At 39.3% G+C, this 288,358-nt stretch overlaps 3 protein-coding genes and 1 pseudogene across 4 annotated transcripts; all 4 read left to right on the plus strand.

Moving 5' to 3' along the window:
• The first annotated feature begins 8,020 nt into the window (after positions 1–8,020).
• Positions 8,021–22,069, plus strand: OTUD6B (OTU deubiquitinase 6B). Its single transcript, XM_055432641.2, has 7 exons — positions 8,021–8,211; positions 8,831–8,982; positions 11,193–11,273; positions 16,799–17,111; positions 18,686–18,747; positions 20,469–20,575; positions 21,258–22,069. Exons 1-7 carry the CDS (start codon positions 8,130–8,132, stop codon positions 21,340–21,342), a joined length of 882 nt encoding a protein of 293 aa, XP_055288616.2. The 5' UTR covers positions 8,021–8,129; the 3' UTR covers positions 21,343–22,069.
• A 7,372-nt stretch (positions 22,070–29,441) lies between these two features.
• LRRC69 (leucine rich repeat containing 69) lies at positions 29,442–97,809 on the plus strand. The gene is made up of 8 exons (XM_088844658.1): positions 29,442–31,992; positions 57,203–57,329; positions 62,451–62,523; positions 65,338–65,533; positions 68,409–68,480; positions 81,036–81,137; positions 86,322–86,501; positions 97,117–97,809. The coding sequence occupies exons 1-8, from the start codon at positions 31,810–31,812 to the stop codon at positions 97,237–97,239; spliced, it is 1,056 nt and encodes a 351-aa protein (XP_088700784.1). The 5' UTR covers positions 29,442–31,809; the 3' UTR covers positions 97,240–97,809.
• A 2,083-nt stretch (positions 97,810–99,892) lies between these two features.
• Positions 99,893–237,303, plus strand: SLC26A7 (solute carrier family 26 member 7). 2 transcript variants are annotated; one of them, XM_055432638.2, is made up of 20 exons: positions 99,893–112,213; positions 113,486–113,670; positions 121,485–121,787; positions 141,284–141,394; positions 148,811–148,983; positions 157,387–157,551; positions 171,892–172,044; positions 176,326–176,408; positions 185,416–185,563; positions 187,848–187,961; positions 196,096–196,173; positions 197,129–197,224; positions 206,458–206,564; positions 209,979–210,045; positions 215,949–216,086; positions 219,722–219,767; positions 229,428–229,528; positions 232,188–232,242; positions 232,325–232,428; positions 234,110–237,303. In XM_055432638.2, the coding sequence occupies exons 3-20, from the start codon at positions 121,595–121,597 to the stop codon at positions 234,143–234,145; spliced, it is 1,968 nt and encodes a 655-aa protein (XP_055288613.2). In that variant the 5' UTR covers positions 99,893–112,213; positions 113,486–113,670; positions 121,485–121,594; the 3' UTR covers positions 234,146–237,303. The 2 variants fall into 2 exon arrangements, with proteins under 2 accessions (XP_055288613.2, XP_055288615.2); XM_055432640.2 differs by lacking the exons at positions 99,893–112,213; positions 113,486–113,670 and adding an exon at positions 117,448–121,327.
• On the plus strand, positions 212,613–213,672 carry LOC129560487 (serine/threonine-protein phosphatase PP1-gamma catalytic subunit pseudogene; annotated as a pseudogene).
• Positions 237,304–288,358: the final 51,055 nt, after the last annotated feature.

Raw genomic sequence — 288,358 nt, forward strand, 5'->3', positions numbered from 1 at the left:
ACCAAACAGAAAATGGAAACCCCCAATTTTCCTGTAAATTTTTTGGGCATATAGATTCATACCATCATTTAATCCTCCTGAGAGTTCTTTGAAATTAACAGTTGGGAACAGGTATTTTAGATTTCAACTGCCTCCTGTTTCACATTGGGAATATTCTCCTGCCATCCCAGAGAAGACAATGAAATAATGTTTCCAGTGAGCTAGATTTTCTGGCTCAGTGCCAACAGAGAATGCAGCAAAGTCTGCTGAGCAGTTCATGGTAACCATGTACAAGTCCTTCAGAACCTTTGTATTGATCCTTGAATCTGTGGCAGTCATCAGTGTTGTACTCTCTACCAAAAAAAAAAAAGCCAGAATTTTTAGGCTTCATTAGTAGAGATATGGCTTCCCAAACTCAAGTTGAAAAAATACTGAACAAAGCATGTTGTTAGTGTATACTTATTTTTCATAGATTGTGAATTCATTTACTAAAATTAGTAACCCTGAAATCAAAACTAATGGCATACTGATGTGCAGAGCAGCAGAAAAATAAAAAAGTTACCTGAAATGTATAATCCCTGATGAAATGGAACAAGGTGACACTCTATCTTGTCTCAGTTCTCATACTGTAAACAAGTGTCCTTTTCAGAATATAATTACTGTGATTTTTGGAATTTTGGGCTTTTTATGAGTGATTTTGCTGTTTTAAATGGTCCCTAAGGGTAGTGTCTGACACCAGACCATTTAAAACAGGAAAATCACTCATAAAAAGCACAAAATTCCAAAAAGCAGATGCTGATTGCAGCCATGAAATTAAAAGATGCTTATTCCTTGGAAGGAAAGTTATGACCAACCTAGACAGCATATTAAAAAGCAGATATTACTTTGCCAACAAAGGTCCGTCTAGTGAAGGCTATGGTTTTTCCAGTGGTCATGTATGGATGTGAGAGTTGGACTGTGAAGAAAGCTGAGTGCCAAAGAATTGATGCTTTTGAACTGTGGTGTTGGAGAAGACTCTTGAGAATCCCTTGGACTGCAAAGGAGATCAGTCCTGGGTGTTCATTGGAAGGACTGATGCTAAAGCTGAAACTCCAATACTTTGGCAACCTCATGGGAAGAGTTGACTCATTGGAAAAGACTCTGATGCTGGGAGGGATTGGGGGCGGGAGGAGAAGGGGACGACAGAGAATGAGATGGCTGGATGGTGTCACCGACTCAATGGACATGAGTTTGAGTGAACTCTGGGAGTTGTGATGGACGGGGAGGCCTGGTGTGCTGTGGTTCATGGGGTTGCAGAGTCAGACACGACCGAGCGACTGAACTGAAGATTAATTGAAGCCACGAGTTACAGTTCAGTTGGCCATGGGTTTAGTGTTAGTGAATTAACAACAGATACTAAATAAGGTATCTTAAAACAAGGTTATGCATCCATCATTTGGTGACAGTTATGTGACCAGAGGCTTGCAGAAACCTAATTCTGTATTTCTTCTAGGGATAATGATATAGTATTCACTAATTCAGTGTTTCTTAAGAAACTTTAGAGAACATAACTACCACCAGTAACAAAAAATCAACCAGATACAGACATGTAGTAGTGAGTCACAAAATTAGAATCTATAATGGAATAATGTGTGCTATTACACATTTTTAAAATAGTTTATAAAGTTAAAAAATCTAAAGTGTTAGTTGCACAGTCGTGTCCGACTCTTTGCTATCCCATGGACTGTAGCCCACCAGGCTCCTCTATCCATGGGGACTCTCTAGGCAAGAACACTGGAGTGGGTTGCCATTCCTTTCTCCAGGGGACCTTCCCGACCCAGGGATCGAACCCAGGTCTCCCGCGTCGCGTGACGCTTTAAAGATAAAAGGGTCTCCTACTCATTGTTCACCTCAGTGATTGCAATGCATTATTTTTGATGTTTAATTCAGTTGAAACTATAAAATTGAATATATTTCATTCTTCTTTAACAACTACCCATCAAATATAGGTGTGGCCCTTAATGTTTAACCTCCTTTTCTTTTTCCTCTATTTCCTATCATTGTTTCCAGGGTGATTTCTGATGGATACAAATGCCAGCTTTAAGTCAGAAAGCTGAAACCTAAATTTCCAATGATGACATCTCTTCTGGCTGTGGACCTGAATTTCTAAATACCTGTCTGACTTATCCACAAATGTCCCTGTCACAAATCATGTTCAACATGTTACAAACAAAACTCATTTTTCCTTCCATGAGCCATTATTTTCTGAACTATGTACCTTACCTGAAGTAATGAGCTTCATTCATTATTTTGTGAAATTTTTCCTCCCAACAATCTTCTATGTAGGTGCTGTAGTATGGATGAAGACAGGATTGTATAGATGATATAAATTGACGTTGAAATCAGATTTGGTTTTGATACTATGTGGTCTTAAGCCAATTACCTCTTTTGAGCCTCATTTTCATGGTCAGTAGATACAACATAGGTTTTATTATTGTTCTTCTTGAAAGTGTGGTAGGTACTCAAAGTGGCAGCAGCAACACCCCACGGGGACATGCAAGAAATCTCAACTTTACCCTAAACTTAGTGAATCAATATTTGCATCTTAATATGATCTTCTCTCGTAGCTCAGTTGATAAAGAATCTGCCTGCAATGCAGGAGAACAGGGTTCGATTCCTGGATCGGGAAGATCCCCTGGAGAAGGAAATGGCAATCCACTCCAGTATTCTTGCCTGGAAAATTCCTTGGACAGAGGCGCCTGGCGGGCTACAGTCCATGGGGTTGTAAGAGTCAGATATGACTTAGCGACTAAACCACCACCATGATCTTCCCAGGCAACTGGTTTGCATGTTTAAATTTGAGCAACACTGGGCTGGTTTTCCCTTGCTAACGGAAAGGTGTTATATTGCCTTCAGAGGAGTAGATCATTCACGAGTCACAAAAGTCCTGTAACTTACTAAAGCTACTACTATTACAATTATTGCCAATGCTCTTATCTACCTGTTATCAATTATATATAGCTGCTCTAAATGGATACTTTATTCAGAAACCTTGAAATATCTAATTCAAATCTACTTCATGGTTACTTTATTCACTAGAGAAAGGTTCATTCTTTCATTATCCTTTATTTTTTATGCATTTTTTGGCTGTTCTGGGTCTTTGTTGTGGTGTGGAGGCTTCTCCTGTTGCAATGCAGTGCAAAGACTTCTCTTAGGGCTTCTCTTGTGCATGGACTGAGTCAGCATGCACACTCTGGAGTTGTGGCATGTGGGATCTTAGTTCCATGACCAGTGACCAAACCCACGTCCCCTGCATTGGAAAGTGGATTAACCACTGGATCACTGGGGAAATTGTCTTTCTACTATTTTAAATTGTACTCCTTCAACATTTTAAAATTTGGATTGTTCAATCTCAAGTTTTCCTTGTGTTCCATCTTTACAAAGAAAAACAGAAGCACTAGTTCTCATCTGTAATATTTAGAAAATGAGCCCAAATCATTATTTAAAGAGGGATACTGCAATAGCCTACAATTTAATCACAAAATCTCTCATACAATAACACTGCTTGAACGAACCTGTTTCTAGATTCTAATACTATTTAACTATTAAACGTTCATAATGTACAATACACTGTGTGAACTGAAAAGGTTTATAGATGTTTAATATACAGTTCATAATCTGTGCCCCTGTTACCTTGACATACCACGTTCCTAACAAGCTCCCCGGCAATGCTCATGCTGCTTTTCTGAGGATGATACTTTTCAGTAGGCTGTAGAGCAAGAAGAATTATACAGATGTCTGAGAAAGGAATAATAAAACAGTGATGGGGAGAGGGGCAGTAGTTGGTGGTGAGAGTTGAGAATTTAGCTTCTCTCTCTTCAAAGAGACAACTGTTAAGTCCTTAGAATTCATTATGGTAAAATTCAGTTGTGAAAAATCTGCCACTATGGCTTTTCCGGTAGTCACTACAGAATGTGAGCACTGGACCATAAAAAAAGACTTGAGCATGGAAAAAATGGATGCTTTAGAATTGTGGAACTGGAGAAGGCTCTTGAGAGTACCTTGGACTGCAAGGAGATCAAACCAGTCCATCCTAAAGGAAATCAGTCCTGAATATTCATTGGAAGGACTGATGCTGAAGCTGAAACTCCAATACTTTGCCCAGCTGATACGAAGAACCTGGAAAAGACCTTGATGCTGGGAAAGATTGAAGGCAGGAGGAGAAGGGGGCTACAGAGGATGAGATGGCCGGATGGCCTCAATGACTTGAAGGACATGAGTTTGAACAAACTCCGGGAGATAGTGAAGGACAGGGAAACCTAGCGTGCTGCAGTCCATGGTGTTGCAACTGAACGACTTAGCAACTGAACAAGAAGTTAACTGTGGCACTTAGAACAGTTTATATTGAAATAAATTCACTACTTAGAATTGGAAGGTAGCAAAATTTAGAAAGTTCAGTAACTAGATCTTTCCTAGGTGCATATGCCATTCTTCATCTAGTATTCTCCTTCCTAGCTCCCTGACTTTTGTATATCCATCCCATAATATACAACTCATAATGTCCTTATTGTTGCAGTTCCTAAATTATCAGCATTTATTATAATCTATTTCATAACAGTAAAAATTTTCAAATATGTTATTTTTCAGTATTTAACTTAGCTCCTAGGCTTTTTACAATGTGATCATTTGTGATTTCTAGAAATATATTGAAGTTTTCTCTGCACCCTAGTTAAGATCACTTAGAAATGTTTCAGGACAATTTGAAAATAACGTAAATGCACACACACCTCTAAACTATTTAATTCTTAATTATCTCAACTTTTCATTTATTTGGCTTACCAAATGGTTTAAGTATTGAAGTCACAGTCCAACAGTTTTTGCGGTGTATTTTCTTTAAAGGATTACTTTATTAATTCTAAATACATAAAGTATACTAATTTTAAATGTACAATTTTTAAAAACATGTATACATCAGTAAAATCATCATAGGAAGGTATTGAACATTTATTTTACAATGAATGCCATCTTATCTACCACATAAAGCATCCTAAATATTACAACCTGTACTGTATATTTTATAAATGTTATAGCTTGAGTTGTCTAATAAAAATATTGCTCCCTACTTGCATTTCTATGACTCATTGTTTTCATTATCTTTAAACTCTTTTACGGTTTGTTTTCTACAAATGTGGGTATCCAGGGTTATAGATCTATTTTTGACCCAATTTCAATTTTTTAAAATAGGAATATTTAACCAGTTTGACTGCTGATTGCAGCCATGAAATTAAAAGACGCTTATTCCTTGGAAGGAAAGTTATGACCAACCAAGACAGCATATTAAAAAGCAGATATTACTTTGCCAACAAAGGTCCGTCTAGTCAAGGCTATGGTTTTTCCAGTGGTCATGTATGGATGTGAGAGTTGGACTGTGAAGAAAGTTGATCGCCGAAGAATCGATGCTTTTGAACTGTGGTGTTGGAGAAGACTCTTGAGAGTCCCTTGGACTGCAAGGAGATCCAACCAGTCCATTCTACGGGAGATCGATCCTGGGTGTTCATTGGAAGGACTGATGCTAAAGCTGAAACTGCAATACTTTGGCCACCTCATGCGACGAATTGACTCACTGGAAAAGAGTCTGATTCTGGGAAAGGTTGGGGGCGGGAGGAGAAGGGGACGACCGAGAATGAGATGGCTGGATGGCATCACCGACTCTGTGGACATGAATTTGAGTGAACTCCGGGAGCTGGTGATGGACAGGGAGGCCTGGCGTGCTGTGATTCATGGGGTTGCGGAGAGTCGGACACGACTGAGCGACTGAACTGAACTGAACCAGTTTGAGTGTGGTAACTCAGTAGTACCTGTATCAATCTATTTTATGCCAATTTTAATGCTTCCTTGCTGTTTTTTCACCACTTCCCCTACAATTTGAATATGTACTCTCTATTTGTAACATTTATTGTCAAATTTACCTATAATGATCTACTCCATAAAGCAGTAGGTACTGATTTTCCACAGGCAAGATGTACTTTAAACAAGGTTTCAATCCACTACCACCCCAATCAATAATTAACAAATTTTTTTACACTACTAGTATTAGCACTACAGAGAAATTTGCTACTTTCCCCCTCCTATAATCAAAACTAGAGTAAACAAAAATGTACTACTGGTTTTCCCATTTTGTCAGGTTAACATTTGATATGCCTTTATTCTACAGGTTCTGTCCACAGTGACAAAGTCCTTTTATTTTACATGTTTAACTTAAGAACATGCATATCTTTACATGCTAAAAATAAAGCAGTATTTTTTTTTTTACATATTGAACATTTAGCATGCCTTTTAAGCTTATCAAGACATAAGCTGAAGTTTTAGACCCAGTTTACATATTTATGTTTGCATTTAACCTTAAGGCTGTTTAACTAAACCTTACCACCAATTTTTTTATACCGTTGCCTCCTTACTCTTATTATTTTAATCCATGTTTTTTGTTGGCTGCAGTACATCATTTAACAAAGTTTTACTTTCTCAGCCTCTGCATATCTGTGAATGCTTCCAATTGCCTTGGTACAGAAATAACTTGTCAGGACATCTAACTGGTTCAAGACTATTCTCCCTTAAAACCACTGATGGGCTTCCCATGTGGTAAAGAATCCGCCTGCTAATGAATGAAGCAAAAGAGGCACCTGTTCCATCCTGGGGCGGGGAAGATCCCCTGGAGGAGAAAATGGCACTTCACTCCACTATTCCTGCTGGGAGAATCCCACGGTCAGAGGAGCCTGACAGTCCATGGAGTCCTAAAGAGCAGGAGAAGACTGAGCCTCTGAGTAAAAACTGTAGCTATTGTTTTCTGGCATTTACAGTTGCAAGGGAAAAATCTGAGGTCAGGCTAACTTTCATCCCTTTATAAATGGCTTGTCTTCTCTTGGATACTTGTGGACTTTTTTTCTTTACCCTTCCAGTTTAAAAATACCAGCAGGATATATCTAGGTACTGCTTTCTTTTCACTACAACTTAATGGTACCCTGCGAGCCTTTTCTTCTTATAGATCTAGTTTCTTCTTTAACTGTGAACATTTTTCTTCAGTTAGTTCCTTAATTACAGTTTCAGCTTCATTTGCTTTGTCCTGTTTCAGGTATTCCTATTATGCGTAGATTTGATCACCTGGGCAGGTCATCGAGGTCTCGCTTCTTCTCTTGGTTCCTTTTTCTTTTTTTCCTGCATGCTGTGGATATGTCTCGTTTTGCGTTCACTTCAGTAATCCGATTTTGTGCCCCATCAGACTTGAACATTTCTGTTCTCTCAGCTCCCTCACACTTCAAGTGCTCCAACAACTGCATTTTTTATCATTAAGCATAGGTCTTTAAGCTCTGGTGCGATATAACACTTAATCCTCGCTATCTTTTCTGTTTCCACCGCTATATTCAAGAGGCGGCATTTTCTCAATTAGCTGCTTTCCTTCGGACCTGCGGTATCAGGACCTTGAAAATAAGAAAAAGAACTTAATTCCCTACTGTTTGATTGAATCAACACAAAGATTTCCAGTGAGAATTACTCAGGGTTTTGTTGAAATGTTTTTTCTTTCTTACCTTTTGAACAACCCTTCTGAGCAATGGGAACAAAAGGGAAAGATGTTTCGATCAACGAACAAAACAAACTTCCAAAACGGTCCCCGCTACGTCATCTCTGCACGCCGCAACTACGTCATCTCTGCACGCCTCTAGTCAGGGCCAATAGACTAGCTGCTGCTGCGGCTAAGTCACTTCAGTCGTGTCCGACTCTGTGTGACCCCGTAGACGGAAGCCCACCAGGCTCCCCCGTCCCTGGGATTCTCCAGGCAAGAACACAGGAGCGGGCTGCCATTTCCTTCTCCAATGTGAAAAGTGAGAGTGAGGTCGCTCAGTCGTGCCCGACCCTTAGCGCTCATCTGCAAACATCAGCCGACGGAGCCACACCCACAGCCGCCGACGCGCTCCACGCCGCCGCCCCGCCCCGTCAGCGCGGGCCCAGGGAGTGCGCACGCGCAGTCCTTTGACTCGCGATCCGGTTCCGCCTTAAGGCGGGGCTGGCTGCCAGTCACGGCCAATGGCGCGCGGGGTGAAGGTTGAGAGGTGGAAGGTAGCGCTAGGCCGTGGCGCTGGGTCTCCTCAGCGCGTGTGCTGGGCTGGCAGGCCGTCATGGAGGCAGTCTTGACTGAGGAGCTTGATGAAGAGGAACAGCTGGTGAGACGGCATCGCAAAGAGAAGAAGGAGCTGCAAGGTGACGGGGGAGTGGGAACCCAGGAGTCGCCAGGACCCAGGGAAGGGAGCGTGGCGGGTCGGTTCTGGGGAACGCTGAGCGACTTCGGACCCTTTCTAGGCTTCTTGAGGGTAGCCGGGGACCTACATCTCCAGGCCCCCTTAATCCCCTCGACCTTCAAAAGCTTCCTCTTTTCGGACGCGCGGCGTTCCCCCGTCCTGCGAGGCCGCCGGGTTTCTGAAAACCCTTGGAAGCCACCGTCTTGGACTCAGGCCCCACTTTCCTGTTCCTGCTCTAGTTAACCGACACTTGGCCCTAATGGGTGCGTTTGGAAATGTCTCACCTCAGTTTTAGGGACTCGAAAAGGATAGTTGAAAGATTTAAACATTTAAGTCTCTCCCCACCTCCGCCTTTTCCTCATCCCACACCAAACCCACGGTTATGTTCTTGTTATTATTTTGAGAGAGGGTCTCAGCTTCATCTGGACTCTTCTCTGTAGCTGTTTCGTAATTTCTCTTTTTGCTTTCATAATTACTTTTTTTCCTATACCCTTTTATTCTTACCATCTCCTTATTGCTATTATTTCTTATTGTCTCTTAATCCCTGGGTTTTTGACGTGATGATTTTGGTGGCTTTTCAGCCAAAATACAGAGTATGAAGAATGCTGTTCCCAGGAATGACAAAAAGAGGAGGAAGCAACTTACAGAAGATGTTGCTAAGTTAGAAGCAGAAATGGAACAGAAACATAGAGAGGAGCTGGATCAGCTGAAGCTGACTTCTAAAGAGAGTGAAGTATGTGAAAGTAATGTTTCTCCTTGTCTACAGCATTGGAAAGCAGTTGTCCATTTCTGTTACACAATTAACTTTATTAAATCGTAAAACCGGAGGGAAAGAAGGCACTTAGTCATGCTCACACATCACTTTTCATTGATACTTTTCTGATCAGATTTACATGGTAGTGTGTTTTTTAAGGAAGGTCAGCAAAGAAAGTCTACTGCCCCAAAGGTGAACAGATTCATAAAATGGACTAGAGGAAGCTTTACCAAAAGAAAGTGCAAGACTAGTCTCCTAGTGTCAGAATTGCTGTTAAATAGGATTTGACCCTGGGCAAATTAACTTAATCTTCTCAAGCATCAGTTTTTTCACATATATGATACAAATACTACTGCTGTTTAAGCACAAGATTTTTCTAAGAAATAGAATAAGTCTGAAATCATTTTTTAAGTTATGAAAGTGCTTTATGAGCAAGTTGTAATAAATAGAAACTTACTGATGTTTCTTGCGTAAATTGGAGCATGTTAACTGTCATCAGTTTAGCTAATATGTATTTCATCATTATAGCTGCACACAGTGTATTGTATGCCACATACTTTGTTTAACATATTGCGTTCATTTTCTCAAATAATTCTCACAATAACGCACTAGTCAGTGTTACCTCTGAAATAAGTGTAGATAATCCCATTTTTAAAGTGGGAGACAGATTCAGAGAGATTAAAAACTTCGTTCTAAATTTATAACAACTGTTAAGTACCAAAGCCCAAATTCAAAATTAGAGCTGTCTTACTCCAGAAGGTGAATACTGAATTCTGTTATAATTTTTATTTAGAGTGATAGTTTATTTCATGGGTTTTAGGTGTCAAATATCATAGACTCCCTAACCTCACTCTCATTTTTGATAATTCAAAAGTTCTTATGTCTATGCAACATTTTATCTACCATAAATAAATTTTATTTGGTTTATTTTTGGTCTGCTGTTGACAGGGAAAATGGCTTGTTTATACTAATTTACAGGTATTAAACTTAGTTTTATTATCTTGAAGTTTTTTTGCCATTCATCAAGATCCTGGCCTTCCTTGCCTTTAACACACTTTATTAAAATCCAAGTAACAAGGCATGCTTCCAGGTGTTTGTGTTGTTAGAGTCATGGCATTCCTAATTATCTCCCTATCTTTTCTGTTAGTGAGATAGTTTAGTCTCTCAGGCCCTTCAACTGTGAGATTTCTTTCTTAGGTTTCCAAGGTGAGAAATGTTTGATTGTTAAGCTACATATTGTCCAACTGTTAAAATGCAAAGTCCCCTCGCGCTTTGAACTATTATCTTTTTAAAATTTTAACTGAAACTTGTTTTCTTCCCGAATGTCACCTGAATTCTGTCATTTCTCTTTTTTCTCCAGTTGTTTCTTTGTATCTTGCCTGTTGTCAGTGTGGCAGTTTGTAAATTTTGGCACATTCCTCTGAAAAACTATAAGGATCCTATTTCACTCTTTGAAGTCTTAATCTTATTTTGACATTTTGATCATTTGGGCCAAAGAGACTTAGAGAGTGCTGACTCTTGTTATTAGAGGCTTTGATATGTTTCATGTATGTGTCACCTGAAAACTAGCTTAATATATAGTTGTGGTAATAAAATACTAGCTGTTAATCCTGATAGTAAATAAGTCTAACATCTGTTTTCTTTAGCAAACATATAACAGTCATTTGATGATTAAGACTGGTTGTAATACCTTAATGATAACTATAAATTAACAAATTTCTACTAGAGTCAAGAAGTATTGCTCATCAGGTTCTGGCTAATTATAATGGAGGAAGGCCTTTGCCCCCACTTTTGAGGTTATGAAAGTAGTATAAACTGAGCCAACATAGTTATCTTATATATTCTGTAAAGTAAAACATTTAGGGATGGGAAGGGTGGTGCGCTGAATGAATTGGCACTTGTAGGAAATATTTAGATGAATGGAGTAGGCATTCTGAGAAGGAAGGAAACCATGCAGAAATAAGCATTGTCTTTGTAGAACTATAAGGAAAGTTCTTGGGAACCTTACAAATTCTAAAATATAGATACAGCCATGTCATTTAGTATTATATCTAATGCTGTTATTCAGATTTGAATTGTAGAATGACACATAATATGTGACTTACAATAATAATTTAATAATCTAATACTTTGAATAATAACTTAAAGGTATTTTTCCCTAATTTGGTAATGTTTTTTGTTTCCTTTAGATAGATTCTGTTGCTGTTAATATTTCAAACTTGGTTCTTGAGAATCAGCCACTTCGGATATCAAAAGCACAAAAGAGACGGGTATGAAAGTCACCTAGTATTTGTTAGTGCTATATGTGTAATACTATCTTAGGTGTTGTATTGGACAGGAATAGAAAAAAATTGGGAGTTCCCTTGCCAAAGGACCTAAACTGACATTTATTAGGCTTTAGATTATATGAAATCTCATTTAGTCTTGACAGTAATCCTGTGAAGTAGGATTTCTTATCTTCATTTTATAGATAAGAAAATAGGCATATATCCAGTCTGCAGTTCTCATAGGAGGGTGTATCTTGGAAAGGGAGTGTGAAAAGGACATTTTTTACAAATATATTATTCCAGACTTAATTTAGAATCTGAAGAGTGTGAGCCCAGGTAATTCTGATGTACAGCTTTGGTTAAAAACTATGGTATTAAGTGGTAAAAGAAGAATTTGAACTTAGAAGTTAAGATATATAGGTACACAAAGTTAACAGGATTATGTAGTTATATATGTATTGGTTAGTTGTGATGAAAATTTAGAGAAGGAAAAATTCACTGTGCTAAGTGTTAAATAGTCGGTATTTTAAGGAAATACAGTTATTTAGTTAGGCTATTTGGAGTAAGTGAGACATCTTGCACAAAAACAAATGTGAGAATGAAATTTTGCATCATCAAAGAGCTATAAGGAAACTGATTTATTGGATGTAATAAGTTTATGATATCAAAATTGTGGGAATGCGATTAGATAGGAAAGGACTTTTCACTTTGAAAAAGAATGAGAAGTTTAGATCCAGTCTTTTTATTCTTAAATATTGTTTTAATAACACAGTGTTTTCTAGGATTTAAATGTTTATTTTTAAACTAGTTTGTATCTTATAATTTAGTAGTAAATGTAATTTAGTATGTACATATAGTAAAGCATGGAATTGGTGTCAGTCAGGTGGAGATTTTAATCCCACTGTGGTGGCTTTGGTTAAGATTCTTAACCTTTCTAAGCCTTAGTTTCACATGTGTGAAGTGACAGTGGAAGTGTTAGTTGCTCAGCCGTGTCTGATCCTCTGGACTCTTTGCGATCCCTTGGACTGTAGCCCTCCAGACTTCTCTGTCCATGGAATTCTAAAGGCAAGAATACCAAAGTGGGTTGATATTCCCTTCTTCAGGGAATCGTCCTGACCCAGGGATCGAACCCAGGTCTCCAGCATTGCAGGCAGATTCTTTACCATCTGAGCCACCAAGGAAGCCCATGTATAGAATAGGGGAAAATAATACCTACTTCATAGAGTTATTGTGAATGTTAAATAATTTACTGTTTCCAAAGCCTTAACACAAGGCCTGAAGAACTGCTGGGCCAACAAATGATACTATTTTTTACTCTATTTAAGTACTGCATAGTACACCGCTTAAGAAATTCAACCTAAGACAATTTGTTTGAAAGTTGCTTAAGTTGCAGATTGTCAAGCATTTCTTATACTAATGTAAAATTTTATTCTTGAGTAATTATTATAATTGTGAACTTCATAGACTCATGAAATTTAGGTTTTATGGTATCTTAGAGGTTATCTCGGAGAAGGAAATGGCAGCCCGCTCCTGTGTTCTTGCCTGGAGAATCCCAGGGTCGGGGGAGCCTGATGGGCTTCCATCTATGGGGTCGCACAGAGTCGGACATGACTGAAGCGACTGAGCATCTGCAGCAGCAGCAGAGGTCATCTAATTCACCAGCTCTCTCCTTAACGATGTATGTTCTGTCTGTTATAGTCTTATAATCGTCGTCTGTTTTCTGTAGGTCAGAAGTGAAGGGAAGACATTTTGCACAACAAAATATTGGTTGGAATTGACTCTGCTTGGTGTATAGTAGGAATATTATATACCTTAGAGTGTGTGTGCTCAGTCATTGTCATGTCCAGCTCTTTGCAACACCATGGATTGCAGTCCGCCAGGCTCCTCTGGGATTTCCCAGGCAGGAATACTGGAATGGGTTGTCATTTCCTTCTCCAGGGGATCTTCCTGATCCAGGTATTGAATCGGTGTTTCTTGAGTCTGCCGCACTGGCAGGTGGATTCCTTACCTCTGCTGTCACCTGGGAAGCCCATGCATCTCAAAGTGAAGTTTCTCAGTCGTGTCCGACTCTTTGCAGTCCCATGGACTGTAGTCTGCAAGGCTCCTCTGTCCGTGGGGTTTTCCAGGCAAAAACATGAGTGGGTTGCCATTTCCTTCTCCAGGGGATCTTCCCCACCAAGGGATCGAACCCAGGTCTCCTGCATTGCAGACAGATGGTTTATTGTCTGAGCCACCAGTGAAGCCCCTGTATCTTAGAGTAGCAACTATTTAATTCTAGGAAACAATACAACTCCTTTATGTCTATCAAAACTTGTTTACTCTACCTTGTCCCTTAGGCAACAAAACAAGCTCTTACCTTTCTCAAACATTTTCTTACTTTTCTCCTAATATATTGTATAGCTGAAATGCATACTTTTTCCAGCTATAGTGTCAAAAAATGTATATTTTTATAGTCAGCAGATTGGCAACACTTCTCTGCCAAGTCAGCACTTGCAGAGAAAACACCCTGGTAAGTAATGCCCAAAGTTTCTTACTGCTTTGTTATGCTAATAGGATTTTGGAACAGAAAACACTGAGTTTATAGTATCTAAGAAAATGGGACCTCAAAACAAGAGTAGCTAATTGGGTCTTAAACTTACATTGAACCACTTCCCACCCCCACCACCCCGACCCCCGCTGGCCCAGAGGCACCAAGGAATGAAAAGTCAGTTAACTAGTGATGTTTATCTTTGGGAGAGATACAACTCTCTGACCCCGTATTTTTAATCTAGAAAAGCATAGGGAGTATTTTATTTATTTCAGAGAGCTTCAGGGAAAACTCACTGGTATGGTAGAAACAGCCTGAAGTAGAACTTAGAAGAACTGGGTCCCAAAAATGTGAAATTTGAGAGCTGGAATGAGATCTCCTTCAGTTTCTTCATATTATAAATGAGAAATCTGAGGCTCAAGTTGTCTCGATGGTATGCTGAAAGTTTACAACTGCTGCACTAGTTCCCAGCTCTTAGGATTTATCTTCAGCCTTGTTTTTGCTGTTGCTATACCACAATGACTCTAGTTTTGCCGACGTGTATTTTTGAGTTATTGTGCTGTTTTCATCTTACATGCATTTTCATTAGAGTTTATTGATGCCATTCTGTCTCCAGGACTAGGGTTGTAAAATGGAAATTGCTCATGCCATTGGAAAACTGCGTGGTTGGGAGAACAATCCAGTGTGTTTTCTACCTAGTGTCCTGGAAAGGAAATGCAGTTGCTTTGTAATATTGAAGCAGAGCATGAGGGGAAAAAATGAGATTCTTGGATGAGTATTTTAGAGGCTAAATTAAGGTTTTATAGATAGTGTAAAGTTCCAGTTTTCCAGTAGTACTTGACATCATTAGCTCCAGCTCCTGTCTGCTCCAACGTTCATTCTGATTCGGGTGCCTGATAGAAGGAGCTCTCTGTGTTGTCCTTGGCCCTGCTCTGCTTCTGACCAGCTGTCTGGCCTTTGGAAATCTTTCTTCATGCTGTTTCCTCAGAAGAGGAAAATGAGGGGTTTTGGATTAGATGATATTCAAGGTGCTTATTCTTCCTCTCCCCTCTGAAAAATGTTTTCTGTAGCCTTTTAAAAAATAATAGTGCCATCTTGTGTTTTAAGGTTTTATGCCACTGTGATCCACAGTTGTAGACATGCAGTGAAATAAATTGTATCATGTTACTTTTGGCATGGTTTGAGTTGGAAAGAAAAACATTTAAATTGGTTTATGTTTTATTAAGATAATACTGCTTTTGATTCAGGTAACTTAGGAAGCACTAGCTTTATCTGGCATGGCATACAACAAGCATATAGTAGAAGCAGGTGGCATTAAGTGAAATTGAAATTTGCCTTTCCATTCATATTTTCTGTCCTTAAGGAAAGGTTAGAGCTGGGGATATAAAAATGTTTACCTGTATCTTCTTTTTCTTGGTTTATCCAAATCCTTCACTGTAGTTTGCTACCAGTACATCAAGATGTATAGAATGTAGTTTAACTTTTTATTCTCTTAAGTTGAAAATACTTGCTGTCAGCGTACAAAGAAAACACCATGGACAGCGAGAGAGCTATTTACACACACAGGCAGGCACGCGTGCTACATGCTCAGTCGTGTCTGATGCTTTGTGACCCCATGGACTGTAGCCCGCCAGGCTTCTCTGTCTATGGAATTTTCCAGGCAAGGATACTGGAGTGGGTTGCCATTTCCTCTTCCAGGGGATTTTCCCAACCCAGGGATCGAACCCTATCTCCTGCATTGACCTTTTACCATTGAGCCACTTGGGAAGATACCATGGTACCCAAAAGATACCATGGAGATTCAGAAACATGTTCACACACACACACACACACATGCAGTCTCACACACAAAACAAAACTTACTTTGTAATCCTACCATCTAGAGAAAAGCAGTATTTAATGTATATCCTTCTAGTGCTTTTTGAACTATGCTTGCGTAGACTTTCACATTATTAACTATGTACCGTCTTTTTCGCTTCCCACCTCATCTCTTGACACTTTTCTCTGGTATTCTAGCTATATGAACTGTGTTCAGCCATGAATGAAACATACAGTGCTTTCTGTCTTTTGATCCTTGTTATTCCAAGTGTCAGGAATTTTCTCTCTTTTCCCTAGCCTTCCCGCTCTACTTCCCATCCGTCCCTCACGTCATAAATCTCTCGCTGCCTTCTCCCCGTCCCGTCTTTGCATGCGTTGGCATGGGAAGATTTCTTAGGAAGTTTGCACAGAAGGAAAGCAAGTTGAAGACTGTAATGTATGATAGCGCTTGTGTCAAAATACTGTTTTCTGTAGATGTTCTCTGAGTACATCTGTAGTTATTAGAATGCATAGGAAAACTAGAGGGGTGCATATCAGATCTCTAGAGCCGCCATTGAGAGATTGGCAGTGGTCTTTAAGGGGGACTTTAGATTATCTGTAATAGTTTTTGTAATAGAGAAGAATATTTTTATCTGTTACTTAAGCTAAATGTGTGTGTGTTTGTATGTGCACTTTTTTTTTTTTTTAAATGCCAGATAAGTAGAGCTCCTATAGCCTTCTAAAGACCTAAGCAAATTAATGCCTTGCTCATGATCTGGTGATCTAGCACATTAAGACCTCACTGGTGGAGTAATAAGTTGAAAAACTTGGACTTAAGTATGATAATGATGTTACTTTAAGGCCTAGGACAACTCAATCTACCTTAGTACTTTGAAATCAGTAAGTCAAGGTTTTAGAAACTTGGCATGTAGTTTCAGACAGACTTCACAGAAAAATTTGAGAGCCTTCTTTTGTTCCAAGGCAGAGCTCGGTGCTGGGTACACACAGATGAGAGATATTGGTTGCCTTTAGAAGAGTTCACAGTATAGAAAATTCTACAGGTGATAAGATCATCTATCTGATAGCGCTTGTGGGAGAAGGGAGAAAAATGTTTTTGAGAATCTTATATTTCTGTCCTCATGATAAATGTAAATGAGTCCTAATTATTAGGAATTAACTTTCCTACATTTTACCCTCTGCATAGGACAAAAAGGCTGCATTGGAAAAGGAGCGGGAAGAAAGGATAGCCGAAGCTGAAATTGAAAACTTAACCGGAGCTAGACATGTAGAAAGTGAAAAACTTGCTCAAATATTGGCAGCTAGACAGTTGGAAATGAAGCAGATTCCGTCTGATGGGCACTGTATGTATAGAGCCATTGAGGATCAGCTGAAAGAGCAGAACGGCGTTCTGACTGTGGCAGCCTTAAGATGTCAGACTGCTAACTATATGCAGAGTCATGTGGAAGACTTTCTGCCATTTTTAATAAATCCTAATACAGGAGAAATGTACACTCCAGGTAATTTATTTTTCTCTGCTATGTCTTGTTGCTGTTGTAGCTGTGATGGTTATTAAGTAAAGTGGTTTCTGGAACTGAGAATGAAAAAAAAAAAAGCCTGAATAGTCCTATGGGGGGAAAAATCTCAACATTTAGGCAAAATTATTTTCTATGACTTTAGAAGATGATAGCATATTTTGGTTTATCAAGATCTTTTTAAGTACTTAACTATTTTGTAGTTGAAAATATCGATCTTAAGATAAAAATAGGAATAGGGTTCATTATTACTAGTTTAAAAAGTGTGTTAATAAGTTCATATTTCACAAAGTTAAGCTTTGCCTAATCTCTGCACGTATCGGGCCTGAAGACGATCGGTAGAGAATAGTTAGGAAAACTAATTCCTCCTTTTATCCTGTACTTCGGAAGATTTACTTTTATTCCCAATAAGCCATAATATTCAGGCAAAATTTGACTTTGCAAAACCTGCCTTATTATTCTCTATAATATCTTTGATAGTTGGGAAGGTAAAAAACAAAAGCACAACTAACAGATAATGGAGGAAACAAGTAAAAATCTGAAGAAGTTTCTGAAAGCAAAAGGGGGGGACTAAGGGAGAAAGTTAGTCCTTGAGATCAGACAGCAGACGTGGCAGCATCCGCTGAGAGTCAGTCACAGTCCGGGTGGTTGAAGAGGGGAAGGTGAGGGTTGACTTCTGTTTGATGCCGTCCCCAGCTGTGCTGCTTGTAGGGCAGGGGAGAGGAGGCGACACCTCAGCTTGGTGAACCGGAGAAAAAGAAGATGAAGTTATTCCCAGTCCTTCAGTCAGTGTGTACTGGGGCCGCAGCGTGCCGATGCACTGTTCTCATCACTGGGGATATGGGGCAGTGAATAAGACGGGCGTGCGGGACGTGTTTTCTCCTAGATGCCCATAGATTTTTCCTCTTCCTCTAAACAGCAAGGGTGTTAGTGTTTTTTCTGACTTTAACTTTCTGTATGACAGCAGTATGTATGCTCAGGATATGCCATTATAAACTCTGCAGTTAGATCTTTTACCTCCTCTCAAGACTGATACAGAAGACCTTTCTTTGGCTAGAACAATAAAGTAAACATTTCCAAAATATGTAGGCACTATTTGATGTCACTATCGTCAGATAGTCACTGGGAAAGGAGTTTCAGCTCATTTGTACTTTAATTCTCTTCTCACATTTCTTATAGGGTCTTATAGTGAAGCCTGTTTTACAGAGGATGCATCTTTTAATCTTTTAGCGTATTCTTTCAGATGCAGATTTGGATTTTACAGTGTGAATGTGGTGGCAATTTTGGGGTCAGTGCTTGGATCAAGAGAGAGGTAGGCTTATAATTTAGTTGAAATCGCTAGACCTCAGGTTGATGGAGAGAAGCAGAGATGAATTGCTTTGCTCTTGGATGGAAAGTTGGAGTGAGTTAAGTTTGGATTTGGGAAATAAATTCTGAAGGATGTAGGTGGAGAAGGAGGAAATTCATCACTTGGACAGTTTCATCAGGCATTGTGGGAGTTACAAAAGGGATCTAATATGAGTTCTAAAAAGTGCTATGTTCTGATCTGTTTCCTACAGAAGAGTTTGGAAAGTACTGTGATGATATTGTAAACACAGCTGCATGGGGGGGTCAACTTGAGGTAAGTTTGTTATTCATCATGGAATTGTTAAATTATTTTTACATCCCTTCTGTAGTTTTCAGACATATTTTTCAGATGATCCAATTTTTCTTTGACAGTCCCTTTTCTTTATGTATTTGCAGTTTCTCTACTGATAAAACATTGATATAGGGAGCTAATATTCTTAGGCCTTTAATTTAAATTATGTACCTTTGGGAACTGAAGCACTATTTAATTGTAAATATCCCAGTGTTTGATCTGTGAGTTGGTGAAGCTAGTGTTGTGTCTGCGTATTTCCATTTGTGATCTTGCTACAGGCAATATATTTGAGTTTATGGACTTAGGAAAGCAAAGATTTTCTCAAATACAGTAGAGTTTTACCCAAGTGGCTCAACTGATGAAAATCACATCAGAAAATGTCAGAAACAGAAAACAATATTTTAATGTGAGATTACAGGTCAAATCCTGCCATTGCTAAGTACTGTTACTGCTACTGCTAAGTCACTTCAGTCGTGTCCGACTCTGTGTGACCCCATAGACGGCAGCCCACCAGGCTCCCCCGTCCCTGGGATTCTCCAGGCAGGAACACTGGAGTGGGTTGCCATTTCCTTCTCCAATAAATCCTGCCATAACACATCTATTATAATTGTGTCTTGAGTTCTAGTTGATATTGACTGATTTGAAAGTAGTATTTAATGTATTAAAATTTACTTGCAAGAAAATATGTTTAGTCATTTGTAGGGAGTTAATCATTTTTTTTTAAAGCTCTAATTATTCATCTTACTGTTATCTTTGTTTCATTAAAGGAAAATAAAACACCTGAGTGTGCAGGTGGTGATGAGATAGCCTGGGGTGTTAGAAGTCAGGGAGTAACGGGGAAGGCTGGGGGCTGGTTCTTTCTACTTCTTAGTTTTCTGACTTTGGGGGAGTCAGCCAGCCTCCTGAGTTCCGTTTCCTGATTATTGAATGAGGATAAAACCCCATGTGTAGGTAATAGTCCATTTGTACATATTAAACAAGGCAAAGGCTATATGCATTGAAGTTTGAAGCTGAAGTGCTGCATGGATGAATCTAGCGGTATTATTAATATTACTGTGTAATGATGATTGGCCTTCTCAAATAGTTTGTGGCTCTGAGTATTTCACTTCAAGAATTAAGTTTGAGGATATGACATGATTGCTTCATCAGAGTGTTTTTCTTAGCGGTGCTATATTTGTACCTCTTCTCAGCCCCCAGAGGGGACTTGTTTTATAGCCTTAATGTTCTATATGCCTCTCCTGGGTCTTTGAAACTTGGGAAGGTTAGCTTGTGACTACATTAGGAGTAATTAAAGATGCTTGAACTTTTAATAAGAATCTCAAATCAAGTGTCTTTTTAAATTGAGAAAAACCTTTAAACATCTTTTGAAGGACATTTTCTCTTAAATCATTTGTGAATTCATTTGAAATAAGAGTTGCTGTTTCCACAGTGGAGTAAATTTAAATTATTAAAGAGAAATTCTGTGTATGATTTCTGAAGACTTAGATGGGATGCTAAGATTTCCAGAGCTTGTTTTGCACCCTGCCTTCCATGCCCTTTTTCTTGGTGTGTATTAAGGAATAGAAGTAGATCCCTGCTCTGACTGGTTGCCCTGTTCATGCATCAACTCAGTAGTTTATGATTTGAATAAGATTTACCTCTCTTTCTCTTACAAATATATATATGTATATATATATATACAGTTTCCATTTTGTCTTTTATAGCTAAGAGCCCTGTCTCACATTTTACGAACACCAATAGAGATAATACAGGCAGATTCTCCTCCTATAGTAGTTGGTGAAGAATATCCAGAAGATCCATTAATACTTGTGTAAGTACCTAGAAATTCCTACTGTTAATATTTTTCATAATTAAGACAAAAGGGATTATGAAAAATTTTAGGTTATGTATGTTGATTAATCAAAACAAGTCTATTTTCAGCAACATTAATTATGCTTATTTCATGTTAAGGGCAGTTACAGAATTAGAAAGCATTGTCAAAATATGTGGTTTAGATAATTGTTTAAACCTTTCGTGGTTTATTCTTATGTATGAGTTAAGAATAAAGTCATTCCTAAAGGTTAAAAAATTTTAGGATTATATTTTATGTTTTTCTGGTTTGACAATAGTGCTAAAAGTTTCAGCAAGTGTAAAAGCTGAAAAACATTCATGCTGCCTTATTGTTTATTCTTTAAGATTTTTTTCTTCATGTTGTAAAAGTATTTTCCATACTTGAGAATTCTCTGAAACACAGCGTGGAGAATTTGCCATCTTAGTCTTTTTTTCCACTCTAATGATTGTGTTTTACCGGACAAACTCAGCAGAGTTATTGAACCATATTTTACTCACTAGTGATGCTTTTTAAATAGTGTTAAAGTTTTAAGTAATGAAGTCTATTGAATGATACCCCTGTGGAGTGATTAATTCAGAGTACTTGGTTTTAGATACGTAAAACATTTATATACAATGAAATACTTTTGTCTAAATTACTTTTTCTCCTCTTTTCATTTCAGTTATATGAGACATGCATATGGCTTAGGAGAACACTACAATTCTGTTACACGGTTGGTGAACACAGCTACTGAAAATTGCAGCTAGTCTATAAAAGGTTGCTATTATGTCAGTGTGCTGATCTGAGTATTAATACCAAGTATTGGATTATTCAGTGTTTCTGAAAAAACACAACTACCTTAAATCAGTTTTATGGCAAAGCTACTAATAGGTTTTAAAAAAATGTGTCTGAGAGAAACTTTAACCAGTGTCCCCTTAATGGTGTTTTAAAAACACTTATAAGTTCTTTGTGGAGAATATCATTTATAGACCAAGATGGTACCCTGATTGTTGATATTTTTATTAAATATAAGATTCTGAACATTCTATTCTGTGTTGAAGTTGTTAAAAACTTTTCTCCTTATTACTGAAAGCTTTCAGTAACCATATCAATGTAATTTTTCGTGAAGAAGTGAAATGACTCAGTCTCTTTGGCATTGCAATAATGTGGTGATGGTGATAGCAAATTTAATTAATGTTTATAAATAATTTGATTGCAGTAACATTGCTGTTGATGGGACTAATGCTGTGACTTTTTAAAAAAATTTATTTTTAATTGGAGGATAATCACTTTAGAATGTTGAGTTGGTTTCTGCTGTATAACAACATGAATCAGCCCTCAGTATACATATATCCCTTCCTTCTGGAACCTCCCTGCCATCCCTCCCCATCCCACCCCTTTAGGTTGATGCTGTGACATTTTTGTAACCCCATCAAAGTGCAGCCAAGAAGGTTGCTTTAATGGAAATAAAAATAAGTCTTTTATTGTATATAACTTTAAAAGATGCAGCACATTATTGCTTTTCTAATTCATTGATTATTCCTTGTTATTTCTCAACTTCAGAATGGTTGTGACATCATTTCTTGATTATCTTAACTATAAATTTTTATATTCTTTGTTGTATTTTTTCCATCACTACTCAGCTGCTTTGCTTTCCTTGCACCCTTTTCCACTGAGAAAAGGTTATTAGCTTCTGTTATTCTTTGACTTGTGCAAATTGAAGGAGTAGCAATGTAAAAGGCCCAAAGCCAAATTTACTTTAAATTCTTCTTTTCCAATTTTTGTTATAAGGTCTCTATTTTTGCTTCATTTTCTAGGATTAGAGATTAAGCTTTTGTTACTTATTATTTCATTAGCCTTATTAATTTAATCTTTCCTCAAATATTTGAAAATATTTGTTTCAAATATCTGGGAATTTTTATGTTATATATATGGATAAAGCTGAAAGCCACCGTTGAGTCAAGACTGTATAATAAAATCAGTGCAGTACTTTTCAGTTGAATGATTTGTCAAATCAGATTTTAGGTTATTTATAAAAATATTTTAAGAAGACAGTACACCCGTATGTACAAATGTGTGTGATTATGTTATGTAAGGGGTTTTATGATAATGAGACCTTTTTGATTTGACTGAACTGAACTGATTTTTCTCAGATAAGTAGTAACATTTAACATCAAGTGTTTATAAAGTTTAAATTTTTTTTCATAAATGCAACTAATTTTTCTAAGTAAATACTGGGTTTTATGAGCTTCCCCAGTGGCTCAGTGGTAAAGAATCCACCTGCAATGCAGGAGATAGGGAGACCTGTGTTTGATCCCTGGGTCGGGAAGATCCCCTGTAATGGGAAATGGCAACCCACTCCAGTAATCTTGCTTGGAAAATTCCATGGACAGAGGAGCCTGGTGGGCTGTATAGTCTATGGTGTCACAGAGTTGGACATGACTGAATAACTAAATAACCACAACTGGGTTTTATAACATAAAAAACAGAGTATCAGTATTATGTATTCAGCAGGCGACAGTGTGGGGAACTATTGTGGTCATCTTGAGCAGATATGTACTGCATGAAGGTATTAACACTTGCAAAGATTAAGAACCATTCTGCCTGCTAAACAAAATAAATATATTCTGAAGGCTGCTTTTTTTTTAATGCTGGATCTGGATTTTTTTGCAGGGGTAGGGGGGTGGTAATCTGTTACTTTAAAATTAAAAAAGAAGCATTAAGCAATAAAATAAGATACAGTGAAATCTAGTTATTGTAAATTCCCACTATATTTAAAGTATTATAAAGTAACTTATTGGCTATTTTTTTCTAGCAGGGTGAATAGAATTTTCTTGATTATAGGTATATTTTTTATTTTTAAATGGCCAATATGGTTCTGGACAGGATTTGTATGTTTCAGATTCTGTTCTTTAATAAAACTTGAGATAAAAATTATTTTAGCTGCCACCTAAAATTAAAGTCTGAAAAATGGCACATGTTACGTTAAAAGCAGAATATACGAGTTTAATTTGCTGTATGATGCTTATCTCTTAGGGAAATCTGATAAGCTTTCTTTTGTCCTGACTTAGAAAAGTATATGTCAGAGTTCTGGAATATGTCTAATTTACTTCAGTGAATTTTATCTGCTTAAGTATGTTTATAACATATAAAGTAAATAAGGATGTGTAACTATAGTGAACAGTACAGTTTTGTTCATATTATCTAATGTTTGCTAAAAGAAAAAATAAAAGATGAATAAAATCAGCATTGTTCAAATTGTTATTCTTTAATACTTTTAGAATATAGAAGTAGGGAAAACTTTTAGAATTTTATTTTGTGCTCATGTATAATTGAAAATAATAGAGATTCTAATATTTATATATTATTTTGTTATTTTAAAATAATGAAGGGCAAATTAGAAGACTATCCAAAACTTGGATGTTAAAGAAAAATGAATACACATGAGTAAGGAAATGAAGAAGTAAGAAGGAAATCTGTGCAAGTTACTGCTGGCAGATACTTGTTAATACATTGTCTTGGTAGAAGTTGTTAGGAACTAGCTGAAGCAATAGGTCAGGGTGTTTTGTTTTCTTTTTAATTTAATTTGTAATTTCATACTGTTTTTACTTTTACTGAGCAGATGAGCTTTTTCTTCCTGTCTTGTGTATTTACAGACATTGATTTTTCTAAGTCTTATCTGAAATATATCTTTCTCCATCTTGTGGAAAAGTAGAACTCACAGGGTTTCTGATTCTTTTTATAAAGTTTCAGAAGCAGCAGTTCTTTATATTATCCCACCTTATTCCCTCCTACAAGGCCTTTGAACTAACACTTGAAGCTAGGTCCAGCCTGCTTCACCTAGTTTATTGTCCTCCTGGTCTCAGCTCTGACCTAGGTAAGCGCCTCAGACTTCTCCCACCTGGGCTAGATTAGGTAACATGCATGTTCCTTTCTAGCAATTATACACTTAATAATAGTTATTTACATTTAGTTGTTTATTATTGTTATTATTTCCCCTTAGTCTTTAAGTGCTTAGAAACAATTACCTCACTAGTAAAATGTCTATCACATTGCTAGGCCTATATATTATAAAGTGCTTAAGGTTTGTTAATAGTTATAAGATCAATTAAATGGATAGGATATGACTCTTAGGAGTTTCATTAGGCTAATAGACTCTTAAGAATAAATGAGCTAGTGACTTAGAATTCTTCCTGCTCACAGAAGGGCTGTCTTTTAATTTATATTACCCTTGGTGAATTCTTAAGTCTTCTGGTTAGTTGAAGAATGAAACCCAAGAGAGTTTTCTTTTATTTATTTATTAGGCAGAAAAGTCAGACATGTTTATTTATTTATTTTTTCTTTTTTTAATTTTACAATATTATATTGGTTGGTTTTGCCATGTATTGACATGAATTCGCCCCGGGTTTACAAAAGTTCCCCCTCCTGAACCCCCCTCCCATAGAGTTTTCTTTTTTTAAAACTTCTGATAGTGTGTTAACAGTTATTTACCTTCATGTGTCGATTAGGACAATCTGATTTTAACAGACCTAAAAAATAATGACTTCTGAAATAAGTGTGGGTATGTGTGTGTGCTCAGTTGTATCCGACTTTTTATGACCCCATGGACTGTAGCCCTCCAGGCTCCTCTGTTTATGGAATTTTCTAGGCAAGAATACTGGAGTGGGTTGCCATTTCCTCCTGCAAGGGTTCTTCCTGACCCAGGGGTTGCTGAAAATAAATATACAGACCCAAAACAAACAAAAAAAACTTTGTTAATGACCAGGAAGAAGTTTATGATTGTCTTCTTAATTGGGTGACTAATATAGCTTACTGAAACAAATTACTGCTTTTGCACAAGGCTGCTGAATTTATTAATTTTTTTAAACAGAAATGACTTATAATCTTGCTCCTGACTTTTTAAAAAAATACCAAGCCCTGCCTTCTGTAAGGACTAAGTCCGCTTACATAAAGAATTTAGCACACTGCCTGATATGTAATAAATGCTAGTGAAAGTAGTTATTTTTTCTTTTGTGCAGTTTCATATAGACGTTTACATAGAAATCTGCAGCTTTTGTTAACTCTCAAGTGTGCAAGCACTACTCTTGGGACTTAGGTGCTAACACCATGTAGCACTGAGGCACTCAGGACATGGTAATGAACAGGACAGGTCACTTTCTCCATGAAGCCTGTAGCTTCTCCCACTTCAGCTGGATCTGTTGCTTGAGCATCTCTGAATTCTGGGGTAGGCACAGCACCAGACACAAAAGCAACAGACCTACACAAATGGCTTCCCCAGCTTCTGGAATTACCTAAAGTCAAACTGTATGGTTCCTAGTTGGTCTTTTTTTCTGTTTGAGCCCTGAAAAGAATTTGGTACTGTAACAAAATACTTAAACCATGTAATGAGCTTTGGGACTGGGCCTCAGGTCTAAGTTAAAAAGGCCTTGAAGAGATTGTTAGCAGGAGCCTGATGTTGGTAAGGAATATGAGGAAAATGTTACTAGAATTTGGAAGAAAAGTAACTCCTGTTACATAGTAGAAGAAAGTTTAACAATGATCCCCGTAAGCATTAACATGGAAAATAAGTATATCTCATCAGCTGGGTGATCTTCCTGAGGAGATTTCTAGAGAGTATTGAAGGTGCTATCTGGGTTCTTCTAGCTGTCTATAGTAAATGACGGAGGAGCAAGGCAAGCAAGAGGGAAAGTTATTAAGTATAAATAAGCTGCAAACTTTGGGGTTTGAAAAGCAAAGCAAAACTTTCTCATTTTTAGCCACTCCAGACAGTTCAGTCGCTCAGTCACGTCCGACTCTTTGCAACCCCATGGGCTGCATGCAGCACACCAGGCTTCCCTGTCCATCACCAACTCCCGGAGCTTGCTCAAACTCATATCCATTGAGCCGGTGATGCCATCCAACCATCTCATCCTTGGTCGTCCCCTTCTCCCGCCTTCAATCTTTCCAGGCATCAGAGTCTTTTCAAATGAGTCAATTCTTCACATCAGGTGTCCAAAGGATTGGAGTTTTCAGCTTGAGCATCTGTCCCTTCCAGTGAATATTCAGGACCAATTTCCATTAGAATTGACTGCTTTGATCTCCTTGCAGTCCAAGGGACTGTCAAGAGTCTTTTCCAATACCATAGTTCAGAAGCATCAATTCTTCGGCGCTCAGTTTTCAGTCCAACTCTCACATCCATACATGACTACTGGAAAAATGGGTTTGACTAGACGGACCTTTGTTGGCAAAATAATGCCTCTGCTTTTTAATATGCTGTTTAGGTTGGTCATAGCTTTTCTTCCAAGGAGCAAGCGTCTTTTAATTTCATGGCTGTAGTCACCATCTGCAGTGATTTTGGAGCCTAAAAAAATAAAGTTTGTCACTGTTTCCATTGTTTCCCCATCTATTTGCCATGAAGTGATAGGATTGGATGCCGTGATTTTAGTGTTTTGAATGTTGAGTTTTAAGCCAACTTTTTCACTCTCCTCTTTGACTTTCATCAAAAGGCTCTTTAGTTCTTCTTCACTTTCTGCCATAGGGTGGTGTCATCTGCATATCTGAGGTCATTGATATTTGTCCCGGCAATCTTGTTCCCGCTTGTGCTTCAGCCAGCCAGAGAGTAAATGATGGTAAAATTAAGGAGTGAGTTTCAGATAGAGTCGCCTGCAATGCAAGAGACCTGGGTTCGATTCCTGGGTTGGGAAGATCTCCTGGAGAAGGGAATGGCTACCCGCTCCAGTATTCTTGCCTAGAGAATTCCATGGATAGAGGAGCCTGGTGGGCTACAGTTCTTGGGGTCGCCAAGAGTCAGATACGACTGAGCAGCCAAGACGTTCATTTTCAGATAGAGAGCAAATCAGGGAACTCAGAAAAATGAACTCCCAAAGATGAAGCCAAGGGCATGACTGTAAAACCCTTCGTTAGGACCACAGGAAGATTAAAGGCATTTCCTAATCAGCAGACTAGAGAGCTTCTAAAATTCTTAAGGCTACTGTCCCACTGTAGTTTCACTTGGGAACCTATAATAGAGAAAGGCTATTGTAAAGAGATTTGGTGTGTGGATTTTGTCTGATGGAGTGAATTATGAACTGTTTCAAGGCAAACTTAGAAAACTTTTTAAAGGGATTGATTGTATCAATTTGGGCCAAAAACGACAGTACAAAATGAAAAGAGCTTTTATACATTGCTGGTAGGACTGTAAACTGATGAAGCCACTTTGGGAAACAATCTGGCAGTTCCTGAAAGGGTACCATATGACCTCTCCTAGGTATATGCCCAAGAAAATTGTACATAGCACTGTATGTAGTAGCCAAAAAGCAGAAACAGTCTAAATGTCCATCAACTGATAAGTGGATAAATAAATATAGCTATAGGATGGAGTATTTTTTATTCAGTACAAAGGACTGAGGTACTGGTACATGCTATAACTCTGGATGAACCTTGAAAGCATTATGTTGAGTGAAAGATATGTTGTCATCTGTATAAAATGTTTGGACGAGGCAAACATATAGATAGAAAGGAGGTTAGTGGTTACCTCAGGCCTGGGGTGGGTTGTCCTGGTGGCTCAGCGGTAAAGAATCTGCCCGCAATGCAGGAGACCTAGGTTCAATCCCTGGGTCCGGAAGATCTCCTGGAGAAGGGAATGGCACCCACTCCTGCATTCTTGCCTGGAGAATCCCATGGACAGAGGAGCCTGGACAGAGAAGGAGAAATTAAAAATGTTTACCAGATTTCCTAGGTTAGGAAGATTAATTAAAAAAAAAAAAAGCAGTACTAGATTGTATTGGCCTGTTTATCCATTTAAAGAAGGAAAAAAATGACCCATTTAGACAGTGTCAGCTGGGGTCCTAGCCATACAGCATTACTTTAGAGGAGATGAGTATTCAATTCAGTTCAGTTCAGTCGCTCAGTCTTGTCTGACTCTCCGCGACCCCATGAATCACAGCATGCCAGGCCTCCCTGTCCATCACCAATTCCCGGAGTTCACTCAAACTCACGTCCACAGAGTCGGTGATGCCATCCAGCCATCTCATTCTCGGTCGTCCCCTTCTCCTCCCGCCCCCAACCTTTCCTAGCATCAGACTCTTTTCCAGTGAGTCAACTCGTCGCATGAGGTGGCCAAAGTATTGCAGTTTCAGCTTTAGCATCAGTCCTTCCAATGAACACTCAAGATCGATCTCCCTTAGAATGGACTGGTTGGATCTCCTTGCAATCCAAGGGACTCTCAAGAGTCTTCTCCAACACCACAGTTCAAAAGCATCAATTCTTTGGCGATCAGCTTTCTTCACAGTACAACTCTCACATCCATACGTGACCATGGGAAAAACCATAGCCTTGACTAGACAGACCTTTGTTGGCAAAGTAATGTCTCTGCTTTTTAATATATTATCAAGGTTGATCATAACTTTCCTTCCAAGGAGTAAGCGTCTTTTAATTTCATGGCTGCAATCAGCATCTGCAGTGATTTTGGAGCTCCCAAAAATAAAGTCTGACAGTTTCCACTGTTTTCCCATCTATTTCCCGTGAAGTGATGGGACCAGATGCCATGATCTTTGTTTTCTGAATGTTGAGCTTCAAGCCAACCTTTTCACTCTCCTCTTTCACTTTCATCAAGAGGCTTTTGAGTTCCTCTTCACTTTCTGCCATAAGGGTAGTGTCATCAGCATATCTGAGATTATTGATATTTCTCCCAGCAACCTTGATTCCAGCTTGTGCTTCTTGCAGCCCAGCGTTCCTCATGATGTACTCTGCATATAAGTTAAATAAGCAAGGTGACAATATACAGCCTTGACGCACTCCTTTTCCTATTTGGAACCAGTCTGTTGTTCCATGTACAGTTCTGACTGTTGCTTCCTGACCTGCATACAGGTTTCTCAAGAGGCAGGTCAGGTGGTCTGGGATTCCCATCTCTTTCAGAATGTTCCACAGTTTATTGTGATCCACACAGTCAAAGGCTTTGGTATAGTCAATGAAGCAGAAATAGATGCTCTTCTGGAACTCTCTCGCTTTCTCCATGATCCAGTGGATGTTGGCAATTTGATCTCTGGTGCCTCTGCCTTTTCTAAAACCTACTTGAACATCTGGGAGTTCACGGTTCACATATTGCTGAAGCCTGGCTTGGAGAATTTATGAGACTTCTTTTTTTTTAAACAAAGCTTTGCAATTAGTTTGTTCAGATAGTAACATCATGATTGTTCTTAGGAAACTAAAACAGTATCAAAGACACTGGAAAATAGGTTTGGAAGGTTTAGAAGAGATATTTCAATAAAAAGCAGTGATTAAGTACCTAAAAAATGATCATTCTAGCAATTGGAACTCTATTATTTTATTTAACTGTTATGATGATACCGATATTCATTATAATAACCTGTATAAATTTAATGATTCTTCTTTGGGCCTTTGGCACTTGCTTCGTCATCTTAACTTGGAAAAGCTCCTGTCTCTGATAGCACCCTTGCAGTGAAGCCGTCTCAGGTTACGCTGAAATTGCAAACTCTTAATATTTTTTTCCTTAGCATCTAATGCCATCTGACACACTCGGTTTACTTATTTGCTTGTTTTCTCTCCTCCTTCCAGAATGTAATCTCATTGAGAGATTTTTGTCGTTTTAATTCACTCTTCTGTCCCCAGTGGAGCCATGTTGCACATAGTAGGTACTCCTAAGTGTTTGCTGAATGAATGAAGGGATTACAGAGGAAGATAGAGTTGTGTTCGGAGTACTTTGAATGCAGACTGCATTTTATAGTGTTCAAGTTTTTGGAAATGAGCCCTCCAGATGTGGTACATATGTAGCCCAAATGCCTGCTAGCCTCGTAACTGGCCCAAGTGGGGTTCTAATCAAATATCTTTGCCCTTATCTCTTTTCCCTTACTCTTTTGCCTTTGTCTTAATCATTCATGTGGAAATTTTCAAAGATTATACAAAAATAGTAAGAAGAATACAATGAACCCCTATTACCCATTACTGAGCATCAATAATTACCAGTGTTTGGTCAATCTTATTTGATCTATTTTTTCCGCTCACTTTTCTGCCCCACTTATTATAAAAAATTCACCTGAAAATTCAGATGCGTTTCTAAATGTTAGGTACATTTTAAGAAAATAGTACCACCGTGTCATTATTATACATAACAAAATTATTAATTCCTGTCATCTGATACAGTGTTCATGATCAAATTTCCTCAGTTGACTCTGAAATATTTTTATTCAAGTCAGTATCTAAACAAGATTCACAGATTGCATTTGACTGTTGTTTTTCTTAAGTCTTGTTTTTTCATAACAGTTTCCCCATCTTTTTATTAATGACATAATTTGTTGGTTAAATATTGTATACCATTTGCCTTATAGAATTTCCCAGTTTCGAGATTTGGCTGACTGCTTCCCTGAGATTAATTTAGCTTTTTTCTATTCCTCATATTTTCTGTAAAAGGTATTTAGATATAGAAGAATGATTAAACTCAGATTCAAGAATATTTATTATTGTTGCTGTTTAATTTTTATTGTATGACACCATGATAGACCTAAAAACAATATATGGTTGTCTCAATTTTAGTGATGGTAAAATTGATTAGTAGGTAATTAACCTGATTTCATACTTGGAAAGTTCCCCATCAACCTCTCACCTAATGCATTTAGCATCCAATTATAATCTTTATATATATATCCATTATTTCATTAGGTTTGCTAAAATGGTGATTTTTCTAAATTTGTTTTTTTCTTCCTCATTTATTGACTTCAATTTTTCAGTGAGTAAGAACTTTATTAGGTTATACAAAAATATGATTTGTACTGGAAAAGCAGGATAAATGCTTCATTTCTTTCCATTTATTATTTTTCAGGCTTGAGTGTTGGTTCTCCAGCAAGTTCCAATATAATCAGAGGCTTTATTTTATTTTTATGATACCATGAGGTCTTGATTTTAACTTATTTTGATCCATTCATCATTCCTTCTGATTCTCAAATTTTCCCGTTTTAGATGGAAGCCCTAAGTGGCTTGTGTGTTCTTCTGATGTGACCTCATTCGTCCTTGGTAACGTCATGTTTCTGGTATTAGATATTCTAGGCTTAGCTTGTACATTTCCTGCCCCAAACCTGGAATCAGTTATTTTCCTTCCCTGCCTTTTACACGGGAAATTATCCAATGCTCCTGCCTTCAGCATGATAGATCTCAGAATGTTTTTGTTTCCATGACACACCAATTCTGCATTTAGAGATTCCAAAGATGGGTGATAAGGAAACTGTTTCTCTTCCATACCCATGGCTGAAAGGTTGTTAATAAGAGCACTGAAGGGTGGTATAAACACTAAAATCGTTATCTTAAATGGAAAGAACATAACAAAGATGCCTTCAGTGTTAGAAAAACTGCCTGGCCTGAAGACACTGCACCTTCAGAATAACCAGATTTCCAAAGTGTGCCCAGAGATAAGCAACTTGACCCAGGTGAGAAACAGCATTATCTTTTTCAACTAAGGATGGAAAGAGAGGGTAGGAAGAGAAAAAAGAGTTAAGAGAAGAAGGCTTCAATCACTGGAGACTTAGCTCTCTGGAGAATTAATGTGGATGGTTGCTGGAATGGTATCAGATATTTTTCTCCTTTAGTGAATTACATATAGGGAGGGGGAGATGTTTCAATTTATTCACATGCTCTGTGGCCCACACTTGGAATCAGAGGGTTAGGTCTCTGCAACACTTATATTTCTGGAGGGTGTCATTTGGAGAGGGCTTGGGAGCCTGGATCTACTTGTCTACCTTGGGGCTCCATCTCAAAGTGGGTTTGAAGATCCCCTAGAGGCCGTACACCCTGGGGACTATCCTGAAGCTGTTGCGTGTGGAATGAAGAGATATTTCTGATGTAAGAAGGGAGTTCTTTTCAATTTCCTAGAGCAGGCTACACCTCAAAATGGAGTGTTGGCAGGAAATGGGAAGGACAGAACATGGATTTCTTATGAAAAAGAAACTTAGCATTTTAAATAAAGAATATCCTTTGTAAAGAGCAACAGAATGAATCCCAGATGCTTGTGTTAAGTATTTCTGATGAACGACATTTCTGTGAAACTCCAGCTGCTAAAAATCTTAAAGTTGGGAGAAGGCAAGGGATATTAACTTTGTAGTTTTCTTTTTGTTCATTTCTAAACTGTCATCAGCACTGAAAGAATCTCTAACCAGCTAAGTAATAGTAATTCATTATAGTTCATTACTTTTGAGTTGAGAGTTACTAAAAACAACTCTTATTTTCTTACCTTTACCTACTTAATTTCTTAGGTTTACAAAATTATTTGAGTTTGTAATCTGTGCCCATGTCTTTCCAAGAAATAGGGAAATACTCCAAAACTCCCCCTTTAATAACTTCCAAAAGTGCCTTTGAGTTACAGAACGACAGTAAAGATTTGGACTTTTCTAATGTGACAAAAGCCTCTTGATGAAAGTGAAAGAGGAGAGTGAAAAGGTTGGCTTGAAGCTCAACATTCAGAAAACAAAGATCATGGCATCTGGTCCCATCACTTCATGGGAAATAGATGGAAAAACAGTGGAAACAGTGTCAGACTTTATTTTTTTGGGCTCCAAAATCACTGCAGATGCTGATTGCAGCCATGAAATTAAAAGACGCTTGCTCCTTGGAAGGAAAGTTATGACCAATCTAGATAGTATATTAAGAAGCAGAGACATTACTTTGCCAACCAAGGTCCGTCCAGTCAAGGCTGTTGTTTTTCCCGTGGTCGTGTATGGATGTGAGAGTTGTACTGTGAAGAAGGCTGATCGCCGAAGAATTGATGCTTTTGAACTGTGGTGTTGGAGAAGAGTTTTGAGAGTCCCTTGGACTGCAAGGAGATCCAACCAGTCCATTCTGGAGAAGATCAATCCAGGGTGTTCATTGGAGGGACTGATGCTAAAGCTGAAACTGCAATACTTTGGCCACCTCATGCGATGAGTTGATTCACTGGAAGAGAGTCTGATGCTGGGAAAGGTTGGGGGCGGGAGGAGAAGGGGTCGACCGAGAATGAGATGGCTGGATGGCATCACCGACTCTATGGACATGTGTTTGGGTGAACTCCGGGAGTTGGTGGTGGACAGGGAGGCCTGGCGTGCTGTGATTCATGGGGTCGCAGAGAGTCGACATGACTGAGCGACCGAACTGAACTGAATGTGACAAAGGAGTTTTATGCAAAAGAATTTGGAATTTGAGTGAGCCAATTCTCCACCTCTGTGTGATTTTTTTTTTTATTAGAGTAACAATCCATTTGTTCTTAAGAAATCACAATTTTGACCTCCGTATATAACCGCTTTTAGTTCTTTTCTTGATATGTCCATTTTAAATATCAATTTCGTCATCTTCCAAATATAAATTATTAATATGTTTAGTTTCTCCATAGTTATCTTTGAAATTTAGTATTGTTGTACCTTTGTTTCTTTTTAAATTAATTTTTACTAAAGTATAGTTGATTTATAATACTGTGTTATTTTCTGATGGACCACAAAGTGAATCAGTAATACGTATATGTATATCCACTCTTTTTTAGATTCTTTCCCATATGGGTCATTATGGAGTATTGAGTAGAGTTCCTTGGGCTATACAGTAGATACTTAATAGTTATCTGTTTTATGTATAGTAGTATGTATGTGTCAGTCCTAATCTCCCAAACTTTGTTTATTTTTCATCAACTACAATCTTTTTACTCTCCTTTTGGTAAGATGGCAGTGTTAGTATCTGTAATCTACTTTAAGTTCACGTTTTGTCTTCCTCTTCACAAATTATAAACTTCTTAATTTTATGAGGTGTATAGTATTTACAATCTACCCAGTTACAACCATGATTAAATCTTTGTCTTGGAGAATTCTAAAATTCTAAAATGTGTATTGTTAATAAGTAAATATCATTTTGTTCAGTGGCTCAGTTTTGTCCGATTCCCTGCGACCCCATGGACCGCTGCATGCCAGGCTTCCCTGTCCTTCACTCTCTCCTGGAGTTTGCTCAAACTCATGTCCATTGAGTCAGTGATGCCTCCAACCATCTCCGTTGTCCCCTTCTCCTCCCACCTTCAATCTTTCCCAGCATCAGGGTCTTTTCTAATGAGTCAGCTCTTCGCATCAGGTGGCCAGAGTATTGGAGCCTCAGCTTCAGCATCAGTCCTTCAATGAATATTCAGGGTTGATTTCCTTTAGGAAATTTACATGAAGTCAGTCAAAGTACTATGATTATATTTTCTTATGTTCCGTTTTTGTTACCTTGGAGTTCCTGATTGTCTTTCACTTATTCTTGTGCCTTTTTCCTTTGTCATGGCCTTGTTTTATTTTAAACTTGGTCATATTACATATCCTATCAAATGTGCTTTTTCCTTGAGTGACTTCCTTCCAGGAGCCTCCATCCTCCTGCCCCAGTTTAAGCTCATCTAGGTTAGATGGATACTGTCAGCTCGAATATCCTTGTGCAGTTCTCCTGAATTGGAACTAGTGTTTCCTGTAACCATATTTTCTTCTTTTTTTTGGTTTACTCACTTACTTTCTAGAAATAACTCTCCAGGCATCATCCTGGTCTGTGTGTATGTTAAGTCTCATGTCCGACTCTTTGTGACCCCTTGGACTGTAGCTCGCCAGGCTCCTCTGTCCATGGGATTCTCCAGGCAAGAATATTGGATTGGGTGGCCATGCTCTCCTCCAGGACATCTTCCCAACCCAGGGATGGAACCTGAATCTCTTGTCTCCTAAACTGACAGGCAGGATCTTTACCACTAGCACTACCTGGGAAGCCCCACCCTAGACTAGGTATGTGGTAATTAGATTTTTTGAACTCTTGCGTATTTGAAAACATATGTATTCTTCTCTCCTGTTTGATTAATAGTTGTTTAGTAAAAAAATATAGATTGCAAAATATACTTGTGGAGGTAAAAAAAGGTGATGAGTCTGATCATTAGTTTGTCTTCCTGGGGCTCCCTCGTTACTTACTTCCTCATCCTTTGACTATTAGGAGAGACTCTAAATTTTGACTTCCCAGCTTAGTTTCCTTTAACAGGTAGTTGGCTCAGTTCAGCTGTTAAGTTTTAAAGAAGAAATCTTACTTTTAAAGAAGAATTCAGCTGATTAGAAATTAGGCTTTTTGTGGTCCATCTTTAAAGTGTTTTACAAACAGATGCAGGCTCATGGCATTATTGTTTGACTGTTATGAACTTGCCAATATTTTTCATATAGAATCTTCAATGTTGTAGAAATTTGGAATAAAAATCTATTTTGCTTTTATACTGGGAGTTGTAGAAGCATCTCAGATAAAATGTGCTGCTGCTGCTGCTGCTAAGTCACTTCAGTCGTGTCCGACTCTGTGTGACCGCATAGACGGAAGCCCACCAGGCTCCCCCGTCCCTGGGATTCTCCAGGCAAGAACACTGGAGTGGGTTGCCATTTCCTTCTCCAATAAAATGTGCTAGAAACCCTCAAATGAGGGATAGGGATTATTTACATAGTTCTTCTCCAGGGGATCTTCCCAACCCGGGGATCGAACCCAGGTCTTCCATGTTGCAGGTGAATGAACCTTCTGAGCCACCAGGGAAGCCCATTTTAGAAGCACCTCAAATAAAATGTGCTAAAAACCCTCAAATGATGGATAGAGATTATTTACACATTTAAAAAATACTGCTCATTCTGCCAGCTACTAACAGAGAAAACAAAACTTTCAGAAAAGAGAGTGCTTGGAGAGCTGAAAAGAGCCCTAGATGAGTATCTGGAAGTCCTGGATATTTCACCCTGTTCAGCTATTCACCAGCTAAACATAGGTATTTAATCTCACTGTGCCTCATCTTCTGCTTTCATTTATTCAAAGCCACGCTCAAGTGTTGAGTACCGTCTGTGTCTCAGGTAACTTAGCAGTTAAAAGCAGATGAACATACCTGCCTTCATGGAGCTTGTGCTGTAGTCAGAAGAGATGCGAGAAACAAACAGCAGAACAAGTAGGAGTACAAGAGAGTGATTAGCGCTCAGGAAAAAAGTAACAGGAAAAGCAGGCAGGGCACGTTGTGGCTTTCAGGTGAAGTGCTGCAAGAGTCCCTGTGGTCTTCATAACTTGGTCATGCTCATGTCATAGTTCAAAGATGGTAATTTTTACTCTTAACAGTTTTCTGTAAAATCCAGGAATGTGTTTTTCTGAAGTTAATTTGAATTCTTTCTTGTGTCGCTACAGGTTGTAGTTTAATTAATAATGATTGAAACTCACTCTGATATATATACATATATACACTTACATGGGATTAAAATAGTCTTGATGTTTAAGTTCCCAATTCACAAGTAATACTTCAAAATTTTTGTACCATTTTGATATAAAATGGTATCAGATAGAATAACCAGCATCCCCCATATACTGAGAGCTGGCACAGAGCTAGGAACTCTGTCCATTTTCAAGGAAGTTATTACTATCACTGATATGATAATTTATGATTCAGAAAGAGATTAAGTCACTTGTCAAGGTCAACCAGTGAATACATGTATAAAATGAAGTCTTTTTTGAGGTGCTCTCAGCTCTGTTGTTTTATTATTATTTTATACACTTACAAAACCTGAGTTGTCTGAAGATAGCAGTTTTAAATACTATTAATACATATATTGTTCCAGCTCTCCGTTTTACATGTCCATTCTTTTGACAAATGCTTATCGTTCATCATCTTATGTCTATGCTGGTCCTAAGGACACAGATGTGAAAAAAAGATCTTTGTTTTCACATTTGAGAATTAAATGTTAATATATAAAAAATTCAGTACTTGACATTGGAACTATTAAATAGATTAGTGTTGCTATTAAAATTATTATTACCTTTATGGTCTGACTAGCAGCACAAGGATAAAATGGAAGCAGAGTCTTTAGAGAATACAGATTTTATCTCTTTTTTTCTTTGCTAATTGACTAGTGAAACTGGAAATTTTCAAATTGCTTCTAATGACTTGAAAAAAATAGTTGATGTCCTAGAATTTATTTTGTATTTTTATTGGAGTATAATTGGTTTACGGTGTTCTGTTAGTTTCTGTTTTACAACAAAGTGAATCAGCTATATGTGTTCATACATCCCCTGCCCTTGGACCTCCGTCCCTCCCCCATCCCACCCATCGGCATCATCATGGACCTTAGCTGAGCTAGCTCCAGGTTCCCACTAGCTATTTTTACATAATGGCACCCCACTCCAGTACTCTTGCCTGGAAAATTCCATGGACAGAGGAGCCTGGTAGGCTGCAGTCCATGGGGTCGCGAAGAGTCGGACATGACTGAGCGACTTCACTTTCACTTTTCACTTTCATGCATTGGAGAAGGAAATGACAACCCTCTCCAGTGTTCTTGCCTGGAGAAGCCCAGGGATGGGTGAGCCTGGTAGGCTGCTGTCTGCGGGGTCGCACAGAGTCGGACACGACTGAAGCGACTTAGCAGCAGCAGCAGCAGTGTATATATGTCAACCCTAACCTGCCAATTCATCCAGTCCTCCCCACCCTGCCTTTGTATCCACATGTCCGTTCCCTATGTCTGTCTCTGTTCCTGCCCTGCAAATCGTTTTATCTATATCGTTTTTCCAGATTCCACATTAATATAAGATGTTTGTTTTTCTCTTTCTGACTTATTTTACTTTGTATGACAGGCTCCGGTCCATCAATATCTCTACAAAGGGTCTGATTTCATCCCATTTTATGGTTGAGTAATATTCCATTGTATATATGGACCACAACTTCTTTATCCTTTCATCTGTCAGTGGACATTTATATTGCTTGCATGTTCTGGCTATTGTAAATAGTGCTGCAGTGAATACCGGGGTACTTGTTTCTTTTTGCGTTGTGGTTTTCTCAGGGTATACGCCCAGTACTGGGATTGCTAGGTAATATGCTAGTTCTAGTTTAGTTTTTTAAGGATCCTCCTTTCTGTTCTTCATAGTGGCTGTATCAGTTTACATTCCCACCAACAGTACAAGAGGATTCCATTTTTTCCACACCCTCTCCAGCATTTCCTGTGTGTAGATTTTTTTTCTTGTATGTAGATATTTTTGATGATGGCCATTCTAACCAGTGTGAGGTGGTATCTCATTGTAGTTTTGATTTGAATTTCTGTAGTAATTAGCCATGTTGAGCATCTTTTCATGGGCCTCTTAGCCATCTGTATGTCTTCTTCAGTGAAATTTCTATGTAGATCTTCCGCCGATTTTTTTACTTGGGTTTTTTGTTTTGATATTGAGTTACATGCTGCTGCTGCTAAGTCACTTCAGTCGTGTCCGACTCTGTGTGACCCCATAGACGGAAGCCCACCAGGCTCCCCCTTCCCTGGGATTCTCCAGGCAAGAACACTGGAGTGGGTTGCCATTTCCTTCTCCAATGTGTGAAAGTGAAAAGTGAAAGTAAAGTTGCTCAGTTGTGTCTAACCCTTAGCGACCCCACGGACTGCAGCCTACCAGGCTCCTCCATCCATGGGATTTCCCAGGCAATAGTACTGGAGTGGCTTGCCATACATGAGTTGTTTGTATATTTTGGAGATTAAGCCCTTGTCAATTTCTTCATTTACAAGTATTTTCTTCCATTATGTGAGTTGTCTTTTTATCTTGCTTATACTTTGCTATGCAGAAGCTTTCAATTAGATCCCATCAGTTTATTTTTATTTTAATTACTCTAAGAGGTGAGTAAAAAAAAAATCTTGATGTAATTTATATCAAATTTATATCAAAATACATTTATATCAAATGTATTTTACCTGTGTTTTCATCTAAGAGTTTTTATAGTTTCTAATCCTTTTTGAGTTTATTTTTTGTGTATTAGGGAGTGTTCTAGTTTTGTTCTTTTACATGTACTTCTCCAGTTTTCCCAGCACCACTTTCGTTAAAAGTTAATTTTTTGCTTTTTAATTTATTTCTTTTTAACTGAAGGATAATTGCTTTGCAGTACTGTGTTGGTTTCTGCCGAGCATCAGCGTGAATCAGCCTAGGTATACCTACGTCCCCTTCCTCTTGAAGCTCCTTCTCTCCTCTCACCCATCCCGCCCCTCTCAGTTGTCCCAGAGCCCTGGATCTGAGCTCCCTGACTCATCCAGCAAATTCCCACTGGCTCTGGTTCTCCATACAGCCATGTTTGTCTTCATGCTGCCTCTGAATTAGTGCCCTCCGCTGCCTCCCCCGAGTCCACAAGTCTGTTCTCTGTCTGTGTCTCTGTTGCTGCCCTGTAGGTAGGTTCACCAGTACCATCTGTTTAGATGTCATATATATGCATTAATATACAATATTTATAATTATAGTTTCAGTTTAATTACATATGATTGGTCTGTTTAAATTTATGTTTCTTCCTGGTTCAGTCTTGGAATGTTGTACCTTAGTATGAATTTGTCCATTTCTTCTGGCTTATTTATCTTGTTTGCATATAGTTGCTTGTAATATTTTCCTATGATCCTTTGTATTTCTGCAGTGTCAGTTGTAATTTTTCCTTTTTCAATTCAAATTTTATTGATTTGATTCCTCTCCCCTCCCCTTTTTTTTTCTTGAGGCATCTGGCTAATAGTTTATCAATTTTATCTTCTTAAAAAACCAACTTTTATTGATCCTTGCTTTCATTTTCTTCATTTTTGTTTCATTGATTTCTCCTCTAATCTTTATGATTTCTTTTCTTCCACTAAGTTTAGGTTTTATTGTTCTTTCTGTGGTTGCTTTAGTTGTAAGGTTAGATTATTTACTTGAGATTTTTCTTGTTTCTTGAGGTGAGGTTGAATTGCAATGAACTTCCCTTTCAGAAGTGCTTTTGCTGCATCCCATAGGTTTTGGGTCATCATGTTTTCATTGTCATTTGTTTCCATTATTTTAAAAATTTCCTCTTTGATTTCTTAAGTGATCTCTTGGTTATTTAGTAATGTATTGTGTAGCTAGCATGTTTTTATTTTAATATTTAATCTTGTTTTCTAATCTCATAGTATTGTGGTCAGAAAAGATGCTTGATAAAATTTTGATTTTGTTAAATTTACTGAGGCTTGCTTTGTGACCCAAGATGTGATCTATCTTAGAGAATGTTCCATGTGCACTTGAGAAGATAATATATTCTGTCACTTTTAGCTGGGATGTCCTATAGATATCCATTAAATCTACCTGGTGTATTGTGTCACTTAAAGCTTGTATTTCCTAATTTATTTTCTGCCTTGAAGATCTATTTGTATATTTGAGGTATTTTTTGAGGTGTTAAAATTCCTTACTGTTTTGATTTCACCTTTTACTGTTGTTAGCATTTGCCTTATTTATTGAGCTGCTCCTATGGTGCTCCTGTGGTGGGTGCATAAATATAATTGTTAAATACTTTTCTTGGTTTGATCACTTTATCATTATGTAGTGACCTTCTTTGTTTCTTGAAACAGTCTTTATTTTAAAGTCTATTTTGGCGAGGACTTCCAAGATGGAAGAATAATAAGATGGGGCCATCACCTCCCTCCCCACAAATGCATCAAAAATTCATCTGCATATGGAACAGCTCCTTCTGAACACCTTCTGCACGCTGGAAGGAGAACCCAGACTTCCAAAAAGGCAAGCCAGTCTCCTTAGAAAGAGGTAGGGCAAAAGATAAAGATTAAAATAAAAAGAAAATTTCAGGGTGGGGACCTGCATTCTGGGAAGAGAGTCATGAAAGAGGAAAAGTTTCTGCACACTTTGGAACCCCCTCATGGACAGGTGCTTAGAAGGCAAAATGGAGAGAATTCATCACAGAGATCATTGCTGAACAGCACATAATAGCCAAAGAGCGGCTTGCATGCCTGTGCCTGCAGCAGAGGGAGTGGGTCGGGTGCTGAGGCTTAGGCTCAGGTTTTGGCCCCAAGAGAGAGGACTGGTACTGGCTGCCATAAGGATACTCTGAGGGGTCTGCTGCTGCTAAGTTGCTTCAGTCGTGTCCGACTCTGTGCGACCCCATAGACGGCAGCCCACCAGGCTCCCCTGTCCCTGGGATTCTCCAGGCAAGAACACTGGAGTGGGTTGCCATTTCCTTCTCCAATGCATGAAAGTGAAAAGTGAAAGTGAAGTAGCTCAGTCACGTCCGACTCTTAGCGATCCCATGGACTGCAGCCCACCAGGCTCCTCTGTCCATTGAATTTTCCAGGCAAGAGTATTGGAGTGGGTTGCCATTGCCTTCTCCAGGGGTCTAGTATGACACAACTGGGGGAGTTGAGGGAAAAGACTGGGCAGCCCAGAGAGGAAAGAGATCTTTGTTCCGAGGCCATTCTTAATTCTGTGCAGTCACAGACAGTGGCTGTGTGCCCAGCGGTGGCCACCGTTTTGGCCAAACCAGTAAGAGTGCTGCTGGCATTAGACGTAACTGCTGTTTATGATCCCAAAGCAGGAACCATAAGCCACTAGCTACTGCCAAAGCTAGGGGAAGTGCCTGACAGCAGACAAAACACTGCCGCTGGGGTCCCAACCCCAGGTAACATCTGCCACCAGGCGATGAGCAGGCACAGGTTACTGCCCATACCTTGCTCAGAGCTTGAGCAGCTTGGCTCTTCCTAGGGACTCATGACCCAAGGCCAACTCCTCTGGGAGAGCACACGTGACGTCTCAGACTGTAACAACATGCCGCAGGTCCTACTGCTGCAGACACTCACTGGTACATCACAGTGAATGATGCCGTATGCTACCTTCTCCCCAGCCCAGTTGAAAACGTGGCCCTAATAAGCCTTGGTCTTTGCCCCTTCTTGCCTGGGTGGGGAACAGACACTGGAGGGTGGCCTACAAGCAAACGTTAGCCCGAAACCAAAGCTGACCACCAGGGGCTGTGACTGAAGCATAGAAAGGGAGTAGCTCCTGCAGCGTCAGGTGCAGCACACGGAGCCCTCGCGATGAGCCGGAGACTGGGGTTTAGGGGCAGCTGTCACCTTTGGGAGCGAGTTCAGGCCGGAGTAAGGCCAGGCTGAGACTGCGCCGACCCGACTCTGTCCACGCAGGTCCATGGACCTCCTAGAAGTACGAGAACTTTCTGAGTAAGAGTGCCTGCAGCACACTGTGTGGGGTGGAAAACACAGGAATTGTGAGGAGTCATGAGGAATCCTCTTACTGCCACTCAGTCTAATTTTCTTTGTTTCTTTTCCATATTATTCTATGTTGTTCTTTCTATATTATTCCATTTTTATTTTGTATTACTTTTTAAAAACTATCTTATTTTTAAATTAATTTTATTTCCCTATTTTTACAGTTGTTGTTATTGTTCAGTTGTAAGTCATGTTCAACTCTTTGTGACCCCATGGACTGCAGCACACCAGACTTTCCTTCCCTTCACTAGTTAGCACAAAGTTATGTCCGTTGAGTCCGTGATGCCATCCAACCACCTCATTCTCTGATGCCCGCTTCTGTTCCTACCCTCAATCTTTCCCAGCATCAGGGTCTTTTCCAATGAGTTGGCTCTTCGCATCAGGTGGCCAAGGTATTGGAGCTTTAGCTTCAGCATCAGTCTTTCCAATGAATATTCAGAGTTGATTTACTTTAGGGTTGACTCATTTGATCTTGCTGTCCAAGGGACTTTCAGGAGTCTTCAGCACCACAGTTCGAGAGCATCAATTCTTTGGCACTCAGCCTTCTTTATGGTCCAAATCTCACATCCATACATGACTACTGGAAAAACCATAGCTTTAAATAAATGGACCTTTCTTGGCAAAGTCGACAAAGTACCCTTTAGTTATGTTGCATTTTTTGCTATGCTTTTGATTTTGTATTCTTGCTAGTCTAGGTGTTGTTATTCATTTTCGTTTATGGGTTTATTGCCTTGATCGCTCTCTTCTTTTTTGACTCCTGTTTTTATCCCCCTTCCCTTTTTTTTCTTTTTCCTCTTTTTCTCTCTTCGTTTTTCTTTGTAAGGGTGTGAGTTTCTTTGAGTTTTCTGGGTTATTCAGTGTGGTTTCACCATTAATCTTGAGGTCTTATCTTCTATGCTATTTGGCCTGTGAAGCCTTGGTACTACAGTAAGGGGTCAGACCTAAACCCCCAAGGTGGGAGACCTGCGTCCAGGATTTTGGACTGCCAGAGAACTCCTGACCCCATGGAATGTTAACTGGCATGAGCTCTCCTAGAGGCCTTCATCTCAACACTATGACCAAGCCCACCCAAAGGCCAGCAAGCTCCAGTGCAGACACCCCACACCAGTCTTTCAGGAAAACAGGAACACAAATCTGCACATAGCCATACCAAATACATAGACACTCCAAAACACACTACTGGACATGGCACTGCCCTTCAGAGATACAGGATCTATCTCTATCCACAGAACACAGGTAAAAGTCCTTCCAACCAGGAAATCTTCACAAGGCACTAGTCCAACCCCACCCACGGGGGACAGACTCCACAATTATTAAGAACTATGATCTTCCAGCTGACATAAAGAAGACACAAAACACAGTAAATTAAGCAAAATGAAGAAGCAGAGACACCTGTAGCAGATGAAGGAACATGGAAACACCCACAGGACAAAGAAATGAAGAGTAAATAAGCATTCTACCTGAAAAAGAATTCAGAGTAATGATAGTAAAGTTGATCCAAAATCTTGAAAATAAAATGGAGGCATAGATAGACTGGATGCACATATCAAGAAGATATGATACATGATTAACAATACCTAGAAGTAGAAGAGACAATCTGCAATGTGCAGCAGAGTTACTGAGATTAAAAATACACTAGGTGAAACCAATAGCAGAAAAATTGAGGGAGAAGAATGGGTAAGTAATGTGGAGGATAGAATGGTGGATAAAGGAAGCAGAGCAGAATAAAGAAAGACTAAGGATGAACAAGGATGGTTTCAGAGACCTCTGGGACTCTGGGACAATAGTAAGCACACCCATATACAAATTGAAGAAGAAGACAAAAAGAAACAGTATTGAGACAATATTTGAGGAGATTCTATTAGAAATGTCCCTAACATTTGAAAGGAAATAGCCATTCTATTCCAGGAAGCCCCGAGAGTCCCATACAGGATAAACCCAAGGATAAATGTGCCAAGACACATTAATCGAGCTAATGAAATTTAAACACAAAGAACAAATATTAAATGAACCAAGGGAAAAGCAACAATAACATACAAGGGGATCCCTTTAAGGCTAATGGCTCATCTTTCAATAGAAACTGAAAGATTTCTATTGACTCTCCAGGAGGGAGTAGCTTGATATACTCAAGTGATGAAAGGAGAAACTCTACAACCAACATTACGCTATTGAGCAAGGATCTCATTCCTATTTGAAGGAGAAATCAAAAGCTTACAGACAAACAAAAGTTAAGAAAATTCAGCAACACCAAACCAGCTTTACAAAAATACTAAATGTGTCTAGAGAAGAAATACAAGAGAAAGAAAAGGCCTGCAAAAAACCCTAAAACAATAAAGTAAGTGGTAATAGGATCATACATAGTAATAATTGCTTTAAATGTAAGTTGAATAAATGCTACCACCAAATCACATGGAATTACTGGATGGATCATGGCATCTGGTCCCATCACTTCATGGGAAATAGATGGAAAAACAGTGGAAACAGTGTCAGACTTTGTTTTTTTGGGCTCCAAAATCACTGCAGATGCTGATTGCAGCCATGAAATTAAAAGACGCTTGCTCCTTGGAAGGAAAGTTATGACCAACCTTGATAGTATATTAAAAAGCAGAGACATTACTTTGCCGACCAAGGTCCGTCTAGTCAAGGCAATGGTTTTTCCCGTGGTCATGTATGGATGTGAGAGTTGGACTGTGAAGAAAGCTGATCGCCGAAGAATCGATGCTTTTGAACTGTGGTGTTGGAGAAGACTCTTGAGAGTCCCTTATACTGCAAGGAGATCCAACCAGTCCATTCTAAAGGAGATCAATCCTGGATGTTCATTGGAGGGACTGATGCTAAAGCTGAAACTGCAATACTTTGGCCACCTCATGAGACGAGTTGACTCACTGGAAAAGAGTCTGATGCTGGGAAAGGTTGGGGGCGGGAGGAGAAGGGGACGACGGAGAATGAGATGGCTGGATGGCATCACCGACTCTGTGGACATGAGTTTGAGTGAACTCCGGGAGTTGGTGATGGACAGGGAGGCCTGGCGTGCTGTGATTCATGGGGTCGCGGAGAGTCGGACACGACTGAGCGACTGAACTGACTGACTGACTGACAAAAACAAGACCCCTATATATGCTGTCTACCAGAGATGCAATTCAGAGGTTATGACACCTATAGAATGAAAGTGAAAAAGATACTCATGCAAATGGAAATCAAAAGAAAGAGTAGCAATACTCAGATAAAATGGACTTTAAAATAGTTACAAGAAATAAGGAAGGACACTACATAATGATTACAGGATCAATCAATACGTGACAATTAAAAATATATATGCACTCAACATTAGAGGACCTCAATACATAAGGCAAATGCTAATAACAATTAATGGGGAAAATGACAGTAACACAATAATATTGGGAGACTTTAACACTTCACTCACAACAATGGATGGATCACCCAGACAGAAAATTAATAAGGAAACACAAGCTCTAATGGATACATTGGACCAGTTGGACCTAATTGGTATCCACAGGGCATTTCATACACAAACAGCAGATTTCACTTTTTCTCAAGTGCACGTGGAGCTTTCTCCAGGATAGGTCACCTCTTGTGTCATGAATGAAGCCAAGGTAAATTATAAAAAAATTGAAATTGTTTCAAGCATGTTTTCTGACCACAGTCCTCTTAAGATTAGATACCAAATACAGGAAAAAGAAAACAACAACAAAATAAAACTATAAAACCACAAACACACGAAGGCTAAACATCATACTTCTGAATGAACACGAGGTCAGTGAAGAGATAAAAGAGGAAATGAAAAGCACTCATCTCAAGACTTAACCGAATGCAATTAAAGCAGTGTTAAGAGGGAAATTTATCGCAATACAAACCTACCTCAAGAAACAAGAAAAACATAGAATAAGCAACCTAACCTTATACTTACAGTAAGAGAAAAAGAAGAACAAAGCTCCAAAGTTAGTAGAAGGAGTGAAGTCACAAAGATCAGAGCAGAAATAAAAAGAAAAGGCGGCAATAGCAAAGATCAATAAAACTAACAGCTGGTTCTTAGAGAAGATAAAATTGACAAACCATTAGCCAGACTCATCAAGAAAGAAAGGGAGAAGACTCAAATCAATAAACTTAGAAATGAAAAAGAAGTTACAACAGACAATGCAGAAATACAAAGGATCATAAGAGGCTACTACAAGTAAGTATATGCTAATAAATTTCACAACCTAGAAGAAATAGACAAATTCTTAGAAAAGTATAACCTTTTATAATTGAACCAGGAAGAAATAGAAATTAAGAACAGACCAATCACAAGCATGGAAATAAAGTAGTAAAATATCTTCCAATGAACAAAAGCCCAGAGCCAGAGGGCTTCACAGGCAATTTCTACCAAAAATCTTTGAGTCGAGCAGATGGAAAAACAGTGGAAACAGTGTCAGACTTTGTTTTTTTGGGCTCCAAAATCACTGCAGATGCTGATTGCAGCCATGAAATTAAAAGACGCTTGCTCCTTGGAAGGAAAGTTATGACCAACCTTGATAGTATATTAAAAAGCAGAGACATTATTTTGCCGACCAAGGTCCGTCTAGTCAAGGCAATGGTTTTTCCCGTGGTCATGTATGGATGTGAGAGTTGGACTGTGAAGAAAGCTGATCGCCGAAGAATCGATGCTTTTGAACTGTGGTGTTGGAGAAGACTCTTGAGAGTCCCTTATACTGCAAGGAGATCCAACCAGTCCATTCTAAAGGAGATCAATCCTGGATGTTCATTGGAGGGACTGATGCTAAAGCTGAAACTCCAATACTTTGGCCACCTCATGAGACGAGCTGACTCACTGGAAAAGAGTCTGATGCTGGGAAAGGTTGGGGGCGGGAGGAGAAGGGGACGACGGAGAATGAGATGGCTGGATGGCATCACCGACTCTGTGGACATGAGTTTGAGTGTACTCCGGGAGTTGGTGATGGACAGGGAGGCCTGGCGTGCTGTGATTCATGGGGTCGCGGAGAGTCGGACACGACTGAGCGACTGAACTGAACTGAACACCTATACTGCTCAAACTTCTCCAGAAAATTGTAGAGGAAGGAAAACTAAACTGAACATACGAGGCCACCATCACCCTGACTCCATAACCAGTCAAAGATGCTAGGGAAAAAAAAAACTACAGGCCAACATCACTTATGAACATAGATGCAAAAATCCTCAACAAAATTCCAGCAAACAGAGTCCAACAGCACATCAAAAGGATCATACATCCTGATCAAGTGGACTTTATCCCAGGGATGCAAGGATTCTTCAATACATGCATATAAAACAATGTGATGCACCATATAAACAAATTGAAAGCTAGAAGCTGTATGATCAAAAGATGCAGAGGAAGCTTTTGACCAAATTCAACACCCATTTATGGTTTTTAAAAAAAGAAACCCTCTCCAGAAAGTATGTATAAAAGGATCATACCTCAACATAATAAAGGCCATATATGATAAACTCACAGCAAATATTCTCAGCAGCGAAAAACTGAAAGCATTTCCTCAGGAACAAGACAAGGGTACCTACTCTTCATCACTATTATTCAGCATAGTTTTGGAATTCCTAGCCACAGCAATCAGAGAAGAAAAAGAAATGAATCTTGATTGAAAAAAGAAGTATTAATAAAATTCTCATTGTTTGCCGACAAAGGTCCATATAGTCAAAGCTATGGCTTTTCCACCAGTCATGTACGGATGTGAGAGTTGGACCATAAAGAAAGCTGAGGGCCGAAGAATTGATGCTTTTGAAATGTGGTGCTGGAGAAGACTTGAGAGTCCCTTGGACAGCAAGGAGATTAAAACAGTCAATCCTAAAGGAAATAAATCTGAGGCTGAAGCTGAAGCTCTAGTACTTTGGCTGCCTGATGTGCAGAGCTGACTCATTAGAAAATATCCTGATGCTGGGAAAGACTGAGGGCAGGAGGAGAAAGAGACAACAGAGGATGAGATAGTTGGATGCCATCACTGACTCAAGGACGTGAGTTTGAGCAAGCTCCAGGAGATAGTGAAGGACAGGGAAGCTTGGAGTTCTGCAGTCCATGGGTCACAAAGAGTCGGAAATGACTGAGTGACTAAACAACGATCAGAGGTGTGAGCAGTTGAAAATAAAACCCTTAGAATGGAAGAGAATCATAGCGAATGAAACAACTGACAAAGGAGTACTCTCCAAAATATACAAGCAGCTCATTCAACTCAGTATCAGAAAAACAAACAACCCAATCAAAAAATTGGGCAGAAGATCTAAACAGACATTTCTCCAAAGAAGACAGATGGCTAATAAATACATGAAAAGATGCTCAACATCACTAGTTACTAGAGAAATACAAATCAAAACTACAAAGAATATCACCTCATACTGTTCAGAATGGTCAACATGAAAAAATTTACAGAGAAGAAATGCTGAAGAGGGTATGGAGAAAAGGTAACCCTCTTGCATTATTGCTAGGAATGTAAATTGATACAGTCACTATGGAGAATGGTATGGGGATTCCTTAAAAAAAACCAGGAATAAAGTTACCATATGACCCAGCAATCCCACTACTGGGCATATACTCTGGGGGAACCATAATTAAAACGACATGTACCTCAATGTTCATTGCAACATTGTTTACAGTTGCTAGGACATGGAAGCAATGTGGATGCCCATAAGCAGATGAATAGATAAAGAAGTTGTGGTACCTATATACAATGGAATATTATTCAACCATAAAAAGGAATACATTTGAGTCAGTTCTAATGAGGTGGATGAACCTACAGCCTATTATGCAGAGTGAAGTAAGTCAGAAAGAGAAAAGTAAATATGACATATCAATGCATATATATGAGATCTAGAAAGATGGTACTGATGAACCTATCTTTAGGACAGCAGTGGACACACAGACGTAGAGAGCAGACCTGTGGACACAGGGAGGGACAAATTGAAGGACTAATGTTGAAATATATACATTATGGAATGTAGAATGTTTAGCCAGTGGAAATTTGCTGTATGATTCAGGGATCTCAAACTTGGTGCCCTGTGTCCATCTAGATGGGTGAGATCGGGTGGGAGGTGAGAGATTCAAGAGGGAGGGAACGTATGTATACCTGTGGCCGATTCATGTTGATGCATGGCAGAAACTGACACAATACTATAAAGCAATTATCCTCCAAGTGAGAAATTCATTAAAATATTGTCTGTTTTGTCTGATGTGATTATTGCTACCCCAGCTTTCTTTTGATTTCCACTTGCGTGTAATATTTTTTCCCATCCCCTTACTTTGAGTCTGTGTGTGTCCCTCGGTCTGAAGTTGGTTTCTTGTAGATAGCGTATATACAGGTCTCATTTCAGTACTGGAGCAGCCAGCCTCTGTCTTTTGGTTGGAGGCTTTAATCCATTTACATGTAAAGTAATTATCAGTATGTATGTCCCTGTTGCCATTTCCCTAATAGTTTTGGATTTGTTTTGTGGATGTTTTCTTTATCTTTTTTCTGTCTAGATAAATTCCTTAGCATTTGTCAGAAGGCTGGTTTCATGGTGCTTAGTTTTCTTGGCCTTGGCTTGTCTATAAACCTTTTGAATCTGAATGTGATCCTTGCTGGGTAGAGTAATGTTGGTTGTAGGTTTTCCCCTTTCATTGCTTTAAATATATCCTGCCATTATCTTCTAGCCTGCAGTTTCTGCTGAAAAATCAGCTGATAAACTTATGAGGATTTCCTTGTATTATTTTCCTTTGCTCCTTTCAGTATTTTTAAATTTTAATTTAGTTTTGTTGGTTTGATTAATATGTGATTCTGTATGTTTCTCCTTGAGTTTATGGGACTCTGCACTTCCTGGACTTGGTTGACTATTTTCTTTCTCACGTTAAGGATGTTTTCACTATAATCTCTTCAGATATTTTCTCAGACCCTTTCTCTTCTTCTAGGACTCCTATAATTCAGATCTGCCTGTGTTTAATGTTGTCCAGAGCTGTCTGATACTGTCAGACCGATTTTTTTTTCTTTATTCTGCTCCTTGACAATTGTTTCCACCATTCTATTAATATCTTCCAGCTCACTTATTTTTCTGCTTCAGTTAATCTGCTATAGATTCTTTCTAGAGTATTTTCATTTCAGTTATTGTGTTGTTCATTGCTATTTGTTCTTTAGTTTTTGCTTTTTAGTTCAGTCACTAAGGTGTGTCCAGCTCTTTGTGATTCCATGGACTGCAGCACAGCAGGCTTCCCTGACCTTCACTATCTTCCTAAGTTGGCTCAAACTGATGTCCACTGAGTCAGTAATGCCATCCAACCATCTCATCCTGTCACCCCCTTCTCCTGCCCCTCAGTCTTTCCCAGTGACCTTTTCAGGGTCATTGCCAGTGAATTGGTTCTTCATATCAGGTGGCCAAAGTATTGGAGCTTCAGCATCAGCATCAGTCCTTCCAATGAATATTCAGTATTGATTTCCTTTAGGATTGACTAGTTTGATCTCCTTAGTGTCCAAAGGACTCTGAAGAGTCTTCTCCAACATCACAGTTCAAAAGCATTAATTCTTTGGCAGTCAGACTTCTTTATGGTCCAACTGTCACATCCATGCATGACTACTGGAAAAACCGTAGCTTTGACTGTATGCACCTTTGTTGGGAAAGTGATGTCTCTGCTTTTTAATATGCTGTCTAGGTTGGTCATAGCTTTTCTTCCAAAGAGCAAGTGTCTTTTAATTTCATGGCTGAAGTTAATTTCAAGTCTGCAGTGATTTTGGAACCCAAGAAAATAAAGTATGTCACTGTTTCCATTTTTCCCCCATTTATTTGCCATGAAGTGATGGGATCAGATGCCATGATCTTACTTTTTTGAATGTTGAATTTCAAGCCAGCTTTTTCACTCTCCTCTTTCATTTTCATCAAGAGGCTCTTTAACTCCTCTTCACTTTCTGCCATTAGGGTGGTTTCATTCATTTATTTGAGGTTATCGATATTTCTCCCACCAAGCTTGATTCCAGCTTATGATTCATTCAGCCTGGCATTTCACATGATGTACTCTGGATATAAGTTAAATAAGCAGGGTGACAATATGCATCCCTGACATACTTCTTTCCCAATTTTGAGCTAGTCTGTTGTTCCAGGTCTAGTTCTAACTGTTACTTCTTGTCTTGCATACAGGTTTCTCAGGAGGCAGGTAAGTTGGTCTGGTATTCCCATCTCTTTAGGAATATTCCAGTTTGTTGTGATCCACACAGTCAAAGGCTTTAGTCAAACATTTTAGTCAAATGTTAAACATTTCTTGTATTTTCTTGATATGTGCCTCCATTTTATTTCTGAGATTTAGGATCATCTTTACTACCATTACTCTGAATTCTTTTTCAGTAGGTTTTCTATTTCCTCTTCATTTATTTGGTCTTGTAGATTTTCCCCTTGTTCCTTTGTCTGCACCACATTTTTTGTAATATAATTTTTTTGATGTGGGACTGTATTCCTGTCTGGTTGGTTGTTTTGCTTGAGGCATCTGGCATTGAAGTCTGCAGGCATTTGGGTGAAGTTGAGTCTTGGTAAGGAGATGAAAACCTCCAAAATAGCTCACACCGATTAATATTCCCTTGGGTCTGAGGTTATCTGTTAGTCCAGTGGTTTGAACTCAGCACTTTTGCCACAGGAACTCAGGCCCCACAGCTGGCCTGGGAACCAAGACCCCACAAGCTGCATGATGGGAAAAAAAAATGAAAGGCAGCAAAGAAAAAGGGAGCAGAACAATAACAAAGAATAAAAAATAAAATTAGAAGAATTAAAAAATTTATTAGAAAAAGTAGAAACACAAATGAAAACAACAAAGCGAAAGAGAATCAGAACAGCAAAGGGAAGGAAGGGTCCTGGTCGCAGGCGTGGGCACAGCCTCAGGACCCTTGCAGTCAAAGGGGCCCAAAGGTTCAGGCTGGAACCCAGCAGGCTTGTGACGCTGGCCCATGCTGTGTGCCGGTCACGGCCCACCTCCACTTCCCGCCCTCCTCTGCCACGTTCTACTTGGTCACGTGGAGATTCCTTCCGTGCCTTAGAGGTCTGAGGTCCCCTCCCCATGCCTGGCAGTTAGCCTAGATGTGAGGAGGTGTGAACTCAGCATCCTCGTACTCTTCCATCTTGACTCTGCCTCTGTCCTGTAACAGAGGATGAACGCATTTGGCCTGGGACTGTTGAAGTGCTGGGATATCAACAGTATTAAAAGAAGCACTTTATTTTAACTCGTGAGGGTGGGGGCCTTGTCTTGGCCCTATTGACTGGCGCTAAGTAAACCACTGAGTGTCGACTTGAATGGGATGGGATGTAAGCCATTCTCAAAGTGCAACCTAATCAGGCACAGGGCTGTCATGATTATGGCACCATCGAGAAACTAAGGTCCTTTAAGGTAAGTCACTCCGGGTTTTAAAATCCCGAAAGAAACAAATTGCCTTTATTTCTAATTCCGTACAGCATATTTTGACATGCATCATAAAGTCCAATGGTGGTAGAGCAGTGATCTCCTTGAGTGGCTCACATGTGTGGCTGCCCAGGACAAAGATATGGTCTGTGATAGCTTTTTATTTGACCACAAATAATTGACAGTAAATAAGGGCAATTCTCAGCAGAGTTGGGTAGTTTGCAAATTGTCATATAGCCATGGTTTCTATTTTTCATACTTTTATGGTCCTTTTGGATGACCCCTAGCCCAGTCACCTCCCTCCCTGAAAGCCTCCCTCCCTTCCTGTGTTTAACAAATGCCTGCTAGGAGACTAGCCCTCTGCTAGATACTGACAGTACGAAAAGGAATGGAAACATCCATGGGTCCCTACTCTTAGGTTCACTGGGGAAAGGTAATCAAATATGCAAATAGATGTAATTAATTGTGAAAAGTGTCATGAAGAAGAATTATATTGTGTTATGAGGAGCTGTCGTCAGAGAAATCAGGGACGGTAGACCTGCGAAGTGCAACTGAGGTGAGATCTGAAGATGGGAGTTATGCAGAGGGACCCGGGGAAAGCCTTTGCAACAGCTTTCCTTATCTCCCCTTCTTCGGGCATGCTGGGTCTCACTGAGCCTGGCAGAACGGTGAGGGCCTGATGTTTGTGCTGTTTGTCCACATCGAGCCTGTCCTTTGTCCTGTCTCACTCTCTGGAAGTGCGCTCTTCCTCCGTCAAGCATAGGCAGTGCCTTCTGTTTGCCACGCCCGGCTCTGCTATCCGAACAGGGCCTCCTTATTCTGTGTACCCTGTGCTGGCACCTAGTGAATTCCTTCTCTCTGCCCTACTTTGATTCCTCCTCTTGCTTCTGCTTGTGTGCCCAAGGCTGCATTAAGCCTCCTGAGCCCCCACTGGGACTCCTGCTGCTCCCTCTCACTGTCAGACCTCCAGGGGAGCGCCAGCCCTCCTTTCTCACCTTGCTCTGTGACTCGTCTCGTGCAGAGTGCCCTACTAATGTTGGCTGTTCACACAAGCTTAGCCCCATCCCACTCACACATCCAAGTGCTTAGCTCTTCCAAAGATTTAAAGGTTTGCATTTTAATGGAATGAGTTTTGTGTTGTAATTCCTCTTTTTTGGGATTTGGAACTCTTTCCTTGCTTCTTTAGAAGCTTCTTTCCAACGTTGTTGAATAAGAAATGCCAGTTCCCATAGGATTAACTTTGGACTCTAAGGGAATAGTTCTTAAAAGTCAGAGGGATGCTCTAGAGATTAGGTGTCATGCTCGACCTTGAAACGATTTCCAGTGAAACTATAATTGTTTTGAGAAATCTGACTTGATATATTAAGTTACTAAACATGGTTCCTGGGGGAAAAGGGAGGGAGAGAGAAATTGGGAGATTGGGATTGACATGTACACATTACTATATATAAAATAGATAACTAACAAGAAACTATTGTATAGCACAGGGAGCTCTACTCAACACTTTGTAATGGCCTATATGGGAAAGTGTTGAAAGTGAAAGTATTAGTCCCTCAGTTGTGTCTGGCTCTTTGCAACCCCATGGACTGTAGCCCGTCAGAGTCCTCTCTCCGTGAAATTTTCTAGTCAAGAATACTGGAGTGGGTTGCCATTCCTTTCTTTAGGGGATCTTCCTGATGCCAGGACCAAACCCAGGTCTCCTGCATTGCCAGCAGATTCTTTACCATCTGAGCCATCAGGGTTGTATGGGAAAAGAATTTTAAAATCAAGTGGATATATGTATATGTATAACTGATTCAGTTTGCTGTATACCTGAAATTAACATAACATTGTAACTCAACTATACTCCAATAAAATTTTTTAAAAAATAAATTGTCCATTAAAAAAAAAATTATCAAACTGAGTCCTAATGCTGCCCTCTTCCACATACCTTGGCCATAGACATATTAATTAAAAAATTTAAAAATCTTATTTTTCTTTAATTAGTTTGATTCAATTATTTTTATTAAATTGTTTACAGAACCTGACGTGTACTATTTAGGTATAGTGAATGGAAATATTCACTGTCCTTTAAGAAATTTAAGGACTAGTGTTTCAAATACCAGCTCAAACATATTTGTACATGTTTCAGGTGAATGATTTAAGTTTATTCCAAAATGGTATCAAGTCATGATTTAGTTTAGGAAGACTTCCAGATAAAAGTGGACATTTGAGTTGGTTTGTTTTTCCCAGTTCGTCTTGGATATCGTTTTAAAAATAAAAAAAGTAACCGAAAGATAAAATAAATAGCATAGAATTTCCTAGTGGTAATTAGTAGCTACAAGCACAGAGTCGGACATGACTTAGCAACTAAACAACAACACACGCATAGCATAATTAAATATTAGGAGAAGCTGCCTGGCCCAAGTTCTAGGATACATATTTAAGGCACTACCCTGAACTGAAGATAGGGTTTTGTGAGAATGAGCAGATGGCTAGAATAAAACAAGCATGCCGCCCATTAGAAAGGAGTAAATCCAGCTGGGTAGATTGGTGTTGACTGAGCTCAATAGAGTCTTGATTTAGAAAAAAACAAATGATGTGGAGCCATAATCACAGTTTTAACTACTGGCTTTTTAAACGATCTAAGGAGGTAGCATTCAACTAATATTTGTTGAACAGCTATTATATGCCAGACACTGTTTTCGAATGCTAGATGAATGACAGCATTGCAAAGAGGCCCTATTTTTGCAATATTTCCAACTTTATGGTAAAGGTAAGATATATACATGAGTCATTATAATACAAAGCAGAAGATAATAATTGGTCATAGGAATTACACAGTGCTGCTGCTGCTGCTAAGTTGCTTCAGTCGTGTCTGACTCTGTGCGACCCCATAGACGGAAGCCCACCAGGCTCCCCTGTCCCTGGGATTCTCCAGGCAAGAACACTGGAGTGGGTTGCCATTTCCTTCTCCAATGCATGAAAGAGAAAAGTGAAAGTGAAGTCGCTCAGTCGTGTCCGACTCTTCGTGACCCCGTGAACTGTAGCCTACCAGGCTCCTCCGTCCATGGGATTTTCCAGGCAAGAGTACTGGAGTGGGGTGCCATTGCCTTCTCCGTTACACAGTGCTATGCAACCTCAAAAGGAAGATAGCTTCCTGGTGAAGGTGATACATGGAGGAGAAGCAAGAAGAAGTATTAAACACAGATATCCATTATAATAATTAGGGAACCAAGGTATAGTCATAGTTTAATGGAAATTCTGCACACATTATCACTGTAGAAACAAACAGTTTCCAGCAAAATTAACTGTTTTAATAGAAAGTCATTATTCTGTGGCCAACAGAATAACAGATATTTTTCTCTTTCCTGAAAATGTCATTCAAAAGTGTCTGTGAATTTAGAAATCTTTGGGATAATAAGTTAGAAATCATTAAGAAAACAAACAGGCTCAAAATTTGAAAACTGAGTCGAAGTGTCAACATAGAAGCATCCCTAGCACCATGTATGTCTACCATCTTGTTCCATGGTCTTCTCCTTAGTCTAAAAGATTATAGTTAGCATTTTATAATATCCATTATTTGCTACAATTTGATTTCAAATCAGTGAAGAATACCATCTTTAGGGAATAATCCTGTGTCATGGATTTATTGGATTAGAGGGTCTTTCTAACTCCTCCGATGTGTGGTCTTTCCTGTGTCTGACCAATCTGATGTTAGTAGGTACATGTAGAGCAGATCTTCCCTACCCTCCTATAGTTTCTGGTATGAACTTTGTGATCAGTGATGTTAATGGCTACCTTCCTACTTCACCTCCACCCATGTCTTACTGGCCTAAGTGAAAAAATTCATTTGGGGTTAGTATGACAGAAGGACCTCAGATCTTTGGCTAATTTCTGATTTCAGGAAATTAGCCCCTTTGCTGAGTTTTAAGTGATTCCCAGTCTATGAGTCACAGTGTTAGGATACTCTTGAGTTGCTCAAGTGAGTTATGAATGGGTCATTAATTGTGTTTTTAAATACCCTTGAAATGGTTTGTAATAAAGTTTTAATGAAATTATGTACTTTAATTGAGAACTTGTACTTAAATAAGTGAACATGAAACTCAGATAACTTTATTTATAAAAGATAATTTTAGGTATATGTGAAATAATTAAGGTTATGATGATTTTTTTTAGGTTATATGGATCTCAGAAAAGTGGCTTAGTTATTTATTTTTTTCTCATTTGAAGGTGGATAATGAGTTTATTATGAGTATGAGTTTATTAATCTCTATATGTTTGCAGTTGACAGTACTAAATCTGGGAAATAACCTTTTAGAAGAAGTTCCAGAAGAGATGAAATACCTTACATCCCTGAAAACGCTCCATTTATTTAGAAATAAGATCCATAGATTTGCGTCTGGAGTATGTGGTAAGTTAGTTAAATAAGAGCATATTTATCATAGTGTCAAAGTTAATTTCCTTATATTGAAAAATTTGGAACTAACGTGAAAAAAGAATTTTAGTCTTTTTTGTTTTGAGATATTTATACTTGAAATTAGGGAATTTGGGGAACAACTTTTTTAAACTGCTGTATTATATATTTCTTTACATGTAAATCTAAGAAAATAAGTAAGTTTTAAATTAATGTTAGCAAATTTTGCCCTTTTCAGAATCAGGGTATACATAGACTGTCAAATCTGAGCACCCTTTTTCTGGACCAGAGAGAAAACTAGTTGAAACTCAAACCAAGAAACATCTCCACAGTTCTCCTTGTTCTTTATACTTTTTACACCATCTTAACTACTAAGTGACTATCTTTGTTTAAGATGTGAAGCTGCATTTGAATCAGTTCTAATGAGGTGGATGAAACTGGAGCTTATTATACAGAGAGAAGTAAGTCAAAAAGAAAAGCACCAATACAGTATATTAACGCATATATATGGAATTTAGAAGATGGTAATGATGACCCTATATGCAAGACAGCAAAAGAGACACAGATGTAAAGAACAGACTTTTGTACTGTGTGGGAGAAGGCGAGGGTGGGATGATTTGACAGAATAGCACTGAAACATGTATATTATCATATGTGAAATAGATCGCCAGTCCAGGTTCGATGCATGAGACAGGGTGCTCAGGGCTGGTGCGCTGGAATGACCCTGAGGGATGGGATGGGGAGGGAGATGGGAGGGTGCTTCAGGATGGGGACACATATACAACCATGGCTGATTCATGTCAATGTATGGCAAAAACAACTACAGTACTGTAAAGTAATTAGCCTCCAATTAAAAAAAAAAAAAAAGGATGTGAACCTTAACTCAACTTGGGGAGAACTTTAAAGAAAAGATATGAGGTTAAATAAATAGCATTTCTTCTTTGTGTTTCCCTTAAACTAATAATTTCTCCATTTAATATGACATTTTTCCTATTTAATATAGGTAGACTATACTCAAGGATAGAACACATGACAGAGATCCAGATAATCTTTATAGCTTCATTAACTCATGTAAGGCACTTCACTACTTTCTGTGTCCCCAAGAGTAAAATCAGAACTATAGAATTTATGACGTCCTGTGAACTTCTGAGGCATGGGTACTGTATATTGTCTTCATTATCAATGAGCAGCATTTATTAACGGTATAATTTCATGGGGTCTCAGTTGTGGATATATAACAAAAACACAAGTAGATTCTAGTACTACCTCTTTAAAGTATTTTTAAATATTAGATCATGTGTCTTGGAGAAATATTTTTCCACAAAATAATAACTGTAATAAACTTATTAATGGTATGTACATTATATATACAAACTTATAGATACAGGGTTCAGTTATAATTTACTTACAAAGAAAACAGTTTATAAATAAGAAAAAATTAAGGGCATGCAAAAAAGTACATAATAATATTTATGAACTACACTGAGGGGCAAACAGGTAAAATCTGATGTATATAAATGCTATTAAGCAACCTGGTTCATGCTACTTTAGGTTTCTTTAAAGAAATTTTTTCTCATGTTGCTCTTAAATTTAAGGTTCAAAAAATATATGTAATCTCTGTACAGGACCCTACCCCTGAAGGTCTGTAGTTTCTCTATTTCTTGATCTAGGGCTATTGAACTTTGAAAATCTCATGTGAGTGTCTTAAGTTATGTTCTATGCCAGGTCTTGATTATCCAAAGGCAGAAGCAGTTTGGTGTCCAACATGTATTGTGTGGTGCTGTTCTTGCCCCTCTCCCTACCCCATCAGAGTAGACTGGACCAGGGTAAGACGTGTCCCACGCTGAGTCAGTCACATTCTCTTTCTTGGGGTTTATGACAGAATCTAAAACAGTTTTTCTGGTCTGAGCTAACCACATGAACTAAGAGAAAAGTTGCAGACTGGTTACCTGTGGGATGAATCTGGTTTACAAATAGGTTGGTTCTGTGTTGTCTGCCTCTCTAAAATTTTGAATTAGGGTCAAAGCCAGCTTAAAACTCAATATTAAAATAGCGAAGATCATGGCATTTGGTCCCATCATTTCATGACAAATAGATGGGAAAAAGGTGGAAGGGGTGACAGATTTCCTCTTCTTGGGCTTCAAAATCACTGTGGATGGTGACTGCAGCCTGGAAATTAGAAGACTGTTGCTTCTTGCTAAGAAAGCTATGACAAACCTAGACAGTGTGTTAAAAAGCAAAGACATCATTTTGCCAAGAAAGGTCCATATAGTTAAGACTATGGTCTTTCCTGTAGTCATGTACGGATGTGAGAGCTGGACCATAAGGAAGGCAGAGCACTGAATTTGAACTATGGTGCTGGAGAAGACTCTTGTTTAGCAAGGAGATCAAATCCGTCAGTCTTCAAGGAAATCAACACTGAATACTCATTGGAAGGACTGATGCTGAAGTTGAAGCTTCAGTACTTTAGCTACCTGATGCGAAGAGCCAACTGATTGGAAAAGACCCTGATGCTAGGAAAGACTGAAAGCAGAAGGAGAAGACGGCAACAGAGGATGAGATGGTTGGAGAGCGTCACCGATTCAGTGCCTGTGAACTTGGGCGAACTCAGAGAGGTGGTGAGGGACAGGGGAGCCTGGTGTGCTGCACTCCACGGGATCATGAAGGGTCGGACACAGCTTGGCAACTGAACAACAACCCAAATTTGCAAATTAAGAGAGTTCATATAAAAGTCTGGATCTCTGGCTCTTTTTTGTTTCTCTGAAAAAGAAGATCAGGCAACAATGGACTCACATTCCCACTTGACACCAATTGCTGGGAGCTGGCCAAAATGCAGGTCCCCTGTGGCAAAAAGCATGTGCTCGCCAGTTCAGTGCACCCCTGCCAGGCAAACCCCTGCTAGGCCCACGCTTGTGCTTTGAGTTACCTTCTAGGTTCCTGTAGGCATTTCAGTCTGAGAACTCTGTCTACTCCATAACCATTCAAACGCAGGAGTTGTGGGATGGCTATATGGATACATGGAAAAGTAGAGATAGTATGTTTAAAAGTGAAAGAAGAAGGAGTGAAGGAACGCGGGAGAGAGAGAATATGAATATGAAGCTTAGAGACGCTATAAAGAAAAATTAAACTCTATGTTCTGTAGAGATTCCCAGAGAGTATAATCTCCCAGACTTGGAGAATCTCCTGGAGAGAGACAGATTGTTAGCCTGGAGCTGGAGTGGGTGTCTCCTTGACCATCACAACCCAGTTCAGCGATTCTGAGGGAGCATCAGAAGCCCAGAAGATCCTCTGTGACTACCTAGAGAAGTCAAAGGACTGTGGATATACGTGTCCCCAATACGTACAGTTGGCCCTTGAGCAACACAGGTTTGAATTGTGGGTCCACTTATACCAGGGTGTTTTTTCAATGGCAAGTACTGCTCTACTGCAGGTTCCCGGGTTGGTTAAATCCTGGGGTGCAGAGGAAGAACAGATGGGAGCGTCACTGGAAGTTATACATGGACTTTTCCACTGGTGGAGGATGGGTGCCTCTAATGCCTGCAAGTTGTTCACGGGACTGCGATATATATGTATATATACACACACACGTGTAAAATTACATATTATGTATGTTTATAAGGCTATGGATTTTCCCGTGGTCATGTATGGATGTGAGAATTGGACTGTGAAGAAAGCTGATCGCAGAAGAATTGATGCTTTTGAACTGTGGTGCTGGAGAAGTCTCTTGAGAGTCCCTTGGACTGCAAGGAGATCCAGCCAGTGCATTCTAAAGATCAATCCTGGGTGTTCATTGGAAGGACTGATGCTAAAGCTGAAACTCTAATACTTTGGCCACCTCATGTGATGAGTTGACTCACTGGAAAAGACTCTGATGCTGGGAAAGCTTGGGGGTGGGAGGAGAAGGGGACGACAGAGAATGAGATGGCTGGATGGCATCACCGACTCGATGGACATGAGTTTGAGTGAACTCCGGGAGTTGGTGATGGACAGGGAGGCCTGGCATGCTGTGATTCATGGGGTCGCGGAGAGTCAGACACGACTGAGCGACTGAACTGAACTGAACTGATACACTATGTTTCTGTTAACGGGACTCTCGCCGCACCGCAGGGCCCAGCATGTTGGAAACAGGATAGGGCGGGGCAGGCCTAGGCAGCAACAGAGGAGGTCTGAGACCAAGTCCAACCAGGGAGACTGTGACGAAGAGGTACCTAGGAACGGGGTACACCCAGTCTGGAATCACTGACTTCAAGACACTGGTAGTGGTGCCAGGGAGATCGACCTCCTCCAGGGGCTGGGAAGCATCGGCGCGACGGTGCCCACGAGTAGCGTGGGCAGGCCCGGCGCCCTGCACGCAGGAGGGGTGCTCGAGGGGAGCCACCACAGTACCCGACACGGGGAGCGGGGAGAGCCCCCTAGTCCTGGACTTGGTCTTGCGCCCCGCGCAGACGCTGGTGGCCGAAGAGGACCTGTTCTCCACGAAAGACCGCACAGAACTTCCCGGATCCTTCCCGTCTCCGGGGAAAGTCAGAAACTGTTTCATGGGCCAGTGCACATCTGCTCCTTCCGCTCCGGGGAGGCCCTGGCTCTGAACTCGCACGCAGTGGAGCACACTCTGCGTCTAACTTCGCTTTCTTGAGTTCTGCCTGCCTGGTCCGCGAGAGACAGCAGACCCCGGGCGGGAGGTCTGCAGACCCCCTACCGGCGGGAGGTGCCTGTGGGCTGCGGGGCCTTTGGCAGGTTTTCTGTTGGGTGGATGAGTTCCGCGGGTCAAGAAGACCCTTTGGACTTGATTCATGGTGCTTTGCAAACATTTATGGGGCTCCTCTTGCAAGTCTCAAAAACAACTAAAACAGCCCTGGGTACCGGTGCCTTTGAGTTTCTGCTTCAAGTTTGTGGTGAGTTTGGCGGGTACTCCTGTGTCCTCAGGGGCCACGATTTAGCTTTGTAACTTTGTGGTAAGTTGTACCTTTTTGCTTAAACTAATTTAAGAGGGTATCAATTACCAGCACCCGATGAACCTTGGCCAACGCAAGAAAACAAGAACAAAGGTGTATTGAAAAGTGACTAAAAATTATTTTCTAACAGATAGCTAAAGTGACTGAAATTATTTTCTAACAGATGGTTTACAAAGTTTGATCCTGCTTAATCTGAACAACAATCAGCTTACATGGATTCCTCAAGAAATTAGCAGGTAATTTTGTTATAATGAGAGATGGTTACTTTTCCCCTCTTCCCCCTCAGCTGCCCTGTCCTCCCACCCTGGTCCTTAGAACCCCCTATGCCTAGATTCAAGTCCTTGTGAGATTTATACATAGCAAAGAGCAATTGAAGGCTGAGGCTAGCGACTAAGTTTAAGCAGATGATTCTTTAAACACTTCAGAGAAATGAGAAACAGCATGATTTGGTAGTCTAAGTATAAAAGTGAGGGTTTGAAACAGTTCTAAAGTTGATTGTTACTGATTTCCTAACTGTGGGGTTCTTGGAGCTTGCTCTGCTGAACTGGGGACTTTAAACTTTACAGTAAAACATTTTTGGCTTGATGGAATAGGTAATGTGAAAATCAAGACTTTAAAATCAGTATGTCATTTTCATGAAAAAAATCATGAAATCACTCACATTTGCACGGATGAGCTGCTGTTACAGGGGCTTTCTGGAGCCAACTGAGGGCCTTGTCCTTCTGTTGGCAGAATACCCTTTTGGTTTTCTTCTGATTGTTGGAGAGAGAAACCTAATCAGGGTTACTTTGGAGACTCCTTATTGCCTGTTGAACAGAAACAGATGTATTACAACATAAAAACATCCAGATTTTTGAAGGAAGGATCCAAAACTATGAATGGTTCTCAACAAAAGGCTTTCTGCCTTACCTAAAGTTTATTCCAATTTACTTGTTTATACCTCTACCCAATGTATTTTTCCAAGATAGATTTTTACAGAAAAAGTAATGTTTTAAATAAAAGCACCTAGAAAAATATTTGAAGCTATCTCATTTCCGAAGAAAAGGAATATTTATAGTAATAAAATGCCAATAGTTGTCTTCTTGCTTTTTCACTTACTGAGTTTATCAGTTGATTTTTATGTTGGTGATGTAGTGAAAAAGATGACACTTTGGAAGATCTGGTGAATTAGGTTCAGGTTGTAACTTTGTGCAACTAGCCTTATGACGTTGGCCAAGTATTTTAGCTGTCTTGGATCTTGGTTTTCTCATCTCTAAAGGAAGAATTTTGAGAAGATGAACTTCAAAATTCTTGCAACTATAACATATTATGAGTTCACAATTCAGTAAGCTTAGCTCTGTTTGGAGAACAGCGTATAGTATTGTCTTTCATTAAATGTATTCTTAACTATTTTATGTGTTTTTTTATGTTATTGTAAATGGAATTTTGAAAATTTTATTTTTCAGTTGTTCGTGGCTACAATATACACATAAAATAAATTTAAAATAGAGACTTTGTAGTCTGTGACCCATTTTTAGTTCTTGTAGGTTTGGATTTTTTTGCACTACTCTTTAATATTTTAATTTTTAGAGTTTTGCCCATCTTTTTAATTTTGAAATAACTCTTCTCCCATACCTTTAGAAATTACTTCTTAACCTGGTTTATCTACATTTCTGCTCTTGCCTTCTCTGGGTGCCTTTGGGAGGGGAGCAGATGCTCATGTTTCTCAACAGTCTCTCCATTAGCGTCCTCTCTCTTTCTGCCCTTTTGTTGTTGTCCTTTCTGTCGGTCTCGTCTAATCATATGACTTCCACAACCGAGACCGTAGAGTCTTTCCATAAGTCTGTTTCCCTCGCACTGTTACCCTGAGCTCCAGGCCCCTTTTATAACTGCCTAGAAATGGCACTTCATTCTGTTATAGTGTTATAAATCCTCATTCTTCGCTTTGCAAGAAGACCTTTGAACCTTGACACTGTTTTCTGATGGTTAAGTTAGACAAGTTATTCACTGCCTCTGGTCCTTTATTTTCCTTATTTCTGGATTAAATGTAATAATTCCAACCTTAAGGTTGTGCTGTCGATTAAATTTAATGCACAAGTACATAATTGGTGCTCAATAATGCTTATTTTAGCTTCCCTGGTGGCTCAGAGAATAAAGCGTCTCTCTGCAATTCGGGAGACCCAGGTTCTATCGCTGGGTCGGGAAGATCCCCTGGAAGAGGAAATGGCAACCCACTCCAATACCCTTGCCTGGAAAATCCCATGGACAGAGAAGCCTGGTGTAGGCTACAATCCATGGGGTTGCAAAGAGTCAGAGATGACTGAGTGACTTCACTTTTCACTTTCAGTGCTTATTTCTTCTGGCTTCTTTATTCAAAATACACTTAATATTTTCTCAAGGAAAATATTACTCAAGGCATATTTACTATGCCTCCCTGACACCCTGATTTTTTCAGGCCAAGTTCAAAATGTTGGTTCTTCCAGAGTGCTTGTGAACCTCAGGGACTGTATCTGCAATTACAGGCTCAAACGGTAATCCTTTTCTCACTGTTTGTTGGTATCTGCTCTCCTTATTTTGTGTCTCTAAGATCTCCTTCTAGACAATGATATATTTAAGGGTAGAATTTGTGGTAAACCTGTCTTTGCATGTTTCACAGCATCTAAGTGGTACAGAATTTATGGTCTATATCTAAATCTATCCCTATCTATATCCATATGTGTGTATATGGCATTTGGCCTCTGGCTTCTTCAGTATAACTATTAATAAAGTATATGTACAAAGACTGAAGACAGAATTTTCTTTCTCTTAAATCTAGGTTGTGATTACATAAAATACTTTAAATGTGAACCATCTGATCATAAAATATCTTTAAAAGTTAAATTATAGCAAAGGTTTTTTTTAATCCTGAAATGATTCATTGTAGTTGTGAACACTTGACTAGAGAAAAGCTCAGATGAGCTACAAAAAATATGAATTGATACATGGCTCTGATAAATGATATGTGCACATACATGTACAATGGACTTCCTTATTCTTGTGAATTTCATTCATATATTTTGTTTATTTTTTAGATTAAAAAATCTTAGATGTTTGAGTATAAATCATAACCAGCTAGCCAGCATTCCTGGAGAACTTTGTTTCCTTGAGAATCTTTCTGAACTTCAACTTAACTACAATCAGCTTGTGTGCATACCCAAAGAAATTAAGTTCTTGAAAAAGCTCCAGAAGCTTCTTCTGGCCAGGAACAACATTAAATCTTTGCCAGAGGTAAGCAAAAGATGGGACCAAATTTTCTTTTGTTGGTGAAGAACTCATTACACCGTGATAGAGAGCAGTTATAGACTAGATTAGGGTGTCTGAGTACAAGCCATCATTTACTTTCCCTCTGATTTCCCTCTTATCATATATAAGTTCCCAAATCACTATGACAAAAGAAGGTTATAACTTGGATTTTTTTTTACAAAGCTAGGAATGCTAGACTTTGTAAATAAAAATACAAAATGCTTTAATTTGAATTTCAGACTACCAAAGAAGAATTCTTTTACTATAAGTATGCTCCAAATATTGCATGGGACATACTTATATATTTAAAAAATCTTATCTTTTTTGTCTGAAATTTAAATTTAAATGAGCCTCCTGTATTTTTATCTGGCAACTTTGTATACAGCACAAAGTATAAGTACTTTTTGATTTTGGAATATATGCTAGATATCTTCTATTTTTCCTTTATATCCACTGTCCATCCTTTCCAACCTGCTTTTCTCGCCTGTGCCTGGGAGACTGACTTGTATGAGCATCAGTGAACTCCTTTGTCCTCTGATTTCCTCTAGGATATGTCCAATGAGAGGCAGTATCAGGAGGTGAAAGGGCAGGAGAAGATTGAGTGCGTGCATGCACACTTGCTCAGTCGTGTCTGACTCCTGGCTCCTCCGTCCACGGGATTTTCCAGGCAAGGGTACTGGAGTGGGTTGCCATTTCCTCCACAAGGGGATCTTCCTAACCCAGGGACCAAACCCTCATCTCCTGTGTAGGCAGGTGGCTTCTTTGCCACTGAGCCCCCTGGGAAGCCCTGGAGACTGAGTGCCAGATGGTTTTCCCTTGGTGCTGTCTCTAGAAGGTTGCTGTGAATTGCCCGCATGCCTCTCTGGAGGGTCATGGCTAATGTCCTGTGATCATCAGAACATCGTCGTGTGAACATTCTTACATTCCCTAGGCTCTTTAGACCTGTGGTGTTAAAGAACTCCCTGCTGTTGCTAGCTTTGGGGAACTTTGTAGGTTTAGGGAACTACCTTTCTTGGCTTAGGGAACCTTGTTGGTTTCCCTAAACCCTGTCAAACTTTTATAAACAGTGACTTTATTAACGCCCCCGCCTCAGTTTTTCCAGTTTGAGGGTACTGTTTCTTGTTAGGGACCTGTCAACAGATTTACCTTCCTTATTTATGCAAATTAAAATTAATTTGACAGGAGGAAAGGCATGGCATGCAGTAAACTGAGGAATAAAAATAGATTAATTCCTACTATTTCACTTTTCTCTAAAGAAGATGTTTCCTTTAAATATTCTGTGCACACTGTAATATGATATGTAAAAATATACCAAGGTATAGGCTGTAAATAAGTATATTTTGAAAATGTATTCATATATTCCTTAAAATCCTACTTAGTATAAACAAGTATAGAATAAACCTGTTAAAAGCATGTCTCTCTTATTTGAAGGGAAGCAACAGCAGCAGCAACAGGATCATCATGAAGCATTGTGTTATTTTGTGTTTATAACAACTTTATCATATATCTCTTATTAAACTCACTTTAGAATAAAGATCAGGGTGGGTATGTGACTCAAGCATACCTTGCAAAGGTCAAGGAAGGATCTTAGATCCTTGCCTGTCTAACGTAAAAGTCCATATTTCAAATCAGTAGTCTTACTACAAATTTATAAACCCTGAGGCTTTTAAACTTTAAAAAAACCTGAATGCTAGTAAATCCTGTCCTGAATTATCATGCAAAGAATGCCTGTAGCCATTTATATCCTTGTACATTTAATATGATTCAGTCTGTCATTGTTCTTTTTGGTCTGTATTATAAATGATAAGGCATTGCAGAAAACAGTCGTTTGTTTCGATAATGAGCGTATTGTGAATCTTTTCCTGGTCTCTTGTAAATCACGTGTATGTCTGCACACATGTGTCTGAATGTATATGCCCATCCAGTCCCATTGGGCGTGTGGCTAGACTAACGGATTTCCTTTTAAAGGAAAGGGTTGTGTCAGCTCAGTGCTACACAAGAGGTAGTTGAGAAGTAAGTGCCAGTGGAATTATGTCTGTTTCCTGTCTCCCAAAGGCTCTTTCTATTTTAATAGTAGAAATGTCTCCTAACTGCTCAGTATCTGTTAACCCTTTAGTGAGCACTTTCTGATTAGTAATCTGTTTAGTGCATTCAGCGTCCATATTGCAGGTCAGCTCAGTCAGTCCAGTCGCTCAGTCGTGTCCGACTCTGCAACCCCATGGGCTACAGCGCGCCAGGCCTCCCTGTCCATCACCAACTCCCGGAGTTCACTCAAACCCATGTCCGTTGAGTCGGTGATGCCATCCAGCCATCTCATTCTCTGTTGTCCCCTTCCCCTCCCGCCTTCAGTCTTTCCCAGCATCAGGGTCTTTTCAAATGTGTCAGTTCTTCGCATCAGGTGGCCAAAGGATTGGAGTTTCAGCTTCCGCATTAGTCCTTCCAATGAATACTCAGGACTGATTTCCTTTAGGATTGACTGGTTGGATCTCCTTGCTGGTATATTGAAGGTAGGGGTTTCCAATAAAGTTTCCATTTTACAAACGGAGAAGCTAAAGTACAAAGATTAAGAAATTTGCCCATAGATAATATAGTAAGTCTCAGAGGTGAATTTGAACCTACAGATATTTACTACAAATAGTCTAGTTCTTGGCCACCATGTTATGTTGCCCTGGAGTGGTCAGAGGAAATGGAGAATTCAGAAAATCTGAATTCGTTCGTTGTGATTTCCTTGGGGAGAGTACTGATCAGGTAATTAGGAAAGGAGATCAGCCTCATCCAGTTTAAACTTACAAGAGATGTTTACGATGCTACATACTAGATTTGTAAAAGCTCTCTTTCTCTCTTTTGTTTCCTGACACAGGGACTTTGTGATCTTTTCAACCTGAGAATTCTAGACGTAGCTGGAAATGTTATTCAGATATTTCCATCAGGAGTAAGTAGAGTCAACTTGTATTATAATTGAAAAATAATTTTGTTTATTGGGAATAGAAAAACAGCGTCAGTTGCTCAGTCGTGTCTGACCCTTTGCAGCCATGGAGTAGCCTGCCAGGCTCCTTTGTCTCCCTTCTCCAGGGCATCTTCCCAGCCCAGGAACTGAACCTGGGTCTCCCACATCGCAGGCAGATTCTTTACCATCTGAGCCAGAGGAAATCCCCTGTGAAAAAATAGGCAGCCAGTAAAACCTCCGGTAATTGGAACCTTGAATTAATACAAATAACTGAAAGATTTGCTTTGTTCTAGAACTTCAGAACTTGTTCTCTCTTATTCCTTCCTTTGTGTTCTGTGCTTGCTGAACTTGTTTGAACGGAGTGAACTCTGATTGTTACCATAAATATTTTAATATATTGTTTATGATTAAGTGTTTTTTCAAAAATCACGTATTGTTTTTGGTCACTTCAGACTTTTTCAAAGTATTACTTTCCAGAGCATAGATTTTTATCCCTTGCAGTTGAGAGTCCCTTAGAATGCAAGGAGATCAAACCAGTCAATCCTAAAGGAAATCAGTCCTGAATACTCATTGGAAGGACTGATGCTGAAGCTCCAATACTTTGGCCACCTGATGTGAAGAACTGATTCATTAGAAAAGACCCTGATGCTGAGAGCTGGTGATGGGGAAGCATGGTGTGCTGCAGTCCATGGGGTTGCAAAGAGTCAGACATGACTGAGTGACTGAACTGAGTTCATCCAAAGATATTTATTAGTTGCTTTTAAGCCATGGAAAATGAGGAATGCACTTTTTTCAACTTGGAGATGAATTTTGACTTTGCTTTAAGTAACTGGTCTTAGTAGCTTGTAACTTTTTGGAAAGAAGCTATAGTTTTTCATGTTGGAGTGAATGTGTTTCCACTTCAAGGTAATAATTAGAAGCCCAACAATCCAGGAGGTATTCAATAAATAGTTGTTGATCCATTACTTTTTCTGATTAATCAATACAAAATTGAGATTATAGTCCCTTTTACCCTCTGAGTGATATTTAACAAAGCTTATCATTTTAACCGTTTTTACGTGTATAGTTCTAAGTCACTATATATACATTCATGTTGTTGCAGCACCATTATCACCACCTATCTCCAGAAGTTTTCTGTCCATTCCTCGCTCCCTCTAACCCTTGGCAACCAGCATTCTACTTCTTGTCTCTAAGAATTCAAATACTCTGGGAATCTCGTATAAATAGGATCATACCATATTTGTCCTTTTATGACTGGCATATTTAACTTAGTATAATGTCTCCACAGTCCATCTGTGTTATAGCTTGTGTCAGGTTTTCTTTTTTATGGCTGAATAATACTCATTCAGCCATTCAAATAATACATTACATTATATGTAATGTATATGCATTAAATGTATATACATTTTTTATTTTCATTCATCTGCCCATGGACAGTTGGATTGCATGCTCTTTTTGTATATTGAGAATAATGCTGCTGTGAATATGGATGTACAAATGTCTGTTCAAGTTCCTGCTTTCACTTCTTTTGGGCATATACCCCACAGTGGAATTGCAGAGTCATATTCCATGTTTTAATATTTTTTAAGGAATTGCCAAACTGTTTTCCAAAAACATGCAGTTTTGAATGTTAATAAGCATTGGATGTTATACTGACCCTGCAAATCCTACAGGATTTTATTCATCCTGCTACACGATATTATTCATGTCTCGGTATGACTCTTCTGCCCTATGATACCAGCCTTGATTAAAGCTGCCCTTGTCTTCTCTGGCACCTCTGTGGTTTGCATGTACCACAAAATAGAATAATACTTTTCAAGTCGGTCTTCTCAATAGACTATAATCTTCCAAAGGAAAAGAGTACTCTTTCTTATCTTTATACCAGCAGAGTCTTGAATTTCAATCAAATGCATGTGTGCTAAGTCACTTATATCATGTATGAGTCTTTGTGACCCCATGGACTGTAGCCTGCTAGGCTCTGTGGCGAGTCTCCAGGCAAGATTACTGGAGTGGGTTGCCATGCCCTCCTCCGTGGGATCTTTCTGACCAAGGGATTGAATCCGTGTCTCTTATTATCTCCTGCATTGACAGGTGGACCACTAGACTACCTGGGAAGACCTTCAATTGAATAAATATTTGTTAAACATATAAATAAAAATAATATTCTTTAACTATATTCAGTATTTGACTTAGTAGTACCATAAATTCAAAGTTCCTTCTATAGTGATACTGTAGTTACAATTGTGCTGTTTTAATAAAACACCAGTCCATTAATTTAGGGTAATTTTGAAAGAATATGACTTAGTGTTGCATTTGGAGCACCTATTTCAGAATTTTCTGGGAACACTGAAGTAAGATATTCTGTGAATTCATCTAAGGTTTGGTCCAACTAGTTCAAATGAATAGAACTTTCCACATTTGATAGATAAGGCCACTATTGTGGTAAATGATGAACACAGAGGATGAACCAACCCTAGGCCATTCAGGTATGACCTAAATCAAGTCCCTTATGGTTATTCAGAGAAAGTGACATAGATTCAGCCTGATTGAGTGTTTGAAGAACTATGGATGGTGGTTTATAACATTGTACAGGATGTGATGATTGAAACCATCCCCAAGAAGAAGAAATGCATGAAGGCAAAATGTTTGTCTGAGGAGGCATTACAAAGAGCTAAGAAAATAAGTGAAAGGCAATGGAGAAAGGGAAAGATATACTCAACTGAATGAAGAGTTCCAAAGAATAGCATGGCGAGATGAGAAAACCTTAAGTGACTAATGCAAAGAAATAGAGGAAGACAATAGAATGGGAAAGACTAGAAGTCTCTGCAGAAGATTAGAGATATCAAGGGAAGATTTCATACAAAAATGGGCACAATAAAAGACAGAAATGGCATGGGCCTAACAGAAGCAGAAGAGATTAAAAAGAGGTGGCAAGAATACACAGAACAACTGTAAAAAAGGTCTTAATGACCCAGATAACCACGATGCTGTAGTCATTCACCTAGAGCCAGACATCCTGGAGTGTGAAGTCCAGTGGACCTTAGGAAGCATTACTATGAACAAAACTAGTGGAGGTGGTGAAATTCCAGTGGAGCTATTTCAAATCTTAAAAGATGCTATTAAAGTGCTACACTCAATATGCCAGCTAGTTTAAAGACTCAACAGTGGCCATAGGACTGGAAAAAGTTTGGTTTTCTTTCCTATCCCAAAGAAGGATAATGCCAAAGAATGTTTAAACTACCGTACAATTGAGCTCATTTCACATGCTAGCAAAGTAATGCTTAAAATCCTTCAAGCTAGGCTTCAACAGTACGTGAACCAAAATCTTCCAGATGTACTAGCTGGATTTAGAAAAGGCAGAGGAACCTGAGATCAAGTTGCCAATATCTGTTGGATCATAGAAAAAGCAAGGGAGTTCCAGAAAAATATCTGCCTCTGCTTTATTGATTATAATAAAACCTTTGTGTGGATCACAATAAACAGTGGAAAATTTTTAAAGGGGTGGGAATACCAGACCACTTTACAGGCCTCCTGTGAAACCTGTGTGCAGGTCAAGAAGCAACAGTTAGAACAGGACATGGAACAAAGGACTAGTTCAAAATTGAGAAAGGAGTATATCCAGGCTGTGTATTGTCACCTTGTTTATTTTAACTATATGCAGAGTACATCGTGCGAAATTCTGAGCTGGATGAAGCTCAGGCTGGAATCACGATTGCCAGGAGAAATATCATTAACCTCAGATATGTGGATGACACGACCCTTATGGCAGAAAGTGAAGAGGAACTAAAGAGCCTCTTGATGAGGGTGAAAGAGGAGAGTGAAAAAGCTGGCTAAAGACTCAACGTTCAAAAAACGAAGATCATGGTGTCCATTCCCATCACTTCATGGCAAATAGATGGGAAAATAGAAACAGAGACAGGCTGTTTTCTTGGGCTCCAGTGTCACTGTGGACGATGACTGCAGCCATGAAATTAAAAGACACTTGTTCCTTGGAAGAAAAACTATGATAAACCTAGACAGCACATTCAAAAGCAGAGACATCACTTTGCCAACAAAGGTCCGTCTAGTCAAAGCTATGGTTTTTCCAGTAGTCATGTATGGATTTGAGAGTTGGATCATAAAGAAGGCTGAGTTCCGAAGAATTGATTCTTTTGAACGGTGGTGCTGGAGAAGACTCTTGAGAGTCACTTGGACTGCAGGGAGATCAAACCAGTCAATCCTAAAGGAAATCAGCCCTGAATATTCATTGGAGGGACTGATGCTGAAGCTGAAGCGCCAATACTTTGGCCACCTGATGTGAAGAGCCGACATGTTGGAAACGACCCTGATGCTGGGAGAGACTGAGAAGAGGGTGACAGGATAATACAGTAGGATGGTGTCACTGACTCAGTGAACATGACTTTGAACAGACTCTGGGAGATGGTGAGGGATAGGGAAGTTTGGCGTCCTGCAGTCTGTGGGGTCACAAAGCGTCAGACATGACCTAGGGACTGACAACAGTATGGTTCTATTACCATTTTCTTAATTGTTTGGGGTTTATTTTGTGTAGGTTTTTCCTTCTTTTGTGTTTTGTGCCTCGACAAGTTCCTTTAGTATTTGTTGCAATGCTGTTTTTGGTGGTGATGAATTCTGTTAACTTTTGCTTGTTTGGAAAGCTTTTGATTTCTCCATCAAATCTGAATGAGAGTCTTGCTGGGTAGAGTAGTCTTGGTAGTAAATTCTTCCTTTTCATCACTTTAAATATATCATGCCATTCCCTTTTGGCTTCTAGACTTTCTGTTGAAAAATCAACTGATAATCTTATGGGAGTTCCTTTGTATGTTATTTGTCCTTTTGTCCTTGTTGTTTTTTTTTATTTTATCTTTGTCTTTAATTTTCATCATTTTGATTACTATGTATCTTGGTGCGTTTCTCCTTGGGTTTATCCTGCCTGGGACTTTCTGTGCTTCCTGGACTTGGTTGACTATTTTCCCATGTTAGGAAAGTTTTCAGCTATTATTTCTTCAAATATTTTCTCAAGTCCTTTCTCTCTCTCTTTTGGGACCCCTATAATGTGAATGTTGGTACTTATAATGTTGTCCCAGAGTTCTCTGAGGCAGTCTTCATTTTTTTCATTCTTCTTTCTATATCCTGTTCCTTGGCAGTGATTTCCACCATTCTGTCCTCCAGGTACGTATCTGTTCTTCTGGATCAGTTATTCTGCTATTGATTCCTTCTCGTGTATTGTTCATCTGTGTCTGTTTGTTCTTTAGTTCTAGGTCTTTGGTGAACATTTCTTGTATGTTCTCAATCTTTGCCTCTATTCTTTTTCTGAGATTCTGGATCATCTTCACTGTCATTTTTCTGAATTATTTTTCTGGAACGTTGCCTATCTCCATTTCATTCATTTGTTTTCTGGGGTTTTATCTTGTCCTTTCATCTGAGACAAAACCCTCTACTTTTTCATCCTGGCTAACTTTCTGTGATGTGTTTTTGGTTCTCGCTGCTGAGGGATTGTGGTTCTTCTTGCTTCTTCTGGCTGCCCTCTGGTGGATGAAGCTGAGAGACTGGTATAAGCTTCCTGATGGAAGGGACTGGTAGTGGGAAAAACTGATTCTTGCTCTGGTGGGCAGAGCCTGCTGAGTAAAACTTTAATCCAATTCTCCACTGACGGGTGTGGTTGCACTCACTCTCTGTTAGTTGTCTGCCTCTGTTAGAGACAAGCAGCCCTGGGGTCTGCTGGCTCTCGGGTGGGGTTAATGCCGACCTCCCAGAGGACTTATGCCCGCTGCTGCCAGTGCCCTCGTCCCCGTAGCGAGCCCATGCCGACCCACACCTCCACAGGAGCCCCTCCAACACTAGAAGGTAGGTCTGGTTCAGTCTCCTGTAGGGTCACTGCTCCTTTCCCCTGGGTCTTAGTACACACAAGATTTTGTTTGCCCTCTCCAAGAGTGGAGTCTGTTTCCCCTTGTCCTGTGGAAGTCCTGTAATCAAATTCCATGGGCCTTGAAGGTCAGATTCCCTGGGGATTCCCTGTCTCTTGGCTGGATCCCCAGGCTGGGAAGTCTGACATGAGGCTCAGAACCTTCGCAACAGTGGGAGAGCTTGTTTGGTATTTATTGTTCTCCAGATAGAGGGTTGCCTACCCAGCAGGTATGGGGTTTGATTTTATAGTGTTTGCACCCCTCTTACCATCTCATTGCTGCTGCTTCTTTGTCTTTGGACATGGGGTACCTTTTTTTGGTGGATTTCAGCATCCTCCTGTTGATGGTTGTTCAATAGCTAGTTGCAATTTTGGTGCTCTTTCAGGAGGAGATGAGTGCCTGTCCTTCTACCCTGCCCATCTTCAACCAGAAGTGATGTAATCTCTTAAACATGTATTCATCAGCCAATCTAAGCAATGGAGAGGTTTTTAGTGTGTGATTTTAAACAAGGATATTAATAAACACTTGTATCATAACTTTGTTGGGTAAGTATTTGACACAATAGCTGGTGCATAGAAGGCAATGGCACGCCTCTCCAGTGCTCTTGCCTGGAAAATCCCATGGGCGGAGGGGCCTGGTAGGCTGCAGTCCGTGGGGTCGCTAAGGGTCGGACATGACTGAGCGACTTCACTTTCACATTTCACTTTCACACATTGGAGAAGGAGATGGCAACCCACTCCAGTGTTCTTGCCTGGAGAATCCCAGGGATGGGGGAGCCTGGTGGGCTTCCGTCTATGGGGTCACACACAGTCAGACATGACTGAAGTGACTTAGCAGCAGCAGCAAATATAGAATGAATGAATAATTAAATTAGATAATGTGTATAAATCCTTTACTAATGCTTGGCACATGGCGGATAGTAAATGTTATTTTCTTTTCATTTTAAAGTTTGGTCTGAGCTACCTGCTGCTGAAACTATACCAGATGTAGGGATGTCTTTCAAAGCTACGAGAACACCTGAATGATTGTAATGTGCAATTTGTAGGGTAACCACTGTTCTGTGTGCAAGGGTAAATGCTGTGTTAGCAGCACAATGTTATGGGTTATTTTTCCTCTACAGATCCATTGACATTCTCTGGCCTGCCTTGGTTAATTAACAAAGCAGTACTGATCAGCTGTCTCCCTGAAAGAGTTCCTTCCTCTCCTGGATCTTCACCATTGGTTCTCTGTTTACTTCTGTCTCACCCTTTCCCCCTTTCTCCAGACTCACTTGGTTTCTGATTGTCACGTGAGATCCCTCTGAATGTAGGGCCCATTGTTAGCTGAATTCCCCTTTTCTTAGTTGCTTTACACACCTGGTCACCTACTACTTCTCTTGATGTCCTTTATTTCCTTGAATCCTTTTACTTTAAAATTATTTCTCTGTTTATAGCTGATGCTGATTTATTTTTTTTATTGAAGTGTAGTTGGTTTACAGTGTTGTGCCAATCTCTGCTGTACAGCAGAGTGACTTAGTTATAGACATACAGACATTCTTCTTTTATATTCTTTTCCACTGTGGTTTATCACAGGATGTCAAATATAGTTCCTTGTGCTATGTAGTAATTCGTTGTTGTTTGTCCATCCTATATGTAATAATATATAATAATAGTAATGTAATGATCGTTTATAGCTGCTAATTCCACATTCCTAGTCCTTCCCTTGCCCAGCCCTCTCCCCGCTTGCAGCCACAGGTATGTTCTCTATGTCTTTGAGTTCGTTTCTGTTTTGTAGATAGGTTTGTTTGTGCCATATTTTAGATTCCACTTATAAGTGATGTCACATGATTTTTTTTTCCCTTTCTGACTTACTTTTCTCATTGTGATAATCTCTAGCATCCATGTTGCTGCAAATGGGAGCATTTCATTATTTTTAATGACTGCATAGTATTCCGCTGTGTATATGTACTATATGCATTCACCTGTCAGTGGACGTTTAGGTTGTTTCCATGGTTTGGCTATTGTGAGTTGTGCTGCTGTGAACACAGGGGTGCGTGTATTTTTTTTTGTTTTGAATTACAGTTTTGTCTGGGTGTATGCCAAAAATGGGATTGCTGGATCATATGGTAATTCTATTTTTAGTTTTCTGAGGAACTTCCACACTGTTGCACCCGTTGACATTCCCACCAATAGTATAGGAGGATTCCCTTTTCTCCACACCCTCTCCAGTATTTGTTCTTTGTAGACATTCTAATGATGACCATTCTGACCAGTGTGAGGTGGTACATTATTGTAGTTTTGTTTTGCATTGCTCTAAAAATGCAGTGCTGATTGATTTTAATCTATTCCGGTGAAGGCATATCTTATATTCCCCTGATTCCAGACCCTTGCCTGATATCTAGCAGGTAGATCCTGGCTTAGTGTCACTCTTGGCTTATTTGTCTAATTTATAAAGCCTAAATATTTCACAGATGTTCCCAGTGACTTTTGTTGTTTTACTTTTTTTGTGCTTCATCCAAAGTCAAGTGATGATAGCCATTTTATATTTGATTGATTCTTATAATTTCCAAATGAACTCCCTTGCCTTCAGTAAAATTATCCCCATGTATGAGCAGTTCTTCACAGATATGTTCACATACACACACGGAGGTCATTCAGCTTTGGATTAAGACAAGTATTTTTGTGAAATTGATTGTACACTTAGAAAATTGTTCTATATAGTTTCAACATGCCCCATGACCAAAAATGTCCTTGAGTGGTAACTTTTGTACAGTTTTGTGAAAGGAACTTGGAAAAATGAAATTATGATGTCAGACTAATACCAAAAGTTCTATCAAAACTTTTGAAACTCTTTTGCAAGATGATTAAAAATAACCTAAAAGTGAAAAATGATACTCAGGGAAATGTTCATAAAGCTGTGGACAAGGACATCTCCAAATATCTCCACATTCTAATGATTTGTTTTGAAGTATTTTGAGTATTCCACTTTGCTCAAATAACCGTGAGATATTCCAGTTGTCTACCTCCATCTTCCTTGCTTTTCTGCCTCTATTGAATAGCAACATTAGAGATCCACTTTTTTCCTGTTCAGTATCTATAGTTTGTCTTTATATAGGTTGAATATTAGGAAACACTGTACCCTATTTTTACAGCTTATTATAGCCTCTCTAAAATTTGACCTTAATTTGAAAATAGTGTATTTTTCTTTGGTTGTCAGTGGTTCAATTTATTAGGAGTGTGTGTGTGTGTGTGTGTGTGTGTGTTTAGTTGCTTAGTTGTGTCCGACTCTTTGCGACCTCATGGGGTGTGGAGCCCACCAGGCTCCTCTGTCCATGTGATTTTCCAGGCAAGAATTCTGGAGCAGGTTGCCATTTCCTTCTCCAGTATTTATTAGGAGATATACATTTAACACAAGATTCAGTGGCTTTTAAAAAATGGGACACAAGCCACCACTTACCTAATGAAAACCACTTGTGGGCTCTATGGTTTTATGTAAATGATGTAACAGCTCCTGTTCTTATTTTCTCCGACTGTATAGAGCTTCTCCATCTTCGACTTCAAAGAATATAATCAATCTGACCATCTGGTGATGTCCATGTGTAGAGTCGCCTCTTGTATTGTTGGAAGAGGGTGTTTGCTGGTTTGCTTAAAGGACCTCAGATTCAAACAAGGCAGTTTGATTTCTGGTTCTTTCTTCTCTTTCTGTAACGTTTTATGTTACATACTACGCCCTGTACTGAGAACTGGGCGTATAACGGTGAGGAAACAAGACAGGGTCTCTGCTCTCTCCAGTGCTGTACTTTAGGAGGAGAACATATTAATCAGTAATTGTCGTCATGAATGTATAATTGCAAACTGATATCAGTACACTAAAAGAAAGGACCACTGACCTGAGAAGGAGAAAAAGAACTTGATTAAACAGTAGGTAGGGGAAAACTTCTTAGAAGAAGTGACAAAACTTGTCTGAAGAATGGTAGGAATCAATTCGATGAAGGGGAGAGATGCTTTCCAGGCAAAGTGAACAGCATGTGGAAAGGCCCTGGCGTGGGAGGGACCTTGGATATTCAGGGACCTGGAAGGAATAGAAGGGGGCCATGACCAAGGAAAGTAGACTATGCTGAGGATTTTGATTATTTGAAGAGCAATGCAAGTCTAAAGGGTTTTAGGAAGGGGGTGACATAATCAGACCTATATTTTGAAAAGATCATATTTATGAAGGAGAAGGCAATGGCAAGCTACTCCAGTACTCTTGCCTAGAAAATCCCATGGATGGAGGAGCCTGGTAGGCTGCAGTCCATGGGGTCACTAAGGGTCGGACACGACTGAGTGACTTCACTTTCACTTTTCACTTTCACACATTGGAGAAGGAAATGGCAACCCACTCCAGTGTTCTTGCCTGGAGAATCCCAGGGAAGGGGGAGCCCAGTGGGCTTCCGTCTATGGGGTCACACAGAGTCGGACACGACTGAAGTGACTTAGCAGCAGCAGCATATTTATGAAGTGTGGAGTACACAACGGAAGGGTTGACAAAGGGAACTGGGTGGACATCTGGTAGACTTTTGCTGAAGCTAGTGGTAAAAAACCCGCCTTCCAATGCGGGTAGACATAAGAGACTCAGGTTTGATCCCTGAGTCAGGAAGATACCCTGGAGGAGGGCAAGGCAACTTATTCTTGTCTGGAGAATCCCATGGACAGAGCAGCTGGCAGACTGCAGTCCATAGGGTCGAATAGTGACCCTGTGAACTGTGAAGTGACTTAGCACGCATGCACTGACAGGAAACCCAGTAGTGCATGCCGAAATAGGGTATTAAAAAATGCTGCTCTGGGGAATATTCAGAGTGGACACTGAGACATTGTGTGACTTCAGGTTGCTGAAATTTACCTGCTGCAAAACACATGCTAATGACTTTCATTATCATTTTCCTTTAATTAATTTCTTTCTGCTATATTGTGTGTAATAAGTTAGCAAGCTGGATAACTCATTGCAATGTTTAATGGAAGAATAATGACAGAATTTGAAGAAAGAAAGAAATGACCCCTGAAGAAAAATATATGCTCTTTGGACCATGGTCAGCTTTGAAATGAGGTTCACATCTGTTAATGCTTTTGCATATACCAGGATACTCAAGTTTGTATCAGTTTTTTATAAAAATACTGAGTTTAAGTATAAATAATAGAATGTTATTCTCCAGGACCAGAAGGAAGAAAGGGTGATTCCATTAAGCACAGGAAGTGCTCTTTTCATTTCGGCACACCCAGCACACACTTGGGGCTACCATTGGATTCAACTCTCTGGTTTGCTCCTTGTTGATAGATACCAGAGGAAACTGAATTCAGAAAGACAGAATGTCTAAAGGTGATTCCAATGAGGTCTTAAACCCTGTATTTTATTTTAAAATCTTGTCTATGTTGTAGAAATTTCATGAGACTTTTGAGACCTGATGACATGCTGCCCTGGAGAGATGTATTAAAATCAATTATTTTTTTTAAGCCCTGGGCTGAAATCAAGGAACTATCTGCAACCCTCTCATGAGTGTGGCGTGCAGTGGCGTAATGGCGCTGCTCATCCCGGCTCCCAGAGCCCGTTTTCCCCGTCTCTTCCCAACTCTGTGTTCAGTGACTGGCATCAGCCATTGTAGGAGTATTGACACCTTTGAATCAAAGCATGCCACAAATCAGGGCTTTTTTTTCCTTTCCAAAGAGCCATTTCATCTGCACACCACTGAAGACAGGTCTTATTTTCCCTATTTCACAGTTGAATCTAAGGCTCAGAAAAGTAAATCCCTAAATTAGTTTAATTTTGAAAACCACATGAGTTCTTGGGAGTCAAAGCATAATATTAATATAAGAGAATTCAACTATTTTTCTATGCAAAGGGTAGAATCCAGCTGAATTTAGGTTTTCTTATGAGAAAATTTAATACCCTGTGACTTGTACATTTTCTTTTTTTTTAAATTTTCATTGTGCACAACAGGTAAATCAACTGTACTTCAAAAAAATGAGAATTTTTTTATATTTCTCTATTTCCCTTACCTTCCCCCTGATCATAAATGAATGAATCATAAGACAGTATGTGATACCTAGATGCTGGTGTGTATTAAGTGTTACTTTTCATCATGCATGAGTGCGTGCTAAGTCACGTCAGTTTTGTCAGACTCTGTGCAACCCTATGGACTGTAGCTCTCCAGACTCCCCTGTCCATGAGGATTCTCCAGGCAAGAATACTGGAGTGGGTTGCTATGCCCTCCTCCAGGGATTTTTCATCTTACTTGGTTCCTAACAAACATATTAGTTGCAAACTGTTCCCAGCATTTGATTAATTAACCCTTATTCTATTAGTAACCAGCTCTATGATCCTGAGCAAGTTTTCTTATCTGTCTAGTTTGGGGGATGCCACTGATGATCTCTAAAGTCATTGCCATCCTTGGTAACATGAAGATTCTTATGCTTCTAATAACTTGAGTATGCCTTGCTGTTAAAATACTAATGTGGAGTGCAGATCTTAAATAAAGTAATATTTTTTAAAATGTTGATAAATATTTAGTTATTTTAAATTTTAAAGTAGACTTTTTAAAAAAGTCTAGTTTTTATTGATGGTGAAGGCTCTGAAGTGAAGTTTACTTTGTTGTGTAATGAAGTTTTTATTTTGTTTTTGAAAGTTTCAAGATTTGAAGCTGAGGGAGTTCTACTGTGAGGGAAACCCACTGTTCCTGAAGCACCCAGTTAGTGCTATAAAACAGGAGGATGTCTGGAGTTTACAGGTGAATCCTTATGTCATTCATACAAGTATTCGAGCTAAACCCATGATTTAAGTTTTAAAGAGTTTTCTTCTAAAGCATTTTTACCAAGTCAGCAAATGATTAATACAACTATAATCCATTGGCATTGTAGACCGTAGTCATAATCTTTTTGACTTGCTTGCAGAATCCAATGTAATCCTACCTGATTTCCAGAGTGACCACATTCAGAGACATTTTAAACATTTTGTTGGATCAAAATAGAGGAATTTGTGTTCGCTTTAGTGTCCATGTATTTTTTCAGTCTTATCTAAAGATGTATTTGATTTGTTCTTACTGGGGTCTTTTGCCTCTTCCATCCCCTTGTCATTTATCCCCATTCCTAGGGGATGAAAGAATATGATCCAGAAATTGTGTTCCCTTTAGTCAAAGAAGTTGATGATATTAAAAGAAGGAATAGGGAAGTATATTAGAGGACTGGCTGTGTATGTCTTTTGGTGATAGACACATCGAAGATTGCAGATTTTACCACATTTGAGAGTATGAGTCTGTATTGTGAATGTGGATTTCTCAGGTCCTTTTAGCTGAACTTGCAGAATTGTCTTAAAACTTTCAAGTATTGGGAAGGGTTCAAGTTTCCTGACTACAGGAAACAACATTGTTTAATGGTTTAGTTTTTTTTTTTAAATAACATTTTTCCCTTATTGAACAAGTAATATATGTTTAATACAGAAAACTAGAAAATACAGATAAGCGAGGAAGAAAATATTAGTTATAATGCCATGTGTGTTAGTCACTCAGTTGTGTTCAACTCTTTGCAATACTGTGGACTATAACCTGCCAAGCTCCTCTGTCCATGAAATTCTCCAGGCAAGAGTACTGGAGTGTATTGACATTTCCTTCTCCAGGGGATCTTTCCAACCCAGGGATTGAACCAGGGTCTCCTGCATTGCAGGCAGATTCTTTACCATCTGAGCCACCAGTTGAAAAATTATTTTAAAAGTTCAGTTCAGTTCAGTTCAGTCGCTCAGTCGTGTCCGACTCTCCGCGACCCCATGAATCACAGCACGCCAGGCCTCCCTGTCCATCACCAACTCCCGGAGTTCACTCAAACTCGTGTTCACAGAGTCGGTGATGCCATCCAGCCATCTCATTCTCGGTCGTCCCCTTCTCCTCCCGCCCCCAACCTTTCCCAGCATCAGAGTCTTTTCCAGTGAGTCAACTCGTCGCATACAAGCTTATTTAGAGAAATCAGAGAAAAGGCAATAAAAATACTCAAAAATCCAGTGTGCAGAGATACAATCACTTTTCTGACATTTATTTTGCTAGAACTTTTAATAAATCCAGAAGTTTTTGATATCAAAGCTTTGTTCAAGCTGTGTACTATTTAGATACTTCATTTTTTACTCAAAATACTGTGAATATTTTTCCAGTCAGTAAAAAGTCCATGACATCTTTTTTGATGATTACATGATAATATACTAGTATACGATTATACCAGAATATTTTAAACTACTTTCCTACTGTTGGCTGTTTAAATATTAATAATCTTATAACTTTTTGGCCTTTATAAACAAGGCTGTCCTCTTCTCATGTCCATATTATCCTTGTCAATGAAATCACTAATCCAAAGGACTAATCTTTTCAAGGCTGATTAACTCTTTTCCAATTCTCTTCCAGAGACTCAATCTATATTTCCATAAACAGTATTATTTCCCTCTCTTATATGAATAAAAACTTATTTGAAGTTTAATTATAAATGATTTTAAAATTGAAGTATTAAATTTAATTCCTCATAACCTAATTGTTCTCCTTGAATCAAACATTTCAGAACAATGGTAATAAAATAATATTGATAATAATAATAAAAATATTAATAGGCAACTAATACTTATTATGCTTACCATGGGCAAGGCATTGTTCTAAGCACTTAATAGAAATGAACTAATTTATTCCTTCTTTAACCCTCAAAAAGAAGACACCATTATTATTCCTCTTTTATAGATAAATTGAGCCTTGGAGAAGTTAAATAACTTGTCCAAGTTCACAGGTCTAGTAAGTTTTAAAATGTGGATGCCATTCTAAGCAGTTGGCCTCCAGACTCCATGCTTCAATATTGCCTCAGAAAGGGGCTGCCAGAAGTGAGGGAAAAGGAAAACAAAGGTAGTCTCTTGTTGGAAGAAATTCTGATTTGTGGAGGGGACTGGATAAGCAGTTAACCCAAGGTGGCAGGGGTCTTACTTGGAGCCCATGAGAGCAAAAATGTTAGCTTGAGTCTGGGGCCCAGGTGCAGGGTGAGAGAACAGTTCTTCCCTCTCATTTTCAAAACTTTAAGGACCCAGGAGCACAACAATTTGGGGGTTTTGTTTTGTTTATTTAGTAGAAGCAATGATTTTTACTTATACAAATGATTTGGGTGTTTTCGAAAGTATCTCTAAGAATTTTTCTTAGAAAGGTGACAAATTTACTATAATTTTGTATTTAAACTTAATGTAAAAGTAATTTCTACTGAATATTTGGCTACCATTATAACATTACTGATTAAATCACTTGGACTTTCAAAAACTATAGGGACTTGTTTTAGGATATTCCTTGGTTAAGATTTTTAAAGACTTTCCCTTATCTCAGAGATTTGTGAATTAAAATTTAATATTGATAACTATAACAAAATATTAATCAGCAGATGCTAAACAGAGTTTTACCTGTATTATATAATTTAATTCTCTGAACTCTGTGTGGTAGGGTTGAAAATAAAATCTCTATTTTATAGGTGAGGTATTCCAGATCAGAGAATTTAAGGACTTGTCAAATTGGGTCACACTAGTAAGTCATAGAGCCACATGATTTGCACTTATTTATGTATCTGACTCTGACTCAGTATCTTGCTCTTGATGCTGTGTTTTAATGTCTATCATACAGTAACAGTTGATCACACAACAGTTCCAAAGTTCTTCATTCCTTCTGACTCACATTTGTTTTTATGTTTTATAATGTTTAATATTTATATATAAATATATGTAAGGATAGTTTTATGATTCAAATCTAATCAACATGTATTAGGAAAACTGAAAGAAACACCTTAAACTAATTTTAATCTATGATTGTTTAAACATAGAAATAATCTCTGACCTACATATAGTTAGCTAACAAATATTCCAACAGAATAGCATATAAGCTATTCAAAAGGAATAATTTATTTTTCCATAAACGATTTTTTGACTTTTAAATAACACTGAGATCAAGCCATCATTTAGTAGTATATTCTCAAAAACTGCATTGCGTGTATTTTCATGGTACAAATTTCCTAAAATTTACTATTGGTCATGCCAGAAGTATCTCATTATATGTGTGTGTGTGTGTGTGTGTGTGTATGTTTCTTTAAGTAATAACTTTATATTTCAATGATATATGTTAGTCTTCCAAAGCAACACATTGGCAGCAAGTAGGAGAAAGATATAAATAATGGGTAATAGAAGAGTTCTGCAACAATTCCAAGTGCAACAAACATGATTGGTTCCAGAAATCATAAATGGAAAATGTCTGCTGTGTGAATTGTTCAGTTGCAAAGTCATGTCCGACTTTTTGTGATCCCATGAACTGTAACACGTCAGGCTCCTCTGTCTTCTGCAATCTCCCAGAATTTGCTCAAATTCACATCCATTGTGCCGGTGATGGTATCTAACCGTCTCATCCTTTGCTGCCCCCTTCTCCTTTTGCCTTCAGTCTTTCCCCATCATCAGTGTCTTTTTCATGGGACCTATTCATTGGTCCCGTGTATTTCAGCAAATTCTACTGTCTGCTCTTTTGGGTCTGAATTCTCTGTTTTTTGTGGGTTTATAGTGAAACTAACCATTGAACTCTGCCTCTAAAATCACCATTTCATTCAGAATCACAAGCTATGTTCTGTGTAATTAATTAGAGGGAAGCGATAATAGACATTGAATTTAGGAGTCCTGTAATATTAGTGTGAAAGGGCCGTTCTTTCACAAAGGATGACTTAATCATGTAACCATCCCAGAGAATAAGCTGAAGTGTGTAGGAGGTTATGCTGCTGAAGGATCAGGCAGTTAAGGAACCCATGCTCAGGGCTGTTTCTGTGCAGAGGCAGCATTACCAGATGTTTGCTGAGTGCAAGGGATAGAGTAATAAGGAACAGGGAGACAGATTTATAGGATTTGTTATTATTTTTAAAGATTTTAATTGGGATAGATGAGTGAAAGGTTATGCTTGTATGTGTATATTTATGTATGTATGTTTGTATTTCCACACGGACTATCTTAATACCATTGAGAAATTTTTCACTTTGGCCACAAAAAGGTCTTATACACTATTAAAAATTCATGCAGTGTTTTTGTAAAATTTACACAGAACTTCATGCTCTTGGCACAAGAGGGGCATTTAGTGGAGTGAATCAAATGTTTATTTTGTTTGCTTGGGTAGTGAAGATATAATTATGTATTTTATAATTTTTTATTTTAAGATGGTGATATTGTCATAGTGACCAGCCTCACCACCTATTTTATTGTTTAATAATGTTATTATCAAAAGTGTAGTTTCTGTATGTATTTATGTGGATAGTTTTAATACATACTGAATTCAAAGATTTGATTAATAGAAATCAGTACTCTTTACTAATTTGGCTCAATTCAGATACTCAGTTTAGTAGATAACTTAGTCTGGTACCTCTCAAACTTTAACATACATACAGAATACCTGGGGAACCTTGTTAAATTGCGGATTCTGGCTCAATAGATCTGAAGTGCAACTAAGTCTGAATTTCTAATAAGCTTCTAGATGATACAGATTCTATTGATTCTGCAGCTTAAGCGGTAAGGATTTAGACCTTAGTAAATGTGACAGACTCAATTTTTGAGTCTAGTCTGAATATTTGCACAGTCCTTGCCTATTGTGATAAGAGGTACAAAATTTGAACCTACACTTTAATAATGTAAATTTATTATAATCTGAATTCCTATATGTCAGAGACAGAAATTTACAATGGACGTAACTTGCTTTTTGTATATGCTGAAAACTAAGCTTACAATGCCAGTTATTGACAATATAATTCATTATATATACATGGAAAACTAATTTAACAGAAACTGTGAGGAATAAGCCAAAAATATAAATTAATGAAATAGGAATCAATGTAATATAAAACAGTTATTTTGAGAATAATCTGAAGAACCATATTCTTTTTTAATCTAGGAAATAACATCAAGATTTATAATGAATCAGCTAGCAGAAAAGAATCCTTTCCTAATGAAAGCCATAAAATGGTACCCACAGGTCAGGAGCATTATCTCTCAGGGAAGAAAGTGTGCAATATGTGGGAAGTTCTTTTTAACCATATGGCTGGAATGTGTTGAGTTTTTTCCTCCATCAAAGGTAAATGGTGTTTTTTGTATGAATATGAACATAAGACTGCCTCTTATTCTTTGTCCTTGTCTAAGTTGACCAATATAAACTACATTTGTATCTAAGAATTGACATCTATGATGATATAATGGGTTTTTCACCAGCTTTATTGATTTATAATTGATAGATCAGTCAGTTCAGTTCAGTTGCTCAGTCGTGTCCGACTCTCCGCGACCCCATGAATCACAGCACGCCAGGCCTCCCTGTCCATCACCAACTCCCGGAGTTCACTCAAACTCATGTCCACAGAGTTGGTGATGCCATCCAGCCCTCTCATTCTCTGTCGTCCCCTTCTCCTCCTGCCCCCAACCTTTCCCAGCATCAGAGTCTTTTCCAGTGAGTCAACTCGTCGCATGAGGTGGCCAAAGTATTGCAGTTTCAGCTTTAGCATCAGTCCTTCCAATGAACACCCAGGATTGATCTCCCTTAGAATGGACTGGTTGGATCTCCTTGCGGTACAATGGACTCTCAAGAGTCTTCTCCAACACCACAGTTCAAAAGCATCAATTCTTCGGCGATCAGCTTTCTTCACAGTCCAACTCTCACATCCATACATGACCACGGGAAAAACCATAGCCTTGACTAGACGGACCTTTGTTGGCAAAGTAATGTCTCTGCTTTTTAATATATTATCAAGGTTGGTCATAACTTTCCTTCCAAGGAGTAAGCGTCTTTTAATTTCATGGCTTCAATCAGCATCCGCAGTGATTTTGAAGCCCCAAAAAATAAAGTCTGACACTGTTTCCACTGTTTTCCCATCTATTTCCCATGAAGTGATGGGACGAGATGCCATGATCTTTGTTTTCTGAATGTTGAGCTTCAAGCCAACCTTTTTACTTTCCTCTTTCACTTTCATCAAGAGGCTTTTGAGTTCCTCTTCACTTTCTGCCATAAGGGTAGTGTCATCTGCATATCTGAGATTATTGATATTTCTCCCAGCAATCTTGATTCCAGCTTGTGCTTCTTCCAGCCCAGCGTTCCTCATGATGTACTCTGCATACAAGTTAAATAAGCAAGGTGACAATATACAGCCTTGATGCACTCCTTTTCCTATTTGGAACCAGTCTGTTGTTCCATGTACAGTTCTGACTGTTGCTTCCTGACATAACATAGTATAAATTTAAGGTGTACAACATGTTAGTCTGATACATTTATAAATGCAAAATGACTACCAGCACAGTTATCACCTACATCTCATCCTGTCACATATCATCATTTTTTATTTTTGTGGTGAGAACACTTAAGATCTACTTTATATATGATACATATATAATATGTATTCTAATATAATATATGTGTATATGACTAATATATATCATATATATGTATGATGCATATTTATACAAATATATAATAAGCATGATACATATATACTGTATTAGTTATAATCACCATGCTGTACATTAGACCCTCTAACTTAATCTTATAACTGAAAATTTGTATACTTGACGACTGTCTCCCTATTTCTCCCAACCCATAACCTCAGGTAACTATCACTTTACTGTTTATCTAAGTTTGTGTTTTTTATGTTTCTCATATAAATTATTGTGCAGTATTTATTTTTTCCATCTCTGATTTATTTCACTTAGTGTAATTCCCTCAGTGTCCATCTAAGTTATCATGAATGGCAGGATTTCCTTATTTTCCTTGGCTGAGTAACATTCAGTGGTGTATAGATATACACCACAACTTCTTTATCCATTCATCTGTTAACCGACATGCATAGGTTGTTTCTATATCCTGGCTATTGTGAGTAATGCTGCAGTGAGCACGAGAGTGCAGATATCTCTACGAGATCCCAATTTCAATTTCTCTGGATATGTAATAAAGTGGAATTGCTGGATCTTTGGTGGTTCTATTTTTAATTTTTTGAGTGACCACATTTCCATAGTGGCTGTACAAATTTGCATTTCCACCAACAGTGCATTCACTTCAGTCACTCAGTCGTGTCCGACTCTTTGCAGCCCCATGGACTGCAGCAAGCCAGGCCTTCCTATCCATCACCAACTCCCAGAGTTTGCTCAAACTCATGTCCATTGAGTTGGTGATGCCATCCAACCATCTCATCCTCTGTCGTCCCCTTCTCTTCCTGTCCTCAATCTTTCCCAGCATCAGGGTCTTTCAAATGAGTCAGCTCTTCACATCAGGTGGCCAAAGTTTTGGAGTTTCAGCTTCAACCTCAGTACTTCCAATGCACACCCAGCACTGATCTCCTTTAGGATGGACTGGTTGGATCTCCTTGCAGTCCAAGGGACTCTCAAGCGTCTTCTTTAGCACCACAGTTCAGAAGCATCAATTCTTCAGTGATCAGTTTTCTTTATAGTCCAACCCTCACATCCATACATGACTACTGGAAAAACCATAGCCTTGACTACATGGACTGTTAGCAAAGTAACGTCTCTGCTAAAAAGCCGTCTAGGTTGATCATAACTTTCCTTCCAAGGAGTAAGCGTCTTTTAATTTCCTGGCTGCAATCAGCATCAGCAGTGATTTTGGAGCCCCCCAAAATAAAGTCTGACACTGTTTCTACTGGTTCCCCATCTATTTCCCATGAAGTGATGGATCCAGATGCCATGATCTTAGTTTTCTAAATGTTGAGCTTCAAGCCAACTTTTGCACTCTCCTCTTTCACTTTCATCAAGAGGCTTCTTAGCGCCTCTTCACTTTCTGCCATAAGGGTAGTGTCATCTGCATATCTGAGGTTATTGATATTTCTCCCAGCAATCTTGATTCCAGCTTGTGCTTCTTCCAGCCCAGCGTTCCTCATGATGTACTCTGCATATAAGTTAAATAAGCAGGGTGACAATATACAGCCTTGACGTACTCCTTTTCCTATTTGGAGCCAGTCAAGTGTTCCATGTCCAGTTCTAACTGTTGCTTCCTGACCTGCATACAGGTTTCTCAAGAGGCAGGTCAGGTGTTCTGGGATTCCCATCTCTTTCAGAATGTTCCACAGTTTATTGTGATCCACACAGTCAAAGGCTTTGGCATAGTCAATAAAGTAGAAATAGATATTTTTCTGGAACTCCCTTGCTTTTTCGATGATCCAGCGGATGTTGGCAATTTGATCTCTGGTTCCTCTGCCTTTTCTAAAACCAGCCTGAACATCTGGAAGTTCACGGTTCACGTATTGCTTAAGCCTGGCTTGGAGAATTTTGAGCATGACTTTACTGGCGTGTGAGATGAGTGCAATTGTGCGGTAGTTTGAGCATTCTTTGGCATTGCCTTTCTTTGGGATTGGAATGAAAACTGACCTTTTCCAGTCCTGTGGCCACTGCTGAGTTTTCCAAATTTGCTGGCATATTGAGTGCAGCACTTTCACAGCATCATCTTTCAGGATTTGATATAGCTCAACTGGAATTCCATCATCTCCACCAGCTTTGTTCTTAGTGATGCTTTTAAGGCCATTTGACTTCACGTTCCAGGATGTCTGGCTCTAGGTGAGTGATCACACCATTGTGATTATCTTGGTCATGAAGATTTTTTTTTTAACTGCAAGTAAAAGAAAACCACCTCACACACTAACTCAAGTAATGAAGAAGGTCTAGGGATGATTCTGGCTGAATATTTAGTCATGCTGGGTTGGATATCCCAATTTATTCATCCAGAATTTGTCCTCCTGGTTTCCTTTGCTTTGGCTCTTCTCTCAGATTGCCTGCATGCATGCTAGGTTGCTTTAGTCGTGTCTTGACTCTTTGTGATCCTGTGGACTGTAGCCTGCCAGGCTCTTCTGTCCATGGGGTTCGCCAGGCAAAAATACTGGAGTGGGTTGCCATGCCCTTCTCCTGGGGATCTTCCCGACCCAGGGACCGAACCTGCATCTCCTGTGGCTCCTGCTCTGTAGGTAGATCTTTACCACTGAGCCACTGGGGACGCCCTTGCTCTCTTAGATTTCTCTCAATTGTGCCTTCTGGCTGTGGAGGGAGCTCTTCCCTCTCTCAGCACATTCAGGGAAAGCTTTGGGGCTGATGATTATCGGTTTTCTTGGAAGCTCTTGGGTCATGTGCTTACATGGTCGTGGTAGTGGGATCAGTTGCCCTCTCTCTTTCGTAACATTTGCACTGAAATTGGAGAATGGGTAGTTCCTTAAAGGAAGAGGTGGGCTTTTGTGCCAGCAGGTGGGAAATGGATGCTGACAGACAAAAAAGATTCCCGTTAGGGAATTTCAGTCATGTTTCCTGGTTGATCACATAAACTTCTAGGAAATAAGTCAGATTTGTAATGATTCCAATTTTCACCCTCATCCAAAATATTTTATCATTAGAATAGTGCCATGTATTCTTTGAGCCTTTGGCTTTTCATTGATTTATCACCAAGGTTGAAAGGTTATTACTCTCTTGAGGGTGTATTAATAGCTGTATTTAGGTGCTTTAACCTTTAAATAGGCCCAGGATGTTCTTTTATGGAAGAGTGAACAGAACAGTAATGAAATCTCTTACTGTGGATTGTGATAGTGATAGCCCAGTGGGTTGGTTAATGATAAAACTAAGCAGCGTTATCAACCAATTAAACATTGACTCTGTTTTGGACTCTCTCCCTGAGAGCTGTGTTGACCTCAGAAGTTGTTTATAAAGCATATAAATGGTAAGCTTTGAGGCTGCCATTATTTCAAATATAGTGGTTAGAACATGTACACTAAGTGGTCAATACTGATGGGAAGAACTGACTCATTTGAAAAGACCCTGGTGCTGTGAAAGATTGAAGGTGGGAGGAGAAGGGGACAACAGAGGATGAGATGGCTGGATGGCATCACTGACTCGATGGACATGAGTTTGAGTAAACTCCGGGAGTTGGTGATGGACAGAGAGGCCTGTCTGCTGCAGTCCATGGGGCTGCAAAGAGTCGGATACGACTGAATGACTGAACTGAACTGAATTGAAGTGGTCAGAACATGTACACCAACTTAGTGTATATGTTCAAAAACTCCTTATTTGTACATTTAGAAGTAACATGAGAGATATTGTAAGTACAAAAACTTAAGTCATATATTGGTCAACTTGCCTGAAACCCAGCCCGTGAAAATCTTAATGAACATTGCAGACAACAAACAGAGTATTAGGAGATTAATTTCCATGAGAAATGGATGCTAGGTAAAACTGAGATGAGTACTGAAGTGTTCAGTTAGTCTCTGTTTATTGATCAGTTTAACATCCCTATAGATCAGAATCAGGTTTGCGTGGATTCTGTATCATTTTTTTGCCTTCATCCCAGATACTTTACAACTCGGCAATATAATAATATCTTTGGATAAAAGCCTAGATAATCTTTTATCATTTGAATTTTATTTAGTGTTGAGTATGCCATTCTTAGGGCTTCACTGGTGGTTCAGGCAGTAAAGAATCCACCAGCAGTGAAGAAGACCTGGGTTTGATCCCTGGGTTGGGAAGATCCCCTGGAGAAGGGAATGGCAACCCTCTCCAGGATTCTTGCCTGGAGAATCCCATGGAGAGAGGAGCCTGGTGGGCTACAGTCCTTGAGGTCATAAAGAGTCAGACACGACTGAGGGACTAAGCACAGCACACAGCAGCATGCCCTTGTTAACTAGTTAAGTTTGTTTATTTGTGTGTGGGAAAAGAGCAAATCAAGCATAAATAGTTTAGTATGTACTTTAGAAGTCAATGTTCTGAAATCTCTGAGAAAGCTAATATTTAATTTACTTAAAATATTTAAAATATTGTAAATGTTTAAAATATTTTTTGAGTAGTGCTTTAATTTTATTTTTAATCTTTACTTTTTAGAACTGGAAAATAAGCAGAAATCTACAGCTGGTACCTCTTCAAATATTAATTTGTTCTTATAAATGTTTTTACCAACGTAACCCTAACATCTTTGGAATTGCTCAGGTGTAGAGCAGGTAAGAAGCTCATTTAGAGCCTCACATGATTTACCCATCAGCTCTGCACACATAGTCAGATTATGCCCAGCTTATGATACCCTGCTCCTTGTCAATACCTTAAGTAAAGGAAGGAAAGAAAAGTAAAGGACCAATTTAAACACCACAGTCTACCTTTAGATTGTTTAGACTCTTAAGTGTGCTGAAAAATAAAATAGAAAAATCAGTGTGTGTGGCAATTGAGTGTCATTTTTTTTCTGTCATTTTATTTTGATGGGCTCAAATATTTATTTTATGGGTATTTTGCAAGTGAAAGAGAATCACTTTTTAGTGCTAGATAGTTCAATTTTGATTTCAGTTGAGTTCTTATTTTGTAAGAGGCACTAACATCTTTCTTTTTCTTTCTTTATTAAGGTGACATTGGTTTATAACATTATGTAAGTTTCATATATTCAACATTATATTTCAGCTTCTGTATACACTACCAGAAGTTTAGTTTCCATTCACTGCCATATGGTTGATCCCCTTTATCCATTTTGCCTTCCCCCAACCCACTTCCCTTCTGGTAATCACTAATATGTTCTTGGTATCTGTGTGTTTATTTCGCTTGTTTATTTTGTTTTATATTCCACATATGAGTGAAATCATATAATATTTGTCTTTCTCTTATTTCATTTAGCATAATCCCCGCAAGGTCCATCCCTGTTGTAGCAAATGGCATCTTATTTTCTTATGACTGAGTAGTAGTATATAATATCCCATATCTTCATCCATTCATCATTCATGCACACTTACGTTGTTCCCATATCTTTGCTATTTGTAAATAATGCTGCAATGAACATAGGGGGCATATGTCTTTTCAAATCAGTGTTTTTGTTGTCTTCAGATAAATATACAGAAGTAGAATAGCTGGATCATGTAATAGTTCTATTTTTAATTAAAAATTTTTTTATTGAGGTATACTTGATTTATAATATTGTTAATTTCAGTTCAGTTCAGTCGCTGAGTCATGTCTGACTCTTTGTGACCCAATGGATTGCGGCACGCCAGGCCTCTCTGTCCATCACCAACTCCTGGAGTTCACTCAAACTCATGTCCATTGGGTTGGTGAGGCCATCCACCATCTCATCCTCTGTCGTCCCCTTCTCCTCCCGCCTTCAGTCTTTCCCAGCATCAGGGTCTTTATCAATGAATCAGCTCTTCACATCAGGTGGCTGAAGTATTGTAGTTTCAGCTTCAGCATCAGTCCTTCCAATGAATATTCAGGACAGATTTCCTTTAGGATGGACTGATTGGATCTCCTTGCAGTCCAAGGGACTCAAGGGTGTTTGAGCGTCTCCTGTGGAGGTATGGGTCGGCACTGGACTGCTGCAGGGACAGGGGCTCTGGGTGCAGCAGACTTGGGTGTGGCATAAGCCCTTTTGGAGGAGGTCGCCATTAACCCCACCATAGAGCTACCAGAACTTACAGAGGACTGGGAAATAGACTCTTGGAGGGCACAAACAGAACCTTGTGTGCAGAGGACCCAGGAGAAAGGCGCAGTGACCCCACAAGAGACTGCCCCAGACCTGCCCGGGAGTGTCCAGGAGTCTCCGGCGGAGGTGTGGGCTGGCAGTGGCCTGCTGCAGGGTTGGGAGCACTGGGTGCAGCACTGCACGCATGGGACCCTTTGAAGGAGGTCGCCATTCTCTTCATCACCTCCATCATAGTTTGGCCCCAGGTAAAGAACAGGGAGGGAACACGGCTCCACCCATGAACAGAAAATTAAAGATTTACCTAGCATGACCCCGCTCATCAGAACAAGGCCCAGTTTCCACCAGTCTCTCCCATCAGGAAGCTTCCATGAGCCTCTTGTCCTTCTCCATCAGAGGGCAGACAGACTGAGAAACACAATCATGGAAAACTAACCAATCTGATCCCATGGACCACAGCCTTGTCTGACTCAGTGAAACTATGAGGCATGCCGTGTGGGGCCACCCAAGACGGACGGGTCATGGTGGAGAGTTCTGACAAAATGCGGTCCACTGGAGAAGCCAATGGCAAACCACTTCAGTATTCCTGCCTTGAGAACCCCATGAACAGTATGAAAAGCTAAAAAGATCGGACACTGAAAGGTGAACTCCCCAGGCAGGTAGGTGCCCAAAATGCTACAGGAGATCAGTGGAGAAATAACTCCAGAATGAAGGAAGAGACGGAGCCAAAGCAAAAACAACACCCAGTTGGGGATGTGACTGGTGATGGAAGTAAAGTCCGACGCTGTAAAGACTGCATAGGAACTGGAGTGTCAGGTCCATGAATCATGGTAAATTGGAAGTGGTCAAACAGGAGATGGCAAGAGTGAACATCAACATTTTAGGAATCAGCGAACTAAAATGGACTGGAATGGGTGAATTTAACTCAGATGACCATTATATCTACTACTGTGGGCAAGAATCCCTTAGAAGAAATGGAGTAGCCGTCATAGTCAACAGAGTCTGAAATGCAGTACTTGGATGCAATCTCAAAAATGACAGAATGATCTCTGTTTGTTTCCAAGTCTAGCCATTCAGTATCAAAGCCTATGCCTCGACCAGTAATGCTGAAGAAGCTGAATGGTTCTATGAAGACCTACAAGACCTTCTAGAACTAACACCCCCAAAAAGGTGTCCTTTTCATTGTTCATTTCAGGTGAACAGTAAACTGAATCTATTATACAAATACATATATCCACTCTTTTTTAGATTCTTCCCCACTATAAGCCACTACAGAGTACCAAGTAGAGTTTCTTGTGCTATACAGTAGGCCCTTATTAGTTATCTATTTTATATATATGCCATTCGCAGCAACATGAGTGGGCCTAGAGAGTCTCATACTGAGTGAAGTCAGTCAGGCAGAGAAAGACAAATATCACATGATGTCACTTACACGTTGAAACTGGAAAAAGACTGCTTTTAAACACACATATATTCTTAAAGACTAGTTACAAATGTAGAAAATAAACACGGTTATGGGGTGTAAAGGGTGGGGGGAGCAGATAAGTTGGAAGATTGGATCGACACATACATATTTTCAATTTTTTGAGGAACCGCCATACTGTTTTTCAGAGAAGGAAATGGTACCCCACTCTAGTATTCTTGCCTGGAAAATCCCATGGACAGAGGAGCCTGGTGGGCTACAGTCCATGGGGTTGCAAAGAGTCGGACAGACTGACTGACTTCACTTCACTTCATACTGTTTTCCGCAGAGGCTGCACCGATTTACTTTCCCACCAACAGTGTGTGAGGGGTCCCTTTTCTCCAGTGGTTGTTGTTTTTTGCCTTTTGGGTAGTGTCCATTCTAATGGGTAGGAGGTGATAGCTCATGGTTTTTATTTCCCTAAAAGTTAGTGATGTCGCACATCTTTTCATATGCCTTTTGGTCTTCTGGATGCCTTCCTTGGAAAAATGTCTATTCAGATTCTCTGCCCATTTTTGAATCAGGCTTTTTGTTGTTGACTTTTATGAGTTCTTTACCTATTTTGGATGTAAATGCCTTATTTGATACTTGATTTGCAAATATCTTCTGTTGGAGGTTGTCTTTTCTTGATGCTGATGGTTTCCTTTGCCATGCAAAAACATTTTAGTTTGATGTGGCGGTGGTGATTTAGTTGCTAAGTCATGTCCAACTCTTGCGACTTCATGGACTATAGCCTGCCAGATTCCTCTGTCCATGGGATTCTGAAGGCAAGAATACTGGAAATTTATTTTTGTTTCCTTTCCCTGAAGAGATGTATCTAGAAAGATATTGCTAAGACCAGTGTCAAAGAGTGTAATGTCTGTGTTTTTCTGAGGAGTTTCATGATTTCAGGTTTTACATTCAGTTCTTTAAAGCTGAGTTTTGTGTATGATGTAAGATAATGGTCTATTTTCATTCTTTTGTATGTGGCTGTTCAGTTTTCCCAGTACCATTTATTGAAAGAGACTATCCTTTCTCCATTGTATGTTCTTTGCTCCTTTGTTGTAAATTAACTGTCCATATATGTGTGGATTTATTTCTGAGCTCTTAATTCTGCTTCATTGATCTGTGTATATTTTTCTGTCAATACCATGATATTTTGATTAATTTAGCTTTGAAGTACAATATGAAATCAGGACTGTGATACCACCATCTTCTTTTTCTTAAGGATACTAATGTCCTCTTGACTAAGATAAAACCTTCATTCATTCTACTTAAAAATGAGTAGAAGCTGAAACCCCATGCTTGGTTACTCCTAACATCACTTTGTTCTTGCTTTTAAAGCTTTTCAATTTTTTTTCTACAAGAAAACCATGGGAAGTAGTGCTGGGATGAGAACTTGACTCCTTTTCTCTGTGGGACAACAGAAAAGTAGGGGGGAAGTTATGAAAATGTGTAGTACAGTTTGCATAGATGAGTAGCTTTTGCAAGTGTGGTTCTGTCCAGCAGCATCCACATCACTTGAAAACTTGTTGGAAGTGCAGATTATCTGTCCCCACCCTGAACCACTGCGTCAGAAACTGGGAGAGTATAGTACGACACTCGGTGATTGAAGACTCCTCCAGGCGATTCTGATGCACTCGCCTAAATGAGACCCCAGGGACAGACCAAGATAAATTTGCTGTGGGTTCAGAAAAGCAAGAAATTTAATAATAGCTTATTTTTAAACCCCACTATTCATGTGACTGATTGGTGGTGGTTCTTATGGAAAGCTGGGTGATTTTTCATCTTATGTTTGTTTTATTACCACGTTACCTTCCTAACTAGGCCTTTTTTTAGTTCACTTCAGGACATGGTCCTTCATGCGGCAGGGTTGCCTCTGGCACACCTGAGAAGCTAAATAAATGGAGCTTAACTGAGAGGCTCTCAGTTTTGAAGAATGCAAGAGTCAAGCCCCACTGAGACAGAGTTGTGTCGGGGAAAATTTCTAAAGGCTCCATTAACCAAGAATGCATTTTAAACAAAACAAAACAAAAAAAAGGTACAAATGAAAGTCATAGGAGCTCACTTAAAAATGAGTTGCAGGAATAAACTGTGTATGTTTGCCGAGGGAAAACTACTGAGAAAATTGATTTTGATTGGGGCAATACTTTATGCAACCTATGTTGTTGAAAAGTGTGTTTGTTTACCATTTTAATCTCATGACCTCAGCTACAATTTATGTGCCAACCTTGGTTTTGGGGGGAAAATTGTATTCACTCGTTTATCTATGTGTTTGCTTATTCAACAAGCATTTCAGGTATTCTTGAAGCTCAGGGGACATGGAGACTGTTGACTGTCTACCTCCACATTTTTTACCACACCCCTCCCCCCCCATATCTCAAGTTACCGAGACTTGGTTTCTGCCACATTATTCCGGAAATGGCCTTTCAGAGGTCATCAGTGACTTGCTACCAATCCAGCTGCTCCTCATCTGGCTGTTCTGTAGGTTTGGTCTTGATTGACCATCTTCTGCCTCTTGGAACTTTATGCCTTCAGGTTCAGTTCAGTTCAGTTGCTCAGTCGATGTCCGACTCTCCGCGACCCCATGAATCACAGCCCGCCAGGCCTCCCTGTCCATCACCATACTCCCGGAGTACACTGCAAGACTCATGTCCATCGAGTCGGTGATGCCATCCAACCATCTCATTCTCCGTCGTCCCCTTCTCCTCCCGCCCCCAACCTTTCCCAGCATCAGAGTCTTTTACCAGTGAGTCAACTCGTCGCATGAGGTGGCCAAAGTTTTGCAGTTTCAGCTTTAGCACTGAGTCCCTCCAATGAACACCCAGGATTGAGTAGCTCCTTTAGAATGGACTGGTTGGATCTCCTTGCAGTATAAGGGACTCTCAAGAGTCTTCTCCAACACCACTAGTTCTAAAATAGCATCGATTCTCTTCGGCGATCAGCTTATCTTCAGAGTACAACTCTCACATCCATTTACATGACCACGGGGAAAAACCATTGCCTTGACTAGACGGCACCTTCTGTTCTAGGCAATAGTAGCATGTCTCTGAACTTTTTAATATACTATCAAGGTTGGTCATAACTTTCCTTCCAAGGAGCAAGCGTCTTTTAATTTCTGATGGCTGCAATCAGCAATCTGCAGTTAGGATCATTATTTTCCTGATGGCCTCTTGCTCATAGCTTTAACTGAATTGTCTTCAGATATCTTCATGCAAGACCATACGGATTCTATGAGATAGAGAAATGATTCTCCTAGAATCCCATTTTAAAAACATTGTGGCTTTTAGCACTGGGTTTTCTTTACCGTGAGGGAACTCACCTATTCCCACCAGTTTGCATTTAGCTTGGCACTTATCTCTAGGGGAGTAGCTGCTACATGGGCTCTAGCTGCCCTGCCACATGCTTGGATCTAAAATAGATTCTCTTCTTCAACCAGGGGTCATGTACTTAAGCCTCCCCTGCATTGTGAGGGCTGGACTGTCTTAACCACTGGACCACTGTTTTCTGTTCTAGGAATATAGCAGTGAACAAAACTCTGGCAAGGTCTCTGCATTTTATAGAAAGCTTATATCTGGGCCTGATGGGGTAATGGGGAGCAAACAATAAAATCCAGACAAATAAGTATGGTGATATGTACTTCTGAAGAGAAATAAAATAGGATTCAAGAGATAGAGAAATGATGAGAATACTTTTTGAAAGGCAACATTGTGGCTGTGCTGGGTGTTCACCGTGGGGTGTGAACTCTTCCTTGCATCCCTTTGCCTTTCTCTGGGGGCTGCACGTGGGCTTAGCTGCCCTGCCACATGTTGGATCTTCAGTCCCCAACCACGTGTCCAAACTCTGTGTGACCTCTGCATTGGAGGGTGGCATTCTTAACCACTGGACTCACCCGGAAAGTCCCCAAGGATACATTTTATAGAGAGTAATTCTGGGCCTGATAAGGTAATATTTGATAAAAAATCTGAAACAAGTAAGGGAATGAATTCTGTGCTTGCCAGTTGAGTCCTTCTCCAAAAAGTGCAGAAAGAATGCTGCTGCTGCTGCTAAGTCACTTTCAGTCGTGTCCGACTCTGTGTGACCCCATAGACGGAAGCCCACCAGGCTCCCCCGTCCCTGGGATTCTCCAGGCAAGAACACTGGAGTGGGTTGCCATTTCCTTCTCCAATGAAAGAACGCTAGAAACCACCAAAGTGAAGTCGCTAAATGTGTCCGACCCTTAAAGAGAAAGCATGACTCTGCAGCCTACCAGGAGACTCCATCCATGGGATTTTGCTAGGACCGACTCTGTGGACATGGAGTGGCTTGTCAGTGAACTCCGAGAAAGAACGCTAGATAGGGAGGCACTGGCAAATAACTAAATGGGGTCGCGGAGAAAGTCATGACACGAGCTGAGCGACTGAACTTAGTTTTGAACTGGAACTGTATGATCATGCATGATCACAGGAAGGATGCATCTGGGGAAGGATGCATCTGCTTCTGCCCTGTGTTCAGAACCATTATTTAATTAAACGAGAAATTTAATGTTACTCCACATATATATGGGTGTCCATTGGCATATGCATGCAATGCGGGATACCTGGGTTCGATCCCTGGGTTGGGAAGATCCCCTGGAGAAGGGAAAGGCTACCCACTCCAGTATTCTGGCCTGGAGAATTCCATGAACTATTTAGTCCCTCGGGGTCACAGAGAGTCGGACACGGCTGAGCGACTTTCACTTTCATTGGCATATGAGATTGTGGTCTCTTCTTGCCAATCTATAATCCTTCTGAAATTCTAACATGTTAGAATCTGAAACACTGCAAAATATTTTCATTTTCTAACAGTTACAACAAACTTGTATTTACTCAAATGAAGTTGAAGCAACTGAAGCATTAACTTTTTGTGAGTTATTTGCATTTAGTATTTCTCTGTCTCTTTTGTGGGTCCTCTCTGGAATTTTTTGGTTCGCTCACACTTGCCTCAGCAAGACATAGCCAAGTAAAAAAGAGAAACTCATGTCTCTTTTACTGTTATAAATTTGTTACTGTCTGTGTTGTGGGAAGGTGGATTCAAATAGAAAGATATATATTTTAGGATTATTAATAAATTCTGTTTGTCGCCAATTACTCATTCCATGATACAATGAGCAGAGAGGAATTCCTTTAAAATAAACTGGATCAGTCTCCCCACCTCAGTCTCCCCTTTCTCTCGTCCCCCATCTGATGGCTCTTCTCTCAGATGTGCCTGCTCAGTCCCCCCAGCCTGTGGGAAGTGCCTCCCTGCCCACCATAGTTCAGATTGTGAGTTTCACCCCCAGCACCTACTTCACTCCTTCCCTTCTGAGTGCTTCTCCCATTCCTTCTATTTCATTCTGTAATTTACCTACTAATTTTATTTATTGCCCGTCTCCCTCTACTATAATGTAAGCTCCATGAGAGGAAACAAGGCTTTTTTTCCCCATAACATTTTATTATAAAAGTTCTTAAGCATATAGATAATTTGGAAGAATTTTACAGTGAATACCCATAAGCCCATCATCTAGATTCACAGTTAACATTTTACTCTATCTGCTTTATTACATCCCTCTAGTCAGCCATTGATACAACTTATTTATTTTAGAAGTTGCAGACATCAGTGGTTTCCCTTCTAATATTTCGGTGTTCAGTTCAGTTCAGTTGCTCAGTCGTGTCCGACTCTCCGCGACCCCATGAATCACAGCACACCAGGCCTCCCTGTCCATCACCAACTCCCGGAGTTCACTTGAACTCATGTCCACAGAGTCGGTGATGCCATCCAGCTATCTCATTCTCTGTCGTCCCCTTCTGCTCCCGCCCCCAACCTTTCCTAGCATAAGAGTCTTTTCCAGTGAGTCAACTCGTCGCATGAGGTGGCCAAAGTATTGGAGTTTCAGCTTTAGCATCAGTCCTTCCAATGAACACCCAGGATTGATCTCCTTTAGAAAGGACTGGTTGTATCTCCTTGCGGTACAAGGGACTCTCAAGAGTGTTCTCCAGCACCACAGTTCAAAAGCATCAATTCTTTGGGGATCAGCTTTCTTCACAGTCCAACTCTCACATCCATACATGACCACGGGAAAAACCATAGCCTTGACTAGACGGACCTTTGTTGGCAAAGTAATGTCTCTGCTTTTTAATATACTATCAAGGTTGATCATAACTTTCCTTTCAAGGAGTAAGCGTCTTTTAATTTCATGGGTACAGTCAGCATCTGCAGTGATTTTGGAGCCCCAAAAAATGAAGTCTGACACTGTTTCCACTGTTTTTCCATCTATTTCCCATGAAGTGATGGGACTAGACGCCATGATCTGTCACTAATTAGAGTTCAATATTTGTTTCTCTCTTTCTTCTGAGGTAACTTTGATATTTACATTTTTTAAAACAAATTAATTTATTAATTTTAATTGGAGGATAATTACTTTACAATGGGCTTCCCTGGTGAGTAGACTGGTAAAGAATCCTCCTGCAATGTGGGAGACCTGGATTCGATCCCTTGTTGGGAAGATCCCCTGGAGAAGGGATCGGCTACCCACTCCAGTATTCTGGCCTAGAGAATTCCATGGACTGGATAGTCCACGGTGTCGCAATGAGTCAGACACAACTGAGGAACTTTCACTTTACTTTATAATACTGTGATGGTTTTTGTCATAAATCAGCACGAATCAGCTGCAGGTGTACATGTGTCCCCTCCATCCTGAACCCCCCTCCCAGGCCCTCCCCACCCCATCCCTCTGGGTTGTCCACCACCCTTTGGGTGCCCTGCTTCCTGCATTGAACTTGCACTGGCCATCTGTTTTACGTATGGTAATATATATGTTTCAATGCTATTCTCTCAAATTATCCCACCATCACCTTCTCCCACTGAGTCCAAAAGTCTGTTCTTTACATCTGTGTCTCCTTTGCTGCTGTGCTTGTAGGATCATTGGTATGTCTTTCTTAATTCCATATATATGCATTAATACACAGTATTTGTCTTTCTCTTTCTGACTTCCTTCACTCTGTACAATAGGATCCAGGTTCATCCATCTCATTAGAACTGACTCAGATGTGTTCCTTCTTATAGCTTAGTAATATTCCATTGTGTATATGTACCGAAACTTCCTCATTCATTCGTGTGCTGCTGGACATCTCAGTTGCCTCCATGTCCTAGCTATTGTAAATGTGCTGCAGTGAACATTGGAGTACATGTGTCTCTTTCAATTCTGGTTTCTTCGGAGTTTGCTGGGTTTACATGCACAAATTTATATGACTTCAGCAAAAATGCATTTATAAGTCCTCATCAAGATATGGAGCATTACCATCATTCCAGAAAATCTTTTCATGTCCCTTCCCTGTAGTTTTGCTAGATTTTACAGAACACCCAGTTAGATTTGAATTTCAGTGAAGCAATGGATAAATATTTAATATAATAATGTCTCAAATGTTCCATAGGATATACTTATGAAAAAAAATTCTTTGCAGTTTATTTGAAATTCAAATTTAACTAGAAATCCTGTATTCTATCTGGCAGCTCTACTTTCTAGTAAATTCTTGCCTCATCTCCCAGAGGAAGTTACTATTCTGATGTTTTTCCACCATAGATTTTGCCCATTTCAGAACTTCATATAAAAGGAATTGCACTATATATATTCTTTTCTGTAAGGCATTTTTTCATTCAGCATAACGGTTTTTGAGATTCATCCATAGTGTTTATGTGTATCATGAATTTGTTCCTTTTTATTATTGACTATTGTTCCATAATATAAATATACTACTATTTATTCATTTGTTCTTCACCTTGGATTTTTTTCCAGTTTCCTTCTATCACGAATAAGCTGCTGAGCCAACAATGGCTGCCAGTTAAGTCCTTGACAAAGTCCCAACTCTTTAACATGGCTCATTCTGTGATTTCCTTTCGTCTCCCCTGACCTCACCATGCACCACTCTTTTCTTAAGCTCACCACTCTCCGATCACACTCCCTTCAGTGTCCTGAAGCTTTCATGCTGCTTCTCCCTTTGGCCTTTACACGCAATTCCTTCCATCTGCATCATGGACTCAATGGCCTTGAGTTTGAGCAAACTCTGGGAGACAGTGAAGGACAGGGAAACCTGCCTGCGAATTTTGCATGGTAGAATTGTACCTAAGCTTGCTCTTTCTGGTATCAGGTGGAGAAGGAGCAACTGGAGGAGAAAGAAAGAAATCTTACAGGATATATTTTTGCTCTTGTTTGGGACTGAGTATAGGGGCTCTGGCATGTGCTTTCTAATAAATTATCCATGTGGCTATTTTCACTCATTCTTATCAGGGGAAAAAAAGAGCATCATAATTCTTACCAGTCTAGGAACATTGTGAAATAATGTCAGTCACGAGATATTTATGAAAACTTTAGAATGGATGAGAGTCTGGGGAAGAAAGAGCTGTGAAAGGTCTGGGAGCCACAGAAATATTTTGATAATGGAGAATCATTGGGGATTTAAAATACGTATATAAAAATGTTTGGTTCTTTAAAAGGAATAATTCCTAATGGATGTTTGAAATGTGTGTGTATGTATTTCTCAGAAACTCGGGACGTATTTCTAGCAGTCATTGATTAATAACTCTTGAGTCATATCTGAGTCAATATATTACCAGTTTTAATGCCATTTTTACTTAATTTAACTGTTGGCCACTAGGCCATGGAATTCTAGCTTGGGACGTCTATAATAGTCTCATGTAAGAAACAGATTAAGTAAAATCAGAGTAAAATCTCCCCCAAAGGCTATTTGGGATTCTTAATTTCTCTTGACAGCTTTGGAAGTGAGCAAAAGCTGCATTATTCACTACTTCTTAAAAATTTTACTCACGTAAATAACCTTAAGAGCTATAAATCTCTTATCTCAAGAGGCTTTCAGGACAGAAGCTGTAAAATATAACTGGAGTAGACACTGGTCCAGCTTCAGAAACAAAACTTGTAATTGACTATTTATATCTCAATTTGAATTTCAGGAAAATAAGATCTTTTCTTTTCCAAAAGAAAATCATAGATCCTCTTGACCGCTTGAGAATGAAAACAGAAACGTCTAACCTGAATAGAAGGAAAATAATTTGAAGCTGGTAATTGAGTAAACCTCAAGATTCATATTTCCAGTTCTCCTCACTCCCTCCTCCCCTTCTGCTGGGATTTTCAGGGAATAGTAGAGTTAGGAGAAGCTGTGAGAAGGTTGAAAACTATGAGTAATTTTATAATTAAAACAGTTGGAATTTGTTTCTTTGACAGCATATGTTAGACCTTCAGGTGAAGGTAGGTAAAAGCAGCAGATAGCTGAGACCCTTTTGGGAATAGTGTGTGCATCATTTTAATGCAAAGTGAGACTGATTCGATATGCTATATTGTGGAAAATATTAAATACCATCCACAGTCATCACTGACATAATAGAGTCTGTACATACAAGCCTTGGCAGCCTTTGTCCAGGTGTTCTTAATTGTTTGTTACTGACTTGACAGAGGACAGAGGATGAGCTGGTTGGATGGCATCACTGACTCGATGGACATGAGTTCGAGTCAACTCAGAGAGATCGTGAAGGACAGGAAAGCCTGGCGTGCTGCAAGTCATGGGGCTGCAAAGATTCGGACGATTTAGCGACTGAACAAGTGACTTGACAACCACTAGGTGACACTGTTGCTTCACCAAGTTAGTGCAGGAGGCTCCGTTAACTACTCAGAAGGAAGTGCTATAGAACTCATGATCATCAGCATAATTATGAGTAGTTCTGACAGTACTGTCTATTATGTGTAATGTACGCATGCTTATAATAGACTACTAAGTGCTACTGCTGCTACTGCTAGTCGCCACCAGACCAGTCTGCTGCTGCTGCTGCTGAAGTTGCTTCAGTCGTGTCCAACTCTGCCACTGCATAAACAGCAACCCACCAGGCTCCCCCATCCCTGGGATTCTCCAGGAAAGAATACAGGAGTGGGTTGCCATTTCCTTCTCCAATGCATGAAAATGAAAAGTGAAAGTGAAGCTGCTCAGTTGTGTCCGACTCTTCGCGACCCCATGGACAGCCTATGGGGTCAGGCTCCTCTGTCCATGGGATTTTCCAGGCAAGAATACTGGAGTGGATTGCCATTGCCTTCTCCGAGACCAGTGTCTAGTGTGTGTCAATCCTGTAATGACCTTTGTGCTTTGCACTGTAACTTAATCCTTCTGTTAATCATACTTGTGGGAGATTACAAATCTAAGTAGTGGCAGAACCGGGTACCCTGGCCCCTTTATTGACAGATATGGCCGCTGGTCACACGGTGAGCTGGTGGTAGGATGTGACATCTCTGATGGTGTGTGTTTCCAATCAAGTTGCCTGTATCAAAATAAGAGGGCCTGTGGAACAACAGTGAAGGGGGCTAACATAAGCATGGTTTCCTTCCCATTACTTTTTAAAAGATGTTCTTGGAAACTGATATTTGTGGAAAAATTCTATTTGATATACCTACTAATGTTTTCATTCACAGCAGATAACTTTAACATAGGATTGCTAGATAAAACGTGATTCCTATATAAATTTATTTCAGATAAATATTAATAACTTCTTAGCATAAGTATGACCCATGCAAAAATCTGTATCTCTGGTAAACAATAAATATATTTATTTTTTGTATAAGTATGTTCCAAATATTGAATGGGGAATATCTATATTAAATAAAAATTATTTCTTATTTATATGAAATGCTAATTTACCTAGGTCTCCTGTATTTTAATTTGGTAAATCTGTCAACATTACCTTACTTTTCTTGTTAATTTGGGACAGTTTAACTGAGTCAATTTTCTCCCCCCTCTATTTTGGACTCTCTGTCTTCTCTATCTACCCCTCTGTTCCTGAGGAATATATTTGTCCTTTTAAAGGAATATCCTGTGATCTGACTCTTAAATGCTTCTGCCTCTCGCCAGACGTGCTCCAAGAGAATGGAGGTTACATGTGAAAGTGCCTATACATAAATTGCTTAATCAGATTCAGAAACTGCTTTGTTGCTTTCACTGTACTATTTTTCGCATTATCTGCTTTAGTTCCTGATTAGAGTGTGGAAAAGATCATACATACAATTTGCCTTATTCCTAATCTCAGAAATCAATTCCAGAAGGAAGTTTAGACCTTGAATTTTTAAATCTATTGTTCTTAGTTTTACAATCCTAATTATGTTAAGTCTGCTAAAGTGTCATGCTCCCTCATTCATGGGACCTCCCTGTGAAAGAGTAATCCATGGGGATGTATCAGAAAACATTCTGATCATCCATTGTAGTTTTTTAAAGCAGCCAATTAAAAATAATAAAGACTGTTCACTGGACTGGAGACTTTGGGAGTATAAATTTAATTTAATTCCATGGAGTTTTTCTTTTAAGTACAGGTTAATAGGCTGCTCCTGAAAGTAATCCTTTCTGTACAGACAGGTAAAAGAGTTGAGAGGTATAAACACTATGTACTACTAATAAGCATATTCATCACTTCGTACTTCACACTAGTTTTAAGATTCTATGTATTTTTTATAGATTAGAATGAGACCCCAGTCAATTTATTCAAAGAAATTTATAGATGAAAATGTTTCTCCTGGCTGACATAAAGAATTGCCTTAGATTAAAGACAACCAGAGCAATAATGGCAAATTTCCATTCCCACTAAACCATAGTGATATTACTAAGAGATCTATGCAAACTTTCTTTCGGAGCATGGATGCACTGCTTCAGAATTCTTCTTAACTCCTCATTTCAACAGTTCAATTGAGTTAATTCATCTTTATTGACCCAGAGTATGGATGACCTTTTGGTTAATCATCTTCAGAATGTACAGGATATAAATACCAGAAGATTAAAAAAAAAAGGCAAGAGTTTAAGCATTTAGAACCAACTTGAGGACATGGCAATGTTTAGAGTCTGAAAAGGAAAAATGAAGTTGGCATTTTTGTTGCTGTTGTTCAGTCGCTAAGTTGTCTCCAACTCTTAGTCATGTGACCCCATGGACATGTAGCACACCAGGCTCCTCTGTCCTCCACTATCTCCTGGAGTTTGCTTAAATTCATGTCCATTGTGTCAGCGACGCCATCTAACCATCTCATCCTCTGCTGCTCTCTTCTCCTTTTGCCTTCAGCCTTTCACAGCATCAGGGTCTTTTCCCATGAGTCAGCTCTTTGTATCAGGTGGCCGAAGCTTCAGCTTCAGCATCAGTCCTTCTAATGAGTATTCAGGGTTGATTTCTTTTAGGATTGACTGATTTGATCTCCTTGAAGTCAAAGGACTCTCAAGAATCTTCTCCAGCACCACAGTTCGAAAGCATCAGTTATTCAGTGTTCCGCTTTCTTTTCTTTCTTTCTCACATCTGTACATGACTACTGGAAAAACCATAACTTTGACTATATGGACCCTTGTTGACAAAGTGATGTCTCTGTTCTTTAATACTTTGTTTAGGTTTGTCATAGCTTTCTTCCAAAGAGCAAGAATCTCTAAATTTCATGGTTGCAGTCACCATCTACAGTGATTTTGGAGCCCAAGGAAGTGAAATCTGTCACTGCTTCCACTTTTCCCTCTTCTATTTGCCAGAGAGTTGGCATGCAGATCTTCAAACTAAGCAGAGATATGTGACCATTTTTTTTTGAGGATAAATAATGTTGTAGTCCAATTTAGAATTTTGAGTTCAATCAAGGCAGAAGTATTGGGTTGGCCAAAAGAGTCTTTCATTTTTTTCCTGTAAGATGGCTCTAGTAGCATTTAGTTGTCTGTAACTTCATTTGAAACGATTTTGTTGGATTGTATTGTGACAGCTGTCATATCAGCATGTATATTTTAAAAAACTTACCAAAATTAGTGAATTTTTCTGTAGCCATTTTAATATTGAAGATGGAAGAAAAAAGCAACATTTTTGGCATATTGTGCTTATTATTTCACGAAAGGTAAAAGTGCAACTGAAACACACACGCAAAAACTCTGGGCAGTGTATGGAGAAGGTGTGACTGAGCAAGCATGTCAAAAGAGGTTTGTGAAATTTCGTGCGGAAGGTACCTTGCTGGACAATGCGCCACGGTCAGGTAGACCAGTTAGGTAGGTCAGGTTGACAGTGATCAAATGGAGACATTAATTGGAACAATCAACGTTATACCTTGCAAGATATGGTCAGCAAACTCAAAATATTCAAATCAAGTGTTGAAAATCATTTGCACCAGCTTGGTTTTGTTCATCACTGTGATGTTTGGGTTCAGCATAAATTAAGCAAACAAAAAAAAAAACCTTCTTGACCATATTTCTACATGAGACTCTCTACTTAAACATCATGAAAACATTCTGTTTTTTAAAACAAATTGTGACAGGTGATAAAAAGTGGATACTGTACAATAATGTGAGATCGTGGTGCAAGTGAAATAAGTCAACACCAGCCTCACCAAAGGCCAGTCTTCATCCAAAGACGGTATTGTGTATATGGTGGGGTTGGAAAGGAGTCCCCTATTATAAACTCCTGGAAAGCTGAATGATTAACTCCAACAAGTGCTGGTCGCAATAGACCAACTGAAAGCAGTGCTTGATGGAAAGTGTCTGGAATCAGTCAACAGAAAATGCATAATCTTCCATCAGGATAATGCAAGACCGCATGTTTCTTTGATGACCAGGCAAAAACTGTTACAGCTTGGCTGGAAGGTTCTGATTCACCTGCTGTATTCACCAACCATTGCACCTTCAAAGATCCATTTATTTTTGTCTTTACAAAATTCTCAGTGGAAAAAAATTTCAGTTCCCTGAAAGACTGGAGAAAGAACCTGATACAGTTCTTTGCTCAAAAAGAAGTAGTTTTGGAATGATGGAATTATGAAGTTGCCTGAAGAAATGGCAGAAGCTAGTGGAACAAATCAGTGAATACGGTGTCAATAAAGTTTTTGGTGAAAAAAAGAAATGTGTCATTTATTTTTACTTAAAAAAAAATGAAGGACTTTTTGGCCAACCCAATAGATTTGGCTTGTTATTCAATTTGGGATCTAAGTAGACTGATTTGCAAAAAATATAAACTGGGTAAGATTGTCCATCCCAGGAGAAGAAAGCATTCCGTTCTAATTGAGTAGTGATTGGAAGGAAGTAAGGCACTATTGAAATATTCAAGTCATCCTAGCAACTAATGAAAGAAATGTGTAGGAACTAAAAACTAACATTTATCAGTGCCTCTCCTATATGCCAGACATTGCCCTTGGTACTCTATTTATCAAAATCCTCCTTTGAAAGACCTTGAAAAGTTGGCATGAAATTTCAGCTTTGCTTGCCAACATGCTGGTTGATTATCTGGCTTCACAATACAGTGCTGCAAATGTTTCTTTTTTTCATGTTCTCCTTTTGACGTGAATAAAAAGCAGTGTTCCCTGGGGCTTAATTTGTCTGCTCTAGTATGTGTGTGTGTATATATATATATATATATTAAACTGCCAAATATGTAGTGATTATGTTACAGAATATCTTTGTAATCTATGTGCAATATAGATCTTGCAACTTCTCACATAAATTTTAGTTACACCACTAGTTAATTGGGAGAATGAGAATTCCGGTACTATTCCCTATGTGCTACTTCTTGAAGTGAAAGAAATGCATTGTGGAAGGCCTAAAATGTACCTCAAAGTTTTGAGTTTTCAATAATAATATTTGAATATTTGTCTACAGTTCAGCTCAGTCACTCAGTCATGCCCAACTCTTTGTGACCCCATGGACTGTAGCACACCAGGCCTCCCCTGTCCATAACCAACTCCTGGAGTTCACCCAAACTCATGTCCATTGAGTCAGTGATGCCATCCAACCATCTCATCCTCTGTCATCCCCTTCTCCTGCCTTCAATCTTTCCCAGCATCAGGGTCTTTTCTAATGACAGCTCTTCACATCAGGTGGCCAACGTATTGGAGTTTCAGCTTCAACATTTGTCTACATCTTCCATTAAATGATAAATTTTATTTTATTTGTTTGACTCTGATATCTGAGTTATAGTTAACTACCCGATTTGAATTCTTAAGGACAAATAAACTTGAGCATTGAGAATTTCTGAATATTACTATGTGCATTATGGTAATAAGACATTAGTTGAAGCAGCCCATGTTTGAATTATGTTGTCAAATATTGAATGTAAACAAGAAAAAAAAAGCTGACTCAAAAATATGTTTCATGGCTTCAGTGTCCCAGGATATTCTAAGTGTAAGTGCTCTTAATTTCCATTGGTAAGTCAATTGGTCCAGACAATGGGCATCATTTAAGTACTGTGGAAGTCAACATGTAACGTGTTGAAGAATGTCCCAGTAAAACCACTAAAAAGATCAGTTTCTTGTACATCTGGGCTAGAATGAGATGTTAGCCCAAAAAAGCCTCATTGAAGCATTATTAGTAAGATGTGTATCCCAGTGTTATCATAAAAAAAGTCCACAAAACTGGAAGAACCAAAGTATCTACTCCTAGGAAAATGACTATGTAAACCTTGGTACACCTTTGTGAGGGAATATTGTACAGTCATTAAAAACTGTGTTCTCTAAGAGTTTTTCACGATGTAGCAAAGGGTTATAATGCTCAGTGAAATTTAAAAAAGTGTATGTGTACAGCATTGTCTTAGCTGTGTAAAAAAAAATGTTTCATAGGAAAAAAGGGAACAAACTACAAGCAGAACTTTAATCAACAGTGTGATCGTAAGACATCTTTTTTTTAACACCACCATTCTATACTTTACAAAACTTTCTATTTTATAATAGGAATTTGGTTATGTACTAATCAGAAAAATGAAATCTATTGAAGAAAATTAATGGCTTCTGAATTCTTATCAAAGTACAAGTGTTCTGCTTTTACCCTATTGATCCTTGACACAGAAATATACAAAACAATGGAATTTGACCATGGGAAATAAAAGCAAGGGACTAAGTAGAGACCTGAGTTTTAGTTTTTGGTATTTTAATATACATGTGTATATGAGAGCATTAAAAAAAAATTTCAGTTGTGTAAGTTTACTCATATTTCATGTACACAGTAATTATCTTGCATAAAAAACACTTCTTGTTGCAAGTAAGTGAGAGCCTAAAGGTAATTTAATTATCAGTCCTAAATCTTAGACTAGCCCCCTATTTCATGCATAAAAACCTGTGACCGTTTCTCAGGAATGTTATAAATATGATTTCCACACAGTTTGAATCCTCTTCATTAGGAGTCACTCCTAGGTACTATTTCAACTTTAAGACTTAAGACTTAATGAGGTAACACTAAAATATCCTCACTAGCATTGAATTTCCACTAAAAATGATTGCATAAATCAAACACTGTTTGACAGTGTTGGGGAAACTTGCTTTTTTGGATGATCCCTTTGCTGCAATATAGACTATGTGGAGTATTTGAGACATTTTTCTTATGAGTAACACAACAATTCCAGAGTCTGTTTTTTTCTCTGTTATTATGAATGATACCTTCTAGATGAGTACTCTGTACCCAGAGTAATGAAGTTAGTAGATAAGCTCTATTATCTCTTTTAATAGAGGTACCAGATTGAGAACTTACATGCCTACTGAAGACAGTATATTTGGTTTCAGTAATAAGTTTGATATAAATCCTTAAGAGACTTGTGTGGACAAAATAAAAAAATAAAGTCCTGTTTGACTGTTCTCAATTTCTACTAAAGAATAAACTTCAATCTGAAGGACAGAGTCTAGCCGATGTATCTGGGTTTTCTTATTTGCTGATTTAAATAAAGACTTATATGACATGCGTAATCAGATTTTGGGTAATACTATGGACCATGTTATGCCCCCCCGCCCCGTTGAATTCATATGTTAAAGTACTATCCCCCAGTATGATGGCATTTGGGATGGAGCCTTCAGGAGATAATTAGGTTTAGGTCGTATCGTGAAGTACTGATTCTTTCTTTCTTTTACATGAAGAAGAAATGAGATGGCGGCTCTTTGCAAGCCAGGAAGAGAGCCCTTATCAGGAACCAGGTTGGTTGGCTCCTTGATCTTAGACTTTCCAGTCCTCCAGAACTGTGAGAAATAAATTCCTGTGGTTTAACCTAACCAGTCTATGGTATTTTATTATAGTAGCATAAACTGACTAATAATACAGGTGACAATTTGTGGTGTGTTTCAGGAAAGAACTGACTCATGTTGGATCTGTTTCTTTAACCATTGCTCTTATTCACTGAAAGGAGACCGTTTATACATAATGGCCTGCCTCTAGGAACCTTGCCCCTCTGCCTGAATGTTAAATCCAAGTGCCTTTGTTCAGCACCCTGTCACCTGTGGATGGCTATAGGAAGAAAAAAATTAACACAACTTTAATACAAAGGAAAATGAAAGTATGCAGTTGTAAGGGCCTTATACTAAATGTGAAGTGGTATGCTATCATTTGAAGATAGACTTTAATAGTTAAAGATGTATACTATATACTCTAAGGGCTTCCCTGATGGCTCAGCAGTAAAGAATCTGCCTGCAATGCAGGAGACCTGGGATTGATCCCTGGGTTGGGAAGATACCCTGGAGAAGGGAATGATAACCCACTCCTGTCCTTGCCTGGAGAATCCCATGGACAGAAGAGCCTGGCAGGCTACAGTTCATAGGGTCGCAAAGAGTTGGACATGAATGAGTGACTAACACACTTATACACTCTAAAGCAATCATCAATATAAGAGTATAGTTAATAAACCAACAAAGGAGTAAAATAAAATAATAAAAATGATCCAAAAGGTGGTAATAAAAGGAAAAAAATAAACTGATGAGATGATTATAAAATAAATTACAATGATAGTTTTAAACCCAATCATATCAATAACCGTGTTACATATAAATGGTCTATATACTCCAAATAAGGCAGAGATTGTCACACTGGATTACAAAAGCAAGACTGAACTCTATGCTGCCTACAAGAAATCCACATTAAATTAAAGGACATAAAATATTTACACTTATTTCCCTTAGTACAAAAAAATATTATTCCTAGAAATAGGACATCTGAAGCAGCAGTTATAGATTCACAATCATGCACTTCTTAGGAAGTGAATTTCTATTGGATAATCCCCTCTTTTGGTATCATCAGATCTTCTCAAGTCCTGCTGTTTCCCCAGCTATAGTTTAATTTACTTACCATTTATCAATTGTTGGTCAGAAATGAGAAGGGGTTTCTTACTAATACTCAGTGAACTGTTATTGTTTTTTTTTTTTTCCTTTCCTTTTTACTCTGTTCTTTCTTCCCTTTCTCCCTTCCTTTTTTTTCAGTTCAGTGTCCTGTAAGCAAAAACATCACAGACTGGGTGGTTTAAACAATAAACATTTATTTCTCACATTTCTGGAGATGCAGAAGCCCAAGATCAAGGCACCAAGAGATTTTGTGTATAGTGAGGGCCTTCTTCCTGGACTTGGAGATTTCCATTTTCTTGCTGTATCCTCACATGGCTGAGATAGTAAGCTCTAAACTCTTTCTCTTCTTATAAAGATATTAATCCAACTGTGGTCTCCACCCTCATGACCTTGTATAAAACTGATTATTTCACAAAAGCCCCACCTTGTAATACCATCTCATTGGCTGTTAGGGTTTCCTCATAGAATATTAGGGGGATGCAAACATGCAGTCCAAACATCTTCTGTCCTGCCTCCCTCTTTGCGCCCTGCCCATGCCCTCCTTTTTCTTTGAAAATGCCTTGGATCCTTGTAAATATACACTTGAAAGTACAAGTGATTTTTTCACTTCACTAGAACTATCTTCTTTTGGCCCCTCAGTTCAGTTCAGTTGCTCAGTTGTGTCCGACTCTTTGCGACCCCATGAACTGCAGCACGCCAGGCTTCCCTGTCCATCACTGACTCCCGGAGTCCACCCAAACCCATGTTCATCAAGTCGGTGATGCCATCCAACCATCTCATCCTCTGTCGTCCCCTTCTCATCCTGCCCTCAATCTTTCCCAGCATCAGGGTCTTTTCAAATGAGTCAGCTCTTCGCATCAGGTGGCCAAAGTATTGGAGTTTCAGCTTCAACATCAGTCCTTCCAATGAACACCCAGGACTGATCTCCTTTAGGATGGACTGGCTGGATCTCCTTGCAGTCCAAGGGACTCTCAAGAGTCTTCTCTAACACCATAGTTCAAAAGCATCAATTCTTCGGTGCTCAGCTTTTTTTATAGTCCAACTCTCACATCCATACATGACCACTGGAAAAACCATAGCCTTGACTAGACGGACCTTTGTTGGCAAAGTAATGTCTCTGCCTTTTAATATGCTCTATAGGTTGGTCATAACTTTCCTTCCAAGGAAAAAGCGTATTTTAATTTCATGGCTGCAGTCACCATCTGCAGTGATTTTGGAGCCCAGAAAAATAAAGTCAGCCACTGTTTCCACTGTTTCCCCATCTATTTGCCATGAAGTGATGGGACTGGATGCCATGATCTTAGTTTTCTGAATGTTGAGATTTAAGCCAACTTTTCACTCTCCTCTTTCACTTTCACCAACAGGCTCTTTAGTTCTTCTTCACTTTCTGCCATAAGGGTGGTGTCACCCCATTATGAGTCAAAATAAGTCATGGAATAATGGCAGAAGGAAAAACATGTTAAAGAAACAGACTGGAAGGTATTATTTAATTCAAAGAAAGCTAAGTTACATAAGCAATCAGCACTGAAAGAATAGAATTTTGCTCACTCTGCTATACTGGTTGGCCTGTCATGAGTAAAACGTGAAATCCACTGTTTAGGACTGTAATTGACATATATGTGCAGCCCATTTAAATGTCTCAGTATTTCTAAAATAGCACCACAAAAAATCAGAGCTTTTTAGGGATAGCATTAAATGAATTAGTCCTGAACAGTTGTGCATGTCACAGGAATTAGGATAAAGACTGAAGAGTGGACATTTTAAATGGCAGATATTGGCTCAGTAATTAGGAATAATGTTCTAACAATTAGGTTGTCTGAAAATCGGAATGAGTTATTTTTCTAAACTTGTCGATTACAGTCATTGGAAGAATTAAAACATAGGTTGGATTCAGCGCTGTGTCAACCTATAAGACATTTTAGGTAAATTGGGAGAAAGGTACCCTATCTAGTGCATGACTTAATAAAGTTTGCTCCCTCTGAATTGATGTATCCCCATGCCAGTTACTGGAGAAGGCAATGACAACCCACTCCAGTACTCCTGCCTGGAGAATCCCATGGGCGGAGGAGCCTGGTAGGCTGCAGTTCATGGGGTCGTGAAGAGTCGGACATGACTGAGCGACTTCACTTTCACTTTTCACTTTCATGCTTTGAGAAGGAAATGGCAACCCACTCCAGTGTTCTTGCCTGGAGAATCCCAGGGACCGGGGAGCCTGGCAGGCTGCCGTCTATGGGGTTGCACAGAGTCGGACACGACTGAAGTGACTTAGCAGCAGCAGCAACAGCATGCCAGTTACATGATAGCAGAACATGGATTAGTTTCAGCTGCTACTTACTGACTCAGGTGGGAACCTTTTGCAATGTCCTCTTATTAGAAATGCTGTAGATCAACTTTCTAAAGTAGACTCGACTTTGGAGTTAATGCCTTCTGAGATTTATGAGTCTACATTTCTGAGTGTAACCCGAATATAAATCACTGCTTTAGGTGTCCTGTTCTCCACACAGACCACATTCAAAGAAGCGTAATGTTACAGTCAAAAGTAATATGAGAAGAATTTCAGTTTAATAAGTGTCTCTCAAAAACTATTAAATATGATCCAGCTTATAGTGTACAATGTTTATTGAAATGTTTTTCTTCAACATTTTTCTTCCTTTGTACCTGGTTCAATTCTCTTTTCATAATTACTCTAGAAAGATAGAATTTCCTTATAATTGTGAAAGAACAGGGAAAATTTGAGCAAGTAAGGACAAAAATCTCTCCTTATTTTTCCCACTACTATCTCTCTCTTTCTGTCTCTACCTATTTTCTTGATTCTTTAACAGCACAGCCTGGAAACTAGACTAAGATAGAGTCAATGATTCTTCGGTAATTTCGGGAGTAGGGATATGCATGTGTTAATAATTGCTGAGTGGATTCTATATCTGCAGAACCTTCCATTAGATCCTGAGGAAACAGGCAAAGCAAGTTATGTGAATAATATCTACACTCAAGTAATTTACAGTCTCATGAACCAAACTGGATAAAATCACACACAGTAAATTTCAAGCAAGAAAATCAACAGACAGTGAAAATGACTACAGCTGTATACCTATGAATAACCTAAAAGTTACCTAGATCTTTGGTATATAAGAAGAATGGAACTGTAGGGAAGCCAGGGAAATTTTTATTAAACAGTTACATACTGAGCAAGTGTTCAGACAGGGAAAAAACTAGGAATATGGAACTAGGGAAATCTGTATAAAACCAAAGAGTCGGTGTGCAGCAGATAGTATACTAACCTGCTAGAATACAGGCAGGATGGGAAGTTTTTTTTCTCAGTGGGAATGCAACTCTCCATCCTGAGCTCCTGTAACACTTACCGTCTGACTTGATTGTTAATTTATTCTATTCTGCCTTTTTTCTATAACCTCCATTAAATAATCCTTAGAAAATAGACAACGTCTTCCCTTCCCCATCCTTCTATTGCATTTCACACAGTCTAGCAAAGTGTGACTGATCAGTAAATACTTGCTAATTTAAATAGAGTCGATAAGTAGCTGGTAGAGGAGGGGTGGAGAGTGGAGAAAGGATGGCATGTTTATGCTAATGAGTTTGAGCATAATATTAGAAATCACTGGAAGTTCAAACATGTCAGAGATACGATCAAAATATTCTAGGAAGGAAGAGTCTTTTGTTGTGTTACGTGGACATAATAAGTTCATCTTTTTATTTGTACAGCTGTTGCCTGAACATTTGGGAAAGAGATGTCTCATATAGATGATATGTAGTACTGAATTTTAAGCTAATTTTAGGCATTGAAAATTTTGAATAAATATGTTTAGCTTTGAATTTTATGGGCTAGGTAAAGTGCTCTGAGTATCTCATGGGTGTGCATAAATTTCTTCACAAAAGTGTTTTTGAGTTGCTGATTATAATCAATCCTACACTTGATAGCATGTTTTAGAGTGAGATTTTGGCATGTTTTAAATAATGTCTAAGCATATGGAGTGGGAAGAAAACCTGGAGTTTAAAAAATATTTTTAGGAAAGATCTACTCTAACTTTTAGGAGGTTTTTGTGTTTTTTTTTTAATTGAGAGACTTCAGAGCTATTTTATCAAACTAATTATTTTCCCTCCTGGTCTTAGAATGAAAGTGAAAGTGTTAGTCATTTAGTCATGTCCGACTTTATGCAGTCCCATGGATTGTCTCCTCTGTCGATGGAGTTCTTCAGGCAAGAATACTGGAGTGGGTTGCCATTTCCTTCTCCAGAGGATCTTCCCGACCTAGGGGTCGAACCCAGGTCTCCTGCATTGGAAGCAGGTTCTTGACTGTCTGAGCCGCCAGGGAAGACTTCCTGGTCTTTGGATGTTTTAGAGCAATTGTTGGCACTAATACGCTTAAGTTCAGTTTAGTTCAGTTCAGTCGCTCAGTCGTGTCCGACTCTTTGCGACCCATGAATCACAGCCCGCCAGTCCTCCCTGTCCATCACCAACTCCCGGAGTTCGCTCAAACTCATGTCCGTCGAATCGGTGATGCGATCCAGCCATCTCATTCTGTGTCGTCCCCTTCTCCTCCTGCCCCCAATCCCTCCCAGCATCAGAGTCTTTTCCAGTGAGTCAACTCGTCGCATGAGGTGGCCAAAGTATTGGAGTCTCAGCTTTAGCATCAGTCCTTCCAATGAATACCCAGAATCGATCTCCTTTAGAATGGACTGGTTGGATCTCCTTGCAGTCCAAGGGACTCTCAAGAGTTTTCTCCAGCACCACAGTTCAAAAGCATCAATTCTTAGGCGATCAGCTTTCTTCACAGTCCAACTCTCACATCCATACATGACCACTGGAAAAACCATAGCCTTGACTAGACGGACCTTTGTTGGCAAAGTAATGTCTCTGCTTTTTAATATGCTATCTAGGTTGGTCATAACTTTCCTTTCAAGGAGTAAGTGTCTTTTAATTTCATGGCTGCAGTCAGCATCTGCAGTGATTTTGGAGCCCCCAAAAATAAAGTCTGACACTGTTTCCACTGTTTTTCCATCTATTTCCCATGAAGTGATGGGACCAGATGCCATGTTTCTATACAGATTCATCTTCAATTCCAAAAATTCTGTTCATGTGAATTCTTTGTTACTAGCATTTAGCACAAAGTTTTTTTTCTTTAGCATAATTGAAATTACACAAATCATAGGAGTTGACTGATTATTTCAGTATTTAAGCTTTCAATTACTTTTTTCATTTTCTTAACTTGGATTTGAATTTTTGACCTAAATATATTTTGAGAAAAGAATCATTAGTATTAATTTTGATTATAAAAGTAGTAATACTCAGTTTATATATAGTTTCTGAATTTCTTCCTTTATGTAATGGATGAAGTATATAAAACAAAGTTAGATTACTGTTTGTGAAGAAAAAGCAACATAACATCTCTATTAAAGGTGAATTTACTTATCTGATGAATCTACCTCTCATGCTAAAAGAATAGGGCTAAAATATTATGAGTCTCTGGTGAGACTCTAAAGCTAATGAAATGTTCATAAACGTAACATATGTAAACAATTGGAAAAATACAAAATAAATTCTATGTACATATGAATAAACTGTACATATATTGCTATATATTTAGGATTCATTGCATTTAAAAAGAAAAGTATTTTTTGCTCAGATAGAAAGCCAGTGATGTCATTTATGGAAGACTGAGAGAGTAAAGTAATGCTCAAAATTCTCCAAGCCAAGCTTCAGCAGTACGTGAACCGTGAACTTCCAGATGTTCAAGCTGGTTTTAAAAAGGACAGAGGAACCAGAGATCAAATTGCCAACATCTGCTGGATCATCAGAAAAGCAAGAGAGTTCCAGAAAAACATCTGTTTCTGCTTTATTGACCATGCCAAAGCCTTTGACTGTGTGGATCACAATAAACTATGGAAAATTCTGAAAGAGATGGGAATACTAGACCACCTGACCTGCCTCTTGAGAAACCTGTATGCAGGTCAGGAAGCAACAGTTAGAACTGGACATGGAACACCAGACTGGTTCCAAATAGGAAAAGGAGTACGTCAAGGCTGTATATTGTCACCCTGCTTATTTAACTTATATGCAGAGTACATCATGAGAAATGATGGGCTAGCTGAAGCACAAGCTGGAATCAAGATTGCTGGGAGAAATATTAATAACTTCAGATATGCAGATATGCAGATGACACCACCCTTATGGCAGAAAGTGAAGAAGAACTAAAGAGCCTCTTGATGAAAGTGAGCTTAAAGCTCAACATTCAGAAAATTAAGATCATGGCATCTGGTCCCATCACTTCATGGGAAATAGATGGGGAAACAGTAAGAGACTTTTCTTTTTTTTGGGCTCCAAATTCACTGCAGTTGCTGATTGCAGTCATGAAATTAAAAGACGCTTACTCCTTGGAAGGAAAGATATGACCAACCTAGACAGCATATTGAAAAGCAGAGACATTACTTTGACATCAAAGGTCCATTTAGTCAAGGCTATGGTTTTTCCAGTGGTCATGTATGGATGTGAGAGTTGGATATGAAGAAAGCTGAGTGCCGAAGAATTGATGCTTTTGAACTGTGGTGCTGGAGAAGACTCTTGAGAGTCCCTTGGACTGCAAGGAGATCCAATCAGTCCATCCTAAAGGAATCAATCCTGGGTGTTCATTGGTAGGACTGATGTTGAAGGTGAAACTCCAGTACTTTGGCCACCTCATGCAAAGAGCTGACTCATTTGAAAAGACCCTGATGCTGTGGAAGATTGAGGGTACGAGGAGAAGGGGACGACAGAGGAAGATATGGTTAGATGGCGTCACCGACTCAGTGCACATGAGTTTGGGTAAACTCCGGGAGTTGGTGTTGGACAGGGAGGCCTGGCGTGCTGTGATTCACGGGATCGCAAAGAGTCAGACACGACTGAGCGACTGAACTGAACTGAACTGAAAGAGTAGTTCTTCACCTTAACTTAAAAACAATGGGAAAAATTACAGCCAGAGACACTAGAAGTATCCAAGATATCCACGTAGCAATATTTTGTCATTTTAAAGACTTCCAGAAGACAGATCTCTACTCTGGACAAATAGGCATTAAGAGGGCTGGGGCAAACTATGTACATGCTGTTCTTCTTGGGTTCACATTTTTTGTTAATGTATTAGCTTTTTATGAATTAGCATAATTCAAATGGCAAAGTCTTCATAAATGCAGGCCCTTTCTTCTCGGGGCTCGGCCTTACACTTATAAAATAAAGGTCTTTGACAGCCTGACTATATTCCATTATAAAATGTAACATCCTTTCTGAAACAGAGAAATCCCCCAAAAGTTATGTGAAAAGAGGGCAGAATCATAAAAATGTTGGGAACTCTTCAAATAATATTATGATCCATATGTTATTCCTTAGAAATTTCAGTTAGGATAGTGCCAAGTGTGAGAATTATGACTTAGAAAAATAGAGAAAACTGAGTGAACGATTCAGAGACAAGCAAGAAATGTTGCCACAAGTAATTGTTCAATGTAAGCTTATTTTCTTAGCCCATGAAATGAAATTTCTGTTTGTTTATGAGAACTGGCTATTCTGTTGCCAGACTGGGCAGTGGCTGTCTGACTGTTTCTGTATGAATGAAAATCTCCTCGATAAGAGCATTTAGCAAAGCCTCTTAGGTTTCTGAATATTTCAGAAATGGCAGTCATTTGATATACTGAAAATACCCACTTCCCAAAGACGTAAATCTAGATTCTCTGACTACATCTTGCATAACAAAACCTCTCTGGTTTTATGATTTTGCATAGTTTGTCGGGAGAAGGCAGGAATAGCTGAATGCTTCCTGGTTTCTTTAGCATAACCCAGCCCACTTGCAACACATGCCCAGAACTACCTCATTAGCCACTGGGATATAAGCCAAAACATAAGACTGCAGTGAGTATAGGGGGAATCACAGGCTGGAGAGCTCCGCACCAACTTAATGCTGAATCCACTACTTTTCAAGATCAGAAAATATTACACCAACAGGTACCACTTCTTGTCTCATTCAGATCAAAATCCATGGTTTTAATCTGCATCGTTTATCTAGAATAATTAGCTGTACCATAATAAAACATGCAGCCTGGCTGCATATATATATATATATGCTTTTGTTAATCTCTCTCTTATATTATTTCCTGGATAGCTTTGACATTGTAAACCACAGACGATTTGGAGCCTGGCTTTGAAGGGAGGTGTTCTACAACATTTTTTTTCTTGTTTAAAGAAGTTTAATCTACAAGAGGTAATCTGAAAATGACAGGGGCAAAGAGAAAAAAGAAAAGCATACTCTGGAGCAAGATGCGTATCCCCCGTTGTGAAGACTTGAAACAGTGGTGTAGACGGCGACTGCCCTTTTTGGAGTGGGCGACACATTACAGTCTGAAAGAAAACTTGCTTCCGGATGCTGTTTCTGGGATAATGCTGGCAGTTCAACAGGTAGCACAAGGTAATGTGCTGCATTTGATTTTCCTGTTTTATACAGAATAGATATCACTTTGCTTTCTTGGAAGAGTATTGTGACCTAGGGTCTACTAACAAAATTGACTATAACTTTCGGAGAATAAGCACACTGAATATCTGTACACAAAAGTTTTCCTACTTGTCTTTTGCTTTCTTTCTTTTTGCTGTTTTGCGAGATACTAAGCATCAAACCAGTTTTTAATGGCATTATATATTTGCAATGTTAAAATTCATGCTATATGAGTAAAAGATCAGTAATTGTGGGACAATGAGTTTTTATAGTTTGATCTTATTGATACAGTTTTCTACTTAGGCTGAAGCTATAAAATATCACCTGGCTTGAACATATCATTTGTAAACCTAATTAGCAGCATAAAATGACCTGTTGTAACCTTGAGGGTTGCTATACGCAAGGAATAGAACTTTCTGTACATAAAGGAGGCTCTTGGCCAAGATCATTATTTGCAAAGAGAATCCTCTGTCCTTAGAGCTTACATTTTACTGTGCATGCCAATTTAATTCTATGTCACATTATGTACTGTTTATTTCTCAATTATATATTTTAAACTGATTAGAAGTCTGATTTTAACTTTCCCAAAGCTGTTTATAAATGATATTCTAGATTTAGATAGTTGTTTCTCTGGGTAAAAACTATTAGGTAACTGGTGTGTATACGGTGTATGAGCATGTGTGGGTTGTGTGTGTGTGTGTTGTGTTTTCCTTAAAGATATATTCATTGTATTTTTAAAAACTAGTTCAGGTAATAGCTTCCTACTTGTAGCAAGAAAAGAAACTGATTTTTCAACCTTGAGAATTTGTAAAATGTTACTTGGCACAGATTCTGTAGATTTATATTTTTTTGCAGTTTTACTGCCTCCTGGCTTGAACTATTTTTCATATGGTTAAATTATATTCACTTTTCTAATTCTCTAGCTGGAACAAACTGGTTTGTGTGTTTGTGTTTTTAGTATGATTAGCGACATCTACTCTGGTGGCTTTAAGATCTATAATACTATCATACTTCCTGAGATTCCATTTCCCTGAATAGTCTCATATTTTTAATGACCAGTTTGCTAAAAGCAAAGCATAGTAGTCTTTCATAAAATGCCAAGTAAATAACAGATTAGGCCACTTTTTAGGATTTTTTTTATTCAATTTTAAATTCAAAATGAGACACTGCCATGGATTTTGACACTAAGATGATGAATTTACAAGAGCTTTTTCACCAGGTAGTTTCAGTATATTTTATTAATTTTCTTTCATTTATTATAAAGTAAAAGAGAAATATATTTAAAAAAATAATTTGTTTTTTCATCTTTCTGAAGTTATCAGGTTAGTTAGGAAATTTGGGGATATGATAAAGATACCTGTGATATATCATTAGTATTATCATTGATCTGCCTTTGGTAGTTGACTGTATGACTTTTCTTTGGGTATGGAAATTGAGGTGTTTTGTTTAATGAGTCATGCATTTTATTGGTTATGAAGAAATATGTTGTCCAGCCCTCAATTGATGAGAAGCACAAAGATTACTCAACTCTTGTGTCTTGGAAATTATGGATCTGGCTTTTGATTCTCCTAGAAGACTCCCAGTGATTGGGCAAGGAAGGCTACACTGCTAAAAGAACTTAAAGGTTTTTGCTGGTGTACGGAAAGACTAATTCTTGGACAGGGAGTTGGTGATGGACAGGGAGGCTTGGCGTGCTGCAGTCCGTGGGGTTGCTGAGTCGGACATGACTGAGCGACTGAACTGAACTGAATTATTCCAAAAGTACTTATTCTTTGAAAACAATTCTCAAACTTTCTCATAATTGCCCACGATGGGTAAATATCATAAGCTGCCATTTGTTGTAAGGGGCCTTGTGCTAAATCCCTTATGTACAATATCTTCCCTTGTCCCAACAAAATCCTAAGTGACAGTGGTCCTCCATTTCCCACTTGAGAAAGTGGAGACAGACAAGTAAATAATTTTCTATGGACCTTATATTTGATAAGTGGTAGAGTCAGGACTTGATTCCAATGGTAACACTCAACATTTTATGCTTTATACTCTACACTGCCAAAATAAGTAGACTTTTTCATAATTCCAGTCTTAGTAACAGAAGGCATTTCTTGGGAAAGGTGCAAATATCCTTCCCTGTAAATTACTTTTGTGTTTGGGCTTCCTAGGTGGCACTAGTGGTAAAGACCTAAGAGACGCAGTTTTGATCCCTGGGTTGGGAAGATCCCCAGCAACCCATTCCATTATTCTGGCCAAGAGAATCCCATGGATAGAGGAGCCTACTTGTTTTTTAATTCTTTTTAATTCTTCTTTCTCAAGATATGCAATTAAAATTAAGGTTAATGGAAACTAAAATTTGAGTCTTTTCTATATGTCAACTATCAAGGAGCCATTTTAAATTACTTTATTAAAGATTTCCCAATTGTTAAATATAGATGCTTGTTAGTCATCATAATAATTGATTCCTATGTAGTCTTTTCTGTGTTGACTATAATGTCTCTAAAATCATTTCTTCTCTTGAGCTTTAGACATTGCTTTTCTGTTTACCTTCTCCTACCTCTCTGGCCTTCTCTTATTATTAACTTTTGCAGATTTTGCCTCCTCTGTTGTTCTGTCACTCAGTCGTGTCTGACTGTTGCAACCCCAGGAACTGCAGCACGCCGGGCTTCCTTGTCCTTCACCGTCTCCTGGAGTTTGCTCAAACCCGTGTCATTGTCAGTGATGCCATCCAACCATCTCATCTGTCGCCGCGCCTCCTCTTGCCCTCAGTCTTTGCCAGCGTGGCTCCTACTCTATCTACCCATTAAACACTAGCGTCCTGGACGTTCAAACCCTGGGCCTTCTCTGAAAATGCCTCAGGCTATTTCCTCTGTGGAAGAGGCACTAGCCATCATCACTGTAGTTTCTTCTCACCCAGAGATCCATGTATTCAACTAGACAAACCTAGAATTGCCTGAAAGCGTTACAAATGCAGCACTAGTCTTCTGGAAAAAACAAACTGAATGAAACCACCATCCTAACCAGAATTATAATAATAAATGATAATAGCTAATTTTTAGACACAAAAGAACACTTGACATATATACAAAACAGGCTCACAGAGGATAAATAACTTGATTAAAATTACACAGTAAGTGAGTTAGAAGTGACAGGATTTTAACCCAAGTAGCCTGGCTCCAGGGGCTCTGTGCTCTCCTTTGCACCAGGCTTTGTACTAGACTGCCTCTTACATAGTCTCGCGTCATTCTCAGCTCAGCCCTCTCTTTCGCGACTGTACCCGCCAGGTCCTGGTGTTTCTGTTTCCTAAAGATCTTTCCAACCAAGCAGTCTCACTTCATGTCCCCTGCTACCGCCCTGGACCCCTAAACTGTTGAAGCCATCATCTTGTGGGTCTTCATTGTCTGTCTCCTCATGTAGGCCATTCCATGCTGTATCTAACCATATTGGTTCTATGTTCAGAATTCTTCCATGACCCTCTGTTTCCACTGGGATAAAGCCCAATTCTTTAGAATAATCTGTTAGATCATTAATAATCTGGGCCCGTTAATACAAAGGTTTACTCAAAGAGACCTTTCCTCTGAGAATCCCTGCCAGTCTTCTGGAAAGATGTATCTCCTACTCCCTTTGTACTTTTAACGTATCTCTATGATTGGCCTGAACAGACTGTATTGTATTCTTTTGGTACAATTCTTTATGCACTGGTGGGTAAGCTTTGGAAAGAATGTTTGAATCTTTATACTCTCACCGGTTTATATATTACCTGACGCATAGGCACAGGTTTTCAGTAAATGTTTCTTGGAATCGTGTAGCAATTTGCCTCCTAGAGACTTTTATAATTTTATGGTATCTTGCTGCCACTCTCGGAAGGGAAATTTAAATTTGTTTTTATATTTTAAAAATAAATGTAATAAAGATACTGATAGTAAAAGATACATTAAAATATGAATAATTAATTTCTTCCAATTCTCCTTACTTTCCTGAATTTATAAACTTGTAGCCCTCCAGACAAATATGATAAAAGGTTTGTCTGCGTTCCCTGTGTCCCCGTGTTTAATTTCTTCTCGAGCCAACATTAACCCATGTGTATAGTTCACATGAAAATCTAGATGTCTGTCTTCTCTTGCAAAAGGGAAATAGATGGCCATAAGGGTCTTTTGTTTCCATGTGGGAAAAATCTTTTGGCTCCCTTTGTTGATAGGGCATGTGCTTTATATTTTGCCACAGTTCCCATCATTCACACACCTTTCTCCTAGTTTCCCTATAAGTGTGAATTTGTCTCCCCTGACAAGGCACTATCTAACATGTTTTGTTGAAATGCCTTGAACTCTCTCTTGAATAAAATCTTTAAGAGGGGACTTCTAAGTGACAATGTTAGTGATGGACAGGGAGGCCTGGTGTGCTGCAGTCCATGGGATCGCAAAAAGTCGGACACGACTGAGCGACTGAACTGACTCCAAGGTGGCGCTAGCAGTAAAGAACATGCCTGCAAATGCAGGAGATGTAAGAGACGCAGGTTCTGTCCCTGGGTTGGGAAGATCCCCTCGAGGGGGTCAACCCACTCCAGTATTCACGCCTGGAAAATCCCATGTACAGAGGAGTCTGGCAGGCTACAGTCCATAGGGTCGCAAAGAGTCGGACATGACTGAAGCGACTTAGGGCATGCACACTCACACACACACACACACACACAAAAGATTAGGTCCTTAAATCCACAGGAACTTCAGGTCTGTGAACCTGCATTGTATTCTAATATACTTCATTTCTTTTCAATTGTATAATTCTCTATACTTCTATTTTCTTTTCCTTATTTTAAGAAAGTATTATGGGAAGGAGTTTATAGACTACAAGATTATGAAAGGGGTCCCCAAAATATTTCCTCCTCAAGGTAAAAACAGATGTAGGTGTGCTCATTTTAATGAAAAAAGAAAAGGAACTTTAGGTCATTCTTTCACCATGTTCAAATTTTCCTCAGAAATGATTTGTGTTTTTTTAAATATTGACATTTGGGATCACTCATTACTAACATCAAGTGAAAATCATTATAGCTGGCATGTACCAAAATGTTCTTTAATTGACATCTCACTGCAGAATGTAGTTTGAGGATGAGCAAACATTCTAGAGAATGCCATTAATTTAAACATGTCACCGACATGGTTGGCAAGTTAAGCAGTATAAAACTCCTAGAGTATAAATACTTTAGTTCACATTCTACCCTGGGTGACCACTTGAGGGAATTTTTTTTTTTTTTTCAATCTGAAAACTCAAAGCATTGAGACAGGGTGGAGACCTAAAATGCATGACTTACCATATAAGTACCTAATACACTGAGGGGGAATATGAGAATGTTTTGACTTGCATTCCACGGGATCACCTAGAATTTTTGTTGCCAAATCATGAAAATTTTATGCTGCCATAGGGCTGCCTGATATTCAAACCACAGTGTTCCAGGCCACAGACAAAGCATGGACGTTCCTTATAATAATGTAGAACTTGTGGCTTTACTGGTACCAAAATATGTGGAAGCTGACCTTCTTTGTACTCCTGAGGGCAGCTTAGCGACATTGGAACAGTAAGTGGAATTCCTGGAAGCATTCACTGTGAAAATTAAAGGCTTGTCTGAGAATTTTCCCTGCATGGTTTCAGTCTTGAGGATTAAGAGACGTAGCATTAGCTACATATCTCTAACCTAACCCTCTTAACCATTATAAACATGTAGATTATAATGTAGAGAAATCATAATGATTTGTTATATTTATTGAATGGTAACTGTTCTCTTCTCTAAGAACAATGGCAGCCAAATATTGCTAAATAAATCTAAAGTATACTTGCCCTGGGGCTTCCCTTGTGGCTCGGCTGGTAAAGAATCCACCTGCAATGCAGGAGACCTGGGTTGGGAAGACCCCCTGGAGAAGGGAAAGGCTACCCACTCCAGTATTCTGGCCTAGAGAATTCCATGGACTGTGTAGTCTGTGGGGTTGCAAAGAGTTGGACACAACTGAGCGACTTTCACTCACTCACTCATACTTGCCCTGACTTCCATAAAAATGTACCCAGGAGCAAGGAACACTCTGCTGGTTTTTCACTTCTCCATTTTCTCTCATCCCATGATATATGCCCTTGCCCAAAGCTTTGGGCTTCATCCAGCATTTCTGATTTCCTTACTTTCTTAAATGTAAATTAATGGTGATTTGTGTGTTAAAAGTTTACTTTTATATTTCTGCAGTTAGAATAGTACTCCCTGTAATATTTAGACCAGTTCACATGGAAGAACCAAGACTTTCCATTTTAGAGTGTTGAAAACTTGGGAAGGTTTGCAACAAAATAGAGTGGCAGTGGTTGTGAAGATAAGGTATGTGGCCTATATAATAGTACACTTCTGTTTTTGCCAGCTAGGATCCATCCCTGCTTTTAGTAATTTTTGTAATTAATTACTTTTAGTAATAATACAAGAATTGCTTTTGGTAATATTTGAGTTTGTTTTAAGGAACAACCCCTCCCCGCCCCTTCCATTTTTGGTATATGTGGTTTAAGTGAGGTTCTAATTTTGGCTCCAGGCTGATCAGTAAAATAAGTATCCCTTGGCCGGGATTCTCAACTTTGGGGACCCATCGGAGCATCTTGGTGACTAAAAGAACATTGGTACCTGAGTCTCATCTCGAACAATTAAATCAGATTTCCCAGGAGTAGTTCCCAGACATGGAGGACATTGTGATTCTTCTTTTTTTGGTTGTCCCAGATTGTAATGTGCGAGAGTGTTGACAGCTGCGTTCAGACAGTTATTCGTCCGGGTGAAGACTTGTGGCTCGTGTTGATAATGAGCACTGTTCCGTACACCAGGTCAGTTACTGGTTCAGTGGTGACGTTTTCTCCTCTAGGCTCAAAGAGGGTTTACTACACCACAAACCAGTCATTGCTTATTTTAAAATGGTGATGGCAATACACGTCACCAGAGAGTGGTCCAGTCAGTCTGGATCTTGGGACATGTGCAGCCCTGTGAGGAAAAAAAGGAAAAGGGATCTTATTTTGTGCTGGGACTACTGACAGTAAGGATGACATTCCTCTACATCTTCCCTCGGCTTCGAAAGCCTGGAAATGAAGCCAACACAGCAAAGGGAACAGTGGAGAGAAACTGAGTCCTGATGACAGCTAGTACACTTCCGACTTTTCACTTGCACGTGCAAACACCTTTTTGTTGTTGTTAATTAGGTTTAAGTTGGGTTTCTTCCAGTCACTTTAACTACATATTTGAGTGTCATAATTCAAATGATGGGATAGGGCTTACCTGTGCCCACTCTTTTGGTGGATACTTTTCTCCATAGACACTTTTAATCTCTTACTGTTTCTAATATTCAAGCTCATAGACCTGTTGATCGTGAAGCTTTTTGACCATGATAATTCTTAATTTTCACTCTTGTGAAATCTCATCTGTACAATATGTTACAGGATGAACCTATTGCCTTAACCTGTCTAGTGGTTAGAACCAATGATCTTTAACAGTACTTGTTTGTGAACCAAGAGAATGTATGTCCATAGGAATTTTGTTTGCATACAGCTGTATTTCTTGGGTAGATGCAAATTTACCCTGGGAGATCCACTTTTAATATCACTTCACCCTGAGCCCATTGACGCAGTGAACCAGACTGCTGATCACATTGTGGTTTATTAATTACAGTGCTAAGACCGCCATAAACAGTGGCCAGAGGGAAATAACTTTTATCATTGCCCACACAATTTGTGTTTGATTTTTTTATATGGAATTCTTGGGAGAGCCTACTACTACCTAATTATTTTGTTTTTAAGAATATTAATGTGTCTTCTAGGGTTCTTTATTCATTTCTATTTTTAAAAATTACTTGAAAAAATACAGTCTTTTGTTATGTTTTTGGAAAGAGAGAACAGAAAGGCAACAATCTAGCCCACAAGAGCCTTGTTTTTCCCCTGTCTCAAATTTGTACAAAAATATATGAGAATATGATCTTGTTATTTCAACCTTGAAGATATTCTGGTGTGGGAATGCAAGGCTGGGAACATTTTCTTAATGAAAATTTGCAAAATGTTGGTTTCAGTCACTTTCTGAGTAGCTTGTATAAATCCAGGGAGCTGCCAAATAATATTGTGTTTTTATTTGGAAAAATGAAGAATGTACAATCCTATCTAATAAGAATGATGTGAAATTAATATTTGGTGATAAAAATTGGGTGAACATAGAGAAAAAAGTGTCAGTCTTAAAAAAAACTAGCAAGACTTGAATAGCTAAAGATACCTGGTATTATAAGATTATAAGATACCACTTCAGCATTCTTGCCTTGAGAAGACCATGAACTGTATGAAAAGACAAAAAGATATGACACTGAAAGATGAACAACCCCGCTTCTGACCCCCATCAGCTCAGTAGGTATTCAGTATACTACTGGAGAAGGGTGGAAAAATAGTTCCAGAAGTAATGAAGAGGCTGAGCCAAAGCAGAAATGACACCCAGTTGTGGATGTGTCTGGTGGTGAAAGCAAAGTCAGATGCTGTAAAGAACAATACTGCACAGGAAGTTGGAAACTTATGTCCAAGGAAACTTATGTCCAACTTATGAATCAAGGTAGATTAGAAGTGGTCATACAGGAGATGGAAAGAGTGAACATCAACGTTTTAGGAATCAGTGAACTAAAATGAATGGGAATGGATGAATTTAAATCAGATGATCATCATATCTACTACTATGGGCATGAATCTCTTAGAAGAAATGGAGTAGCTCTCATGTTCACAAAAGAGTCTGAAATTGAGTACTTCGGTACAATCTCTAAAACAACAGGTGATTTTGGTTCATTTCCAAGGCAAACCCCAATATCACAGTAGCCAAGTCTATACCCCAACCACTAATGCCAAAGAACCTAATATTGAGTGGTTTTATGATGACATACAAGACCTTCAGGAACTAACACCAAAAAAAGATGTCATTTTCATCATAGGGAACTGGAATACAAAAGTGGGAAGTCAAGAAATACCTGGAGTAACAGGCAGATTTGGCCTTGGAGTACAGAATGAAGCAGGGCAAAGGCTAACAGAGTTTTGCCAAGAGAACGCATTGGTCATAGCAAATATTTCCCTTTTCCAGCAACCCAAGAGATGACTATACACAAGGACATCACCAGATAGTCAATACTGAAAACAGATTAATTATATTCTTTGCAGCTAAAGATGGACACTCTATATAGTCAGCAAATACAAGATTGAAAGCTAACTGTAGCTCAGATCATGAACTCTATATTGCAAAACTCAGACTTAAATTGAAGAAAGTAGGGAAAACCACTAGGCCATTCAGGTATGACCTAAACGAAATTCCTTATGATTATATAGAGGAAGTAACAAATTGATGCAAGGGATTAGATCTGACAGAGAGCCTGAAGAACTATGGATTGAGGTTTGTACAGGAGGCAGTGATCAAAACCATCCCCAAGAAAAAGAAATGCAAAAAGGCAAAATGATTGTCTCAGGAGGCCTGACAAATAGCTGAGAAAAGAAGAAAAGTGAAAGGCAAAAGGGAAAAGGAAAGATATACCCAACTGAATGCACAGTTCCAGAGAACAGCCAGGAGACATAAGAAAGCCTTCCTCAGTGATTGATGCAAAGAAATGGAGGAAAACAATAGAATGGGAAAGACTAGAGATCTCCTCAAGAAAATTAGAGATACCAAGGAAACATTTCATGCAAAGATGGGCTCAGTAAAGGAAAGCAGCAGTACGGACTTAACAGAGACAGAGGATATTAATAAGAGGTAGCAAGAATGCACAGAATAACTGAACAAAAAAAGGTCTTAAAGATCTGGATAGCCACAATGGTGTGGTCACTCACCTAGAGCCAGACATCCTGGAGTGTGAAGTCAAGTGGGCCTTAGGAAGCATTACCACAAATATAGCTAAATGAGGTGTTAGAATTGCAGCTGAGCTATTTGAAATCCTAAAAGATGATGCTATTAAAGTGCTGTACTCAATATACCAGCAAATTTGGAAAACTCAGTAGTGGCTACGGTACTGGAAAAGGTCAGTTTTCATTCCAATCCCGAAGAAAGGCAATGCTAAAAAATGTTCAAACTACTGTACAACTGTACTCAGTTCAGATGTCAGCAAAGTAATGCTCAAAATCCTTCAAGCTAGGCTTCAGCACTAAATGAACCGAGAAATTCCAGATGTACAAGCTGGATTTTAAAAAGGCAGAGGAATGAGAGATCAAATTGCCAACCTCTGTTGGATCATAGAAAAAGCAAGGGAATTCCACAAAAATATTTTTTCCTGCTTCATTGACTACACTAAAGTCTTTGACTGTGTGGATCACAACAAACAATGAAAAATTCGTAAAGAGATGGGAATACCAGACCACCTGACCTGCCTCCTGAGAAACCTGTATGCAGGTCAAAAAGCAACAGTTAGAACCGGACATGGAACAATGAACTGATTCAAAATTGTGAAAGGAGTAGGTCAAGGGTTATTTAACTTATATGTCACCCTGCTTATTAAACTTGTATGCAAAGTACATCATGAGAAATGCTGGGCTGGATGAAGCACAAGGTGGAATCAAGCTTGCAAGGAGAAATATAAACAACCTCAGAAATGCAGATGACACCACCCCTATGGAAGAAAGTGAAGAGAAACTAAAGAGCCTCTTGAGGAAAGTGAAAGAGGAGAGTGAAAAAGTTAGCTTAAAACTCAACATTTAGAAAACTAAGATCTCGGTATCCAGTCCCATCACCTCATGGCAAATAGATGGGGAAACAATGGAAACAGTGATAGACTATTTTCTTGGCCTTCAAAATCATTGCAGATGGTGACTGTAGTCATGAAATTAAAAAGAGGCTTGCTCCTTGGAAGTAAAGCTATGATAAATTTAGCATATTAAAAAGCAGAGACATCACTTTGCCGACAAAAGTTGGTTTAATCAAAACTATGGTTTGTAGTATGTACAGATGTGAGAGTTGGACTGTAAAGAAGGCTGAGCACTGAAGAATCGATTGTTTTGAACTGTGGTGCCGGAGAAGACTCTTGAGAGTCCTGTGGACTGCAGGGAGATCAAATGAGTCAATCCTAAAGGAAGTCAATCCTGAATATTCATTGGAAGGACTGATGCTGAAGCTGAAGCTCTAATACTTTGGCCACCTGATGTGGAGAGCCAACTCATTGGAAAAAACCCTGATTTGGGGAAAGATTGAGGGCGGTAGGAGAAAGAAGCAACTGAGGATGAGATGGTTGGATGGCATCATTGACTCAATGGACATGAGTTTGAGCAAACTCTGGGAGACAGTGAAGGACAGGGAAACCTTGCTTTCCTCCATGGCATCGCAAGGAGTCAGACATGTGAGTGACTGAATAACAACATGATATTATATGAAATAGAAGTTTAAGAAGTCAAGTCCTACTAATCACTGTTTCTCTGGAGAGGATCTCAGGGGAACTCTATACACAGGTTATGTTTAGGGAATACATCCCACTTTATTAGCTTAATTATTGTTTAAAACATAGATCTAGTAAAGTTGGAGTGGAGTGCAACAATTTAGGCCTGAGACTGAAGAGCTATTAATATTTCTTTTTTTCTCATAAAGCTGAGATTTGAATGTGCTTGTGGAAAGAAAGAGACATATCACAATTAGTCTTGAGGCAGGTCCTGGTCTTTTATTATCATATCAGTAGCAGAATGGTTCAGTTCAGTTCAGCCGCTCATTTGTGTCCGACTCTTTCTGACCCCATGGACTGCAGTACGCCAGGCTTCCCTGTCCACTAACAGCTCCCAGAGTTTACCCAAACTCATGTCCATTAAATTGGTGATGCCATCCAACCATCTCATCCTCTGTCATCCCCTTCTCCTCCCACCTTCAATCTTTCCCAGCATCAGGATCTTTTCCAATGAGTCAGTTCTTCACATCAGGTGGGCAACATATTGGAGATTTAGCTTCAGCATCAGTTCTTCCAAGAATATTCAGGACTGATTTCCTTTAGGATGGACTGGTTGTATCTCCTTGCAGTCCAAGGGACTCTCAAGAGTCTTTTCCAAGACCACAGTTCAAAAGCATCAGTTCTTCAGTGGTCATCTTTCTTTATGGTCCAACTCTCACATCCATACATGACTACTGGAAAAACCATAGCCTTGACTAGATGGACCTTTGTTGACAAAGTAACGTCTCTGCTTTTTAATATGCTGTCTAGGTTGGTCTCAGCTTTTCCTCCAAGGAGCAAAATAGTAGAAGAGCAAAAATACACACATGGATGGACATGGCCTTTCCCATCATGAAATGCATCTCCTTCAGAGTGTCCTACTTTGACCCTCCAATCTACAGCCCTCCTCTTGGGTAGAGGAAGTGGGAGGTGGTGGAGAGGAGTCTGAGGACCTGTGCTTTGATCTGAGGTTGTGGCAATGTCACTCTCCTAGAGAGAGGTGGATGGAATCCAGATATTTGAGGAGGTGGAATTGAGGTCAGATGCAGGGAGGCTGGCAAAAGCATACAAACTCAAAAAGCCTGTGAGTATAAAGTTTAGTACCTGGGTGTCAACCAGTGGGACCAGGACCCAAAAGGTCAAACTGGAAAAAGTGTCAGAAACTCAGTCAAAGTGTAAGAACAACTCAGGATTAGTACCTGGCTCCAAGATTCTGGGTGAAAAAGGTCTAGATTGCATAATCTTTTCTAATTCCTACCAGCATATGAACAGGCCTTAAATTTTGGTAGGTGGGACTGAGCCCACAGGAGTCAGTGAGAAGGTGCACCTACCTACGAAGAGATGTGAAAGGGAAGAAGACATCAGCTCGCAGTCAGTGTAAGGTTGGGAGGAAAGTTCTTATCCTTTGCTGATCTCTGGCCTAGTGAGTGGTTTAGAGGGGTCTTATATAAACATGGTCCTCAAAAAAAAAAACAAACAAAACACTAAAATATGCCTTGAGGCCATTCCTGTTCAACTTTACTTGGATAGAGTGTTCAAGGGGAAAGAGAATCAGGACCTCTGAGAAGTCTTGATGTCCCCAGTCACATCTGCCCTCTGTGATCAGCACCTCCTAAAAAATTAGCATTCAGAACCTTTGAGCTGGGACTGGCTTCTGCAACGAACTGCTCACTAACTTCATTTCCTGACCTCTTTATAATCTTCTGAACCATTTAACCTTGCTTGTGCCTTCATTCGGGAGAAGGCAATGGCAAGCCACTCCAGTACTCTTGCCTAGAAAATCCCATGGATGGAGGAGCCTGGTAGGCTGCAGTCTGTGGGGTCGCTTAGGGTCGAACACGACTGAGCGACTTCACTTTCACTTTTCACTTTCCACTTTAACACATTGGAGAAGGAAATGGCAACCCACTCCAGTGTTCTTGCCTAGAGAATCCCAGGGATGGGGGAGCCTGGTGGGCTGCCATCTATGGGGTCACACAGAGTCGGACACGACTGAAGTGACTTAGCAGCAGCAGCAGCAGCAGTGCCTTCACTCACCTGATAATCAAGGCTTTCTTTGCTTTGTTCCTTTGTTTTCCTTCTCATAGTCTTCATAGCTTTGGATAAGTGTATCATTTTATTCCTGGGCCTGTTTCTCTGTTTATCAGCACTCCATGGAAGAGATCCTAGTACTTTGCTTGACACACTAGTTTACTTATAAATGGAATCGATTCTTATTAGTTGCCTTAATAATATATCTCACAATATAATTGAAGACCTGGACAAAAAGGCAGGTTTCTAGAATAATTTTGGTACGTGTGAATGAAGAATGTGCAAGGTACAGCAGTAGCACCAATAACATTATCATCTCTTCCTAGAGTGGAGATGGGATTGGAAGTCAAGAGGAAATTATACTTTAACTGAATCTTGAAGGGTGACACGAGTTTTCCAGGTAGCTCACAGATGAAGGGCGCTGTAGAAAGAAGAAAAATATGCAGTGATAAGAAGGATAAAAGAGCGTAGTTTGTTTAAATACTTGCCAATAATCCCACTCGGTAGGAGTTGTAGCTGGAGAGGTTAGCAGAGTCCAGATTATAAAAGTCTTATTGAATAACATGGAAAAAGTGTTTAGGCTTATTTTCCATGAGCACATTAGTGGATCTTGAGGGATGACAGGGGGTGACAAAGGTTTGTGTTACAAAAAAATTACTCTGGCATCAGCTTACTTGACAGAGGCAAGAGACTAGTCAGGAAAGACTAATAAGGAGAAATCTTGTTCTGTGGTTGGAACGGAGAAAGGCAGGGGTAGCAGCAGTGGGAGAGAAAGAATCCACCAGTTTCAAATGGAATAGATAACATGATCAATGTACTCAGGGATGTGAGGGTGAAAAAAGAAAAAACATGTTTTTGATAACTTCTAGGTTTCTGAATTGGGTGACTAGATGGGTGACTGATTTTCTGAGATAGGGGTTACGTTTTGTGTTTGTATTTAATGCATACTGTTTTGTTGTGATGGTGGAATTTATGGTGGATGGGATCAAAATAGATAATAAACAATTTTCAGTTTGGGTTTGTTACGTGAGTGCCCGTGGGATCTCTAGTTGATATACCTCTGGGTCTAGAGTTTAGGAGAATATTATTAAGATATTTGAATTAACCATGATTATCCCATCCAGTCCCATGACATCAATCATGCATGGATGGTCCTCTAGAATAAACAGGGGAATTAGAATGGAAGAAGCCTTAGGAAACACTGATATTTAAGTGGATGAGAAGCTAGCAAAGGGAAATGTGGTCCATGAATATCGTGGTGCTCTGGGAGTCAATGGATAAGAGTTTTAAGAAAGGTATAGTTGACAGGGTAAGTTATAGCAATGAAACAGAGAGCCCCCAGGACAAAAGGAATAATATTTAGAAGCCAAAAAAATGTGACAGTCAACGAAAGAGCCCTAGAAAATATTCTTAATGACAAAATCAATTGTATCAGAACAAAGTGCTTCACAGCTCTTTAGGAACATGGGCAACTTGTGGAAAGATCTTGTAAAAATTCTGTCCAGGTTTTAACCCACACAAATTGTAATCTTCCAGTAAAAGTTTCTATGATCATCTCTCTCAGTTTCTTTATCCTTAAAGTTTGACTACACTGATTGTTCTATAAACTGAACATAAATTGTTTAATGTTGGATAACGTTTGTTTCAGGCAAGGACCTTACAGTTCATATTTCATGTTCCTTTAATTCTCGCATGGAATTTAATAAGTGGATTTGGTTTCATAGTAGAGCTTTATGAGGCTTCCCTTGTGGCTCAGGCGGAAAAGAATCTGTCTGCAATGCAGGAGACCTGGGTTCAGTCTTGGGTTTGGGAAGATACCCTGGAGAAGGGAATGGCTACCCACTCCAATTTTCTTGCCTGGAGAATTCCATGGACAGAGGAGCCTGGTGAACTACAGTCCATGGGATCACAAAGAGTCAGATACGGCTGAGTGACTAACAATTTCACTTTCCAGGATTCTTGCCTAGAAAATTCCATGGACAGAGGAGCCTGTCAGGCTGCAGTCTGTGGGGTTGCAAAGTGTAGGATATGACTGAGCGCGCACACACACACACACACACACAATTCGTGTATAAAACATATCACACTTATTTTTACATGCTCAATATATATCTTGTTTAGTACTGCATCTCCGTTTGCCATGTGCTTCTTCCAAGACCAATTGTCTTCACGTGATCATATATTTTTGTAAAATTTCCAAAGATAATTTAACAGAGATTAATTAAGGCCACTGTCTTTTCCCAACTCACCTTCCCTTGAGTCATGGCTGCAGGTATGTATATTTTTAAATTATGAATGTATGATAACCCATTTACAGGATACTTGGAGAATACAGAACAAAGTTGCATATTGTTCATATATGTATATATATAAGTGATTTCCCTGTGGCTCAGGTGGTAAAGAATCTGTCTGCAATGCCGTAGACCTGGGCTTGATCCCTGAGTCGGGAAGATCCCCTGGAGAAGGGAATGGCAACCCACTCCAGTGTTCTTGCCTGGGAAGCTCCATGGACAGAGGAGACTGGCAGGCTACATACAGTCCATTAGGTCAACGTGACTGGGTGACTGGCACTCGCTTCACTATATATTACAATTATTTTTCTAAGTAGATAAGATTTTTAGTTGGAATTTAAATATCAAACTCTCAAAAATTAATAGAATGAATAGACAGAAAAGTAGAAGGATATAGAAGCAGATATGAAAAGGACTATGGACCAATTCAACATAATTAAAATTTATACAATTTTCACACAATAGCAGGATACAAATTCCATTCACATTCCCATACACTATAAACCAGGAGACACTGGAACATATCCGGGGATGTAAAACAACATGCAAAAATTTCATGGCCTAAAGGTATTGAAATCATACAGATTTCATGTGTTCTCTTATCACTGTGGAATTATATTAGCAAACAATATCAAAAGATATTTGAAATAAGAGACATATTTTCAAGTGCCGTGTGACACTAAGAGAGATCTTTGACATACTTATTGAAACCTCAGTAAAGTTAAAAGATTGAAAAAATACAGAGGGTGATTACAGAGAAGAAAGCATTTAAATGAGAAATTAATATCAAAATGAGAAATTAACATAGCAGATACTTGAAATCCCCATATATTTGGAAATCAAGTGTCCACTTTTAAGTGATGGATGTATCTAAGAAACCATAACAAGGAAAATTAGAAAACATTTGTAATGGGATAAAAATGAAAAGAGAATTTATCAGAATTTGTTGCATGCAGCCGAAGCTGCTCAATGCAAATAAACGTAAGGTGGCATCTTGAATAAGGTATAAAAACAAATAATGGCTATTGGCATAAAATTTTGTAAAATTTGAACAAAATCCGTACTTTAGTTAATAATATTGTATCACATATTAATTTCTTATTTTTTTTTACAGCATGGTATTTCTTTATATTCTCAGAATTGGATTAGATGTTTCAAGACTCATCAAATTTTTTTTTTCAAAATCACTAAAATAACAAGGTTTCTAGACTTCTAGCAGTCATACTAGATATCAGAATAAATGGAATTATATGAAAGTTTTGAGTGACTATAAATTAGAAATGTAGCATTCTATTCTGCTGCAGCTACTGCTAAGTCACTTCAGTAGTGTCCGACTCTGTGTGACCCCATAGATGGAAGCCCACCAGGCTCCCCCGTCCCTGGGATTCTCCAGGCAAGAACACTGGAGTGGGTTGTCATTTCCTTCTCCAATGTGTGAAAGTGAAAAGTGAAAGTGAAGTCGCTCAGTCGTGTCCGACCCTTAGCGACCCCACAGACTGCAGCCTACCAGGCTCCTCCATCCATGGGATTTTCTAGGCAAGAACACTGGAGTGGCTTGCCATTGCCTTCTATTCATACTTAGTCAAATAAGTAGAACCAAAATTTCATATTTTTAGCTAAGCAAAAATTCATGCTTTCTAAAATATATATATTATACATCTATATATATGTATACAAAGGCTTTTCTACTACACATGATAAAGGCTTGAGAAAGAACAACAATAAAAAAGAGAGAGAAATGGAAAACTGGATGAACTGAGAGCACTGAGTATGAAACAGAAAAACGGAAGCAGACTAGATAAAAGGGAACGATCATCATCTAGTCCGGTTGTTTCTGAACCTGGCTGCTGATTGGAATCATGTCAGCTGCAGACATTTTTGTGGTCTGGTCAAGAGTAAGTTGCCACGAAAAATTGACTTGATGAAGATCAAATAAAGCTCATTGTATGGCACTGTATAAAGGATGTTGTCATGGAACTGGTTAACTCTCAAATATTTAAGCTTTTGCATACAAAAACTTGAAATGTTTTGCAATTTTATAGTTATCAGCAATTCTAATAGAACTTGTCAGTTTTTCACTTGTTATAAACCTAAAATAAAACTTTATAATCTATTAATAGAGAAATAAATTTAAATATGCTTTAGTCTGACTCCTCAGAAACAGGAGCTTGAGACAGAGGGATTATGTACTACTTTATCGTTAGGGAGTGCACGCCCAGAGGGCAGACGTCAGGTACAAGGATCAGAGAAGGCTTGGTACATGTCTGGCTGCCCCTCAGGGGGTAGATGGCTCTATGTTGGAGCATCCTCCTTATGACTGCTGTAATGTGCACAATGTTTTTACAAAGTCGCTTGCCCTATCAATGCCAGGAGGTGTTTGTTATTGGGCTGGGGAGATATTTAGCCTTACAGTGCTAACCTGGCTTAGAGAAATGCACCTTTGCACACCCTTTCTCAACAACAAGATTGCTGCCTCTCATCCTGTCTGTGTGAAATTCTAGAGCAGCGTCTGCCGCTGACTCTTCTATAACCGCTTTTTATTTGTTTTCACGAGAATTTTAAGAATACATTGTTAGTAAACAAGTGATATAGGTAGGTTTTTAAAAATTAAGAAAGGACTAGTAATTGATAGATTTTCATACATTTTAATCATAACTGAACTATCGTGTACTGCTTGAAAAAAATATTTGATGTAGAGCTAGAGTTTATTTTAAGGAAATTTAACTTTAAATTAGTAAAAGTTAGACAGTAAAAGGTACTGATCTGGGAACCAGAGTACCAGGCTCCCTAGTGTGAATAATTAACTGGCCTAACATTCAGGTAATCTAGATTGTAATGCTGCCTCCTTCCTCAAATCTTTTTGTAGCTTGTCAAGTCCACTGTGTCCAATCAAATGGCTATCATTATATTGTATAAATTTGAATGGGTTATCAGAACCCAGCTGAACTAGCTGTTTAATGCCAAGGAACAGCCACAAACAAGATTACTTTAATCAATTTATACTCGTGCATACTTTGGTCACATTTAAATGGCTAGTGTTTTTTAGACATGTCTAGGAAAATTTTTTGTGTGCCTGTAACAATCAAACTAGGCAGGCAGTAGTATCTAAGGAGAATAAAAAGAAACAGTTTTCAAGTACTCCTTACTTATTCTTTGAATACATAAAGTTGATTTTTTTTCATTCCAAGAAATTGTACCTGAATATATAGGCTGGGGTCCAGTAATGAGACAGGCATGGAGTCACAGGCTGGCCGATACACAGTCTTAGGCTGGTCACCTAGTCAGTCAACCAGGCCACTTTGACTGTGTGTGTCCCAGCATCAGTCACCTTTCACGTCAGGCTTCTTATCTGTCCATGGTATTGCTACTACTTCTGTCTGTCTCACAGATGCTATCGTGTGAATAGAATGAACATGTGAAAATGATTCTCTAAGTGTGTGTGGAGATGCTTTGCTGTGACGCTATCACTTTCACCAGGAAGACACTCTGAGCTGATGACTTCTTGTAGACTTCTTGTAGCCAAGGTAAAATGTAGTAGGCCCAAAAGAATGGTTTTAGAATTGAAATGTAAGCATGAGCGAATGAGTACGTTTTCTATTTGGGACAATGTTGCTAGTCTCTCAGGGAACAAGGAGAATAAACAAATTGTGGCTCCTTTCATCGTTAATTAACCAACGTCCCTTCTGCTTTGTCACGGCCTGTATCTGAGGTTAAAGCACAGTCCTGTTTGCTCCTGTGTCCGCAGGGCTGGCCTTTGCTGTTCTGTCATCCGTGCACCCTGTCTTCGGCTTGTACGGGTCTCTGTTTCCTGCCGTCATTTACGCCATATTTGGAGCCGGCCGTCATGTTGCCACAGGTAATAATTTCTGCCTATTCTTATGCTTCTCATGTTACTAATGAAAGGGACTCAGAAGTGATCATTTGTTAATGATAACATTTCCAACGCAATTCTCACTTTACTATCGAAAATATTAGGGCAAATATTATCACCAAATAATATCAGTAATGTGGATGCGAGAGTTGAACTATAAAGAAAGCTGAGCGCCAAAGAATTGATGCTTTTGAACTGTGGTGTTGGAGAAGACTCTTGAGAGTCCCTTGGACTACATGGAGATCCAACCAGTCCATCCTAAAGGAGATTGGTCCTGGGTGTTCATTGGAAGGACTGATGCTAAAGCTGAAACTCCAATACTTTGGCCACCTGATATGAAGAGTTGACTCACTGGAAAAGACTGTGATGCTGGGAAAGATTGAGGGCGGGAGAAGAAGGGGACGACAGAGGATGAGATGGCTGGATGGCATCACTGACTCGATGGACATGAGTTTGAGTAAACTCTGGGAGTTGGTGATGGACAGGGAGGCCTGGCGTGCTGCAGTCCATGGTGTCGTAAAGAGCCGGACACACCTGAGTGAATGAACTGAACTGAATATCAGTAAATATTAGGACAAAATATTTAACTTTTTGTGTCCAATACATACTGTGACTTATTGCTATATCCCTATGTAACCAAGGTTATTGTTAAAGATTCCATTCATTTTTAAGTTGTAAGAGAAGGGCAGTTTACAATGAATTACATTCAATTTACAATGAAATGAAAATAAGCACACTGAGGAAAAGAAAAGACTGTATAAAACTTATTCACTCAAATGTTAAAAATTATGTTCCACACGTTTATACTGGATTATGACTTTCCTGGTGGCACGGTGGATAAGAATCCACCTGCCAATGTAGAGGACATGGGTTCAATCCCTGTTCTGGAAAGATTCCACATGCACCGCAACCCCTGAGCCCGCACTCTGGAGCCGTGAGCCACAACTCCTGAAGTCTGTGAGCCTGCAGCCTCCACAGCAACAGAGAAGCCTCTGCAGCGAGCAGCCCCCGCACGGCAATGAAGAGTAGTCCCCACTTGCCACAACTAGAGAGCTCCTGCACAAAGCAATGAAGACCCAGAGCAGAAAAAAATAAAAAATTGGATTACACAATCTTTTAGGTTTCTTCCAAGCTAGATTCTACATGCCCTCTCATTAGTATACTTCTTGTCTTTCTTAACATTCCATTATCAAATAAAATGTGAATCACAAGTAATCTGATAAGAATAGGCTGGTTAAAAACAAAGACTTGGAAGTTAGATAGATCTGGGTGTGTGTCACATTTGTTCTTTGCTATCTGCATGACCTTGGGCAAAGTTTTAAAGATCTATTTGCTGCTTTCTTGATAGTAAAATGTCAAAAAATATCATGATTGTAGTGAGCATTAGATGAGATAATTGATGGGCAAGTATCTAGTTTGTTACTTGCTACATAAAAATTAATAAAAGCTATAATCATTACAGAAAAGTCATTCAGTTGTGCCCGACTCTTTGTGAACCCCTGGATAGTAGCCTACCAGGCTCCTTCATCCATGGTATTTTCCAGGCAAGAATACTGGAGTGGGTTGCCATTTTCCTCTCCAGGAGATCTTCTTGACCCAGGGATTGAACCCGGGTCTCCTGCATTGTAGGCAGACACCTTACCCTCTGAGCCACCTGGGAAGTCCTTTTACCAGACCTCAATCATGACAGAACTGATATCTTAATCATAAGTGTTAAGGTAATCGTAAGCAGAGTACTTAAGAGGAAATATCCATAGAGGCATTTTTATCCATTTTCTGTGTGCAAGATCTCAGTCTGCAAATAAGTAATACCATTTTGTATCTAATTCTTCAGTGATGTTTGTATTATAGAAGAAAACTTTATTTCCTACAAGAAAAATGTATTATTCTACAGTTTTGCAGATCAGAAGTTTGAAATTAAGCTTACAGGGCTAAAATTAAGTTGTCGGTAGAGGTGCATTTCTTTCTGGAGAGTCTAGGGAACAATTCAGTTTTCTTAACTTTTTCAACCTCTAGAGGTTCAAGGTATTTCCCTCATCTTCAAAGCCAGCAGGATAGCAGCTTCAAATCTCTTTCTGATTCTGATCTTTTGCTTCCATCTTCCATTTTTATTTATTTATTTATTTTATTTTTATTTTTATTGGAGGCTAATTATTTTACAATATTATATTGGTTGGTTTTGCCATACATTGACATGAATCCGCCCCGGGTGTACATGAATTCCCCTTCCTGAACCCCCCTCCCACCTCCCTCCTCCCTTTATCCTCCCTCTGGGTCATCCCCACACACCAGCCCCGAGCATCCTGTAACATGCAACGACCCTGAACTGGTGAATCGTTTCACATATGACAACATACATGTTTCAATGCTATTCTCCCAAATCATCCCACCCTCACCCTCTCCCACAGAGTCCCAAAGACTGTTCTATACATCTGTGTCTCTTTTGCTGAGAGTTGGACTGTGAAGAAAACTGATCACCGAAGAATTGATGCTTTTGAACTGTGGTGTTGGAGAAGACTCTTGAGAGTCCCTTGGACTGCAAGGAGATCCAACCAGTCCATTCTAGAGGAGATCAATCCTGGGTGTTCATTGGAAGGACTGATGCTAAGGCTGAAACTGCAGTACTTTGGCCACCTCATGCGACGAGTTGACTCACTGGAAAAGACTCTGATGCTGGGGAAGGTTGGGGGCGGGAGGAGAAGGGGATGACCGAGAATGAGATGGCTGGATGGCATCACCGACTCTGTGGACATGAATTTGAGTGAACTCTGAGAGTTGGTGATGGACAGGGAGTTCTGGCGTGCTGTGATTCATGGGGTCGCAAAGAGTCGGACACGACTGAACGACTGAACTGAACTGAACTGAAGCCTATTATATTCAAATTTTCCTTCTCTCGAATTTCCTAAAAATTCATTTTCATTCTTCAAAACAGTTAACTATGTCACTAGCACGAAAAAGTAGATTCTTGTAGAGCTGACCTCAAAGCATTTCCTCTGTTAAACAAAGGATACGTGAAAAAGGTAAAAAAATTTCCCAATAGACCATAATTACTTTACAAAGTCTAAAATACTTAACTTGATATACCTAAGTATGAGTTTACATAAACCAGTTTATTTCCTAAGGAGTTATTATAGACATTTTACCGGTGGCATTGCTGTGAAACTGTCATTTATGTAACATTTTGTATTTAACAGATACTGTTAACAGCTAACAGTTAACAAATATTAACAGGAATCTTGTAGTCTACTAGGTTAATCATGTACATTTCAAAATGCATATAATTTACAGACTTTACTGTAGACACCGTGTGACACAATAAATGCTTAAGGCATTTTATTTCTGCATATGTATCAATGCTTCTCCAAAGGACAGAGTTAGCTGGACCTTCTCATTTCTCTGTTTATCCTAACAGATTTAGAATTCTTTAGAATAATATTAAAACATTAGCACTGTGTATATATTTATACTCAAGAAAATACTGATTATTTTTTGCTTTCCTGTGATCTTGAATTTAGGAACCAAGTGAATCTCACCTAAATTTCCTGAAAATATTTAGTATAGAGAACATATTTTTCTTTTAAATAATTTTGTTGTACTTTAGTTTGGTATATAGAAGTGTGTGAAACTTCCTATTTACATTTTACTATTAAAAGACTGATGTTGCTTTCATAAAGAACAAGCACTTTATCTGGTATTTTAACTCCAATTCAGGTAGTCAGAATGCAATAATGAGTTAGGAAATGCAATAATAAATTATGCTTGAGGTATGTTTAAAAGCAAATAACTTAAAAGCCAGACTATAAAGATACCAAATGTACTGTTTTTTTAACAATGTGATTTTTTTTCTTATTTTAATTTAAAATACATATATATTTTTTAAGGGATTAAATCACTGATTGCTTCTTGTGACTTGCAAAGAAAATGTCTTAGAATAAAAAGGAAAATAACAGAAACTTGGGTATCAATCCAGTGGAAACAAAATTGTTAAAGATAACCCTTAAGTGACAATTTGTAAGATCTAATTATCTTCTAAAATTAGAGAAAAATATTTTTAAAGAGAATAATCTGTTCAGCAATTTAGAGAAAAGATTAGGGAGACTGTCGAGGATAGTGTGTAGAAGAAAAGTAAGCAAATATTTACTTACCAAATGGGGTCGGACTTGTGAGAGTGATTTTTACATATGAAATCTCATTTAATCTCTACCCAAATTTTATAACTAGATATTTATCATCATTTTACCAATAAGGAAGCTGAGTGAGGTTAGATAAGTTGACCAGGAATTTGAACTTAGGTCTCTCCAATCCTGAGGCCTTGCTACCCACGGTACTCTCAAGCGACTAGATGGGTTGAGTGGTTGTGGCTCGGATGCTAAAGATTCTGCCTGCAATGTGGGAGACCTGGATTGGATCCCTGGGATGGGAAGATGCTCTGGAGAAGGGAGGGAATGGCTACCCACTCCAGTATTCTTGCCTGGAGAATTCCATGGACAGAGGAGCCTGGCAGGCTACAGTCCATGGGATCACAGAGAGTTGGACATGACTGAGCAAGTAACACTTTCACTCACTTTCAAAGTTACCACTGGTAGGCTTAAAACCTCGACAGGGTGAAAAGTTGACAGTGAGGAAAGGAGCAGAGAAGTGGGGAGGAGGTCAAGACGAAGCCAGACCGTTAAGAGAGAGACGGTCCAAGGTCATTCACAGCATCCTCATGTAGTCACCACAGCCTCAACATCCTTCACTGCCATCAGCTGTCTCCGAAGCAGCAAAGCAACAGCCTTTGAAAAGAGGCACTGCTTCCATAACCATGTGGGCACAGTGAGTAACCCCTGTGCCCTTCCTGGGAGTATCTCTCTCTAGAGTCACATCTTGGGATGTGACTCACATGGAGGTAAGACTCACTTTTCTTCCCTCAAAAAAACATTTTAGATGGCCTTTTCCTCTTACCATTCAATTGCTTCTTATCTTCTTCCAAATCCTAGGAAAGGTAGGCCTAAACTTAAAAATTAACCCTAGATCATCTTTGTTCTCTAGTCGTTTGTTCAGTGGCTTTCATACAAACCATTTTGCTCTATGTCCTAGACTTAAAGGCCAAAAGACACACTTTTTTACTTTCAGGAATATCAAACTTTGAGAAATTTTATTGTAACATATTTGGAAAAAATGTCTTATCAAGAACAGATTCTATGGCAGATATTCTTTATTTGGTATTGTCTATCCTGATGACAGAATCTTGTCTCTAATCATTAGATATATTTGTTCTTTGATGGGTTCTTAATTTAATAATTTGTGATGAGAACAGTAATCGTGACAGTTGATAGTTATTGATGATTTATTGAGAATGACTTAGCTTCCTGAGAGAACTATATTCAGTTTTCTTCCATTTTTATGTACCATCAACTCAATGGAATAGTTAATATTGAATAATAGAACATTTTGGTTTTAATCTCATTATGAATTATCTTTTTAGGTGCCATATGTTGTGATATGTGGCATATATATAAATATGTGTGTGTGTGTGTATAATTTTTTAGTTCCTAAGTCATGTCCAACTCTTCTGATCCCATGGACTGTAGCCTACCAGGCTCCTCTGTCCATGGGATTTTTCAGGCAAGAATACTGGAATGGGCATTCCTTCTCCAGGTGATTACATGATTTCTTTTAAATCTCATCACACCCCCATTGGGTGAGGAATGCTTTCAATGTTTAGATAAAGAGATTGAGATGCTGGGATTTAAGGTGAGGTGTATTGGAGGCTACCATCATCATACTATTCTGAATCACAGGACATACTGCCTTCTCCTGTGAAGCCAAGGGATTGCTTGTGTTGGGTTTTTACTGAGACCTTGTCTCTGTTTGAATTAGCTCTCTTGCTCCATGAGGCTGCATGCCATTTGTTGAGATGTCTACACCTTATGATGTAGACTCTTTTTCACAAAGTGTCAGTTATGATCTGGGGCAAACTAAGGTCTTTAGGTGGTGAGCTGGAATGCTTGCACAGTGCTGCAATTCGTTTCTTTAATCCCAGATTGCCGCACCCTCTCTGTGGGAACTGGCCTCCGCCTGCCGGTGTGGCTGTCTTCACAGACCTGCTGCGCCAAGATGAGAGCATCAGAGCTCTTGGCAGAAGGAGAGGAACACGCTGAAAATAATCCTGCATTTCTGTGAGGCCAGGACAATTCTTGGGAAATACCTTTGAACCATATCTAGGTATAGCAGACAGGAATGGTATATTTAACCATTTTATGGGCCACGGCGTGTTGTTGTTTCTGTGCCCTGAACAGAAAGGTTAAACCTGGCCTGGAAGGATGGATCTATGTTGAATATGGGATTTGAGCCAAACAAGAGTAGATTGTCCAAGTAGATTGGAGGAACAAGCATTTCAGCAATGAGGCTCAGATTCAGCAAAGGGTCCTGTTTTCTGTATGAGCTTATTGAGGTGTTTATCATCTCTTTCATATTCTTCTCAAACTCTAGAATATAGAGTTTATATATATAGAGTATATATTACCCTCATTTTTTTTTTTTTTAAAGCAGAGACATTACTTTGCCAACAAAGATCCGTATAGTCAAAGCTATAGTTTTTCCAGGAGTCATGTATTGATGTGAGTTGGACCATAGAGAAGGCTGATTACCAAAGAATAGATGCTTTTGAACTGTGGTGTTGGAGAAGACTCTTGACAGTCCCTTCGACTGCAAGGAGATCAAACCAGTCCATCGTAAAGTAAATCAACCCTGAAGGACTGATGCTGAAGCTCCACAACTTTGGCCACCTGATGCAAAGAGCCAGCTCGTTAGAAAAGACCCTGATGCTGGGAAAGATTGAAGGCAGGAGGAGAAGGGGGTGACAGAGGATGAGATGGTTGGATGGCATCACCGACTCAATGAACATGAGTTTGAGTAAACTCTGGGAGATGGTGAAGGACAGGGAAGCCTGGCGTGCTGCAGGCCATGGGGTTGCAAAGAGTCGGACACGACTGAGTGACTGAACAAGAGCAACAGCAACACCCTCCCTTTATGGACGAGGCACTTTAGACTCAGAGTAATGTACTTTATGTTGCGATAGTGAGAAATGGAGGAGCTGGATTCAAGTCCATACCAAGTCCATACCAGGATCTTTATCCCTGTCCTGCATTCTCTATATAGATCTGCAGAGAGGTGGGAAAACATATGACCTAGGAGGGAGTAGCAAGTAGATGGTGTGGCTGTATGTGCAAGAAATATGTGTATATAAAAGAAGTTTCTGTTTAGTCCATAAAGTGAAGGGTGGAGTAGTGCGGATGTAGAGGAGAGTCCTTCTAATAGATCTGTTTCGGTTTTACAAGATAGATTCACCTTTAATGGTGGAATACAATAATGTTTATTCAGTCTGATACTAACAGAGAATTCCCTTCCCCGTTTTAGGCACTTTTGCCTTGACATCCTTAATATCAGCTAATGCAGTGGAACGACTTGTCCCTCTGAGCAGTCAGAACCTCACCACACACAGTAACACAAGTGTACTGGGATTATCTGACTTTGAGATGCAAAGGATCAGTGTTGCTGCAGCCGTTTCCTTTCTGGGCGGTGTGATTCAGGTACGTATGCTGAAATTTGTGAGTAAAAGAAAGGGTTAGAGAGTGGCCAAGAAAAGGAAAATGGTGCTTTATTAAATTAAACTTTTTTTCTCAATTGAATTTTTCTTCCAGTTTTATTGAGATAATTGGCCACAACACTGTATAAACTTAAGATGTACAGCATAATTATTTGACATACATACATCATGAAATTTAAGTTTAATGAACATCCATCTCTCTGGTGGCTCAGTTGGTAAAGAATTCACCTGCAATGCGGGCGACTTGAGTTCAATCCCTGGGTTGGGAAGATCCCCTGGAGAAGGGAAAGGCTACTCACTCCAGGATTCTGGCCTGGAGAATTCCATGGATTGTATAGTCCCTTGGGTCGCAAAGAGTCAGATGCGACTGAATGACTTTCACTTTCACTTACAGCAATGAGGTGTTAGTTTCAAAGCAAGGTGGAACCATTTAAAATGCCAGTATCAGTTAGTATTTTTGCTGGGGAAACGAGCAGTCAGTAAAAATTATGGCAGTTTAAGAAACAAAACAGTTTTTCTCTTTTCTCTGTAGCTTTTATTATCCTCTATAATAGGCACTTTGCCTTTTTTCCTTTTTCCAAGAACTTAAAGGGGTCTGGGATTACCTTTGGAAAATTTCCCAAGCTTTACTTTTGTGAAGCAACCACTGGACAAACAAATTGTGCTGATTTCTTAAACATATGATAAATTTACCTACTGAATGATCCACTGTTTGTCTCAGATCTGTTATCCATTCCTGCTATGTCCAATGTAGGTGTTTTTGTCCCTTTTACTCTTGCTGCTCCTCTCAGGAGGAGAAGGGGGTGACAGAGGACGAGATGGTTGGATGGCACCATCGACTCTGTGGACATGAGTTTGTCTGCAAAATTAGGTGTTTGATAAAAACATGGAAGAGTGGTGTCACTCACACTTGGAAAACTCTTATTTTCACTACATTTTGTTACTGTTCAGTTACTCAGCCATGTCCGACTCTCTGCAACCCCACAGGCTGCAGCACGCCAGGCTTCCCTGTCCTTCATTACCTACCAGTTTGCTCAAACACATCTCCATTGAGTCAGTGATGCCATCCGCCCATCTCATGTTGCCCCCTTCTCCTCCTGCCTTCAATCTTTCCCCGCATCGGGGAAAGCATCACTGCTTCCAAAGTGCTTTATACTGTGACTTCAGAATGGCTTGCTTTAATGTTATTACCACCTTTTGGCTAGTTGTGCTTCTTCTAAACTAACAATTCTGTGTCTTCCGTACATAGTCTATGCTATTCTGCTTTATGTGCGTATTCTTCCGTCTTTCTGGAATGCTCTCTGATAGCCTCTCTCTTCTTGGATTCCTTCAGGGTCGAGATATGATTATATTCCCATCTAGCAGTATTGCGTTCTCCTTCTGAAAAACTAGTGGCACGTCTCCTATTCCTCTCTTTCATCTGTGTGCAGGTTTGTCTTGGGGTGGTTATCTGCACACATCATGTCTCTGAAACCCAGCTGCCTGGAGCTTCTCCTGGAGTCCCTCTTTTCCCCTGTCCCTATGTGTGTGGAACTCGGGAACTCGTATTGAACAGCGCGTGCCTGTTGGAGAAACACAGACTTCAGGTTTCTGTGAGAGAGGTAGAGGAGGTTTTCTTCTCTTTTTCGGTTGTTTTTTTTTTTAACAAATTTCTTGAATTAGAATTTTTTTTAAGTAAAGTTGCCACGTATCCTACCCACCCACAGTTTCCCCTATTATTGATATCTACATTAGTCACAACTAATGTATCAGATAATATACACTGCTTTTAGGTAATGTTCGTATATTGTAATCAGATTTCCTTAGATTTTACCTGATGTTGTTTTCTGTTCCAGAATCCCATCTGGTATACCACTTTACTTTTAGTTGTCTTGTCTCCTGGTAGGGTCCTCGTAACTGTTAAAATGTCTGAGACTTTTCTTGTTTGTGATGATCTTGACAGTTTTGAGGACTATTGGTCAGTAGTCTCTAGAATGTCCCTTAACTGGGACAATTTGTCTGATGTTTTTCTCATGATTAAATTGAGGTTGTGGGTTTTGGAGAGGAAGATGAGAGAGAGAGAGAGAGTGATATTCTCATCACATCTTCTTAAGAGTAGACTCTCAACTTTACTTACCACTCTTAATGTTAACCTGGATCACCAGGCTGGACTAGTGTTAAGTTTGTCAGATTTCTTAAAATTACTCTATTTTCCACTTTTCCAAACTGCAGTTTTTGGAAAGAAGTCAATATGCACAGCCTACTCTTAAGATATGGGAGCTATGTTAAAGAAAAGATAAAGAGTGGGGAGTATCTACATAAATTACGGGAATTCTTCTGAACAGGAGTTTTCCAACTCTCTCATTTTAAAATGTAATCAATCATTTATATCAGTAGGGACGCATTTATTTTATCCTTTGGGTTATAACTCAGTACTGCTTTATTTATGTTGTTCTTCACACTGTGCTGGCTTTGAGCATTGGGAGCTTTTTTCAGTTGGCTTTTATGTCCCTCCTTGATATGCTCTCATTTATTTATTTGTTCGTTATTTTTGGAGCTCTTTTTTACTTTCTGGCACTACAAGATGATCCAGGCTCATAGTGTATATTTCCTCCCCTGGTCATAGCCTCAGTCATTTTTCACAGGAGATCTGATTTCTTTTCTTGGAGAATGCTATTAGAAATTCAGATGTATGCGCTAGGTGTGCTCTTTGCCCCGGAGGTGTTGTTGCTTCTAAGCTATTTCAGCTGACACCAGCAAGGAAGTACATATGCATCAACCAATAGGCTTCCTTGGTGGCTCAGATGGCAGAATCTGCCTGTAATTCAGGAGACCTGGGCTCAATCCCTGGGTCAGGAAGATCCCCTGGAGAAGGGAATGGCTACCCGCTGCTGTATTCTTGCCTGAAGAATTCCATGGATAGAGGAGCCTGGGGGGCTACAATCCATAGGGTTATAAATAGTCAGACTTGACTGAGTGACTCACACTTTCACTTCATGTCAAACTACGTATGTAAACTTATCTCTCTAATTTCTGAATATATCCATCTATATCTGTGTTAAACTAAACATGATTTCCTACTGATGTCCGCAACTCTTATCCCTTCCATACTGATCATTCTAACCTTCTCCCCTTGCTTGCTGTAGATTTCTTCAATAGTGAGAAATCTGGCTCCCACCATCCACTATCCGTTTACTTCATTTTTCAGTCCCAGTGTATACTTATAGTGGTTTTGGAATTATTACCCTCTATACCCATGGGAATTAACTTTATCTACTCAAGGACAGTATCTTTATTACCTTTGGTTTTACATACTTCCGGCTTCCCTGGTGGCTCAGCTGGTGAAGAATCCACCTGCAATGTGGGAGACCTGGCTTTGATCCCTGGGTTGAGAAAGAATATCCCCTGGAGAAAGGAAAGGATGCCCACTCCCGTATTCTGGCCTGGAGAATTCCGTGGACTGCATAGTCCATGGGGTCACAAAGAGTCGAACACAACTGAGTGAATTTCACTTTCACTTTACATACTTCATTCATGTTCAGAGTTATTCATGTGAGCACATTTTTTGCATCCCTTTCAGTGATGTTTTTGCATACCTTTAACTAATCTGAAAAGTCTATATGTTGTATGAGTCCATTTAAATGCTACTTAGAAAAGGCAAACATAAAAAGACAGTAAATGCAGCTTTGGTTGTCAGATTCTTTGTCACATTCTGCAATCCACCCTGGGACCTCCCAACCTCCAAATAATTTTCTAAAAAATTCATACATATTAAGGTTCATGGGTTTTGATAAATGCTTACCATCATATGTCTACCATTACAGTATTGTACAGAGTAATTTCACCATTCTAAAAATTCTCTGTTTCACCTAGGACATTCTCCAAGCCCCTGGAAACTACTGATCCATTTACTGTCTCTTTCAGTTCAGTTCAGTCGCTCAGTCGTGTCCGACTCTTTGCGACCCCATGAATCACAGCCTACCAGGCTTCCCTGTCCATCACCAACTCCCGGAGTTCACTGTCTCTTTAGTTTTGCCTTTTCTAGAATGTCGTATAATGGAATCATGCAATATGTAGCTTTTCTAGACCATCTTCATTCACTTACAGTGTGAAGATTCATTATTCATTCACGTCATTGCATGACTTGATAGGCCATTTCTTTTTATTACTGAACAGTATGGAGGAGGGCTTTATCTTCTGAATTCCACAGCACAGCACTTCACAGAACACAACTTCATAGGTACCCTTTTGATGTTGTTTCTCTAGTTCTCTGGTCACACAGTTTTTTTCCTGCCATATCCCTATGGAGCACTCGGTTGTTCTATTGTTTAGTTGCTGCTGCTGCTGCTGCTGCTAAGTCGCTTCAGTCGTGTCCGACTCTGTGCGACCCCACAGATGTCAGCCCACCAGGCTCCGCCATCCCTGGGATTCTCCAGGCAAGAATACTGGAGTGGGTTGCCATTTCCTTCTCCAGTTTAGTTGCTAAGTCACGTCAAACTCTTTTGAGGGCTCATGAACTGTCGTCCTCTAGTCTCCTTCTGTCAGGGGGATTTCCAAGGCGAGAATACTGGAGTGGGTTGCCATTTTCTTCTTCAGGGGATCTTCCCAACCCAGGGATTGAATCCATGTCTCCTGCAATGGATTCAGGAAGGTTCTTTACCACTGAACCACAGGGAAAGCCAACTGATCTATTATCAGGAGCAATTCAACTCTCTTCCCCAAGTCTGCATGCAGTGCTCAGTAGAGAACAAAGGGCTTTTCGAGTTTTAGGTCCCACTCAACTTCTTAGTCTTTACCTTCCTAGTGACAGCTGCATTGCAGTTCTTTACACTCCTGGTTAACAATACCTACTCCTAACATCAAGACTTTGCCTCACTTTATAAGGTCTTTCAAAGTATGAACTGTATCTTTATCTCTGTATTCTGCAACAATATTGTGCCTTGCCCCTAGTAGGTGTTTGATGAATATTCATTGAACAAACAAATAAATGATTTGGTATAATATAATTTTACAGACTGCAAACTGATATGACCTGAAACGCAGGCAGTATTCCATCCACTTGGTCAGTGTAGTTGTTTGCTATGCACTCTTTTCTTTTTTCACTACTTGAAAGCCTCTTGCAGAAAATGGCTTGAGATCTGAGATACATTCAATTTATATAGAACACATGGTGTTTATAAGAGCATTACCAAATAGTATCATGCTAGTGAATCTTGATAATGTGTGTCAGAGGTTTTCAGCATTAGCCCAGAATATCAGCATTACTACAAACAGCTGAAATATATTGTATGAAGTTAATTTTCTCATAAACTGTTGAATGGGCAAATTTTGGGAGTTGGCTAGCCAGATTATTATTATTATCATTCCCATCATCAGTAAAAGGAGTTGATGTGTCTGTTTATTGTCATTAACTTAATGATTTTTGACACTGGCATAAAATTTAAGTATTAGGCCTCCAAGCAAAATATGCTAGAAGGGTCCTCATTTTACACACTTAAGTTCCAGGATAGTCTTGGAAACCACAATTCCATCTGTGGATACCCCTTACAAAGCCTGTGTGTTATAGGTTCTTGCTGCCTTCAACTTGTGTCCCTCAGCCTCTGTATACTAGAGCCCTGATTTTGATGTGAATAAACTGTTGAAATGTGAGTGGTGAGGACAGAGATGTCCTTAAATTTCTCTTTTTCTCTCCTTTCCCTCATTTTTTCTTCTTAAATTGTCTGCCCTTGTCTTGGGTTATGGAGAATGTTGTTATCCAGAAGAAAGTAATTTCTCTTTAGTTAAATCTCACATGTTTGCAATCATCCTTCACATACACAATGTTTTGTATCAGAAAGGAGGTCTTAAGGGGCTTGGTGAACTTTTAAGAGTCAAGAAGTCTCCATTTTAGGAATTTATCCGTTACTGGGAAGGTTTTTTCTAAAGCATAAAAATGTGTACAAGAAGAGTATTACAAAAATACATGGGATCTTTGGATAAGTTTTACAGATTACTGCAAACTTTTTGGTTTATATTGTGAGGTAGGTACATATATTTTGAAGATTTGAAATCGCTGAGTTCTTTATGTTTGGAACTTTTCCTGTATCTGTTTGTAGCAGTCTGGTTGTGGAAATGACAAAGCTTTTACTGGAAGATAGTGGTTAGCTGGAAGTGGTTGTATATCACTTCGGGTTAGGTGATCCGTGTTTCTCAGTCATGAGAGAATACTAACCCCTCTTAGTAGGTGCTGGGTAGGAAACAAGAACCAGAATGTAAAATGGTGGTGATATATACACGTCCTCTCAAAGGAGTTTGCTTCTCAAAACAAATGAAAATAAGGTTTCTTCGCATACAGATAAGAACTTTCCGACATTCCACATATGTGTGAAGTTCCATGTAGGCAAGCAGGTTTCCAATTTCAAAGATTCGGATCGCTTGTATGCTGCATTTCAGTGAAATGAAAACTCACCTCTCAACAATATTTTATTTTTTCCTCATTTTACCTCAATAATATGCTAGTTTCATCCTCATGGCCTGTAAGAATTAGTGTCATAATTTGGAGCTAACTGATAGAAAGATACTTGGAAAAAATTGTTTCCATATTTTTCTTAACTGTGTTTTTAGGATGAAAATTAAAATCAAAAGATTATGAATCCATGTGTTCCACTTGTACCTACACCATTGATTGATCGGATATTTCCCTTGAGACATTTCTATTTGACAAACCAACACAATTTCTGAAAGAAAAAAAAAATGTTGGTAATAGAAGCTGTTGCTCTAGTTTCATTTTTTGGTGAAAGAATTGCCTGATTTCTATGTTGGCAACCTGTACTGTTTTATTACATATTGAATAAAAGGGGGTTGCGAAAATGCAAGCAATTCAAATACATTTCTTTCTGCACTGATAAATTGTTTCATGCTCTCTAGAGTTGGAAAATAAGTGTGGCTTTTTTACATTTCCAAATCTAGTGGCTAGTTTTCCATGCTATGTAAATATATATGGCACCTTATGACATTCCAGGTACAACACACATGTTGCCTATTTTATGGGTTTCAAAACTCTTTCATATGTTATTTCACATTCTCAACAATTCTGAAAAATCAATAAAGCAGACATCATCCTCATTTTTTATAGATGATGAGGTGAGGCTTGGAAAATTTTAACAGATATTCTATAGGTAGAAAACTAGGATATGGTAAAGTCAGAATCAGAACTCAAGTTTTCAGATTTGAGCCCAGAAAACTCTATCTTAAATACAAGTTTAGAGTATTATTGTTTTTGGTCAAGGGGCATTGTGATGTGAAGGAAATGATGTATTTTGCAGTGTATGCTCTGGGAGTATTTAGCAATTTATACTTCTCATTTTTATTACTATGTCATCTTGATAGAAGGAAATTTCATTGCTATTCTTTCCCTTGATTTCTTTAATACTTAATCTTGAAGACCTGACCTAAATATTATAATTAATACATTAAGAAGATATATCAGCATAACCCACTTTGTGTTCCCTTTTTCAGTGTGAATACTCGTGAATATAATTTGATGTTACTTTCAAAGCGGCAAATTTCTGACAGTTTACATGGGTATAGTGGCAGTAGTCAGAGAGTGGGCCACCTCCTCAGAGTTCTTTCTCTTCACTGGTCATTGGAGCGTTAACAGTGAGAAAAGAGAGCTGATTTTTGCTGTCATCTTTTGCCCAGTAGAACTCAATGCACAGCTTCTGCTTAGATGAGATGATTTTGTCTGGTCATGAAACAGTTTTGCAATGGAGCATAATGTTATGAGTAGAAAGGAAAAGTTTATCGAAAATGACTTTCCTATTGATTCCTGGGTTTCTTAAGGCATATTCCTTAAACCTATCTCTGTCTTTTCCTCTTCTCCATAAACACTGATGTCTTCTTATTAATATTGGCCCTTTACAGCTACTTGACAGAGTATCTCATCAAAACAGTATGTTTCCATTTCTTAGAACGTGGCAGAAACTCAAGAAATGGACTTTTCTCCTCATGCTTTTGAAATTTTAAGCCTATTGGGCATAAAGTAATGAATTATGTCCTTTCGACTTTTAAAAAAATTATAGATATGATAACACAAGTTTTATTTTTCCCCCACAGACTCCCATATATTAACTGATTTGAACATATTTCCTTTCTTGTAACATGCATTATTAGGAAAAGAGAAAAAAAATCAATGTTCAAAAAATAACTGTGTTAACTTTAATTGAAAGACTTCTAATTGTACCCCAAAACATTTGGAAAGTCTTGGAACCTACTAATGTTCTAAAGAAAACTCAATCTGTTGAAAGAATGAAATTTGAGGGGCACATTTCACATCATTTCTCTGTGTCTGTGTGTTGAAAGTGAAAATGTGTCAGATATTAAACCCTCTAGGAAGTCTGGGAAGTTTCACCTTTCTTTGTCCTCTTAGGTGGCCATGTTTGTGCTCCAACTGGGCAGTGCCACATTCCTGATTACAGAGCCTGTGGTCAGTGCAATGACAACTGGGGCTGCCACCCATGTCGTGACTTCACAAGCCAAATATCTCTTGGGAATGAAAATGCCATATATATCTGGACCACTTGGATTCTTTTATGTGAGTTTTCCCCTGTATCTTTGTTCATATATATGTTTGTGGCATGTGTGTTTCACATAGTAAAATTTGGTTAATTATGATGCTGAAATTTTTTTTTCAATTTTAAAGCAATTTGGGTTTAAATAAAATCTTTTAGAATATTTAAATGTGACTGAGGGTATGAAACTAGTTTATGAGTGAAACCTACTAATTAGGGAGCAATTCTTTGTAACACACAATTAAACATAGTACAATTTGGGAACATGGTCGAAAAAGATATAGCTTGAATTTTTTTGTTGCTAACTGCTAATGGAAGCCATGTATCAGGCTTGTGACCCAGTGTAACAACAGTACACCCTACCACATTCTTTCAGCATAGTGAACCCAGGTATAGATCGTATCAATTCAGTTCAGTCACTCAGTCCTTTCCCACCTTTGCGACCCCATGGACCGCAGCACACCAGGCATCCCTGTCCATAGCCAACTCCCAGAGCTTGATCAAACTCATGTCCATCGAGTCAGTGATGCTGTCCAGCCATCTCATCCCCTGGGGTCCCCTTCTCCTCCTGCTTTCAGTCTTTCCTAGTATCAGGGTCTTTTCTAATAGTCAGTTCTTCGCATCAGGTGGCCAAAGTATTGAGCTTCAGCTTCAGCATCAGTCCTTCCAATGAATATTCAGGACTGATTTCCTTTAGGATGGACTGGTTGGATCTCCTTGCAGACCAAGGGACTCTCAAGAGTCTTCTCCAACACCACAGCCCGGCTTTCTTTATAGTCCAACTCTCACATACATACATGACTCCTGGAAAAACCATAGCTTTGACTATATGGAACTTTGTTGACAAAGTAATGTCTCTGCTTTTTAATATGCTGTCCAGACTGGTCATAGCTTTTCTTCCAAGAGCAGCATCTTTTAATTTCATGGCTGCAGTCACCATCTGCAGCGATTCTAGAGCCCCCCCCCCCAAATAAAGTCTGTCACTGTTTCCATTGTTTCCCATCTATTTGCCAAGAAGTGATGGAACTGATTACCATGATCTTAGTTTTTTGAATCTCGAATTTTAAGTCAACTTTTCCACTCTCCACTTTCATTAAGAGGCTCTTCAGTTCCTCTTCACTTTCTGCCATAAGGATGGTGTCATCTGCTTATCTGAGGTTACTGATATTTCTCCTGGCACTCTTGATTCCAGCTTGTGCTCCATCCAGCCTGGCATTTTGCATGATGTATTCTGCCTAGAAGTTAAATAAGCAGGGTGACAATATGCAGCCTTGACGTACTTCTTTCCCAATTTGGAACCAGTCTGTTTTTCCATGTTCTGTTCTAAATGTTACTTCTTGACCTGCATACAGATTTCGCAGGAGGCAGGTAAGTGGTCTGGTATTCCCATCTCTTTCAGAATTTTCCATGGTTTGTTGTGATCCTCACAGTCAAAGGCTTTAGTGTAGTTAATGAAGCAGAAGTAGATGTTTTTCTGGAATTCTCTAGCATTTTCTATGGTCCAATGGATGTTGGCAATTTGATCTCTGGCTCTTCTGCCTTTTTTAAATTCAGTCTTGAACATCTGGAATTTCTCAGTTCACATACTGTTGAAGTCTTTTTTGGACAAAAGAGTCTGAAATGCAATCTTAAAAACGACTGATCTCTGTTTGTTTCCAAGGCAAACTAGACTATTCAGTATCACAGTAATCCAAGCCTATGCTCCAACCACTAATGCTGAAGAAGCTGAACAGTTCTATGAAGACCTACAAGACCTTCTAGAACTAATACCCAAAAAGGATGTCCTTTTCATTACAGGGGACTGGAATACAAAAATAAGAAGTCAAGCGATACCTGGAGTAACAGGCAAATTTGGCCTTGGAGTACAAAATGAAGCAGGATAAAGGCTAACAGAGTTTTGCCAAGAAAACACATTACTCATAGCAAATCCCCTCTTCCAACAATACAAGAGAAGACTCTACACATGGACATCACCAGATGGTCAATACCGAAATCAGATTGATTATATTCTTTTGCAGCCAAAGATGTAGAAGTTCTATACAGTCAGCAAAAACAAGACCGGGAGCTGACTGTGGCTCAGATCATGAACTCCTTATTGCCAAATTCAGACTTGAGTTGAAGAAAGTGGGGAAAACCACTAGACCATTCAGATATGACCTAAATAAAATCCCTTATGATTATACAGTGGAAGTGACAAATAGATTCAAGGGATTAGATCTGATAGACCGAGTGCCTGATGAACTATGGATGGAGATTTGTAATATTGTACAGTAGGTGGTGATCAAAACAATATCCAAGAAAAAGAAATGCAAAAAGGCAAAATGCTTGTCTGAGGAGGACTTAGAAACAGCTGAGAAAAGAAGACTATTGAAAGACAAAGGAGAAAAGGAAAGACAAATCCATCTGAATGCAGAGTTCCAAAGAATAGCAAGGAGACATAAGAAAGCCTTCCTCAGTAATCAATGCAAAGAAATAGAAGGAAACAATAGAATGGGAAAGGCTAGAGATCTCTTCAAGAAAATTAGAACATTTCATGCAAAAAGGAGTACAGTAAAGGACAGACATGGTATGGACCTAACAGAAGCAGAAGATATTAAGAAGAGGTGGCAACAAAGAACTACATGAAAAAGATCTTAATGACCCAGATCAAATCAGAGGCCTGGTCAAAAACAGGGGTTGGAGCCCAAATAGCAGACAACTGGTTATTAAAAGTCGCTTGAACTTGGGAGAGGAACATGTTTCCAGTTTCAACATATCATCCTAATAATTCTCCATTGTTTTTGGTCTCTTTCTGAATCTAATCTAAAATCTGTGTCTACTCAGGCACTCACATCCTATTGGAATTTTACAAGGAAATCAATGTCTTGTTAATGAAGTTGAGTGCCACCGGGCTTCATTTTATTTAATTTTGTATTATAGAGAAAGAGAAGTATCTTTCCTTCTACCTTTGAGGCGCTGAGGCCCCTATGGCAGAAGACAAATTAACAAAAGAAAAACAAACAGATTTATTAGCATGTGTACTATCTTAGCATCTCAGTGTTAAAGAAGCCATCCGTCAATGCAGGAGATAGGGGTTCGATCCCTGGGTGGGGAAGATCCTCTGGAGAAGGAAATGGCACCCCACTCCCAACACACGGTCCGCACTGTTCCTGAACCCAGGGTGGGCAAGTTGCGGGCTAAGAAGCTGGCAGGAAACGCCAGGAGCCGCAGCAACTAAAGACAGGTGTATTCTCTCCTGGCCAGCACAGCACCCGTAGCAGCGGACATAAAACAAGATGACGCCCACAACCTCCCTCCTGGCTGACGCAGCAGGCTAGCAGCATTCGTGTGCATTCTCTCCTCTCATGGCTGACGCAGCGGACACAGCCGTGGGGCAGCCGCACTCCCCGCTGCTTCCGGGTGGAGCTCGTGCGTCCTTGCAACCGGGCGGGAGTGCCGGTGACCCATGCGAAGTGCTGTACATAGGCAGCACCAAATTTGGGCTGAGAGAGCCTGACCGCCATCTTGGCTAATTAGCTCTTTCCAGTCTTCATTCCAATCCCAAAGAAAGGCAATGCCAAAGAATGCTCAAACTACCGAACAATTGCACTCATCTCACACGCTAGTTTGGAGAAGGAAATGGCAACCCACTCCAGTGTTCTTGCTTGGAGAATCCCAGGGACAGGGGAGCCTGGTGGGCTTCCGTCTATGGGGTCACACAGAGTCGGACACGACTGAAGTGACTTAGCAGCAGCACACGCTAGTAAAGTCATGCTCAAAATTCTCCAAGCCAGGCTTCAGCCATGCGTGAACTGTGATGTTCAAGCAGGTTTTAGAAAAGGCAGAGGCACCAGAGATCAAATTGCCAACATCCGCTGGATCATGGAGAAAGCAAGAGAGTTCCAGAAAAACATCTATTTCTGCTTCATTGACTAGGCCAAAGCCTTTGACTGTGTGGATCACAATAAACTGTGGAACATTCTGAAAGAGATGGTAATACCAGACCACCTGACCTGCCTCTTGAGAAACCTGTATGCAGGTCAGGAAGCAACAGTTAGAACTGTACATGGAACAACAGACTGGTTCCATATCGGAAAAGGAGTATGTCAAGGCTGTATATTGTCACTCTGCTTATTTAACTTCTGTGCAGAGTACATCATGAGGAATGCTGGGCTGGAAGAAGCACAAGCTGGAATCAAGATTGCCGGGAGGAATATCAATAACCTCAGATATGCAGATGACATCACCCTTATGGCAGAAAGTGAAGAGGAACTCAAAAGCCTCTTGATGAAAGTGAAAGAGGAGAGTGAAAAGGTTGGCTTGAAGCTCAACATTCAGAAAACAAAGATCATGGCATCTGGTCCCATCACTTCGTGGGAAATAGATGGAAAAGCAGTGGAAACAGTGTCAGACTTTATTTTTTTGGGCTCCAAAATCACTGCAGATGCTGATTGCAGCCATGAAATTAAAAGACGCTTACTTCTTGGAAGGAAAGTTATGACCAACCTAGATAGCATATTAAAAAGCAGAGACATTACTTTGCTAACAAAGGTCCGTCTAGTCAAGGCTATGGTTTTTCCCGTGGTCATGTATGGATGTGAGAGTTGGACTGTGAAGAAAGCTGATCGCCCGAAGAATTGATGCTTTTGAACTGTGGTGCTGGAGAAGACTCTTGAGAGTCCCTTGGACTGCAAGGAGATCCAACCAGTCCATTCTAAGGGAGATCGATCCTAGGTGTTCATTGGAAGGACTGATGCTAAAGCTGAAACTGCAGTCCTTTGGCCACCTCATGCGACGAGTTGACTCACTGGAAAACACTCTGATGCTGGGAGGGATTGGGGGCAGGAGGAGAAGGGGACGACAGAAAATGAGATGGCTGGATGGCATCACCGACTCGATGGACATGAGTTTGAGTGAACTCCGGGAGTTGGTGATAGACAGGGAGGCCTGGAATGCTGTGATTCATGGGGTCGCAAAGAGTCGGACACGACTGAGCGACTGAACTACATAACTCAAAAGAAGTGGCTAAGAGGTGGCCACGTCATTTAACGATGTAATTCCAAGCTCCCGATAAAACAAAAGCAGACCAAAGCAGCTGTGCATTATCAGGTGACTGGCTAAGATACAACTTTTGGTGACACCAGGTCTGCGCCTGCAGAAGCCAATCAGTACTAGAGTCTGTCTTGACCTCCTGGCTGGGAACAGCACCCTTATCTGTGCGTGAACTACAGGTAGAGAAATACACGCTGGTTACAAATTGGTCACTTCAGTCATGTTCACATTACACAAATAATCATTCCTCTTTTCACTAGTTGTGTTGAAAGAATCTGGGTACCCTGACATGAGAACATTTGATGTTTCAGCTTGTTTCTCTGGTGGCAATGTACATAAAATGCTGCATTGAAGTGTTTTGTGTATGATTTTTTTTTTTTTTTACTTCTTGGAAGGTAAACTGCAAGGTACATTTTCGTTACTTAGTAGATCAAACGTTGTAATGTGACTTTTGGGGGTCTTTTGTAAGTTCTTATACTGAAATGGAATCAGATTTAGGGACATTTTTAGATGGCTGACTAAATTCACATCACTCAGTTGGTAGAAGTTGCTAAGCTTTGTGAGGATGGAAAACAGAAAAGTTGCTCTTGCTTTTTGAAATCACAGATCCCCATACTATTAAATATCTAGGTTGGAATGATGCTTTGGTTCTTTGCCAAAGATATATATATGATATATATATGTGACTGACTTACTTCACTTAACATAATACCCTCCAAATCCATCCATGTTGTTGCAAATAGCAAAATTGCATTCTTTTTTATGGCCGAATAGTATCCATATCTTAGCTATTGCAAACAATGTTGCTATGAACATTCTGGTACATGTGACTTCTGGAATTGGCATTTTCATTTTTGAGGGATTAATACCCAGGAGTGAACTTACTGGATCATATGGTAGTTCTATTTTTAATTTTTTTGAGAAGACATCATACTATTTTCCATAGGAGCTGTACCAATTTACATTTCCACTAACAGTGTACTAGGGTTCCCTTTTGAGAGATTAAAAAACGAAACTTCGAAGTTTTATACTCATTAGAAGTCAAAATTCTCTAATTGATAAAACCAAAATCTAAAGAAAAAGTCTAACTATGTGACTTTTTGAAGCCCAAACACATCTGGAGAAGGCAATAAGAGAGGAAGAAGATCAGTCAAAACCAAATAAAATTTTTTGTCAAATTTAAAATTTCTGATTGATAGTTGGTCCCCCAAGAGGGAAAAGTTTAATGATTCTTTTCAATTAAAATTGATTTTTATATTGAGAACTAATGTGTCTTTAACTAGAAGGTTGTTTTTCCCAAAAGGCACAATAAAAGTTACAAAACTTCTTAGCTCATATTAGCACTTGTGAATTTCTTTGAAGTGGTGCCAAGTGTCTCAGCCTATAGCAGCCTATGATAAATTTGGCAAAGCTGTTTTCATTTGCATGACTTTATATGAGTATCCTTCAATATAATTATGTACAGTTCTGTTCATTAAACCCAAAGCACAAGCCAAGTTTGGCAATATATTCAACTAACTTTTTGGGAAATTTGTATTTCCTATCTTAAAATTCAGGTTTTCAGAACCAGAAAGCAATTTCATTCCCATTCCCATCCATGAAGTGCAAGCAAAGCATTTTTCTAGTCTGGACGTCCCTGAAGGCTATGAAGCAGGAACCAGGAATGTTAACAAAATGGGGCAAAAACATCGGAAGGAAGTCGGAACCAATGAAATACTTTCTTTTGTAGAGATTGAGATCACAATCACATACGTACAGATAAGAGTTATATGTGGAGAACAAATCTACTTTGAAGACACAGGCTCTCTGAGGGTTCTGAATCAAGAACACACTTTGGTGGTTTATGGAAACCCACATTTTCTCTGCAGTTATTGTGACATTTCTATTGTGACTTTTGAGGACATTCAGTTCACCCTGAAAAATGGACAGAATAAATTGAAGAGGAGAGAAAAGGAATATTCATCTGCAGCTTGAATCAATCAGTGACACAGGGGATAGAAAATGTTGCAGGTTTAATTTGGATATAAGATAATTATATGGAAATTAGTAACAAAGATTACCTTGAAATTATAAATCTTATAAAGCAGATATTTTAGCATCTCAGTATCTTGGACTAAGCTCTCCATCCTGCACAATTTACCAAAGAAATACATCACCATAAAATGTAGTTGTTTAACTGATTTAAATTAAACTTAGTTTTCTAAACAAGGGATGGATAGATGCCACTTGGACCTTGGCATGCTTGGTTGTGAGTTTGGGCCAAGTGAGTTTTGTGTTCCCACATTGTCTCTAGTTGTTTAACACACCATACTTCCTCTACATCATATTTTGTTTGGAGATTTACTGTATCCCTTACAGCAGTGGTTTCCTGGGATAAATTCCCAATGTGAGAGGCAGTTATTGATCAGAAATTTGCATATAAAATGATGTAAAGAATAATAGAATGTTGTAATTTTTACTTCCTTTTGGAGCTGTGTTTGTGTTTCATGAAAACAGACTGGGGTTGAGCTTTAAACTTAATATCAGTCTTATTTTCTTATTAGTGCTACTTTGGGAAGTAGAGGGAATAGGGGAGCTTGATTTTAACAACAACTATTCTAAGTTATTTAATTATAAAATGATGTGTAGGCAAAGTTTATAGGTGACATTACATTCTTAAGAACAAAGAGAACTTGTACCAACATCAATTTTAGAATTATCATAGATGGCTTTAATGGTCCCTGAGTAGGAATCTAGATCTGTTTAGATGTAGATTTAAAGCATAATCAAGTTAAAAGCAAGTTGGGGCAGAGAGAGGGTATTCCTGGGAAACTATGGCTCATGTTTAAAGACTCCAAGGATGTGAGAGCTACTTTGAAAAACAAAAACCAAGGCTGGCAGCAGACTTCAGTCTCCTTACCTGCAAAGTGGGAGAATCATACTAAATATGAGGCTTCAAAACCGGAGATAGTCAACAGAATAATCCACACATGGATGGGAAGAGATTAGTATGCATCCTTGATTCAAGAATTGCTATAATAGATTTATTCAACAGATGTTGATTGACTACTTCAGAGGCGATGAGGATGCAGTTGAGAAATGATGTCTCTTTCTCATGGAGTTTTATTGAAATGCTGAGGGGGAGGATGTGGAATAGGATAGGAGGAGACAAATTGTTGAACAAGATCATCTCAGATAGTGAAGGAAACCAGGCAGTGTAATTGAAGGCAGGTAATGTGATAGGGTAAAGAAGTCATTATGCTCACTTTGTATTAATTGGGAAATTAAACGAATCACTGGATAGAAGATGGCTAGTCTAGCGCCTGGAAATGTTAGTTCTCTGACTCTTCTTGAAAGCACTGAAATTTAAACAGTCTCTCCCATTTTTATATTATTATATATTAAATGGACAATTTAAAGAATTAACTAGTATTATAGTCTCAAAGTGAGCTAAACTCATATTTTATAAAGCAGATTTGCTCAGTTCTGATGAAATAGTTTACTTATTTATTCATACATACACGAACTATCTTTGCTTCTCTGAGGTCTAGAAAATGAATGATCATCAATGGGAATTTTTATCTACTGAATTGTAATGTGTGATAGCATACCCTAATGACTAGATTTATACTAGAAATTAGAAATGTCAATATGTGTTTAGGATGCCTAGACCTATACTAAATGAGCATGTGTAAATGTGTGTGTGTTTGTACATGTCTATCTGCCGCTCATCTCCTGTAAGCCAGCTTTAGCTGTTATTTCTCCACGTGGCTCCACACGATAGTCATTAGTGTAACTCTTCATCAGTCTGTTTTTCTATTGGGTTTTTTTGTGTGTGTGTGCTTGTAACAAGTCTCTGCCTGCTCCCATGTTCTTCTGGAACATCTTGTGAGATGTATTTTGGTCTGTAAATTTTAGTTTAATTCAGACAGACAGTAAAAACCCTGGAGGAGAGTTTCTCATTCTTTTCATTCTGGGATAGCCATTTTTATTACTGCAAATACATGTTCTCAAAATGCAAATTATAATAAATTTGGTATTGCTTGGGTGTTTTTCACATTTCTTTGATTTCTTATACACTCACTGTCATGGCATACTCTTACTGCCATGGATTAAACAGAAGGAATAATCACCTAAATGTTTTAAAACGAATAAATGTTTGTTTTATTCTTGACAAATCATCTGAATGATATTCTCAATGTTATACTGGGATTATGATGAATCATCACAAAGCTGGATATTTGGACAAAATTATTGACCTCCCTCTGACTCTGTCCCTTAGACTATATTTCATTGAGTAGTATTTTGGATTTTTGTCCTGGGCTTTGTGAAAGGGGTAACTATGAGAAATGCAACCTGTTTCTTCACTTGCTATAGGAGTTGTGTGAGTAGATGTTATTCACAACTTAGAGAGGAAAAATACCGTCTTCATCTCAGATAACCATGACAAAAGTGTACCTGATTTTCTTTCCAAGTAGTGTGGAATACAAAAGAAAGCTGTGAAGAGATAACAAGTAAAGCTTTATGACCCCCAGTTATTTCACAGTCAGATACATTTTTCTATGTGGACAAAGGAGATTCTGGGTTCTACATTACCCTGACCCCTTTCACTCAATGAGGCTCAATTTTTACTGAATATGTTTTGTTTGTTTGAAATAGTTACAGTGTTAATGATAATTTTCTTTTAAAAATTAATTTATTTATTTTAATTGAAGGATAATTACTTTACAATATTGTGATGGCTCTTGCCGTACATTGACATGAATCAGCCACAGGTACACATGTGTCCCCCATCCTGAACCCCCCCACCTCCCTCCCCACCCCGTCCCTCTGGGTTGTCCCAGAGCACCAGCTTTGAGTGCCTTTCTTCATGCATTGAAATTGCACTGGTGATCTATTTCACATATGGTAATGTACATGTTTCAATGCTATTCTTTCAAATCATCCCACCCTCACCTTCTCCCACAGAGTCCAAAAGTCTGTTCTTTACACTTGTGTCTCTTTGGCTGCCCTGCATATAGGATCATCGTTACCATCTTTTAAATTCCATATGCAGTATTTGTGTTTCTCTCTCTTTCTGACTTAACTTCACTCCGTATAATAGGCTCCAGTTTCATCACCTCATTAGAATTGACTCAAATGTAGTCCTTCTTATAGCTTAGTAATATTCCGTTGTGTATATATACCACAATTTCCTTATCCATTTGTCTGCTGACAGGCATCTAGGTTGCTTCCATGTCCTGGCTATTGTAAACAGTGCTGCAATGACAATTAAATACTTAGGAATATATCTACCTAAGGAAACAAAAGACTTGTACATAGAAAACTATAAAACACTAGTGAAAGTAATCAAAGAGGACACTAATAGATGGAGAAATATACCGTGTTCGTGGATTGGAAGAATAAATATTGTAAAAATGAGTATACTACCCAAAGTAATTTATACATTCAATGCAATCCCTATCAAGCTACCAACAATATTTTTCACAGAACTAGAACAAATAATCTCACAATTTGTATGGAAATACAAAAAAACCTCGAATAGCCAAAGCAATTTTGAGGAAGAAGAATGGAACTGGGGGAATTACCCTGCCGGACTTCAGGCTCTATTACAAAGCCACAGTCATCAAGACAGTATGGTACTGGCATAAAGACAGAAATATAGATCAATGGAACAAAATAGAAAGCCCAGAGATAAACCCACGCTCCTATGGACACCTTATCTTCGACAAAGGAGGCAAGAATATAAAATGGAGAAAAGACAGTCTCTTTAACAAGTGGTGCTGGGAAAACTGGTCAGCCACTTGTAAAAGAATGAAACTAGAACACTTCCTAACACCATACACCAAAATAAACTCAAAATGGATTAAAGATCTAAATGTAAGACCAGAAACTATAAAACTCCTAGAGGAGAACGTAGGCAAAACACTCTTCGACATAAATCACAGCAGGATCCTCCAAGACCCACCTCCCAGAATATTGGAAATAAAAGCAAAAATAAACAAATGGGACCTAATTAAAATCAAAAGCTTCTGCACAGCAAAGGAAACTCTAAGCAAGGTGAAAAGACAGCCTTCAGAATGGGAGAAAATAATAGCAAATGAAGCAACTGATAAAGGATTAATCTCCAAATTATACAAGCAGCTCCTGCAGCTTAATTCCAGAAAACTAAGTGACCCAATCAAAAAATGGGCCAAAGAACTAAACAGACATTTCTCTAAAGAAGACATAAAGATGGCTAACAAACACATGAAAAAATGCTCAACATCCCTCATCATCAGAGAAATGCAAATCAAAACCACAATGAGATACCATTTCACACCAGTCAGAATGGCTGCTATCCAAAAGTCTACATGCAATAAATGCTGGAGAGGGTGTGGAGAGAAGGGAACCCTCTTACACTGTTGGTGGGAATGCAAACTAGTACAGCCACTATGGAGAACAGTGTGGAGATTCCTCAGAAAACTGGAAATAGAACTGCCATATGATCCAGCGATCGCACTCCTGGGCATACACACCGAGGAAACCAGAATTGAAAGAGACACATGTACTCCAATGTTCATTGCAGCACTGTTTATAACAGCCAGGACATGGAAGCAACCTAGATGTCCATCTGCAGATGAATGGATAAGAAAGCTTTGGTACATATACACAATGGAGTATTTCTCAGCCATCAAAAAGAATGCATTTGAATCAGTTTTAATGAGGTGGATGAAATTGGAGCCAATTATACAGAGTGAAGTAAGCCAGAAAGAAGAACATCAATACTGTATATTAACGCATATATATGGAATTTAGAAAAATGGTAACCTGAACCCTGTATAAGAGACTGCAAAAGAGACATAGGCATTTAGAACAGTCTTTGGGACTCTGTGGGAGAGGGTGAAGGTGGAATGATTGGGGAGAATGGAATTGTAGCATGTATATTATCATAAGTGACCAGTCCAGGTTCGACGCATAAATTTTCCTCTGTTCATTTCAAAAAAAAAAAAAAAGAAATTTTAACACGAATCATTCCACACCCTAAAAAAAACAAAAACAAAAACAAAAACAGTGCTGCAATGAACACTGGGGTACACGTGTCTCTTTCAATTCTGGTTTCCTCAGTGTGTATGCCCGGCAGTGGGATTGCTGGGTCATATGGCAATTCTGTTCCCAGTTTTTAAAGGAATCTCCACACTGTTCTCTATAGTGGATGTACCGGTTTGCATTCCCACCAACAGCGTAAGAGGGTTCGCTTTTCTCTACACCCTCTCCATCATTTATTGTTTGCAGACTTTTTGATGATGGCCATTCTGACTGGCATGAGATGATACAATTATAAATATATATGCATTCAACATAGGAGCACCTCAGTACATAAGGCAAAGGCTAACAAGTATGAAAGGGGAAATTAATAGTAACACAGTAATAGTGGGAGAGTTTAATACCCCGCTCACACCTATGGATGGATCAACCAAGCAGAAAATTAACAAGGAAACACAGGCTTTAAATGATACAATGGACCAGTTAGACATAATCCACAGCTACAGGGCATTTCACCCAAAACAATGGATTCCACCTTTTTCTCAAGTGCACACGGAACAGAATAGATCACATCCAGGGCCATAAGTCTAGTCTTGGTAAATTTTTTAAAAATTGAAATTACTTCAAGCATCTTTTCTGATCACAGTGCAGTAAGATTAGGTACTTTTCAATATATAGAATCAGTATTTGGATAGTCTGATTACCTCATTTACACCAGGTATATTCCTGATCCCTGTACCAGATGGGCTCAATTGAGAAACCTACTGAGCAGAATTTTAGAAAATGCTGAAAAACATAGTCTATATAAAATTTTTTGATCTGTTATCTATACAGTGTTTTAATCCAATATTTTTAGTTGTGTTCCAATGATTGTTGACATACTAAAAAGAGAGGGCAAAGAATGCCAACAAATTGGGCTACTGTAAGAACAGCCTGTATGCTAAAGTAAAACCTCGTTTTTATCACTTGAAGCTAGACCTAATAAATTAACTGTGGATGATTAGAAATGAGTTTATAAAAATCATATTTACATGTTCCAAGAGAAGGCATTGAGACATTTTGAAGATAAATATTAAAGGCCTATGTAAAATCTTTACAATTATATAAGCCATACATCTTTGTCAGAGGAAATTTGAAAGATACAGAGAAACACAAATATCTCCTTACACAGAGCTATTAACTTCCAGATATATCCATTGATATTTAAAGTACATGTGTATGTTTGATTCTGGGCTTTGTAAAAGTGGTGGTGTTCAACAAAGCCTGCTGCTGCTGCTGCTTAGTCACTTCAGTCGTGTCCAACTCTGCGACCCTGTAAACTGTGGCCTGCCAGGCTCCTCTGTCCATAGGATTCTCTCAGTTCAGTTCAGTCGCTCAGTCGTGTCCGACTCTATGTGACCCCCATGGACTGCAGCACGCCGGGCTTCCCTGTCCATCCCCAACTCCCAGAGCTTGATCAAACTCATGTCCTTTGAGTCAGTGATGCCATCCAGCCATCTCATCCCCTGGGGTCCCCTTCTCCTCCTGTGTTCAGTCTTTCCTAGCATCAGGGTCTTTTCTAATGAGTCGGTTCTTCATATCAGGTGGCCAAAGTGTTGGAGCTTCAGCTTCAGCGTCAGTCCTTGCAGTAAATATTCAGGGATGGCCTCCTTTAGGATTGACTAGTTGGATCTCCTTGCAGTCCATGGGACTCTCAAGAGTCTTCTCCAACACCACAGTTCAAAAGCATCAATTCTTTAGCACTCAGCTTTCTTTGTTGTCCAACTTTCACATCCATACATGACTACTAGAAAAACCAAAGATTTGACTAGATGGGCCTTTGTCGGCAAAGTAATGTCTCTGATTTTTTATATGCTATCTAGATTGGTCACAGCTTTTCTTGCAAGGAGTAAGCATCTCCAGGCAAGAATAAGCAGATTCTTGACTGCTGAGCCACCAGGGAAGCCCTTAACAGAGCCTGTAGTTATTTGAGAGCCCTTATTTGCTCTTAACAATGAATCTGCATTGTAGCTAATGAATTTTAGATCTCTGCCCATTGAAGTGACTGAGAAGGAGCTGGCAGTGTTGTATTGTCCTTATGTAGGAAGGAACAAACGCTGAGTTTGGTGGAAGAATCAAGGGGAAGGCAGTTCTGTACATGCAAATGAACCATAGCCTTACCTGCATCGGCCCTGACTGATAGACCCTTCTACGCCCCGCTGTTTCACTCCTCTCCCTTTCAGCTGTTTTTTTGCAAGACATCACAGAGTTCATCTGGGGCCAGATTTTAATTTTGGTATATTGTCAATGATCCTGAGATTTCTTTGTATTTTTCCTCATTACTGTAGATCTATGCATATATCTTTAAGAACATCAAGTCTGTGCGACTGGAAGCACTGCTCTTATCCTTGCTAAGCATCGTGGTGCTTGTACTGGTTAAAGAGCTGAATGAACAGTTTAAGAGGAAAATTAAAATTATTCTTCCTGTTGACTTAGTTTTGGTAAGTACAAAGTGAACATTTAACATTCTTCCCTGCAACACTTGCAACTGCTGTGGGTAACGTGCAAGCTGCTGCTGCTGCTAAGTCGCTTCAGTCGTGTCTGACTCTGTGCGACCCCATAGATGGCAGCTGACCAGGCTCCGCCGTCCCTGGGATTCTCCAGGCAAGAACACTGGAGTGGGTTGCCATTTCCTTCTCCAGTGTGTGAAAGTGAAAAGTGAAATTGAAGTCGCTCAGTCGTGTCGGGTAATGTGCAAAGGTGCCCCTTATTGTCTATAGTAACCCATAGTTAGTTCTGTCTCTCATTAAAGCAGGACTAATTTGGCCATACATTCATGAAAAGACAGGAAATATTTTGAGTCAATAATTTAAAAGAGGCACACATGTTTCTAATTTTTGCAAAATTTCTCATATACTTGTATATTTTCAGATAAATAAGAGAACATATAGCCTAAAATTTAAAATATAGAGCTATATTATATATACATTTATATATATAATATATATATATCATTAATATATATTTCTAAGGATGAGACTCAAAAGATCTCTGGCATAATTCTCTATAAAGCAATAAAAAGTGAAACCACATCTTTGTGATATAGCATCTATATGCTACATAAAATATTATGAATCAACAAATGTCCATTAATGGTTGATAGATTTGTTACATTTACTGACCTAATTTTTCTTTGTTGAAAGGATAGTCTCATAATTTTCAGTGGCCAAGGCTGATTTTCTAAGATATTTTTGTTGCTGTACTTGGCAAAGCAACGAATTGTACTTTACTCCTAAGGCACTGAACTGAACTGAACTGAATGGGAACTCTTTAAAATATATATATATATATATATTTATTTATGCCTGATTGATGATTGCTATACAATATGGGTTTGACTTCTGCCGTACATCAACATGAGTCAGCCATATGTATACATATGTCCCCTCCCTCTTTAAACTCCCTCCCATCTCCCACTCTTTCCCACCCCTCTAGGTTTTTACAGAGCCCTGGTTTGAGTTTCTGATGGGAACTCTTAACTGAACAAAGCATTACATTGAAAATGAAATGTTAAGCAAACTAGTCTTCTAATTTACTTATTATTAATTGGCTTCAGTTTCTTTTTATTGGTGATAAGTAGTGTCTAAATAATTTCACCTGTTGAAATATCACTTCATACTATTGAAATAGTGTAGGTTTTCTGTTTATGTATATAAGGCTCAGTTCAGTTGCTCAGTCGTGTCTAACTCTTTGCAACCCCATGGACTGCAGCATGCCAGGCCTCCCTGTCCATCACCAACTCCTGGAGTTTATTCAAACTCATGTCCATCGAGTCGGTGATGTTGTTCAACCATCTCATCCTCTGTCATCCCCTTCTCCTCCCACCTTCAATCTTTCCCAGAGTTGGGATCTTTTCCAATGAGTCAGTTCTTCGCATCAGGTGACCAAAGTATTGGAGTTTCAGCTTCAGCATCAGTCCTTCCAGTGAATATTCAGGACTGATTTCCTTTAGGATGAACTGGTTGCATCTCCTTGCAGTCCAAGGCACTCTCAAGAGTCTTCTCCAACACCATGGTTCAAAAGCATCAATTCTTTGGTGCTCAGCTTTCTTTATGGTCCAGTTCTCACATCCATACATGACTACTGGAAAAACCATAGCTTTAACTAGACGGACCTTTGTTGGCAAAGTAATGTCTTTGCTTTTTAATATGCTCTCTAGGTTGGTCATAACTTTCCTTCCAAGGAGTAAGCGTCTTTTAATTTCATGGCTGCAGTCACCATCTGCAGTGATTTTGGAACCCCCAAAAACAAAATCTCCCACTGTTTCCACTGTTTCCCCATCTATTTGCCATGAAGTGATCGGACCAGATGCCATGATCTTAGTTTTCTGAATGTTGATCTTTAAGCCAACTTTCTCACTCTCTTCTTTCACTTTCAAGAGGCTCTTTAGTTCTTCCTCACTTTCTGCCATAAGGGTGGTGTCATCTGCATATCTGAGATTATTGGTATTTCTCCCGGCAATCTTGATTCCAGCTTGTGCTTCTTCCAGCCCAGTGTTTCTCATGATGTACTCTGCATATAAGTTAAATAGGCAGGGTGACAATATACAGCCTTGACATACTCCTTTTCCTATTTGGAACCATTCTGTTGTTCCATGTACAGTTTTATCTGTTGCTTCTTGACCTGCATACAGATTTCTCTAGAGGCAGGTCAGGTGGTCTGGGATTCCCATCTCTTTCAGAATGTTCCACAGTTTATTGTGATCCACACAGTAAAAGGCTTTGACCTAGTCAATGAAACAGAAGTAGATGTTTTTCTGGAACTCTCTTGCTTTTTTTTTTTTAATTTTTTTTTTCTCTTGCTTTTTTAATGATCCAGTGGATGTTGGCAGTTTGATTTCTGGTTCCTCTGCCTTTTCTAAATCCAGCTTGGACATCTGGAATTTCAGGGTTCATGTATTGTTGAAGCCTGGCTTGAAGAATTTTGAGCATTACTTTGCTAGCGTGTGAGTGCAGCACTTTCACAGCATCATCTCACCTACAATGGGATTCATGAGTATATACGTGGATACTTTTGCCCCAGCACCCAAACTCCAAACACATCTCCACTTTTCACCCACCACAACTGTCCCTTGGCCTTTCCTTGGACCATGCTACAAGGGTAGACCTGGGGAAGGTATCTGGAAGCAGACTTTAGCAGGTAATTATAGATTCCTGGGAATTCAGTGTATGATCCAGAAATATGAGCCCAGGTTTAAGTTAGGTACCTCCCCTTGTCCGCACAAAACTCCCATTTTATGAGAAGTGTTACAGTTGGAAAATGGCAGATAAGAACCTTCTAAAGCACTGTCTGAAAGACAAAGTTAGTAACTTTTTAAGTTACTTAATTTTAATATTGGCTATGTGTATTGAACACCATGCATTCCTCTGTTTTCAATAAGGATTCAGCATCTTGTGGCTATGCTACATTTTCTTTTACAGGTCACAGTATTTTCTGATGATATAAATATTTCATGAAAATTATTAGCAATTAAAATGTATCAACTGGCTTAGAAATTTTTGAATACATTAATACTTCTGATTCCAACCTAATAGCCTGAATTTTTTACTACTACTGTATTTAGAAAGTACAATTATGTCATAATATTTAAAAAGTTTGAAACTATTACCTGTCGAGTTTTATTGCCTTTAAAAAAATTCTCAAGGCTCCTTTGTTTTTTAAGTCTATTTAATGTTTTAAGAAATCTTGTAAATTCAGTTAAATATCATCACAGAGAAGAGAAATATATAGTAAAAATCCCTATAAAGTAATATTATTGGACATTGTTAGATATTCCTTATTTTGCTAGTGTGATTTTTTTTTTTATACCTTTTTTCTGACCATGTGTATGGTAAATTTATACTTTAGGTAATTTGCATGTTTCTTTTTAACAAAAAAGCATAGTATAGAAGTGATTAAACAGATATCAAACTGATAGATAGTCATGTGAAATTTCCAGTACCTATTAAATAATCAAAAGAATGAAGAGAATGTGAAAATGGATGGAAAACATTAAGGTAATATGACTGATGAAAACAAGTCCTGAACAGAATTCTGAACATGCATTTTAAAGGGGACTGTGGATACTTGCAGCGAATACATGGCCTTGCTAGCCGTATGTCACACAATAGAAGGTCAGGCTCCTGAAACTCCAGGGAGGCAATTCCAAAAATATTGGATTCAACACATTATTAGCTAGCATATTTTTCTTCAAGAAATAACAAAAACTCAAAATTCAAGACTATTCAAGGAGACTGTAAATCATCAATTACTAACCTACATTAGGAATATTGATGCAGCATCTTAAACTCTTTGGTGACTACACCAATGAAAGGAAAATGTTCTGTGTTAAAACATTCTTTCATATCATGAGAGACAAGTATTTAGGTTGGATTGTGGTATCTGTGCATACACACACACACACAAACACACATTCATATATTCTGTATTCTGCACCCCTTCAGAATCAGACATAATTGGGTTGCTATAATTAGAAACGATATGATAAACGTTGTGTTATTGTAACGCCATTTAATTTTTGAGACTGCAGATTAAGTGATCTCAAATCTCAGAGGGACTTTTTTATTTACATATTTTCTTAGTTTTTAAAAATCTGTGCAACTACTGTATTACTCTTGATAATCATGGAGCACATGAATAATGGTTGCTTTTAAAAATGGTTTTAAGATGTTTGAGAGACAGGAATAATTTTCTTTTTCTCTGTTTCAAATGGAACCACACAGATGATTGCTGCCTCTTTTACCTGTTACTGTACCAATATGGAGAACACATACGGATTAGAAGTAGTTGGTCGTATTCCAAGAGGGTAATGTGGTATTTTTTCTTTCTCTCTTTCCTTTTGCTTGTTTGTTGATGGAGGAAGCAACTGGGGAATAGGTGGGTATGTATTTTATTTCTTTCAAAGGCTCTATGTGGTAAAAAATTCTAGTTAATTTCTATTTTACAGGGATAGAAGCAGTTCACAGTAGAGAAAAATAACTTCTTAAAGTGTGTATCTATTATCTGAGAAGCTGATAGCTATATTACAGCATTGCTTCAAGTAAAAGATCTGGAAATTATTAATACACATTATTTGAAAAAGAAAGCAGAACATTGAATTTCCAAATTAGAGTCGTGCTCTAGTCTCCCCTCTTCCACTGACACATTCCTATGCCTATTTTTATTTCACTTAAAATATAGTAAAAGTACACAACATCACCTGGAATAGCAAGCATGTAGGCATGAGTGGTGTGCACTGGGACAGAGAGGGTGGACATAGAAAAGAGAGCATGTCTCCCGCCTGTCTGAAAGCCTGCCTTTGGACAGGAAGGGAGAGTTAGCAAAGAGAAGAAGTGTTCACCCTGAAAGTACAAAACGTTTTTCCAATACAGCCTGAAAGAAAGCAACATCGTCTTAGGGGAGAAAGAGGATGTCTTATGAATTACTCTCTTTTAACGGGCTGTGCTACACACCGATATTTATAGATTTGGGGCAAAATTAGAGTTGTTGGCTTCTCTATATTTTTATCTTCCAGACATAGGCCAATAGTGATTATTGGAATCAACTTGTGTTTTCTGAAGGGTTCTCTACTTTACCTTCAAATTCAGTTTATTGTTTTTTTATTCCTATAGGTTCAGTTCAGTTCAGTTCAGTTCAGTCGCTCAGTCGTGTCCGACTCTCCGCGACCCCATGAACCACAGCACGCCAGGCCTCCCTGTCCATCACCAACTCCCGGAGTACACTCAAACTCATGTCCACAGAGTCAGTGATGCCATCCAGCCATCTCATTCTCCGTCATCCCCGTTAATTTATCATTATTAATAATTAGGCAAGCTTGATTTTCATGAAACACAATTTCTTATAGTTTGAAACACTTTTATGTCTATGTCTTATGGCTTGTAATGGTACAAATAAGTTTGACTTAGGGTAAACTTGAGGGAGTGGGCAAAAAATACCATGCGTCTCCTTCATCTAGTCTAATTATCCTTTATTTTTGAGTGATTTTTACAAACTCATATTCTTAAAGAATCATAGAAAAAGTATGGCATTGATAAAATATGGAGCTGAGGTTGAATCCCAGCTCTACCATCACTTTGTGATTAAGATACATTTTTTAGAATGTTTTCTTCTCTATACATTACACTCATGGTATTTGATCTGGGGATTGTGGGGAGAATTTAATAAAACTGCTACTATGAAAGTGCAATACTTTGGCCACCTCAGGTGACGAGTTGACTCACTGGAAAAGACTCTGATGCTGGGAAAGGTTGGGGGCGGGAGGAGAAGGGGATGACAGAGAATGAGATGGCTGGATGGCATCACCGACTCTGTGGACATGAGTTTGAGTGAACTCCGGGAGTTGGTGATGGACAGGGAGGCCTGGCGTGCTGTGATTCATGGGGTCGCGGAGAGTCGGACACGACTGAGCGACTGAACTGAACTGAACTGATGGAAAGTGCTGAGCATTCAGTTTACATGCTCAGTATTACATCGGCATGAATTATTTCCCCCTTTTCTTCTATTGTTTCCCCAGAGGGACTTTTCTTTAAAGAGAGGCGGTAAGGGCCACGTAGCATCGTCGGGGATAAATAAACAGTGATAGTTTGGGTCAAGTGGTTTTCAAAAAAAAGCCAATGACTTGGTATTAGTCGGAACAAGTATTTTAAACAGTTGTTTAAAACTGAGCAACACAAGTTGCACAGCCTCTTAGCCTCATCCACCAGAGGGCAGACAGAAGAAGCGGGAAGAACTACAGTCCCGCGACTTCAGGAGCAAAAGCCACAACCACAGAAAGTTAATCAAAATGAAAAGGCAGAGGATTATATTCCAGGTGAAGGAACAAGATAAAATCAAACTAAAAGAACAGCTAAATGAAGTGGAGAGGGCAAGCTTCCAAAAAAAGAATTCAGAATGATAGTGAAGATGATCCAGGATCCTGGGAAAAGAATGGAGAAGATGCAAAAAATGTTTACCAAAGACCTGGAAGAGCTAAAGGACAGAGAAATGGAGATGAACAATCTACTAGGAGGAATCAATAGCAGAATAGCTGAGGAAGAAGAACGGATAAGTGACCTGGAAGACAAAACGGTGGAAGTCATTGCAGCAAAGCAGAATATAGAAAAAAGAGTGAAAAGAAATGAAGACAGCCTGAGAGACTTCTGAGACAGCATTAAATGCACCAGCAGTCACATTATAGGGGTGCCAGAAGGAGAAGAGAGAGAGAAAGCACGTGAGAAAATATTAGAAGAGATAATAGTTGAAAACTTCCCTAACAAGGGAAAGGAAATAATCAACCAAATCCTTGAAGTGCAGAGAGTCCTAGTTAGGATAAACCCAAGGAGGAATACACCGAGACACAAAGCAATCAAACTGACAAAAATCTGAAACAAACATAAAATGTTAAAAGCAACAAGGGAAAAAAAATAAAAAATAAACGCGATAAGGGAAGAATGACATATACCCTTGTATGTTTTATGTATTATCAACTGATTTCTCAACCAAAATTCTACAAGTCAGAAAGGCTTGGCACCATGTATTTAAGGTGATGAAAGGGAAAAACTTACAACCAAGAATACTGTACCCAGCGTGACTCTGTTCAGATTTGATGGAGAAATCAAAAGTTTTACAGACAAACAAAAATTAAGAGAATTCACTACCACCAAATCAGCTTTACAGCAAGTGCTAACGGAACTTCTCTAGGCACAAAACTTAAGAGAAGAAAAAGACCTACAAATATAAAAACAAAACAATTAAGAAAATGGTGCAAAGATCATACATATTGATACTTATCTTAAATGGATTAGATGCACCAACCAAAGGCAATGGATTTGCTGGGTGGATTAAAAAAAAGACCCGTATGTATGCTGTCTACAGAAGACCCACTGCAGACCTAGGGACACTGACAGACAGAGAGTAAAGGAATGGGAGAATGTACCCTATGCAAGCGGAAATCGCAGTAAAACTGGAGCAGTGACACTCGTATCAGAAAAAATACACTTTAAAGCAAAGGCTGTTGTAAGAGACAAGAGGACACTACATAATGATCAATAATTCAATCCAAGACAAAGATAAAACAATTATAAATATATATGCACCCAACATAGGAGCACTTCAAAACAGAACCCACTTACAGAGCAGCAGTGGAGAGGCAGACCTAGAGAAAAGACTTGTGGACTCAGTCGGGGAAGGAGAGGGTGGGACAAACTGAGAGAATAGTATGTAAAATAGAGATCAAGTGGGAGTTTGCTGTGTGACACAGGGAGCTCAACGAAGTGCTTAGTGACAGACCAGAGGGGTGGGATGGGGTGGAAGATGGGAAGGGGAGTTCAGGAAGGAGGGGACATGTGTATACCTGTGAGTGATTCATGTTGATGTTTGGCAGAAACCAACACAGCATTGTAAAGCAATTGTCCTCCAATGAAAAAAACATTATCAAAAACACAAACGTGGCATCTAAACAATATGCTATTAAATAACCAATGGATCATTGAAGAAATCAAAGATGAAATTTAAAATCTAGAGACAGTAAAAATGACAGTTAAACCTTCCAAAACCTATGGGATGTTGCAAAAGCAATTCTAAGAAAGAAGTTTATAGCAATATACCCCTACCACTCTTACCTCAAGAAACAAGAGAAAAAAAAAAGCCTAACCTTACACTTAAAACAACTAGAGAAAGAAGAACAAGTAAAACGTGAAGTTAAGTAGAAGGAAATAAATCATAAAGATCCGAGCAGAAATTAATGAAATAGAGACAGAGAAAATAATTGCAAAGATTGATGAAACTAAGAGATGGTTCTTTGAAAAGCAAAATTGATAAACCTTTAGCCAGAGTCATCAAGGAAAAAAAAAAGGAGAAGACTCAAATCAATAAAATTAGTAGTGAAAAAAGTTACAGCTGACTCCACAGACATACAAAGGATCATAAAAGAATACTATGAGCAACTGTATGCCAATAAAATGGATAACCTTGAAGAAATGGACATATTCTTAGAAAGATACAGTCTCCCAAGACTGAATCAGGAAGAATTAGAAAATATGGCAGACCAGTCACAAACACTGAAATTGCAACTGTGAATAAAAAAACTCCCACCAAACAAAAGTCCAGGCCCTGATGGCTTCACAGTCAAATTCTATCAAACATTTAGAGAGGAGCTAATACCTATCCTTCTGAAACTGTTCCAAAAAGTTGCAGAGGAAGGAACATTTCCAAACTCACTTTATGAGGCCATCATCACCCTGATACCAAAACCAGAAAAAGATACCATGAAAAAAGAAAATTACAGGCCAATATCACTGATGACCATAGATGCAAAAATCCTCAACAAAATACTAGCAACATGAATCCCACAATACATTAAAAAGATCATGCACATTGATCAAATGGGCTTCATACCAGAGATGCAAGTATTTTTCAAGATCTACATATCAGTCAATGTGATAAACCACATCAATAAATGAAGAATAAGAACTGTATGATCATCTCAATTAATGCAAAAAAGGTTTTGATAAAATTCAGCACCCATTTTTGCTAAAAGGTCTCCAGAAAGTGAGCATAGAGAGAACACACTTCAACATAATAAAAGCCATAAGACAAGCCTACAGCTAACATCATACACAATGGTGAAAATCTGAAAGTATTTCCTCAAAGATCAGGAAGAAGACAAGAATTCCACTCTCATCACTTTTATTGAACATAGTTTGGAAGTCCAATCCATGATAATCAGAGAAGAAAAAGAATAAAAGGAATCCAAATGGGGAAAGAAGTAAGACAGTCATTGCTTGCAGATGACATGATGCTATACACAGAGGATCCTAAAGATGCTACCCGAGAGCTACTAGAAATCATCAATGAATTTGGTAGATTTGCAGGTTACAAAACTAACAGAGACATCACTTTGCCAACAAAGGTTCGTGTAGTCAAAGCTATGGTTTTTCCAGTAGGCATGTATGGATGTGAGAGTTGGACCATAGAGAAGGCTGAGCACTGAAGAATAAATGCTTTTGAACCGTGGTGTTGGAGAAGAAGACTCCCGAGAGTCCCTTGGACTGCAAGGAGATCCAACCAGTCCATCCTAAAGGAAATCAGTCCTGAATATTCATTGAAAGGACTGATGTTGAAGCTGAAACTCCAATACTTTGGCCACCTGATGTGAAGAGCTGACTCATTAGAAAAGACCCTGAAGCTGGGAAAGATCGAAGGTGGGAGAAGGGGACGACAGAGGATGAGATGGTTGGATGGCATCACCGACTCAATGGACATGAATTTGAGCAAACTCTGGGGGATAGTGAGGGACAGGGAAGCCGGCTGCACTGCAGTCCCTGGCGTCATAGAGTCAGATGTGACTGAGCAACTGAACAACAGCGAAGATTTGCAAGTTACAAAATTAATACACAGAAATCACGTGCATTTCTATACATTGACAATGAAATATTAGTAAGAGAAATTCGAGAAACAATTGCATTTACTATCACACCAAAAAGAACAAAATGCCTAGGAATAAGCTTATTTAAAGAGACAAAAGACCTATACTCAGAAAACTATAAGATGCTGATGAAAGAAATAAAAGACAGAAAGAGATGGAAAGATATAATGTGTTTGTAGATTGGAAGAATAAATATTGGCAATATTACCATACTACCCAAGGTACTCTACAGATTCAATGCAATCCCTATCAAATTACCAGCAGCATTTTTCACAGAAGTAGAACAAAAATTCTTCAAATTTGTATGGAGATGCAATAGACCCAGAATGGCCAAAGCAATCTTGAGAAGGAAAAACAGAGCTCGAAGAACCATGTGCCCTGATATCAGATTATACTACAAATCAAAACAGGATGGTACTAGAACAAAAATAGAAACATAGATTAATGGAACAGGATTGAAAGTGCAGAAATAAACTCACACACTTCTGGCCAATTAATCTATGACAAAGGAGGCAAGACAGCATGATGTTGGAAAGATGGTCTCTTCAACAAATGGTGCTGGGAAAATTGGAAAATGACATGTAAAAAATGAAATTTGTGTGCTGTGTGTTTAGTTGCTTAGTTACGTCCAACCCTTTGCTACCCCATTGACTGTAGTCTGCCAGGCTCCTCTGTCCATGGGGATTCTCCAGGCAAGAATACTGGAGTGGGTTCACATGCCCTTTTCCAGAGGTCCAACCTAGAGATCTAACTCAGGTCTCCCACAGTGCAGGCAGATTCTTTACCATCTGAGCCGCCAGGGAAGCCCAAGAATACTGGAGTGGGTAGCCTATCCCTTCTGCAGGGGATCTTGCTGACCTAGGAATCAACCCAGGGTCTCCTGTATTGCAGGTGGATTCTTTACTAGCTGAGCTACTAGGGAAGTCCTGGAGTGGGTTGCCATGCCCTCCTCCATGGGATCTTCCCAACCCAGGGATTGAACCCAGGTCTCCCACATAGAAGGTGAATTCTTTTCTGTCTGAGCCACCAGCAAAGCCCACATGTTAAAAAGTGAAATTAGATCATTCTTTCACACCATACAGAAAAATAAGCTCAAAATGGTTTAAAGATCTGAATGTGACAATGAACACTATAACACTCCCAGAGGAAAACATAGGCAGAGCACTCTGACGTAAATCACAGCAATATCTTTTTTAATGTGTCTCCCAGAATAATGGAAATAAAGACAAAAATATGCAAATAGGATGCACTTAAACTCAAAACGTTTGCATAGCAACGGAAACAATAAAGAAAACGAAAAGACAGCATGCATACTGGGACAAATATTCGCTAAGAATGTGACTGACAAGGAATTAGTTTCCAAAATTTACCAATAGCTCATGATACTTACAGCATTAAAACAAATAATCCAGTTTAAAAATGGGCAGAAGACCTAAATAGACATTTCTCTAAAGAGGACATACCGATGACCAAGAAGCACATGAAAAGATGTTCACTGTCACTAATCACTAGACAAAAGCAATTCAAAACTGCAGTGAGACACCATCTCACACCAGCCAGAATCTGTTGTTGTTCAGTCACTCCGTCATGTCCGACTCTTTGTGACCCCATGGACTGCAGCGTGCCAGGCTTTCCCCTGACCAGTTCCCAGCCAGAATGGTCATCATCAAACCACAGTGGTCATCCACAAACAGTAAGTGCTGGAGAGGGTGTGGAGAGATGGGAACCCGCCTGCATTGTTGGTGTGAATGTGAATTCACTGTGGAGCACAGTATGGAGGTTCCTTAAAAATCTAAAAACAGAGCCACCATATGACCCTGCCACCCCACTCCTGGGGGTATATCCGGAGCCAAATGTAATCTGAAAGGGTACACGCACCGTGTTCATTGCAGTGCTATGCACACTAGCCAAGAAACGGAAGCAACCTAAGTGTGTATTTACAGTAATGGATAATTGTATGTGTATACAATGAAATATCACTCAGCCATTAAAAAGAATGAAATAACGTCATGTGCAGCAACATGGATGGACCTAGAGATTGTCATTGTGAATAAAGTAAGTCAGATAGAGAAGGAGAAATATGGTATGATACCCCTTATATGTGGAATCTAAAAAAAAATGATACAAATATACTTACAGAACAGAAAGAGACTCACAAACTTAAAGAACAAACTTATGGTTGTTGGGGGAAGGATTGGGGAAGGGGTAGTTAAGGAGTTTGGGATGGGCATGTACACACTGCTATATTCAACATGGGTAACCAGCAAAGACCTTCCATCCCACATGGAACTCTGCTCAATATTAGTGGCAGCCAGGATGGAAGGGGAGTTTGGGAAAGAGTGGATACATTTGTATGTATGGCTGAGTCCTTTTGCTTCCCACCTGAAATCATCACAACTTTGTTAGTCTGCTACACTGCAATAAAAAAAATAACAAAAAGTAAAACTGAGAAACAGTGTTAGCGCTGATGTGGCCCCATGTTTTGCAACAGAGGGTAGATGAAGCCTATATAGGTATTTTTCATGGCATGTGGTACATAGAGTCACAAAATAAAATTCAACTAAGTACATTTAGAGGTCTACTGGGTTTATTCAATAATTCCTTAATTGAGCAGCAGCCTGTCTGCCAAATCGAAAATAAAATAAAGAAAATAAAAGGCGTTATAGTCAGAAGGACGACAGGAAAAGGGAGTTTTTAGCAAAGAGTGGTTTGTTTCAGGTAAGTTCACCTTCCTGGAAGGGCACATTACCTCACTGGTGTTGACCAGGTAACTCCAGGCTGACTGACTCAGGCAACATTCCTGGAATAAGGTGAAACTTCATTTAAGTTAGGTATTAATTCTTGATTTGCTTACATGGGGCTTAGCACAAATGACTCCACAGTGGGTCTGTTGTCTCTTTTTTTTAACAGTCATTAAGTGCAGAATGAAATGGTCATGTTAAAAACATAATTAACTCAATGGCAAACTTAAGGATTACCTCAAAGAATCATGGCTCACAGTAAACTAGTGTTTGCATACAGTACTGTAGTATTCAAGGCAGGAAATACAGTTTCTAGTGCCAGCCACATAAATGTTTCAAAAGATTCAATAAAAGAATGTTCCAGATTTGCTTTTGTTCTGATGCAGGGAAATTTTTGTTGAGTCAGTTTCTGTGCTATAAGTTAAATTTCCTGGGAGTAAATGCCAGTTAAATGTGTGGCGCTGTCTCTTTGGTGTTCTTTGTGATTTTGCTTTTCTCCAAAAAATGTAGAGAATGAAAGGCTTCTAAGGGCAAGGCTGCTTGGTTTTCTCAGGGGTATTTCACGTATTTTGTGTCAACTTCAGAGTCATTACCATAGTTGAATTCGCTGCAGTTGTTAAAGAAATTACATGTGAGTTGATGAGTTCAATATGGTCTTTCTTTCACAGAATTCCTCCACCTCGAGCTCCCCCGATGAGCATCCTCTCTGCGGTCATCACTGAAGCCTTCGGAGTGGCACTTGTAGGCTATGTGGCCTCATTGGCTCTTGCGCAAGGATCTGCCAAAAAATTCAGATATTCAGTTGATGACAATCAGGTGTGGTATGTCCCAGTCCCTCTCCACACCTCTCCATAGCTCCTGTCTCATTTTGACGTGGGCTCCCAGATGCTGAACATGTTGAACTTGTGAAAAACACAGCTTTGCTAAGTGCATGACAAGCATGGGTAGCACAAACCGAAACAGAAGTCTGTGACGCACTGATAGAAGCTGAAAGTCTGAGCCTCGCGGGTTGGTCACAGTACACTTTTGCTTTTAAATAGAGGGGTATCTTGATGTTCCTTTTGATTTAGGAGAAAATCTAAATATATTTATGATTGCATGCCAACTTTTATAAAAATTTGGATTTCAAAGCACAAAGAACACTATTACTCTTCTTACTAAGAAGCTAAAGGATGAAAGGGTTTCTTCACATACAGAGGATGACGAGTTTGTTGAGAATGTTTCTGAATCTACTTCTGCTAGTGTTTGTCTCAAACCCCATGGCCCTACATTCCTACACAGGTCTGTAGACATAGCTGTGCAGTAGTGGTTAGAAGGCCAAAGTATCTATACCTAAATCTCACTCTGAAATTGTTTCTATGCCCCAGTTGTGTCATCTGTAAAAAAAAGCAGATTTATTCATTCAACAGATGTGTACTAAACCCTACTGTATAGCAGACACCAGTCTAGGAACAAGGGATACAATGGTACATAGCACAGACATATCTTTCTTCATTTCAAAACCTCCCAGTGGCTTCCCATAGTACTTAGATTAAAAGCCTATTGCCAGGGCTTACAAGGCCCTACCTGACCTTGCTACCATCCCTTTTCCTCTGATCTCATATTTTTTTGGTGGCCTGTTCTAGCCTCACTTTCTGCCGTGCTTTTTTCTTGGGTTTACTAGCTATGTTGCTAGCTCAGGATGTCTGTACTTGCTGTTCTCTTCTCCAGAAATTCTATACCCTCCAGTAGCTGCATTCCTCCTTTATTTAAATACTTCCTTCTTAGAGAGGCCTTTCTTGGTAAGCTAAGATCCTAATCTCCAAAACTTCCCACTCTCTGTCTTTCTGTGTTCATCTTGTTTACTGGTAGCATCCCTCCACTAGAACACCAGTCTGTGGGGGCAGGGATTTTTGTCTGTGTTCCTGGCAGCAGCAGAAGCAGAAAAGTGTTAGGAAGCTTCTGCAGGAATCCAGATGACATCTGATGACTCGGACCAGGAAGTCGCAATGAAGGAGATGAGAAGTGGACAGATTATGAATTGGATGTGGGCACCATCTGGGCAGAGGGGAAGTCAAGACTGTTTCTAAAGCTTTTGGCCCAAACAAATAGAGCTTGAGGTGGGGAAGGGGGTGGGAGGACCAGAGTGGGAGTATGTAGATCAATAGCCTGATTAATTAAGCTTGAGATGCCTGTTAACCATTCAAATGAAAATGCTGAGTAATAGGTTGCCTATCTCAGTCTGAGGTTCAAAGGAGTGGTCTTGGCTTGGAGATATAAATGTGGCGGCTGTCAACATGTTTTTGGGTAGCTCAGAATAGAGAAAGAAGTGATCCAATATTTGTGATTGTTTGTATGAGAAGGAACCACAGAGGAGGCTGAGAAGTGGTGGCCAGGGAGGTCAGAGGAAACCAGGAGGGTGAGAGGTTCAAGAAGGACCAGGAAGGAGGCTTTAAGGCAGAGAACGTGAGCAATTGTGTCAGATGCCACTTTTACTGCCAGGGGAGGTAGGAGTTAACCATTGGATTTAGGACTCTGGAGGTCATTGGTGGAGTGGTGGGAACAAAACCCTTTATTGTAGTAACTTGAAACCCGAGTAATTGGCAACAGATGCAGTAAATACCTTGTGCTTCCCTATGAAGTTGTTATTGTTACAAGGGTCAAATGAGTAAAGGGCTCAGAACAGCTTCTGGCTCATTGTAAGCTCTCAGTAAATGCTAGCTGTTTTTAGAATGATGGTTAAATTACAGCTAGTGGAGAGACCAGAAACAGAGTACAAAAGACATCTCATTCCATGACAAGCTTTACCTGGGGCCTCTAAAATTTGGGCTTCCCAGGTGGCGCAGAGGTAAGAATCCACCTGTCAGTGCAGGAGACGCTAGCGATGCAGGTTCGATCCCTGGTCAGGAAGATCGCATGGGGTGGGAAATGGCAACCCACTCCAGTATTCTTGCCTGAATAAAACAGACTCCTCCAGGGACAGAGGAGTCTGGCTGGCTATAGTCCATGGTGTCGCAAAGAGTTGGGCATGACTGAGCATATCACACACACACACTCACACACACGCTAAAAGTGGATTGTGATTAGGAGATGATACATTTCCCTGTTATCATTTCTGTAGGAATTCCTGGCCCACGGCCTCAGCAACGTGATTGCGTCGTTCTTCTTCTGTATACCGAGTGCGGCCGCCATGGGAAGAACGGCTGGCCTGTACAGCACGGGAGCAAAGACACAGGTAACTTTATTCTTCAGCAGGCACAGAAGGACTGAGAGGAGCGAGCATCTCTCTCAACTCCTGAGACCACTGTCATTTCTTTCAGTTCAGTTCAGTCGCTCAGTCGTGTCCGACTCTTTGCGACCCCAAGAACCTCAGCACGCCAGGCCTCCCTGTCCGTCACCAACTCCCGGAGTTCACTCAAACTCATGTCCACAGAGTCGGTGATGCCATCCAGCCATCTCATTCTCTGTCGTCCCCTTCTCCTCCCGCCCCCAACCTTTCCCAGCATCAGAGTCTTTTCCAGTGAGTCAACTCGTCGCATGAGGTGGCCAAAGTATTGGAGTTTCAGCTTTAGCATCAGTCCTTCCAATGAACACCCAGGATTGATCTCCTTTAGAATGGACTGGTTGGATCTCCTTGCAGTCCAAGGGACTCTCAAGAGTCTTCTCCAACCCCACAGTTCAAAAGCATCAATTCTTTGGCGATCAGCTTTCTTTACAGTCCAACTCTCACATCCATACATGACCACTGGAAAAACCATAGCCTTGACTATTATTTCTTTAGTCTCTTAAAACTAGCATCTAGGCAGTTTATCTGTTTTCTTTCTTAGAAACGAACCTTGAGAAGCTAAAGGACAGACAAAATGAGAAGACCGAAAAAAAAAAAAAGAGCAGAGCAAAGGAAAGAAGTCCTGTACTAGCGGCAGTTTTCTTGTTGTCAATCGTTGAGCAAAAGCTCCCTCTAGTGGTGCCTCTGATTTTACTTTTTGTTAACCTAACCCGTCACTTCCGGAGAAGGCAATGGCAAGCCACTCCAGTACTCTTGCCTAGAAAATCCCATGGATGGAGGAGCCTGGTAGGCTGCAGTCCGTGGGGTCGCTAAGGGTCGGACACGACTGAACAACTTCACTTTCACTTTTCACTTCACACATTGGAGAAGGAAATGGCAACCCACTCCAGTGTTCTTGCCTGGAGAATCCCAGGGACAGGGGAGCCTGGTGGGCTTCCGTCTATGGGGTCACACAGAGTCGGACACGACTGAAGTGACTTAGCAGCAACAGCAACCCGTCACTTCATGGGAAATAGATGGAGAAACAGTGGAAACAGTGTCAAACTTTATTTTTTTGGGCTCCAAAATCACTGCGGATGCTGATTGCAGCCATGAAATTAAAAGACGCTTACTCTTTGGAAGGAAAGTTATGACCAACCTAGGTAGTATATTAAGAAGTAGAGACATTACTTTGCCAACAAAGGTCCTTCTAGTCAAGGCTATGGTTTTTCCCGTGGTCATGTATGGATGTGAGAGTTGGACTGTGAAGAAAGCTGGTCGCCGAAGAATTGATGCTTTTGAACTGTGGTGTAGGAGAAGACTCTTGAGAGTCCCTTGGACTGCAAGGAGATCCAACCAGTCCATTCTAAAGGAGATCAATCCTGGGTGTTCATTGGAAGGACTGATGCTAAAGCTGAGACTCCAATACTTTGGCCACCTCATGTGACGAGTTGACTCACTGGAAAAGACTCTGATGCTGGGAGGGATTGGGGCTGGGAGGAGACGGGGACGACGGAGAATGAGATGGCTGGATGGCATCACCAACTCTGTGGACATGAGTTTGAGTGAACTCCGGGAGTTGGTGATGGACAAGGGAGGCCTGGTGTGCTGTGATTCATGGGGTCGCAGAGTCAGACACGACTGGGCGACTGAACTCAACTGAACTGAATCTAACCCATCCTTTTGAAATTTTAAAATCTTAGTTCATTTTCTTTAAATAGAGTGAAAGCCGTTGTATGCAACATCAGTCCTTGATACTGATATTCTTGTCTATAGAGATGTACAAGTATGTGAATGAATAATGCAATGTCTGTGCACATTTTGGCTTAATGAAACAATTGTGTGTTTTAGAAACTCAAATCAATTTGACATTTTAGAGCCTCCTGTACACTAGTTATTATGCCGGATACTAGTAGGATATCAACTGATAATCAAGATGATTCTGTGATGGTGAGGATGGTGGTGGTGTTGGTGGAAGCACATACTGAGTTATATGCCAGGCATTGCATGTCATGCTTTTTTTAAAAATAAATGAACTCATTTAATATTTTAGGAAACTCTATGAAGGAGGCATAATTATCATCCTAGGTTTTCACATGAGAACACTGAGGAGAAGAGGGTTAAACTCTTACCCAGGTCACAGAGCTAGGAAGTGGCAGAGCTGAGATTTGAATCCAGATTTAGTCCAAATCTTGCATTCTTAACTACTGTTCTATACAAGGAAATTCATGTGTGTATTGATTTAATAAATTAACATGAACAGCTAACCATTGTTAAAACAATTCATGCATATTTTATTTTTAGGACTTTTTAATTTTATTATTTGACTATGATGGGTCTTGGTTGCTGCACATAGGCTTTTTCTAGTTGCATTTGGTGGGGGGTGCTCTTTGTCGCCCAGTGTGGGCTTCTCATTGCAGCGGCTTCGCTTGTTGCAGAGCACGGGCTCTTGACATGGGCTTCGGTAGCTGCAGCACGTGGGCTCAGTAGTTGTGGCACGTGGCTTTGTTGCTCTGCGGCGTGTCGGATCCTCTTGGACCAGGGATCCAGCTGGTGTCTCTTGCATTGCAAGTGAAACCTTTACCTACTGAGCAACCTGGGAAATCCATTTTTTAGTAGCCTAGCTTATAGTAAGTCCTTTTGGGGGTGTTGTAGAAGAGTTAATTTGAAAAGTGTATAGTCCTTGACCTTGGGAGAAAGTGGCAAGGGAAAGATGGGTAAATGAACATTACAGTGTAGCACACAAGTAATAAAATTACTGATGAGTGAGCCATGGTGCAGAGGGAAGCAGTAACGAGTTCTGAGTCTGTAATAGTGTGACACGTTATTGCCACAGCTCATCAGCAGAGATGTGTAACTCTCATTCACTGTTGTTTTACGTGACAATTTAACTTTTAGGCGGCTCGTGATTTAAAGCCTAAGTTCATAATGTGTGTTGGCACAAGCATTTTTTGCCAACTCTCAAATATTTGTAATCCAAATTTGAATGTTTAATTTATAGTGTACTCAAATATCATTCCTTACTCTGAAGACTTACAGCTATAAAATTCTAGGATTCTATAGTGATTTCCACCTGGTTTCTTACAAGGATGAGTGTGTGAGATTTCCTTTCATCAGTTCTGCATGGTATTCTCTTTGTTAGACTTCAGAAGAAATAAAAGGCAGTCTGTGGGGTCTCACAGAGTCGGACACGACTGAAGCGACTTAGCAGCAGCAGCAACAAAATACTAATTCAGAGAAGCAAAGCTCAGCAGCACTGTATTTTTGTGCTGTTTTGCTTGTTGAGATCATCCCTAATCTGCTCAACTAGTCCCGTTAAATTGCACAGGGAAGTAATCTGATTTAATGTGCATACCCCAGTTGAGGATGTTTTCCCAGGGTAGTCATTTTGGCATTACAACTATTAAGTTTATGTGGGGATAACAGACATGATTTGAAGAAGGCACTGGGACAGCCAAATCTGAAAACTTTTGTTCTAAATAGGCTATTTGTGAAACCAGATTTCCATGTGACAAGACTTCATAAAGTGAGCCCTTAAAATATCTCTCTTTCTCTTGTAGGTACTAGACTTATACCCAGTAAGCTAATCTAGAATAATGAAAATCTCAACTTTCACGCTAATAATAGCCAATCATTTCACCATTCTACTCTTTCTTATTCAGAAACACTATGAGTATTTCTGTAGAAAGATAGCTTTTAAAATGCAGATATGGCCTTGGTCCTTCCTCCTAGAGCCCATGAAAGGTCTTAGCTTTCTGACCGTTCAGCTACCCAAACCGTGTGCTTCCCCTTGCAGCCTCATCCTGGACTGTTCTCCTGCTCACTCTCAGCTTTCTAGTCTCGGTGCCTCCTTGCTCGTGACTCTGGTATCTTCCTTTTATCGCTTTTATCTCTGTGGCTGCTTCCTCTTCCCTTCTAAGTTAACTCCTCCCATTTATCAGATTTCACCAAGACTTCTGGGCCAACTGTGTTCTTTTCTTCAGAGACCTTAGCTCTGTTGGACTTTACATGTTTATCAGTGTGATTAAAATTCTATAAGCCAGGCTTCAGCAATATGTGAACCGTGGACTTCTAGATGTTCAAGCTGGTTTTAGAAAAGGCAGAGGAACCAGAGATCAAATTGCCAACATCTGCTGGATCATGGAGAAAGCAAGAGAGTTCCAGAAGAGCATCTATTTCTGCTTCATTGACTAGGCCAAAGCCTTTGACTGTGTGGATCACAACAAACTGGAAAGTTCTGAAAGAGATGGGAATACCAGACCACCTGACCTGCCTCTTGAGAAACCTGTATGCAGGTCAGGAAGCAACAGTTAGAACTGGACATGGAACAACAGACTGGTTCCAAATAGGAAAAGGAGTACATCAAGGTGGTATATTGTCACCCTGCTTATTTAACTTATATGCAGAGTATATCATGAGGAACTCTGGGCTGTAAGAAGCACAAGCTGGAATCAAGATTGCTGGGAGAAATATCAATAAGCTCAGATATGCAGATGACACCACCCTTATGGCAGAAAGTGAAGAAGAACTCAAGAGCCTCTTGATGAAAGTGAAAGAGGAGAGTGAAAAAGTTGGCTTGAAGCTCAACATTCAGAAAACTAAGATCATGGCATCTGGTCCCATCACTTCATGGGAAATAGATGGGGAAACAGTGGAAACAGTGTCAGACTTTACGTTTTGGGGCTCCAAAATCACTGCGGATGCTGATTGCAGCCATGAAATTAAAAGACGCTTACTCCTTGGAAGGAAAGTTATGACCAACCTAGATAGCATATTAAAAAGCAGAGACATTACTTTGCCAACAAAGGTCCGTCTAGTCAAGGCTATGGTTTTTCCCGTGGTCATGTATGGATGTGAGAGTTGGACTGTGAAGAAAGCTGATCGCTGAATAATTGATGCTTTTGAACTGTGGTGTTGGAGAAGACTCTTGAGAGTCCCTTGGACTGCAAGGAGATCCAACCAGTCCATTCTAAAGGAGACCAGTCCTGGATGTTCATTGGAAGGACTGATGCTGAAGCTGAAACTCCAATACTTTGGCCACCTCATGTGAAGAGTTGACTCACTGGAAAAGTCTCTGATGCTGGGAAGGATTGGGGGCAGGAGGAGAAGGGGATGACAGAGAATGAGATGACTGGATGGCATCACCGATTCGATGGACATGAGTTTGAGTGAACTCCGGGAGTTGGTGATGGACAGGGAGGTCTGGTGTGCTGTGATTCATGGGGTCGCGGAGAGTCAGACACAACTGAGCGACTGAACTGAACTGAACTGAAGCCTTTGACTGTGTGGATCACAACTAACTGTGAAAAATTCTGAAAGAGATGGGAACACCAGACCACTTGACCTGCCTCCTGAGAAACCTGTTTGCAGATCAGGAAGCAACAGTTAGTACTGGACGTGGAACAACAGACTGGTTCCAAATTGGGAAAGGAGTATATCAAGGCTGCATTTTGTCAACCTCCTTACTTAACTTATATGTAGAGTACATCATGTAAAATGCCGGGTTGGATTAAGCAGAAGCTGGAATCAAGATTGCTGGGAGAAGTATCAATAACCTCAGATATGCATATGACACCACCCTTATGGCAGAAAATGAAGAAGCACTAAAGAGCCTTTTGATGAAAGTGAAAGAGGAGAGTGAAAAAGTTGGCTTAAAGCTCAACATTCAGAAAACTAAGATCATGGCATCTGGTCCCATCATTTCATGAGAAATAGATGGGGCAACAATGGAAACATTAAGACTTTAGTTTTTGGGGTTCCAAAATCACTGTAGATAGTGACTGTAGCCATGAAATTAATATGCTTGCTCCTTGGAAGAAAAGCTATAACCAAGCGAGATAGCATATTAAAAAGCAGAGGCATTAATTTGCCAACAAAGGTCTGTCTAGTCAGAGCTATGGTTTTTCCAGAAGTCATGTATGGTTGTGAGTTGGACTATAAAGAAAGCTGAGCCATCAAGAATTAATGCTTTTGAACTGTGGTGTTGGAGAAGACTCTTGAGAGTCCCTTGGACTGCAAGGAGATCCAATTAGACTATCCTAAAGGAAATCAGTTCTGAATATTCATTGGAAGGACTGATGCTAAAACTGAAACTCCAATACTTTGGCCACCTTGTGCGAAGAGCTGACTCATTTGAAAACACCCTGACACTGGGAAAGATTGAAGGTAGAGGAGAAGGGGACGACAGAGGATGAGATGGTTGGATGGCATCACCGACTTAATGGACATGAATTTGGGTAAACTCTGGGAGTTGGTGATGGAAAGGGAGACCTGACATGCTGCAGTTCATGGGGTCTCAAAGAGTCGGATACAACTGAGTGACTGAACTGAACTGAACTGAATGCTGTAGAGGAGTTCCACTAAATATGGAAGGAGCTTGTATCTGCTTCTTTCTCTTAGTTTTATGATTTTGAGTTTCATCCATGCTGTTACATGTGTCACTAGTCTATTCCTTTTATTATTGAGTAGTATTCTATTGTAATGATGTACCAGAATTTATCAATTCACCAACTGGTAAACAATTTAATTATTTATAGTCTTGGTGTTTATGAATAAAGCTGCTATAAATATTTACTTGTACTTTGATAGGCATATGTTTTCATTTCTCTTAGGTAGTTGTAGGTCAAGACATTACTTCATGAGAAGCTGCCAAACTTTTTTTGGAAGTGGCTGCACCATATCTTAAGTCCCACTAGCAGTGTCTGAGAACTCAAGTTGCTTTGAGACCTTCAGTTCAGTTCAGTTCAGTCGCTCAGTCGTGTCCGACTCTCCGCGACCCCATGAATCACAGCACGCCAGGCCTCCCTGTCCATCACCAACTCCCGGAGTTCACTCAAACTCATGTCCACAGAGTCGGTGATGCCATCCAGCCATCTTATCCTCGGTCGTCCCCTTCTCCTCCTGCCCCCAACCCTTCCCAGCATCAGAGTCTTTTCCAGTGAGTCAACTCGTCCCATGAGGTGGCCAAAGTATTGCAGTCTCAGCTTTAGCATCAGTCCTTCCAATGAACACCCAGGATCGATCTCCCTTAGAATGGACTGGTTGGATCTCCTTGCAGTCCAAGGGACTCTCAAGAGTCTTCTCCAACACCACAGTTCAAAAGCATCAATTCTTCGGTGATCAGCTTTCTTCACAGTCCAACTCTCACATCCATACATGACCATGGGAAAAACCATAGCTTTGACTAGACGGACCTTGGTTGGCAAAGTAATACTATTATTTATCTATTTATTTTTAACCACTCTAATAGGCTTTTGTTTCCTTTGATTCCTCCACTATTTTAGGTATTTTTTTGGTCCTGTGAAAACCTCTTTTGCAAGGCTGACAGTTTGGCTAAATGTTTCTATTAAGACATGAACATTTGTTTATGTGAAACTGGTTCTCCATCAAGTGGAGCTTAGTTAGAAGTGAGCTGTTTTGAGTTGCCTTTTGTCAACATATTGAGTTGGTTAAAACACAATACTAATGATTTTTTAAGATTAGTAAAATTGAGTTTGTTTCACTGCAAAGACTGCTTCCATAATCCCATATAACTGTTTCATACTAACGAAGGACTCCTAAGAAGAGTGCAAAGGCTTCCGTGGAAATTTATCATCAGCCCAGAAAACCTCTAAAGCTGTGTGTTTTCAGTTATTACCCACATAACTAAGAAATGAGAAGGGAGGTCAGGCTGAACAACAGTAGGCTTAAGTACAATTGAAATGTCATTTTCACCATTAAACAAACAACGAAAAATTGTGTGTGATAATAGTTGATGGTGTCCTATTTCTTTGTGTGAATTGCTTTTCTCTCATTGCTGACTTAATCTGATTGTACTAGTTTGTCAGCTATCACATTTGGGTTCCTTCAACTTCAAAATATAGATAACGACAGTCTATATAATTTAACAATCATGTGCCAGCATTTTGTTTCTTCTTATCAAGAAGAACTAAGAATTTTTTTTTCTTTTTTATTGGGGGCTAATTATTTTACAATATTATATTGGTTGGTTTTGCCATACATTGACATGAATCTCTGCCCCGGGTGTTTATCTTTTCCTCCCTATAACTTTGGAATAACAAAAAAATTCAAGGATTTCTTTTTCGGCCTGTCTTATATTTTACAGGTGGCTTGTCTAATATCTTGCATTTTTGTCCTGATAGTCATCTATGCAATAGGGCCTTTGCTTTACTGGCTGCCCATGGTAAGTAATACTTTTTATTATTTAATTTTAAAATTTAACATTAATGAGAATCATTCCATTTTAAACATTTCTTTGAAGAACAACCTCAATGATCCTAAATCTGAAAAGTTATGTGACATAAGTAATGGTTGTATAGAGGAGAGGTAAAAAGAGCCCACATTGATGGGTAAGGTATGGGAGGGTACCATGGCTGTTTTCGTTTAATTAGATTTATTCTGTATTCAGTTGGAAGGTGGAACTAAGCAATCTCTGTCATAAGAAATAGACTTTGGAAGAATTTTATAAAATTTAGACTCTTAGAATATGCGTTCTGGGCAAGAGCAAAATATGCCTTGCCACCCTTGATTCATCTTTATACAAAGTGACTCAGAACATCAGTACGGATATCTGCCTTGCTTTTCACAAGCCTGGGACACTACAAGATACTGGTCTTCAGGGATCCAGAGAGAGTTCTTGTTCTAATTCTTCATTCATGTAATAAGAATAAATCATTTTCATGAGAGGATCTTCTAATAATCAAGTTTATTTCTCAAGAGACTTATAAATATATTCTGATGCAACCAGATAATTTATACTCAAGACGATTAAATACATGACATACTAAATATTTGCAATAAATTGCAAACAAATGGCAATGAATAATTATTATAAAGTTAAGAGGACATTCAGTCTTATCACATTCACCCTTATAATTCACTACTTTTCCTTTTATTTCTTCCTTTTTTTAAGAATGGAATAACATTTACCCTGTGACTTTTCTAGAATTGATACTATGTTCTTAAAGTAAAATAATAGGTTATTTCTAAATAAAATGAATATTACTTTAGTCTTCTAAATGATGATGACTTTTCTCTAGTAAATATTTAAAAAGCAAAGACATAAAATATCTTCATTCTTTTAAATTTAGATTATAATCTTTACCTTGCATCTTCATCAGCTTATTTTTTATTTGTAGTGTGTTCTTGCAAGTATTATTGTTGTGGGACTGAAGGGAATGCTAATACAGTTTCGAGATTTAAAAAAATATTGGAATGTGGATAAAATTGACTGGGTAAGTAGAAGTTTGACCTAAATTTTCTCTCTTGGCTTAAACATGTTACAAAATAAGCTTTAATAGTTCCATTTGCAGAAGATAGTTTTAGCCATTTGAGAGTTACATTTTACAAACAGTTTTTACTTATTTACAAACTATAATTTTTTTCAAAGTCTTAAGACATGAAAATGTAAAATGTCTTTATAAGAACAGAAATGGAATTGTATCAAGTTTTGATTGATGTGCTGTTTAAGAACTTTTTAAAAAATGTTATCACTTGAATGGTTTGTGAATTCCCAGTTTCCGTTATGAGTTGATTATAAAAGTTAAGATCATCAAGAAACAGCTAGTAGAAATATGACTATATATCACACATATGAAAAGCCAGCATTAATTTCTAAGAAGCAGACACTTCATTGACATAGGATAAACATATTAATTGTGACCATGTGCTCAGTCGCTCAGTCATGTCCAAGTCTTTACAGTCCCATGGACCGTAGCTCCCTAGGCTCTTCTGTTCATGGGATTTCCCAGGCAAGAATACTAGAGTGAGTTGCCATTTCCTTCTCCAAATGGTGACCATATTCATTCTAAATACTTAGTTTAATAAAAAGACTTGTTTTTTTAAAGGAGTTACATTGAGAAGAATATTATATTAATAGTATATTGCTAGGAACAGACTTCTCTGGCAGCTCAGGTGGTAAAGAAGCTGTCTGCAATATGAGAGACCAGAGTTTGATCCCTGGGTCAGGAAGATCCCCTGGAGAAGGGAATGGCAATCCACTCCAGTATTCTCACCTGGAGAATTCCATGGACAGAGGAGCCTGGTGGGCTACAGTCCATGGGACTGCAAACAGTCAGACACGACTGACTGGCTAACAACATAACATACAGGAACAGATTAAATTATGCTATAAAAGATGGATTCTACCAGCATCGGTTTTTATGCTTGTTCTAGAGAAATGTGTCTGTGCTAGAACATTCAGTATTCTCTCCCTCCCATAGAGGGGGGAGCTGTTTCATGAGTACACTGCTTAGCTCTGTTATGGCGTTTACCATATTGAAATGCAATTATCTATGTACTCCTCCTTCAAGTTCTTTACTCTGAGAGACTTTGGAGGACTATTTATGCTGGTGCCTAATTTACTAATACTCCTCTTAAATCTCAATATTGCTGAGCTTCTAGGTGTAGTGTGGAAATCAGTTCAGTTCAGTTCAGTTCAGTCGCTCAGTCGTGTCCGACTCTCCGCGACCCCATGAATCAAAGCACGCCAGGCCTCCCTGTCCATCACCAACTCCCGGAGTACACTCAAACTCATGTTCACAGAGTCGGTGATGCCATCCAGCCATCTCATTCTCGGTCGTCCCCTTCTCCTCCCGCCCCCAACCTTTCCCAGCATCAGAGTCTTTTCCAGTGAGTCAACTCGTCTCATGAGGTGGCCAAAGTATTGGAGTTTCAGCCTCAGCATCAGTCCCTCCAATGAACACCCAGGATTGATCTCCTTTAGAATGGACTGGTTGGATCTCCTTGCAGTCCAAGGGACTCTCAAGAGTCTTCTCCAACACCACAGTTCAAAAGCATCGATTCTTCGGCGATCAGCTTTCTTCACAGTCCAACTCTCACATCCATACATGACCACGGGAAAAACCATTGCCTTGACTAGACGGACAAATGCAGAGATGAATAAAGAAGTACTTATCCCCTCAGACACTAACATTTGCCCAGCGTGCAGACACAGTCATTGTTACATGAGGCACGATGCAATGTCATAGAAGCAAAAGTGAGAACTTGGCACTGGAGAGAAGTAGAAGCTGAAACATTTAATTCGTACTGGATTAATACAGAAGAGTCACAGCAGAGCAGAAATGTGAACTGAGACTTGAAGGAATAGTATTTTTTTAGGCCGTCCAAGAGGCCAAAATTCACCAGGCTGATGAAGGAACGTGACTTTTTTAGGGTGATATATGTGAATTGGCACATGGAAATAGAAAAACTGAGAAGATGCACAGTTATTTAACAAGCTATTGATGATCCCATGGTAAAGGTATTTATAAGAAACTCATTAATCACATAAGGGGGAGGATATTATCATAATGGAAGGGGAGAGATGTCGAGGAAGTGTCAGAGGATGAGATGGCATCACTAACTCAAACTAACATGAGTTTGAGTAAACTCAGGTAGATAGTGAAGGACAGGGAAGCTTGGCGTGCTGCCATCCATGTGGTTGCAGAGTTGGACATGACTTAGCAAATGAAAAACTATATATATGTATAGATATATTTATATATATGCAGTGAAATATCATTCAGCTATAAAAAGGAACAAAACTGGGTCATTTGTAGAGGTATGGATTGACCTAGAGTCTGTCATAAGGAGTGAAATATGCAGAAAGAGAAAACCAAATATCATAGATTAATGCATGTATGTGGAATGTAGAAAAATGGTGCAGATCAACCTATCTTCAGGACAGGAACAGAGATGTAGATGCAGAGACTGGACATGTGGACGTGATAGGGCAGACGGTGGGGTAGGATGGATTGTGAGACTGACGTAGATACCCTCCTGTGTGTAAGGTGGAAGGCCGGTGGGAACCTGCTGTGTAGCACAGGGTGCTCAGCTCAGGGCACTGTGGTGATCTGGATGGGTGGGATGGAGAGCCAAGAAGGTGGGATATACGTAAAAGTTCAGTTCAGTTGCTCAGTCGTTTCGGACACTTTGCGACCTCATGGACAGCAGCATGCCAGCCCTCCCTGTCCATCACCAACTCCTAGAGCTTACTCAAACTCATATCCATTGAGTCAGTGATGCCATCCAACCATCTCATCCTCTTTTGTCCCCTTCTCCTCCCACCTTCAATCTTTCCCAACATCACGGTCTTTTCCAGTGAGTCAGCTCTTCGCATGAGGTGGCCAAAGTATTGGAGTTTCAGCTTTAGCATCAGTCCTTCCAATGAACACCCAGGACTGATCTCCTTTAGGATGGACTGGTTGGATCTCCTTGCAGTATAAGGGACTCTCAAGAGTCTTCTCCAGCACCATAGTTCAAAAGCATCGATTCTTCAGCCCTCAGCCTTCTTTATGGTCCAACTCTCAGATCCATATATGACTACTGGAAAAACCATAGCTTTGACTAGACGGAACTTTATTGGCAAAATAATGTGTACTTACAGGCTGATTCACTTTGTGGTAGAGCAGAAACTAGCACAACATTGTAAACCAACTATACCCTAATAAATAAAAAAGAGAGCCTTATGCATCTTTAGTAGTAAGCTACCTCAATTCTTTTTATAGCAATCCTAGAAAAGAGAATGCTATTGAAAATGACCAAAAATAGTCACAGTTTTATTTGTAATATTATTACATTAAATGAGAAAATAGTGGAAAATTATGGCATGCTTTTGAACCAAACACATCAACCAACAATTTACAGATTTTAAATAGAGTGTTTGTGAGGATTGAATTAGCGGTTGGCAGCATCTCTATATAAAAGACTGCACTTTTTCACTTTGCCTTTCCATTAACCTCTGCCACAGGGAGTCTGGTGGAGTTTGGATTTGTTTCTGTGTTTCTGGACTCTGTGTGTGTATGTGAACATATATTTTTATTTCTCTCAGGTAATTACTCAGTAGTGAAATGGGTCGGTTATATGGTGTGTGTATATATGTATCTATATCTATATATGCCTCCCGGTAGCTCAGATGGTAAAGAATCTGCCGACGATGCAGGAGACCAGGGTTTGATCCCTGGGTCTGGAAGATCTGCTGCAGAAGGGAATGGCAATCCACTCCAGTATTCTTGCCTGGAGAATCCCATGGACATATAAGCCTGGAGGGGTACAGTCCACGGCGTCACAAAGAGTTGGACACGACTGAGCGGCTAACACACACACACACACACACAATTTAATTAATAAAAAATATATAATTTATTTTTAATTGTAGGATAATTGCTTTAGAGTGCTGTGTTGCTTTCTGCCATACAACAGTGTGAATCAGCTGTAAGCATACATATGTCCTCTCTTTCTTGAACCTTGCTCCCACTCTCCAACCCGTCCCACCATCCCTGGTTGTCACAGGGCACAGGTGTGAGCTTCCTGTGTTACTCAGCAGCTTCCCGCTAGATATCTGTTTTGCGTTTATTAGTGTTTCAGTGCTACTGTCTGAATTCATCCCGCCCTCTCCTTCACCCTCTCTGCTCACAAGTCTCTCGTCTATGTCTGAGTTTCTATTCATGCCCTGCAAATAGGTTAATAATTCGTAGATTTTTCAGATCCCGTGTGTATGCATTAATATATGCTATTTGTTTCTTCCTCACTTACTTCACGCTGTGTAACAGGCTGTGGGTTCATCCACCTCAGCAGAGCCGACTCAGATTTGTTCCTTTCTATGGTTAAGTAATATTCCATTGTACTGCAACTTCTTTATCCATTTATCTGTTGATGGACAGGTTGTTTCCATGTCCTAGCTATTGTAAACTCTGTTGCAATGACTACTGGGGTACATGAGCCATTTTGAATTATGGTTTTCTCAGGGTATATGCCCAGTAGTGGAATATATGGGTCTTGTAGTATTTTTATTTCTAGTTTGTAAAGAAATCTTCATAATGTTCTCCATATTGATACATGGCTGTATCAATTTACTTTCCCACTAACAATGAAAGAATTTTTCCTTTTTTCAACATCCTCTCCAACATTTAATTTTTGTAGATTTTATATGATGGCATTTCTGACTAGTGTAAGGTAATACCTCATTGTACTTTTGATTTGCATTTCTCTAATAATGAGTGGTGTTGAGCACTCTTTTCCTGTGTTTGCTGGCCACCTGTATGTCTTTTTCAGAGAAATGTCTGTTTAGGTCTTCTGCCCATTTTTAGATTGGATTGTTTGTATTTCTGATATTGAGCTTGCTGCATGAGCTGCTTATATGTTTTGGAGATTTATCCTTTGTCAGCTATTTCATTTCCAACTATTTTCTCCCATTCTAAGGATTGTCTTTTCATCTTGTTTATGATTTCCTTTGCTGTGCAAAGGCTTTTATGTTAAATTAGTCCCCTTTGTTTATGTTTATTTTTGTTTTCATTACTTTAGGAAGAGGTTCAAAGAGGATCTTGCTGTGATTTATGTCGAAGAGTGTTCTGTCTATGTTTTCGTCTAAGAGTCGTATAGATTTTTGGTCTTACATTTATTTAGGTCTTTAATGCATTTTGAGTTTATTTTTCTGTACGGTATTAGGAAGTGTTCCAATTTCATTTTTTTTACATGTACTTATACTTGTCCAGTATTCCCAGCATGACTTCTGGAAGAGGCTGTCATTTCTCCATTGGTCTATATTTTTTTTTTGTCAGTATCATGCTCTTTTATTTATTTATTTTTTCTGACAATGCAAGGGACTTTATTAGGAAGGGATGCCTGAGTGGAGAGCAATAGGGTAAAGGAATCCAGGAGAACTGCTCTGCCACATGGCTCACAGTCTTGGGTTTTATGGTGATAGTATTACTTTCCAGGTTGTCTTTGGCCAATCATTCTGGCTCCTTCCTGGTGTTTCCTGGTGGCACACACATTGCTCAGCCAAGATGTATGCCAGAAAGAAGGATTCTGAGAGGTAGTCAGACATGTGAGCACCATATTGCCTTGATCACTATAGCTGTAGAGTATAGTCTAATATCAGGAAAACTGATTTCTCCAGCTCCATTGTTCTTCCTCAAGATTGCTTTGGCCGTTTGGAGTCTTTTATGTTTCCATAGAAATTGTAAATTTTATTGTTCTAGTGCTGTGAAAAATGTCAATGTTAATTTGATAGAGTTTGCATTGAATCTAAATTACTTTGGTTAGTATAGTCATTTTCACAATATTTATTCTCCCAGTCTAAGAACATGGTATATCTCTCCATCTGTTTGTGTCATCTCTGATTTTTTTCACCAGTGTCTTAATTTTCTGCATATAGGTCTTTTGTCTCATTAGATAGGTATATTCCTAGGTCTTTTATTTTATGTGTTGCAATAGTGAATGGAATTGATTCCTTAATTTTTATTTCTGATTTATCATTGTTTGTATATAGGAATGCAATGGATTTCTGTGTATTGATTTTATATCCTGTGACTTTATTAAATTCATTGATAACCTCTAGTAATTTTCTGATAATGTCTTTAGGGTTTACTGTGTATAGTACCATGTCATCTGTAAACAGTGAGAGTTTTACTTCTTTTTTCATCTAGATTCCTTTTATTTCTTTTTATTCTCTGATTGCCATGGTTAGGACTTCCAAAGCTATATTGAAAAATAATGGTGACAGAGGGAACTTTTGACTTGTTCTTAATCTTAGAGAAAATGCTTTCAGCTTTTCACCATTGAGAATAATATTTGCTGTGGGTTTCTCATATATGGCCTTTATTAGGTTGACATAGGTTCCATCTATGCCCATTTTCTGAAGAATTGTTGTCACAAGTGGGTGCTGAATATTGTAAAAAGCTTCTTCTGCATCTATCGAGAATATCATATGATTTTTATCTTTCAATTTGTTAATATGGTGTGTAACATTGATTGATTTGCATATATTGAAGTATCCATAGGATTAAACCCTAATTAATCATGGTGCATGATGTTTTTAATGTGTCGTTTAATGTGGAATTTTGTTTGCTGGAATTTTGTTAAGAAACTTTTCATCTGTGTTCACCTTTGATATTGACCTGTAATTTCACCTTTTTGTGGTGTCTTTTCCAGTTTTGGCATCAGGGTAATGGTAGCCTTATAGAGTGAGTTCATTAGTGTTCCTTCCCCTGCAATTTTTTTGGAAGAATTTAAGAAGGAACAGCATTAACTCTTCTCTAAACGTTTGGTAGCATTCACCTGTGAAGCTATGTAGCCCTGGGTTTTGTTTTTTGGGAGATGTCTTTTTTTATCACAGTTTCGATTTCCATGCTTGAGATTGATCTGTTCGTGTTTCTGTTTATTCCTTGTTCAGTCTTAGAGGTTGTGATTTTCTAAGAATTTGTCCATTTTTTCCAGGTTGTCCATTTTATTGGCTATAGTTGCTCATAGTAGTCTCTTATGATCCTTTGTATTTCTGCATTGTCGGTTGCAGTCTCTCATTTTTCATTTCTAATTTTGCTCATTTGAGTCTTCCTTCTTTTTATCTTGATGAGTCTGTCTAATGGTTTATGGATTTTGTTTTTCTTCTCAAAGAACCAGTTTTTAGTTTTATTGATCTTTGGCATTTCTTTCTTTCATTTCTTTTTTATTTATTTCTGTTCTCATCTTTATGATTTATTTATTTCTACTTACTTTCTGTGTTTTTTGTTTGTTTTTTGTTCTTTTCCCAGTTGCATTAGGTTGTCTATTTGATATTTTTTCCTATTTCTTGAGATAGGATTGCACTGCTATATACTTCCCTCTTAAAACGTCCCAGTAGGTTTTGGGTCATCTTGTTTTCAGTGTCATTTGTCTATAGGTATTTAAGAAATCTTTTTAGTAACCTATCGGCTATTAAGAAGTGTATTGTTTAAATCTCCATGTGGTTGTGTTTTTTTTTTTTTTACAGTTTCTTTCCTATTATTAATATCAACTGTTATAGCCTTGTGTGTGGTCAGAGAGGATACCTGTTACAATTTCAATTTTCTTAAATTTAGTAAAGCTTGATATGTGACCCAAGATGTGACCTATCATGAGAATGTTCCATGTGCAATTGAGAAGAAAGTGTGTTCTTCTGCATTGGATGGAATGCTCTGAAGATATCCATTAGGTTCATCTATCTAATGTGTAATCTGCAGCTTGTGTTTCCTTATTAATTTTCTGCCCGGATGATCTGTCAATTGGTGGGAAAATCCCCTACTATTATTGTGTTACTATTGATTTCCCTTTTATGTCTGTTAATGTTTGCCTTATGTATTGAGGTGCTCCTATGTTGGGTGCGTGAATATTTACCATTGTTCTATTTTCTTCTTGGATTGATTGACAGCTTAATTATCATATATCGCCCTTCCTTACCTCTTGTAATGTTTTTTATTTTAAGGTCTATTTGTTTGATATGCAATTTGCTACTCTGGCTTTCTTTCGGTTTCCATTTGCCTGGAATACCATTTTCTGTGCTCTCACTTTCAATGGGTGTGTGCCCCTAGGTCTGAAGTGTGTCTCTCGTAGAGAACATCTATGTGCCCCTAGGTCTGAAGTGTGTCTCTCGTAGAGAACATCTATGTGCCCCTAGGTCTGAAGTGTGTCTCTCGTAGAGAACATCTATGTGCCCTTAGGTCTGAAGTGTGTCTCTGTAGAGAACATCTATGGGGTCTTGTTTCTGTATCCATTCAGCCAGTTTGTGTCTTTTGGTTGAGGCATTTAATCCACTTACATTTGAAGTAATTATTGATATATATGTTTCTTTGGGCATTTTCTTAATTGCTTTGAGTTTATTTTTGTAGGTCTTTTCCTTCTCTTGTGTTTCCTGCCTTTAGATGTCCCTTTAGTATTTGTTGTATAGCTGATTTGGTGGTGTTGAATTCTCTTGACTTTTGCTTATCTGTAAAACTTTAGGTTTCTGCCTCAAATCTGAATGTGATCGTTGCTAGGTAGAGTAATCTTGATTGTAAGTTTTTTCCTTTCATAACTTTAGGTCTAATCCTGCCACTCCCTTCTGGCCTGCAGAGTTTCTGCTGGGAGATCAGCTATTAACCTTATATGGTTTCTCTTTATTTTACCTGTTGCTTTTCCCCTTGATGCTTTTAGTATTTTTTTTCTTTGGGTGTAATTTTTGTTAGCTTGATTAATAAGTGTCTCAATGTGTTTCTCCTTGAGTTTATCTTATGTGAAACTCTCTGTGCTTCTTAAACTTGTTTGGCCATTTCCTTTCCCATGTTAGAGAAGTTTTCAACTATAATTGCTACAGAATTTTTTCTCAGGCCCTTTCTTTCTTCTTCTTTTGTTGTTTAGTCACTAAGTTGTATCCAACACTTTGTGACCCCATGGACTTCTGCACACCAGGATTCCCTGTCCTCCCATTTTGTGTGGATCTACATATTCCTTTCCAGTGGTCAGGGACTCCTGCCAGTACTCAGCTGGTGTTCTGCGAGATCTTCTACATCTGAAGATGTATTCCTGACGCATTTGTGAAGAGAGATGTACTCCACATCCACCTAGTCCTCTATTCCTGCAGAGAGATTTCATCACAGGGATGTTGTGGAACGAGACTGTGAGGAACTTAGCAATCAGGAGAGAGATGAGCATACCAAAGGACCCATGTATTCCGTCTCCTGTTCTCTTTCAGGGCATATGGATCAGTACATACATATTTACAGTATGTTTTGCTGCCAATGTTGGGCTGCTGTTTGGTGTTGTGTGTACCATAGCTACCGTGATTGGTCGCTTCCCAAGGTAAGATATTATTTAAATGCTGTTTATTCTGACACAGCAGCAGCATATATGGTATTGTCAGTTACTGTTGTTTCTGTGGAATAGATGGTATTATAATCTCATGCTTTTCGATTTAAAGCTGGAAAGAAAATTCTTTATCTACATGTGATATATAACAATGTTAATCTTAATGGAGAAGAAATGGTCTTAATGGAGGAGAAATATTTTGTTACAGCTATAAAATAGAATATATAAAAACTATTAAAGTGAATGAATTAGCCTCATAGCCATATACTGTATTATAGAGTTACCTTTTTTTAAAATTAAGGGAATGGATATAGTATGTAATGAGACACAAACCATATAGCAATGTAATCATTTGAAAAGTTAAATAACCTCAATAAATTTAACTATTCCGAAGTTCTATTAATTTACCTACTTTTTCTACATAGCTTATTAAAAAGTACATTCTTTTTGTTTTTTACTAAAAGTCTATAAAGCCCTTCCATGTTTTGATTATTTTTCTGTTTTTTCAATGTTCACCATTTGATAAAACTTCTGCTCATATCTCATCCTTCTTTTGAAATTCTTTGTGAAATAATATATTCTTAAAAATTAGTTTTATCTCTATAGATTTAATCTTTATAGAGTCTATCAGTTCAGTTCAGTTCAGTTGCTCAGTGACGTCTGACTCTTTGCGACCCCATGGAATCCAGCATTCCAGGCTTCCCTGTCCATCACCAGCTCCTGGAGCTTGCTCAAACTCTTGTCCATTGAGTCAGTGATGCCATCCAACCATCTCATCCTCTGTCAAACCCTTCTCCTCTTCCAATCTTTCCCGGCATCAGGGTCTTTTTCAGTGAGTCAGTTCTTTACATCATGTGGCCAAAGTATTGGAGTTTCAGCTTCAGCATCAGTCCTTCCAATGAACACCCAGGACCGATCTCCTTTAGAATGGACTGGTTGGATCTCCTTGCAGTCCAAGGGACTCTCAAGAGTCTTCTCCAACACCACAGTTCAAAAATGTCAATTCTTCAGCACTCAGCTTTCTTTATTGTCCAACTCTCACATCCATATATGACTAATGGAAAAACCATAGCTTTGACTAGATGGACCTTTGTCAGCAAAGTAATGTCTCTGCTTCTTAATATGCTGTCTAGGTTGGTCATAGCTTTTCTTCCAAGGAGTAAGCATCTTTTAATTTCATGGCTGCAGTCACCATCTGCAGTGATTTTGGAGCCCAAGAAAAGAAAGTCAGTCATGATTTCCACTGTTTCCCCATCTGTTTGCCATGAAGTGATGCAAGGAGATCCAACCAGTCCATTCTAAAGGAGATCAATCCTGGGTGTTCATTGGAAGGACTGAAGCTAAAGCTGAGACTGCAATACTTTGGCCACCTCATGTGACGAGTTGACTCACTGGAAAAGACTCTGATGCTGGGAAAGGTTGGGGGCGGGAGGAGAAGGGGACAACAGATAATGAGATGGCTGGATGGCATCACCGACTCTGTGGACATGAGTCTGAGTGAACTCCGGGATTTGGTGATGGACAGGGAGACCTGGCGTGCTGTGATTCATGGGGTCACGGAGAGTTGGACACGACTGAGCGACTGAACTGAACTGAACTGAACTGATGGGATCAGATGCCATGATCTTAGTGTTTTGAATGTTGAGTATTAAGCCAACTTTTTCATTCTCCTCTTTCACTTTCATTGAGAGGCTCTTTAGTTTTTCTTCGCTTTATGCCATAAGGGTGGTATCATCTGCATATCTAAGGTTATTGATATTTCTCCTGGCAATCTTGATTCCAGCTTGTGCTTCATCCACCCTGACATTTCACATGACATACTCTGCATATAAGTTAAATAAGCAGGATGACAATATGCAGCCTTGGTGTACTCCTTTCCCAATTTGGAGCCAGTCTGTTGTTCCATGTCCAGTTCTGACCGTTGCTTCTTGACCTGCATACAAGACAGATGGGTTACAGTAGAGAGTTCTGACAAAATGTGCTCCACTGGAGAAGAGAATGGCAAACCACTTCCGTATTCTTGCCTTGAGAACCCCATGAACAGTATGAAAAGGCAAAAAGATATGACAGTGAAGGATGAACTCCCCAGGTCAGTAGATGCCTAATACGCTACTGGAGAGGAGTGGAGAAGTAACTCCGTAAAAATGAAGAGACAAAGCCAAAGTGAAAACAGTGCCCAACTGTGGATATGACTGGTGATGGAGGTAAAGACTGATGTTGCAAAGAGCAATATTGCATAGGAACCTGGAACGTTAGGTCCATGAATCAAGGCAAATTGGAAGTGGTCAGACAGGAGATGGCAAGAGTGAACATTGACCTTTTAGGAATCAGCGAACTAAAATGGACAGGAATGGGTGAATTTAATTCAAATGACCATTATATCTACTACTGTGGGCAAGAATCCCTTCGATGAAATGGAGTAGCCATCATAGTCAACAAGAGTCCGAAATGCAGTACTTGGATGCAATCTCAAAAATTACAGAATGATCTCTGTTTGTTTCCAAGGCAAACCATTCAATATCATAGTAATCCAAGTCTATGCCCCAACCACCAATGCTGAAGAAGCTGAAGATGAACAGTTCTGTGAAGTCATACAAGACCTAACACCAGAAAAGATGTCCTTTTCATCATAGGGGACTGGAATGCAAAAGTAGGAAGTCAAGAGATACCTGGAGTAACAGGCAAGTTTGGCTTTGGAGTACAAAATGAAGCAGGGCAAAGGCTAACAGAGTTTTGCCAAGAGAATGCATTGGTCATTGCAAACACCCTCTTCTAACAACACAAGAGACCATTCTACACATGGATATCACTGGATGGGCAATACCAAAATCAGATTGATTATATTCTTTGCAGCCGAAGATGGAGACGCTCTATACAGTCAGCAAAAACAAGACCAGGAGCTGACTGTGGCTCAGATGATGAACTCCTTATAGACTCTTTGTGTCTGTCTCCTTCTCTATATATAGAGAATGGCAAACCACTTCCATATTCTTGCTAGAGAATATATATATATATACTTTGTTATCTGATCCTATCTTGTTATTGATTCCCTCTTCCTGTGTTTTACACAAGATTTCTGAAAAACCGTATACTTTCTAGCCTTTTCCCTTATCGCTCACTCTTTTTTGTCAATTCACCTCCTACACATTAAAGATATGATAGCTGGGAGTCCAGGTGAGATAAATTACATTTTAAAAATCTGAGTTTAGATGTCTGTGCTGTTACTTTATTTCTGAGGATCCCAGAGAGATGCACATTTACTAGTGTCTTATGAACAGTTGGGATGTAGCATGGAAACCACCCTAGATACTTTCTAATTGTTATAATAAAGTGACTCATCCTTTTTACTTTTTCATGGTTAATGTAGTAACTTGGAAATTATATATTTTATATATGCTTTCATTCTAGAGCAAAGACTCTGAGTACAAAAAATATGAAAGAGATGGAATTTAAAGTGAAGACAGAAGTGGATGATGTAAGTTTAGTTTCCTTTTCCTTTGTGTAATTAGTAGTTTTTGTAGGTCAGATAGTTTCAAGATATAAGAAGCAGATAAATTAATAATTTTACAATGATAATTCTATTTTTAATTAGTTTGAACTTTTAAAAGTATATCTGACCACTACATATATGGCAGTCAACTTGCAACAAATCAATAGAACAACAGAAATCTTGTATCAGCATTCAAATAAAAGAATAACATGGCACAAAAATGCAGTTCACAGTAGAATCACGGTCCAGATTTGTTCAAGTGTTTGGAAACCTCTTTTCCATTTGACACATCTGTTAGTTTGTGTGTGTGTCAATTAGTCGTGTCTGACTCTTTGCGACCTCGTGGACTATAGCCCACCGGACTCCTCTGTCCGTGGAATTCTCCGAGAATACTGGAGTGGTTTGCAATTTCCTTCTCCAGGTGATTTTCCTGACCCGGGGATCTCCTGCATTGCAGGCAGATTCTTTACCATCTGAGCTATAGGGAAGTCTAGACTATTAGTTTAGTTTGATATATAACAGTTAAACTAAACTAATAGTCTATTCCAAATTAAACGATGGCGGAAGATAGGGAAAAGGGGAGGGAATAAAGAAAAGTGGGGTCATGGTATTTGTTAACACAATCAATGAATCTTTATCAGCAGAGCGTAATTAATGACTCTAGGCTTGGTTTCTTGCACAGTGGACACCTTTTTAAGGAAATAACTTATATAAATTGTCTCACCCCCAGGTGGCGCTAGTGGTAAAGAATTCGCCTGCCCAGGCAGGAGATATAAGAGACGCAGGTTCGATCCCTGGGTCTGAGATTCCCTGGAGGAGGGCATGGCAACCCACTCCAGTATTCTTCCCCGAGGAATCCCATGGACAGAGGAGCCTGGCTGGTTACAGTCCATAGGGTTGCACAGAGTCAGACATGACCGAAGTGACTTAGCAGGCACACACACAATCCATGTTTAGGCAGGCCAATTGTGTTTGAGTTCTAGCTTCTTGTTCTGAAGGACGACACAAGTTTAAGGTAAAGAAAGAAAACGTTGACTAAAATTCTTGTCAATTAAAAAAATTGGCCTTACTTTGAAACTGCTTTGTGATGTTTGACTAACCTTTTTTATCTTTATTTTTCATTTTTACTTGTTTTAATGCCTCATGATTGTCCTCAGAACAGAGAGAACTAACCTCCTACCAGAAGGATCAGTGTCAGGGTATTTCTTAGTTCGGTTCAGTTCAGTCGCTCAGTCGTGTCCGACTCTCTGCGACCCCATGAGTCACAGCACGCCAGGCCTCCCTGTCCATCACCAACTCCCGGAGTACACTCAAACTCATGTCCACAGAGTCGGTGATGCTGGAAGTAAAAAGTAAGCAACAGGATCCCTTCTCTGACCCCCAGGGAAATCGCTTGTGTTTTTAACAAGTATGGAAAGATTTGCTTCACAGAAAGCTATCAGAGTTTAAAGACTTTGAAAGTGTCCCAGACTCAAGTTTTCCACCAAAGTTATCTTTCATTCTTTCCTGTCCCTTTCTTTTCTTCCTTGAAAATTTTCAGGTGCCAAGTCCCAGACTGACTCAGGCCTCTGTGTATCCACCCTACACGTGCAGCTGTGTACCATAGCCTTGACATTCTCAGCTTTGAAGCAGAATTCAAGTTTGACTATTTTTCAGTTTAAAGATTACTCATTAGTAAACCGCACCTAATCCGTACCTTCTCCTCAGGCTGAATGTATGAGAGAGTGAATAAGGGGATTTGCAGGAAGATAAAGTGCCAGTTTCTCCATTGGCTCCAGTCTAGTCTCCTACCCGAATAATAGCCATGTCACAGCAAATCTTCATTTTCTTAGAACATTGCACCTCACTGGTTATTTAATGTTTTGTACCAAAACTAGGAGGGGAAACACTAAGAGAAAGACTTGAACATGAACCGTCAGGTGGAGTTTTTGGCTAACGTCAGGTGTCGCCGTGATCTGTCCCTCTCCTCTCCCTCTCCTTCTTCAGGTGAAACAATTTGGAAGGTCTCTTTCCACTCAGGGACTTCAGCTCTATTGAGAATTTCTTTTCTGGCCCAACTCCATTCCTTAATAAATGCCTGTCTTTAAAAAGCATACTAACTCAAAACATACTGGTGCAATCATATGTTGAGATTAGTGAGGCAATCTAAGATGCGGGGGCTTTGTCAGAACTAAACACGACAGGCCGAATGTTTTATTTTGTCTTGTAAGAGATTTCCTCTTTATTAAAAGTTCCCTGGGTAACATAAAGGTTTTTATTTTCTTGAATTGGTTAGTTGTGGCAAATCTCCCCTCTTCTTAGAGCTTAAACAGTTGTGTAGCTATAGAAACTTTTTGAGATTATCCGGTTTAAAAATGTACCTGCTTTAGCTCTCACGATTCCAGTAGGGGAGGAAGGAGGAGGCAACGAGCGGGTCGTTTGGGGGTGATGGGGCGGCTGTGGTTTCTACAACTGCTGCAGCACCATCTCTGCGCTGCTGGGATGGGAAAGGAAGTGGGATCCCTGTGGGGCCAGTGGCGGTGCTGCTGCGGGAGGGTCAGCATCGGAAGGTGATGGAAGATCTAGATAAACAACCCCGACAGCACCATCCAATGGCTGCTGCAAGTGAGAGGGTTCAAGCGGGGCAAGAACGTCCAGCTACAGGGGCGTGAAATCAGAGACTGTGATTGTTAAAGTCCTGAGGGAGCTTTCTCAGGCAGCCTACTATCCTACTAGGACTGGAAGCACCGTTCAAAATATAAGGTGATATCCATGGGCAATCCTAATGATTTGCTGTGACTTTCTGAGTACAGTGGTTCCCTCCAGAAGCAATTACTTGTTTCTTGTGGACTGTGTGAACAAGGGAAAGCGGTCACTGGACACTCCCTGCCCCTTACTGACTTACAAAACCTAATATCTCTAGATTGTTTTCTTCTCGGAGGAAACCACGGATGTGACAGTATCAGTAGAATTTAGAGACTTTATGATGAATTAAAAAAAGATATAACATTAAAGTATGGAAAACTTTCACAGACTGCTTGAACTGTCTATGGATAGCAGTCATCCTGGATGAGAAAATATTCTGCGGTCATGGAGGTTTATCACCAGATCTCCAATCTGTGGAGCGGATTTGGTGAACTAGGCAGCCAATCGATGACCTGGATCAAGCTTGTCTTTGTGATCTTTTGTGGTCTGATCCTGATAAATATGTTTTTGGCTGGGGTTTGAAAATGACAGGGGGTCATGCTTTGCACTGGGTGCAGAAGTGGTTGCAAATCTCTCCATAAGCGTGATTTGGGTCTTATACGTAGAGCCCATCGGTGGTTGAAGATGGATGGACGTTTTTTGCAAAGAGACAGTTGGTCACTCTGTTTTCTGCATCCAGTTATTGTGGAGAGCCTGACAAAGCAGGTGCCATGATGAGTGTGGATGAGACACTAATGTGTTCTCTTCAGACTTTATAGCCTGCAGAGAAAAAGAAGTGCCATGAGACCTGAAATACCTCCAAGGGCTATGATCACAAAGCAAGCAAAGAAGTAAATGTCATTTTGACACTGCCTAGTTGGGACTTGTAATACATAACTTTTATTTTTAAAGCTGTAATGTGTATTGGTCAGCTTACTTAAATAATGTTTGTGGGCCCCCGTTCCATTTTTTACTTTATCAATAGTATTTGTTGATTTTAACAGCACATAAAAGATTCCCTGCTCTCAAGGAAAGATGTTTAATTTTGTTTAGTTCTCTGTTCCTTTTTAGGAATTTTATGATAGTGCTAATTTTAATGAAAGTGCTAAAGCTGTACACCCCAGGACAGTTTATCCTAAGGAATGAGTGTACAATTGATCTTTCTTTAAATTTGGTACAGCTCATGAATAATGTAAATACCCATTTTCTTTAGGATATAAAGAGAGATCTAGGGTGCTCAGTGTGTACATGTTATTGTCATAAAATGCATACTGTTGGATACAAAACACCGTGAACCTTTTTGTTGGCTTGCTTCATAGAAATTGCTCTTTTTCTTGTCTTGTCATGTACAAACTAGTTTTTAGAGTTATCAGCATTAAGAATAACTTTCAACCTTGCCAGCATCACTTGTATGTATATTTAATTAAAGTACACTTTCCCTTGTGATACACTTAAAATGACAGTTAAAGTCATTATTTTAAATGTTTGTGATTCTTTCCTAAAACCAAAATTTCTATTGAAATATATATGGACAGTCTCCTAAGTACAAGGTGACATGATTGTGTATCCCTGCCACCTTCTTGGGGATTCAAAAAGTTTGAATATCAATTAATAACATAGGGCTGTTTGCACTACTAATGATTAAAGTTAATAACATTTTGTAGTATTTTCAGTCTATTCATTAAGTAATCTTTTTACAGTTACATCAGGACTGTACTGTCCATTCATAAAGCTTCAAATTATAAAAACAATACTGTTCTGTATGTGTGACTAGTAATTCTTTCTTTGGCCTACATTCTTTATTCTGTGATGAAGTTGAAGCTTGCAAGTCAAAACAAAGGAACTAACTTACTATCCACTGGTTTATACAGAACTCACAGTATCTATGACTTGTTAAAACTAATATATGTTTTTTAAAAAGGAAAGCGGTTTCAACAGATGACCATGTACAATACCATGTGGGAAAAATGAATTCAGACTTATTTAATGATGAACTTGTTAAAAAAAATTACCTACTTTAAAAAACAAGGAAACTAAGAGAGGTTAAATGAATTATCCAAATTCACATTAAATATTATTTTCCAGTCTTTCTATCTCTGTCTGTATGTGTCTGAAGGAGTACTGCTTTATTTAGTTGGGAAGGAGTTATCAGTTCATAGAGCCTCCATTTCTCTCAGTTTCTAAGATAGACCCCTGCTCCAAAGGTCATGGTGCTGTGCTGTGCTTAGTCTCTTAGTCATGTCCAACTCTTTGTGACCCCATGAACTGTAGCCCGCCAGCTTCCTCTGTCCATGGGGATTCTCCAGGCAAGAATACTGGAGTGGTTTGCCATGCCCTCCTCCAAGGGATCTTCCCAACCCAGGTCACCTGCATTGCAAGTGGATTCTTCACCGTCTGAGACACCAGGGAAGCCCACAGGTCATGGCAAAGATGGTATTGCCAGGAAAACCTGGGCAAATGGCTGCAGCAGACAAATTTTGTATAGAAAATTGTCCTTCTCTATTTCTTCATGTCTTGCCTACATCCTGGCAATCCAATATAATCTAGGCCTGCCCAGAGTGAAATTACCTTCCTGATAATACCTCTTGGTTTCTTGCTCCCAGTTAGAACTATCAGTCACTTGTAAGGTGACTTCCAGGCAAAGGAAGGCTACATCACTATCAAGTAAATGATTGACAGTTGACCTTTCAGGCCATATTTTCATTTTAAAAAATATGGGATGGCTGCTGCTGCTGCTGCTAAGTCACTTCAGTCGTGTCCGACTCTGTGTGACCCCATAGAGGGCAGCCCACCAGGCTCCCCCGTCCCTGGGATTCTCCAGGCAAGAACACTGGAGTGGGTTGCCATTTCCTTCTCCACGGGATAGGTAAAGGAATTTTAAATTTCTGGATTGAGTGGAAGAGATACTTTTAGGAGGATAAGTCTTACTGATACTCTTTGGATAGTCTTTTGCCTCCCTAAAACTCAGTAGGAATAAGGGGTATTTTCTGAAAGGCTACAGACTTATCTAATGGTTGTTAATGTTTCTTAGTAAAGAAGAAGTACATATTTTCCTTGAGAAGTATGGTAGTATATTAAATCCTCCAAAAATTTTTAATAATGAAAACATCAGCAGAGAAATTGTCAATCATGACTGAGTGGCTTTTGCACTTACAGGGTTTCAGTTCATTGTAGGATTTATTTCATTCAGAACTCTGAATCTGTTCATTTGTTTCCTCTAAAAGGAAACCCTGCAGCAGGTGAAAATTATCTCAATAAACAACCCGCTTGTTTTTCTGAATGCAAAGAAGTTTCATACTGATATAATGAACATAATCCAAAAAGAAAATACTGGAAACCAACCACTTGATGAAATCAGAAAGGTAAGGTCAACTCTTTTGATTATGTTATGCTATAGGTAATCCTATATCTTGATACCCCAAAAAGGAATCATGTAAATATAATACCTTATAAAAATGTTTAGAGACCTCTTCCCTCAGTAAAATCTTATATTATGTAATAATTTTTGTCTGGTTCGTATTTAGCTTTTAGGTAGTCACTCTTGTTCATTAATCTGTTCATTTACTCATTAATTCAGCATATATCTAAAGGACATGTGTGTTGTGCTGTTCTGTGCTTAGTCACTTAGTTGTGTCCGACTCTGCAAGCCCAGGCTCCTCTGTCCATGGACTTCTCTAGGAAAGAATACTGGTGTGGTTTGCCATGCCCTCCTCCAGGGGATCTTCCCAACCCAGGGATCGAACCCACGTCTCCCACATTTCAGGCAGATTCTTTACCAACCTACCAGTCTCCTCTGTCCACAGGTTTTCCCAGGCAAGAATACTGGAGCAGGATGCCATTTCCTACTCGGGGTTCTCTCTGACCCAGGATTGAACCCGCGTGTCTTGTGTCTCCTGCACTGGCAGGCGAATTCTTTACCACTGAGCCTCTATATCACCATTAAATATCTCCCTGAATACAGAAGCTTAGAAGGATCTCAGGCTGCTAGTGTTTGATGGATTTGTGCTTATTATTATATAGAGCTACAGGTATTCACTATTCATTACCGTTTTGTGCTCTCACCTTGTGAGAGAAGTTTCATTCTACCATTTATCTAAAATTTTCTTTTACTCAGGCAAGGTGTTTTTCAAAACTAGACTTTGTTTTTGAAACAGTGTTTTAGATTTACGGAAAAATTGAGTAGTTAGTATAGAGAGTTCCTATATATAGAGAGAGTTCCTATATATACCCCGCATTACACAGTTTCCTCTATTATTAACATCTTGCATTAGTGTGATATATTTGTTATAATCAATCAACCAATATGGATCAGTTCAGTTCAGTTCAGTCGCTCAGTCGTGTCCGACTCTCCGCGACCCCATGAATCACAGCACGCCAGGCCTCCCTGTCCATCATTAAGTAAAGTCGGTGCTTTATCTGGGCTTCTCAGGTGGCGCTAGTGGTAAAGAACCCATCTGCCAGTGCAGGAGACTTAAGAGATGTGGGTTTGATCTTTGGGTCAGGAAGATCCCCTGGAGGAAGGCATGACAACCCACTCCAGTGTTCTGGCCTGGAGAATCCCATGGACAGAGGAGCCTGGTGAACTATAGGGCATAGGGTGGCATAGAGTCAGACTGGACTGCAGCGATTTAGCACACATGCTTTTTTAGATTTACTTAGTTCTCCCTTGATACCCTTTCTCTGCTCTAGAATTCCACCCAGTAAATCACGTTACATTTGGTTGTCCTGTCTCCTTAGTTTCCTCTTGACTGTGACAGTTTCTTAGGCTTTCCCTTTACTGAACGGTCTTGACAATTTTGAGTTGTACTGGTCAGATATTTTGTAGAATGCCCCCTGTTGGAATGATCTCTTCTCTCTTGTGACAGCACTGGGGATATGGGTTTTTTCAGGAAGAAAACTATAGAGGTGAGTGACATTTTCATCACATTGTATCAAGGGCACATAATATCAACATTATTTCTCACTGTTGATATTCATCTTGATCTTCTGGATGAGGTAGTATTTGTCAGGGTTCTCCCCTATAAAGCTACTTTATTTCCGCTTCTGCGTGCTGTGCTCTTTGAAAGTGAGTCCCTGTGTGCAGCTTGTCTTTAGGGAATGTGGAGTCATGCTCCACCTTCTTGAGGGTGGACCATTTATATAAACAATTTGAACTTCTTCTGCAGAAGAGATTTCAGACAAGGTATTTTTAAGAGGAGGGAAAGGAAACTCACACTCTTTGGCTGTGTTTCAGGGGCTCGTCTCTTTACCTGGGTTATCTAACGTACTTGTCGTCAGCCCCATGGTGTAACTGACTTTTCCTGAGTGTTACAGGAAAAAAAAAAGATTGAGACTTAGAAAAGTAAAATAACCTGGGGAAAATTATTTGATAACTGTCAGAATCAGACTTAAAATATATAAGCTGTGCCAGTGGGTGAAGTACCAGTGGCTTCCCAGGTAGCTCTAGTAGTGAAGAACACGCCTGCCACTGCAGGAGACTTAAGAGACACGGGTTCGATCCCTGGATAGGGTTTGATCCCTGGGTTGGGAAGATCCCTTGGAGAAGGGCATTGCAACCCACTCAAGTATTGTTCCCTGGAGAATCCCATGGACAGAGGAGCCTGGTGGGCTACAGTCCATAAGGTTGCAGAGTTGGACATGACTGAGCGACTAACATACATACACAGTGGGTTTTAAGAAGGGAAACTGATATTCTGTGGTCACCCTCCAAGGTGAAAACTGAGTTCATGGAAAGCAGTATAATGTAGCAGTTTGGAGCAAGAGGTACAGAGTTGAAAGACATGAACTTAGGTTTTAATTCTTTCTAGCTTTATGATTTGGTCAAACTGTTTAACCATTTCAATCATTAGAAGTCTTCCAAATTTAAAAATTTTCTGACTTTCATATGGAAAATGATGTCAGTAACTTCATAGGATTATTCTGAGAATTAAATGATTAATGTAAAGTTCTTAGTATACAGTAAGTACTCAAGAAATAACAATTGCTATCATCATGAACTGTAATAATAAGACATTTTTGAGAAATATACAGCATGCTTTAATTTTAAAGGCATCAATTATTTTTAATTTCAAAAAAGTTTAATTGTAGGATATAAAGTCATTTTCATTCTCTAGCATTTCCATAAATCGGAATTTTTTTTTCTTGGACATTTCATGAAGCTTCAGATGAACAACTAATTTTTAAAAAATTATTTATTTTTATCGAAGCGTAGTTTATTTACAATGGTTTGTTAGTTTCAAGTGTACAGCATAGTGATTCAGTTACATATATATCTTTTTTTCCTGATTCTTTTCACTTATAGGTTATTGCAAAATACTGAGTATAGCTCCCTGTGCTATACAGTATATCCTTGTTGTTTATTTTATATATAGCAGTGTGTTTGTTCATCGCAAACTCCTAATTTATACCCCCCCACCCTTTTCCCATTGGTCACTGTGAATTTGTTTTCTATGTCTGTGAGTCTATTTCTGTTTTGTATGTAAGTTCCTTTGTATCATTTTTTTTTATTGGATTCCCTGTTTAAGTGATATTATTTGATATTTATCTTTGGCTTACTTCATATTACTCAGCCATAAAAAATAAAATAATGCCATTTATAGCAACATGCATGGACCTCCTACTAAATGAATAGCTGACTTGTGTATAATATGAAATACATATTTGGTGGTTCTCTGAGTACTGTGTTAATGAGGTTAATTTCTGATTGGATACATACATGAAAAACACATGTAAATGTTCACTTCCTGATTAAAAAAAATCAACAATCTTGCAGAAAATGTTCTGAAAAAGAGAGTCTGACTTGATAAATTATCAACTGAGCTAACATAAGCTTAGAGCTAACTTATTATTTCCATTTGTTGTATTTATCATTCTGAAAACTAATTACCGGAGACTATTTTTTGTTGTTGTTATTGTGGAGAAAAGAATGATGCTCTTTTTCAGGGACAGAAATGAGTTTTTATAATGTTATTCATCTTTTTATGTGTTTTTATTTCAGTATGAACAAAGCACATTGCTCAGTTCTCTGAGTGGCATTTGCAATGGTGAGTTAGCATAAAGGAAATCTAAGTGTTCTGACTTGACGGTGGAACAGAAGGTGGAACCTTGCCTTCTTCTCCTTGGGCCTCCTGCCTGTCCCCGCCCTCTCTCCTCCGTGTCTGCCTCTGCCCTCCACTTTCCTCCCTGCTTCTTGCCCGTTCGTCCACCTGGCTGTTTCCTCCCTTCCTCGTCCCCTCCTCTTCTCGTGCTCTGCCCTCCCCATTCCTCCTCCTTCTCTTCTTTGTCTTCCTCCTCACTCTCCTAACTTATTTAGAGATCAGCCTACAAAGGATGAAGGTGTAAAAATTTATTATGAGGCGTTACAAATACCTGAAACAATGGTATTTTTTAAAATGGAAGGAAATACAATGTCCATCAATCAGAATACACAACGTTGAAAAGATGTCAGTTCTCAAATTTTGTTATAGATATAAACTGAGTCACAATTAAAATTCCAATAGGACATTTTAATGGCAGTTGATAAACTCATTCTAAATTTTGTACAAAACTCAAATGGCCAAGAATAGGCACAGCTGTTGAACTATATGAACAAGAGGGAGAGCTTGTTTTCTTCTGTATGTATAAATGTATTATAAAGCCTTAATAATCAGTGCAGTGTGCTGCTGGCTCAGAGATAAATGAACAGGTCAACAGGACAGAGCAGAGAATACAAAAGTGAGGAAAAGCTCACGTATATTGGTGTTTTACTTGTGACAAATGTGGAACTGCAGAGCAGTGAGCAAAAGACTGTCATTAATATACAATGATGAGACAGTCACACACCCATGATGAATGGAATTAGACCTTCATCCTATCCCATCCCATCATCCCATCTCCCAAATCAGTACCAGCTCAAAGTCCTAAGAGTGGTAGACAAACTATAAATTTAAAAGAAAATATAGGAGAATATGTACAAGAAATGTTAAACATTATCATTAAACTTCATTAGATTATGAAGAGTTTGGTTTACCAAATGTCATCATATGAAGCACGAAAAGATAAGCCAGAGTAAAAGAAGATAGACATAATTTATAAAATGGAGAAAGAATTGTACTTCCCAACATATGAAGGAATAAAAACGGCAGATGACCTGTTAGAAAAATGCGCAAGACACATGAACAGGCATTCCACAAAAAGAGACATTTTCAAATTTACTAATAAGCATATGCAGATATGCTTACTTAAATTCACTGATGTTATTCATAATACTTGAGGAAATATAGATTAACTTCACAATAAATAACACAATATATATGATAGTTTTTAAAGTCTGTCAATACCAAGTATTGGTGAGAATATAAACAAAAAGCCTCTTGCAATGCTAGTGGGAGTGTAAACTGTGACAACTACTTTGGGAAACGGTTTGGTAAAATCATATGAAGTTCAGGATACACAAACCAGCAATTCCACACCCAGTTTACATTCTAACAAGTTACATAAACAAGAATGTTCAAACAGTATTGTTTTTAACAATCCAAACCTGAAAACAGTTCGTATTTCGAAAAAAAAATTAGCTGGTATGTATAAGTATGAAACATTTATACATTTGAATTTTTAGTTGATATATTTATTATATGGTATACATATACAATAATGAAAGCTAGATGAGTCTTATAAACATAACTGGGCCAAAGTGAAAATGCAAAGGAAAGCATAAAATTCAAATTCTATTATATAAACTTAAAAAAATGCAGGAAAAGGTGACATACTGATTTTGGCTCTTCTAAAGACAATAAAAAAGGGAGCCTCTTAATATCTGCACCTGGTCTTTTCTGATTTCTCATGACAAATTTGTGGGCTTCCCTGGTGGCTCAGATGGTAAAGCGTCTACCTGCAATGCGGGAGACTCAGGTTCGATTCCTGGGTCGGCAAGATCCCCTGGAGAAGGAGATGGCAACCCACTCCAATATTCTTGCCTGGAAAATTCCGTGGATTGAGGAGCCTTGTGGGCTACAGCCCATGTGGTCACAAAGAGTCGGGCATGACTGAGTGAGTTAACTTTCACTTTCTTTTCATGACAAATTTGCTTTCTTCTACTTTGTGCTCTGAGAGGATGCTTGTATAATGCTGTATTGCACTTATTTAATGGTTGTTTCTTGCAAGTCTTTCTCTTTTGCTAGTCTGAGAAGTTTGCAAGGGCACTGTCACCTCTGCATCCCTAGATCAGGCCCACTTTGCAGAGAGCAGTAGCTGATTGACATGGTCACCCTTGCTGTGTCCCTGGGAAGCCTTTGGGATCCAGGTGCCCTTTAATAGTAGCTGGGACTGGTTGACCGGAGTGCTTTCCTGGTATTCTCCTTCTCTCTCCTCTCTTCTGACACTCCAGAGTATCCTGAGTTCCCCTGCCTCTCTCTCTTGTTCGGGAACAGCATCCAGCTGTCACTTCCCTGTGCTTTAAATGCTCAGCTTTCTTTCATTGCTCGTGTTCTTGATTTCCTCTCAAAGTTTAAATAGTAAATCCTGTGACTCTTGGTTTTGTTGTGTTTACACTTTCACTTCTGTTACTCTGAGTCTATCCTTAATCGTGTTCAAGATGGATTAGTGTGGCTTTCCTATTTTTTTTCTGCTATGAGACAGTCTTGGTCATACTCCATGAATAGGGAGCACCCAGTTTCCTGTGATTACAGAAGATAAAATTAATTTATCAAGGCTCTTCCTCCTATGAGCCAAAGTAACCTGAGAATCTTCTAAACAGGGAGCTGTAATAAGCTATTACAAATGGTTGGTGTTGACTGGGAGTTGGTGATGGACAGGGAAGCCTGGCCTGCTGCAGTCTATGGGGTCGCAAAGAGCCTGATGTGGCTGAGCAACTGAGCTGAATTGAACTGACACAGAAGCTGAGATGCAGTTGCCATCCTGGCTTTATTCTATTCTGTGATAACAGACTAACCCTAAAAGGAAACAAAACACTTCTTAGGCATTAGCGATCACTTCAGAGGATCAAGTGCCCCGTCCTCAGCTTGACACCTAAAACCCTTCCGTATCTTCTTAAACTGATTTCCCTTTTACTACACGTCGCACAAGTTCTCTATACCAGTCAGATGAATCAGTTTTCATGGCTCCTACATCTAATTTAATCATTCCTGGATCTAATTCTTTTTTTAAATATTTATTTATTTTAATTGGAGGATAATTACTTTACAATAATGTGGTGGTTTTTGCCATACACTGACATGAATCAGCCATGGGTGTCCGTGTGTCCCCCATCCCAAAGCCCCCTCCCACTTCCCTCCCCATCCCATCCCTCTGGGTTGTCCCAGTGCAGCTGGATCTAATTCTTTATTCATATTCTCCCTTCTAGAACAATCTACTTGTTTGCCAATCCAAATATTACACTTTCTTCAAGGTTTAATAGAGAAGAAAAGTGAGTCAAAGGGACATATTCTTTGGCAAACTCATTAGGTAGAAAAAGAAGTCAACCGGATCCATAGAGGAAAATATACAATGAAGTGCCACTTATAATTCAGTTCCTTCAGCTGTAAAATGGAAATTTAGTAACATGGAGAGACTACCACAAGCCTCACTCAATCACATATCACTTTATATAGTTATAAAGTTGTTTTATTCATGCACATTTTTCTCCTAATTATATTTTTAAGGGAAGAGTTGCATTTTTAATGCCCATTGCATTATCCTTTCTTGTCCAGTGAACACTTGGTCAGTGAATGAAAATTAACACTGCTAATATTTGTATAGCACTTCCAAGTTTTCAAAGGATATTCTTCTAGATAGATGAAATAGAGAAATGGTAATTATCATTTTCAAATAGGTAATAGGATACTCTCAGTTTTACTGATGAAGAAGCTGAGGCCCACTCTTGCTTTCTGAGGGGGTCTGTATGCTGCCTATTGAATATGTATCTCTCTAAATAAACTTACTTTCACTTAAAAAAAATTGAGGCCCTAGATAACTAACTTTCTCAGGATCATGCAGTTGGCTAGGGGCAGAGGAGGACCTCAAGGCCCCGTTGAAGGCCAATGTGTATAGGAAAGGGTGCTTAAAGCTGCGATTTGAGAGTTCGGAGCCAGATGCAGTCTGCAGAAACACAGCCAGGAAGGGTGGATTGGTGCTAATCCAGAGAAAAGGAGGTGACAGAGAGTGGCACTTTTCTCTGCTTTGGTTGCAAGCTTGTGCAAATGGAGATGAAGATGGACTTAAAAGAGATTTCAGTGTGTAATTAACATAACCAGCACTGTTTGGGTATTGAGGGAAGGAGGAGGGAAATACAAATGATGATTCAAAACTCTGAAACTCTCAGACTGGGATAATATGAAATCCAGGAGGGTAGCTGAAAGGAAAGGGGAGTTTATTTCAGGAGATGGTGAATTTATGATACTGGAAAACCTTCAGGAGATATCCTTGGGTTTTAGGGACCATTGAATAGATCTGGAAATAACTAAAGCAAAGGGAAATGTTAGCTGGGTGAGGGAGTAGGAAAGAAGGAAGAGAATAAATAATACCCCCTCCTGTAAACAGTCTTTACAGAAGAGGAAGAATTGATTGAATAAACTAAATAAACTTACAAACCATGTAAATAATAAGATGGAAGTCATCATATTTTTCTGAAGGAAAACAGAAATTGCTCAAACGTGAAGAAATTTCCCATTACCACGTTCAGGAAATTGTGTCCCAAAGCACGTTAGTCACATTGTGCCGTCACCAAGGGGCGCCCCGTCAACACCGTCCTCAGCGTCATGATGTTTCGGGTTCACCTCCACCACCTTCTTACCTTCAAGTTATCCTGTAAGTCTCAGCTTCTTTGTCCCATTCTTCCTTCCATTCCTGTGTTAATTAATAAATGTCCGTGTTCACTTAGCACATCTTTCTTGTATTTAGTAAGTCCTAGGCGCAAGGGACTGCGGAGCCTGGTAGGCTGCAGTCCGTGGGGTCGCTAAGGGTCGGACACGACTGAGCGACTTCACTGTCCCTTTTCACTTGCATGCATTGGAGAAGGAAATGGCAACCCACTCCAGTGTTCTTGCCTGGAGAACCCCAGGGACGGGGGAGCCTGGTGGGCTTCCATCTCTGGGGTCACACAGAGTCGGACACGACTGAAGTGACTTAGCAGCAGCAGCAGGGACAAGGGTGGGTGCTGTATGTTCAAGGATGAGAAAGCAGGTGGATTTCTGTCATCACAGGCCCTGAAGCCCAAGTTGGTTCCCCTCCCTCAACTTCCCCCATCCTCTTCCAGTACCCTAGATGAGCTGTACTTTGTTTGGAGGCTCCGGGGGAGAGTCCTGTTACTTCCTCACCCTTTCAGCTTCTGGAGGCCATCCACAGTCCTCGGGTCACATCCTTCCGTCTGTCTTCAAACCAGCAGTGTTGACATCTTCAAACCTCTCTCTGACCTCTTCTTCCATCACCACATCTCCTTCTTTGCCTCTGACCTTCCTGCTTCCCAGTGATAAGAACCCGAGGAACATTGGACTTCCCCTCCACCCGGGGTAATTGAGGATAATCTCATTCAGGATTCTTAATTTAATCAAGTCTGCGACATTCCTTTGACCATGTAAGGCAACATATCCCACAGGTTCTAGGGATTAAGCTATGGCCGTCACTGGGGGCCATTTTTCTGTCTACAATATCCCGTCTATCCTGTACCTCCTGAGTGCTTTCTGCATAGCTTTCCAGCCTTGGTAACACTCCAGATTACTAGTCCAACTGGCTGGTTTCTCAGCTTACCTGTGAGTCTGCTGAGAGTAGGGGCCATTATCTCTCTCGTCCATCATTCTCCTTGTATTTCTTAGGACAGCACTTAGAATGAGCACGCGCCACAGCTATATTAACCAATTGCTTGAATGAATGAGTAAAAGAGATAATGTATACAGTAATATGTACACATGTTTTCCAAAGATAGTGCTTTGGTTTGTCCTAAATATTTCTGATTCCTTATTTTCTCGAGAAGTTAGAGATGTAAATCTGTTTCTCAATAATTACTTGATATCAACAGAAAACGCCTTCTTTTAAAAAATTATGAGCGACTCACAAACTGCCAGAAACCTTTTGAAGTATAAAAAAGCACTCCTAAATTATGCATCTATGAGTACTTTTTAATTAAACAAGTTAATGAATATTCCACAGGAGAGAGCTGGCTTGCACAGTCTGGAGTTAATCACCCACCCACACCTGATGGTTAATTTCTTTCTTTATTTTTCTTTGATTTTTGTAGATAAAGCTCATCATTTACCACATCCCCCGTGAGTATATATTAGTTATCTCCTTTGCACATGCTCCAAGCTTACCTCATTTTGCTTAAGACATATTAGCTGTTCATTCAGTTTTCTACAACAATATGAATTTTATTGCACTGATTGATTTACTTGGAAGCTTAGAACACAAGTATATATTAACAGTCATAGAATCAGCACAATGACAGAACTGAGAGGATACTATATAAAAGAAAACTTCACTTATTTTTGGAAAGATTTCAGAAATGTCCATTGTATTTAAGTTTTCATTTGAGGGAATTGGTAACTTTGCCATTAACAATGTCTTTTTTATTTACAAAAAAAAAAATGAACTGCTTCTCTTAAAAAAAAAAACCTTACTTAAATTATTATTCACAACTACATGGCACAGTTCTTTTGTTTTATTTCTTTTGGCCAGTCTGAAAATGTGCATATATTTTGATTAAAGGAACACAAAAGAGGAACCTCAGATGTAAAAATGAAGGACAAAGCAAGCACACTCTGAAACAAAAGAAAAATTTTTGTTTTACTATTGATTAAACCCAAACATTTTTAGTTAGCAATCTATCATCACTTAAATTATGAAATAATTACGAGAAAATATAGAGAACGGCAAGTATAATTTATAAGTGAAATAAATAGGATAGAAAAGAAAAAAAGCCACCTTCTTTCTTAAATAATTTTCTGTATCCTTTTACTACCATTTCCTAGTCATTTAGATTAGTGATCAATCTCTCTAAATAATATGCATAGTTTTTTCACTGGATTATTAAGTTCAGATTGACAAGTAAAATTGCTTATGAAACTAGTAGTGACTTTCTGAAGCACTGAATTGATAGAAATTCTAGGGTCTTCTTTGAACTGACTGGGAAAAAGTACCATGATTGATTAGCCATGTTTGGATTATTAAAGAATAGGGATGATAGAATGCATGTCATAAATTTAGTTGCAGATAATAATTTATGCACCTCCTTCATGAAAAGCAATTATAAATAAAATAGTTGTTAATTTTTTCTAGATTATATTGAGTATATATATTGAATTATATTCAATTTTACCAATGACAATTATGTTTTCTAGTAAATGAAGAATAAGGCTTAAAGATCGCAAAGAATTCATAATTTAATTTGGCTAGATTAGATATTAATAACTTTTTCTACATAAATTTTTGGACTAAGAATTTTAGATTTAGCTTTTTTGTATGTTCAGTTCAGTTGCTCAGTTGTGTCCGACTCTCCGCGACCCCATGAATCACAGCACTTTAAAAGACTATAAGGAGATGGAAAAAAAGACTTCATTAGTTTTGTTATCAAATTGCATCATCACTGTCATTTTAAGATCTATTGCTAAATATGTCAGAGGGTTAAGTCATTTATTTAATCCAAGCTATTGAATTTTTTTAATATTACTGATTATTTTCCTTGTGTTTAGCAAGAGTAACCAGATTTACATAATGGTGTGTTGGTAAATCCAAAAAACTTTTTGAGTGAAGAATATGGCATGGGGTGGTGAAGAAGTGTGAATTGTTGCACTTGCCAATTTCCATGGTGTAAATATTTTCAAGCTACCACCATGCTGTCATTAAATGTGGAACTTGAAAAGATATGTCCACAGTTGACATGCTGAAAAGATGTCAAAATAGCTGGACTGAGTTGTCTTCTAAAAAATCATATACGTTTTATTTTCTAAAACAGATATATTCAGAAGTATTGCATAGAAACCCTTCAAATTTTGAACTCCATGGTACATTGCAAATGATTAGTCTATATCTAACTTTGTAAGGATACACATCTAATCTATTATATATATTTTATGCATGTATGCATGTGGATTATTGAACTTTTGTAGGAAAGATTATCTGATATTCAGTTGTTAAAGATTCTTATACTCTGAAAATTCAACAAAATGTTTCCAAATTGGATAAAACATGTTTATGAATCATAAAAAATTTGCAAGGAAGTACATATCACAGACAAATAATGAGCCAAATGTCTCAGCAAATCTTTTAATATTTCTTTAGTAATTATTCTTCTGTAGCTCTAAATAAAATGGAATAAAAGTATTTCTAAACTAATTAATGTAGTGTCAACCTATGTATATGTGTTTGTGTGTGTCTGTTTGTGAGACTAGGAGATAAAAGGAATAAATATCAATCAATGTGCCACTGTTTGTCCTTGCCTAGGACTCATATTTTTATTTTTCCTGTGATCTTAAAACCACTCTCCAATCTCTGATAATAGCAATGACATATATTATATCTGAGGATATAAATAAGAGCCCTTCTGTAGTAAGGCTTGGTCCTATTTTCAGGCAAATATTGAATGATAATGATTACTGCTGAGTGGTCAGTGGATGAGCTAAGTTGTGATCACTTTTCATTTTGCTTGAAGTTCTAATTTACCATTTTGAGCGAATGGTAGCATAGCCTGAACCTGTAGTTACCTTCATAGCTCTCCTCACGGGGGAAAAAGGGAAGCAGAAGGCACTACTGGAGTACCTGGCGTGTGGCACTAAATTTTTAAAAATAGTAAATTTTAAAAAATACACTTTTACATTTATTTGGCTGTGCTGGGTCTTAGCTGCAGCACACGGGTTCTTAGATCTTTGTTGCAGCACGTGGGATCTTTAGTTGTGGCAGGAGAACTTCTGGTTGCAGCATGTGAACCCTTAGTTGCGGCATGTGGGACTAGCTCCCTGACCAGAGATCAAACCTGGACCCCTGCATTGGGAGCATGGTGTCCTAGCCACTGGACCACCAGGGTAGTCCCCCCCATAAATATTGATTGAATGGGACAGGAGAATTTTGAGATCTTTAACTATCATCAGTGTTTAATTACAGTTGTTCATATGATTGGGATGCTTACATTTCTGTATTACTTCTACTTTTGGAATTAAATATAGGCTGTTAAATTCAAGGCTACTTTTGCATGAAGCCTTCCCTGGTTGCACCAGAGGGACATCTTCTTATTGTAAATTTCCATTCTCTTTCATTTTTAATCATATGCTATTTACCAATATTATCCTTGGCTCTCAAGTTATGTAGTAATAATTACCTGAAATAGTATTGGAATAATAAAAAATCAGAGTTCAAAAATAATTAGTAGCCAACTGAAAATGTAAAATTAAAAGTGTTTGGAATTGATTTTGTTAAACATTCCCTGAGCCATCCAGGGATTCCCTGGTGGCTCAGACGGTAAAGCGTCTACTTGCAATGCAGGAGACTCGGGTTCGATCCCTGGGTCGGGAAGATCCCCTGGAGAAGGAAATGGCAACCCACTCCAGTACTCTTGCCTAGAAAATTCCACGGATGGAGGAGGCTGGTGGGCTACAGTCCATGGGGTTGCAAAGAGTTGGACACGACTCAGTGATTTCACTTTATTAAAACATTAGGCCACTGCTGATCTTCCCAATGTTCAACGAAGTCAGTAGTGAAAATCTCTAAGAATTCTCTCTGATTCAACTCTGTTCCTCTTACAGAAGAAGCTGCCCAGCCCTGCCTGAATCCAAAGTGTTCTTTAATCCTGGATTGCGGTGGATTGACCTTTTCTGACTATACTGGAGTCTCCATGCTGGTTGAGGTATTTGTGCAGCTTGTGTTTGGACTGATTCTTTCCCTTCTCTTTAGGAACAGTGTTTTCACGGACTCTTTCTCAACTCTGAGGTTGTGACCATGCTTGTCTCAGTACTCATCTCACCCGTTCTCCCCAAAGGACATAGACTTTGTGCCTTCCACTACTGTAGATTTCTTTTCAGGAGATTTCGTGATGTTTCCAGCTGTGCGTGTATCAGGAGGGTATAAGGGGAGTGGAGTAGATATTCATGTGGGCATGGATTTTTGCATTTTCAGTTAACTACTAATTATTTTTGAACTTTGACTTTTGATTATTCCAATATTATCTGAGAATATGTATTTGAGATGTAGTGGGCTTAGTCCATGCTGGGCAGTCAACTCCTAGGCTTCTAGAAATAAGGAGAAAAGCCCCCTCCATGAGCAAGTGCCCTGAAGTTGGCAGGATATGGTCTTTCATATCATGGATGAGTACAGTATGACCTGAATCCATTCCTGGCCTGAATTATTGAGAAACTACCTCACAGGCAGGGATAGGTGGAGCTTTGGAAGCTCAGAGGAGAGCACAGCGACAGGTGTGTGTAAAGCAAAGTAGAGAGATTTCAGCACAGAAATCGGCACCGACCAATGTTTCCCAGCCTGAGATGCTTGACTGCACGGCCGCCCACCATGGCGAGGGGGGCTGGGTGCTGAGGCACAGGCTTCAGGGGTCTGACCCCGGGAGAGGACTGGGATTGACCGCTGTAAAGACACTCTGAGGGGGCTCGTACGACACAGCTGAGGGAAAAGCCTGGGACTGCCAGAGGGGTAACAGGTCATTGCCTCCACCTCTGCATGCTTACAGATGTTAGGACACCGCCTTCGCCAGTGCCCGTGGTGGGACTGGCTGCAGCTGTGGTCTGCAACCCCAGAGGGATTTTGGCTGGCTGCTACCAAGGCCGACGTGAGTGCCAGAGGCTGGACAAGTCACGGCTCTAGTCTGCAGCCTCAGAGGTGGACACACTGGCCAGCCACTGGAAAGGCCAGCATGAGTCCCAGAGGCAGAACTAGCCTCAGAGGCAGGCACGCCGGCCAGCTGCCATCAAGGCCAGTGGGAGTGCCAGAGGCAGGGGATGAGCAGCACTGCAAGCCCAACCCCAGGGGCTGCAGGTGCAGGCAGCAGCGAGCAGGCACAGGTCATAGCCCGCCCCTTCCTGGAGCTTGTGCACCTCGCTATTGCTGAAGTTCCCACGTCCAGGGGCCAGTTCCCCTGGGAGTCTGCTTGACCTGCCTCAGGCTGCAGCAACACTCGAAGGCCTTTACCACCCCAGGCCCTCCCCGCACATTCTGCTTGCTCCTGCCATATCCCTCCCTCTTCCCAGCCCAGCTGAGTAAGTGAGGTCCGGTAAGCCTCTGCTTCTGCCCCATCTTGTCTAGGTGGGAAACAGATACCAAAGCATAGCCTACAGAGGCAGGGCCAAACCAACGTGAGCCCCAGAGGCTGTGTGACCAAAGAGGAAGTGAATTTCCTCCTGCAGCCACAGGAGCAGCAGATTGCTGCTGCTGCTGCTGCGTTGCTTCAGTTGTATCCGACTCTGTGCGACCCCATAGACGGCAGCCCACCAGGCTCCGCCGTCCCTGGGATTCTCCAGGCAAGAACACTGGAGTGGGTTGCCATTTCCTTCTCCAATAGCTACCTTCTTTAGATACTGTAAATCAAGACTTACAGTTAGTAAATATGAGGAAGGGGTTAACTATTCCCACTGAGTTTAAGGTCTAAGATTGGAAATTCAGAGTAATTCAAATAATCTAAGTACTGGGAATGCTAAGAAAGAAAAATTTTTAAGTTTGTCTTATTTAAAAATGCTACACAATAGAATGAAGGGATCAACTGATGCATAAATTTGAAGAAAATGACATTTGTGCTTCTGTATACACACAACCAGCTGGTTTTTATTAGTTTGCCACTTTTAGTTTCCTTATCACTGTTTATTTCATTATGATTACAGTAAATTATGATATGTGTTAAGAACATAGACTTTAAAGATGGACAAATTCTGGGTCCACATCTTAGCTGGATAACTAGTTCTAGGATCTGGATTTTAAGTATTTGTTTGCTCGGGTTGCTACTACTTGAGAATTTCTAGGACTTAAAGAAGGCAGGACCCTGCAGTATGCCAAGAAAATTAGCTAGGATCTCTCATCTTGATGGACCATAAAAATGGTCATCAATTTGACTTTGATTGTAGTGAGGTTTTCAATTTACCATCCACGGATGGAGTTTAGAGGCACCATGAATATATATAAATAACAAAACATTAAAGTAAGCAGATTTCATCATTTTCACAAATGGGTCTTTGACTTCCAATAAGACAGTTGAAAACAATTTTATATTATTCTTACAGGGAGGGAAAGGTGGTGTGTTTATTTTTATTAAATAAAGTGGAGAATGTAAGCAGCAAAACTGATTTACATAAAAGGTAAATGTTTGCTGGCATCCATCTTCCTTCGCGAAGACCATCTCTTTTATAGAAGTGAGTCAGAGTATGCCTGATTGTGTTACAGTGCCACCCCCTGGTGGTACAACATCATTTTTTTTTTTGAGCTAGAAATTCTCCCTTCTGAGGTTCTTATTTGTTCCTGTCAGCTATCCTGAATTAATTGTGGGTGTATTATTTTAATTCTTCCAGGTTTACACGGACTGTAAGAACAAGAGTGTGGATGTGTCTTTGGTCCATTGCACAAGTAAGGGAATATCCTTGACTGACACTGGACCTGACCCTTCTGCTGCCACATGAATCCTTATATCACTTGTGCTTTCTTATAGCTTCCTTGATAAAAGCAATAAAGTACTGTGGAAACCTAGATTCAGAGAAACCAGTTTTTTTTGAATCAGTATCTGCTGCGATAAGTAACATGAATTTAAGTAAGGTGAGTTGAACAAGTTGGTGTGCCAGAATCATAAGAAAATTGGAATGTAGAATCAAGGGCTTTGTGATTTTTATGTTAGACTATTTATTGTCCCATTTGCATCTGAAAACCTATTAAAATGTGTCCCCTCCTCAGAGTCCTCTGCTCCAAGCAAAGAAATATTTTCATTCCCTTTTTGGACAACGTATGAACATTGTTTAAGAATTTGGAGTTTCCAGCAATATCACTGTTTAAAGGATCTGGTGATCACCTATTAAGTGCAAACTGCTTGATTATAAAATAAATGCATCTTCCAGGATCCACTATCCTGGAAGTTGGAATCTACCTCTGTCAAATACAAAAACTCGAAATGTAACCAAATAGCTCTTTGCTTTGATACCCTTTACTATAAGCTCATATTGCCATTTTTGGAAACAGTATTTGCAGAATCCAGCACTCACATGGTCTGAAGTGTCAAAGTTATCTTCTAATACTGGGCCGTATGGTTAATTTTAGAACTATCCTTAGAAATTTGTTTTCCCACAATTTTTTTTTATCTTGAATTGTTTTGCCTTTCTTTATTCCTGGAACAGCATTTATTGTCTCCCTAGGTCATCCTCATTACATGCAACCAGTATGCATGTAGAACAGTATGCATTTACAAAGTAATAAAAATTAAAAAATAATAATGCTATTATTATTATTTATACTACTATTACTACTAAATATTACATATTATGAACATTCATTGAGTGCTCATTATGTTCCAAGACTATGCTAAGAACTTTACCTATATTTCTTCACTAAACTCACCACAAGCTTATGAAGTAGATACTATTATTTAACCTATTGTTAGAAATGAGGAAACTGAGGTTCAGGGAAGTTATACCATTTGTAAGTGGTAGAGCCAGTTTCAAAGTCAGCAGTCTGGCCTGGCACTTGGAGCTATAAACTTCTATACTCTGATGCCTCAGAGAATATCCATTTTCTTAGCTTGACTAGACAGCTGGCTTCAGTTTCTAATGTTCTTTTCCGTTCCGTTCCGTTGCTCAGTCGTGTCCGACTCTTTGCGACCCCGTGGACTGTAGCCTACCAGGCTTCTCCGTCCATGGGATTCTCCAGGCAAGAATACTGGAGTGGGCTACCATTTCCTTCTCCAGGGGAATCTTCCCGACCCAGGGATCGAACCCAGGTCTCCCGCATTGGAGGCAGACGCTTTAACCTCTGAGCCACCAGGGAAGCCCAATGTTCTTTTACCTACAGTTATCCTACAGTTATCAACTTAAAGTTAAGTAGCAAGTGGGGTTTCCCAGGTGGCTCAGTGGTAAAGAATCCACCTGCCAATGCAAGAGCCACAGGAGACGCAGGTTTGATCCATGGGTCAGGAAGAGCCCCTGGAGGAGGAAATGGTAACCCACTCCAAATTTCTTGCCTGTAGAATTCTATGAACAGAGGAGCCTGGCAGGTTACACTTTGTGCGGTTGCCAGGAGTCAGACATGACTGAGTGAAGGCGCGCGCACACACACACACACACACCCCAAACCCAGTATTCTTGCCTGGAAAATTCCATAGACAGTGGCACCTGGCCGGCTGCAGTCCATGGGGTCATCCATGGGATCACAAAAGAGTCAGACACACACTTAGAGACTAAACAAGAAAACAACAAGTAGCAAGTGCTAATTTCTTTCTCTTCTATTTCAGAATTTGAGCATACTCAGTGACCACAGTGAAATCTGAGACTCTTTTGCTGCAGTACCGTTCTTTTCTTTAACAACTTCCCTGAAAATGCCATACTCAAGTGTTTTGCACAAACTTTTTTGTTGTGTAGAACCTACAAATGACCTTTGTGATGAATGTGTGACTTTGTAACTGCATAACCACTGCTCAAGGTTTGCCAACAATTTAATCTTTGTCAGTAAGTAAATTCACTTTGTAGGTTACTGTATAGTTATTTTATAAAAATCAGTATGCATTTAGTTTTAGTGTACTGAAAGATAAACATGAATTTATTTCCTTTTTTTATACCACAATATTTTGTGTTAATTTAGTTTTAAGTTGACTTGTAAAAGTGAGAAGTACTTTGTCATATTATAGGAGATTTAGAACATTTGCAAGTCATATGTAAAAATGCAGGATCATATGTAACTAATACAAAGAAACAACTTATCAAGTGTGCCATTTTCCCCTACCAAAAAAGTCATTAAATATCAATAAGCCATGAAATATTCATGTAATATGATATGAAATTCACAGAAAGTAAGTCAAGCAAAAACAAATGACAAATTGGAAACCATCCTTCTTCATATCTATGCATGGAAGTCTTCAGGAATGTTTTTACATCACCAGTATCCCAGTGAAATCAAGTTCTTGACTTTGGTTTTGTTGTGACTATTAAAAATGTTTAGGATCTTCAGACTTTAGCCCTAGTTTGCACATCCCCACCCATAAAAGTTTCTATTTTAAGCTTAAGTTTTGTTGGAACTAGAAAATGTGGAAGTTGCACATTTTATATTTTTTCACAAATATGATTTATAGATGAGAAAGTATCAACAGCAGAATAACTGTGCTATTCCAATATAGGATTAACTATAGTAGTTTGAAATTTTCCTATTTCAGAGAGATAGTCAATATACTATAATACATTTATCTGTATAAGATAGATAGATCTCCATAGAATGCTTTATTTTTTTTCTTTTGTTAGAGAAGAGCTTAGATAAATGCTTATCTGTAAACCCAGTAAATCAACAGAGTAATTGACAAGTAAAACCACAGGCTAGGCTGACTTGTATAAGTTACTGTTTTCATGTTTCTGCATATATTTTAAATCGCATATAGTTTTATATGTTTACCTAGCAATTTGATTTATCTATGAAGAAATATTGCTTTCAAAAATAGGTATAGATACATGCATTAATCTTAAGGCATTTTAGCTGTTCTAGAAATTAACAATTAACAAAAAGCCATGTACTTTGAAGTGAATTTGAGAAAGAGTTTGCAAACAAAATTAAAAGGCTTTAATTTTAGGTCATTTAGGTGTTTTTCTGGACATCTGTAGGAGAAAATTCTAATATCTGCCAAGTGATGTAATGGTCCCTAGCAAATGTATAACAAACATTCATATGGCCCTTGTTTTTACCATTAAATCCTAAGCAGACAGTGTAAAAGAGGAATAATAAACATTTCAAATTTTTATAACTTATTTAGCTATGTTAATTTTGATTGACATGAAATACAAAGATAGTTTTTGTCCCACAAGAAGCCTCAATCCCTTCATCACTAATTTGGAATGAAATGAGTGAAGCCAATTTTCCGTCCCATCAATACTGTTCTAAAGAAAGGTGGAAGTAATAGTTGAAAGTAAACTTTCCTTAAAAAGAGGAATTTCACTCTGCTTTGTCTGATTAAATTATTCCAGTTGTGGATGGTGGCAACAGTCACCATCTCTAATCCATTGGTCATGGGCACATAAATTGATGTATGTCTATGCAAATTTGGCCTATTATTAAATTTATGCACTGTAGACATTTTCTAATTTGTTAGAGATTATGGACTGTAGATGGAATTAACATCATTACAGTTTATCAACTGACAGTTTCTTCTATTTTTTTATTGAAGCTAGCACACAACTGCTTGAGAAGATGTATTTGAATGCATTTCAGTGTTTATAGTAGATATTTAATGGATAAAACTTAAAAGTCATAACTTTCATCAAATATTATTGTTTTCAAAGTAAAAGAAGATCAAAACAAAGGTACCATAAACCCTTTGTTCTAAGGCTTATCCTGCATGCTAAGGTCACAGTGACTGTAGACCTGGAGGAACTCCCTGGAATTAAGTTTTGAGAGCCCAATGATTCAATATGAGTTTCACACACACAAGATCCTAAAATATAGATGTTTATTTCAAAACAGATACTGACAATAGAAAATCTACAATAAAGTCCTGATGCTAAGAATGTTTCTAATCATGTTGAACTATTTTTATGAGATTGCTTATTTTTGTATATGATAAACTACTTACATATTACTTATGGTAAATAAAATAAGGAAAAATTAAAACTGACCTATATAAAGTGTTAAGGACTTAACAGAGTGACATATAATATATAAATTAACCATAAAGCAAGTAACCAGGAAAAGACTGTTGATATTACATTTATACAGATTAAATGTCCTTAGTTCACCATTTGTCTTTCATTTTAAAGATTTTTTGCCCCCAATTGTATGATTCTAGTGTTAAAAGTCTAACTTGAATTACTTTGCATTAATTTATTTGACAGATCTCTATTGTGTAAATGCGTAATGAATGAGAAAAGAGATCTCTCTTTTTTAATGAAAATGTTAATGTTAATACCCTGTGTGGGTGATGTTTGACATTTAGTGTTTACCCAAATATGTTGATATGTTTTTGAATATACGTATGACTGGAAGTGCATGTTCTGAATTCTGCAATAGGGATGATCATCTAATTCAACATAGACTATCCTTTTGATGGTGATTTTCTGGCCAGTTTTTCAATAGGGAGTTTAGCGAGGCTTGCACAATCTAAAGATTTTTAGTTACAAATCATATCATCTAATATGTCATACTTATATTTTTATATTTTTCAATACAATTAATTTTAAAATAATCCTTTGCACTGACTCAGCATATAACAACCAATTTACATGGAAAATTAACTGAAATGTGATTACTGTATTTAAATGGATTTCTCTCTATTATTTCAAAGTACTTACTGAGGAGCAAATAGTACATTTTACTTGCTTAGACTGACCTACAAAGTATTATGTGTTGAAAATTAGTGGATTCAATATTCTTTGTAATTTATCCTTACAAAATTTCAGCCTAAAATTGTGAAGTGTCGTGTGTCAATTTACAGAAGTTTAATAAAGCTACTTTTTGCTGCAACACTGCTGCTGCTGCTGCTGCTAAGTCACTTCAGTCGTGCCCGACTCTGTGTGACCCCACAGACGGAAGCCCACCAGGCTCCCCAGTCCCTGGGATTCTCCAGGCAAGAACACTGGAGTGGGTTGCCATTTCCTTCTCCAATGTGTGAAAGTGAAAAGTGAAAGTGAAGTCGCTCAGTCGTGTCCAACCCTTAGCGACCCCATGGACTGCAGCCTACCAGGCTCCTCCATCCATGGGATTTTCCAGGCAAGAGTACTGGAGTGGCTTGCCATTGCCTTCTCCCAAACTTTTACACAATCCTTTACACCAAGTTTAAATCCTTTCTTGTTCTAATTTTAATTAATATGTAATTTAATTTGTTAATTTGTTTGGCTCTTCGTTTATATGCTGTTGTTTGTCTTTTCTGAGTTTCTAGGCTGAGTTCAATATTCTCCAGCATTTTAAAGGTTACTGCTCAAAGAACAAGAAGATAAGGCTCTCTTCCAGGTGTTGGAGATATAGCAGTGACTAAAGCAGGAAAATAAAAAAAAAAAATCCCTGCCCTTATGGAGCTTACATTCTTACTGGGGAAGACAACATAAATGGAATAAATTTTAAATACCTTTAAGTTAAATGAAAATATGTGCTGAGAATAAGAACAAATTAAGGAAAGAGGATAAAATGTATGGCAGAATGTGGGTGTTGTGTCCTGAGATAGACTGGCAGGCATGGTGACTAATGAGAATGTCTTAGTAAGCTCAGGCTGCTGTAATCAAATAGCACAGACCGCAGAGTTAAACAATAGACATTTATCTCTCAAAATTCAGTAGGCTGGGAAGTCAAAAATCGAAGTAGCACCTGACTCAGCTTCTGATGAGAGCTTGTTTTGTGTCTTGTAGACAGCTACCTTCTTGCTGTCCTCACATGCCCTCACATGTTGGAAAGAGAGTGCTGTCTTGTTTCGCTTCTAAAGGATCCTATAATTCTGTAAGCTTAGGACTTCACCCTTATGACCTTATTTAATCTTTATTACTTCCCTATATGCTTAACCTCCACATACAGTTACAATGGGTTTAGGGAAACACAAGTCCATACCACGGAGTTATACATATCTTCTATATTAAAACATTTCTTTTTATGTCTGAAAATTAGGCTTGCTGGAATTTTATGTTAGGTTGGCTAAAACGTTCATTTGGGTTTTTCTGTAAGATGTTACAAAAAACCCATGTGAACTTTTTGGCTAACCCAATGTTTAACATAATGCTTTTGCATCAAAAACATGACAAATAATTGTGAACTGTCTGGCTAAAGTATTTTAATGCTAGAGACATAGGTTAGCATAGACATTACCAGCCATATCTGGCTACTGAGATGAGATTCTGGACGTGAAACATAGTGAAGTGGTCAGGAACAGGTTTGCAGTATACCAACGGCTATTCGAAAGCTGAGACATCATATTCTGGTGATGGTTTCTAAGGATTAGCCATCCTGTTATAAAGAGGATTGGATTAGTTAGCTCTCCTTTAGTTATCACGTTGTTTTAAAGAAAATAACAGAGGTGTGCTCAATTCTGCCAGCTGCCACAGAGGCAGACGCAGAACGGAGTCCTGATGCTAACCACAGTGAGAGCTTTCCTTGTTCTTGCTTGTTTGTTGTTTACTGAGAAGAAAAGAATAGTAGGTTACTGCACGATGAGCTAAGTGCTGTGCAATGATGGCTTTCAGGGTGCTCACTATGCAGAAATCATCACTGATTTTCTACTCATTCCACACTAGGAAGTTTGTTTTGGTCAAACTTACTTCCTTTCTGTCCTTAATAATAAAGACCATTCTCTCTACTAAGTATAGAAAGCTTTTTAGTACTTTTTCTTTTTTCCTATTTGGTACCTTGTGTTTTTATGGCCACATCTAGAAACTGGCTAATAAATAAGTCTAGTGAGAATTTGGCACCCCACTCCAATACTCTTGCCTGGAAAATCTCATGGACGGAGGAGCCTGGTGGGCTGCAGTCCATGGGGTCGCAAAGAGTCGGACACGACTGAGTGACTGAACTTTCACTTTTCACTTTCATGCATTGGAGAAGGAAATGGCAACCCACTCCAGTGTTCTTGCCCGGAGGATCCCAGGGACGGGGGAGCCTGGTGGGCTGCCGTCTATGGGGTCGCACAGAGTCGGACACGACTGAAGCGACTTAGCAGCAGTGAGAATTTATACTTAACAAGAACAATTTTTGCTTTAAAAAATCAAATGATTCAATTAAAAAAGCTGGAATTGTGTCTTTATCTCCTTTGCTACTAGAGCTGCCTTTTCCCCCTTCTTGGTTTTGAAGCAGTTTAAGGCCTTGTGAGGGCGGAAAAGTGAGGAAAGGCAGATTCTTTTAGACTAGAGTATGTTTGCCTCAACTTCCATATTTAACACCCCTATTTCTACACTTCCTTTCACCTTGATTTATATCCTACAGAGTTCTCAAGCTTACCTGCTCCCTATTTTCTTAAATTTGTATTAATAGTAAGAGATCTATTGCTTAAATAAAGGTTCCTTTCCTCAGGCTAATGACGCCTGAGAGAGTGTGTGGAAGGGAGGGCAGTGAACGCCACGCCTGGCCACTGGATGGCTTTGGGGGAGGAGGAAAACTGAGGGCAAAGGCAGGAAGTGAGTAGCTGAGGAGAAGGTTGGGTAGCAAGACTAACCCTATGATTTTAGGAATTTCCAGTTGTCTTCTGAGTCCAAATATATGCCTCATCATTCTTTTCTTAATTAATGGATTATTTTAGTTGGCGGCTAATTATTTTGCAATATTATTCTTGTAGGAGGCCTGAGACTCTCAGCATTAACCACTTTTGTCGTTGTCGCTGTCATGCCTGACTTTGCAGCCCCACGGACTGCTGCACTTATGTAGGGTGGAGTAAATACTATAAGAAAGGAAGAACACGTGTAAGCCCTGCAAGGCATTGTGTTAGTCTTGGAAAAAGCTAATTCATTCAATAAGATTATGACATTGGGCTTCTCTGGTGGCTCAGATGGTAAGGAATCTGTCTGCAATGCAGGAGACCTGTGTTTGATCCCTGGGTCTGGACGATCCCCTGGAGGAGGCAAGGGCAACTCACTCCAGTATTGTTGCCTGGAGAATTCCGTGACCAGAGGAGACTGGAAGGCTACAGTCCATGGGGTCGCAAAGAGCTGGACATGACTGAGCAACTAACACACACACATGACATTGTCATCAACAGCCAGAGAAAACAAAGCACAGAATATATTTTGATGAAGATTGGTTGCTTCTGTCATGTCTAACTCTGTGCGACACTGTGGACTGTAGCCTGCCAGGATTCTCTGTCCATGGGAATCTCCAGGCAAGAATACCAGAGTGGATTGACATGCCTTCTCCAGGGGATATTCCCAACCCAGGGATGGAACCTGTGTCTCTTACATCTCCTGCATTGGCAGGCAGGTTCTTGACCACTAGCACCACCTGGAAGATTGGTGAGAACTCTCCTTTGGAGTCCAGGGTGCTGCTGAGGGCAGGGATGAGAGTGGTGATGTGGTCTGGGGATACAGGCTGAGCAGTGTGCCTTAAGCATGTGTGAATGACCAGGGCCCTTCCCTCATCACCCCACTCCAAAGACACAGACATGGTGGAACTAACTGGTGTTCATGAAGTCAAACACAATTCTTCCCATATATCAGCTTTTCTTGGTGCTTGGACCCATGCCTTTCCCTTTGGTTCTGGAATTAAAATTTAAGAGTAGCAGTGTAACTGCCAAAAACAGAATTGACATACAACTTTTATCTTGCGTGAACCAGTTTTTCAATCTCTCCTTTCCACTCTGACAATGAAAAGATTAAAGTAGGGTGAGTCTCACCAGAGTATAGGCTTAATCAGTCAAAACCAAGCAAATGATGCTGCCAGGTCTCTCCTAAATCTTGGTTAAAATGTGGCCCTTACAGTATCTGCACAAGAATCACTGTGGGTATTTTCTGCATATGGAGATTTAAGCACTCTCCCCCAAACCTAGAACTTAGAATTTTAAAACAGTCATTCGCTTGCATTTTATGTACTACAGTTTGGAATCAGTCACAAAGGCTTTCTTTAGTATTTGAAAAAAACCCTGTCCTGTAAGCCTTCGGCACATGTGTGTTCGTCCTTTGCTTTATCTGGGCTTGTGCAGTGGTCACAGGCCGTGTGGGTGTATCCTGGATCCACAGTGCTATTCTTCAGTAGCCGGGACTGGGTGAAACACGGCAAAGCCCCGCGTCAAATTCACCGTAACTTTTGATCGATGTGAGTTTGTCAGAGTCAGAAAGTATCTGAAACCTACTGTCCCTCTTCATTCACTCTTGGGTGGATTTCCTAAGACTGGAAATTTGTATTTAGTGTCTTTCATCATGGAGAATTTCAGTCTCCTCCTTGTTTCACAAATTTGTACTGTTTCTGAAAGATATTCACGTAGTCATAGAAGAAAACAGTCTCAGCCTCCAAGTTGCTCCTCACACATTTCCTTTAGAAACACTTCATAAAGAGAGATTTCTCTTCAAGCCTAAGGCTCCTTGGGTAAGGCTTTTCTTTCAACCCCTTCATTGAAATTTCCTGTGAAATGCTACCAGAGTGAACTGTAATTAAAATCTCTCATTCTGCATGTATAGAGCTGGGATAAAGTGACGGTGGCACTATATTACTCAGCTATTTTTAGTTTGGGAATGGGGCTGATATAAACCATTGTAACTACAGAGAAAATGATATTCAATTATGAATCACTACCAGATGTGTGAATTTATATCTTCAGGTTTAATTTTTCTAGAATATTCTTATTGCAGTATATTCTTTATCCACTTTTTAAGTTGATTTTCTTCCTATGGGTAATGAATTTAATTGCATTAAATGTTCAGAAGATCCAAAAATTAATAAAATATGTATTTGTACTCACAAATTTCACAATCCTTTTTTAATTTCTTTTTTTTTAAAGGAATCATTCATGTGTTCAAAAAGTATTTGAATATGTATTGCATTCCATGTACCATGCTGGTTGATAGGGATACAAGAATGAGTAATTTTTTACCTTTAAGATATTAGAAGGGCTTGCCAGGTGGCACTAGTGGTAAAGAACCCGCCTGACAATGCAGGAGACATAAGAGACATGGGTTTGATCCTGGGTCAGGAAGGTCCACTGGAGAAGGGCATGGCAACCCACTTCAAAATTCTTGCCTGGAGAAGCCCATGGCAGAAGAGCCTGGCGGGCTACAGCCCATAGGATCATGAGTCCAACATTACTGAAGTGACTTAGGGCGCACAGGCACACACACACACACACACACAATATTAGATATCTCTGGGAAGACATAAACAGGTAAAAGAAACAATTATAACCCCACATGCTAAGTATACACAGTTTAAAATGCCATTCAAATATCACCAGGCTATCTTTTATGATCACCTGTTTGTGGTCACAAGATAGCTACATTTACTCAAAATTTGTTTTGAGACTGATGGTGGGACATAGGCACCAGGACATTTTGAAAATGTTTGTTGCTGACATAATCAGCTTTCTGTGGGTAGCGGGGCAAGCCTCCTACTCTGGTAAAAAAACAACTTGAGAGATCAAGGGAAGGAGGTGAGTTTGAGATTTTTATGGGATTTAGTGGGGTATGGTCAGGGTGGTGCTGGTGCTAAAGAACTTGCCTGCCAATGCAGGAGACATAAGTGATGCAGGTTCCATCCCTGGATTGGGAATATCCCTTGGAGAAGGAAATGGCAACCCACTCCAGTATTCTTGCCTGGAGAACTGCATGGACAGAAGAGCCTGGTGGGCTACAGTCCATGGGGTCTCAAAGAGCCGGACGTGACTGAGCAACTTCCACTTTCACTTTTTCAAGGAAAATGTTCTTGAACTGTCCATAACAAAGGAGGAAGCACTCAAGCCTGCTTATAAGTTTGCCCAGATGTGGAGCAAAAGGGGAAACGAGAGGTGTTTGGCTTAAAACCTGTCAGCAGTAGTCACATGGTGGAGTCTTAACTCTGAAGTCTTTTTTACAATTCACCCAGTTTACATTAGATGACTACCCGTTCCTTCCTCTTTGGTTAGTTACACTGACAGTATTTCATCATATTGTTCATTTATTTGCTTTTAAGGTAAGGCATCAGCTGTATAGTAATCATTGTGTTCCTGATTCATTGAATGTTATGTTTAATATGTTGTTGAAGGGATGAATGAAGTGATGTCAATCAAAATTAACACTATATAAAGATATTAAAAACCTAGGAATCAACTAAGGAAAAGGAGTCCCTTCAAGGGACTCAGAAGGCCAGTGTGTTTAGGAAAGAATAAAAATGTCAGTGATTTGAAGTAATTCTGGGGAGACAAATAGAAATTTCTTCATGAAAAAGTTTCTCTCTCTATTTAAAATTGTAAGCCCACCAGTTTCCAGTGACAATTATACTGTAGTGTACTAACCTTGACTGCAGAGAACTAATCTCTAGTTTCAGGTGGAGTAAGACACCATCTGAGGGGGAATCAGAAGTTTCAGTTCTCCAAATACTTTGCCAATTTGTGACAGGTCTCAAAATTTTTACTGATAAAACTCTCTGTTCCAGTAAAGCATTAATTCCATTTGTCATCAGTAAAATACTATAATATGAAAGGAGAAAATTAAGATATTAACTTACTATTACAGTTTACTATATTTTATTGCCTATCAAAACCTGGGACTGGGGTAAGTGGAACTTACAGGTAGGACATATTGGATCAGTAGAAATATCTTTTTGGCAGTCAGTTGTACTATGTTAATTATCCATTTCTTCCTAACAAACTAACTCCAAAACATAGTGATTTATCATTCCTCGTGATTCTATTTGTCGGCTGGACTCTACTGGGCTCCCCTGGGTTCACTTATGTTGCTGTGTTCAGTTGGTGAGTTAGCTGAGGGCTGGGCTTCTTCACAAACCTGGAAATCTTAAATTCCAAAAGAATGAAGGCAGCAGTTGCAAGGTCTCTTAAGGCTCATGATCAGAAACTTAAAAATGTCACTTCCACCACATTTTTTCCACCACAAGTCCAGCTCAATTTTAAGAGAATGGAAAAACAGACTCCATCTCTGTATGGGACGAGCTGCAGAGCCACTTTGCAAAGGAATGTGTACAACATTTTAGCCATCAAACAATGTATCAGAGTCCACTTCTGATCACACAAATTATTCTTCAACATGCAAAGCGTGCTTACTCACAACCAAGGATTCCAAATTCTCACCCGTATTACAGCGTTAGTCCAGGATCTCATAACTAGTCTCTGGTTCGGTTTGGGTGAAGTTTCTCTGGTTCAGTTCCTCAGGTCAGCTTCTTTTGATAAGAGCTGGGGACCAGAAGCACAGGTTGTCTTCCAGTCTCGCATTCATTATACAATGGTAAGAGAGGGGCAGACTAACCATAACAGACCAGTTCAAAAATTAAGACTGGAGCAATAGGCATATTCAACACCTAGATCTTGCTTTCTAATTCCATTAAGCAGTAGAAGGACCCAGAACTCCTTGGAAAATGACCGATTCTAAGCCATTAAAAAAACAAAGACACTTTAATTTGATGGTCAAAGTGCCCTGGTTTGTCTTCAATATACCTGGCCAGTACACCTCAAAACTGTCAAGGTTGTCAAATAAGACTAGATACCTTCATATCAGAGGAAACCGAAGAGTTGTGATGACCGAATGCACCGTGATTACCTTGCAACGTATTCTGAAACAGAGCTTTAGGATGGCGGGGGAAATAGTAAAATCAAAATACACAGTAGAGTTTCATTATTAGTCATGTAGCTACCATATGGGAGAAGGCAATGGCACCCCACTCCGGTGTCCTTGCCTGGAGAATCCCATGGACAGAGGAGCCTGGTGGGCTGCCTCTATGGGGTCGCACAGAGTCGGACACGACTGAAGTGACTTAGCAGCAGCAGCAGCAGCTACCATATTGAAAGTGAAAAAGTGAAGAAAGTGAAAGTCGCTCAGTCGTGTCTGACTGTTTGCGACCCCACGGACTGTAACGTCCATGGGATCCTCCAGGCCAGAGTGCTGGAGTGGGTAGCCATTCCCTTCCCCAGGGGATCATTCAATCCAGGGATGGAACCCAGGTCTCCTGCATTGCAGGCAGATTCTTTACCGGCGGAGCCACGAGGAAGTCCAACTACTGTGTTACTATATTGTAAATGCAATATTCTTTCCTTAGTTGTGCAAATGGTTCATGGTTACATTTACCATTAATAGTTTGGGAAAGTGGGTGAGGAGTATATGGGAATTCTCTGCATTATCCTTCCAGCTTTCCAATAAAAATAAAAGTACTCTAAAAGTAAAAAATGATATATTTAAGAAAAAAAGACTAAGAGTGGGACGTACATATTGTAAGGCTAGTGCAGAGAAAAAGAGCGAGCCGGGCAGTCAGGCAAGAAGAGGGAAATTTATTAGAGGGGAAGGAGAGGGTGATTGGCCCTTAAGGAGAACCAGTGTCCTCCCTTTCTGACGGAGTCCTTCTTATGCCCCATCAATGAAAATTTCTCTGGTCATGTAGCCCGAGGTCTGGAATCTGGTGGTCTTGCAGGTTTGAGAAGATAGGCACCAGTGAGATAGCAGGATGCCATTTGGGCAATCTGGTCAGTCTCATACATCACTGTGATTTTATTCTTTGTTTGTGAGATCGATATAACAAGCTATCCTATCAATGAGACCCCATGTGGGCCCTATCACATATCAGTTATGATTTTCTAGTAATTTTAAAAGACAGTTGGGTACACCTCACCAGCTTTCCCTTCTCTGGGGCCAAAGCAGATTCCTTTATTAGGTTCAAGTTCTGCAGCCTGGGCTGTTGTTGCTCAGTCATGTCTGACTCTTTGCTACCCTATGGACTGCAGCATGCCAGGTTTCCCTGTCCTTCACAATCTCCCAGAGTTTTCTCAAATTCATGTCCTTTGAATTAACTGGTGATGCCATCCAACCGTCTCATCCTTCATCCCCTTCTCCTCCTGCTTTCTATCTTTCCCAACATCAGGGTCTTTTCCAATGAGTCGGCTCTTTGCATCAAGTGGCCAAAGTATTGGAACCTGGGAGTAATTCTCAAGTGCTGTGGGCTCAGATCTTGACTTCAGCTTCAGGCTTTTTGGTTTTGCTCTCTAAGAAGTCTTCTGTTTTTGATAGAAGTAACAGGTTTTCACCTGAGTAGCTGCCTCAGCCTGCTTTCCATTTCATAGAAAGTTAAAATCCTTTTGCTCCAAGGAGTAGTGTTTGCATCAGTATCATTCTCTTCAAATTATTATGAATCTTACTGGGGTTGATGCCATGCCCCAAAAATGATAGATGTAATTCTTTTCAGAATAGATCTCTATCTACTTTGAACACATAAAACTGTTGTTGGATAACAATTTTTAGAAAACTTTTTGACTGATTGGGGGCATTGACTAAAAAATATAGTCACAACCTGGAAGTTGTTTTAAAACACAATGCTTTATTTGGTGGAAATGTTTAGGACTTCAGTCCTGGGAAGCAGCATCTCAGGTAGCTCTGAGAATCTACTCCAAGGAGGCAGGGGAAGGAGTCAGGGCAAACAGAAGTTTGTAACAAAAGGGGAGGCAGGCAGGCAGTCTGAACATCAAAGATTATGTTAATGAAGGAAAACCGGATATATCACAGAATTTAGTGGCTCTTCTATGTACAGGAAGATGCAAGCATCTGGGCTCACTGAAATCATTTATTTTATATGCATCTCAGCTCTCTGGGGCCAGCATCTTGTTTTTTATGTCTCAAGTCCCCTGGAGCTCCTCAGCACTCAACTGTGGTGGGGGAGGGGTGAGGTATCAGACAGTTGCTGGATGGCAGGCATTGTTTTCCCTTTGGGGGCCCTTCACGCTCAGAAACTTACATTTGGAGGCCCAAAATTGAAATGGCTGATAGCTGTGACATTCTTGTTTACTGCCATGAAAGGAGATATTCCACTTTCATAGGGGTCAACTAGCCACCCTCTTAAGTCGTTCTGAGATCTTAACAAAGGATTTCATAGCACATATTTAAATAGATAATTGTTTTAAGATCATTTCTTACCTTGAGAATCTTCTACAGCATGGCAATGCGAATCAGTTTCATATTTCAACCAAGCAATTATTTCCTATATTTCCTTTACATTCTGTTTTCAAACTGAAACTTTGTCGCTAAGCTCAACTCTCTCTTTCCTTAAGAGAAAGACACCACTGAAGGGCCATTGGGATAATTTTATAGTTAATCGAGGGTGTGGGTGTAGGTGCTTCAAAACAGAATGTACAATCCCTATGTCAAAGTTTCTGAATGGATAACTAGGCGGTGCACTGGGAATGCATCAGCAAAGTTTTTATCACTGTTTGGGGACTAACAGAACATAGAGGCTACTTGACCCCAATGATTAATTAACAATATATATTAACTACAAAGCCCTTGATGACAGAGAGTGATTTACTCACACTACAGTCCTGGGTAGAGAGTCAGTGTAGACAGGAGAAACTGTAAAGACCCAAGATGGCATCAGTTATGCTAACAGCCGTACACGGCCTGTTTCATGAACTTATTAGCAAAATTCTTTGGTTAGGATTTTCATATTGCATCCTCTTTCTTTCCATGAGTAAGAGGGGAAAGTCAATTTAAAGAGAAACAAATAAAAAAAAGGAAAAAAACTTATTCAAGCCACTGTTTTAAAAACAATGTAACATGTCCAGAGGTTATTCTCTTCTTCATCTTGAGAATATTGAAGATAAAGAGGAGACAAAATCAATATTGAAAGTGATAAAGTGACAAACTGAGTATGTAAAGAACTAAATGTATTTCTAGGTTATAAGATACACCTGATCTTATAGGAGTGTTGGTGAAGATATTGAAGAATATCCTCTGAACTGAGAAGAAAATTTGAGGCCAAAAAGACAAATCAGGCAGCTCTATAAAATGCAATCATAAAGATTATCGTGGGCAATTTAAATGTTGGCAGGATTGGGTTGATGATGGTCCATAGGCACTTGCAGCTGCCCTCTGTGCTGAAAGGGGTGCAGGAGGACTTAAAGGGGTCAAAGCTAAAAGTACAGTCTGACCATTAGGGAGAAACCCATCTGTACCGCCAGGGATCTCATGGCCACCATCTGCATCAGCAAAATGCATTCTTCCAGTTTTCATACCAGATGAAGGCAGGGTAAAGGTTGAAGGGAACACAGGTCTTGGACACGTTTCTTATGAGGCTGAGGCTCAGTCATCTAGAAAGGGGTGGGGCCCAAGATGGAGCTGACAAAATGAGGACAGTGAGGGCAAGCCACACAGAAGGGTGTCTAAAATGTTCAGGGGTAAAATATAAGTGATCAGTTTTTGTTTGCCTCCTTCAAAGTATTATGGTAATTTAAAGCCTAAAGCAACTCTATGATATAGAAGGTTTTCCTCAAAGTTCTTCTTAAACTCTGGATAAGATAACCAAGGATATGAACATTCTTCTTTGAAATTTCTAGGACTATCCACATTTTCTTCTCTGTATTTATCTTTATGTGTATCTATTTATTCTAAGGGAAAACAGGTGTATTCATACACAATTTTGCTTTAATTTGTGCTTTTCCCCCTTTAGTGTGGTTAGTTTATGCTTGGGGATACTTTCTTAAAGTTAAGAAGTTACAGAGCTTAAATCATTAGTTTTCAAACCACAATGACATTCAGAGATAAAAGTTTTAGACTATCATAGAAGATATGATATATTTAAGAATCTCTTCTCATTTTTCATATAGATATAAAATAAAGATGAAATTGTAAGAAAAATATGACATAATATTACAAAGCTTCCCTTGTAGCTTAGTCAGTAAAGAATCTGCCTGCAGTGCAGGAGACCAGGGTTCTGTTCCTGGGTTAGGAAGATCCCCTGGAGAAGGGAATGACAATCCACTCCAGTATTTTTGCCTGGAGAATCCCATGGACAGAGGAGCCTGGCAGGCTACAGTCCATGGGGTCACAAGAGTCAGATATGACTTAGCGACTAAACCACCAACCACCAAAGGTTTTGTGAAAACTTTTTATATAATTTTTCCCTATCATGCAAAATGCTCAGATCCAGTAATATGGGAAATGCTATGTCACCAAATATTTAGAAGCCAATATGCAAGTAATCTCTATTTTTAAAAATTTCCCCAATATCCCAAAGGTCAATGACTATTCAAGATCACTGCAGATGGTGACTGCAGCCATGAAATTAAAAGATGCTCACTCCTTGGAAGAAAAGCTATGTCAAATCTAGACAGCATATCAAAAATCAGAGACATTGTTTTGCCAGCAAAGGTCCATATAGTCAAAGCTCTGGTTTTTCCAGTAGTCACGTGTGGATGTGAGAGTTGGACCATAAAGAAAACTGAGCACTAAAGAATTGATGCTCTTGAACTGTGGTGTTGGTGAAGATTCTTGAATGTCCGTTGGACTGCAAGGAAATCAAACCAGTCATTCCTAAAGGAAATCGGTTCTGAATATTCATTAGAAGGACTGATGCTGAAGCTCCAATACTTTGACTGCCTGATGCGAAGAACTGACTCAGTGGAAAAGACCCTGATGCTGGGAAAGATTGAAGGCAGGAGAAGAAGGGGATGACAGAGGATGAGATGGTTGGATGGTATCACTGCCTTGATGGATATGAGTTTGAGCAAACTCTGGGAGTTGGTGATGGACAGGGAAGCCTTCTGACCATGGGGTCATGAAGAGTTGGAAACGACTGAACGACGGAACTGAACTGAATGACTCTGAGAAGATAGCAACACAAGGATGTGACCTAAAATCACAAAGAGATGATGTATGAGAAGCGATAGTAGTATTCACACTATATAGGGTTTTGCTTTTGGCAGAGGACACTGTCCCAGTCAGCTTGGGCTACATGAACAAAGCACCACAGTCGGGGTGGCTTAAACTGTAGGCATTTGTTTCTCAGAGTTGTGGAGACTGTAAGTTTGACGTCAAAGTGACAGAGAATCAGTTTCTGGTAAGCACTCTCTCCTTGGATGTGTTAAAAAAAAAAAAAAAGGCTCAATGTGAGAGTTTTACTTGGGGGCAAAACCAGGGCTGTAGTCTGGGAAACAGCAACTTAAATAGCTCTCAGAGACTGCTCCAAGGAGGTGAAGAGAGGAGCTAGGACACATAGGAATTTTGTAACAAAGGGGAGGTGGTCAGGAATGTCATAAGATTATTATTAAAGAAAACCAGATATCTCAAGTTAGGAAATTTAGTGCTTTTCTATGTATGGGAAGATGCAAGAGTCTGGGCCCACTGAAATCTTTTTTTATATTCATCTCAGCTATCTGGGGCCAGTATCTTTATTATCACATCCCGAGTTTCCTCAGGATTCACAGTAGGGGGTGACATCAGACATTCTTTTTCTTCCTGCCTTCCTCAGGGTTCACCAGCTCATGCAGGAGGGCTGCAAACCTTGATGACTGTTTGATGGCATCCTTTGTTGACTGTTAATGGCAGGAAGTGTTCCATTTTTCAGGTTTTTGGTATCCGCCTTCTTGCTGTGTCCTCACATGGCCTTTCCTTGGTGCCTTCCATTGGAGACAGAGAGGAAGCAAGCCCTATGAGGTCTCTTTTTATAAAGGCACAAATTCCATCATGAGGTCTCCACTCTAATGAGGGATCCACATCTGAACTTAATTTGAGGGCAAAAGGAGAAGGGGGAGACGTAGGATGAGATGGTTGGATGGCATCATCAACTCAATGGACATGAGTTTGAGCAAACTCCAGAAGATAGTGAAGGATAGAGAAGCGTGGTGTGCTGTAGTCCATAGGGTTGCAGAGAGTCAAACACAACTGAGGGGCTGATCAATAACCATAACAAAGCTTAATTAACTCCTAAACACCTTACCATCAAATATCATCACATTGGAAGTTAGAGCTTCAATATATAAATCAAAGGGTAGGGGGGCCCCAATTCAACCCATAGCAGAAACTTCATTGCTTTCTCTTTTAAAAACAAGCCATATATCTTTATTAGCTTAAGTTAGAAGCCTCAGTAAAATACAGCAATTATTCCTTTCAAATTCTAACCAAAGCTCCATCTAACAAACTGCTATCATTCATGCAGCTTTAACTCATACTGAGGTGTTAACACAGAGTGAAAGTTTTATTCCCTGGGCTTGCATATAGCAGGAGCTATATATATGGTGGAAGCATGTGTCTTGCCTTTTCCTTTCTTGATCTATTTTACTCCAAGCTGCTGAAGAGCTACTAAGCTGGATATAGATGATGAACACTTGAGAGAAGTAGTGCTAAAGAGACACTGGAAAGGATTGAGTATTGGTCAAAATTGTGAAAGATCCTTTTAAAAAACACAAACAATTCTAAATAGCTATACCAAACTGATGTTATGAATCTGTGATTTTGTCAAATGAGCAGACAGTTGATGAGACCGTGGTCTGAAGTCCTACGGAATTGGTTGGCTTTGGGTTTTACCATAGGCATTTATTAGCTGTGTGACCAAGGGCACATTGTCCTGAGTAAGCTCACAGGAGGATCATTCATTAAATGAGGGAATTAATGCAAAGCATTTAGAACGTTTTTTCATCTAATGAATGGTTATTAAGCACACCAGTCATGGGCCAGCTTCCTTGTTATGTGTTGTGTATTGACTGGGGACTGAAAAGGAGCTGGAACCTGATCTTAAGTTTATTATAGTAAAGAAGAGACAAAAATAAATAAACGAAAGTGCCTTGAGGAACTAAACAAGTTACCACCATGGTGGAGAAGAACACAGCTTGGAAGGAGGAGAGAGGAGCAATTGAGACAGTTGCGAACCTAACACTTCTCAGAGGAGATGATTTTTAAGTGAAAATTTATGGAGAAGCAGGAGATACCAAAAAAAAAGTCTAGGGTGGGTGAAGCTGACACAAGATGACTCTAAAACAGGAAAACTCAGCAGCATGAAAGAGCACAGTGTTAAAATGCTGAAAGGACAGTAGCGTGGCTTAAGGGTGATAGTGTGGGGGTGAGAACAGAACCTGGCATGAAGGAAGTATTTACAAATGCTTTTAGCTTTTATTCTTGACATTTTTATGAGAAAGAAACAAGATAATGCATGAAAACTATCTAGTATAGTGCTTGAAACATAATGGATGATCAATCAACAGAATTAACTGTAGCTGTTTTTTTAGCAGTCCTAGTAGCTTTGCTATTTTCTGAAAACAGTTTTTCTTGACTGTGGTCATACGCAGCAGCAAGCAGTGGCTAGAAGCAGGGTCTTAGTTCCCAGACCAGACGTCCTAACAACTGGACCACAGAGACAAGCCAGGAGGGCCTGAGTCCTTCATTTATGCCTGCTTTATCAAGAATGAATTCAGGTGAGGAGGAAGAAGGTAAAAAAAAAGTAATGTTTATTGGAAAAGAAAAGTACATGTGGAAATATGCACAGAACTCAGAGAGAGAATGCCACCTTTGGGAAGTTTAAATCCTTTAAAAGTGTTAAGTAGTTAGAATAGGAAAAAAGAGTCCAGAATGGCAGTGGCTAAAAGACAAGGAAAGGAAAGTCCCGGGAAAAAGAACAAAGGAAGTTCCGAGGACCAGAGTGAGGACCTCGGGTGAAACAAACAGCCCTCCTGGCTAGCCTGATTTACATAGGGCAGACCCAGGAGGAGGAGGAAAAAAATATATAAAAAGAGGAGCCAAAATTGGGCTGGGGGCCTTTCTTCTCTTTGTGTCTTTGGGTCAACATGCCCTCATGCCTTGAGGGTGTATTTTCCTTTCCTTTCTAAATAAATGTGAACTCTAACACGGAGCTGTAACGCTGGTCCACCCGAGGGCTGTAACACTGGTCTGGCCATCGCTTCCAATTTTTACCATGATAGAACAGAGCCGAGGAAACTGCATGTGCCCCCGACAAAAAGGAGCAGTCTTCGTGTCTTTGTGTTCTTTCTGGCCAATCACTCTGTTTTGACCCCTTTGGCTAATTTGCCTTTGGACCCTCCCCAGGGTGTGCTGCAGCCCCCAGTTAAGATGAACCCCACTGTGGAGACTTATGGCAGGGGATAGCAAAACTTACATGTCTGGCATCCCCTGCCTCTTTGACCCCATGAAGGATTTTGTGCATGCATAGTGTCCCCTTTGCTCTAAAGATGGGGAGTGTGTGACTTCTTGATCTTTCAACAGGGTTTATTCCCACTCTGTCCTTGCCATAAAAATGCCCAAGGTCTGGTTATTTCAGTTCAGTTCAGTCGCTCAGTCGTGTCTGACTCTCCGCGACCCCATGAATCACAGCACGCCAGGCCTCCCTGTCCATCACCAACTCCTGGAGTTATTACTATTGCTGGTTTTTATATTGGAGTGGGCTTGCTTGGAGAATCTCCATGGACAGAGGAGCCTGGCGGGCTACCGTCCATGAGGTCTCAAAGAACTGGACATGACTGAGCGACTAAGCACAAGCACGGATCTCAAAATACAGGCAGGAGTTCAGTGCTAAATATGAAGTCCTGGAGTCCTTTGTCTCTTGCCTCAGGAAATGTGAACAGGGCTGGTGATGAATGTCCTGCCTGGAGCTCATCTTCTCACCCCAGCAGACTTGAACCGGAGGCCAGTTGTAAGTGCCCAGCCTGGAGTCCACCTGTCTCCTGCCTCAATCTCACTTTGAATGCCTCCTTTTGATAACGCCCTCATTGGTCTGTCTTTCTGTCAGCCTCCATGACTCTCCCTCTTGCTTTGTGTGCTTACCTTCAGAGTATCTATTTTAAGCTATCATACCGTCTAGATATTCTACACATGGTTGGCAGTCTCTTTGGAATATTTGTTTCTCAAAAACATTTACACTTTTACTTTAACCGAAGAGTTTTGCTTTATTTACTTATTAAAACCTATTTTTAAAGAGAAATGACTAAACAAAAATGTTAAAATCGAGTTAGTTTGATAAGATACCCTATATTTGGTACTGAGAGGAATGATCATAACTGATTATCTGACGAAAATTAGGAACCTTGGTCTTGTGAGAAGGATTTGGGAACGCCCCAAAATTTGTCCCTCTTCAAGCACAGGGAGGCCTGATCCTCTCTGCAAATTGTCATGAATGATTGATTTGAGATTCTGGATTCTTCGGAGCTTCTTCCAAATGAACAAAAGACAGTCATGCTTGGAGTCTTGATGGTATTTAGTCAGCCCTTTAATGTGATTCTAATGGTTTGTGTGTGTGTGTGAAAATTAACAGTAAATTCATTATGAAAACCCATTTACCACAGGGCTGACACCAGCAAAAGCCTGAGGCAGCTCAGGGAATTCTGGGACATGCCATCTGTTTCACTGAACGTAAGTCAGACCGTCCACATACATGCTCACTCATCGGGGCTTAATAGCTTCTTGCATAGCTCCTTCTCCCCTTGGGACATGCACATTCAGACACAGGAAACCATAAAGGCCAACTGTCTTCTTTAAGCCTCCAAGGCTTAGTTAGATAAAGGGGAACTGTCAAGAGCCATAGCAACTAGCTATGTGAAAATAAAACAATAAGAAAAAGAAGAAAGAAAGAAAAGAAGTCAATTTGATGATTTAATTCAAGATCTTATTTTCCCCTGTATTGGTGCTTTTGCATCAAATTTTTATGTATATTTAAAATAGAAGGTATAATTTGATTATACCTACTCTGTTATTTTTTACTGTTAATAAGTTTGTTGAAGTGTAAATGGCCCTTATATACTAATTGGGTGTTCTTCCTGTGACATATGCAAACTGACTTAGAAACTAACATATGCTGTTATTACTCATAATACATCAGCTTTGTCTGAAATATTTGTGCCCAAAATTACCATTTGGCATGTTTCCAAATTCAAATCCACCTTCTGCCCTGAGATGAAATTCAAGGATTTGTTTTCTGTTTTATATATTTTGGAGAGGCTGCTTTCACTGCTATAATAAGGCGTGTTCAGTGTTTACATTATAATGACTATTTATGGAGGTTTAATATGTTGCTTGTTGCAAATCACATCCGACGGAAGCTTGGCAAAGCAGCACAGAGATGTGGGACCACATTCAACTATATTTAACATCATATCATGCAGTTGATCTTTTGAAAATCTATGGTGCTAAATGATATTTATCATAATCTTACTATTTAATCTTTTGCTTTGTAGAAGTTAAAAATGGTTCTGAGTCTTACGGTATCTTTGCTAACAATTCACTAAGGTGAAAAGTCAATGAGAGAATCTAAAATCAATGGCTTGATTTTTCCCATTTTTTATTGGAATATAACTGCTTCACAATTTTATAATGTAATTTGTTTCTGCTATACAATGGAGTGAATAAGCTATGTGTATACATTTATTCCCCTCTTCTTGGACTTCCCTCCCACGCATACCCTCATCCCACCCAGCTAGGTCATCACAGAGAACAGAGATGAACCTTCTGTGCTTTATAGCAGATTTCCACTAGTTATTTGACACGTTGTAGTAGGAAACAGCAACCCACTCCAGTATTCTTGCCTGGAGAATCCCAGGGACGGGGGAGCCTGGTGGGCTGCCATCTATGGGGTCGCACAGAGTCGGACACGACTGAAGTGATTTAGCAGCAGCAGCAGCAGCGGCAGCAGCAGCAGTGTATATATATATGTCAATCCTACTCTCCCAGTCTGTCCCACCCTCTCCTTTCCAGTCCTAATCTGGTTCGGCCTCCCCAGTTTGAGCCCACGTTTCCACACACCTATTCTCTAAGTTTGCCTCTCTATTTCTGCCCTGGACATGGATTCATCTGGACCATTTTCTGGATTCCACATACATGGATTCATATATGATATTTGTTTCCCTCTTTCTGACTTACTTCACTTGGTATGACAGACACTACATCGACACATGTCTTTACAAACGACCCTGCTTTGTTCCTTTCAGTGGCTAATATTCCATTGCATATACGTACCACAACTTCTTTATCCTGATATCTGTCAGTGGACATTTGGGTCATTTCCTTGTCTGACTATTGTAAATGTGCTGCAATGAACACTAGGATATTGTTAGGGAAATAAAATAGAAGTAGTCTTGTTCAGGCTTCAGAAGCAAAGGAGCAGAGCAGGCCTCTGATTTTGCTTCTGACCTACTTGAACACTGCCCTGACTACTGCTGTGTATGTGTCAGCCACACCTGCCATGAGTTTTGGAAGAGAAACACAATAGACAGATAGGAAGCACAATAGACAGGAAGTGGATCCTGGAATTTGTTACATCCCTGGAGAAGGCAATGGCACCCCACGCCAGTACTCTTGCCTGGAAAATCCCATGGATGGAGGAGCGTGGTGGGCTGCAGTCCATGGGGTCACTCAGTCGGACACGACTGAGCGACCTCACTTTCACGCATCGGAGAAGGAAATGGCAACCCACTCTAGGGTTCTTGCCTGGAGAATCCCAGGGACAGGCGAGCCTGTTGGGCTGCCATCTATGGGGTCGCACAGAGTGGGACACGACTGAGGCGACTTAGCAGCAGCTAGAGGAGGTCTTCCCTTGTGGCTCAGCTGGTAAAGAATCCGCCTGCAATGTGGGAGACCTGGGTTCGATCTCTGGGTTGGGAAAATCCCCTGGAGAAGGGAAAGGCTACCCACTCCAGTATTCCGGCCTGGAGGATATAGTCCAAGAGGTCACAAAGAGTCGGATACAACTGAGCAGCTTTCACTCACTGGAGGAGGCCTGACCAACCACTCCCTGGACTTACCAACATTCTGAGATCTGCAGACCAGAGCAGACAGCATTATAAAAATTAACATGGTACCAGAGCTGCAGTTTTGCTCGCAAACTAATAATGATATTGGTTTGTGGCCTGGGGATTATAAGCAGGGGCTCGAGGGACAGTAGTCCAATCTCACCCATGGAGTGGACGCACTGCCTGGGACCTTCTCCCAGTTGGAACTCCGGACTGCTGTCACATGGGACTTCCCAGCGTTGTCTGAGTCCGGATGTTGGCAAATCCAGTTTGGTGATGTGTGTGTTATTGCTCTCTTCTGCTGTTTCTGTTTCTTGTTTTCTTTTAATGTTAGTACATTGAAAGTAGACTAGATAGTCCTCTAGTAAATATTTGTATTATTTATTTGCATATAGCAAGTGCCTTATCTTGTTAACAAATCCTTTGAACCTGAGACAGAAGTAAACACTTTTGGCAAAACAAATACATGTATCCTTTTGAATTATTGTTTTCTCAGGGTGTATACAGAATAGTGAGATTGCTCAGTCATGGTAATTATATTTTTAGTTTTCTAAGGAACCGCCACGCTCATCTCCACAGTGGCTGCATCAATTTGCATTGCCACCAGCAGTCCAAGAGGCTTCCCTTTTCTCCGTATCCTCTCCAGCATTTGTTTGTAGACTTTTGGGCAATGGTCATTCTCACTGGGGAGAAGGCAATGGCAACCCACTCCAGTACTGTTGCCTGGAAAATCCCATGGATGGAGAGGAGCCTGGTAGGCTGCAGTCCATGGGGTCACTAAGAGTCAGACACGACTGGGTGACTTCACTTTCACTTTTCACTTTCACGCATTGGAGAAGGAAATGGCAACCCACTCCAGTGTTGTTGCCTGGAGAATCCCAGGGACGGGGGAGTCTGGTGGGCTGCTGTCTGTGGGGTCGCACAGAGTCGGACACGACCGAAGCGACTTGGCAGCAGCAGCAGCAATCTCACTTGTGTGAGGTGGTACCTCATTGTAGTTTTGATTTGTATTTCTCTAATAATTAGTGATGTTGAGCATCTTTTCATTTGTTTGTTGGCCATCTGTGTGTCTTCTTTGGAGAGATGTCTTTTTAGGTCTTCTGCCCTTTTTTCTTTGATTGGGTTGTTTGTTTATGTGATACTGAGCTGTATGAGTTGCTTATTTATTTTGGAGATTGACCCTTTGTCAGTTGCCTCATTTGCAATTTTTTTCTCCCATTCTGAGGGTTCTCCTTTCATTTGGTTTATAGTTTTCTTTGCTGTGCAAAAGCTTTAAAATTTAATTAGATCTCATTTGTTTACTTTTGTTTTTATTTTCATTACTCTAGGAGGTGGGTCAGAAAAGATTTTGCTGTGGTTTATGTCAAGAATGACCTTCCTATGTTTTTCTCTAAGAGTTTTACTGTGTCATCTTACATATAGATCTTTAATACATTTTGAGTCTTTTTTATGTATGATGTTAGGGAGTGTCCTAATTTCATTCTTTCACATATACCTGTACAGTTTCCCCAGCACCACTTATTGAAGGGGCTCTATTTTTCCCTTTGTGTATCTTTGTCTGTTTTGTCATAGGTACCCACAGGTGCCCAGCCTTATCTCTAGACTTTCTATCTTGTTCCATTGGTCTATATTTCTGTTTTTGTGCCAGTGCCATGCAGTCTTAATTACTGTAATTTGTAGTATTCTCTGAAGTCAGGGAGCCTGATTGCTCCAGCCCCGTATTTCTTTCTCAAGATTGCATCGGCTATTCGGGGCTGTTGTATTTTCATACAAATTGTAAAATTTTCTTGTTCTAATTCTGTGAAAAATGCCATTGGTAATTTGATAGCAATTGCATTGAATGTGTAGATTGATTTGGGTAATACAGTCATTTTCACAATATTGAATCTTCCAATCCGAGAGCATGATATATCTCTCCATCTGTTTGGTCATATTTGATTTCTTTCATCACTGTCTTTTAGTTTTATGAGAACAGATCTTTTGCTTCCTTAGGTAGGTTTATCCTAGGTATTTTATTCATTTTGTTGCAATGGTAAATGTGATTATTTCTTTAATTTCTCTATGTGATCTTTCCTTATTAATGTATAAGAATGCAAGAGATTTTTGTGCATTAATTTTGTTTTCTTCAGTTTTACCAGGCTTCCCCGGTGACTCAGATGGTAAAGAATCCTCCTGCAATGCAGGAGACATGGGTTTCATTCCTGGGTGAGGAAGAGTCCCTGGAGGAGGGCATGGCAACCCTTTCCAGTATTCTTGCCTAGAGAATCCCCATGGACAGAGGAGCCTGGCTGCCTACAGTCCATAGGGTTGCAAAGAGTTGGACACGACTGAGCGACTAACACTTTCACTCCTTTCATTTTAAACTTGACCAAATCCACTGATTTTCTATAGAAGGTTTCTGGTGGCATCTTTAGGATTTTCTATGTATGTCACCTACAAAATGTTTTGCTTCTTTTCCAATTTGGATTCCTTATATTTTGATGATTACTTTATAATATTGCAATGGTTTTTTGCATGTATAAACATGAATCGACCACAGGTATACATGTGTCTCCCCATCTTGAACCCCTCCCATCTCCCTCCCCACCCCATCCCTCTGGGTTGTCCCAGAGCACTGGCCTTGGGTCCCCTGCTTCATGCATCAAACTTGCACTGGTCATCTATTCTACATACGGTAATGTACATATTTCAGTGCTATTTTTTCAAAGCATCCCGTCCTCGCCTTCTCCTACTGAGTCCAGAAGCCTGTTCTTTATATCTGTGTCTCCTCTGCTGCCCTTAATGTAGGAACTTGGTACTGTCTTTCTAGATCCCATATACATGCATTAATATACAGTATTTGTCTTTCTCTTTCTGACTTACTTCACTCTGTATTATAAGCTCCAGGTTTATCCACCTCATTAGAACTGACTCATGTGTTCCTTTTTAAAGTGGAGTAATATTCCATCGTGTATATGTACCACAACTTCCTTGTCTATTCATCTGCCAATGGACATCTAGGTCGCTTCCATGTCCTAACTATTGTAAGCAGTGCTGAAATGAACTTTGGGGTACATCTGTCTCATTTCTGGTTTCCTCGGGGTGTATGCCCAGCAGTGGGATTGCTGGGTCATAAACAGTTCTATTCACAGTTTTTATTTTTATTTATTTTTTATTATTTTATTTTTTTGTTTTTTTTTTTTTTTAATTTATTCATTTTAATTGCAGGCTAATTACTTTACATTATTGTATTGGTTTTTCCATATATTGACATGAATCTGCCCGGGTGTACATATGTTTTTAAGGATCTCTACACTGTTCTCCATAGTGGCTGTACCAGTTCTCATTATCACCAACAGATGTAAGAGGGCTCCCTTTTCTCCCCACCCTCTCCAGCATTTATTGTTTGTAGACTTTTTGATGATGGCCATTCTGATCAGAGTGAGATGATACCTCACTGTGGTTTTGATTTGCATTTCTCTAATAACGCAATGGGCTTCCCTGGTGGCTCAGAGGTTAACGCGTCTTCCTCCAATGCGGGAGACCCGGGTTCGATGCCTGGGTCGGGAAGATCCCCTGGAGAAGGAAATGGTAACCCACTCCAGTATTCTCGCCTGGAGAATCCCATGGATGGAGAAGCCTGGTAGGCTACAGTTCACGGGGTCGCAAAGAGTCGGACACGACTGAGCGACTGAACAGAACAGAACAGAATAACGCAATAATTTTCTGGTATTGAGCACAAGAGATGCTTATGTATTTTGGAGATTATTTGTCAGTTGTTTCATTTGCTATTATTTTCTCTCATTCTGAAGCCTGTCTTTTTCACCTTGCTTATAGTTTCCTTAGTTGTGAAAAATCTTTTAAATTTAATTAGGTCATATTTTTTTATTTTTGTTTTTATTTCCACTTCTCTGGGAGGTAGGCCATATAGGATCTTCCTGTGAGGATGTCAGAGAGTGTTTTGCCTATGTTTTCCCTAAGAGTTTTATAGTTTATGGCCTTACATTTAGGTCTTTAATCCAATTTGAATTTATTTTTGTGTATGCAAACAGCAAAAGAGGAAAGGAAAGATATACCCATTTGAATGCAGAGTTCCAAAGAATAGCAAGGAAAGATAAGAAAGTCTTCTTAAGTAAATAGTGCAAAGAAATAGAGGAAAACAATAGAATGGGAAAGACTAGAGATCTCTTCAAGAAAATTAGAGATGTCAAGGGAACATTTCTTGCAAAATGGGCACAAGAAAGGACAGAAATGTTATAGACCTAGCAGAAGCAGAAGATATTAAGAAGAGGTGGGAAGAATACATGGAAGAACTGTACAAAAAAAATCTTAATGACCCAGAATAACTACGATGGTGTGGTCACTCATCTAAAGTCAGACATCCTGGAGTGTGAAGTCAAGTGGGCCTTAGGAAGCATCACTACAAACAAAGCTAGTGGGTGTGATAGAATTCCAGCAGAGTGATTTCAAATCCTGAAAGATGATGCTGTTAAAGTGTTGTACTCAATATGCCAGCAAACATGGAAAAACTCAACAGTGGCCACAGGACTGGATAAAGTCAGTTTTCATTCCAATCCCAAAGAAAGGCAATGCCAAAGAATGTTCAAACTACTGCACAATTACACTCATTAAACATTCTATCAAAGTAATGCTCAAAATTCTCCAAGCTAGGCTTCAACAGTATGTGAACTGAGAACTTTTGGATGGTCAAGCTGGATTTAGAAAAGATGGAGGAAGCAGAGATCAAATTGCCAACATCTACTGGATCACTGAGGAAGCAAGAGAATTCCAGAGAAACAACTACTTTTGCTTCATTCACTATGTAAAGCCTTTTACTGTGTGGATCACAACAAACTGTGGAAAATTCTTAAAGAGATGGAAATACCAGACCACCTTACCTTCCTTCTGAGAAACTTGTTTGCAGGCCAAGAAGCAACAGTTAGAATTGGATATGGAACAGCGGACTCTATCAAAATTGAGAAAGGATTATGTCAAGATTGCATATTGTCATCCTGCTTATTTAACTTGTATGCAGAGTACATCATGAGAAATACCAGGCTGGATGAAGCACAAGCTGGAATCAAGATGGCCGGGAAAAATATCAATAACCTCAGATGTGCAGATGGCACCACCCCTATGGCAGAAAATGAAAAGGAACTAAAGAGACTCTTGATGAAGGTGAAAGAGGAGAGTGAAAAAGCTGGCTTAAAACTCAGCATTCAACAAATTAAGTTCATGGCATTCAGTCCCATCACTTCATGGCAAATAGATGGGAAAACAATGGAAACAGTGACAGACTTTATTCTCTTGGGCTCAAAAATCACTGCAGATGGTGACTGCAGCCATGAAATTAAAAGATGCTTGCTCCTTGGAAGAAAAGCTAGGACAAACCCAGACAGCTTATTAAAAAGCAGAGACATTACTTTGCCAACAAAGGTCCATCTAGTCAAAGCTTTGGTTTTTCCAGTAGTCATGTATGAATGTGAGAGTTGGACCATCAGAAAGACTGAACACCAAAGAAATGATGCTTTTGAACTGTGGTGTTGGAGAAGATTCTTGAGAGTCCCTTGGACTGCAAGGAGATCAAACCAGTCCATCCTAAATGAGATCTGTCCTGAATATTTATTGGAAGGACTGATGCTGAAGCTGAAACTCCAATACTCTGGCCACCTGACTCGAACGGCCGATTCACTGGAAATGACCCTGATGCTGGGAAAGACTGAAGCCAAGAGGAGAAGGGGATGGCAGAAGATGAGATGGTTGGATGGCATCACCGACTCAATGGACATGGGTTTGGAAGCCAGTCATGCTGCAGTCCATGGGGTCACAAAAATTCAGATACAACCGAATGACTGAAGAACAACAATATATGGTGTTAGAAAGTGTTCTAGGTTCATTCTTTTCCGCATAATTGACCAGTTTTCCCAGCACCACTGTTGAGTAGACTATCTTTTATCCATTGTATAGTTTTGCCTCTGTCAAAGATAAGTTATCTATAGGTGCATGGATTTATCTCTGAACTTTCTATTTTGTTATATGGATCTGTATTTCTACCTTTTCTGATTTCTTTCATCAGTGTTTTATAGTTTTCTCTATACAGGTCTTTTGTTTCTTGGGTTAAATTTGTTCTTAAGCATTTTATTCACAAGATGACTAGCATAGCAAATTTCAAATTAAAAGAGGTTGGTGGACAGAGATGATTGTATAGCATCACCGATTCAATGGACGTGAACTTGGGCAAACTCTGTGAGATGTGAGGGACAGGAAGGTCTCGCATGCTGCAGTTCATGGGGTTGCAAAGAGTCAGACACAGCTTAGTGACTGAATAACAACACTCTGCCTATAAAGTAAATAAACAGGTTGACAATATACAGCCTTGATGTACTCCTTTCTCAATTTTGAACCAATCCATTGTTCCACGTCTGGTTCTGTTGCTTCTTGACCTGCCTACAGGTTTTGCAGGAGGCAGGTAAGGTGGTCTGGTATTCCCATCTCTTTAAGAATTTTTCACAGTTTTTTGTGATCCACACAGTCAAAGACTTTAGTAGTAGTCAAAGAAGCAGAAGTAGACGTTTTTCTGAAATTCCCTTGCTTTTTCTATGATCCAATGAATGTTGGCAATTTAATCTCTGGTTCCTCTGCCTTTTCTAAACAGAGTTTGTACTTCTGGATTTTCTGTACCATGGAAGCCTAGCTTGAAGGATTTTGACCACTACCTTGCTAGCATGTGAAATGAGTGTAATTGTGCAGTAGTTTGAACATTCTTTGGCATTGTCCTTCTTGGAACTGGAATGAAAACTGACCTTTTCCAGTCCTGTGGCCACTGCTGAGTTTTCCAAATTTGCTGGCATATTGAATGCAGCACTTTAACAGCATCTTCATTTAGGATTTAAACTTGTTCAGCTGGAAATTGATCACCTCCGCTAGCCATCTATGGGATTGCACAGAGTTGGACACGACTGAAGTGACTTAGCAGCAGCAGCAGCAGCAGCAGCAGCAAGCTTTGTCCTTAGTAATGCTTGACTTCACACTCCAGGCTGTCTGGCTCTAGGTTAATGACCATACCCTGGTGGTTATCCAGGTCATTAAGGTCTTTTTTGTATAGTTCTTTTGTATATTTTTACCACCTCGTCTTAATCTCTTCTCCTTCTATTAGGTCCTTACCATTTCTGTCATTTGTTTTCTCCATCTTTGCGTGAATTATTCCCCTTTGCATGAATTATTCATCTTTGCATGATATCTCTAATTTGGTTTGCCATATATGGCCTTTATTATGTTGTGATAATTTCCTTCCAGGCTCACTCTGGAGAGTTTTGTTTTTTTTTAATCATAAATAGGTGTTGAATTTTGTGAAAAGTTTTCCCTGCATCTACTCAGATGATCATTTTTATATTTTAATCTGTTAATATGCTGTATCTTACTGATTGATTTGTGTTATATTAAAGAATCCTTGCATTCCTATGATACATCTCACTTGATCATGGTGTATGATCCTCTAAATGTGTTGTTGGATTCTGTTTGCTAGTATTTTGTTGAGATTTTTTTATGCCTATTGTTCATCAGTTATATTGATCTGTAATTTGATTTCTTTGTAATAGTTTTGTCTGATTTTGGACTTTACTTTTTTTATTAAACTGTTAATGCTTTGGTAAGAATATTCAGGGACACTCATGACTCCTGCCAGTTGCTTTCCCTGACACTGTTATTTTCAAGAATCAACTATATTCCTTTGAGGTTAAACACTAGCTGGACATGCTATTGTTTACATGATCTGATTCTGATTCAGTGATCTTAACTCTTCCAAAATCTAGAACATTTAACCTGTTTACACAAATTACAGCTTATGAGTTGATGAAGAATCTACTTCTTTTCCTATGTGTCTAAAAGTTTAGATTTTACAGTTTAGTGCAATATTTCAAACTGTTTTAGTATAAAATAAACTGCTTTTGTACAAACCAACCATTTAATTTTGGCTTTTGTGTTATTCTTTCCCACATACACATTTCCCTACCGCCTCCAGTTCAGTTTCTGCCTCTATCTTTTACTCAGCCACAGGGGGAGATGCTAACAGATAAGACAAAAACATAGAAGTCCAATAACAATCCACAAAGCAAGTGTCCCTGGATACTCTTGCTGTGTGTATAAGCTCCAGGGTTTGTCCACGTTCTGACCCTGAGCACTCGTCTTAGCACTCCTCTAAGGAGGTCCAGATGACCACATGGTGGCCTCCTTCCCTAGTGGGAGGGAACTGGCTTGCTTGCTGCTTGCTCAAGGACTGCTCCTCCCTTGGCTGTAGGCCTCCATCTGGGCCCATGGGGTTGCCCACAGGACCTGGGGGCCCAGGATCTGGCACCACTGTGCTGATGTCCTTGCTATGTACTCTGCTGTGAGTGATCAGCTGTCTCATCTACATTTGACATCTATGGAATGGTAGCATGTTTGTTCCCTCTCTTTCTCTTTAAGATTGAGATTCCTCCCTGACAAATATATTTTGAATGATCCTCCCTGCCTCCCAAATTTTGCACCGAATTATGTAAGAACTGTACATTGGCAAAGTATAATAAACAATGGAAGATATTTTACAAAGAATATAGACATCACTCATTTTTAAAAATCACTGAATAGCATTTATTAGAGCAGAGTTAATGAATGAATAATAAATTTCCATTTATTGGTGTCTATGAAAGAGGAGAGTGAAAGGCTTGGCTTGAAGCTCAACATTCAGAAAACGAAGATCATGGCATCTGGCCCTATCACTTCATGGGAAATAGATGGGGAAACAGTGGAAACAGTGTCAGACTTTATTTTTTTGGGCTCCAAAATCACTTCGGATGATGATTGCAGCCATGAAATTAAAAGACGCTTACTCCTTGGAAGGAAAGTTATGACCAGCCTAGATAGCATATTAAAAAGCAGAGACATTACTTTGCCAACCAAGGTCCGTCTAGTCAAGGCTATCAGTTGGACTGTGAAGAAAGCTGATCGCCAAAGAATTGATGCTTTTGAACTGTGGTGTTGGAGAAGACTCTTGAGAGTCCCTTGGACTGCAAGGAAATCCAAACAGTCCATCCTAAAGGAGATCAATCCTGGGTGTTCATTGGAAGGACTTATGCTAAAGCTGAAACTCCAATACTTTGGCCACCTCATGCGACGAGTTGACTCATTGGAAAAGAGTCTGATGCTAGGAGGGATTGGGGGTAGGAGGAGACGGGGATGGCAGAGAATGAGATGGCTGGATTGTATCACCGACTCGATGGACATGAGTTTGAGTGAACTCTGGGAGTTGGTGATGGACAGGGAGGCCTGGCGTGCTGTGGTTCATGGGGTCCCAAAGAGTCGGACACGACTAAGCGACTGAACTGAACTGAACTGATTATGTACATTTTTCTCAATAGCCTCATAAGATCAGTATTATTATGCTGTTGCTACATACCAATTTGTATTTTTTTTTTCCTGCTACAAATTTTGTGTGATAAAACATTTATTTTCTGGGATTCAGTCTGTCACCTCCAGGTGTGGCTGTTGTACACTTTTCATTCTACTGCTCTGCCATTCTGAAATCATAAGCTATATTTTTGAGATAAAATCAGGATTATAAATCATAATTTGAGCAAACATCACTGTCATGGGATCTGGACTGTTTCTAATAAATAAGGTAAGATGTTTCAGATAAACTTGATTGTTCACATTAGTAAGTAACTAAATAGTCCCCTAAAGGTTGATGTTATTTTAAATAAACTGATTTATGGTGAATTCAATTCACCTCAAATTTTTATATAATAAGATTTAGTTTTGCCAGACTCCTCAATGCAATAGATAAATGATAGAATCTGGGTTAAGTGAAGGGACCAGATGGTCTGAGGTGGATAGGATAGCACAGTCCCCTTAGGTATATTTGATATATCATCTTTAGGATTTTTCCAGTTCTAATACTGCTGGCTGGATCTACTATAATGATGTAGTGACAATAAACAAAGCAAACAAGTTGATTCTGCTGTCACTGTGATTAAATTTAAAAAGCATTACTTGTTAAATCTTCTAAGTGCAGGCAAATAAATTAATACATGATCGAACATCTACTAGGGCTCTGCAGCATTTAGCCAAAAACTATAAAAGCAGATTCTAAACTGTACTGGGGGAAATAGTAGTTGTGGATCCTTTTGCATCCTAGCAAGGATACTTCTAAGATGTTGCTTTGGAAAATCACCATCTTCTGTGCTTAAAATGGGAACATTTTGAGCAGTTTCAATTCTCAGGCTAATGCCTGAAGAGAGAAGAGGAAGTTCCCTTTGTATAAGATGGAGTCTGACTCTGCATACAGAAATAACCTCGGCTGGCCTGGTTGATTGAATCTACTGCCCTTCGGCATTGTAAATAATAAGAAAGTAGGTCTAAGCTCTGTGGGAACTGGAGTTTAAACTATGGGAAGTGACCTCTCAAATCCAGAAAAAAGATTATGATATTAGGTAAAAAAGAAGTATTTAATCATATTAGGACAAATGTTAAACAGTTTAAAAATGTGATAAAACTGACAAATATCATAAACACTCCCAATCTTAGAAAAATAACACTATTTTTAGTCAATTAACCTCTTTATTTACTTCCATAATTTTTTTTTTTTTGGCCATGTATCATGACATATGGGATCTTAGTTTTCCCCAGCCAAGGACTGACCCTATGCCCCCTGCATTGGAAGCACCTCTGGACCACCAGGGAAATCCCACTTCCATAATGTTTTTAAAACATTTTTTCCCTGCATACTCTTTAATCACCACTTCAAATGACAGAAATTATGTAAAATTTTAAAATTTATTATAAATTTATTGAAAATTTATTATTTCTTTTAACATAGTTGAGTAAAATTTGTATTCTTGTGTTGGTAATTTTGGAAATACTTTAGATTTGTAATTTGGATTAATAACATCATATGGACATTTGGGATACTTGTCAAAGTTGTGAAAATCCATATAAAAAAATTTTTTCATGTATTAGCTATCTCATTTCAGATCATTTCAAGTTTTCTTGTGCAATGACTACTTTCAAGTGGTCTTTTAATTGACAACTGTCAATTAGCTGGTCATTAACTGGTTTTGTTGTGCTGTAGGATTTTGAGTATTTTATTATCTTTCTCCTTGTTCATCTTGGTTAAATCAGAAGGTAATTTAAATCTTTTCTTCAAATGTATTAATATGATTTACTTCTTTTCATTAATTGAATTCTTAAATAAACCAAGTGCCTATTCATTATTTCTATTTGGAAGTGATCCTGTCACATAAAGAGCTACTGACTTCAGTATTATGTGAGTTTTTGTTGTGCTGAAATTCGTTTCTTGTTATAGAAACATTGTCTTAATTTCCTTGTACATATTTTTGATTCAGTTTCATACTCCATTAATTTTTAATCTGAGTTTAAAAAGCATGCTTAATAGGTAGATTTAAAACAGACAAAATATAAAGTCAAATCAATTATCTGTAATTTCCATGTGTTTTATTGAAACCTTCTAAAACATCTTTCTCTATTTCATTCAATATGGCATACCCCCAGCTTACCTCTTGCTTAGCCAAATCCTAAAATAAGGTCAGGGTATAGTCCTAGCCATGCTAAAGCCATGCTGCTGCTGCTGCTAAGTCACTTCAGTCATGTCCGACTCTGTGCGACCCCCATAGACAGCAGCTCACCAGGCTCCCCCGTCCCTGGGATTCTGCAGGCAAGAACACTGGAGTGGGTTGCTATTTCCTTCTCCAATGCATGCAAGTGAAAAGTGAAAGTGAAGTCACTCAGTCATGTCTGACTCTTAGTGACCCCATGGACTGCAGCCTACCAGGCTCCTCCACCCATGGGATTTTCCAGGCAAGAGTACTGGAGTAGGGTGCCATTTCCTTCTCCAGGGGATCCTTCTGACTCAGGGATCAAGCCTGCATCTCCTGTATTGGCAGGAGGATCCTTTACCACCAGCCACCAGGAAAGTCCATTTCTTAGTTGCCACACAATTATTTGACTGAGTGAAATAGGCTGTCTAACTTTGTTGTACAGATTTGGAGCTGAAGAGTATTTTCACTTGAAATTATTTTGACTGATCTTATGAAGCCTTACAGTCACCACAGAATAAATCTCTGGTATTTTGATGTATCTAAGGGAGCACCAGTCCATTCTAAAGGAGATCAGTCCTGGGTGTTCATTTGAAGGACTGATGCTAAAGCTGAAACTGAAATACTTTGGCCACCTCATGCGAAGAGTTGACTCACTGGAAAAGACTGATGCTGGGAAAGATTGGGGGCGGGAGGAGAAGGGGATGACGGAGAATGAGATGGCTGGCTGGCATCACCGACTCGATGGACATGAGTTTGAGTGAACTCTGGGAGTTGGTGACGGACAGGTAGGCCTGGCGTGCTGTGGTTTATGGGGTCGCAAAGCGTCGGACACGACTGAGCGACTGAACTGAACTGAAGGGAGCAAGATTGGGTTTCCCAGGTGGTGCAGTGGTATAGCGGAGAAGGCAATGGCAAGCCACTCCAGTACTCTTGCCTAGAAAATCGCATGGACAGAGGAGCCTGGTGGGCTGCAGTCCATGGGGTTGCTATGAGTCAGACATGACTGAGCGACTTCACTTTCAATTTTCACTTTCACACATTGGAGAAGGAAATAGCAACCCACTCCAGTGTTCTTGCCTGGAGAATCCCAGGGACAGGGGAGCCTGGTGGGCTTCCATCTATGGGGTCACACAGAGTTGGACACGACTGAAGTGACTTAGCAGCAGCAGCAGCAGTGGTATAGAGTCCACCTACTCATGCAGGAGATGCTTGTTTGATCCCTGGGTAGGGAGGATGCCCTGGAATAGGAAATGACAGCCTCCTCCAGTATTCTTGCCTCAAGGAAAACTCCTTAAACAGGGGAGATTGGAAGGCTGTACAGTCCACATCATCTCTAAGATTCAGACATGACTGAGCGACTGAGCATGCAAGAGAGCAAAATGGGTTTGTGGCATACAGGAGTTGGGGTTGGCAGAAAGTAAAAGTGCAAAACTTTATTTCACAATAAAAAATGATTGCATTCTAAAACTTTTAAGAGTGAAGAACTTTGCTTTATATAATTTTCCCACTGCTGTCTTATATAAGGGCTTATAAAGTAATATAATTTTCTCCATTAGAGGAAAACACAAACTTTCTAAATTAAGTTAAGCTCTCTGCTTTATTGTCCATCACCGCTGGCACATCATGTAACAAACCTCATACTAAAAATCAGCATGTGAAGCATTATGACAATTTATAAAATCCTCTGGAGCATAACATGCAAAAACCACTTTTCACTAATTGAAGAATCACTGTGGACTTGGCTGATGATCCCATGATAAATGCCCTTCATTGTTGCTCAGAAAGTATATGCTTTGTAAATACAGTACATTTCACATTATCTGAAACTCATTATTGAGGAAAGAGGTTCTTTTCAGTCCAGCAAGTGAATGAAGGATGGCTTTTTAACGTAATCTCCACGCCTTGGAACATGCCTCTAGCAAAACTGTTGGACTTTCTGTGCTTACATTCATAGAAGAGAAATACTAACCTGATTAGAAAGAGTGCAAAAAGCATGAATGGTGCACTTGTGATTAATTCGGAAACTTTCTTTGCATAAATTAATAAAACCATAGAAATTTAGATAGACTGACTTACAATTTTCATTTATTCCAAACTGACCAAGATTTCTAAATGTATACTATTTTTTTTCTAGAGTTGGGGAATCCATTAACAATTTTAGCTAATAATGGTTTCGTATTGAAGATTATGAATATTAAGTAGATTAAATCATCAATAAACCACTGTTTCTATTATTAGCTTTAAAAGCTAAATAAGAAATTCTCTTGCCTTTGGTCATGATACATAAAGAAATTTACTTAGTAAGTGGGTAATTTTATCTACTTAAAGACAGATATTACTGATATTACTTTGAAATATATTAAAGAACCAAGATAATCACCTTGGAGGACATATATTGGACAAATAGTTGGCAACCAATATTATTTGTGTAAGATAAAATGGGAAAAATAGATTAAAAATAAAAAAAATCATTCAACACCCACATTAAAATTTAGGGGAGCATCAACACCTAGGTGGACCTAACCTCTAAGTCCATGATTCTACCAAACAACCCAGGGGAGGTCAGAGTTCACAGAACTCTGAGACAGTACCATCATACCCTAGAATAGCTAAAACCATATTCTGAGTCAGTGTCTCCTCTTGAGAATAATATATCAGGGCAACAGTATTATAAAATTCTGAATAATTTTCTGAGAATTGTATTCATAAAGAAAACAAAATGTTATAAAAATGTTTCTAAGACACTAGAGATTAATATTTATGCTGTTTGTTTCAAATGACTCATCTTTCAGAAAAAGAAAAACTCAAAATCCCCCAAATATGATACATATTGCTGAGTTGGATAATAGAAGAATCATTTAAACATGCTGGCTTGCATTTACTCTTTCAATTATTTAACAAATTATGACTGAGCAGTAACTAGGTCAGCTGAAAAGGAAGAAAGACACCTTCAAAGAGCTCACAGGTTGCAGTCAAGAGAGGGCTTCCTGGGAAATAAACTGATTAGGAAGTTATGGTTTTGCTCTTGGGTTTGTAAGTCCAGGAGTTTCACTTTTCATTTTACCCATGGGGCTTCCTAGGTGGCCCAGTGGTAAAGAATCCATCTGTCAATGCAAAGGATACATAATACATGGATTCGATCTCTGGCTCTGGAAGGCCCCCTGGAGGAGGAAATGGCAATGCATTCCAGTATTTTTGCCTAGGAAATATCACGGACAGAGGAGCCTGGTGGGCTATCATCCATAGGTTTGCAAAGAGTTGGACACAACTGAGCAGCAGGCATGATATAGCATAGGTAAGCTGACTCAGGAGGATAAATGCACGAGGCGCACAAATAAAGATAAAGAATCTTGAAAGCATCACAATCAAAAAAGAAAATGTCTTGGTATATACAGGGGTTCTTCATAAAATTATTAGAGGATTTTGCAGCAGAAACATTACAAGCCAGAAGAGAGTAGGATGATACAGTAAAAGAGCTGAAAGAAAAAAAAAATAACAACATTTGCCAACCAATAATACTAAATGGAGCAAAACTGTCCTTCAGAAATGAAGGAAAGGGCGCAGACGCGAGAGACGCCCGGCCCCAGCAGCGCAGACGCGGGAGACGCCCGGCTCCGGCGCAACCGACCATGTGCAGAATCGTGGCTGAGAGGAGCTGCCCTGCGCCCAGGGTAAGGGCGGTGGCCGAGAGGAGCTGTACCACGTTCAGGAGGCGGTGGCTGCTTGGGCACCGGAGGGCCGAGAGGAGCTGATCCACATTCGGGGCAGGAGGGGCGGCCTTGAGGAGATACCCCTCATCCAAGGTAAGGTACAGCGGCTGCACCTTGCTGGAGCAGCTGGGAAGAGATACTCCACGACCAAGTGGAATATAAGAATCCAGTGTTCTGGGGAGGAAAGAACAAGATGGCGGAGGGATAAGACGGCGAGACCACTCTCTCCCCCACAAATTCATCAAAAGAACATTTGAACGTGGAGTAAAGTCCACAAAACAACTTCTGACTACTCGCAGAGGACATCAGGCTCCCAGAAAAGCAGCCCATTGTCTTCTAAAGGAGAGAGAAGAAATCCAGCTCCACCCACCAGAACACCGACACATGCTTCCCTAACCAGGGAACCGGGACAAGTCACCCGTCCAATCCCACACACAGCATAGAAACTACATAATAAAGAGAACTCCACAAACTGCAAGAAGAGGGAAAGGCCACCCCAAGCAAAGCAATATAAGCAAGATGAAGAGGCAGAGAAATACCCAGCAAGTAAAGGAACAAGATAATTGCCCACCAATACAAACAAAAGAAGAAGATATAGGGAATTTACCTGATAAAGAATTTCAAATTTTGATGGTGAAAATGATTCAAAATCTTGAAAGCAAAATGGAGTTACAGATAAATAACCTGGAGAAAAGGATTGAGAAGATGGAAGAAAGATTTAATAAGGACTTTGAAGAAATAAAAAAGAGTCAATATACAATGAATAATGCAATAGATGAGATCAGAAACTCTCTGGAGGGAACAAACAGTAGAATAACAGAGGCAGAAGACAGGATAAGCGAACTAGAAGATAGAATTGTAGAAATAAATGAAACAGAGAGGAAAAAAGAAAAACAAATTAAAAGAAATGAGGACAATATTAGAGACCTCTGGGACAATGTTAAACACTCCAACATTCGAATCATAGGAGTCCCAGAAGAAGAAGACAAAAGGAAAGACCATGAGAGAATACTTGAGGAGATAATAGTTGAAAACTTCCCTAAAATGGGGAAAGAAATAATCACCCAAGTCCAAGAAACCCAGAGAGTCCCCAACAGGATAAACCCAAGGCGAAATACTCCAAGACACATATTAATCAAATTAACAAAGATCAAACACAAAGAACAAATATTAAAAGCAGCAAGGGAAAAACAGCAAATAACACATAAGGGGATTCCCATAAGGATAACAGCTGATCTTTCAACAGAAACTCTTCAGGCCAGAAGGGAGTGGCAAGACATACTTAAAGTGATGAAAGAAAATACCCTACAGCCCAGATTACTATACCCAGCAAGGATCTCATTCAAATATGAAGGAGAAATCAAAAGCTTTACAGACAAGCAAAAGCTGAGGGAATTCAGCATCACCAAACCAGCTCTCCAACAAATGGTAAAGGATCTTCTATAGACAGGAAACACAGAAAGAGTGTATAAACTTGAACCCAAAGCAATAAAGAAAATGGCTACGGGATCGTACTTATCAATAATTACCTTAAACGTAAATGGGTTGAAATTTTCAAAAAGGCTAGGAAACAATTCTCATAGCCATCGATAGTTCAGTGTTGAGTTCATGAATAGTTTTTAAAGTTTGGGACAAACTGTAGTATTTGCTATTTGAAGTACTATTTGTAATTGGCATATTACGATGTAACATTGGTCTTCATTTCCAACTTAAAAGGCCTAAAAATGCCTAACAGGTTTTTAGATTTGTGAATTTTAGTTGAAATGTATTTTATGATGTTACTAAACCTGCAGAAATATTGAAATATTTCAGAGAACTTATTCACTGTACATTTAATTTATTTCATTTATAAAAGTTATGAACTGTAGAAAGTTTTACTTGTTGGGTCAAATGCTTGTTGCTTCAAATGCTTGTTGCATTTGAAGTGCTAGTTACAAGAAAATCAAATACCTTCCATGTATAAATGCTATTAAGCTTTTAAAGGACTCTGGAGTATAAGTAAGTTTGTTTAAAGAAATTTAGTCTGTTCAACTTGAAAAAAAATAAATAAAAATTGGATTATTTGATTTAAAAAAAAAAAAAAAAACCAAAACAAAAATGAAGGAAAAATAAGGAACTTCCCAGATAAAAGCTGAGGGAGCTCATTGCCGCTAGGCTTGCCTTAGCAAGAGCTGCTAAGGGAAGTCTTTCAGATTAAAATAAAAGACCCTAGGCAGGAACACAAAAGGATAAAAAAAAATCTCCCTAGTAAGGGAAATACATAGATAAATACACAATCCTTTAATGGTGGTATATAAATTGTTTTCAATTCAGATATAGAGCTTAAATTATAAAAATATACTTATAAAATATGTTAATGGATTAAAAATATTTTAAAAAGATGTAATTTTTGACATTGATAACATAGAGGAGTGGCAAAAATTTAAAGAAGTAGAGTTGTTATGTCACTGTAGATAATTTGTTATCAGTTTAAAATTGATTATTTTAGTTATGTTTTATATAATCCATATGGTAACCATAAAGAAAATACCTATAGAAAATGCACAAAAGAAAATGGAAAAGGAATCAAAGTCTGTCATCGCAGAAAAATAAAACACAGAGCAAGGCAGTGAGAGGAAAAGAGGGACAACATAGTCATACAACATACAGAAAACAATAAACAAAATGACAGCATGAGGCTCTTTCCTATCACCAGCACTTCAAATGTAAATGATTTGAACTCTCCACTCAAAGGACAAAGTGTATGAATGGATGTGAAGACAAGGCCAAATTATATGCTATTTAAAAAGACAGCACATATGTTCTTTAGATACAAGGACATACTAGGCTGAAAGTAAAAGAATGGAGAAATACATATGAAGTAAATGGTAAGCAAATGAGAATAGGGATGGCTATATTATATCAGACAAATTTTAAGTAAAAACTGTTGTAAGACACAAAGAAGGACCTTATGTAATCATATATAATCAATTCACCAGGAAGACATACTGCTTATAAATACTTATGTTCATAGCAGCAGAGGATCCAACTACATGAAATAAGCATTGACACAGTTGAAGGGGGAAATAGTGAAAAGTAATCAGTCAGTTCAGTTTAGTCGCTCAGTCATGTCCGACTCTTTGTGACCCCATGAATCACAGCACGCCAGGCCTCCCTGTCCATCACCAACTCCCGGAGTTCACTCAAACTCATGTCCATCGAGTTGGTGATGCCATCCAGCCATCTCATTCTCTGTCATCCCCTTCTCCTCGTGCCCCCAATCTCTCCCAGCATCAGACTCTTTTCCAGTGAGACAACTCTTCGCATGAGGTGGCCAAAGTATTGCAGTTTCAGCTTTAACATCAGTTCTTCCAATGAACACCCAGGACTGATCGTCTTTAGGATGAACTGGTTGGATCTCCTTGCAGTGCAAGGGACTCTCAAGAGTCTTCTCCAACACCACAGTTCAAAAGCATCAATTCTTTGGCGATCAGCTTTCTTCACAGTCCAACTCTCACATCCATACATGACCACAGGAAAAACCATAGCCTTGACTAGACGGACCTTGGTTGGCAAAGTAATGTCTCTGCTTTTTAATATGCTATCTAGGCTAGTCATAATTTTCCTTCCAAGGAGTAAGCGTCTTTTAATTTCCTGACTGCAATCAGCATCTGCAGTGATTTTGGAGCCCCCCAAAATAAAGTCTGACACTGTTTCCACTGTTTCCCCATCTATTTCCCATGAAGTGATGGGACCAGATGCCTTGATCTTAGTTTTCTGAATGTTGAGCTTCAAGCCAACCTTTTCACTCTCCTCTTTCATCAAGAGGCTTTTGAGTTCCTCTTCACTTTCTGCCATAAAGGGTGGTGTCATCTGCATATCTGAGGTTATTGATATTTCTCCCAGCAGTCTTGATTCCAGCTTTTGCTTCTTCCAGCCCAGTGTTCCTCATGATGTACTCTGCATATAAGTTAAATAAGCAGGGTGACAATATACAACCTTGACGTACTCCTTTTCCTATTTGGAACCAGTCTGTTGTTCCATGTCCAGTTCTAACTGTTGCTTCCTGACCTGCATACAGATTTCTGAAGAGGCAGGTCAGGTGGTCTGGTATTCCCATCTCTTACAGAATGTTCCACAGTTTATTGTGATCCACATAGTCAAAGGCTTTGGCATAGTCAATGAAGCAGAAATGGATGTTTTTCTGGAACTCTCTTGCTTTCTCCATGATCCAGCAGATGTTGGCAATTTGATCTCTGATGCCTCTGCCTTTTCTAAAACCTGTTTGAACATCTGGAAGTTCACGGCTAACATATTGCTGAAGCCTGACTTGGAGAATTTTGAGCATGACTTTACTAGCGTGTGAGATGAATGCAATTGTGCGGTAGTTGGAGCATTCTTTGGCATTGCCTTTCTTTGGGATTGGAATGAAGACTGACCTTTTCCAGTCCTGTGGCCATTGCTGAGTTCTCCAAATTTGCTGGCATATTGAGTGCTAGCACTTTCACAGCATTATCTTTCAGGATTTGAGATAGCTCAATTGGAATTCCATCACCTCCACTAGCTTTGTTCATAGTGATGTTCTCTAAGGCCCACTTGACTTCACATTCCAAGATGTCTGGCTCCAGGTGAGTGATCACGCCATCGTGATTATCTTCATCGTGAAGATCTTTTTTTGTACAGTTCTTCTGTGTATTCTTGCCACCTCTTCTTAATATCTTCTGCTTCTGTTAGGTCCATACCATTTCTGTCCTTTATCGAGCCCATCTTTGCATGAAATGTTCCCTTGATATCTCTAATTTTCTTGAAAAGATCTCTTGTTTTATATGATAGGATACTGAATGAGGAATTCCCCAGGTCGGTAGGTTCCCAGTATGCTACTGGAGATCAGTGGAGAAATAACTCCAGAAAGAATGAAGGGATGGAGTCAAAGCAAAACAAATACCCAGTTGTGGATGTGACTGGTGATCGAAGCAAGGTCCGATGCTGTAAAGAGCAATATTGCATAGGAACCTGGAATGTTAGGTCCATGAATCAAGGCAAATTGGAAGTGGTCAAACAGGAGATGACAAGAGTGAACGTAGACATTCTAGGAATCAGTGAACTAAAATGGACTGGAATGGGTGAATTTAACTCAGATGACCATTATATCTACTACTGTGGGCAGGAATCCCTTAGAAGAAATGGAGTAGCCATCATGGTCGACAAAAGAGTCTGAAATGCAGTACTTGGATGCAATCAAAAACAACAGAATGATCTCTGTTCGTTTCCAAGGCAAACCATTCAATATGACAGTAATCCAAGTCTATGCCCCAACCAGTAACGCTGAAGAAGCAGAAGTTGAACGGTTCTATGAAGACCTACAAGACCTTTTAGAACTAACACCCAAAAAAGATGGCCATTTCATTCTAGGGGACTGGAATGCAAAAGTAGGAAGTCAAGAAACACCTGGAGTAACAGGGAAATTTGGCCTTGGAGCACGAAATAAAGCAGGGCAAAGGCTAATAGAGTTTTGCCAAGAGAACACACTGGTCATAGCAAACACCCTCTTCCAACAACACAAGAGAAGACTCTCCACATGGACATCACCAGATGGTCAACACCGAAATCAGATTGATTATATTCTTTGCAGCCAAAGATGGAGAAGCTGTATACAGTTAGCAAAAACAAGACCAGGAGCTGACTGTGACTCAGATCATGAACTCCTTATTACCAAATTCAGACTTAAATTGAAGAAAGTAGGGCAAACCACTAGACCATTCAGATATGACCTAAATCAAATCCCTTATATTATACAGTGGAAGTAAGAAATAGATTTAAGGGACTAGATCTGATAGATAGAGTGCCTGATGAACTCTGGACGGAGGTTCGTGACATTGTACAGGAGACAGGGACCAAGACCATCCCCATGGAAAAGAAATGCAAAAAAGCAAAATGGCTGTCTGAGGAGGCCTTACAAATAGCTGTGAAAAGAAGAGCAGCAAAAAGCAAAGAAGAAAAGGAAAGATACAAGCATCTGAATGCAGAGTTCCAAAGAATAGTAAGGAGAGATAAGAAAGCCTTCCTCAGTGATCAATGCAAAGAAATAGAGGAAAATAACAGAATAGGAAAAACAAGAGTGAAAAGTAATAGTAGATTTCAACACTCTACTTTTAATAATGAATAGATTAATCCAATCAGTAAGTGAACAGAGGACTTTAACTACGCTATAGACTGTTGAACTTAATAGACATATAGAGAATATTTCAACCAACAAGAGCAGAATAGAAATTCTCATGGACACATTGAATATTCTTCACATATTACACAGCAGAAAAATAGCTGTCCATTCTGCCTCCTTATATCTAGGCATGTAAGGCATCTAGCTATATGCCTTCCATCTAGAAAGGCAGCTCCTTTCTGCCTCCTTATATCTAGTAAGAGAATCACTAGCCCACTTCAGCTGGAGATGTGCCAAAAAAGAAAAAAAATGGGGGAAATACAGTTCAGTCGAGTTGGAAGTTTACAAAGTCACCAGTCATCTATTAAGTTTATAGAGTTCTGTGCAATACGCTCTTTATATTCTCATTTTCACTACTGAAGATTCAACCAAACATAGACAAAAAATATTTTAAAAAATCAAGGAAGTTTCTGAAAGCAAAACTTGAATTTGCCCTGCACCAGGAACTATTTATTTCTTCAGAATTTACTATTTATTTCAGAATTTACCTTGTGTTTACAACTATTTACATAGCACCTGCATTGTATTAGGCATTATATATTAATAAGTAATCTAGAGATAAGTTGAAGTATATGGGAGGGTATGTGTAGGTTATATGCGAATACCACATGATTTTGTGTAAGGAGTCTGAGCATCTCTGTGGGGTCCTGGAATGAGTCCCTGAGAACTTCAAAGGCCAACTGCATTTTGTTCTCTTCTCTTCTCACCTTACATATTCTCCTGGCCACCTCAGTCTTCTCTATGACTTTGAATACCATTTCTGTATGAATATTCCCCAACTTTATATTCCCAGTTTAGATGACTATAGTCTTCAGCTATAGTCTGAGATAATCAACATAATCTTCAACTTGTTCAGGCTGGATTTGTCTCTTTCCTCTTTGTCTCACTTTGGTTTACAGTACCATTATGTACCTAGCACTCAAACCAGAAATCTTCTAGTCACTCCATATAGTTTTCCTTCTCACATACGTATGACTAGTGAATACTAGTTTCTGTTTACTCAATTTCTCCTAAATTACTACTGCTATTATTCTGATTCAAACCATTATCATCTCACATATAGATCAAGGCAACCACCTCCCGCTACCCTACCCTCTCCATTTACTCCATCATCCTTTGTGCTTTAAGAATAGATAGCTGATCTATTACTCTTCTATTGAAAGCCCTTCACTGATCCCCTTTAAGATAATGGGTGAAATCCAAATGTTGCATAGCATAGAGAATTCTCAGTAATCTGAATATGACCTACCTTACCTGTCATCATGTTTGTAGCTATTATATTTGCTTCCTTTTTTAGGACTCACACTGGACCTATTTTATTATTACTCCTTCCCTGGAGGTTCTCATTCTGCAGCTGGAAAAAAAAATCTTTCTTCTCTCTTGAAGGGATCATTAGCATGTGAGACTCTAACTCCCTGTGCTTGTATTCTTCACCCTGTAGAAAGATCCCTGCATAGTGAAAAGGAGCAAACGATAAGATGCAAAACAAAGAGATTCGAGACAAAGATGCAGAAACAGGGTACTAACAGAAGCTGTGTCTCTGGATTCCATTGCGCTAGAGATAACTGCTGACTTTCTGTAGTTCAGATTTTTCTTATATGTTTAAGTTCACTTGAGCTGTATTTCTCTTTCATCAAAGGAGTACTGATTTATATATATATATATAATTGAAATTCATACATTCAATGTGTAGCCATAAAGTACCACATTAACACAATGCTATTATATGTCACTGTGTCTGATATAGCATTTCTCTTCATTTTTTAAGGGAATGAGCTTGAAGAATAATCCTTCAAGATTCTATTTAAACATTAAATCTTACCAAGTTACTTCTTGATAACTTCAGATTAAGCTGACTTATATTTTGAGAGGTTTATATTATATTTGAGATTATCTTTTGAGAGCCTCTTCTTAGATACAGAATTTACCCTTTTGTATTTATTCATATCCCTTATTAGGTGGCAAAATTTTTGAGAAAATATACCCTTCCTTCTTCATTTTTGTCATTGATCATAGTGTCTTGAGATAGAGAAACTGTCAAATTAGTATTTGTTAAATAATGGATGGTTTTGCAATTTATGTTTACTATTTTAAATGGGGATTATTTTTGTGTTTGGGGAAGTTTTATCAATTTGCTTTTGGATGTACTTGTAGGAACCCTCTTATTATCACTTTATTTATACACTATGGGAACAAAGAAAGGAACAAATGCTATTGCTTCCATTTTATAGAAAGTGTAAATAAGTCAACTTATAGTATTTTGTAAACATGTAAGTTAAAAAATAAATGGGATTAAACCAAAATGAAATAGCCCTTAGGACATAGGTTCCTAAGGATTGTGAAGTGAGACTGGTATTCTGTTCTGTTCCGTTCAGTCGCTCAGTTGTGTCCGACTCTTTGCGACCCCGTGGACTGTGGCCTATCAGGCTTCTCCGTCCATGGGATTCTCCAGGCAAGAATACTGGAGTGGGTTACCATTTCCTTCTCCAGGGGATCTTCCCGACCCAGGGATAGAACCCGGGTCTCCCGCATGGGAGGTAGACGCTTTAACCTCTGAGCCACCAGGGAATCCAGTGGCAACTAAGCCCAGTGTTGAGGTAAAGCTTTTAGCGTACATATCCTTACAATTATCAATTTTGAATCTGGTATGTGTAATCACCGGATTAAGCCTCATATTCATTTTTCAAAGATTAACAATAATAAATTGATGTACCTATACACAATTGGGGCTTCTGTCATAGCTCAGTTGGTAAAGAATCCGCCTGCAATGCAGAAGACCCTGGTTTGATTCCTGGGTCGGGAAGATCCTCTGGAGAAGGGATTTGGGCTTCCCTTATGGCTCAGCTGGTAAAGAATCTCCCTGCAATGTGGGAGACCTGGGTTCAATCCCTGAGTTGGGAAGATCCCCTGGAGAAGGGAAAGGCTACCCACTCCAGTATTCTGGCCTAGAGAATTCCATGTACTGTGTAGTCCATGGGGTTGCAAAGGGTCAGACGCGACTGAGAGATTTTCACTTTCACTTTCATACACAATTGTTCATAGAAAGTTCTGTAACTTCCCAATTTAAGTCAGTTTTCTAATAGTCAAAATAAAACTCCAAGTCAGTTTGCATGAACTTGCATCAGACAGCCTCTGTATTTCATTTTCAAATTATGTTGTATTGTTCACTTCAACCAACCTCCAAAAGCAATTTTAGTAATTTAATATTATTTTATTTTACTTGAGATAAAACAATCTCCAAATTAATAAACAGATGTACATAATTCTAGTCAACTAGATTGATAGCAAGTAATTGTAAACAGTATTTTTAATTCTAATAGAAATATGTATAGATGCTTAGTTGCTCAGTCATGTCCAACTCTTTGTGACTCCACAGACTGTAGCCTACCAGGCTCCTCTGTCTGTGGGAACTCTCCAGGCAAGAATACTGGAGTGGATTTCCATGACCTCCCCCAGGGTATCTTCCTAATCCAGGGATCAAACTCCAGCTTCCCTCATCGCAGGGAGATTCTATACTAACTAAGCCACCAGGGAAGCCCAAGCATATTGGATTGGGTACTTTATCCCTTCTTCAAGGATTCTTCCCAACCCAGGAATTGAACTGGGTTCTCCTTCATTGCAGGCAGATTCTTTATCAGCTGAGCTACCAGGGAAGCTCACATATGTATACACACATATATATGAACATGTGTGTATATATTCAAAAGTTTTTTTATAATTTTAAAATATTGTCCTCTGTCTTAAGCCAGGTTGCTTTAACAAAATTAGTGGGTGGCTTATGAACAACAGAAATTCATTTCTCACAGTTGCAGAGGTGGGAATCCCATGATCCAGGCTGGCAGGTTTGAAGTTTGGTGAGGGCCTGCTTTCTCGTTCATAGATGACCATCTTCTCACTGCGGCAGAAGGGGAGCAAGAGAGCTCTCTGAGGTCTCCTTTGTAAGGGCACTGATCCCATTCATGAAGGCTCCATCCCCATGACCTAATTACACTCTGTGGACCCCACCTCCAAATACCATCCCCTTGAGAATTACGCTTCAGTATATGAATTTTGGGAGCTCATTCAGTCCTGAGTTTGCTCAGAATCATGTCCATTGAGTGGGTGATGCTATTTAACCATTTCATCCTCTGCCGTCACTTTTCCTTTTCCTATAGGAAAGCTGAAAATCTTTGGGAAATCCATTTATAAAACATAACATAGCATTTCATTTTATTTAATCTGATAATTTGTTCCATTCCTTAGATATGTAGTTCTGATCAAACTGATAAATTCTTCCACCAACCCCATAAACTTCATTCTACTCAATGTGGTTCTGACTTGGCCTAAGATATTATATCTCCTATTGCTCTGTGGGATTGTTTGGAGTTGTATATTCAAATAAGGTTTTTTTTTTTTGTTTTAAGGTATCAAAAAAATCTATAACCTATTTGAACTAAATAGTAACTACTGTCTCATGAGACTTAGAATTCTAGGAACAAAGCCAACTTCAGATACAACTGCGTCCTGGAAATCAGAAATTGTCATTAGGGTTCTCCTATATTATTTTGTTTGTATCTACTTAATTTCAATCTGCAGGCAGAGGCTCTTCTTGTGATAGTCAGAATGACTTTCTGGACTCCCTCTTAGCTCAAGAGGAAAGCATTAGGAAACACTGACTGGCTCCAGTAAACTCATATGGCCATATTGGAATAACCAGCCTTTGTCATACCCTGTATGTCCTGTGCCTAAGGGAAGCTATGATATGCTTTTCCAAAAGAAAAGAAAAAGGAGGATAATACAAGCAAAGAGGAGGAAACGGAAGACCATTCCAGTATTCTTGCCATCGACAGAGGAGCCTGGTAGGCTGCAGTCCGTGGGGTCACAAAGAATTAGACATGACTGTGCACACATGTATAAGCAAAGAAAGGGCGTAGGATACACCCTGTGATGACAAAATCAGAGCTTTTATAAGATCACTGTACCAGAAAACATTTGTCTTATCTGTGCAGCCCATATATCATGAACAAAATGGTACAAAGAGTAATGCTAAAAACAGTCAGTTGGAGAAAAGATTGTTTAGGAAAACTATACACTTTTTGACTTATAAGATGTTTTAATGTCATATACAAGATTTAAAAAAAATAACTACTCATGGTCTCAGAGGTGCTCTTAAAATACACCTGATGAAAATTTATATCGGTATAACATTTCTGGAAAACATTTTTGCCAATTTGTAACCAAGATATTTAAAGACCTAATAATACTTAACCTAGGTATTTATCTGCTTCTAGGTATACAACTTAAGGATAAATTGGAAATAAAGACAAATATGTATCAGAATGTTAGTCATAGAACATCAGTCATTAGAATCGATGAAACATTAAGTTCAGTTCAGTTCAGTCACTCAGTTGTGTCCAGCTCTTTGCAACCCCATGGACTGCAGCACGTCAGGCCTCCCTGTCCTTCACCAACTCCTGGAGCCTGAGCAAACTCATGTTCAAGTTGGTGATGCCATCCAACCATCTCATCCTCTGTCGTCCCCTTCTCCTCCTGCCTTCAATCTTTCCCAGCATCAGGGTCTTTTCCAGTGAGTCAGTTCTTTGCATCAGGTGGCCAAAGTATTGGAGTTTCAGCTTCAGCATGAATCCTTCCAATGAATATTCAGGACTGATTTCCTTTAGGATTGATTGGTTTGATCTCCTTGTAATCCAAGGGACTCTCAAGAGTCTTCTCCAACACCATAGTTCAAAAGCATCAGTTCTTTGGTGCTCTTTCTTTATGGTCCAACTCTCACACCCATACATGACTACTGGAAAAACCATAGCTTTGACTAGATGGACCTTTGTTGGCAAAGTAATGTCTCTGCTTTTTAGTATGTTGTCTAGGTTGGTCATAGCTTTTCTTCCAAGGAACAAGCATCTTTTAATTTCATAGCTGCGGCACTATCTGCAGCAGTTTTGGAGCCCAAGAAAATAGTCTGTCAATGTTTCAATTGTTTCCCCATCTATTTGCCATAAAGTGATGGGAACAGAAGCCATGATCTTAGTTTTCTGAATGTTGAGTTTAAAGCCTACTTTTTCACTCTCCTCTTTCACCTTAGGAAGATTAAATGTACTACAGTAGAAGATGGTTAAGAAAAATCATAGCACATTCCAAATAGTGGAATGTTATGAAACCATTATAACTTAAATGAAAAATGCTAATATAAAAACCAGATTTGAAACTATTTAATACAAATTTAATCTTTATTTGGCATTTGTAAATAGTTGTATTTATAGAGTTACACAAAAATTTCAATTTTTTTTCCTGGTGATCAAGATTACATGTGGTTTCACATTCATATTTTTTTCTAAGTACATAAACTATTTTTACCATTGATTTTTTTTAAAGAAAAATCTTTGTTCCTGAAAATTGTATCTTATTTAAAACTCAATATTCCAAAAAAGATCATGGCATCTTGTCCCATCACTTCATGGCAAATACATGGGGAAACAACGGAAACAGTGACAGACTTTATTTTCATGGCTGCAGCCATGAAATTAAAAGACATTTGCTCCTTGGAGGAAAAGCTATGACCAACCTAGACAGCATATTAAAAAGCAGAGACATTACTTTACCAACAAAGTTCGTCTAGTCAAAGCTATGTTTTTTTCCAGTAGTCATGTATGGGTGTAAGAGTTGGACCATAAAGAAAGCTGAACAACAAAGAATTGATGCTTTTGAACTGTGGTGTTGGAGAAAACTCTTGAGAGTCCCTTGGAATGCAAGGAGATCAAACCAGTCCATCCTAAAGGAAATTAGTCCTGAATATTCATTGGAGAGACTGATGTTGAAGCTGAAACTCCAACACTTTGGCCACTTGATGTGAAGGATTAACTCACTGGAAAAGACCCTGATGCTGGGAAAAATTGAGGGCAAGAGGAGAAGGGGATGACAGAATGAGATAGTTGGATGGCATCACCGGCTCAATGGACATGAGTTTAAGCAAGCTCTGGGAGTTGGTGAAGGACAGGGAAGCCTGACATACTGCAGTCCATGGGGCTGAAAGAGTCAGACACGAATGAGCAACTGAACTGAACTGAATTGACTATTAAAGAGTTGGACATGAATGAGCAACTGAACTGAACTGAATTGACTATTAGACACTATAAATTAAGAGTTTTAGGTGCCTTGTTAGTAGCTATGTTACAATGACAATATAACTAACCCCTTCCCACAGAGCTCAGTTCTACAGAGAATATCTCAGAACTGCTCAGATAACATGACATACTTAAGCGTATTGGTAAACCAGCAAGGAGAAAGCCACTTGCACTCCCAAATGGTGCCAAAGGATGTCAGCTTCCTGAGGGCAGGGACAGGATCTACTGTCCCCAGTGCAGTGGCTAGCACATGCTCAATACTCATGAAATTGCTCATCATACACATTTTCTCATTCATGCAAAATAACGACTCAACTTACTATAACAGATAACTATGTACACAACTCACTGGCTACCTGTGCCTTTGAAGTCTGTAAATGCTGGCACAACTCACTGGCTACCTGTGCCTTTGAAGTCTGTAAATGCTGGCACATATGAAGGGAGGCTTGTTAGCTGGCATTTATGAAGAAAAGGATGATGCAATATTAGACCCGGAGGTTCTCCTGGAGACTCCCACCCTTTCTGATGCTGTGAAGTGCTTGTCATACAAAAGGCACTGAAACGATACTGCACCTCACTAACATCAAACAAAAGCAGTCCCTGGATTTCCTGACAAACCAGAAATAATTTGCCAGGTGTAGGCAATATACTCGTGTTGGCATTTGTAAGTTCTTACATGTGGTAATAAATACTGGGAAGCAGCCATGCCGGTTGTCTTGGGGGTGGTGGAATCATAGTTATTGGATTTATGGTGTTCCAGGTCCAAGCGGAAACTACCTCCTTGCCTTAAGTACATGCAGGGATTCTTGGTAATATGTAGGGTCAGAATGGAGCTTACAACAAAGGTCCATATAGTGAAAGCTATGGTTTTTCCAGTACTCATTTATGGATGTGAGAGTTGGACCATAAAGAAAGCTGAGGTCTGAAGAACTGATGCTTTCTAATTGTGGTGCTGGAGAAGACTCTTGAGATTTCCTTAGACAACAAGGAGATCAAATCAGTTAATCCTAAAAAAATCAAGCCTGAATGTTCATTGGAAAGACTGATGCCGAAGCTGAAACTCTAATACTTCGGCCAACTGATGCAAAGAACTGATTCATTGGAATAGACCATGATGCTGGGCAAGGTTGAAAGCAAAAAAAGGGGGCTGCAGAGGATGAGATGGTTAGACAGCATCACTGACTCAGTGGACATGAGTTTGAGCAAACTCTGAGAAATAGTGAAGGACAGGGGAGTCTGGTGTGCTACAGTCTAGGTGGTCGCAAAGAGTTGGACACGATTTAGCGACTGAACAACAACAAATTCTGCTGCCTCGCCCCTCTATCATGACAGTTTTTCTAACTTCCCATCTCAAATGGCAGGACCAGATTACTGGAGGCTTGTAATGTCAAACCTCCAATCTTCTCTGTAACACTATTGCTATGCCACCAGAGCAGCAAAGAAAATTCAATGTGAATGACTGGCAAAGATTATACATTTCTCAAGAGGCTCTGATGCAGTTTTTGCACAACCAGCTTAATTAAGAATCCTTGGCAGTATATTAACCACAAGCTTATGGATCTCAATATGCCAATCAAACATAATGAGATAAATGCAAATGTCAAAGTACAGACTCTTTGCCTAGGAAGTTCCAAAGGTTTAAAGCTGTGTCTTCAGTCAGTTGTCAGAGAGCAAGGGGGATAGCTGGGCCTGGTGAGGCTGGGGTTTGTCCATTAAAATTTAAATATATATGGCATGATCTCCAGGACTGAGCTATGCTGTTCCACGTGGGATTTCAGGGTATGAGAATGAAGATAAAAGTCTTTGGCTTACAAACTCACATTAAGCTAGCAACAGCAACAGCAATAGTAACATACCCCAAGATACTTTTAGAGAATAGGACTGTAAGTCAGGAGCCAAAATCAAAACCTGTATCCAGATTTGTCTCTATAAGATAACAGACAGGTCAAATGACAGCTCTGTGTCTGAATATCTGATAAAATAGAAATGATAGTAGCTGCCTGTATTTGTTTCATAATAATTCATATCAGAAGAAAAGAGCAGTACATTTAATTATATTAATTTGTCTTTTTAATAACTGCACTAACAAATGGCTACACTATAGAACTGTTATCTACTTGGTGTATCTGGTTCTTGGCTAGATTTGATGATCTGTTAACAGTTGAACAACTTGAAACTTAAAACAGCCTAACAGAGGGTTGTTAACCTGGTGGTGTTGTCCATACTTACTCAAGACTTGAATTGAAAGTACAGCTGTCACATTTATGTGTGACACAAATTTGGAAGAGATGGGTAATATTTTCTATGAATAAATCAGGAGCCAAATATATTTTCTTTTTAATTTGGCTATAAGATGAATTTAATCAGTTGCACTTTAATAGAGTAAATATAAGATCTTCACGAAGATACAAAAAAAAAAAATTCAAACAACAAATTCCACCCTATGGATAGGTGGCTTACGAATATTTTAGGTGGAAGAGACTTTAAAATTTCACTATGAAGCATTAGTGTGTTTCAGATTCTAGGACAGTTAATGTGATCTTTGTTGTCTTTAATGGATTATAATGTACAGAATGAAAGAAGTGATGATGTTGCTGTAAATTAGCCAGATGATCTCTGGGGTATCCTTCTTAGCTCTGGATACCACGCTGTTGAGTAAAGAGACAAGCAATCAGGTCAAGGAGAGAATGGTTTCACATAAAGTGCAGTTGAATGAAAGGAAGGTTTTAGCCCTTAAATGCAAACTGAAGGAAGAACAAGATCTCTGGTTTAAAGTACTTGAAAGATAGTTATGATGATGAGAAACTATCAATATTTTT

Source organism: Moschus berezovskii, chromosome 16 (assembly GCF_049115385.1).
Source record: "Moschus berezovskii isolate FMDL1 chromosome 16, NW_MosBer_1.0, whole genome shotgun sequence".
Taxonomy (NCBI): Eukaryota; Metazoa; Chordata; class Mammalia; order Artiodactyla; family Moschidae; genus Moschus; species Moschus berezovskii.

Bases quoted from the DNA above. Each gene is read 5' to 3' on its own strand.
- SLC26A7 (XM_055432638.2), top strand. From the start codon at position 121,595: ATGACAGGGGCAAAGAGAAAAAAGAAAAGCATACTCTGGAGCAAGATG. The intron at 185,564-187,847 runs GTGTGGTATGTC...TCATTTCTGTAG, and splicing joins ATTCAGTTGATGACAATCAG to GAATTCCTGGCCCACGGCCT. The intron at 206,565-209,978 runs GTAAGATATTAT...CTTTCATTCTAG, and splicing joins GTGATTGGTCGCTTCCCAAG to AGCAAAGACTCTGAGTACAA.
- LRRC69 (XM_088844658.1), top strand. From the start codon at position 31,810: ATGGCTGAAAGGTTGTTAATAAGAGCACTGAAGGGTGGTATAAACACT. The intron at 65,534-68,408 runs GTAAGCAAAAGA...TTCCTGACACAG, and splicing joins ACATTAAATCTTTGCCAGAG to GGACTTTGTGATCTTTTCAA. The intron at 68,481-81,035 runs GTAAGTAGAGTC...TGTTTTTGAAAG, and splicing joins TTCAGATATTTCCATCAGGA to TTTCAAGATTTGAAGCTGAG.
- OTUD6B (XM_055432641.2), top strand. From the start codon at position 8,130: ATGGAGGCAGTCTTGACTGAGGAGCTTGATGAAGAGGAACAGCTGGTG. The intron at 8,983-11,192 runs GTATGTGAAAGT...TGTTTCCTTTAG, and splicing joins TGACTTCTAAAGAGAGTGAA to ATAGATTCTGTTGCTGTTAA. The intron at 18,748-20,468 runs GTAAGTTTGTTA...TGTCTTTTATAG, and splicing joins CATGGGGGGGTCAACTTGAG to CTAAGAGCCCTGTCTCACAT.